Source organism: Ornithodoros turicata, chromosome 7 (genome assembly GCF_037126465.1).
Source record: "Ornithodoros turicata isolate Travis chromosome 7, ASM3712646v1, whole genome shotgun sequence".
NCBI classification, from domain to species: Eukaryota; Metazoa; Arthropoda; class Arachnida; order Ixodida; family Argasidae; genus Ornithodoros; species Ornithodoros turicata.
The window spans coordinates 37,003,337-37,291,694 of NC_088207.1; the positions used below are offsets into that span (position 1 = coordinate 37,003,337).

Here is a 288,358-nt window from a genome sequence, read left to right on the forward strand (position 1 = left end):
GAGAACCCCTAAAGTTTGAGATTGCACAATGTTTCGTCAAAAGCATGTAAATACACCGTCTTGCAAAGCACCCCTCCCCAAGGACGAAATTCTGGGTAAACCACTAGTAGAAAAAACGTGCACACATGACAGTCCAGCTGGCAAGAACATCTGTGCTCATCCACACCGAATAAGAGCGGCAGAGAAGTCTTCGTCATGTCCACGATCTACTAGATTATAGCAACCGTGTCATAGGCACCCCTTCCCAGTGCCACATTTGGAGGCTAGCGGTGGCGCTACTCGTCAGCCCGGTTTTTGCTTCCTCAATTTCTACAATACTTTGTACTTCAGCGTACCTTCGTATTTTTATAAAGTGGGACTTGTCCCACGGGCGATAATTCTTTCTAAAGTTGATTATCATCATCATTCTATGGGTTTTCATAGGAGCTGCTCGTGTCGTCTGTCACGGTATTCGTACGTCTGCTTTTGTGCGTTCAAAATTCAAATTTCCATCGTCCAATCACGATGTAGATCTCGCGGGCCGATGTGTAGCACTCCTTGCGGATCGTGTGGACGGGCTCCTCATAGGGGTTGCCGATTATGACATGGTTGTTATAATCTAGTAGGTCGTGGTCATGTCAGAGAAGCCCTTGGGTGACGCTTTTATCACATAAATTACAAATATTAATCACCGTTGATAAAACGATAGCAACACACACATATTTTTCAAGGTACTATATTCCAAAAAGGAAGAAATAACCCTCGTTGATGAATTCACACCACCAATATTAGGCACTTGATGAAACTCGACAGAGCAATTTTCCCTAATCTTCCGATACACTTTGTCTTTTGTATGTTGCACCAAGCTCTTTCAGCTTGGGCATACATTCTGCGAGTTGCGCCACCACATCTTTCTTCTCCTCGGATTCCTCATCCAAGGTGAACTGTTTTAAAACCAGCTCTGAAAAAGCACAGAGAGACCAAGTTGGAATTTTCGCTGTCATTCACTACCGTATGTCAGATGACTTACCCTGTGCTTGCTGTAGTAAGCAATGGATTTCCAAGGGTACGTGAGTTTTGAGGAAGGCCACAAGCTGTGGTACAAATTTTCCAGAAGCATGTATCATTCGCTGGGTTTGAGTCTGCAGGACAAGCAAAACGGCCAAGTGCAAGCATAGGGCAGGCTCTGATGCTTCTCCAAGCTGTGACAGAAGCGCTGTCCGATGGCCCTGTAGGACTTGCCTTTTTTACAAGCAAAAAAAGAAAGCAATGCAATCCATTCTTCAAATGAATCTCGATTTTTTATGTGTCTGGCATCACGCACCTTTCCTTCTTTTTGTCCGATCGAATGATCATATCACAAATGCCTGGGCCAAGTACTACGTTGACATCTGTCATGAAATCTTCTGTCGTCTAGAAGCAATAATGACACTGTAGTTAGGTGCTAAAAGTGTTTGTCGCATATAGCTACTATTTCTTGCATTTCCAATACATGTAGGCAATTATACACAATGTACAGTTCATGTATAGCTTAAGATAGACACTATCTAATCCAAGTGTCCAAGCACATGTACAAGCTGTAGGTACTTATCAGTGATTACCTTTGCAGACAAAGAGTTGTGAAGTTTCAATACTGGCCCCCTGATATCAGCAGGCAATTTCTGAATTAGCTTCTGCCTAGCCTGATGGGTGAAGAAAAAAGTAGGCACAAAATCATGAGTGGGAACTGTTGTATAGAACTGTTAGTTGACAACATAACAGTTCTGGATTTATCTGAAAATGTTCGGTTTTCTCAGGGTGATACTGCTTTGAAACCAGGTCATCTAAATAAACCGTTTGAAACTGTTCGCACGCTGTGTTGCTGCTTCCCTTTAAAGTCTCTCTCTCTCAAAGCTCAAGGTATTATCTTATCCAGGGCCGGTGTTTACTTTTTGCCTCCTGGGGGATAAGTGGGGAATTTGCATCCCCCCCCCCCATCCCCTGTGTTCTGGATTTTCGTTCTCCCTTCTGTCATCCTAAAACAGCTTCTTCGCCTTCTTGGTGCACCCCAGGTGGGATCAGGGGCGGCAATTGCCCCCCCCCCCCCCCCCCTTGTAGATGCCGCCGGCACTGATCTCATCAAATATGCCATACGTTATTTTTTTGTGTATGTTGTTTTAAACTGTAGAATGATATTTAGAATCCAGCTTTTGGATACCTCCGGAGCAAGTCCACATGATGGATCTTGCTCTCCACTAATGCCATGCTCTGCTACTAAGTAACCAAGAATGATGTTGACTATGTCTGTGCACAACGTCTTGAGCAAATACTTGGCAAGCTGGCTCTGTAAGTCCTCTGAAATGAAATGGAAAAAGTGTCAACAGTACTGTAGGCATCTTGTTCAGCGTTAATAAATTATTATACTTCATAATATACACACATTTTATTCTATTACTAGTCACGGGCTAGTTCCAGTGGCAAACATCACGAGTATGAAATGCTACACTGACCTGGAAGAACTTTGAGACCACGCTCAAACTGTTGCACGTTGGCAAGTAAACCAGTGAGCTTCTCCTGAAGGTCTGCATGTGTCTTGCGACGGGACGCTCCAGAAGACGCCGATGAGGACAGGAAGATAGATTTGGCCACTTCTTGGTACTTTCGGGTAAGGGGCCTGCATGGGGGTAAGACCATTCTTGCACTCAGCAGAAACTCGGGAAAAAAACAGGCACATGCAGGTGCAGGGCGTTTCAACAGAATACAAAATATAGAGGGAGAAATCAAAAGTGTACAAGTCGTGTTGGCTTTCTAAGTCTCCAAGCAAACTCTCAGGTGGGCTGAGTCTTTAAAGAAACGACAGAATGCCAAAACTGTGGGAGATTCTGCTCTGCAGCAGATGACACCTGGTTAAACTTCTAATCCTGCAGTCACGTTAGCAAAATAATTAGGAAAGTCAATCGCAGCTATTGTTTCTGTCGTGATCACATCCATCACCAAGTGTGTCAGTGGGGGCTACACTCACAGAGATTTGCCTTAAGTATTCCCGTGCATTAGTTTGCATTACTAATTAGCAGGCATACATTGGCAGCCTTTGAAGTCTCTTTGGTTGTCCCAGATAATGGCTTTGCAAAAATGTGAGCTAATTTAATTAAACGTAAAAATCCAAACAGATTTTATGACTCCTAGAAGTCCGAGCAATTGGTCAGTATTAAGTTAGTAGCTAAGCGAAGTATTAAGTGAGATATAGTAAACTATAAACAATCGACAGTCGTTGTTGTTGATTGTTCGAATAAAGCGTAATTCGAACTAAAGGGAGCTGCTCTGAATGAGGGCTTCATGCGTTGGCAGCTGCGTCAGAGACACGTCATGGCGTCCGAGCCGATGGGTAGTTGGGTGCGGCCGGGCAAACTGTTGCGCACTTTAATACGTTTGAGTTACTGGGCCTTTTCCCCTATTGAAATACACGTGGCTTTGCCGGGACCCGAGCATCAGTTCAAATTAAGGTATGCATTTCGAATTAACGGGATTGCACTGTGTACTCCATTCACCTGTGAATTTTTTCAGCAATGCTGAGGCTAAGCTCCTTTGGACAGTCCTTGAGAATTGACAGCTGCTCTAGCTGGTCCTGTACTTCGCACAGGGTCATGAACTCCAGTTCAGCCTGCCTCTTGGGTTTCGGTGCCGCTTCAGCAGCATCATCAGAATCAGATTCTTGGTCCCCTTTTCCACGACCACCGGGACGTTTTTTGCTTTTTGTCGACCTGGTTTTCGTCTCTCTGCCCTGTGTACCTCCGCCAGACTTCCCACCTAAGGTGAAGGGAACGCGATTGTAATGCTTTCAATATAGCTGCCTTCAAACCCACTTTGTCTTACCTGTGGCCTTCTTACGTCTTTCTTCCTTTTTATCGTGTTTCTGAACTTCCTCTTCTGGAGCGGGTGCAGCATGTTTGTGGGGTGCACTGGAAGCAGCTGTGGGCTCGAGGAAAACAACACCCTTCTGTGGGTCCTGTAAGTAACAAGTTATTACATGGCTTTTAAAGGCCAGCACTGATATTGATGTGTTCATGTCCTTGCACACTGCAATGAAAACGTACCTCAGAAAGGGATCAACAGTGAGGCTACATGTTAAACAAAGGTAATTGAGGCTACTCTGCAGAAGCTTCAAACACCAATAAAATTGGGAGTGTCAGATATCAAATCCTACTCATTTGCATTTGCTGTGAAAGAAACATATGCTATGCCTAAGCCACATACAGAGAGATAAGAGCAAAGATACCAAAGGAGCCTAAAAGGAGGCTTTCATAGCAGTGCCCTCATATATTATTTCTGAAACATTTTTTAACGTGCAAAAAAAAATATAAAGGTGCTTCGGTCTACAATAAAGTTTGCCAAAGTTCTTAAAATGTTCTGGAGCCAGTTCAGCCAAATCCAGTTTGATTCAAGCAACACAGCTTTATAATGTCACTCTCCCTAATGTACTGAAGTTTCTACAAGGCAGGTGCAAAAGACAGTGCTCACAGCAGAAAGCATGATTTTCCAAGAATCTGCTTTGAGTTTTCAAGTTTTGGGTAGCTAGTTATAATACTGGGAGTGATATGGATATGCATGAGGCAGCATCCAGCTGCCAAAAATTCAGTTGTGAGAAAAGCTATTTTAAATCAAAAAGTGGAAAATCCAGCAATGCAGTGAAGGTGGATTGAAGTAAAAACCTCAGGTTGGGAGAAGTATACAATAAACATGTATGTATAATATGTAATACACAACAAGATATGTAATACTACTGTAATATGTTATCAGTTCCAAATGTTGCCAGTCCCTGGCCTGAGGCATTTGCCTCAATCTTGTAAATCAAAGAATGTTTCGTCTCATCTACTACCATGCTTGTTTAAATTGTATCCTTTTATGAATGCAGATGCACAATTTTCGTATGACACTTTCACTAGGCAAGCTCTACTCAGGTAGAAGCAAACTAAATCTACAAATTTAGCAGTTGATGACGCTTGCTCATAAAGCTTCAATGATGAAACTGATGAAAGTGACACTGATAGTCGATATAATTCATGATTACTTACCAGTTCTGCCTTGGCTGTCATCAACGGATCAAAGGATCGCATGCAGGTGTCAATGAACGCGTCGCTAACCACAATGGTGTCCAGCAGAGCCTGAACGGATGCGCTTCCCTTAGAGCGAGACTTGAGCGCAACCTGAATGATGTTTGCTCCGTCCTCCGGTGTGCACACAGACGGAAGAAGCGGCTACAGCGAAAAATCCGAGAGATATATGAAGCATTTCAAAAGCGGATGCATAACCTACTTCCACGTATAGGAATAAAACATTACTAACACCGCTCACAGAGGGGGTCTGCATGTACTAGTATGTAATTAGACCCTTCCGTTTCGGGGGCTACATGTTTTTCTGTAAATCTGGGGGCTAAAATTTGGTTTTATTTTAGGAGGTGTAAAATGGGGTAAAACCTGGCAACATCAGGTAGAGGAGCGGATTTTTGGGTGAAAAAACAAAAATAGATAGAAATAAATAAAACATTTCTCACAATTTAAACTAACACAAGGAGCTATGCAGATGTGCTGACTGTGCGGTGCTTAGGCCCAGTTTCACCAATACTGGTTAACTCTAAACCAAGATCAAGGGTTCCTAAAACTTAAGTTAACACTCAAATCTTTTTTACGAACGTTAGTTGGTGACATGATGAATGCTTCACTGACAATAACTCCCTTTAGTGAAGCAAAGTTAAGCGTTAAATTCAAGTTAAGCGGTCGTTGATCACGGTTCAAATGTTAATCGGTGTTGGTTAAACCGGACTTCAGCGTTCTCCGGTGCCTGTATTGCTGGAATATGTATTTTGGGAAGTTTTCTTTTCAAGCAATGCCGCAGCCTGTCAAAGCCAGATTTCGACAGGAAATGAGACAACGATTTACAGACGACATAAATTATATCATTTCCACATGCAAATGCTTTTCACATAGGTAGATATGCTGCTCTGGACGCTGCTAAGCCTATTCGTCCACCCTCTAGCACATCAACAAAACTCGGCCGACTTTACGGTCAGAAAACTTAGTAGGGTACCATGGCTTTTCTATACTTCAGTTTAGGAGTCCCAAGAAAACCGCTAAAGCATTAAGACAAATTCAAACTTGAAGCTACCACTTTTCTAATTTTACTTTTGAACTCGTTAGTCAAACATTTAGAGCCTGTCCAATTTCTTGAATCAAGTTCAATTCAAGTTGAATCCAACAACTCAGGAAAAAGGTGCTGCAGGATTCGAACCTGGGCCTTCTGGGCTTATGTATTTGTGTACTCCATGTATGTAGCCTGCCTCGGCCAATTGCTCGTTGTCTACAGTTGGAATGTACGTCATTAACCTACATGCCTCCACCACATTTCTATATAAACAAATCATAAAAAGAACGGCCCCTGATTGTGGCTAACCCAATTGGCGAAATAAAGAAGTTCACATTTAAAGTAATACCATAACGTCAGTCCAAGACCCTGTTGCTGCAACTTCCTCCACGGCAGCTTCAACTTGTGCAAGTATTCCCTGCCCTACGCAAATGCTCTTCAAGAACACCAAGTTCTCGTCCTTGTATCGCCGTTTGATGTAGGTTTTAGCGTCAGCAATACCCAGACGACTGACAGCATCAAATTCTGAAATAAGATTTTGTAGCCCCGCATCAGACACTGCACAAGGCTTTCACACATTGTTAGATGTTCTACAACAGACCTGGATTGCACAAAGAATAAACTTGAAGGGCTTCAACTGTCAAAACCAGAGACATGTGATAACTTGCCTAGGTATCCATTCTGCTGATAGCAGGAATCCACCCAGCTGTTCTGTGACCGAGAATAGATATCGGGGATGTACGACGTGCGCTCCGACCGACCGCCCACCAGAGTCCCGGCAAGCCGGCCGTTCTTGATCATATCGTCTACAATGCCTGTCAAACAAAACATGCCTCCTATATCTGCCATGTGAACACTTTTCAAGGGGACAGGACTCCATGTAGAGCAAGGCACCCACTTTCTCCTCATGTGTTTACACACATTACAACATAAAATCACATGCAGGTTGACACTTTCCTGACAGCGGGAACAAAAGTACGAATCACGTTTGGCTCACCATAAAGCAACTTTTCCGGAAACTGATAAGCGCTTATTAAAGTTGACAACTGAATAGGCCTGAAACATGTAAAAAGTTAACAAGAAATCAGTAAACTGCTTGTTGCCATATCGCAAGATCATGAAGGTATCATTCACACAAGAAATATGTGCATTATGGTCTTAGCCAACGGATGTCAGTGATGGCATTTGGGAATCAGCCTTTCGATATTGGTGGAACAGTTGAATCCGCTACATGACCTAGTGTTTGCTACCTTGTGACAGCAGACAGCGCTCCACGAATATGGTATGTGTGCTTAGTGACGTAGGTATCTGTGAATATGTGCTGCTTATCAGTTGGATCACAGTGACCCTTGATGATGGAACCCAATCTTGAGTAAACTACCTGTAAGCAAGATTTGTGCCTTATGTAGATATTTAGTCATTCAACAGCCATGGAGGAATAAAAGCACTTACGCTTTCTAAGAACTCCGGAGGTAAGTCGTAGAGTTTTGTAATGTCCCCAAATGTTAGGTGCCCCTCCTGTTGAAGTCTGTCATTGATTTCTTCGGATAGTGAGTCCAAATACGACCTGAAGTGCATTTTCAAACAGAGATTTCATGTGTCTGCTCTACGCATGCGAGTCCACAAACACTGCATAGCTCCAATCCTGGCAACACTGCTAGGTGGGTCCACATTTGACAAAAAAAATTGTAGTGTCGTCTGCAACCAGCCTATTACTTTAAGGATGCACCTGTATTGACTGTATTTCCATATGACACTGCCGCAGTCATACAGTATGCAGGGTTGTAACATTTAAGGTGATGTAATTTTAAAGACATAAGACATTGTATTTACATCAAAGACATGGTGCACACTGTCAAAATGAAATGTGTTCTACCGAGACATTCTCACCTGCTGATCAACTGGCCCAAGACAATCTGCAAACTGTGATCGGTGCGAATAAGATCATTGCACCTTCCCTGAACGTGGAAGAGGTCCACATTTAGAGTATGAGCAAGGTCAACTAAGTTAATTCGTCCTGTAAAAAAGCACATGCACAACCTGACATTAATACGGTGCTGGTTTATATTAGTTACACATTCTGCAAAGACTGTGCAATACTGCGAACTAAACCCGAGACAAGGGGTGTGCAATACCTCCTGCAACTGTAAGCTCGTCGAGAATCTCTTTCTGCAGATGCTTTGGGGTGATGTACTCCTTCCCGTCATTTGTAAAGATGACATCGATAAGTTTCAGCTCGATCAATTTCTTCACGATTTCAATGCAATTTCTTTCTGAAAGTCTGCGAATAAATGTGCAAATTAGAGTAATTTGAAAGCTCATCCACGGTTAGCTCACAACTCCATATGCTAGAACCAAGGATCTCGCCCCCACAGCATAATACCATGTTAAAGTAGAAAGCGCCGTAACCTTTCTGTGCCACATTTTCGAACGCCAAATCTACCCAAGCATAAAACTACAGCAAAAACTTCAGTTACGATTTCTGTACTCCGAGGCGCTCTTATCAGTGGTGCTCATTTTAGGTACTGTATCGAAATGGTTCACGAAACTGAGACTTCCCGTTAGATCTATATGAGACAATGTTTCATGCAAATGTTCAGACCTCTGGACAGATGTACTGAGCTGTGCTCGCTGGAAGTCTGCTGCCAGTCGCTTAACTTCTTCCCAGTCAGCAGCCATGTTGGCAGTCGTGGTGGTGTGATATTTGATTCGGTTTCCCTTTCCCGAGATATAGAAGCAAAATCTTAAATACCTAGAGAGTAACTATGGTTTGTAGTAATTCTAAAAATATGCCTTCATAACCTATTAACAGTACATTTGGCTTTATTTTCATTTTAGCAGTGCGTAAAAATCTCGCTGCGGCTTTTATACGGGTACATTCACTGCAAAAGTGCGTAAAAAAATTACGAAAAGCAATTAATGTCGTATTTGAAGAAACAACGGCTAGGCATATACAATTACTGCAACAATATGATCACAAAAGTGTCTAATTTATTCACTTTTTGCGAGGTCAAACTCACTCGGTCGTGTTTCACTCGCTAACATTGTACGGGGTACATACTGAGTGTCCCGTGTCTCACCTAACGTGTTATAAATTTCAAAATGAAAATCTTCTCAACCTATTAAAAGACAATGCCACGACAGTTGGAATTACCCCCTTACTTGGGAGAAACTTGGGGCCAACGAGGTCGCATCCCGGGCAATAGGGGAGAGAGGGAAGCTGCGCAGATAGCTGACCTACTTGCACAGAGCATTGCACTGACAACACCTAACAAAAGTGCGAAACCCTCCGTTTCGAGGCACACAAATTGTCTCATGTTCCCTTCTCACTGTTGTTTAAGACAATTTTGTGTTAGAACCATGCTGCCGTTGTCAGCACATCCATGAAAAAGGAAAAGTGAAAGGTCGCCTCCATGACCTCCTCGCATCGCTTGTTTCGCAGATCTGGGCGCGGACGATAACTTGCGCGCCTCGAAACGAAGGGCTTCGCAATCAAACTTACCGTATTTTGCAATGGAGTGGGGTAAATCCGACAAGTGCTTTCTGTTTCTGGCAAATAAAAAAAATAAATAAATAAACCAAAACACAAGGCCGGTTTTGCAAATTTCTGAGTTCAATCCAGAAAATTCAATTTCTGGCGACTTAAAATTAATAAAAGTGCTCGGAAATCCTGGCAAAAGCTTCCGTGAGATAAATAACGTTGACGACCTCAGACAAGTAGGATAGGTTTCTTCGGTGAAACACCCTCAACGACTGACACAGCGTGAAAATTGGGGACTTAGAAGTGTACGGCACAAACACTTTCTAGCAACCGGGTTTATTTCCACAGACACATTCCTTTTTCTGGAACTACAATTGCATCCCTGCCTCAAATTTTCGCACTATGTCAGTCTTGATTCTACCAAACTAGCTCGAGTTGGATGACTTTTTTTGAAACACCATTCAGCACGGTGTACTTGTCTCCGCTGGCTGGTGGGACTCCGGTAGATCCCGCTTTGGCTACCCTTCCAGGGCCCTGCTGCTGAGGGACGTTACAAGACAGATCAGAAAAAAAAAAGAGGTGCACAATCTTTCAAGCGTGCTTTCATATTTTTCTCAACTATACGTTCAACAGTGACATTGTACGGAGAAGTGGAAGGCAGCGAGGCGCTTTGAAAACGATGATAAAATCTCTACTGTCTCTGTCTCTCTGTCCTTCTAGCTCACCGTACTCTTTTGCGTTGTGGCAGGGAGCAAAAGCACGCCCGAAGTTATCGCGGAAGAAGGCCAAGAGTAACGACGCCGGAAGAAACGATGCAAGATTTGCTAGAAAACGCGAAGGATGGAGAGAGTGGGTCAAATCAAAGCGATGCTGCTAGCAGACGACACAAGCCAGACGAGCAGCCTAGAATATTCTTACGGGGCGCGGAGAGCGGACAAAATCTAAAGCCTCCCCTTCGGATGGACGAACGGAAGCGGACCCGACGGATTCCAAAACCCGGAGAGCTCCGAAACATCACAGAGGCAGCCCCGACTCCAGTCTGGACCGTTCCTGACGATCCTGACCCAGCCTGTGGTATCCTAAGATACCTGCCCTGACTCAAAAGGGAATAGGCAACGAGGCGCAGGGCATACGCGAACAGACGTGACGTAGAGCTCTGATGGTACGTGTACGTGTACTCAAGTGACTCTGACGTAGCTCTTTTCGCGCTCGCGTCATCGCCGGCATGTCGCCCAATAAAGTTGCACGCGCGCACATCCGTTTATCGGCCGCTGGCTCAGCAGCTGCAGCAGACGGTCGCATTTTAGTGCAGAAGAACCGAAACCTCCGGCATGGCCCCCTATACACAGGTGTTATTTTGACATTCCAACAATGAAACAAAGCGCGCAGAAGATGAACTTTTTTTACGCTGTAACATGTACCCAATTTACGAAATCTACTAAATCTACTGCGAGTGATACATTTTTTAGGGCTTTTGCGGCGAAGAGCTAAGGACGGGAGGTGGTCCATTTCCTTGCCGATAGACTACTGGCGCTACGCGCTAATATAGAATTTACACGCAGTTTCGTGATCCAGATACAAGGGCGGAGCTGTACCGCTGTAGCTCACCTACAGATGCACGCAGACAAATCGATCACGGCCACTGGCGTTATGTCGCACGAGTGTCGATCACGTGTGCAGGGTCGATATCAGCGCGGCATTGTTTGGAGATAGTACTTTAAAGAGAAGCTTACGACGGGTTCGGCTGAAAAGGGGAAGGAAATATGTCGCTTAAGGTAGGACGACTGAACTATCTCTTCATGGGAAGAAACACCTGCACAGTTGTCGCAACTTATCCTTGTCAGCCTTAGCGCCTTTGAGCAGGCGCTGGAATTCATTCCACACGACGGTCAGGAGGTAAGTTATTTTGCGTCGCTGTAAGAATAAATGGTAATCGCGAACGTAACTTACTTTTATCGTTAATTACATGTTCCGTGGGTGCCTATATAAACTACAAAATCGTGCCGGACCCAAAGAAAAACGAAAAAGGAAGACGGACGCTAGTCCACTGTGCGATATGCATCCCGCGAAAAATTGTGCGAACGTTGCGAACAGGCTGAAGAGTATTATACAGAAAGTTGTCCCGCACTCTTACAGACAGACTGTATCGTGTCCACAGTGTGTGACGTCCATATTCATACCACCAGACACGGATCTAGGGTAGTGGGTTAGGCGCCCGGAAGTCCTGACAACCCCCGCCCCATTTCCCGATTTACGACTTTACCAAGTGCTTCAATTAATCTTAGGCAGTGTATGCAGCATGCTAATCAAAATTGAATTAACCAAAAAGAAAAGAAAAAGTAAAAAGAAAAAAAACTAAAAAAAAAAAAGACCACTGTTCCTTTTCTGCATATTACCTTACTCGCACCATACTCGGTTTATGAATTAATTATTGGCTGCTTGGCAGGGACCTAAAAAGAAGCCGAAAAGCATCGTTATTGTACCTGATGTTACATTTTCTCTTTTGTCCTTCAACAGCAATCTTTTTAATATACTGGTTTTAACCCCTGCTTTCACTATAGCCTAAATGTGAAAGCATTCCCCGAAAATTGCACACTGTGTGGTGCTCAGTGATGTACTTCGTGACAAGGAAAGTGCCCGTACTCCAATGCAACCCAGCAACTACCTAACTCAACTAAGTCTGCCGGACGCCAGTGCCTCTACTGATGACGATGATGAAAACGATGAGGATGACTGCGACGGTTAGTTACTAGTACTTCTGTTTCTCGTCTCACTACATCTGCTGTTTGGAATGCAGGGTATGGAGAATATGTGTACGATGTTGCTGACAAACTACGAGTCATCAACGCACAGCTGTATGCGGACACTACGCCTGTGGAATCTCAACGTCCACGAAGGGTTCAGTTCCGTGAAGACCCGGTGGAGAAAATTGTCTGTTTCTCTCCTGTACTTGATAGTGCTGACTATTCTGAGGACGACCGTGTTTTGGAAACGTATCCCGACGATGAAGCCGACGGTCGAACACCCTTACACATACAGGAGCTTGTGGGTACTTCGGGCTTCGTGACAACTGCACGTGGTACTCCAGACAGTGCTTCTTTGGATTACACGATTGCAACTGACAATGGGAGCGGAATTGTGGAATGCGTTATCAACGAGAGGTTGCACGAGGAAAATTATGATACAGTCAAGCACGCTGGAGCCTCACATTTTTCCAATGGAGAGTACCCTCATGGTGAAGAGCAGGTAAAAAGTCCCGCGTCAGCAACAAATTCTCCTTTTGTTAGGGGTGTTACGTTGTATCGGATCTACTTGTAAAGACCACATGATTGTGGTTCATCTTTAAAATTAACAAGTCACACACATAAAAACTTTATATAAAGTACAAGTACACTCATTATTAAAATATTCAATAAATATTTTATTATATTATACTTTAATAACTTTTATGTTTTATTGTTTTACAAATATCAAAAAATTATTTTGAGAGCGTGTTGTGCTTTTTCCCTTTGTGTCCCTTGTGTTTCCCCCTTGTGTCCCTTTTTGCTCCCTGTCTCAGGTTTCCTTGTCTTGCAACATACCAGCTCGCCTACATCCTAGCAGTTTTGCCGTTGACACTCATTATTCTTTGAAGGGTTGCTGCAGTGACTATAGCACAAGCTCGGACTCTGAATCCGTGGAAGAGGACATTCCTTGCCATGACTCGGTAGCCCCTCCCGGCACCAGCAACAACTCCAATGGTCACGACGGAGACGAAGAAGAAATATCAGTCTCGCACGAGACACTATGCTCTTTTGAATCAGACACAACCAGTTCGAAAGAATCTCTGCAGCACAAAGGCCAAGTGCAGTACTCGACTAGCCGCCCCCCCACGCGTCAAGTGTCGTCTGCCGACAGTGCAGTCCGTCCGAAATCTACGGCGAAGAGGAAAGAGCTTCGCCCGAGAACTTCTACAGGAATACGTCCCACAGAGAATGCGCAGAGCAGCAAGAAGACGAGGCTGCCCAAGTATGGTGGAAACAGGAGGTCCGTGTACGGGTTGCCGAGTGAGATGAAGGAGGCAATGCAGAGGAAAAGAGTTGAAGAGCAAATGAGAAGCAAACAGAAAGAGATGGAACTGCAGAAGGAGCAAGAGGAGAGGAAACGAGAGGCCCAACTTGCTTTCCAGGCCTGGTTAGCAAGGAAGAAGTTCGAGAAAAAGAGGCCAAGAGGGGAGGCGGAAAAGGCGTTGGAGACGAAACATGAGGTAGCATACCAAAAACAGAACAAAATAAATAAATTTGGGGGGCTCTGTTTGTCGGAGAGGCTCGTGAGGTTTTGGGCATAGAATTTACTTAGGTGATTTTTAGCTTAATTACTCTTGGGTGCCATTGCAATTAGCTATTTTTTATGCAACTATGCTGTCATTCAGTTATACTGTCTCGCTCTCAGCAAAAATAGTACCATATTTACCCACATAATTAACATACGCTTTGAAAAAAATACATAGGGCCTTATAATTCCTACGTCACATAAAAATGTTGATTTATTCCGTGCAGCTACACCACATATTGCAAGAACAAGCTTTTGCATATAACCGGTTATGTTTGTTGATAAGAAAACCACACTGTTCACAGGTCGAGCAAGATGTAGCTCGAGAAGATTCACAAAGTGCCTTCAAGATGTGGTTAGAAAGAAAGCGAATTCAGAAACGCCAAGAAGAAATGACGAGGAAATTGAAAGACCTCGAGCTAGCCAATGCCACAGCCAAGGCTACCAGGGAAGACGCAGAGAGGGCATATTCAAGGTGACGCTGTTATGTGTGCAGTGTTTCTGTTCACATCTAGAACAAAAGTACACTTTAGACTGTTAAACTCTGTGTGTCGTCCTCTTTGCATCTAGCACTTGGTGCGCTTAAGCAAACGATAGGTAATTTGCAATGTATTTCTACAAAACTCTTCAGGTGCATATGCTGTAGCATTACAATTCCATAATTGCAAATGTATTTTTCAATATCGCCAATCTAGTTATATGACCTGTTCCTGAATAACTAGGTGCAGTACGGGGCTGTTCTTTACCATCTCTAATACAAATCTGTACTCTTTTCTGCAGCTAGTCCTGCTCATGAAATTAGCAAGTGTGACATATGTTTTCTTCCCGCAAACAGATAAACAACATACGTCTTGCATATCATGTTCCCTCAGACAAGGACTGTTTATGGTATTATGGTGGCAAGATCAGACTGTACATTCATCCAGGTTTTCATTTTCCTTCACCGAGATCCTGTGTATGTCGTGATTCAATGGCCTGTTGTGCTCCACTTTGTTATTTAGCAGGGGTTTTAGTTGTAGGACTTCTTTCTCATGATTGGCGAGCTTTTCCGATTCTTTCTCTAGGTTTCCGAGTTTTGTGTCACGATTTTTAACACCAAGCGGCGCTTGATCGTATTATGTGGACAGTAAATCAACAGCACTTGGAATCTTGTGTACAGTATCTTGGTACGGCTTTATAGGCAGTAGAACTGTCAGTTTATGATTTCTATGTTCTAGTACATTTGTTGAAACAGCTATATTCGCCTCTGTGAGATGCTTCTATAGTTTTGTTACTGCATCAAGCACCTTGTCGGGAGGTACAGCATTTCTCTTACCTTAGAATTCCTCACTATAAAATGCTGTATCGCGAATTCCTCAGCATTGGTATCCTACATGATAGCCCATTTGGCATGCAGAACCTGTAAGAAAACTACCACCACCTGGTAAAACTTCACAGCACTTGTATACAGACATCAAGTATCTTGCCATCTTGGCAGTCAGCAGCAGTGCTAATAAGCAAGCATTGATGGTCCTACCTGAAGTGATATAGTAAGTGAGTAGAGGTTAACTACAGCCAGGAATACAGCTGCGGACTGCCAGTGTCTTCCAGGTGGCAAAGGATATTAACTTGTCATCAACAGATCTGGTTGAAGTATTTGGGAGCGATCCATGCGGAACTTGTGTAGCTGCGATTCACACTGTGATGGAGTTTCTGGGGCTCATTGTGGCGATACGTTCTCCGTCAGTGCGTTCTCGAGAGCTTTTGTTTTTCCTGAAGAGAGATAACGGAGCAGAGGTTAAGCACAGTAGGAATGCAGCTGGTGGCTTCAGCGGAGAAAAATTCACTTACAAAGCTTATTTTTGGATGACTGTAGTGAGATGGTCGAACAGACGTAGTGCTTACACACTGCATCTCTCATTTTTTTTCCCCTACAGATGGTTAAAGAAGAAAGAACAAGAAGAGAGAGAGAAAAAGAGTAGCCGTCCATTCCAGCCCGCACTGCAGAGATACAGTGGGCTCTCACCTCAATCGCTCCGTGCTCTGGAATTATACCTCCAAAGTGAAGAATTTATGAGATACCCCGAAATCATCCTCTGAAGGAGCGTGGCCCTGTCACAGAAATAAATATTCTTGCTGACACTTGGCACGCCTTGGCTGAGTTTCACACTGATGGAAGTCGACTCCGCACTGGTTCGAACATCGTTTCATCAATCCGCTGCCGTTCTCCACTGGAGAATGTATATGCTTGACTGTCAACATCAGGTTCACCGAGGGAAAGTCCGAAACCCCGTGGGTGTTGCAGGGGCACAGGCAATTCCGGATGTCCTGGTGAAGTTTCGGGCTTCCGGTGTTCTGACAGGGATGAGACCCATGGTACAACCACAAAGGACGTGCATTGCAAAATTGAAGTCCGGCAAAATATTCCTTATATGTCTCCCCTAGCGAATTCGCAAATTGTTAGGACCGCAAAATTTTCCATTTTTTTGCAGTATTTATGCGTAACTATATGATTTACAGCTCCATCTACGTCCACTCTAATGCGGTAGAACTGCTTCAGAGTCCTTTCATAACAACGAATTAGATGAAGAATACAAATGTCATCATCTAATGAACCTAACAGTTTGAAAAATAGAAATCATATTGATCAGACAAACGTTCAAGTAGAAGAAATGTTATTTTGACATGCGTGGACGAAACGGACAGAAATGCCTGCGACTCTGACGAACACTGGATGGTCCACCACTGTTTTGTTGTAACCACTGCGGAGGAACTATCAACAGTCATTTTCCTACTCGTTTTTGTTTTTATTTCAACCCCTGCAGTTTTAACATACAACACAACAGCCACACCCCTGCATCACTCACAGCAGTGACATTGTAAAGAGCAGATCAGCTTGGTCACTCACACGCTATGTACATGGACATTAAATAATTGCTAGTGCAAATGTACAGGAAGTGTTACGAAAGGTCTCCCAAGGTATCCCACTATCAAATGTAAGTGCAAGTATATTCCACAGCTCCCATTTGCAGAAATCGACAGACTGTTCACTCGATGTTCAGCGAGTGCATCGGTGCTTTCTGTTCCACACTGCATGACGTTTGGAACACCATCGTATTGGGTGTCCGAGCAATGCAAAGACGAATGCCAATTTGGAACACAAAAATGCTATCAAATATGAACGCAAATTTCGTTTCTGTTTTCAAAGATCATTGCAGAAAGACTAAATTTCCGGAGGATCTCAGCTTTGGTTCTACACGAGCCACAGCACACAACTCAAAATTATGTATTTGATCTAAACATCTGCATCGGCAAACCCGTAATAAGCTTGGTCATGCAGTGATTATAGCAACATCGTAAAGCAATGCTTGCATATATCGCCTAATAAATGTGGTGTATACAGAACGCACATTCAGGAAAATGTACTACAAGTGCACTCTTTCAAGAAACAATACAGTACATTTGTGTCAGCCAGAAAACCAAATGCTATGTGATGCAAGCAACATAACTCAGACATGTAAATTATGTTTCCTTTGCTGTAGAAGCTCACACACATTATGTTTGCATAAATATTCTGTATAAATGTCCTGGAAAAGAAGAGAGAGAGAGGAAAAACAAAAAAACAGATAAAGGCACTACCATTAAGAAATGGGCAAAGCCTGGTCAAGGTCCTAAGTCATGACTAGGGTGAATACAACATAGTATAATGTGACAGAGTTTACTTTGCAAGAGGGAAGCATCGAAATGCAGCACATCTTTGAAGGTAACCACAATGTTCCGGAGAAGACAGACAGGGCCGCACACACACAAGCACATCATCACAACTTGCTGCTGTTGGCATTGGAATGCTCATGGGGTGAGATATTTTTGTGCTACTTTAGCTTAACCCTGGATGCTTTTCTCCTGTCTCTTCAATGGTCATGAATGATTGGCTGCACACTAACAAGGACTATAAGGCATCAATTGTAGCACTTCTGCCAAAATTCTACGTTTCACGTGTACAGTTGCCGGCCGATATTTCGGAGTCCAAAAATTCGGAGTTTCCAATTTTTTGGACAAAACTATTGTCACCGTCAAACGCCCCATAGAGAGCCCATGTAATTCCGCTTCCCATATTTCAGACGGACTGCCCGGTTTTTCGTACTCATTTCGCTCTGAGCATGTCTATTTTTGGGGGCTTTTTATTTGCCAAGAGCCAAAACAGATGCACTATAGTGCTTGATAGTTTGGACGGCGCCACGAATGGAAGCGCACTGACCCGGCGCATGCGCGGCGGCAGAGCTTAGTAGCGTGTGCGTTGCTTCTCCATTTCAGACGCGTTCCGAAACTTCAGGATAACTGGCGGAATGTCGTCAAGAGAAGATGATCAGACGTGAACAACAATGCCCAATTCTGAACTAACTGGTGACGACATCGTCGGCCTGGATCTGCCGCCTGAAGTTTCAGATGACAGTGACCGAGGTTGCCGTCTAACCCCCTTCAACTGCGGCGATCCTTAGGGCCGTTACTACGCTCCTGGAAGTGTGTCACGAACACCGGATAACGCATCGCGGCGAAGCAAACTCGTGCCGACAGTTACGTCAAGCCAGTGTGAGTGCTCAAATAAAGTTGTTTCGAAATATTGCAAACTTAAGCCTCCGAAAAAAAATTTGGACTGCTCGATGATTCGGACTGATTTTGTGGCTCCTTCAAGTCCGAAAAATCGGTCGGCGACTGCATTTCCCAGAGTGTATTGTTGTGGCTTCAGTTCAAAAATTCGAAAGCAGTATTTGTGGCAGAGGTGGTATACACACAGAAAAAGATAAGTTTCACTGAGAAGGGTGATTCAAGAAATACTCTCCCTACCAGAGACTTAAGCAGTTGTTTACAAACTTTGTGTTACACTTAGTCAAACAGCGAACCTCGGAAATGTTTGACAAATGCCCTTCAAATGAACACATAAGATAAAACACACACATATATATTTCATTTGTAGCCAATGTGTACATAACTTGGTACGTTTTTTGGCTTCCATTCCAGGAAAATGGTGGCTTTCACTGTCCAAACACGATACCCTGAGACTTTCACTCTTCCACTGTTCCCCATTTGTTCGGTCAGATTCTGGCGGTGCGGGTGACGATAATACATCCAGTAAATGCAGTTTAACCCGCCCTAATAGAATATAGCAGCCTCAAGCAGTAGGTACCTGCAGATATGGCCCGTGACACTTGAATCCCATAACACTTGTACAACATATGAAATCTCACTGCACACACAGTGCTGTTACAACTGCTTATTTTTATTTTTGTTATCATAAACTACACGAAGGTTGAGTGAATGCAAATTTTCCATGGGAATGGTGCTTTTCTACCCAGTAAATTTGGTAAATTTTTATGCAAATGTTTGTACAATAACCGTGAGACCAGTTGCATAAGCATTAATTTATTATCAACACTTCCTGCAGAGAAAGGGCCGAACATACCTGGGACAATGCTACAAAGCTTGAACGAGGCATGTGTAACATAGGATGTCCCGGCAGGCAACCAAACAGGTAGATACGTTCTTCCCTCCTCCTCCTCCTGACGCTAAAGCACTTGCGTTGACTAACCTTAACGAGACGTTGATTCATGCTGACCCCTCCGAGATTTCCTTTGAAACCTAACACAACCCACGATACTGAGCGTACCTGCAAAAGATATCCGGGGTAAATAGCAAATTAACGCCTGCACAGCTGAATTTTATTTCTACGATATACTGCGCTACGTGCTGGTCACATCCGAACAATTACAATAAAGAAACACGGTTAGTTTGTTCACTGAACTCATTTCTAGCGGTACTGTCACCCAGGGAGGCTTTCACACTTTTCGACGCACAACAACTTTTGCACAAGTGCCCACGACATTTTTACATAGTCGCACTATATTTGCAGCGGTCAACAGTTCCGATCTTTACGTGTCCTAGTTCCACTTTTTCACAGATACACAGTTGCTACGTTCACCGCTTCCCTTTCCCGTTTTCTGACGGCGCACACATCTACCACACAACAGTTTGTGCGTAGACAACACAACGCGGCCTCAGCTAAGTGTGGGGGACGGCGTGTACAGCACAAGGAGCCTGTTTGGACCGACAGACTTCGGAGGAGTCTCGGGAATAACCAGGGGTGTTGACAAGACCTCGGATGCTGCAGCCTCGCTTTCCATCTCTGCCTTGATGCGCACCTCTTCTTGCTGCTGCCAGCGAAGGGGGAAGTCGCTGTCCGGCTGCTGCTGTAAGTGAAGCTGGAGAATCAGATCTTGGATGGCCGAGCGCTTTTGCAGCACCCTGTTTTCCGGAAACCAGTTTGAGAGTTCCAGTTTCACGGGCCTGCCATCTCTGGGTGGGTTCTGTGGTTTCGGAAAAAGAGTTTTTGATTAAAGCCTATAGTGCTGTCAAAGTGGGAAAAGAAAAGTTCTTAACTACCGTTCGTAAGAGCGAGGACTTGGGCTCGTTGGTGAAAACAAGGTAAAAACCTTGAAGGTGCGGGGGCTTCAAAACGGACACACACTGGACTTTCAACAAATGGATTTTAATGATGCAGCAATGTAGTATTTCTAGCTTGGCGCATTTCCATCGTCAACAAAACAGATATAGCAAGATCTAATCTAGCAGTTATCTCTTAACGGTCTTTCCAGGAACTGATGTATTCTATCAAAATAAAATATAGAGGCCTGACTGACACATTTCTCCATTTTATTTTTTATATGCCTGGTTTCCTCAAAGAAAAGTTGTTGATGCTTTCTTGATGGGCAGTCTTCATCTCCGCCTGATAACATTGGCTTCTATTTCCCAAAGCGATATGTTGTCACTCTATATGGACGAAAGTACCACAATCGCCTTCCGAGTTTGATGGCTGTGCTGGGAGATGGCAAGTCGTCGATATTCCGAACACGTGGCGGGAACATATCAGGACAACTTGTGGCAACATTAGGCGTCACCATTCCGCAAGTCGGCTTCACCTAATGCCTGTGTGCTTTAGGTGAAACTCGCTTTACGGCACTCTCGCGCGACTCGTGGATGGACAGCACATGCTGGGCCTTCGCGAATTTCGGCAGTGTTGGCTACAACGGGGACGCAAAAGCACTACAACAGGCCTCCTTCACTCAGAGTAATGGTAAAGTAACAGTCACTGCCTATTTTCTTGCCTCAATTTCTATATTTGGTTTAATTCTGTTCGTACAAATTTCGAAGAACAAGAATGTTCTACAGCGTCTGGCTGGCTGACCTTCGCTGGCTGGGCAAACAGAGTCCGAAATATCGCACGACAGGGATGCACGGCATCCGAAATTTTGGATGTTGTCATACATTAACGCTATGTGGCCATTCCATGAGTGTGTCCGAATAACAGAGCATATCCGAAAAATCGGGGTCTGAAAATGTACCTATGTAAATGTAGCTATGTACCATGTTGCTGCATCATTAAAATTCATTTGTTGAAAGTTTAGTGCTGTGAGTTGTGTTTGTCTATTTTCAAGTCCCGCACTGTCAAGGTTTTTACTGCTTTTAATTAATTCCTAACTACCATGCTTCCATGATTTTAACATGCCACTGACTGTGACATGCAGGTATATTTAAACTCTTATGTGACACGTATTAGTGGAGCTTGTCTGCAACTTCCTGGTTAAAAATGCAGTGGGCAACCTCAGCTCGTCCATGAGCATTTCCTGTATTCCCTAGTGCCGCGGACAAGTATTTCGTGGTGCTCTGAGGATAGATGGCATCACCCATTTTTGTTTCTTGTCGTGAATGTGTCGGTTTTGGGACAAGTAACAATATGCTCTGGTAACATATATTTAAAAATGGCACCGCTCGTCGGTGAGCAACTTTGCTCATCGAGTGATAATGACGATGACTTTGTTGAAGAACTCTGTTCCTCCAGTGAAGATGAAGAAAGTGACTTTGGCAGGGACTTCTAAACCTGCAAACAGTGGTGCAGACTGGACATAAACAACGCACTGCCATTCCCGCCTCGCTTCAAACAAGGATGATCATCTCAATATATTGATGTTCTCTCGGTTGATACTTACAAGATTAAAATTCTACAATAAGAAATTTGACATTTTTATTATAATTCTGAGATTGCTACTCACTAAAATAAGGTGGCGCTTAGAGCTTAACTCCTGCGAAAAAGAGAAAGATAAAAGAAAAACTCGAAGAAAACAAAAGCTATTTTGGGGAACCTTAGCAACGAATGCATCAGGAGCCTTCTGGGATGAAGTATTTGTACTGTCGCCCTCTCTTGTGTCTTCTCACACACAGAGGAAAACCATTCATCAGTTACAGGTGTGCTATACACGAGCTGCAAGCACAATAGTAAGACGTATTGGATGTGGCCATAGGGTTTCTGGTGGTGGTGTTGAAAAAGAACAGTCCGAATTTTCGGAGTCCAAAAAATCAGCCAGTGACTGCACTGCTGGGACTACGATGCCAATGCTGTCCGGATGTACAATACCTCTCATACCGTACTTTCAAACTTACCTCTAAAAAGCTTTCAACATACTGTAGGAGGTATACACCACAGTCACTGAAGTTGCCCTGCTGAGGAGTCATTGGTATGTAGCCTTTCATGTTTGCAGGTCGAAATGTCAGTTGTGACTGTTTTTTGGCTGTCCATTCTTCAGTTAAATATCTATAAATAAAATAAATGTTTACCACAAAAATCGTTACTTCGCCAATGGACACATCACTAATGTGCACAGCACAGCAGTGTTGTGTTCTATAAGGCATTTCTGCAGCGTCGATAAGTGTAATCAGTACAAAAAATGCAACATCTAGCACAACTGATAAATTACTGTTTGTGAGAGATGTTGCTTTTTGATAATGAATACGTTCTAGTAATGTATTTCCCTTATTTTTGTACACATGCATGTTCTATACCTGCCATTTTTGCAAATAAGTACCCTCAAGCAGTTTCTTGTCCTGGTCACGTGTAGTAGGAATCATAATTTTGAGGTCATGTGCCTTCGTTTATATTCTGTATTAGCGCTTTCCAACATTAGAATAAGCATAAACCTTTGAGACAAATGTATTTTCCCAGCGTAAATTATGTGGCGGTTCTTTTGCGACATTGCAGCTCATAGCTCTCAAAGTAAGAGTGCATAGCATCAGCTGAATGGGCCTTAGCACCAGTGATGTTACCACAAGATGCTGCAGTGGATGAGTGAATCTCCTATAATGAGGTTCGTGTTTGAACAAAAAAGGCTACCGTCCTCAATAGAGTACACTCTTCATCACTCTAATTCCGTTGTGCTCTAACTGGTCTGGTGGAAAATTTGATATTGAAATACAGTGCAAAATTTTGTTTTCTCTTACTTTTTTAATACATCACCCTCGCACATATTTACCGATACACCACAGTCACTTCCGTCCAGAGGATCGTGTGAAAAGATGTAAACTTGTTTCTTATTCCGGTCAAATAGCTCAAATTGATCGGGCAGTTAACAGCACCTCAACAATTAATGAAACCAAGAAGCTCTTCAAAACATCATACCCCACCGGATAGAATTACTAATGCATCAAATAATTATTTTCATGACGCACGTAGCCAAGAACTGCACTTACTCCCTGAGAGTAGACATGATTCTGCACTTGCTTCCGTTGTCGCTACGTAGGGAGTCCAGCACTAAGATGTAGGCAGACCTACATATTAAATGATAATGAACTGTAGGACAAATGCACTATGGGGTACACACGACATGTGTGTATGACAGATATAGGCAGAAGACAAATGAGCAAGAAACTACACAACAAAGTTCACTGCTTACTCAGCACAATCAACGGACTTCGGAATTGGATTTTCCGAGTCGTCAGTATCCATAGCCGCTTCATCTGGCTCGGAGTCCAGGGGGCCTTCGCCATCGTCTTGGCCACAGTCTTCAAATATAAGCACATTGCACAAGTTAATTAATTCATAAACATTGCAGAAATTGAGTGAAAGTGAGTTGTTCTAATGACCATGTAGTAACAACTGCATTGCAACATGGCCTTAAAAAACTGCCAAAGCCGATTTTGCAAGGACAGCAGCTGTTCTCAACAGCAGAACTGGCAGCAGTGCGCAAGTTCCACATAGAGATGTGCGAAACCAACAGGTCATGTATTCTAAGAAGTGCACACAAATATAATGTCTCAAACTGACAAATGACAAAGTGAGGCACTGGTTATAATGGTACCGGGGTAATCGTGCAGCTCCTTGCGATGCGTAAAGTAACAGCTAGAATGTTTTACAATGGGCATCTGGGAGCTCTTATTGTAAGCTGTTACAGTCAGAGCATCGTATTTTCTTGCGAGCCTTGCCATACGCTACCTTTTTAGCAAACAGGAACATGGTTTCTACACAGCGCAAAGGGCAGCAAAGTCAAGAACCAGGACCATGAAAGCATTTCCATTGTGTTCCCGTACATGTGTGTCAGGCCTATCAAGTCACTTTGTACTTCAATATGTTGAGGCTTTCATGCATCGCAAGAAGCAATGGAATGTTGGCAAGGTCATGCTTACTACTTTATTTGTGCACACATGAACTGTACATTATTCATGCTTCATAACTGTGACAACATAAAACACAGGGAGAGAGAAGCCACATACCTTGCTTGCCGTCTGGTGTGCTGGGAGGGCCGAGACTTGTTGGGCTTTGCTCCGCGGACGTGGGGACGTCATCTGTTGACGTGTGTTGGATCATGGCCTGCGGAGGGGAGGTGCGAGCCACTAACCCGGGAAAGCACACTATGGCCAGGAACCAGTGAGCGTTCTGGTTGATTGGCACAATAATGTAGTCCTTTTCAAAGATGTCCACATGCCGTGTCCACGTACGCACGTTACGGTGCCGTCTTGCTGCTGGCCTGCACAAAGTAGTGCATGTTTACAGATGTGCACAGCTGCACAACCAGAACTTCACTGCGTGGTGCTTCAAGGTACAGAATGCATTCGTCCCTTTTTTTCTTTTCTGTTTTACTGGTTTTGTCACTGGTACTGTCACATCATTTCATGTGCCATAGCAATTCTGAACTTTGCAGGTTGCAATTTTATTACGGTATCTACGAGGGTCATTCGAGGTTGACAGAGACTTTTGCTACTACTAACCCAGGTATGTGCACCACAGGTGCAGTTGCCAATGTGGGAAGCACATTGGGCTTTGTCTACACAAAAAATTTACCTCAATATGGCCTTTCATGCCATGGCGCAATTCAATTTTCCAATGCACTTACAGCTCAAAGTGCCTGTAGAAAGTTGTACTGGCATGACGTTTTGCAAAACAGCACACAGAAGGACAATTTATAAAGTGCTTACGTTAGTCGTGCTGTACCAGCGGTCCCTTTACCGTGTAGTCTTTGTGTTAGTCGTGGGTAGAAGAAGGAACTGAAGATGTGAGTTCTTTCTCGTACATCCTCACTCACTTTTTCCCTCAGTAGGTACCTGATTGAAATGCAACAGCAAACTTCTTCATATAACAAATATATATATAAAATATCATCAATGTCACATTTTGTTGCTTCAACGAAACATTGCTGAGACATTACGTCTGAGCAATTTAGTAGCAGACTACGGCCACATTTTTAAGAGTGTCAACCAGTTACTGGGCCTGCAAATGGCCTCCACTGTAAAGACTGTAAAGACATAGGTAGAGCCTGAAGTTTTGGGGTTTGACCCGATTCCTCCACGAACTTGCATCCCGAATTGAAGGTTGCCTCTTTAGGGTGAAACCAGATTTTTACCCAGTAAGTTACCCTCACTGAAATGTCTGTAGCAATGCACACTAGCTTGTTTGGCAGCAAACGCAATCACATCACCATCTGCATCAAACCAGTACATTTCGTTTGAGTAATAGAGTCTGATTTCTCCCCAAATTTAGCATACAGGGAGTTTCTCCACCCGAATTTGCATCAATTTAGAGCACACGTTTATTTCCCCGATTTTATACCCCACCGAATTTGGGAAAAAATATTTCCCGAAAGCTTCAGGCTCTAGTTATAGGGTGACTCTGACAGCAATGACAATGACTACAAAACACTGTTGCGTTCAAGTGGATCATGCTGAGTGGTGTGGCACATATTCAAGCTGCCGTACCATATTTACTCGCATACTGGATGCACTCACGTATTGAACGCGCCCCAACTTGAATGCCGACATGCTGGTACATTTTTGTTTAAGCGTACTCAACTTGAACGCCGGAACGCTGACACGTATTTGTTCCCTGCACAGTAAAGGCAGCCAGACTATAGAAGCACGGCCGTCTCGCGCCGCACCAGCCAGCGTATCGCACAGTCAACGAGGAGTATTTTGTCCACGTTCTACGGAATGGAACACAATTTGAGGCGGGAGAATCGCGACGAGGGACAATCAACTGCGCAATGTTTATGGTTAAAAAATGTGCATCTTATACGCGAGTAAATACGATACTTTAATGTTCCGCGGCGTCACAGAATGACAATACACAAATTCACAAAACAGGTGGAATGGAGCGAACTTACTTCAAGTAAAAGTCTATGATAACATCGTTCAGGAACTGGGCTTCGCCGAGACACATGAAGTCTGCACTGTGAACGGTGATTCCTCCAGTTTGCGGGGGAGGTGGGTATACAAGAAGTCTGCAATGTAACATTTGCTCAATACTTGCTCACGGTAGAGGGTTCACAATAAAACGCCTGGGCCGTTTACTCACTTCACATTTGGTTCAGTTGGCGTCTCGTGCAATGCCTAAAATATAGACAATGTAGTTACAAGCGCACCAGCTCGTGTAACCGCCAATGATTACCTGATGCGTTATGCTCCTTGTCAATATTGTGGCATTTGGTGGAACGTTTTGAATGATGACATGAGCGTACGGCACGGAAGAAGGCACAAGCTTTTGATGTGGCATAGGTGTCATCAAGGAAACCCCGTTCTCTTCCATTTGCTTTGGATACAAATCACAATACACTGGTACAGTGATGACATCAGGTAGAGGCAGCTCTGGGCAGCTAAAACGCATGCTCAAGACACTGTGCTATCGTTGAACAAATGTTGCGTCCAATTCCCTTAAAGTGGGACTCCGCTACAAAATCACCACAAAGGTTGTGGCATAGCCGTAACCTATCGGATTGTCAGGAACATGTGTACGAGATATCTTGTTCCACAACTGCGCAGACTTTATGCGAACAAATTTATTATGAAGTGAGCGCTTCGCCTCTGTGAAGCGAGAGGGCGCTGAAAGCAACACGCTGCTGACGTCATCTGGCATCCGGCAAGGGAGAATGCAGGTTGCAAAGCAGACGACAACGCTGGGCGACATGACGGCATAGCATGGAGCTCTGTTTTCTGCTCTTAACATCTCTGTTTGCTACTGTCATCATTTACGAATTAATTACTTGCCCAAAATGAATGCGGATGTTGTATTCACTATCGAGGGGGTGGTTCATGTTCGGTGTTATGCTCACCTAATTCTTTTCGAATCCTCGCGAAGTCTCCCTTTAAAGGTTTCAGGACAGATTTTAACCAGTAGATAAATGCAACACTCTGACACATCACTGATCTGGCCAAAACAGCAGTGCCACAACGGTTTGGTGCTGGCAGGTTTGTTTGATGTGCCTTTTGTACCTGACCCCATTGCCTGCTTGGAGCCCACAATGTAGAAACATTTGGGGGAGGGGGGTGCCGCGACTGCGACAAACTAAAAGTCTTGCGTGATATGAAAACTTTTTTTCATTACTTGAATTTGTTCAGAACACTGAACAACAGACATGCCCTGGCTCAGAAATAACAGACAGAACAAAAATAGTATGGATGCCCCAAACGCTCCATTTATCTCCGAAAACCATTAATAATCGTTTTCGGTTACACAATTTACCAGGTTACATAATTTATGTAACCTTGGTACTTCGGAACTTAAAAGGAATGGGGGATGCTGCATGCAAAGACAGACACAGGAACTGCCTATTCCCATTTACTTACTTTTGAGGCGGGTGCTGACTTTATGAGGATCTCATTGGCGACTACTTGATCAATTTCATGAAACAGTGGTCCTGGAAACACTGTGCGAAGAAAATACTTCTCGTCTTCCGACAGAGCTGGGTCCGGCAGAAATGTTATCCGCTTCTCACGGTCATCTGCAGACAGGACAACACCCATTAATTGTGGAGTGGGCAAGCGCTAAATATTAAACAAGCACAACCAGCGATGGAATGGACAAGAGGCTGCCTGTAGCAGCTCTTGGAGCAGGAAAAATATGGTTTTGTAGCAGCTTTTACAGTCCATGGAGCAAGAGCGTACTGACTAATTTCCTCACATATGGTGTGAGCGCTCCTCTATGTCACAAACTTGTTGTTGGCATAAGACTGTGCAAAGCACTAGCCCCGTGTGCTATCGTGAAACTAAAACAGAAAACGTTCCAAACACAAAGCCCATCATTTTGTTTTTAGAGAAAGGAGGGAGCACTAAATTTTACATGAAAAGTTGGAACATACAGCAAGAAGCATCATTTCTCATTTAAGGCTCCAAGGTTTGAAAGAGTGAGGAACACGTTCAAGTGCTGTCGCATTTCGAATACGGTGACAACAAAGACTGAATTACGTGCATGAAATTGTGAAATTACGTACGCGAAATCGTATGTGGTCGCGAGACTATCTCATTATTAGGAATTAGACATTAGGTGCATTCTTTTCGCTTGCACCTTCTGCACCAGATCTGAACTGGGTTATTTGCGTGCTGCACTTTCCTGTTGAAAAGAAAGGCATTACTAATAAAGTTCCTTTCAGCTGGAAAGTGCAGCTCCCGAAAACTCGTCTTGCGTGGAGTCCAAGGTAGTGCAGTCCAGTGCAAGTGAAAAGAATGCGCTTATTGTGTATCGCTTTCCAAGTTCGAACTTGTGTCACCATGCGCAACACAGTGTGCTTTGTATGCACGGTGAACGCATGTGTCAGATCTTTGAATCAATACGATGCATGAAATAAAACTCTATTTAGCTGCTTTCGTTATTTAGGAATACTGAATAATTGTGCACCCAGTGTAAAAACCAGTAGAAGTTGATAGTAGCCAGGACCAGCCAAACAGGAAGGCTCCCTGATTGGCCGATTGATATGCATAACATCTTATTTTATGTCTGATATGCATATGATGTGCCCAGTTGTGCGTGAATTATCTCAAACTATGCACGTAAGCGGTTCCAACACCACCAACACCTCGAACTATGGGCTCTATGGGGAGCTGTTGGGGCCTGGTCTCAGCTCATACCAGGGAAGGATTCTTCGAAGAAGCATCACCCCAATGGTAAGAGCAATGTTCTACTTTCAGTTTCCTTTTCACTTTCATTACAGTTCCTTTTGGATCAAACATGGCACACACGTACATATATACGTACGTACATGGTACACACGTTAGTAGCACCATGTAGCAGGAGCCACTTTTCGGCGCCGTTTGGCGCAGCAGTTCCGCCACTGCATGACAGGAATGCCCCACTGTGAAGAATGGAAGGTAATCTAGCACAACTGACCTGTTCCGTAATGACATCACTATATTTTGCCAGTTGGGAGGGAAACCGTTAAAAAAAGAAGGCTAAAAAATTTGTGTGTGTGTGTGTGTGCCATTTACATGTACGGCTAAAATTAGCTCCACCTGTCTGCTGCCTAAGAGTTGTGGCACTGATTTATCCCTGTTTTTGTAAAAGATCTGTTATTTAGAAGTGTATGCCAGATCAGCTCATATTTGAATGTGAGACAGACGTTTGTTTGTGCAGGAGTGATTCAAGTGAAAACAATGAATGTGTAAATAAATAGTGAAGGCTTAGCAGTGCGGTACAGTGCTCTCTGAAGTGCAGCGGTGCAAGAGCACCCAGTATATCAGTTCACCCTTCCCCAAAGCATTGAGACGGGACCACTAGAGACTGCCACCCATTTGGACGCATGCAGGAAAGGAGATCATCTCTCTGTCATCAGATTTCTCACAGAGGAAGATGTGAGACCCTTGCAAATTTACAGTCGTATGAAAAGGCCGTACAGTTTGTCAAGCATGCCTCAGAGGCATGTGTATGAGCGGGCTGACAAGTTCAAGAATAATGATGCGAGGAGGCCAGGCCTTCTACGAGGACACTTACCCTTACTTTCGGGGTCATATATGTAGGAATTCCTTCTTGTCATCTTCAGCTTTTCACGGATGTTGCTGCCACATTCAGAGGTAGTAGTCACATACAATACCATCATGGTGCGGGCCAGGTGACCCATGACACTCGTTATGTCGGTGTTGCTCAGGTGGATGGTCACTTCATCATCTGTTGAAAGTTCCATCCCAAAAGGAATGTGCTACAAAACATACTTTTCTTTGGGGGCGGACAGCGTCTGAAGACTACACTTAATAACTGTTTTTTTCAGATTTCCAGGAGACATAAAAATGGTTATGAGTAGTGCAAATTTCAAACAAATTGAAAGCAAAAGTGTTATTTCTATTCCAAGATTTTACACTCAATGGCCGAAAACTACTACATCACCTTACTCTTTTTGGAATTCCTGTACAAGGCTAAGAATTTTGGCGAATATCTGCACGTCTAAAGACCATATGCGGTGATCAGTATTACCACATCAGCACAGACAGATGGGGGAACCTAGGATACTAATAATGACAATATTGCAGCCTGGAAATCATATCACAATGATGATGATGATGATGATGATTGAAGGATTTACAGCGACAACAGAAATCACAACAACCAATAGAATGGTTAGAACGAAAAAAAAAAAAAAAGAAAAGAAAGAAAGAAAGGAGAAAAGAAATTGAACGGAAAAACACTCACCACATGGTACAACTGGCTTTATGGAAAATTGAAATCCTTCGGGGGTTGTTTCCACCCAATATTTTCCTCCAGTCACCTTGTAAGAGCCCACGCGAATACTTCGGCAGCTAAATCTTAGACGCTGAAGCGCTGCACTTCCAGGTACTATCACATTTTGCATACTCTTTCGAGGTTTCACAACATCAGATGACTTTCTGTGGGCTGCAGCAGCAGGTTGGAGTAAAGGTTTGTTGTTTGGCACAGCAACCAACTAAAAAAAAAGGAGAAAAGGAAAAATGTAGCAACACAAATTAAATTCAACACAAAGCGAGAGAAGACACGACACCTTACCTCTTGACCAACAACATGATTTTCTTTTCCATGGACGTTATTCACTGGAGTCGATCTAGCAGTGAACCCCAGCTTTTCTTCTTTGGCTTCGGATTGACATTCAATGTCCGCCTCTTCGTCGGATGATATTGTTAGGCACTCTGCAACAAAGGAGACAATTCCCGGAGTGAAACGTTTGCAGTGCACATGTAGCAAAAATAAATAAATAAATAAATAAATGAACAAAAGAAAAATAATGCAGTGAACAAACAAATAACAGAAAAACATAGGTGTACAAGCAGTGAATCCAACTGGCCACAAATTCAATAATGACTGTTTGGGAATCCTGCGTTTTTTGCACTATGGTGACCTGTGGATGATGTGGAAGAAATGCCACAATCAGTCATGTATAGCTCTCAGCTATCAGTGCAGAGGCAATATCCAGGATATTGAACATACCGAGGTGCTAGTGTTTTTTTATTTATGTTTTTTGAAACTTGGGAGTAAAAATAAGAGGTTATTTCAGGGACTGTAAAACGGTAGCGCTAAATCATGCGGTATCAGGTAGAAGAGCAGACTTTCAGGTTGAAAAAAATCCAGCACTTCTTGCATTTCAGGTGAAACGTGAGATGCCGAGCAGCAGCGCTGAATGCGAAGTGCTTAGCGTTCGCCAGTGCATGTGTCGGTGGCTGAATTTGCATTTTGGCAAGCTTGTTTAAAGGGTTTTACACTAAGTGAGTACAATGCAAATTGGGGTGTAAAAATGGGTCTCACTGGGTTTTACCCTGAATAAGCCACAAGGCTCTAAACACAGATCCCTCCACCCTGCAAGCTTTGCCATGACCTTGCAAGTAGTACCATCAACGAGCAGATACCTTATCCACTCTGCTGGCTATGGCTGATTTCTCAGCTCTATGACAGCTTAGGAATAACTTTCCACTTTCCTTTTTTATTGTACAGTGGCCCTATTTCCCGCAATTATGTTCGTGGATAACTATAGAAAACTATAAGTGTCTCACATAATGTACAATTACTTTATAAAAAAATATTGTTTCTTTCCTGCACCTTCTCTTCAAATAGAAGCATTTCATAGACAAAGACAATGATGGCTGAGAGCTGTAAATGGCTTGCAAGGGACCACACATAAGTAACATAGCTTGCATTGGAATGTATGCCAAACACAGCCAAAATATAAAAAGCACAAATGACCACAAGTATGCTGCTTCAAAGAATATCAGCCATCACAGATGCCAGGCACCTACAAAAGCATGTAGGAGCTCAAAAAATTATTTGTGATGAAGTAAAATACGCTGAAATAATGACTTTTATTATAAAATAGCAAAAAGAAGGTGTTGGTGCTCTGGTGCTTTATGGCACAAGAAATGAACGGAAGGGCTCAATTCTCTAATTCCCCCTGCGTTTCATTAACTTTTCCAGCTCTAGCAGCAGTTGACAAGCACAGCAGACCAAGTGCAATACCACTTACCAGGTTCCTTTCTAATCCTCCTTCCAAGTTTTTTTGGCGGAGGTGGCGCTGAAGCAAGTACACTCAAGGAAAGACTAGCGGGCTGTACAATCAGCTGGACGCCCTGCCCATTGTTGCCCGCACTAATGTGCAGAGCTCCTCCAGCTGTAGCTGTGCCTCTGCCATAGAAAGTCTGTCTGCTCAGCTTGTACTCTGGTGGTGATGGGGACAGCTTCAGAGGTGACGTGTTGCTGCCCACTGCAGTGGAGCTTGAGCCAAGATCTAGCTTGCGCTTTGGATGTTGAGGAACATATCTGCAAGAAAGAGAACCAGTCTTATGTACTACAAATGCACAAGGAAGCACTGAAAAAAAAAAAAAAGAAAAAAAAAGAAAAACTTTAATAGGTATGCCAAAAGCTGCTGTGCAGAGAATAATTGGTTCTATAGTACCAATAATAATATAATGCCAATAAATCACCATGCATGCTCAAGCTTGCGTTTGTGTGAACAATGTGGTCATGCAATATAGTTTACAGTGGGTACCAAAACAAGAAGGTACTGTAAGAAACCTGATGGCACAGCGAAATGAATTTTCTTTACACAGCACCTACAACTGTGGGGATGTAGCGTAGTCAGAAAGGATATTTTGGGAGGGGTTCTGTGGGGACTTTATATGGAGAGTTATATATGGGAGGAGGATTTCACCCTCCTCGCCCACATGTATTGCCAATGGTACGGCTTCGGTGGCCATCAATGTCCCACTTGTCACAAGAGTAAATTACACAGGTCTGCTGCCAAATTGGTTTATATATGTACAAGAACAGATGAACTGAACTAATTTTGGGGTACTGAAAATGATGCTTAAAATTGTGAAATAGCACTAATTTTCAAAATACATATGTGTAAGTATTACACACTTTTGAAAGAGGTACGTTGCAGGAACATGACACCATGACCGAAAAAAGGCCTAGCATCCACCCCTTTCGTAAGGCTTGAACCCTTATGTGTACGACTTTTGCAAATGAAAGTTACAGTGAAAGCAAGAGAGAAGCCACGTACTTCCGTTTAACTTTGGCACCAGCTTCAAAGGTTCTGCCACAAAAGTCACATGACTTGAGGTTGCGACTTGCCTGCCCACACGCGAGACACGATATGTATTTTTCCCCACAGTAGGGGCTATTCTGTAAAGTAGCAGAAAAATTTTTTGAAGTTACAGTCAACATCAATGCAGGCTATAGTATTAGAATAGGAAAGTAGCTGGCCATAGTGCCTTACCACTGCTTCAGGACCCGTGTCGGGTGAGGAAGGCACATTTGTGCTGTGAATTCCAGGCCTAAATGAAAGGAGGTAGATTGGATGCTTAATGGTCCAACAACAAGAGGTTGAGCAATGCACTTGCATAACACCACCAAAATTCAACACTGACAAGTTACGGTTATTTGCAGGGATATGCAAAATGGCATGCCCTATTTTCGCTGCCAAATGTTTACCAACAGTTGGACATGGCTACAAAGCTCTCAACTTTATCTACCGCATTTTCCGGTGCATGACGCACACATTATACATAGGACCTGACGCTTGAAGGCTATACCTAGACCTCAGCAGTTCTGACTCTCGCTCACTCGAGTTCACTTACCGTCCGCTCAGCTTTCGGCTCGCTCACTCACCGTCTGCTCAGCTTTCAGCTCGCTCACTCACCATCTGTTCAGCTTTCTATTCACTCACTCATGTCCACTCACCGGCCGATCAGTTCTCTGCTCGCTCACTTACACTCACTCACCGCCGGCTCACCTCTAGGCTTGCTCACTCACTTCCAGCTCAACTCTGTGTCAACATTTGTGCTGGTTTGAGTTATATGCTCACTCTTTTTTTATTTTTTATTTCGTGTTAGCGCCGCGAAGCAACTGTGGCTATGAGTGGGGCGTTAGTATGCATCCTGGGCTGACTTCAGGGGGAACTGTGCAGACATTCGTCTGGAAAGTATTTGGAAAACCCAGGGAAAACCTCAGACAGCACAGCTGGTCATAGGATTCGAGCCTGCCACTTCCCAGTCTTCAGCACGACCTTGGCTACCACCAACGAGCGGGACGCCTTGCATGCTCACTCACGCTCACATTATTGCTTTCCATGACGAATCAGTTGTTGCGTCGCCCATGAAAGAGCGCTGAGAACGTAGTGAGTTTGCATAGAGTGTCTGTGCCATGGGCCATGCGCCGTCCCTGTTCATCGGTGAAGGTTAACGTCCCGTACGGGAGAGGAGGTCGAGGCCCGGTAAGGCCAAGGTCTGGTTATACCCGATAGAGTCGAATATTTACCCCCTCCCCCTGATTCAAATCAGCGAAAGCAGGGTTTAACTAGTGCCACCTAGATAACAGAAGGCCTGTACATTCTTTCAATTGATTCAATTCAACTCTGTCTACCGACGTGTCATGCGTATTATGCAGAGTAAACCAAAGATTTACACCTGATTCAGTCCAATTACACCAGGATTGTGTTGAACCAGGTTCAGTTCAACCCTATTACACCCCAATTTGAGCAAAATATCAGCTGATGCTTACCCCCCACCCGACGTTGCTGAAAAATATAACGCGAAAAAGTCAGGCCCTAATTATGCATCGTAAAAAGTGTCCCGAAGAGGCAGCGCGTTACTCATCAGTCTTTCCTGGAAGAGCTGTTCTAAAAGGGGCACCAAAATGCAAAAACAAGTTTACTTCAAATTACGTTGCACGCTATGTTAATTTCGTACTTGTCATCATAATTCAGAACTTTGATTTTGTTACGAAACTACAATCAAAATTCTACCAGACTCTTTCTTGCTTTGGCGCTCAGCAGTGAACGACGCCTCAGCTCGTGCATCAGTGTTTCTAGTCCATGCTGTGCGTGCACACAGGTGTCACGTCATGGAGCAGTCCCGGTGAAAAACATAGTGCGCATTGCGAAGCGGTCTGGTGTCGTCGTCCGAAGGACGTGAAGATAAGTGTTGTCAATGGAACATTCGTGAGATTGTTGTGGTCTACGATTCAGTGAATCGGTATTGAAAAATGCCGCAGCGTGCATTATGCTGCGCATATATGGAACACTACGATCAGACCCGTTCCAAATCCACATGCCCATGATAGGTATGCGCGCGCTTCTCCTGCTGTCTCATTTGATGCCGCCCATCTTTGTCTCCTGGGGATTCCATTAGTTGCCACCAAAGACGGCTCTGTTTTTATTGCATTTTTCTTCTAAACAGTAGCGTTGTGTGAACTAATTTTGTTTGAATTGTACTCACTGAAACACGAACTTTCATTTGAGAGCAAGTTGTTTTTGCATTTTAGTACCCCTTAAGATGCTGTGCAACCTCTAGCTCAGACCTTGGTCCAGCCACTTGACATAGGCATAGATTGTTCATTTCAGTGTCATGTTTGGGAAATATGGAAAAAAATGTACGATCGATGGCAAGTTGTGGGGAGAGAGGCATGCCAAGGCATCAAAGTGGGTCCAAGAAGCATGTGACAAGTTCAAGGTGTCAGTCATCCTCAACCCACTTCACGGCATTATTGAGAAGAAATCTGAGACAGAGCGCTGCGAGGATAATAAAAGAGCTTTAGTCTGGGGGCTCGTTGCATTTAGTTTAGTTTCTAGTTGCTATTGCATTTTGTTGAACGAATTTTAGTGCTAACGTACATAAATGGGCAGGAGGGAAAACGGTTTCTTGTGCTGCGCTTTCTGTCCTTGACGAAGACCGAGAGACACGGACACAGAAGACGACACACGTAGGTTCTCAGTTCCGAGAACCTACGTGTGTCGTCTTCCGTGTCCGTGTCTCTCAGTCTTCATCATGGATCTATATCAGCTAACCTGCACCCTTTCCCTTGTTTCTTTAGTGCTTTCTGTCCTTGTTTCGTTTTTTTCCCCTTCCCATTTTCTGCATTAGTGCGAAAATTCCTTCAACAATATGCAAGGATACCTAACTTACTATGACACCGCCTCTGTCGGATCATACTTTGAGAAAATATGTGGTTGTCGACAGATGTACAAAAATTGGCTACAATCAATGCACAGGCTTTGATTGCTACGGGCCAGGGTTGGTTACCGAAGATAAGGATGTTTCTGTCTCCGGTACCTAAGAAATTCGATGTTTCGTTTCCATTTCCGTTACGAGACAATTTTTGGTAGTGGTTTCATTTTCCTCAGTGGATTTTCATTTCCTGCAGAATTTGGGTATTTAAAGTTTCTGTTTCTGGTAACAAACCCTGCTTTCTATGACATACTTGAAGTACGAAGACACAAAAGACATTCGTGGTCTTCCCCAGCCACTCATACTCGGCACAGACATGGGCCCTAACTTGGCATAAATTCGGTACAAACTCGAGCCCAGCCAACGGCACACTTATCGCACTTATAACGGATGGTTTCATCCGGATTGGATTGGATTATTTTAGTATCCTAAGAAGCATGTGAGCCCCTCACAGGAACCTCTCTGCATGAATCATTCGCATTGTCTACACGCATTTAGACAGAAAAATCGATGCATGTTTATTCATAAACTCAAGGCAAACTACTACAGCGGGGAGTGGCAGTTAGTTGTTATTCCATGGAACATATCAGCAGTCATACAATACAATGACAATGGAAGGTGGTTCCACTGCACGCTTGTTCTACTTATGAAGGAATTAAAGCTATTATTTTATGGATATTAGGAGGAAAGTCAGATTAATTATGTTAAATGAATTCAGTATCCGGTAACGTTTCCAGGCTTGAATTTCTTTTCCGTTTCGGTTTCCGGTAAAAGTAACGAAAATATTTTTGTTTCCGTTTCTATTTTCGGCTCCTACAGAACTTTGGGTATTTAACGTTTTTCGTTTCTGGCAACCAAACCTGCTATGGACACAAACGGTGACGTAGACTTTGCAGTATCCGTACACTAGTAGCGTTGGTGCTTCATTTATGTGGTGCGCATTACAGTTATGGTAAAAGTTCCACGTAACACGATACATATGTATCAAATGCACAGCCTCACCTTGCTGAAGGGGCATACTTGGCACTGGAAGGTGACTGCCAATTCACTGTCCTTGACTGCTGGGGAGAGCCAACTCCCTCCATAGCAATCTCCTCCACTCACTCAACACCATGGAAACACTACTGGATTCCTGAACAAAAAGAAAAATAAATGAACACTTTTACACGGTGCAAGTTTCTCGTGCACCTAGAACTACACTTTCGGGTATGGAAACTCCATTACCCGACATCGTCAGCGGTTCCAGATATTACTAGCACCAAGCGTCTTCAGAGCTCGTTTTTCTTCTTAGCCTCATCATTTCTGGCGTGTCAGAACCTAACAAACAGAAACGAACACATGTCAGCAAGGAAGAACTTTGTTTTATGGTATTTCACGAACTGTCAGCTCAGCATTTTCATACAGCGTCAGTTAATATGAGTGAGTTACACCTGTATTTCCGTTGTTGTACGCGCAGGGATGTCAATGTGTGATGCTGGAATACAAAAACAGGGTCGACTTGCATGAACATTAGGGAGATTCCTCAGCAGCTTTGGTGGTGCTTTGAGAATGTGCTGCTGTACTCGACGCTCCTCGTGTGTAGAGAACTGGCAAAGGTACCGAGGACTATACAGAGGAATTTCCTCAAAGTTTGTGCAAGCAGGTGCCGGAGCTGATTTGTGGGATTTCCCCACAATACAAAGGTAAAGGGGGGCCAGGTCAGAGGAAGGAAGGTTGTTGCCAGTACAGTTCATAGTGGACTATGTTACAATTATTAATACCTTTATTTAATTAGGGAACACAGCTGGCACTCTTCCATTATCGTCATAAACTGCAATGATATATCTTCCGAGTAGTGCATGCTGTTTGAGACCACCCCGTAAACATTCAATGATGTATAATGTCACAGAAGTTCTAATACATATATTGATGAGGACTGCCTATAAAAATGCACTGCAAATGTGATGCAAAGGGCTCTCCACACACTGAAGAGTGCGACGACTCCATCGCAACGTCGACATCTGTGTTGCAATGTCAGCTTCTAAATGGCCGGTCTAAATGGCAAGATTAATTATTACCTTCCTCACTACCTGCTGTCTGCGGTTAATTTATTTTCAGCTTGTACCAATTCGTAGCCGTCCAACATCTTGTAATATGTGTGTACATAAACGTAAGTGCATCCACAAAATGCACAAAAACTGTGAGCTTTCCAAGGAACAGCGAGTTTTTCATCTGCTTCATGGCTCTCTTTTGAAACAGAGAAAGCCTTTCCCAACCTTGAGCTGATTACATGGCCCTCTTTTCTGACATGTCAAGCAGAGTAACATCCTGCTTTCACTTTTAACGGATATTATATATCTGAAAGGTCCCTAAACCCCCCTTCCGGGGCACGAATGCTATGTTGAATACAGTGGACACGGCAACGATAGTTTAATTTGTAAATTGTACTTCGAATTTTCGTTCCAGACAGAATGCCCTTCGAGTGTTATCAAATTCATAGATGATAATATGGCGGCCACGGGCGTAAAGAGCACTTTGGTTTATCACATTTATTCACGATGGAGATATCAACACGTAGCACAAAAGGTTTCAGGACGTTAGAGCATCCCAGTACAAATATAGTGATGAACTTCACTCATCGTATTTCATGCACTGATTCAAGAGAGACGCTGCATTTGAAATGTGCTATTACCTCTTTGCGTTAATCCTGTAGCGAAATGATGTCCACTGACGATTGATGAGGAGGCAGTTACTTGTAAAAGACGACGATTTGCACAAATGCAAGCGCACAACTTTTATATTAAGCCTAAAGTCTCACACATTGTTTACCGGTTGTCTGAAGTCTCGAGCACGCTTTCAAGTAACAGTACACAGCTGTCAAATCAACAGATTGCATAAACTACACTGAGGCAGCCCCAAGCAACAGGAGTTACAAGACGTCGACGGTCTCTAACCATATTTTCACTGACAAACACACTTCCGCATGACCACTTACGACGGTGTAATCTCGTCCACGTACAGTACGTACCACTCGCACTTGTACTTGTACTTCAGTGTGCGACTCTGGGGCCAAAACAAACAGTCGATTGTAATTTCTGGTCGTTTCTTATTCACATATGGTGCAATCACAATACCCGTTCACACTCAAACAGTGTCAGCACTCTGCCTTTCAGCTCCTCCAGAGGCACCGAAATAGTACAACGCATCCGAGTAGTAGTACGAATGCATCCGAAGACACTGCATGGTTTCTGCTACGAATATCTCAAAACTTAACTGAAGGCCATTTCATTGCACTTTGGTCGAGTTTAACAGCTCGGATAATTTTTTAAGAGGTTACTCTAACCATTTAAAAGAGCTCGTTCACAGAAATGAAAATATTAATCAAAATATTGTACATTGTACCCCCACCTGGTGCGTGCCACCTGTACTTCATGACAAAACAGACAGCGTCGCAGCCAGTCGCAGCCAAAATAGCGCGAACCGCGAATCGTCGCGAATCGTCGCGAACAGTGCAAACGCGCGGAAGGCCGAAAACTAACATGTTTTAGAAAGTGGCATGGGCAGTTAAACGCTTGTTCTCTTAATTATTACGAACCGCATCGCGCGGCCATCCACAGATCTTCGTAACATGCAGTACGTATGTGTCAATATTCAATGTCATCAAGCGATGCTTTTCTCAGAATTTGCGGTCAAAGATGATCCCTCACGACGACGAAGGATCCCTCTCGTTCATAAATGAGTTAATGGTTTCGTTTTAGAAAAGGGCATTGACACGATCGCCCAAGGATTAGTGATCCAGCGCATCTCCCACGTATGCTACCTCCACACAACGACGACTAAGACGCTGCATGAACCAGCATGAACAGTACACGGTATCCAGCTGAAAAATGCCTACAATCCCAAATGGTTTATGAAACAATTTCCACCTTAAGCCACTTACGTACAAATAGTTCAAAGTGGTTTCAAGTAGGAATTGTTTGGAAGTTGGAATAAACCACTTTTAACTGCAAATCTTTTTCACCTGGGTCTGATCTACAGTGGACTTGAAGCCAAACCGTGACAATGGGTCCCTGCTACTCAACATCTTTCCTGCTCAGGATGGGGCTGTGATCGGCACGCCTTTCTTACAGTTCACACAACCTTGGTGCGGGCGACTGTGGTTTTTAAGCCTTCCAATCTTGCACAGGAGTTCCACAATATCATTAAATAACCTTCGGAGCCTGTTTGCTCGTAGCCTACAGCGTACAGCAGATTTCGGCTAATGCTGGAGAACTCTCGATTGAGGTTCTACATGAATGCGAAACAGCTCATCACTTCCTTTGTCAGCGTTCGATACAATCACCATCGCCTGCTCCTCAGGAAAATTCGATACCGCCCAGAAAGTATAACTTTTATCGAGTGGCGTAGATGACAGCCTCACTGGCTTCGTAGTTAAAGGGATGTCCGCAGCAACATCAGTGGCCCAAAATATGCAACCTGCGGTAGTTTAGCAGACGACATAGCACTTTCAAATACATGGTCTCGAGTCGTTCGCTCTTTGCAAGATGCACCGCTTTTTCTGTGGATTTCCTACAGGTTGTGTAGCTCTCATTGACGCGTACCACTTGAAACACCACGCAGAACCCGCTGATGAAACTCCCTACTGTTGTATCCGCGGCTGCTTCGGCCAGAAATGGCGCCGTGCAAACCTTGCTGCAACAGCCCTATTCGACAGAATACATGACAAGAGCAGACGACGGATGCTGAGAGTATCCCGGAATTTCTTCCCTGGAAAAACGACGAAAACGTCGCTTCCAAAAAACTAATGGGGAAAGCACCTTGAGGAAAGGAATGCTGTGGGCATCTCAGAGTTATGGAGCGTCTGGATGGCACCGTTCCTCCTCTGAGCACCATGCTCTCACTCCTCCCCTTGGGGAGTGACATCACTCCGCCGGAGCTTCCACGGCCGCAGAAGCAGCGCTGACCTCTTAATTCGTTTATTTGATATCTAAGCACTTTTTGGATGAAAAATTTAGCCGGGTCGATTCTTGGCCGATGCCAAACATAGTGGTTTCATATATGGTTTTCTGGATGCGACTGTCCCTTTAAGGACGTAACACCGCCGGAAGTCCCATGATCTGTACCGGTCCCGTCCATCTTCATGACTCTTCTGGATCTTTGGGAACGAAGAGACCAAGTTCCTCTCAAAGTCCTTTGAGCCCATTTTTGTGCTCTGGTAGAAGAGAAAATTTTCATTTCTGCAGCAGTATACACGGATGGCACATCCAGAAATGGCAAGTCTGCATCAGCCTTTGTAATACCATTGGAAGGTGCAATGCAAGGACAATGCTGTTCGTATCCAACCTCATAAACAGCTGCAGAACTCTATACCATTATATCTTTCTGCAGCACATAGTCGATTTCAGCCAACAGCCAGCAAGAATGGACTGTGTTCACACACTCAAAATCTGACCTTTTTGGACATCGTAAGACTTCAGTCCTCACTGTGAGGCGGCTCATTATCCTGTTTCACCACATTACTGCCAGTGCTGGGGTAGAGTATCGCTCCTTGCGACGAAACTGCCCAATCATCATCATTAAATAAAGTTTCTGTTTATGTAGAGTGGATGAAAGTAAGCAAATACAGCATTCACACCGTGTATTCATGCCTCAGTTATACAAAATGCATGACTGTACATATCAGCATGCCCATGCTCTGACATGTATGTAGTACATGGACAACGCCCCTGGGCATATCCAGGATTTTCTCTGGGGGGAGAGCATACTAATATGCACAACCAATGGCCAAATGAAGCACTATGTGACAACAGTAATGAGTGGTGGGCGCGGGTCAGGACCCATCCAAGCCCTTCCCTAGATTTGTGCTTGTCAACACCTAGGGCCTAAAGTTTAATGCCCCTAACCATTTAATGTAAAAAAAAAAAAAATTACTCTCCTTCGTGAACTTGACATTGTTTTTACGATTTTTGTCTCTATGACAAAAAGAAGCAAGGTTAAGTTAATTGTCATAGATATGGCCTTCTTTCAGCTTGAGAGGCTTCCTGGCTCTGCCCTCTTCACTATGAGAGCACCAGCTACCTCCCTTCCCATTTGGTGACCCTTTCTTTGCTTGCACGATTTCTCGGTGGGTTCTTCCCCTGTCCTTCCTTCATTTCCTGCCTGTTCCTTCATTGTATTTTCTTAACCTGAACAGTGTTTTCCGACATGGATGTGGAAAGTGGTAGCATGACACCCCCTGTCTCTCCTGAAGAGCAGCGGAACTTGGGTGTACCTGAGCTCTTTGGTAAGTATTATTAAAGCTGTTTTCACATCCCACTTGCGCCACCAGTTTTAGAGTAATTGAACCCTCAAACTGTAATGTGGAACCAACAAAGAGGCACCATTGGTCCCTCACCACAGGTGGGGGGACGATACGAAGTTTGAAGCGTCGACGTGTCGGGGAAGCTCCTGTACCCAAAGAAAGGGCATAATAGGACAACACATCATATATGCGGTGACTTCAAACATAGCTTCCATTCAGGCATGCAGTTAATTTGTAAATTGTCATTGAGTTTAGAGGCAGCCCTTCTCTATGTCAGACACAGAAATAGGCAACTTGATGTTTGGAATGTGTGCATGCTTGCAGTACAGCACTCATTGTATTGGGTCCCTTATTTCACCGGTGCCTCGGATTGCGACTTGCACTACTGCTTTTAGTACATACAAGTTTTGTATCTCGTGAGAGTAACAAAGGTGGGTGAGGTGGGTGGGTGGGTAATTACCTAAGCAGCACAATGTATTGGACCAATACTGGCCCAATAATGAACCAATCTGGGTCCAATATTGGACCGACATTGCCAATATTGGCCCAATATTGGGCGAAGATGTTGTGCTGCTTGGGCACCCATCCTATGGGGTGGGTGAAGACCAGTGCACGGGTATAACTTACCCTACGCAGCGCTCCTGTGTTCACCGTTGCCGAATTTCCCCTCGTAAAGTATGTACCTTCTGTTTTGCAGAGCCAAACGACGTGAACATGAGCATGTTGTTTGCGTGCGACACGCAGCAAGGAAATGCAGCGTGCAGCATACCGGAAAATGCACCCTTTATCAAGCTATTTGGCAAAGCATTCTTCAGAAGGCAGTTCTCAAAAAGTCGCATTCAAGATGCATTCTGGGCTGCGAGGCAAGCATTTTTTTGGTCCACATAAGGTGCTGTGGCTTCATTATGAGAACGTCAAATATTCCCTTCGCAGGGTACGGTTTTCCGAGCTCTTCACTTCCGCGCACGGGCGTAGCACTGCTGCAGGTAGTGTAGAGATAAAGCCATGCTTTTTATTTGCGAGAATACTCTGTCATGATGTAGCAGCACAACCCTCAGTTGTATAATATTGCACAATTCCTGAGCTACATTTCGATGCATACTGTTTCACAGACATGAAACATGCTCAGAAACTGCAGTTCGAGGTGTCCTGCTTCTTCAGTTATCTCAGATACGAGATGGAAAGGTATATCTTTTTGCATCTCCTTTCAATTAGTATGTGGCTTCACTCACTACAGTATATAACACGTGGTACACATACTCCAGAAAATGATTAATCTATTTATTCAGGTTCTTAGATTGCCCAGAGCTGTTGCAGCATGACATTGGATCTGAAGCAGAAAATGGTTTAACCCTTTCGAGTCTCTGTGGTACCGTCATGAAAGAAATTACGCACACGCTGTTGTGCTTTGGGCCAATTTACAATCTTCCAGACTCTGTGCTGACTGCTGTAAGTCTGATTTTGAAGAGAATCACTAAACGCTAAATATGTAAAGCAACTTTTTTTTGCGGTAGGATCGAGGAAGCAGTGGCCACATTCTTCTCCATATTTCTCTCGAGGCATGGTGGACAGCATTTTATCTCACACACATTATCACTACGTCGAGTATTTTCTACAGTCAGTAGATTTGAATTTATAAAATAAGATAAAAGAAATATGGTGCTAATTTATCCTAATGTCGCTGATGTTTCATTTCACAGGCACTGACTTTCAGATTTCGTTTTGTGACATGCAAGGACTTCAAAGCACCAACCCTTTTGTTCAGATTACAGTGCTGATCTTGTGGGACCTGTGCACTCTCTCTTGCAAGCTCTACACAATGGTACTCATCTTAAAGGGGCACTAGTACTGGCACATTATGACTGTTGGTGCACAAAAAAATGCAGAATCAATTAATAAACCAATTAAAGGGGCACTAAAGTGCAAAAAAAAAACAAATTCTCGCAAAGTGAAAGACCTGTCAATGTATGACATCACATTCAAACACCAGCCGGGTTTGGCCAATGTTGAGGCCGACGCCTTATCCAGGTCACCAGTTATCAGCCTACTCTGTACTCTGGAGCTACAAATCACCCCGTGCGACCTACCCGATGGTGCATACACGTTGCAAAACAGTGTTCCCGTAGTGCGAAAATGCGGAATACGCAAAATCTACGCGTGTGGTGGTACGTCCGTGAATATGTGAAGCTCGTAGCAGTATCGTGTTCCAGTCTTCGGCAGCAGGCACCGGTTCACGACCTGTCACCTCGAGACGAGGGAACACGATTCATCCGTTCTGTTATTCCTGATTCATGAGTGAAAGAATCTGCAATATACGTTTTCCCTCTTCCTCTGAAGAAGGCCTACAATACTGAGCCGGCTCCCATTGGTCTCCTCAAATGATTTGTCCAATCATTGTGGGAGATCATTTGAGGAGACCAATCCGAGGTGCTTGAGGAGGAGAGGGAAACCGTAAATTGCTGTTTATTTCGCTCATAAATCACAAACGACGCAACCAGTGAATCCCGTTCCTTTTGTGTTGGTGTCAAGGTACGCGAGGGGAAATTTTTGCATTTTTGTGCCCCTTTAAATCGTGTGATGCACAACTTTTGATTTGTAAGTTATCATGTTCTAAATGCTAGTGACATTGAATACTATCTGCTAATGTGTACCATAATATTCTTCAGTGCGGAGTTATCTATCAACATGATTGACAGTGCACTCCACGTTCCTTTGAAGCACGACAGGTTAGGAAGTGACATGATGAAATACGTGTGTCCATGCACCTGTGTGAGCCGGCTTTGGACAATGGTTATTGAAGTTATAAACAAAAGAGAAGCTTATCATAGCGAGGGGGTAAGCAAACTGTTCATGGGTAATTGTGTCATACGAGATCGAGCATTTTGACCGGACTCTGGAGGTTACTCTAGATGCCAGTATTGTCATACATATGCTTCCCTTTAGCACTTCTGGGCTTACATTGATTCCATCTTGGAAGAGTTGAAAATCGGGGAAGCAAAAATATCAAAAGGATGCATAGGTGAGTCTGCATTCATGGCTGATGCATTGGTTAATATGTATATTAAGTGAGTGTGTTCACCTTTGAAAAGGGACAGTGCTTAGTGTCGTTGGCCATCCTTTGTAGAAATAAACCTTGTGATGCAACACATCCTTGACTTAATGAAAGCTCAGGAGGTTGCAAGGCATTCAGTTATAGAAAATTGCTTATTGAAAGACATCAGTGTAAGACAGACATCAGTCTAAGCAACTCCAATTGATCAAGGGATGAAGAAGAGTGCAAAATATGCATCGGTTGTGCACAGAAAAGGTCCAAATATGTAATGAGATAACTGTGTAGGAGAATGCACTCTCCAGTAATAATTAAGTCCACGTGTCGTTATATGCCACTCTGATTTCTTGCAACTCCTTTTCTTTCCCTTCAAGGCAAATTCTGCTTGACAACATTTCCGAGGGATTATACTTCAAAGGGAAGCCTTTTGCTCTGGCTTCTGACTGATATTGCCAAAGTATACAAGGGAGCTTGCAATACCAGCTTCCTCAAAGTTCAGGTGGGCACCTAACCCTGCCTCTCTTTCAGAGGTACATGATATCGGCAGTATCCCTTGTTCATTACAGGAAAAGAGTAACTTCCCCATGGCAAAGAAGCTTTTGCAGCATATTTTGTTGAATGACAAGGTACACCATCAATTCCATTGCCGCCTCCCGATGGCCTGAACTGAACTTGTGGCAACAGCGGCTGAGGGCAACAGAGCCGTATAAAGCATACCTAGAGGCACAGAAGATTCGTACAAGATTGTGTCACTTTCTCATGTGTCCTTCGTTGTGTCGGCCATTCCATTCATTTCCTTGTTAAATAGCTGAAAATCAAAATTATGCTAGGTTCTGGTTCCTGTGCTCTCCAAAATGTCCGAGAACAAAGGATAACCAAAATGTTAAGAACCAGTATTGTTGTAGTTTTAGTTTGTGTGTGGGGTGAAGTCATGGATTCGCTAAAATATACATTCACAAAATTAATTAATTAATTGGTTTATTAATTCGTTTCAAATAACTTTTGGTTCATGCATGATTTTCATCACGTTAGGCCACTTTGTTATGGCACGCTTGGTGCTTTGCACAGTAGGGGACTACAGTTGCTACCCATTATTCCAGTGTGGAGAGGCACAAATGAAGGTAGTAATGCAGTGCTGCATTGCTCTGCACACACTCTGGTTACCCAGCGTGGACTTACTACTGCCAGTTACAGAATATATCATAAAGAATCTGGTTAGTATATAGTTCACATACCCCTGTGACCAGTTTTTTTTTTTTTTTTTTCATTTGTGGCATTGTTTCATCAAAACATATTTGACATCCAGAATAGCGACTTCCAACAGTCGAAAAGTGTTGCAGCCCTTCAGCAAATATGGTAAGCTATTCTGCTTTTGTGCAGCAGTGTAGACAGTGTGTTTTTGGAGTGGGTGATTCGGGCCTCCTTAAACATTTTTGTGAAAGTCGTAGGATTGCCTAGTATTTTACACTAAGTTGCCCTGCTTTTTACGCGAGGCCTGCTGTAAAGACTTGCACAGCCTCAAAAGAACAGACCCCGTGTTCAAGTCAAGGAATGAGGCTTGTTTGCCATCAACGATCTTCCTTTTGTAAGGGCAACCTCAGTTATAGCAATTGGCTTGGTTAATTAAGATTAATTAATTAAGGTTAAGGTTAATTAAGAAATTGATCAATAAAATATTAAAAAATTAGGGGTTCTCTTAGTTGGAAAAATAGGTTTTGGGTGTATAATTTATTTTTGTGAGTTTTAATTTCATTAGACAATTTTATTAAATTTGTAAAAAATATTTGTTGTGACTTCTGCGACGATGAGTAAATATGGTGAGCAATCATCAGTAAAGAACAGATATTGGTACATATTCTTGTTAGCTAGGTGTTCCATATGAAACTACTCCGTGTACTATATTTCTTAGCTGGAAGTCGTGCTCGTACGTGTATTTTGAGGTCTTGTCCTTCTTTCCATGATTTCCGTAGCTAAAATCTAAAAGGTTATTTTTTGGGTTTTCAGGGTTGTTTGTTGCAATTAAACGTTTTCTGTGTCTGAGAACTTAGTCACGTTTGTCTCTTCGTGCCGCATCTCTATGTTTTTGTTTTTTATGTATCCCATTGCTATAGCTATGTCCCTATGTCACAACCTCTTCACTTGAACGTCCCATCCCCTGCCGTGCCTTGCCAGCCGTAACCTCTGATGAGACAACAGCGTCTTTGCCAATGGGCGAAATATTTTGAAGTGTAGATTGTAAAAGTCACAGTCTTTTCGTAAAGATTGCATGTCTTCCATTTAATATATTGCACAATTCTGATTGCACACTTCTAGCCGGTCAGCCCAGCAACTATTCCATATCGCCAAGCAGCACACTGGACTGACACATGTGAGGTATTGCGTCGGTTGCAGCACTTGTGTTCTCTCCATTCTGATTTGAGATATCTTTGCTAGTGCTTCAGACACCAGCTTTGACCTCTACCTTACACTACTAGTGAGATGCCTTTCAAAATGTTTTGAAAGTGGTGCAACAAACACATGGAAGCAACTCAGAGGCAGGTCAGTACTCTTCACTATCTGAATAGCAAGCACTCTATACTAGGTATTCATTACAAATTACTGCTGATTTTGTGAGTAGTAGTATAACCTGTATATTATTAACCATTCTCAATATTGTTTTCATGTGATGCGACCCAAAAATGCCAATTTTTTAAGTCACTGCAATCTATCTTCAGAATGGCAAACACGCCAAATCAGTTAAATCTGCCGCTGGTGTTCAGAAATACAAAAATGAAGTGTCATGTCTCAGCACATGTATTGCTTCCTATGTTTTGAAGGTCACCTGCTGACAATAGCATAAAATAATTAATAACTGTGCCCCGCCTTTCTTTTTGTGTCCCACATGAATATTCAGAGTTACATAGCAGATATTATTGCTGCTAACACAGCATGTGGTGTGCTAGCAACACGGTACAACTTGCTGTGCGGCAATTCACACTGTTGCATTATCAGCAATGTAGAATACTGTTCTATGCATCCTGCCGGAGCAACATGCAAAAAAAAAAGAAAAAGAAAATGAAAAGAAAAAGTGTTTTTTAAGCTCACTAATGTGCACACAAATTTACTTAAGGACCGTGCCTTACAGGTTTTATATCAAGTTTCCAAAGAGGCGGATGCAAGAATTAACGGAAGCAGGACTTCAAAACTTCAGCTTACTGTTCTTAGTGCTTGCTATCTCTGCAGAATTGGATGATGTGGTTAGTGTGGGATTACCCATCTGGAATATGGAACTATAAGACACTGCGTAAAGCCTGCTTTCTGCCAACAGATAACGAAAATGTTTGAACTACTCAGCCTTCTGCCACATGCTACTTCTGCGAGCAAGATGTCAGTTGTGTTGAAGGCCATGTTTGCAGCACTGCTGTGCTTACAAGAGCGCAATGTTGGCATGCGTCTGCTGGCTGAAAAAGTCGTCAAGTGGTTTTTCTCCCACTGCCTGTAAGTGCCTTGGCTGTTTGGCAGTCCATTAAACTTCCATAATTAATCACAGCCAAGCCTCCCTGCAGCAAACATGTTAAAAAGTTGAATGTAGTAAATTTGTGAACTGCTTCGTTGATTATGTTTTACTTCTGTCGACAGTCTTTCGTGTGGCAAAGCTTTTGTCTGATGAATCGTGAAAAAATCAGTTACTTAAAGGTGTCCATCTGTCCTCTTTGCAAACAACTGTTCCAAAATAAGTGCTACTCAAAAGGATAAACATCCGCTATGTCTGATGGAACACTAAAGATCACGTTTCTTCCTCTAGGAGGACGAGCGATAATGTGCTGAAGTTCATGGATGAAATAACACTGAGCCATCACGTGTTTGTGAACATGACATTGAAATTGTGCTGTAAAAGCAACAATTATTTGTAACTTCTTTTTTTCGCAAAATATTGATAGCGATTGACAGCGATGACAGAAAAACACCGGCATTAGAATTTGCAACAAAATAAGATTCACAAATTCGAAAAAAATTTGTTAAAGTAAAGACATAGTAGCAGCAAATCGCACAGCATACAGACGCTGCACCTACCACGGTCTTCATTGTCACAATGTACTTAGTAAAGACCCTGAATTCCAACCATCTAAGTTGGACCATTAAAAACAAGGAAAAGGAAACAGAGGCGTCCTCCCAGTTGCTGTATCTTTCTTTAGCTTCTCCTGTCATATCTTCATGTGCTTGCGATATGTGATACCCAGAGATGCATGTGATCCCCTGAAGAGCTCAGTGGTGCAGCAAAATTAAGGTCACCTCCCCTTTTTTTTTCTTCTATCCATCACCATCAAGGTCCCGTGAAATAATCTTCAAGCGTGCCTCCATTAGAATTCTAGAAGTATTAAGACCGTGAAATTAACCACTTTTACAGTATACGGTATGCTGAAATGTACCTGTACTTCACCCATGCATGGATTGCACTGTGTGTTTTTATGGTTTTCTTTGTTGCTGTTATCCTGAACTGAAGTACGATTTCGGTTTGACTGTTCACTAGTGGGTGCTAGGGAGCCGAAAGAAATAATTTCATTATTTACAGAGGGAAAGTAGAAGAACGTTCAGATGCAGTGCTCCTACAGCAGCGGTCTACACTTATTCCAGTTTATATGGAAGGGATTGTAGATATTCTGGACAGCAGTTGCGACTTCAAACTATCCGAACACATCCTGATTGGTATGAGGTTCTTTGGAAATAATTCTTTGTGGAAAACCAATTAAGATAGCTGCTTGTGTGTTTGCAAATTGATAAATATCTGGTTGCTGCCCTATATCTACCCTGCATGCTATAAAATATTCTGCTGGTGACTGGTTTTCCTGGTTGTTTTCTTAACATGTGCGTCTTGTATAAGAGGGTGCTGTAGCATATGAAAATACGGTCAGTGGTATATTCTACAAATTTTGTTGTACACAGTTCACCTACAGTACTTTTCCCAACTTATGACGGTATCCCTTTAGCCCAGATTTAATTGTTTCTAGCTTGAAGAGCAAAAAATGTTTTCTTTTTCTTTTAGCAAGGGTACTGCATTTGTCAGAATGTAGCTGGATGGAATATTCATTGTGTTATGACATACTCAAAAACAAGAACCTCCTTCAGCACACTTTACGAGCCCAGTCATCTGATGAATGTGTAATTAAATACGGCTGTGGCTTTATTCACTTTCATTTCTTTTAGCACCTCAGTTAAAGCAGCTACTCGAACAGGGCACTCACTCGGAACAGTCTATTTTGCTTCGAGGCATCCAAGAAGGAATAGAAAAAGTCAGGTAGGCACGCTCTCAGTACACCTCTAGAATGTTCCACTGTTGGATGCATGTATCAATCAGTTTCCTGTGTGCATGTGTATTGGATGCGTATTAGTATCATGTAACATCACGTAACATCATGTTTCATGGTGAATACTGAGTATTCCTCCTGTGCTTAAACAGAATGGCTGTGAAGACACGCAAAGATGCCAGTTCATTCCAGCAAAATTGCATGACAGAGGACCAAAGAAGTAAGGAGTGAGGGAAATTTTGGCAGTAAACCAGTTAAATGTAATTCTAATGTAGGAATGTATTTTAATTCCAAGGACAAAGATGCTAGCACCATCATGGTGTGGGTTTCTATATTCAGGCATGTTTGGTAACACATGTCAGCGTTTTTGGAGAAGCACCATTTGGTTATAATAAACGAATGGCCACTGAATACGGATAGTGAATGACTTTGCAGTGTCGAAGCAGTTTCTTGCTCTGTAAAAGGGAAACTGTAACTTTTCTAGAATTGATCATCCCACTTTCACTATTTGTATCTTAGATACGCTACGTATTAGTGATTGGAATAATATTCCCCGGTCGCTTACTAAATTAGCTTTTCGAGTCCAGTTGCATATTTATTTTGGGTTACAATTGGGGTTCCACGTTTTCGGTTTTTATTTTTGGGCGGATCCGGCGTATGTTGTTCTATGTTTATTGATTTTCACGAAATTGGCGTTTTTCGATGTTTCTCCTGGCGTGTACATGGTTCACTCTGTAGTTATCGGCGAATAGAAATCACAATGTAATTTCCGCACGACGCTCGTTCAACCTGGCGTTGTTCGCTGCGGTAACGTTCTACGACTAACGAAAAAGTAGACTGACATTTTTCACAACCACTGTATTTCTGTACGGTTTTCTGATCTGCATCGACAACTTGCTGGGCATGTGCAGCAATTTATCTCTTAGTTTGGTCTCCATGTCCTGGAATGTCCCTCTGCATTCGGCATTTTTCGATTAAAACCGAATGAGGGAAAATTTACCCGGCGTATGTTTTTTGGTGTTTTTCGTTTAAAACCGACAACGCGGAACCCTCGTTATAATGCTTCTCTTTTGTGACTTTTTGTTTCCCCCCTTATGCAATGTCTCCTGTGGGCATTTGAGGTATTGTTATAACAGAAATAAAATAAGCTTCTTCATGGATGTTAGCTGTAACCAGACAGCCTCTGAACAAACAAACATAGTGTACCTCACTTTGTGAAAAAGTGTGGTTGTGACCCCCTTCCTTTGAAAGTAACTTGATTTCTCGTGCCATGTTGTTGGGTCATATTTAGCTAATATAAGTGTGTAGAATTTTTGAATTCTTTTCTACACTTTCCTTTCCTAAGAACTCAGCACTGCCATGTACAGTAGTGTGCTGCCATTTATCCACAAGGCTGCGATGGGGACGTCAGCCACACTACCACAGGCAGCAGTTGTAGACACAGCAGCTGCAGTGACACTTCTTGCCATGTACATGTAAGTATGTGAGTTGTTCGGCTGATTCCAATGTGCATTTTGAAAATGATGGTGCCCAGCTGAACAGTTTAGAACTTTTTTGTTCTTTATGCTTATGGCCTTGAGGGTAAATAAAGAAATATCCAGTGTGCTTCTATTTCAGGCCTTCACACTTGTGCATACCAATCAAAGCTAGTTTTTCCAGCCTTTTTGAATACTTTGGATGCTCGCCACATGTTAATCCAAGGTAGGCCATTCCTTACATACTGCGTTAACTATCCAAAGGCATTGCATGGCGGGGGGGAGGTGCTTAAATGGCAAATGTGTAAGCGCAGCTTGTCAACACAGAATTTTCACAACAGAAAAAAGAGAAATCTCAAGTATTTGGCATGGTTTTTGTACCCTGAATGTAAACATCATGTGCAGCACATTGTGTTACAGAACATGCTTCATTTGAGCAAACATTAGGTTTTAATTAATTTTGCAGGGTTTCCAGTCGGTTTTTGTGTATGCTGCTGACCGAGGAACATGTCATGGAGCATCTCTCAAGAGCAGTCGCCAATGTTGAAACACAGTTAATACGTGCATGGCTAAGATGTGCCATGCTGATACCCCCGCCATGTGACCATACGATGCAACTCTCACGGTAAACTTTGCACGCACACAATCACGTCCCATGCATCAAGTACTATCTGTGTGTGTAGCAAAGGGACATAGTGCTGCTTGAGAAGCCTGGAGAAAGAACATTAACACATTTTATGTCTGTTCACTTTTTTTAGACAAGCTTCATGTATGGTGCAAACTGTTTTGCTAAATGAAACAGTATCAAAATAGAGAGATAGTGTGTAGTTAGCCCCTGGCACAGATATAACATAAAACATGATGTATGCTCAAGTAGAATTGGAGCCAATTGTGATTAACTGAGGAGTGAAGGAGTATTCTTAGAATGACTGTCATTGGGAGTACTTAACATTGTTTCGTAATTATAGTTCATATTCTTTCACTTATGTAATTCCTGCGTTGCACTCACTTTTTTTTTTTTTATGTTCAACACAGAATTGATATTTAGTCTTGAAAGACAAATTTCTTCTGCCGTCTGCAGAATAATTCTCAAGCTGAATGAAGTCTCAAGAATTACGCTCGGCACAATTCCATTGGTGAAGGGTGATCATGAGGAGCATCTGATGGCGTTCTTCCAATGTCTCGAAGAGGTGACCTCAATTGTTGGAGACACGAGTAACCTTGGAACGAAATCCAACATGGCAGAAGAACTGCAGGGCTACCTACAGACATTCATGATCAACATTCTAGCATTGCTTAAGACAGAAGCACAGTCATCATTGCTGCTGCATGTATATAAGACATGCGGTATGCTGTGTAGGCACTGCTCAACATTATTATACACTAGGGTAGGTAAATCACTCTCTTTGACAATGAAAATTGGACTGATAGCAGGACAGAAAACTTCTTCGCACAGGGGAAGCCAGGTTGTGTTTTGCCTGAACTTTTGAATGTGCTCCTAACCCCTGGTTCTTCAAAGCGGCCACTTGCTCAAGCACAAACATTGGCCATCAAGCAATCCCTTCCAATGGTAAGATACAAAATACTTACCGTAATTTCATGCGTATTAGCCGTGGCTTACGCGCAATTTTTTTTATCATGGGCGCTCCGCGGCTTATCCCATGACTATTTTTCCCTGGTATTTTCCCCATAACTCCGTTTTAGCGAAAGCACCGACAGTGTCTCCTGAACAGCACCGCCTTGCGAATGCACGAACAATGTGTAACAGGGGCGTGTCCACATTCGAATAGACTGACCTTCCTGGGTGCCTTCCCCTAAGCAGCTTTAACGAAAGTGGTGACAGTGATTCATGTCTTCTGGAAGGCCACTGACCCGTCGATCCATGAAAAGCACGCAACAAGGGCGCAATCCGATCTTGGTAGAACACTAGAACTGACCTCCCCCCCCCTCCCAGTATGAACCACAGGGTTTTATGGCCTTTCTAGGGTGTCCTTTGTCGTACAAATCAGTCGCGCCGTTTTGCCCGCGGCATATCTGCCCGACAATTTTCAAAACGTTCCTAAAAACGGGTCCTGCCGCTTATACGCGTGAAATTACTGTATTTAAAAAAATTAGTAGTTAAACTGTGTCATTCGAAACACAGTGTAGCGAAAATGGCTGTTTTAGCTGCTGTGGGATGGTTCTACAGGTGAGGTCTTGTTCCATATACCTCACTTTATTTTGAATGCTATGTATGCCCACTCAAGTCGTCAAGGGACAATATTGTTTCGGTGCTGTGATTTTGTTGGTTCCATAGACGTTAGTACTCGGCCAGTCTCGTGCTCTAAACTTTCAATCCTCACAGGGCCATTGCATGATTACAGCTTACTACTGTTATCTCGTAAATCAAGTATTTACATGCCTTACAGTTTTTGCATGGACTGCTGCTGTTGGACGTAAAATTGGACTCTTATCTGCAGCGGACCTTCAAGGAACTTATCACTTACTACCTTCCGTTCTTTGCACTGGTGAGGTCTTTTTTTAACCCCCACTACTAATGCATTATGAGTAATTTCTTAACCTCTAGGCACAAAATCCTCTGTATAGCACTGGACAACATCCACTTCTGGTAAGTTCAAGTGTCAGGTGCTTAGGTAGTTATTAGCCAAGTAGCCACAGATCCATGTGCGCTATGTACATAAACGAGCATGTGAACTTTTCACACAAATACTCTAAAAATAAGCTACTCACTGAGGGAGGGGGGGCTGAGCATTTGAAAAGTCTCTTTTTTTTTTCGCTCCTTAATGAATAAATATTTTGTTTGTTATGTAACAAACTTCAAGCTATACGTATATGTTTCATATTTGCGTCATGTTCATCCCTTTCCCTCAATCTCAGGGCTTTAAGTACACCATTCTTCCCGTGTAGGTTATGCCAAACTTCTTTCGTCGTGTTCAACAGAACCTAGAAGTAGCTATTAGCACTTAATTTGAATTTTAGCACGATTTTATATGCGACCTGCGAGTCAGTTTTTTCGTAAGTGCACAAACACCCTTGTAGCACATATTTCGTGCAGATGATTGCTTCAGCATGTTTTGAGTACAATTATAAGAAATGAACTCCGTTTTCTTTAGCTCTTACTTGGCGACCTTAGAGGCACCCAGAAAATGGAAGTGTACGTGCAGTTGCTTGCGGAAAGCATAAGTGAGAACATTATCTGCCGAAAGGGAATGGCACATCAGCACTGCAATAAGGTACTGCATGTATAGTTGCTTATGGGAGGCTATAGCTCATTCTTTTCTTTTTGTTTTCATTGCAGGGAGCAAATTTTTTTAAAGATCTCCTAAGGCAGCTGGATTGCATGTCTGACATTCGCAAAAGGTTTGTATTTTGGTGGCATGGGGGGTACTGCAGGTGGCACTGTGCTGCACTGTGTAATCTGGAATGATGGCACTGCACATAGTAGTATATACCTCTGTCGGTTTCCCTATAGAAGCAAGGTATTTTTCTGCTGTTGCTACGATTTGTCGACGTGCCTCTTCCTCTGTGCTGACATGTGCAGTTGGTGACAGTGCATGATGCCACATTGCCAAAGTTTTCAACAGAAAACAATGGGAAATTACACATCTTTCATTTAAGGCACTTGACTGGGGACAGCTGTTCCTGAACTGGAACTGGAACTGAAAGTGAAGTTCCCTCTCCTACTGGCAGACAGCCAGGGGTGGATCCAGGATTATTTTGAGAGGGGGGGGGTCGAGCCTTTGCCAGCATGGTAGATACACGATCTAGGTCAATTAAACACTATGTGAAAACAGAAATTGAGGAGGGGGTCAGGACATCCTGACCCCTCCCCCTGCAGACAGTTGTTCATCAGTGTTGTCTGCAGTAGAACAGTCTGTGTTTGAAATATTGCACAGTGTGTCCAAACAGTGCCCATCCCTGGAAAGATGTAAACTTCCTATTATACACACAACTTCTCCAAACCTACACTCTCAAGCCTTTGAGGTCTGTGTCTGGAATGTATGTGTGAAAGTTGGTATGGTAGTGTATAGACATGTGCATATCCTATATGTCTTGTTTCAAATGTGTTATAGTATGTTCCTTCCCTATTCTCCTTCCCAGATTTGACGCGAGTGGCACATTGCCCCAAATGCATGTCACTCTGCAGACTTTACCTACTTTAGATATCATTCAGTTGTGCTTTGCTCTTACTTTCCTATTTCAGTGCCATAGCCACATTCTTCTTTCCTGTGATGGAAAACCTCTTACATTCGGGGCCATCCATAGACAACACACCCTGTGAAAGACTGATGACAATGGTCGTTGAAGAGAGCAGAAAAACGTGCAAGACAGCTGAGCAGAGAAAGTAAGGAACTAAACAGATATGTTTCAGCCTCGCTATGGCTACATTTTCTTATTCAACTTGTGTACTAATGTAGAAGCATAAATTGCACAGGTTGAATCAACAGTTAGGCCTCATCAACACCCAAATTACAACAATTTCTGAGGACAGAACATTAATTCTATAACGCTTCATTCTTAATCAGTACATTGTTGCATGTGTAAGGTGGACAACCATGCGACTGGGTAGGGCTTAGATATATACAGGACCTGGAATGGAGCCTCATACCAGTTTATGCTGTCCGATGTTGTTCCTAGCTTTTCTTATTTTTGCTGACCTTTCACGGGTGCCTCCGGTACCTTCATGTTTTTTATGCTGTCTTTCTAGCCTCTCTGGACGTGCGTCTTAGTGTGGAGCAGACTTCATTATTAACTGCTCTGTTCTGTTTCTCAGGTACCTCGTCACGGTCATTGTAAAATTTGTGCAGAAGCATGTGACGTGGAACACGTCTAGTGTGTTCAGGCTACTCACTGAAATAGCTTCGCTAAATGCCATGCTCATATCTGACAGCATATCAGATATCTCAGGCGCGGTTGCAAAAACTGAAGAGAAACGAGGAGCTGGGCCCGATCAAGTGCTACGGTAAGTAGCGGTGGATTCTGGCCGAGGTCGTGTGCGCATTACTGATCTGCAGAAATTCTCTGTGGTTTCAGAAAGTACATCACGAACTTGCTCAGCCACACGGAGAAGTGCAAAGGCATCCAGCAGAGGTTATGAGCCATTCGTACAGTGTAGTGCTCATATTTATGCATGTTTGGAAGTTGCATGTACAGCCCTTTGTATAAATGTTAAATAAAATAAGTGATAAATATGTTCTTGCTTGACTTTTCTCACTTTTTTTTGCCATTATTTCGATTAAATCCCTGAACATCAACAAAGCCAGCATTTCTAGTACCTTGAACCATGCCATTGCAATGTGTGTGATGGCCATGGCCAGATATGAATACATTGTCGATGTTGCAAACACTCCATTACCCATCTTCAACATAATATAAGCATAAGTACAGGTCTCCTATAAGTACAGGTCCTATATGTCTCCTAAAGTTGTGTTGTCAGCGCTCCCCTTGCCACACCAAGGAGTGCGCTAGCTACTGGCCACTAGCAACAGGTGTAGGGTGTGACTTGAATGTACCTTTCTTAGGTTGGTCACAACTATGCTGGCGAATTCCATCAAGATAACGAGTTTTGCCTCATGACAAGCATGGGTAAAGTCTCTACTACTGGCAGTATGGGAATGGACACACACACAATGCACACCAATGGAACGCCATCTGCCAACACCACCTAGGTACAGAAAGCCTGCTCAACACCTCCTCTCACTCCTTTGAATGCAGACATATAGTCAGCCAATCGCAGCAGCAAGCCAAGGTGTGTCAGCCAATTGCCAAAGACTATTTTGAAGCATAGGCTTTCTGTGGCCACCGGTGGCTTCCCATGCTTCTCTTCTCCATAGCTGCGGCTGCTGAAAGGCTTGTCGTGATCGGTGAACTCTTAATATTTATGTCACACCACTCATGTGATCAGGGTTTCTCTCTGGGTGGTGTTGCACCTGGCCTCCGTGGCAGTAAAGCATGTCTCGCACACTGCATGGCACTGCAGTAAGAGTGGCACTGCAGTAAGAGTAAGAGTTGGATTGACAATTCTTTCTGATTGTGATTAATGGGGTTTACATAGCAACACACACCAGGTTCTTCGGAACTACAGCCTACTCTAGTCAGCAGTGCTTGTTTGTTAGTACAGCACTAATCTTGGTGCTGCCGACGGCAACGGAAGAGCTCTTCAACATAATTGCCCTCACTTGTTCGGCACATGTGTTGTGCGCGTTTTATCTCATGCAAATCCACGTAAATTGGTGGGTCAAAAAGTTGTGCTTCTGCTCCCCAGTGGAACAATTTTTGCATTTTCCCGGAGCAGAACTTTGACCCAACTCTGCCAGTACAATTCACCATAAGGTGTCAAAATTTAATGTGTCCACGTTTTTATCCACCACCCTTTGAAACATAATGGGTCAGTATTCCCGCAGGGTCTTGAAACCCTTGAAAATCCCTTAAATCTGAAAGTCCATATTTCAAGGCCATGAAAGTCCTTAAGTTTTAGCCACCCTCGAAAAACCTTGAATTCTGGGAGTATTTCCTCACATTAACTGTCGTTTGCGACGTATTCATACACAACATTCAAGAAAGAGCATCACAACTTCCAGTAATCCCCCCCATCTACTTCCTAAACTAGTCATTCCTTACAAATGTCGACTGGCACTGTTTCTCATCTGGTCGCATGGAGAACTCCGAGCGGGTCTGGTACTGCCCGATAGCATTTTTTCTACATACTGTCTCGCAGCCCTTGGTATGCTCCTGCAGACCGCATCACACTTATTTGTGCACGTTCCCACCTGCGTTCACATGTTCATCGCACACGTTCTGTCCAATTCAGGGTGTCCTTATCAACATATAGGGACATTGCCGTAAAGTGCACTGAACGACTGCGCTCGGAAAGCGTACCTTCTAAGAATCGTGGCAAACCCACGAGAGCTATAGCCACACGATGTTGCTTGCAGTACAAACAGTTGTCACAGTTATTTTGCTTTTCTATTTTGTAATAATTTCTGTAATGATGTTTTCTGCAGCAGTAGTGTGTATAGAACCAGTTCTAAGCCTCGAGACATTACCTAAGGGGGCCGCGTGGGTCCTTGAAAACTCTTGAAAAATTGCCCAAAGTATATATACGAACCCTGTGGGTGCAATTGCGATCCTATGTGATGACTCACAAAAATTATAAGAACCAAGATAAGAGTTTCATATCAAGAACCCTCTTCTTTGGTTATCTATACATAGGGCCCTGTATTTTCGGGTTTTATGTTTCTTGAAAATCGGGGTTAAAAACCGGGTGACATACGGTGGAAAAGTTGATTTCGGGTTGAGAATTTAAAAACAGTGCTCCACGTATTTTAGATTAACACAAGATACGGAACAGCTATGCTGAATGTCCTATGTTTAAAGGGCCAGTAAACAGCTCAACGAACAATCTCCAATTATTATGATCCATGAGAGAACATGGCTCACGATATCCAAATATGAAATTCATTTACTTCTTTACCACGAAACAATGCCATTCAAAGAGCATAATCTGTGTGAGTCTCTCCATCATCCTTGGAACTGGGTCACGTCACAACGTTCCAACACATAGCAACACCACATTCCAGGCGCTGGAGGTGGGGGAGATTTTGCTGTCTTTACCAATGACGGGACTCACTGAGGTAGGCTGCAGCTCGCGAAGGAACCGGTTGTGGGAACTGAAAACATGGTACGCACATGAAACTGACATTGTGGGCTTTTGGTACCGTTCGATCTGGCTACCTTGGGGTTGACAAGTGGGAAAGATGCTTACAATTGACCTCACTTCCCGATATTACAACAAAATCAATGTATAGGCATCCCGCATTTTGAATGGCTGATGGTGCACGGCGTCAAAATGACGTCTGGCTGTTGTCGCCGGGGCATCGCAGGGTGGGGCATGAGCGCGAAAGAGTGCAGTGAATATTTGATTGATTTGATTGATTACTTCTTTGTGACAAGAATCTTTGGAAAACGTTCACCGAATTACATCGAATTACACTAAAAAAAAAAAAGTGTACCTGTGTACTGCCCCTTTAATGTTCCATAGTGCCCATATTGGTGGCTCAATTGGCATTGTGCCATGTTCATTTTTGGGTTTTAACCCCTAGTGATGATCATGCAAATCGGGGGGTAAAACCAGGTTTTACCCTAAAACACAGGGCCCTATTTATACATGACTGGTGATATGCATGTGTGAAATCTTTAGTTATGATGCAGCTCTGTATGAAAATATGGGTGCTGACACATGCAGCTTAGCTGCATGAAGTCTAGCTCACTTGGTGTGGACCCTAAACCAGAGCTGGGGCCTGATGCTTAACACAACATACCATTTGTTGTCGTTATTTTGTTAAGTTGGCGTGCTCCAAACATAGATTGGTCATTGCCCCGGAGCTTGTGACAAACAGGGAAGCGATGTACGTATCACACAGTATGGAATAACGAATATAGATGAGCAGCGAGACGCTGGTGTAAATTTCCATGCTCACTGATTTGCGATTCATTCGTATCTCCCTGTGGGGAGGAGGACTCCTTTTTTTCTTCAGGAAGATATGCATATAAGCTCGCAATGTCTGCAATGCTGTGTAGTGCACGCAGTATGATTTTTATTCTCTAGTTTGGGCTTCGATTTATCCGTACCCTACAGTTTTGTATCCTACATAGTTTACAGTTTGTTGTAAGAAATCATTGAGTATTCCAACTAAATGCTGCACAAGCAAGTTTAGCCTCCAAGAAGGATTTTACTACAAATAATGAAACTTTGAACTTCTAAGATTCACACAAACACACAGACAGAAAAGGAGGGCCCCTCACTGTGGAAGAGCACCAGCAGCCTTCAGTATAGCCTCTTTTTCCCTGAAGTAGTTTCTGAACCAATCTATGTGTTCTCGTTTCCTCTGCACCGAAATATAAGGGTTCTTCGAAAGCCCCGTGGTCACCAGTTCCATGAAGTGGCGTACTGGCCCTTTCTTAGGAAAATCTTCTATGAGGCTTTCGAGGAAAACATGCTCGTGGAAGCCCACCTTTGCTTCCTCGTCCAGACCTGTTTTTAGCAAGAAAGAGAAGCGTACTTGTAACTGTAATGATCTTTCTAGGTCACAGGCGATCTAGATCTATGACCATAAGCAATACTTGAGAGTCATATTTAAAAGGTGCTGTTAACTCGGCACATGGCACCCCACATTCAGCATGTTTAAAAATATGTCTTCACTACTTCCACCATGACACCAAATCGTTGGCATCCTTAGCTCGCCTTGATCATGATGATAAGTTGATGCTTTATCAACCATAAGAGACTAGAACCCACAACCCTGGGAACAGTAAGCGGATGGGTTCACAGTTGATCCACCAGTTTTAACAGCGGACACCACACACAAGCCTTTGCTTGCAACTTACCAGCTTCATTGTTGATGGGAAATGTCCACAATTTTCCCTGCTTTGTCCACAGTATCATTTCTTCGTAAGCATTTTTAGGTGGTGGTGCAACAAGGAGGTGGAGTTCTCGTGCTTGTAGCTTGTCCCATGTGCTCAAGCATGGTGCATCTGATGTGGAGCACAGACAAAAATACACATGGGTACCGTTAGCATAATGCAGGTATGCTAAACAATGTATCTACACTTTGTGTCTGTATTAGGTCGGTTGTCTAGCACATGTTCTAATCCGATGATAACCATTCTGGGAACACCATTTTCTCACCTCCATCTGCCTGCGTGTCTGCAGAGAATATGTCCAGCCGAGCTGCTCCCTTGAGATCAATTTGTTCTGGCGTCCTTAAGGGAAGAAATTTCATTATCTGAACCTGAAAAACCTGCATCTCTAACTGACAGTGCTGCACGGGCACAGATTAACTATTTCCTTATCGTGGTAAAAACAACCATTTTTAGATGGTCCGACAAATATAGTTTTTTTGCTGTCAATGTCACATCAGAATAGGTTGCTATAGAGGAAACTGTACCTAATTGAGCGCCGTATTGAATGATACTGGTTTAGGAAAAGAAGCTATCTGTATATTTCCAAAATACCTTAGAACAAAAGAAATAACCAGTACAACAACAGAAAACTCGTGAAGATGCATATGTATCTCGAAGAAAAATATCAACCCAGAAATTTCAAAACATGTGTGGAAAATTTTGTCTGAAGTAATATATCTGCAAATATGGACACTCTAGGTCAAGAAGTTTGTGAGTTGTAGAAAATAAGGTCGACACTCATGGCATACATGCGACTGAGTGACCGAGTTCCTTGAAGGAGTGAAATGGGAATTAACATCGTAATTTCTGCAGAAAATATTAGTTTTATGCTCAACTTTCTCGTCCTTGCACCAGATTTTGCTGTTTCACCGCTTTTTCATTCCTCCCGGTTCGTTTCGAGGCAGGAAGAACAGCAACTGTGCAAGTTTTACATATCCTTATATTCAGGACAAAAGTCTGGTCATCCAATATATGTTCAGAGTCGTTACGTATTTGTGTTCTAATAAACTAATCGACCCCAAATACGCTTCAAATTCAAGTATTGTGCACTTGCGAAAAAGGTGAAGACACTGCCTCGTTGGCAGTGAACCAGTTTCACAGATCGTTACCACAAGGGCAAGCTAAATGTGACACTGAAACTGATTACACAGTGTCTGTAGTGTCCTCCAAATGTCGCCACTTGTCCATATGTGCTCATGCGGCTATGCAGCGCGTCTTCCACACCGTCGATCACCGGTGATCAGCATTCTTTGGGCGCGGTAAGGAGTTAATGCATGTGTATCCTGCTTCAGCGAAACCCCGACACAGTGGCGGAACCAATTGGGTGAGGTGAGGGGTGATCGCCCCCCCAAATGTCAGTTTATACATTGAATTTCGCTCTCTCCCATCTCCCACTATGCACTTCCACAAAGAAACCCCCACCCAAAACCAAGGGTCTGGATACGCCCCTGTCCCGACAAAATATTTCCATGGAAACACATAATCATTCGATGATAACTGCATAGTATGGGTTCTCGAAGAGCGGGTAACATCGCCAGGACCTCCATAGTGGCACTTCATACAGTATTTGCATCCTGATCAGCATGAGTAGCGCCCATGTTGACACTAAAAAAGTGAGCCTACCCTGAAGCCGGAGTACGTCTTTTGCGTTCTCGGCTAACTGCTTGTGTGAGAGCGTCAATGGTTCCTGGGGGAAGAGAGCCCCGCAGGAAGTCACCATCTTCGGCCGCATCCACCCGCTGTGACCTGGCATCCCGTCTGCGGCTCTTGCGGTCGATCTTCATACCCACAAACAGCTCGCTTGAAGAAGAAGGGAAGTCTAAGCGTAACAAATTATTGAGTTCAGCACATGCAGCTTACGACAATACCTCATAGATGGCCTTTTATCTTCATTCAAGTCTCCCCCTTCCCGCTTTTCCTGTGCATGGAGGCGGAGTTCGCTGAGGAGCTCAGACTCTGTTTTCTCTGTGTCACCTCCAAGGCTAGAGGCTACTTCTTTTGCGGCCTGCACAAGTTGTTCGTCCAATCCTCTTGCTCTGCAATATTATTTGGATTTTCTGCACACGTGGTACAAGCTGAGTTGATTTCTCCTGTACCCAAAGATAACTTCTAGAACTTGGGAACTGACTACTGGCGGCTACTTGCAGGTGGATAACGGGTGCACATATAAAAGATGAATGACCACACCATCACCAAGTATCTCAATCATCATTGTACAAAGTAAAATCCCTGGCATGCCCTGTTTTTCAAGCACTTTCAGTGTTTTCCAGAGCAGTAGACACCCTGAGACTATTCCATAAGGGACTTCTTTTTCTTCACGCAACATACTTTTCTGCAGCTTTCTTCAAGACTGGCTTTCTTGGTAGACCAGGCCTTGCCAACTTAAACGACAGACTGGAAGAATCCGAACTTGGTACAGACTCGATCTGCAAGGCAAACGCGAAACGCTGTAAGAACCAGCTGATGCTATGACTTCAGTCAACGGGGAAATTAGTATGCCACACGAACTCGTGCACAAGCATTTCCCAAACACAAATTAAAAAGTCACGATCCCCGATACCTTCATGTCGGTAATCAAAAGCTTCAGTTTGTCCAGTGCAGCCTCTCTTTTGCTGCTTGCAGGTTCATCCCGATCAGAGTCTGAAGAGTCCGAAGAATCTGACGATGATGATGACGAGGAAGAAACGGAGGAGAAATATTTGTACAAGTTTCGTCGTGCGACACTGGTGGGTCGCAGGCTAGACTTCAACGAGCCCGAGAAAAACCTGGAGGCATATGCACACAATTTATGTACGTGTTGAAAGGACCCACACGGCCGGTTTATGAAATGCGATTCAGTCTTGGAGAGACAAGAAGAGCATAAAAGTGGTAAACCAGATTTTTATACCTGTGAACTATAGTCATTGGTATGCATATGGGCGCAGCCATGATTCCTCAAGTGTGGTGCTGTCCCTTTTGATTTGCTTTTGATACAGGCAATCAGGCGTACTTCCGAATGAAGTCACATGTGCGGTGTTTTTCTTTTTAAATTTCACATTGCTTTAGGGACAATCTTCTAAAGTGTTCGCTCTTTTTGTAAATTTTTGACGCTTTCGATTTGTGCCATTCGGCTACAGGCGGCGCTACGCTCTACGGAGCCATGCTTTTTCGGTTTCGCTTTCGATACAGATCGACGATAGCGTGTTTCCAGTCTTCTATTTTCTCGGCATCTTCTATATCTGTGCGCATCCCGCCGCAATCTAGCAGGTTGTGGCGCGTGATGCAACCACACGCCACACCGTATCGCCACTGTACCGACACCGTATCGCCACGCCACGGATGAGAGCTGCTCAGGTGACAAAATGTCTTGGTTAAGGGGGGGGGGGGGGGAGAAACGAAGGTAAGGAAAGATAAATAGCGGAAGCACCCCGTTGCTCTTACAGGCGTGCTTCCAAGTGCTAAACATGAGGAAGAAACTGTGAGAAAAGACCTAGGCAGAACGCCAACGCCAATCGCCAACAAACTCTGTATGCGCTAGCACTCCTATGCCGTGTAACTTTCTCCTTACGTAGTGATTCGTCCTGAGTGTACTAAACGGTAAATATGTGCTCTCTATGAATTTGATGGAATAAGCCTATACATTCACGTATTTCTTTTTGCGACCTGCTTTACCTCTTCTAACTCCTATTATTAACTATTATTATTATTTATTAACGTTGTCCAGCTATAAGCAACGGTGTCCGAAGGCCACTTGAGCTATCCAGCGCTGGTATAGCAACGACTGCGTTATACGCGAACGATAAAATTAGACGCAAGCGGCGATCCCCGTTTGCAGGAAAACAGACAATGGGTTTATTAATCCAAATTTAAGCGGAAGTGAACATATCCACATGTCGGCACAGCTCCCCCTGAAGTCGGCCCAGGACGCATACTAATCCCCCCTGTTCCCCCTCCTTCCTGCTGTCCTCTTTCCATCTGTCCACATGGCGGCGCTCACACGGAATAAAAAACGAAGGAAAAGAACATATGGGCAAGCAATCTTGCTGTTGAAGGCAGCGCTGCCTGCGCACTTTACAATGTATCATATGATACTTAATTATACTATAATATTATATAGTATAATAATACATAACAGTGTATAGCGAATAGAACAGCAATATTGTGCTGTTCCCCGGCATGATAAAAGACAGCCAACAGAAAATGTCAACATTGAGGTCGCTGCGCAAGTTTGAAGACGACGACGGAGTTGTAGAACGACACACGAACGTTACGTCGACCGCGGCCTGCACCGAGAAGTTCACAGGATGGGTGAACAGCCACTGTCCTCAGCAGCCCCCCCACAACCACCACAGGACGAGAACGCTTGGAAAATGTTAGTGATTGGCTGTTGCGCCTGTTGCTGCGCTTGTTACTGCTGTTGCCTTTTATTTAATATCTTGCTAGCAATAATGCTTGTTGCCGCGTATACACCCACCACGACTAGCGTACGCGAAAAGTCGTCGCCAGAACTGCCCAGCAATCCCAGTGGGAACGTGTCTGCGAGGGAAGCCGAGGAACCGCAAGCTAACGACACTAAAGTGTTCGCTGAAACAACACCGATCATGAATCCAGGTGATGGCGACCACCAGATCGTCAACGCTGAAAGAATTCGTTGATTCAAACTGAGGTGCAGATTTTTCAAACCGAACAGTGTTGCTAGCGCGCAAGACAGGCAACGTATTGTCCGTCCCTTTCTGGGTACACGTGAAAATGGAAGAAGAATCCTCTTTGTTGTGACATTGCTGGCAAAAATAAGAAACTCGAACGTGCATTTTGTGACATGCAACTGTGATTTCAAGGTCACGTCTTAGGCCGGTAGCTTTGTAGGAATGTCGCTTCGCACAGGAACGGCAATGCGCAGCCGTTCCGGGACATTTGATCGAAAGCCGTTTGATCGAACGCAGGACATTTGGTCGAAAACCATTCGATCGAACGCCGTTTGATCGAAACGGCAGCGGTCGCTTGACCGATTTTTGTAATTGGTTCACTTGGGGTGTCGAAAATGACAAAAAAAGACAAAAAAAAAAAAAGCTGCAGTTCTAAATGCAGTTATCCTAAAGAGCATTCAACTTTGTGTAATCTGCTTCCCCGTAAACACATTCCTCATGCTAACCCACTTTTTCGTGCCCAAAAAGCAGTACAAGGGCCAGGGTTGTTCACCCTTAACCCGTTGGACAACCGAATAGGTTTTTCCGCTCTGACACATAGTAACTAAACATGCTGTACTTGTTAATCCCCCAACCCTTTGTCAAATAATAATTGATGTCAAGTACTAAACATTTTGGCAAATGAATTAAAAAATAAGTAAATGACATTTTTAATGATTTATTCCCGTCGAATGTGAACAAATTTTAACAGTGTATTATTGTTTGTAATCCACTGACCACTGTATAGGAGAAAGAGCAATTTCAGTTTATTTACTTTTCGCCTATGTGCAAGTGAACCTAAATTTAGTTCTTGCAACAGACATGTAACCGAAGAAGTCCTTCGAAACTTGGACAAGATAAGCAGGGCAGCAGATCTTTGTACGTTCTCTATTTCTTCGGATAGCGTGCATGTGTAGTGATTCGAGGCTGGAGATGCATACTCTAAAGTCCAACTAAGGTTTTACATGCTGTTAATTTAGTATCTCTCGTTGTACCGTGGCGAAATTTCGTTCTTAGCACCCACAGACTTCGAGTGGCTTTGCACATATGACTATCCCGTTTCAGACCGTTCCCTTTAAATATGTCGCCAGCAATAAGAAGGGTGCCCAGAACAAGGCTAGACTATCGGCTGCTCTCAATCTGGGGCAGCTTCCTTCAGTATGTGTCCTACTGATTCGTAAATGACAAACGTCTGCAACTAACCAGTGGTCCCCCTCTTCGGCTGCAAAAAAAAAAAAAAAAAAAAAAAAGAAAAAAAAGCAGAGGACACTGATTGCCTGCTCCGTATGCCCGAGTCAAAAGTTACAGAAGAAGTGGTGCCGACAACACAGTACATGCAGCTTTGAATTCCCTTCGAACAAACGTCTTTCGAACAAACGGCGTCGATCAACCGGCGTTCGATCAAACGCCTTCGATCAAACGGCGTTCGACCAAATGGGCGGACACCGTGCATCGTCCTAGTGTGTACTAACGGCACTTGTATGAGGGGACGGTTTTAGATTGCGCCGCACACAGACTACTCTGGTGCCAGAAGAAACGGATATAGTTTAGTACGATCCCGCGGCTTCTAGAAAAAAGAAAACTTAAAAAAAGACGTGAACGCCGTTTATGGATGTTCACGCTTCATACTGCTCACTTGGCAGACGACACCGTCTGCGCCTTTTCCTGTCGTCTGCTACGGAATATCTCGTGGATGTGCCACAAGATATTCCCTTCTTTCATATGCACGCACAACCTTCTTCACAACTCCCTTTGTCTTCGTTCGTCTGTACCGTGCTTGCGTTCCGCCACGGCTGGTGTACACTTCTCCAGTGTGGAATTCTCTTGTTTGCACTGACCCTTCTCACATCGAGGCTGTCCAAAAGAAATTTCTACACATTGTACATCACATTTTTTAAAGGAAAGACGCTCAATTGAGAATACAGTATATGTATATATTGCCATATTGTCGCTCCTTCCCCTTAAGTCACTTTCTGCGCGCCGCCTTTTTCATGATGTTATGTTTTGCTTCGAGATCTTACACTATTTCCTAGACACACCTAAGTCGATTTCACATTGTTGTGTCGGCCAATATAACCAGGTACACAAATATACTGTACCTATCCCGCCATATGCCTCCGCAATCGACAAACGCCATTCACCCTTTGTCGATACCTTTGCCTATTACGGCATGCAGGGGCGGGTCCAGGATGTTCCTGAGAGGGGGGGGGGGGGGGGTCCAGCCTTGCCATCACGGTGGGCACTCAATCGAGGTGGAGACAGAAATTGAGGAGGCGGCCAGGACATCCTGATCTCCCCTCTATCCGCCCGTGATGGCATACTATGCAGCACACGTAACTGAGATACTACATAAATGATACAACTGTCTGCTATGTGCCTCTCATGCATGCATATATTCTGATGTGTATTCCAATGTATGCATACTCGTCCCATGTAGATTTGACAGCCGTGCTCTTTCGCGTTGGGTGTGATCCGGGCCCCGATATCCTTTATGTATCCTCATTTTGTTGACCGTGCACCAACACCAAGGCCGTGTGCTGCACGCAAATTATTATTATTATTATTATTATTATTATTATTATTATTATTATTATTATTATTATTATTAGTAGTAGTAGTAGTAGTAGTAGTATTCTTAAGAAAAAGCCCTCACTTTAGAATGTATGTCTATACTGAGATAATGTCCCTCCAACCACTCTCAACGCGACGCCGTTTCATGATATTATGCTCTGTTATAAGATCTTACACAGTTTTCTCGATACACCATCTTTATTACATCAGCTTCATATCGCCGTACCTGTCAATGTAACCCGACACACGAATATACTTATCCCACCATATGCCTGCAAATCCGATCGTACGTATTCAACAAATGACAAACGCAATTCACCGCTCTGTTGATATCTTTACCTCCCATTCAAACGTTTTTAAAACTCTACTCTTGCGTTCACTCAGTAATACATGAAGTTGTACAGTTTTTCCCCCTTTTAGTACTATGTACTGTATATCTCCATGTCTGTATTGTATGTATCACCATATATCTATCGCTATATCTTCTATCACTAATATCTTCCCGTTACGCTCCTCTTCCTGAATATGTTATGTTATGTTTCGCCTAATCTGTATATGTATGTATATATATATGTGTGTATATATTTGTAAATACTGCATTGTCTGCGTGCGCCAACACCAAGGCTTCGGCTGTTCTTGGGCACATTAATAAAGGTATTATTATTATTATTATCAGACGTTGTCCCCAGATATGTAGTCCCCAGAAGTAACCGATTTGTTTTTCTCTCTTCAACGCAAATAAGAATCTGGACAATTCTAATATAGCGGATATATAATATAGCAATTCTGATGCAATAAAGCGGACATGCAGAGACACCTATGAGTAAAGTTTCAAGCGCATGGGGCAAAGCGTCTCTGAGACAGGCGGCCTCGAGCAAAAAAGATGTCTCATTACTTGTCCCGTGTCTCACCTTGCCCCACATTACCCTACAGTATAATAACACAAAACCGTGTATTATAATATCGACGATAGAACAGCAATAATGCGATGTTCCCAGGCATGATAAAAGACAGCTAACAGAAACTGTCAACATTGAGCTCGCCGCGCAAGTTTGAAGACGACGACGTATAGGTGTAGAGCGACACACGTCGTTGTACGATACTTGTACGATATTAGCACGACCATTAGCTTGTAACCATTGAGCTTGGCCTTGACGAATCTCCCTTGGTGAATGACGGCCAGCATCTGAGGTCGACAAAGAAGACACACGAACGGTTCGTCGACCGCTAACCTGCGTCCAGCCAGTTCCCAGGATGGGTGAACAGCCCTCAGAAGTCAGCAGTCAGCCACAGTCCTCACAAGCCCGTCCACCACCAGCACAGGACGTGAACATTTGGAAAATGATGGTGTTTGCATGTTGCGCCTGTCAATGCGCCTGTATCTGTTGTTGTTGTCTCAATTTTCTCTTGACGGTGCTGGCTATTGCTATGATTACGCCTATGACTAGCACAAGCGAAAAGGCGTCGCCGCAACTGCCCAGCAATCCACCACTGACTCCCAGTGGGAACGCGTCCGCGAGGGAAGCCGAGGAACCGCAAGGCAACGACACTGAAGTGTCCACTGAAACGACACTGATCGTGAACGCGGGTGATGGTGACCATCAGATTGTCAACGCTGGAAGAATTCGTTGATTCAAACTGAGGTGCGGATTTTTTTCTCCCTGAAAAGAGTTGTATAGCGCGGAAGACACGCAATGTATTGTACGTCACTTTCTGGGTGCACGCCAAAATTAAAGAAAAAACCTCCTTGTTGTGAGACTGAAAAAAAAAAAAGAAAAAAAAAGAAAAGAAGAAAAAGAAAGGAGAAGTGAACGTCACATTCGCGAAATTGACGTGTGCAACTTGTGGTGTGAAACCGTGAATATATATACTGGGTGTCCACGCTAAGTGTGAACAGGATTTTTTAAAAATATATCAATCACTTTTTCAGAGATGAAATCAATTGCAATATAGCATACGCTGAAGGGCACTCCCTAGGGGGGCATTAACAGACTCCTAAGACAATGTCTTAATTAACTTTCAATAATTAACTTTTTAATTATAAAAGCTACGAAGTTGCTCCAATGAGAACATCTGATCTCTTCGGTCACCAGGTACCAAAGCCGTTTTCAGAACAAAAATTCGTTCGAAAGATCGTCCGCAAAAAATTCGTGAAGGAACGCCATTTTTTTTTTCTTTTATTCATTGCGCATCTCTAGAGACGGGTCTTTCCTTCGTCCCCAATACGAGAGGATGAAAGAGCACACTATCGCCTCTTGCGTCCTGGAAAAAGATTAAAAGAAAACAGAAAAGGCAGCACAATATAAGGGCAGTCGCGATAGAGTAACCCGATAGATTTGTGTTTTTGTTTTGTTTCCGCAAGTTAAAGCTAATCTTCGACGCATGAGGCGGCACTGTGCTCTTTCACTCTCTCACACTGGGGGTTAAGGCCGCCTCTTCCAAGATGCGCAAGAAACCAAATAAAGAAAAAAATGGCGTTCCTTCACGAATTTTTTGCGGACGATCTACCGAACGGATTTTTGTTCTGAAAACGGTTTTGGTATCTGGGGACCGAAGAGCTCAGATGTTCTCATTGGAGCAACTTCGTAACTTTTATAATTAAAAAGTTAATTATTGAAAGTTAATTAAGACATTGCCTTAGGAGTCTGTTAATGCCCCCCTAGGGAGTGCCCTTCAGCATATGCTATATTGCAATTGATTTCATCTCGGAAAAAGTGACTGATCTATTTTTAAAAAATCTGTTCACACTTAGCGTGGACACCCTGTATATGTAAGTATTACTATATGTAAGTCCTAATTAACCTTCAATTAGCCTCAATTACATTCAATTATCATTTAATTACCGAAGGTAACTGCAGGTTATCTGGGGTAAGTTCATTTAATTCAATTTAATTAAGTTTACTTGCTTTAATTGCTCTCAATTTCTGTTAATTGATGTTAGTTACATTTAATTACCTCGGGTAACCTGCGGTTACCTTATTCTTTAATTTCATTTAACATTTCTCTTAATTACATATATCTTATATTAATTACATTTAAAATCAACTTCTTTTCTTTAGTTACCATTAATTACTCTTACCTCTTACTCTTAATTACCTTCAACTACCTAAATTTCATATCATTTACCTTCATTTACATTTACTCTCTTATCTCCCCTTTATATCACCACTTATAACTCTGCCACGGTGAGGCTTCACAATCTCATAAACACACACTACACACACATACAGCTCTTTCCACTTTGACACCCCTAATGCTAACGCATTAATATATGCCAGGACGGACGTTCGAAGCAGATCTCGTGCAAATTTCATACTGTACGGTCATGCAAAGAGGTTTTCGGTATACTCTTCGCTGCGCTCTGCTCTCTAGACGGCTTTATCCATTCTGCAATGGACGTTCGACATGGGGGCATGTGTCTTGTTCGATCGGCAACTTTGGTTATACTCGGAAGAGGACACAAAGAAGCAGTGGAAGAAGTGGTGTCGCAGTGCCCCATCCCATTCGTAATGCATTCGAATCGTGCATACTCCAGGGGAAAAGGGAGTAAATTGGATACCAATTAGAGCTTCTAGCCCCGAAGATTGTAGGTACTTCCCATTTTAGTCACCTAACTCCAAAATTTGCTCAGCAAATAGTCCCCCTAAACTTCGAATAAGCCTCTGTGCATTTAGTCCCTAGTCCCTAAAATGACGAAAACCACCCATTTTCCCCTTTATAAAGTGTAGAGCAAACCCAAGAACGTACTCTACGAGAATGCGTTCTTGGGTCCCTCCTTGAGAGATTTGGCAAATGGCGGTAGGACACTGTGTATCGTCAGATGAGCCTGTAAATGCACGGCGCGACTGTGTTTTTGCGTATATCGCCAAACATAAGAGCACGAATGTGTAATGAACACTGCTCCTCCTACTACTACTCTCCTACTTTTAGTACTTGTAATACTCCGTTGCTAACGAGTCTATGGAGACCGAAACCAAGCCGGCTAAATGGTGCGTATCTCAGCGAAGGCCATGGACCATTAACGAAATCAGGTTTTAGTGCATCGTACGCTATCGCCTTTGCGTACGTAAGGGATAGCGTGGTGCATCTGCGCAATGCGCAAATTCCCTGTTTATGTATTGCGCGTGCGCAGGACCACCAACGCTATCCCTTGCGTACGCAAAGCCAATAGCGTACGATGTACTAAAACTCTCTATTAGAGAGTTTTAGTGCATCGTGCGCTATCGCCCTGGCGTACGTAAGGCATAGCGTTGATGGTTCTGCGCACGCGCAAAACATAAACAGAGCTTCACCAGAAGCACCAGAGTGCGCAGAACCACCACACTATCCACTACGTACGCCAAGGCGATAGCGTACGGTGTACTAAAACTCAGTTTCTTTCGTTTCCGTTAGGAAGCAAGGACGCACATAGGACGTACGTAGTCTAGGGTTGCGGGGTTGCCACTTCGGAGTTGGAATGATTCCGGAATCATTCCAGATTTAGTAGAGCCCGGAATGGAATTATGGAATGGAATGGCGGAAACTGCCCCTAGGAATGGGAATGGAATGGTCTGGGTGCCTCGGTGGCAGTTCAACGTGCTGGTTTCTGCCCTCGCGCCCTTTGCACCGCACCCGCACACGGTCAAGAGTGAAATAACGTTGTCTTTGCGCTTTTTCCGTGCTTGGTAATGTCAATCTCCTCTAGCACTGCTGGACTTGCCAGTATGGTGGCCGGTCCTTTTCTCTTATCGAGGGAATTAACGGAATGGAATTGGGTTGCCAAGCCATTCCAGGAGTGGGAACTGACCATACCGAGGAATCGAAAGGAATGGAATTGGAACGGAATGGGAGACCCTATATTCCGCAACTCTGGACTACGTACACTTGTGCAGCTGCGTTTACATAAATGCGACAAAAGCGCATCGTAGAGACCATCGGCGCCGACTGCGGGGGGGCGCGGGGGCCCTTGCCCCCCCCCCCCCCGGAACATGAACTAGGGGGGGGGGGGGGCCGCCTCCCCCGGGAAGTCTCGCTAAGAGACTGACACCAACCTTTGGGGCTCGGCGCGCCCGGGTCAAAAGAGCGAAGAGTCACCAACCCCAAAAAATGCATCTTGCAATTTGTAAAATATGTATCCGACCACCATACTCATTATCACAGTAGAAGGTGAGGCGAAGAAACACAGAGGATGACACAACACATAGACTGAATTTCGCCCAAAGCAATCAGATCAATGAAACGAAGCAGTCGAAAAGGTACCAGCAGCCGCCAGTGAGGTGCAACGGTAACGCATACCCGTTGGGAGCGGGTTCAACTCCCGCTGCTCCATTTCATTGAGCATATTCATTATATTGCGCGCATTTCGGGCCAAACACCGAGGATTCAATGCATTTTGTTCCTTTTGCACTCAGTTTCCAAAGGCGTAATGCCTTCAGTTGTGCACATGTTCACTGTTTACGTTCTCTCTGTTTCTTTTTTTTTTTTCCTTTTCTTACTTCCTCTTATTTCTATACCAGTTCTGCATACAGCATAGGATCAACCCAGAGTGTGTGATTCTTCAGCTTTAGTTTTGTGTTTTCCATTTTTCGTTTCCTTTTCTTTCCTTCTTTTTGTTTTCTTTTGCTTTCTTCTTTTCTTTGCCTTTTTTTGTCTTCCCCCTTTCACTTTTTTTTCGAAATAACAAGCCATCCAACATCCATCTGGCTTACGTTTCCTTTCTTTTTTTTTTCTTAATAAACATATCCCCCCCCCCCAGCCAGAGTACTTACTTCACGGTGCGCCCTTGCCCCCCCCCCCCCCCCCCCCCCGGAAACATGAAAACTCTCCGTCTCTGGTAGAGACTATCGCACCGGCCTCGGTGGCTCAGTCGGTAGCGTGTTCGCCTTCTGATCCCGAGATCGCGGGTTCGAACCCGGCCGAGGACGCCAGCAACTTGGTGGCAGGGTACAAGTTGCTTAGACACGCCGTCTTCCGCGAGGGACGTTAAATACGGGGTGCCGTGTGATGAGCTTTCATCGCACGTTAAAGAACCCTCAGGTGGGCAAAAGCAATCCACAGACCGACCGCTGTGGCGTCGCTCATGATCTCAGTTGTCTCGCGACGTAAACACCCAATTATTATTATAGAGACTATCGCAAAAAAAAATCCTCAACCGATCCACCGGTTGTGACAGGTGCGAGGAGGTGCGATACCAGCTCGACACGATATACGCTTCTGTCGCATACAAGTGACGGCGGCCTGTGATACAGAGGCAGGACGCACGAGGGCGTAAATTTATTTCTCCCACACTGTACGGCTCGGCTGAATTCGGCCACACTTCCATCCCTCCACATGTACAGCTTCGCTGTGAATGTAGCCGGCGGTTTCCACATTTTTACGTCAACCCAAGAGCACGATATCCTCCCTGCAGCGAAGCGGTGACCTGGAAACCGAGCAAGGAAGTCCTTTCCTCCACGCCAGAATGGGAAATGAACGTCTCGAGGATACCTACACCGTGGGACGGAGGGATATATGGGGCTGCCGCGTCCATGAATTCCGCATCGGTGATTGCATTTCGAGCGCAGATTAGGATGGAGGCTCCTCAGAGCCGATCGTTGGCGTCTTCGACAAGCGCTCTCTCGCGATATATGCGGCGGGCATTGGAAGGGATAAAATGGTAGGGAGAAAATTGTATCTGGTTAAGCGAGAGTGCCTCCGATACGACTTGCGGGATCTCAGTGAGTGTATTAGCGTCACACAATCTATTCCTAGAACAGAGAAGAAGGTTGTGGGGGGTTCGTGGTTTCAAAGAATATGTGTTCCCGAACCGCAGACATGGCTGCTCAGGTTGTCTTCTCGCCAGGAGGCTCCACGTTGACGAAGATGTTCTTGCTTGCAGCTTTATTCGTACGTGGTTACGAAGTAAGGTCCCTCACAGTGCAGGGACTGTAAGAAAGACTGGTGTAGAATAACTGAACTAACCTGAAATCAGGTTCTCCGTGTAGGCACCATGTTGGTTGTTCCTCTTCCACCCAACACGGTTTCGTTAACGCCGTCCTCCAGTTTTTGTCGATTTTTTTTTATGTTACCTATTATATGTTCTTCTATGTTAAGTTGTCGGGTTTTCATGTGCTACGTCACATACCTTTCCGAGTACCTCCTTATTGCAACCATAGGCAAACAATATACCCCATTTATTTTCCACTTACGAATGGAAGTAGTTCATTGGCAAGCGTTTGAGTGACGTCCATTGCAGCAAGTCCACCTGGCGAAGCCGGAAGGCGCTTCCATAGAAATATACGAGCTATTTCACATGTACACACAGTGTATATAACATGGCGACGGACGACTTGTGCGTGGACACGAGACTTGGCGTCTCGAAGACAGTCCCCAGAGTCTGTGACACAGAAGGAACCACATGGCGACAGACGGCGAAGCTGCAAAAGAACGGACACCACAGCAGTAAGATCTTTTATAAACGCAAAATCACTTTCTCGAAGAGCAAGAGAACGTCGCGCCTTCATTCCCTATGTCTAATATGTAAATAGAACTAGCGGGAGCGTCTGACTATATACAAGCAACTTTCCTGCGAGACCTTTCGTCCGGAATAGACGTCTTTCCACGGTTACACATATTTGGTCGTGATAGTCGCCAGTAAGAGCAACCAGGAGAATGACCTCATCAGCTCGAGTGACGTTTCCGTGACGTTCCGCCTGGACCGCCACAATCCAGCGTTCCTTTCCCACACCTCCTCTTCACGTATCCTCTAGTCGTAGTAGTAGCAGGGCCGGTGCCAGCGGTGTGCGGGGCCTGAGGCAAAGGCAAATCGCGGGGCCTGTTCCACACGATTAAGTGCATACTTGATATTTAAAAAAAAGTAATCCCTGGTTGAGGGCTTCGTGCGCGGGGCCTAAGGCGGTCGCCTTATCGCTCCCCCCCCCCCCTATCGCCGCTCCCTGAGTAGTAGCCATGTCCTATCCCTTTTGAGTCAGGTGGGCTATGCTCCACTTCTGGTAGAAGGTTCGCCATAGCCTCTGCGACTAATAAAATACAGTAAAAAAATCAAAGGAGCGACCGACGCCTGGCGTCCTGGCGCCAAGAAAACACCCCCGTGTCGTCACACTGACGTCGTGAATACGTCTCTCTGCGCGGGAATTTCAAGCCGTGTGGAATTTCAATGATTTACAATGCCGATAATAAACTGCTGTTCCCAAGTCGCCGAAAAGTGAAGCAGGCAATCGGTAATCAGGAAATGCACTATTGATTGCACTAGGAAGTGCACTATGAATTACAGCTTGGAGAGTGAACTATACATTAAAAGATTAGGTGATTTAACGATGGCCAACGCATCCTACACTTGTACGGTCGCTGCACTGGAAAGGAATTTGTCAAAATTTTTTTAGCAAGGGAAAACCGCATTCCTTTTCATGTAGAACCACACGTAACCGTTATGCTTGAGATGTCATAAAAGGGTTAGTAACGCGAGCTGAGCGAAGGTACGTAGTTCGTGCGTACGAAGTACGTTTAAAGAAATGCATATAAAATGGGCCAAAGAGCCAGGGTTACGCATATGCAAAGTTTCTCACGTTCTCCCCAAGTTCCACAATAGATCGTCATATCCAGTTGTCACGTTTCCATGGAAAATTCGCTCTGGTGCCTTTAGCTTGTGCAATACACGGACCGACTGGTTGATTAATAGTTTTGCATTTTATTCTGCGAGTCAATCCCCATCAACGCCACAGTGCAGAGCCCTTCAAAAAGAAACACCTTGAAGCCAAGTGAACAACGTCGACGTCGGTGCCGTTGATGATGCCGTTGGGGATTACCAATAGGCTACGCATTGGGTTTTCAGTGGTTGAGAAAGGTCACAACAACATTCGAACCGTTATCTGCGTCTCTTTCGGTAACCAAACCAGGCATTCTAAAAATATGAAATATTAAAAATAATATTATTTTTCAACATTTTCAAAACTTATTTCCGTATTTTCAATATTTTCAACCTGTACATTGCCACAAAAATGGCTGCGATGCAATGCTAGAAATAAGTTTCAGTCAACCGACCGGCCAAATTTCAGGCGATTGAAGAAGTCGAGTAGGGTCTAATATCCAATCCATTTGCTCTCCTTCCTCTCTTTCCCACTATACAATCCATTCATGCTTGGCCTGTGTTTCTCTCGCACTGTGCAAAAAGCATGGCTTTAGAGCAAGGGAAGCGTGGCAACGTTCATCTCATTTTCTTTATGAGAAGAGAGAGAGAGAGAGAAAGTAGGTTTAAGCCGAACATAGGGATGAGACGGGCATCCGATTTATGCTCGTCCCTGTCTGACTACATCACATACCCTCCCTTATTGATGATTGCCAGAGAGGCTGGAAGAAGCACTGAGGCGTGGAACGGAGCCGTCAAAAAATCTTCGCGGTTGCTGCTCGTCGGTTCTCGCCGTCAATAGCACGCTCCCGTGTGTGTTGGCTGGCTGTCACCTCACTAGATACGATGGTATCTATACGCGGATCATAATAGCGGGTGAGTCGCTCGATAACAGCTCGTCAGAATTGTCTGGATCTGATGGATCGTGAAAGTATAATCGCGGAAGAGAGAGAGAAAAAAAGTCAGAAGTGTTTCTGCTAGGTCGCTTTCGAGCTTCACACGCTTAATAATTCGCCAATACCCTCTGATAACCGACCCGGGATATAGTTGTTGGACTGTTGTTTCGATTAGTGTGTGGTTCAGATAGTGAAATAAGGTAAAAAGCTGGACAATTTGGTAACTTATAAAAAAAAACGATACGAAAAGACCCAGTGCATGCGAAACTGTATTTTATGTCTTTTATATGAGAGTGCGTACAGAGACCGTGCTTATAGGGTAATATGCAAGCGAGCTGGTGCCTACTTGACCTTGGGGTTCCGGTGAAAAAGACAAATGTCTTGCGCTGTTCGTTTCACTGTTCTGTCTATCTGTCTTTTCCCCAAGCTTAGGAAAAGGTTTCCAACGTCGAACGTATAGTACTATGTACACCCTAAGAAAAGAAGAAGAAGAAGAAGAAAAAAAGAAGGAAAGAAAAGGAGAGTAATTGCAGCTCCTAGTCCTCAAATTGCACCACCCCCCCCAATTCCTTCCCATTTTAGTCTCCTAACCGAGTTTACTCCCCAGGACTCCCCACCAGGAAATTTACTCCCCAGGACTAGAAACACTCACTGAACTTCGCACATTGTCTTCTGGATGCAACAGTCTACGTAAATATGTGTTCTCCGTGAATTCGATTGAATAAGGCTATATAACTTATATAACTTCGTAATTTTTCACCCACAGAGAGTAAGAAATAGTTAGCGTTTCTTTCTTGGCAAATTATGGCCTATGCATGTAGCAATATTTTATATCACTCCATTGGCGGGTAGCCAGGGGAGTCACGAGGCGTCCAAGTACGGAGCGACGATCTCTCGTCGCGTCGATCGCGTCGAAGCGAGGATGCGTCGTCTGCTCTTGCCATGTGCTACATCAAACTGCACGGCACCAACGCCACCAATTCACGTCGGATTTTTGGCGCTATAATCAGTGATGAACGGACGGACGGATGCGATAATCCCTTTACCTACTGGATTCTGCTCTATTAAATCTTGTCAGTTGCGAGTCAGCGCTTGTGTTGTGACTCCTCCTGTAGTCCCTATCGTCTTTTCGCGCTGTATCGTCGGATTATGTTTCACCAACTACCCGAAGTTTCCACTGTTATCCATTTAGTGGCAGAGCATTTAATATTACTCATTCCCTCCCCCCTTAGAGTGTACAGCTTGGGACAAAGGTTAACGGAACACCGGGGTATCGCATTTCTTCATTAGAGGCACCCTCGCCGCTAACAGGAGCGGACACACGTACTGTTATACGCCGTGTTCTGAAACTTTTGTCCCAAGCTGTACTTGTACGTTCTACTATACAGGACTTTACGAGAGCGCATTTCTCACAGTCTCTTGTTATTGCGTGATCTTCGAGGAAAGCTTAACTAGTTCGTGTTCGATGTTGGTACGGCCAGGTATGACTGTGAAGAAATCGGGTGAAAAAAGGAAAGGGGAAAGAACCAAACTGGGTCTTCAGGGTGTTTGTTTTGATTCGACGCATATTTTTTGAAATAATATTATTATATAAAATTCGCCAAACTGAACTATGAGATCAGTACAGATACCGCTTTTGCAAGGTGCATGATAATGCCGGGTGGCCATTCTGTCCTAGACAGTTAGCAGTTACCGGGTGACTGCTTACATAAATAAGTTGTTGAGGAAGATGGCATCATCAGTATCATTCCACGCATCATCGTGATCTCGCGCTTGATCAAGCTCCATATTCTTTCCATACATGTGCCATTAAACCAGTTCAGAATTTACTTGGCTCCTTGAGTTCGTGTACATACATCAATAAAAAATTTTTGATTCACGGAAGTTTTTGTATACAACGTTATTTTTCGGAGTTTGAGGAAGTCATTGTTTAAAAAGCTTAGCTCGTTTTTCAAAAATCCCGAAACGAGTACGTGCTTTGAGAGCATCCATCCCCAGATTTTGCACTTGAGAATTCACCTAAACCAAAACCCCAGTGCGAAGTGTAAATCTGTTCGAACTACCATTACCGACTGCGAAAGAGCGCCGGAGGAACTGCCCCTAACCATAGGGAAGACCGCTTATGTGGGACGCTGAGGCTAACGACTAAGGGCGACTATAACCACCAGAAAAACATGATAAAGCATGCACGAACGGAGTTGCCTCAGGAGAGGAGCCGCCGGTATTTCGAACAGAGACTGCTGTTCAAAATATAGGTGGCTCCTGTCCTGAGGCAACTCCCTTCGTACTTCTCTACCGGTTCGCTGGATTTCTACCTGTCTGCCTTATAGGAACACAAGCTCATGCAGCACAATCTGTCAGAAACTAGCACATCATCGTGTAAGAAAATGTTAAGACAATAAAAAGAAATCAAGCAAAACATTGAGACTTTTGGCTGAAAGGCAGGGGATGGGCATTACCTACCCCCCCCCCCCCCCCAATTGTCTTTCATATTCACAAGACTCAGCTTATTCGATTACCACCACATGACATCATGATTCATAATTTGTTGTTATCAGTGTTACTGAGTGCCGTGTTGACCACACCCGTTGTGCACTTCTCTTCCCGGCCTTCTCAAGAGAACGTGTTGCACTGAACGCCAACACCTGATATCGTCCCTACATCACTTGCGATACGCGTGTCATGGCGTTCCCGCGCATCCCGGCAAAGATAAGGTGGTAATCATTAACTTGCGCAGAAGATCAGGTGAACTGGAACGACGAAGGTCACCAAAAGATATCCCTTGTCATAGTAGATACGGACAACCAGAACCACAGGATCACGTGACAGTTACTTCTTAGTAACTGTCACGTGATCCTGCGCACATGATTGGTTAATACAACCACACATGGCAAATAAAAGCAATCGCTGAGCGGTACCCATGCACAGTTGAAGGAAGGAAGGATAGCGGAGACACCGTGTGTTGCAGGGCATCATTATGACTCGTATTCACCTAGGCATCCTCATATTCAGTCTCCTCGCCAGCGTGAATGGTAACGTTGCGGTTGCAACACGATGGTCCATAAGCAATACCGAAATGTTCTATTTCCAGGTTCTTCAACAGCCCACAACAATACGGAGGGTTCCGACACCGAGGAAGCAGCAAGAATGCTCGGCCCCTTCCTTCCTTGGTCGCTGTCGCTTTTCCCATACGCAGCACCGGTGATCAGCAAGACCATATTCCTCACCCTGGCGTCCGGTGTGGCCTATTTAGCGCTCTTCGCTGGTTCATTTTTCTTCCCATCGCTGGGTTCCCTCCTCGGCATCAGACCCTTCACCTTCCGGTCTTTCAGCGATATTAAGGCTGAACACGTAAACAGAGTCGCACGCGCTGTCCAAGAAGCAATTGAAACCACAACGGCTGCTGTGGAGGACAATGCCTCCACGAACTGTCGGCGAAGGCTCGTCTGCGAAATGTCCAAGGCCATATCAGATGGCGTTCCTGCTGTGCCTTTCGTGGATAACCTTTTCAGGTAAGTTCGTTTTTTTTACACCTGCCGCTTTCGTAGGTCTAACTTAACTTTTTTACTTCAGGAACAGTTCCGAAGACACGAATACGTACCTGGGCGCATGGGCCAGCGGCTGGTTAGGAAACGACTGTTCAGTCTTTCACAAAAATTGCGACCTGGCAACTTCCGAGGGTTTCGCTTCAGTCGTCTCTTTCTTCGGTGGCCCTAACAGTTACGTTGGATCACTCCTGACACGTTTCAGCAACGGATCTAGAGATCCCGGGACGTCGACGATGTACTGGGTGACGTCGACGCTGGCTAAGGTCGTAACTTCTACACTTCCATCGGGCTCTACGCCTCCTCCCGCAGTTCTCGAAGCCATCGCAACCACCTTAGCTCGTAATGTCATTGAATCGACGTCGCCTTATACGGAACCTCATCCCTTGGACAAGCCAGTATAATTGCGGGGGAAATCTCGATGCTTTGACACTGATATTTTATACTTCGACTCATGTGACATTCCGCTGTCATTGACTAAATAAAACATTATCATCGATATGGTATGCAGTCTTACCTAGAATTTAGCGATCGTCATGTCTCCTCTTCTACCTGCAACAGATGTAATTTTGTCAGACTGTGCCGTGCGGGACGGAACGCATTTATGACAGAGAAAGCTTCCACATCGACGACCGCGGGTGATCGATTACATGTTGTCCCCCCCCCCCCCCCCCTCTTTAGCTTTCTCGTTGTCCACAAAGCGGATGCTACCCAAGCAGCACAATGTACTGAAAGTCAGGTGCAATAGGGGTGGACGGTATGTGTCTTATCAATGTTCCTCAGTTTCACAAGTCTGTTCAAGGCCTTCCACCTACCCGTCCACCCCTATTGCACTCGACTTTCGGTACATTGTGCTGCTTGGGTACTGCCTTTCTGCTAATCCCGCCGGAAGTGCATGACGCAGCCATGTTCACTGCAGAGCGTTCCACTGTCATCGAGCTGGCATTCATTAGAGTTGCTGACGTTGCTAATTGATATCGGTGCTCAGTACAGCACACGGCCACGATTTTCTTCTTCGCGTGACAGGGTCCTGTGTGTACTGATCTGCTCTTGACTAAAGGATCGCAAATGCACAGACCAAGACGTGCGAAAACATAGCGAAGGGGTGCATCACTTCTGGCAAAATCGCCATCCTGTCCTGGTCAACCATAATGGGTAACATCACTTTCTATTTACCAGCATAAAATGATTAGATAATTGTATTATCATTGTTCAGCACCGTGAAGGAGCCAGAGCCGACCGAAGGAATCCGCGATCGTGACGTTTTCATGTAAAACACTACTGCTGGGACACGACTGAGCGCGTTCCTGATTTTCATCTGTTGCAAGGGGAACAGGGAACGTGTCTTTGAGTAGGCTGGGGTATTTCCTAGATGGGTTGTCTATTTGTTAAAAAAAAAAAGCGATAAACGTTACCTTCATTTGGCAAGATTTCGAGTTCAATTTTGAAAATTAAACTTCCCGTGAAATATAAGTTCCCAGAAGGCAAATACCGTTCAGCGCATCTTTTTCGGACAAGTATATATTTTTTACAGGAATTAGTAACGCGTTAGGTGAAGCACCTTGTATATTTTGCGCACCGAGTCCTTGAGACACGTTGGCTTGTAACAGTTTAAGTAGGAAACTACAAACGTTCCGTGTTTTTCTAGGCAACAGGTGTCACAGTGTCACGCTACATGACTGCGTTCAATCGATTTTTCTTCCCTATATCGTCAAACTGAAGTATGAAGGACACGGCAGCGTCTGATAAGCGTGGGCTTCGACTGTGCTTTTGGCACTCTTGTGTATCATCTGTGTGTATGCAACATATTGAGAACATAGGTACCTTGATTGGACGTCTCATAGAGCGCGTCTTGCAGATGAACTCTGCAAAGGCGATGACGCATGCGAGCCCCAGCCCAGCCAGGAGAACGACGAACACGCCGCCCACCTTAGACAGGCCAAGTTCGCTGGCTGAGCCAGGCTTCACCTGAGACCCATCATCGGCGCACCGATGGTGAGCGTCCACTTTCCACCAGCGGTCTTTCAGCTCTTGTAGAGTTCCTTTCTCTTGTAGCTGCAGGATGGCCGATGAAAGATGCGTGCGGTACGGAGAGCCTGCGCCAGAGATGGGGAGTAATGAATTAGATTACATTTTGGACGGGTAACTATCAGCTCGTATCGCGTTAACCATTGGCTGACAGAGGCGAGCAAGCGGCAACGCGGAAGCCACCTGCTTGTCCTTGGACAAAATGAAATTTGATGGTGCTCCGCAAGTTGTGTTGTCGGTGCTCCGAAGACCTAAAAGAGAGCACTGGTGGGTAAACAGTGAGGAGACCATGCCACCAGTGATTTACCAGCGGCATGGCCGAGCGGGTTAAGGCTTTCCGCTCGTTGGTGGTAGCCAAGGTCGTGCTGAACACTGGGAGGTGGTGGGTTCGAATCCTACCACTGGCTGTGCTGTCTGAGGTTTTCCCTGGGTTTTCCGAAGTCTTTCCAGACGAACGTCGGCCCAGTTCCATTTGAAGTCGGCCCGGGACGCATACCCCCCTGCTTCCCACTCCGTCCTGCTGTCCTCTCTCCATCTGTCCACATCTGTACGCCGCTCATAGCCACAGTTGTTTCGCGGCGCTAACACGGAAAAAAGAAAGCCCAATGATTTATCCAGACCCTCCCTTACAGCACCCCAAGAGCACTTTTTTCACAATGGCCTATGCGCATGCGTATGACCTTGAGGCGCCGGAGAGGATTATCTCCGTCTTCACTAGATGGCGCACTATAGGCACCGTGCGACACCTAAAGGGGGCGCGTTGCTCCGTCGCAACAGCGCCGCCAGCGGCGTTCTTGGAGGTACCCGACGTGATACCACGACGCTCGTTCTATGCATTCTCGAGTGGAACCGTAGTTTGCGTGGCGACCGCCGTAAATAAAAGGGCTGATTTACGAAGCGCAAATAATGTGGAACCTGTGGAGATAATGGAGACAAACTGCACAGAAGCAACCACCGTATTTGTAATGTATCTAACAGTGCGGAAGGAGCTACAGCGACCCGCGTCTCTGTCAAAACATCAAAACATGTGCAAGTGGTACGTCGAGAGGATGGTTATTTGCAGGGCTCGGAACCGTTATTTTTTGTGGTTCGGTTCAAGTTCCGGTTCGAGGTTATCGGTTCGGTTCGGGTTTGGGTTCAGAGCAACCAAAATAATGGTTTGAACCGATATTAATCGGTTCGAACCGGTTTACGTGTGCTGTGATAATCAGTGTACGACATGTGAGTGGTAATATCAGGTTCCGGCGATGGCTTGCTCCTCCTTCCATCCTCTTACTCCCTCACCTCTACACTTCATAGGTACGAAGAGCCATCATGCAGTTCACGAGAGCAGATCATCCTTTACTGTACCGAAAAGTGCTGGGAAATGGCACACAGCGTACCACTAAACTCCATTGCAAAAGGCTATCACTAATTTCCAAAGGAAAACAGGGAAGAGAGCGGTCTCGTGGTAGATAGGAGTACCCCAGAGTCCCATGCGCAGGCCGGCACGTTGCTCCGCGTTGAAAAGAGGGAGAGAGGCCGCTCCTGTGTTTTCTTCCTCCATGCTCTGGGCCACACGCCAACCCCTTTCCCGTGGTCGCTAGAGATCTGCATTGCTTGTGGATATCACTGTGGACTATTAAAATTTACGTCGCCTTCACAATGCGACGCTGAATGAAAAGAAGCAGCCGAGGCAACAATGCAAAGTGTACTGTCGTGCAGCACATCTTTTTTTTTTACACCTCGAATTGCAAAAATGTACAGGGATGTCGTGAAGCTTTAGGAGGTGAGGTTGTAGGAGGTGCAAGGACTCACCACTTCTTAGTTTATCAATTTGTCCGCTCTAGAAATTCGGCAAGATTCCGAGCGATGCAGGGAGCTGGTGCGCGGCAGTCGACCGCAGGTATAGGCGTTTGTACCGTCTGGCGAACCGGTTACCGCATCATATTTTTTCGGTTCAGTTCCGGTTCGTTCAAGGGGAGACAAAAAATGTTTACGGTTCGGTTCGGGTTCGGTTCGGCGAAAACTAACGGTTTTTTGCGGTTTTCGGTTACGGTTCAGTTCCGGTTTCGACCCCTGGTTATTTGATGTCTCACAAAATCTTGGCCTGCTAGCGAAGACTATATAGCGTTTCTCTGACCCAACCACTTGAAACATCATGCTTTTGACTGAGTCTCGTATTCCTTTTGACAGATCACTGCCCCATAGCTTCGTCGCCGAAATCTACATCGTGTCTTATCCACGTAACTAAACATATCTGGTCATAACATATTTTCTGAACCTGTGCTGCAGTTTTTCCAGTACCTTCAGATAAAATAACGCCAAAGAAATCCTTGAAGAAATTTTTTGTAATTTTTATATCGGCTGCCACCGTGGCCTTGCAGCAAGACGGTTGTGAAATGGTCGATGCGTAATTACTAAACTTCTTGGACGACGTAGAACTTCCGTTTTTACTGTGAATGCTCATCAACCAAATTATTGGGAGCAATATTGGCTCTGAGGACTGGCGATGAATCACCTCAATAATTACCTCGAAACAAGTTGCCGTTTAGCCGGTGCATCTGACGTTGATACAGTATCCAGCAGCGTTTCACAGTCAGGAAAGTGGCAGCTGTAAGTTACTGATCATTTTACAGGTCCTTATTCAGTTTCATCGAAACTAGAACAAAAGAAATAGAATACATTCGCTCATGTTGTGCACCTCATGCAAGGGTCGAACAGGCGTCACGAACGCTATTCCCTGCGAGTCTCTCGGTGATATTCGAGGCATAGAAATCACGAGAAATGACACATATCTGGTCCCCAGTGCAGAGTTTCTTTCAGGTGCCTACACAGTTAAAGATGCAACAGGTCCAGTGTGGCAAAGGATGACGCTCGCACTTCACATGTAAACGAAGCTCGCTACCCGACGGCTGTCACGCCAGGTACTTTCTCCGGAGGCCGCATAGCGACGCCACCAGTTTGTCGCACAGTCCCTATGGGGACGACATTAGTGGGGACCAGTGGGGAGACCGCACGAATGGCGCGACCTTGTCGGCCCCACTCCGGACCGGTTTTGGTCCTTGTGCTACCCATGTGGATTTGTTTTGACGCGCGCCGAGCATGGTTCGTTTGAGGGCCGCTAGGATACGACGCGTATGTGAAAGAGGTCCAATGGACAGCCCCTGTGGGGGGTGCACGGGGATAAAAGGAAGGACACAAGGGGGCAACGATGCATAATGTTGTTATACAACTTCGAGGAAACTGCGTTGACGTCCACCCTAAAATCCTTTGCAACACCTTCCTGTACTTGAGATTCTGGATAAACCAATGGATGAAGTAAAAGAAAACGGAGAATATATAGGTTCGAAGGGGGAAAAAAAATACGCAAGGAAACGCCATGATGTGTCCTTTACAATATTTTAACGCGGGTGTGTTTGTCGAGGACGACTTGAATCGATGTCTAGAATGATTAGAATACTATAGCCGCCCTACGAACCTTGCCCACATGAAAAGTCGATGCAGCAGTAACGTCGTCTCTTCGAACCTTCTGACTCATCATCTACGGCTGTCACGACGCCATAATATTTGATATTTCCCATACACGCCGCGTCAACGGGGGCACCAAAGATAAATGAAGTTGCTCGCCGACAGTTATCCGTGCACATCGCAGTGGCCATGAATATTCAGCGCGCGATTGCGACGACGGCTATGGGATCCATCGCGCGCATCAATATTGCAGTCAGGGAGATAATCACTGCATAGAGATACTTTCTAGCAGTAAAGTATGTGGCAAACGTCGTTTCCGTCGCTTCGATACAGTTCCACGCTGATATTGGGAGTGCCATTCGTTACGAAGGGGCGGACCATGTCGGTGATGGATAGGAACCGCTATGTCAGGAGTTTGAAAAATGAAAACACGCACATGCACACTCACATATACATAACGGAGAATGACACACACAGACATACATACAACGCACAATGCCACACACACACACAGACACGCACGCACATACATACAACATACATACATACATGCATGCATGTAGAGGTTTCTTTTGTTTTCCTTCCGTCTTCATCTTCTCATGTGAACCTTTTTGGAGTGGGGTAGGGTCCTGCACTCAACGCAGGGAAACATCCCACATCATCATCCTCATCCATTCATCTATGTTGTTGTTGTTGTTGCGCTTTCCTTCTCTCTGGCTTCTCTTGGCTCGTGCTCCCACGGCTAGATGGCGCTGTGCCTTTAATATGGCGGCGACCACGGGAAAACGGTGCTAGATGTTGAGCTTTCGTCGAGCAAGCTCATTGAAAGGTCATGCATTGAGGAGTAGCAGACACGTACTCTTGCAAAGCTCAAAGAAAATTATTTGATAGTTCGGCGAAGGCAGGAAGTGGAAAACGTGCTTCATAGGTGTACCGTTTGCAGGAGAAGCAACCAAGAAAAGGAAAGAAAGAAAAAGAAAGGAAAAAAAAAAAGAAAAGAAAAGAGAAGGTCCGAGAAGGCACCACTGCGTTCCTGCTGACAGAGTTCAACAGTGGCATCCATTTGCTGTTGTAGGAGTCGATTTTGCAGGACTGCTTTACGTTAGAGACACACACAATCATCAAGGCAATGTGAAAGTGTACATCGCCATGTTTACTTGTGCTGTCGTAAGGGTTGTCCACCTAGAAGTTTCACGCGGCATGTCTGTTGCACGCTTAGGGACAAAATGGGACGGTACCCGCATATACTGGGCGAACGTCTACTGGACATGCGACCGGCCGGGCCAGCAAATAAACTTGTTCTATCAACCGCCATCGCTTTTTGTTTCTCTTCTTTGGTGCAATACCTACGTTACTTTACAGCAAGCAAAAGCAAGGACAAAACAGACGAAGCTGGGGGGGGAGACGAAAGCAACGAAACACCCGAGAAGAAAAGGGGAAGGAGGTTGGTCTGCGCATGCGCACTTGGTCCTCAGCTTTTTCCCGCGCTGTTGATCTTGACCGCTGTGAATGGCTCCCGGAGATCACGTGGTTTGAGAGCTCGCCATTTTCCTGGACCATTGCGTCTATGGGAGCTTCCGGTGTCTGGCTCTACCCACGGGGTAAAGTAGCATAACGTTTGCGGTCCGCAGTCTTTTGTTAAATTCACTGTTAGCGCCGCGAAGCAACTGTGGTTATGTACGGCGTACGTACAGAAGTGGGCAGATGGAGAGAGGACAGCAGGATGTAGTGGGGACAGGGACAGGGGACACGTTATCCCGGATAAAAGTAAAAGACGGTTCTTCGCATCGATGTGAACCTGCATTGAAAGTTTCACAGCGAAAAAGGTAATGGAACCGGAGAAAATGGGCACCGCGAATACGGTGGTGGTAAAAGAGCTCGCCGTTGTCGGCCTCACAGAGGTGGGCAACGCCACGACTGACGCTCTGGGGGGAATGGGCGTCCTGGGCCGACTTCTAAGGGAACTGTGTCGACATATGTCTGACAGCGTCTGAGGAAAACCCCGGGAAAAAACCCCAGACAGCACAGCCGCCACCGGGATTCGAACCCGGGTACCTCCCAGTCTCGACGTGACATGGCCAGCACACTAACCACTGAGCCACGCGAGCTGGAACCGCGAATACCGAAACTCATGCGGCTCTGACGTCACAGCGCTCGCCGCCGGTGAGGCAGCGCACGAGAAGTCACGTGCTTACAAGCTGCCAATGGGAAATGACGCAACTCTGAGCTCTGTGACGTCTGCGCTTTGCTCGGGAGTGATTTCGAGCGCTTGTATCTCGCTAAATAGGACACGTAGAAGAATAATTTTTTTTCTCCAGTATTCTGGCGTGCAGTACAATGCAGCGTCCATGATGTCATGAACCACATCTATGGAAGTGTCCCAACCCCTTTAATGCGACGGACACACCATGATCATCGTCAGTAGTGCATAATTGAGCGCACGTCTCGCACATCGCATCTTGCCTTTCATCCGTCGCGAGGGCTATTCGTTTGGGAAATAAACATCGCATTAGCAGCCGGAGAAGACAGCAACCAGACCAGAAACCTCCTTTCGCTTCCTTGATTTTTTATGTTTATTTTTCGTTTGCCGAACACGACGTACATATGCGAAAAAAAAGCGACTGCTTGCGGAACGCGAAAGTTTCGCGGAACAGACAAGACACGAAAAATGTAAACAGGCAGAGCTTGGCCAACTTCTGCGACTACTGTTTAGGAAGTCGTGTGCAGGCGTCATTAATAATCGTCGACTTGCGCTTCGAGCGCGAAATTCCGCGGTTTCTTACCACCCACCGAAAAGAAGACACACTCGAGGAGGGAATTAATGTCACCTCCTAACAAATTGCAAAGGCGGCGCGTGCAGTGTGAGTTATTATAATGGTCGGTAATTCATACTCTGTGACGTTGCACTAAAGGGTGCGGTAGCATTAAACCGTATTTACATATGGGAGGCCACGTTAAGCACACTCTTACCGAGCGAAGTTGCTAAGCCCGTAAGGCTTAGCTCGCTCGCAGAGCTGTGACGCGATGTTTAAGTTGCGAGCAGCGCGGCGTGTTTTGGATTGAAGGGAAGTGACAGGGGAAAGTGTTCGCGAATAGAATTAAGTGTTGGTCGATAAAAACGAGTTGAATGGGAGCTTTATCGTAGATTAGCTGATTCATGATAGGTTAAAATGAGACACATCAGTCCCTGGAAATAGTGTTTCTTTTTCTTTTTTTTTTTTGCCTGACCGATTCTGCATAGACTTCCATGTCCATTTTTGCTTGTAAACAAACGACGTCTTCAACACGGCTTTCGCGGCACCGTGTGATGTCATCAAGGCTTGGGTGCATAGCTCTGTGTGGGGTTAAGACAATCGTGTCGTCTGCTACAATATCCGTCGTTTTGTACCCAAATTAATTTATGATAGGGTGCATGAACAATAGCTCCATCTGTGTAGGGTTAATACAACCGTGTCGTCTGCTACGGTATCCGTGGTTTTGTACCCAAAGCGCAGCCCACGCTGCGCTGACAACATTGTACGCGTAATAATTAACGATACCTAAGCTTAGTTATACCTTAGCTTCACCTAAGAACTAGGTAACAGAGGAGATGCGAAGTTGGTGTAAGTGGGAACAGCATTCATGCATGGTGACCGATGGCGTCAAAATGGCGGCCTGGCCACCTTCGCTTCTGCAAGGGGCGCAACTCCAACCTAATGCGATGTGACAAAAAAAAAAAAAAAAAAGACTCCCCCCTACAAAGAGGCAGCTAGTATTCGCACCCTAATCACGGCGACTCAAGTTTATCTCGAACCACCGTTACCACCGTAAAATGACTGAAGCTGTGATACCCAGAGTTACCAGCGCAGTTTTCAAGAAAGTATGTAAAATGAATGAAGACGACGGCGTTGAGTTGCGTCTCGTGAACCGATCATTCTGGATTTAATTCGTAGCGCACTAGCACTACTATACCATTTGCAATGAGCCAGCTTCGGAATACAATGTAACTGGACAAGTTCTACCTCGACCCTGCCTTGGGTGGGGTACTTTTTGTGCTGATAACAGCGGGTCAGCAAATGCTGCTGCTGCCGGCGTTAAGAATAGGAAGACATACTTGGAAAAATGGCGACTTAGGGCAATCTGCCAAAATCGAAGCATTTATTGGGCGTCCTCTATATCAGAATGTCTCGGCGAGTTAGTAGCACTCTTTGTAGTAGACTTTTTTTTTTCAGTAAACTTTTTCTTACCTGATGGTGTCGCGATGCCGTATCCTTTGGAGTCCAACAGGCCTCCGATCTGTTGAAGCTCGCAGTCCCTTTCCACAATGTACTCGATAGAAGTGGACTCCATGAGGAAGGCGTATTTGCCGACCCGCACTCGACTAGCACCTTCCGCATTGGACTCGGTCAAAGTAGGTGGCTGTGCGCTGGCCATCGTCTGCCACATTTTCTCGTATGTTTCGAACTTGGATTCCTGCGGAGGGCGATCCGCGAGGATTAATTCCGAAACTTGGAACACTCTGCAATCTCAGCCTGTCAACTGGGCCGGGCAATATAAGAACATTCGAAAATTTAAAGGGACATTAAAGTGCAAAAAAAAAGCACACGGAACGAAAGATGGCGTTACCTTGACATCAATACAAAAGGAACGGGGTGCACCGGTTGCGTCGTTCGTGACTGATCGCCATTGACGCTTTCTTCTTTCTCTCCTGCCCGAGAAGAGCGACAATGCGGAGTACGCTCCCATTGGTCTCCTAAAAACGATTTTTCCAATCATCGCGGGAGATCGTTTGAGGTGACCAATCAGAGGCCTCACCGCATGTCGCCCTTCTTGAGAAGGACAGGGAAAGGTTAAATTGTGGTTTCTTTCGCTCCATCATAAATCACGAACGACGCAACCGATGAATCTCGTTCCTTTTGCGTTGGTACCAAGGTAACGGCATCTTTGATTTTGCGAGGAGAAATCTTTGCACTTAATGGCCCTTTAAGTGCAAGGGAAGCGTATATATATGCTATTCTTTTGTGATTCAGTTAAACCTTCAATTCTATATGTTGACTGGTTTGTGACCGTGCGATGAAAACGTGTGTATTTACTGACAGATGCTGAGAAGCACAGTGCCAGGATGCGATGCTGCAAAAGGTTCCGATGGCACGAACGTTCGTTAGAAAATTTCAATCGTTCTACGGAAATTAGTTTAATAGTTTTTGTGTGGGAAATGAGAGAGCGTTCCTGTCCAAATGAGTTTGGTGTAGCACGTGGCAATTAACCGCTCTGAATGGGAGAAAAATTGACACGCACACACACATATTGCTTGTGGTTCACAATGCATGGGTGCTGTGCTTGCTAAACTCAGTGCGGATAAAGCGGGATGTAAGACTTTGGTACGTCTAGTGCTTTACAAGTCATACGTAGGGTTCAGGGTTTTCGGAGTTCTTCTTTTCTTTTCTCTTTGCGCAAATTCGGAGGGTGCTTTTAGGAGTCCGTTATTTTCCGAGGAATCGGAGTCCTTATTCTGTTTCTGTTTCTTTTTTTCGCGCGGACGGCTTTTCGCGAGTCTTCAAATTGTCCGTCTCTAAACATATTCGCGAGTACCTGATTTCGCGAGTATAGCGACGAGGTACTTCCTCTTGCAAAGCGCCTCCGAGTTACTTCCGTGAAGACCGCGATGTCAAAAGAGAGCTAATCCTTTGTTGAAAATAGTCGTGCCGGACAAATTCACGAACTGGTACGCCATGGGTGTCAAAGCAATGATGGACAACGGTTGTTATCGCCTTCCGGTATCGCGGTGAACTTCCGGGCGGCCACCATCAAGCCCATGCTACATGGTTCATAGAGGAATTTGAAGAGGTCTCTAAACTCGAACAGAATACGCGATTTGGGTATGAAGTAGGGTTAGCTTTGGCTCACTGAGTATGAGACTCAGCACAAATAAAGACGTTGGTCCTATAGCAGAGTCACTTTATTCGCGTCTACAATAATTTTTTTCCCGATTATATCGTCATCACGAAATTACCGGGTCTATAGTGTTGGAAGAGCCGCGGTTACATCAAACCCGACAGAAAAGGGGTCGTGTTGACTTATCGCACCTCCTCACATCAATCTTCCCTAGAAGATTGGTTGACACGGCCTGATGGGAGAGGATTTGCTGCGATAAACCAACTCGACCTGTTTCTGTCAGGTTCATGTAACCGCGGCAGAAGAGAAAGAGGATCTTTCTGAAACTCCACCTTGAAAAACGCCTCCGTAGAACCGGACTTGACACAACCGTACAAAATTTCTGATTGCTTAGCGAGGTCTTCCGCGTTCTCGATGGGAGAACGCATGCGCTCTCGCGTTAGGAATGACGCCAAGTTGGCAGTGTAGGAAGAAATGATGACGAATGAAAAGAACCACCAGACGGCAGCGATGATCCGCGCCGACGTAGACCTAGAAAAGAAGCGAAGAAATAGAGAACAATCCCGAAATTTATTCGAGGCGTGCAGGAATAAAATTTACACTCGCTTATCTCTATGTATTGCAACTGCATGTGTCAACTACCATCTGACCCCACAACAGCGCTACGTAGAAGAGAAATAGGAGAGGTGGTTATACATACCGCACGCGACCGGGAGGGGAACTAACGTTACTCCACAAAATTTACAAAATCCACGAAATTTAACCGAAGTTGTTGAGACCACCGGCATCAGGCTCCCGCAGACAGCGTCGCCAACCACCCGTGGGTAAATTTACCTTTGGTCGAAGAAAAATTAGCCTGATTTAGAGTAGTAGCTCTGCAGTGATTCTTAGCGAACTGGAACGGTATCATTATAATGGGGTTGTTCAGTATCGGCTTACGTATTGTGGGACAACAAAGAAATGTCCGCTTTAAAACACGCCCGTCAGCCGTAGCACGTAGTAAGGTACAAATAGTGTGACGTTCACGTTCTGAGGTCAGTTGCGACGATTTATCAACAGAAGATAGATCAATACCCGGGGGTAGAAAAATATACCATATCCACTGGACATTCAGCTGGGGAATGCCGCTATATTTCGCGCATGGGTACCGAAAGGCTCCAGAGAAGTATGTATGGGGAAAATAAAATCCAAAGAAGCCTTGGGTACGGAAGCGGGGAGAATGGCTACGATGCGTTAAGAGCTGAACATGAATTGAAGTTGAAGATATGAGCGACACACAGTGTAATATCAAAAGAGGATTGCATCGAGCGCATGTTTGCTCCAGTGCAAGGGGATGATAGCACAAAATGGGAGGAGTTACACAATATGTTGACGTTGCAAGTTGTAGCGTTCGCTGCGGGGCGTTCGATGGGTATGTACGTTTCCCATTCCGGTGCGTACTTGTAAAGGAATATACGATGGCAGATTTGTCCGTCTCTGTCTATCCGAAGACTTCTCGATGGTTGGTTACGAAGGAGAGATACGGGGAAAAATAGGATTCTCACAGAATGATATCTGCAACATACATGTCTATTCAGTTAGCGCTATTCATAGCCAGGCGGCTAGAAGAAGACGCAGAACGTATTGGTTTGAATTGAAACGTGTCTAGGCAACGCGGAACAGACGGACATGGATGCGGTTAATTTGCTAAACTGATTAAGAAACGCTCTAAAGACGATTACGCCTGTACACTGCCGATGATGTGGACAACATTGGGTTCGTTAATGCGCGACGAAGATCTCCACCCAGCACGCGGCGCTGGAAGCAACGTTTAATGACAGAATATTCGTTGAATCAAAGATGATTCCCTGCGAACTGAAGATGCTGGAATACGGTTGGTTGGTCCGTAAGACGTAGGTACCCGCCAGACAGACATCGTTCACGAATATTGGTGGCACACTTAAAAAAAAAAAAAATGCAACGGACAAAGTCAACTCTCATCCTATATGCAGTTGTCATTGACTGAAACAAATACTAATCTTGCAACAGTAGTTGGCGGAGGGGGATTTACGTGAAAAAAATGTTACGCCGAGAAGTTAGTCATGAAAAATTAGAAACTGCTACTCTGCATTCCTGTGTTGTTAGGTGGTGTCCGGACAAAAAACGCAGTTGGACTGAAGGTGCGATCGGAATAGTGGGTGCCGGAAATATACATGTAACCGGAATATTTCCTTTTGAAACAGTCGGAAACAGTAGAAAATGAATTTAATCGGATTTTGCAACCGGCTGCGTGCTCCCGGCTGAATTCAGGCGACAGTGTGCTGACCGACGTCACTGGAGTCGGCTATGAAGGCAGGCTGTCCTTCACAAAATGCTGTCTTCCGACTCGCAATCTGCTGCCGAGCAGTCGCTAGAAACATCTGCGTTCATGCTTACGGTGGTATCGGATTGCAACCAGCCTGGCGACGCCGTCAGCTGAGCGTTTGGGAATTTCGCCGGCAATGCCAATTACGTCACCGGAAGAGGCGAAGCAGGGAAGGGCCGCTTCAACCGGAAGCTGGCAGTTGGTTTCGAATTCAATGTCTTTGATGTTTTACGAAAAAACACGAACAAATTCTACGAAAGTTTTTTTTTTGTGTGTGTTTTCTTTTTGGAAGGTATATATCTCCAAGTGGATATCACATTAACTTTGTAGTTCCGGATTCCTTGCGGACACCACCTTTAACAAATGAGCCAGGCACCTACCCTCCAAATAAAAGCAGGGCTGCCCAGTTACTGTGTATTCACACGAGCGACATCATCACGGAAGATTCTAGTTGAAGAAAAAGCAAAACCACTGCTCACAGAGACGAAGTTCCGTCCCGTGTTATGTGAGCATTCACACGGTGCCGAATATCGGGAGTGGCGTACTGCGCACTTAGCAGACGACTCTTCGCAGACGACACCGTCAGCGTCTTTCCCGTCGTCTGCTACAGAATATGTTGTGGCTGTGTCGCAAGATATTCCCCACAGTTAGCAGTGCACGTGAACACTGACGTGGACGTTGAGCGCTTCCGCTTCCGCTTCTGCGAGGAATGTCGCTCGTGTGAATGCACGGTTAGTGTAATAAAATCTATCCCGATCGGAAGAAGCTTGAGAAGAACCTACCTCGGCGATGCATCGCACCCCTGCTGCATGATGGCACTAATGGTGAACCAGAGGCTGTTGAGCAAAGTGAAATGGTTCCTGAGGATCGGCCCGTGAGCCGAGGACTCGATCAGCTCACACGGGGGCGCAGCAGTCCACTCGTAAGGGCTAAACCGAGCGACCAGAAAGAGAAGAACGCTGATTCCGACATATGCCATGGCCATGGACACCCACACGTCTACGGAGAGGGGAGTGAGGAAAAACAGAAGCGTCTGTTCCAGCTCCGGCTTTCGGAACAAGATGCTGATGCCCAAGGTCATGAAGGGCATCGTGAAGTCCACGGCCTCCTCTCGGATGTAAGAGATAGTGAGGTCAGCGATGGCCAGGTCTGCTTCCTGATCCCAGAACATACAAAAGAAGAGAAAAGAAAGAACAGGCAAAGTTGTCGGAAATACGTTCATTAACTTATGATGGGATGTCGTTGGATATGCAGAGGAATTCATCCAATAAGCACTTGGCATTCAAGGTAGACTAACGGATGCGAATCAACAAGAGACGTCGTGCTGCTGTGCGCGTGCGCGCGCGCACGCACGCACGCTATGGTGAGTGTACACACACACAAGGAGTAGACGATGCCGCGATGAGGTTGATGCCAGCCAGCAGGCTGGGCAAAATGCTACTGTAACATGAGTTGTTCGAAGATATCGCAAAATGAAGTAACGGAACGAAATACCGCCGTGCTGGACCACGAAGTCACAAAACGGCAATAGCAAAGACGAAAGAAAAAAAAAAAACAAAAAGAAAAACAGCACAGTAAATTTACTATATTTTAATTGTAGTTTGTTGCATCGTGAATAGCGAACCAGCGCATCATAAGACTACATTTTGAGAGAAAAGGCTAAAAGAGTAGAACAAAAAAAAAAAAAAGAATAAGGAAAGAAAAATTCAGTGGCGATTCAGCGGTAAATGTGAGAGAAATGCGCTAGCATTAAGCACATTTTCTCGGCTTTTACATTGATGATCCAAAGACATTTGTGGAATTTTTTGGAAACTTTTTATTGCATTCCACTTCCGGTTGTTCACTTCCGGTATAAACCCGACTTCCGACTGTCCACATCCGGTCTAATCTGACTTCCGGTTGTACACATCCTGTCTATACTTGACTTTCGGTTGGACACTTTCAATTACTATATGCAAGTCCATTTAATTAACCTTTGATCAGCCTCAATTACTTTCAATGACCCTTTAATTGCCGAAAGTAATCGCAGGTTACCTGAAGTAATCTTTAGGGCTGTGCGAATAGTAATTTTTGGGTTCGAATCGAATACGAATCGAATAGTAAAATCTTCGAATAGTAGCGAATCGAATAATGTCGAATACCACACAAAAATGTGTGCTTATTGCTGAATAGTAAGCAAAAGTTTGCATTGAAACCTGGTGCTCAGTTGTAGTTTGTGAAACCAACTGCGAACTATATACACACATTTCATTGATGAATACGTTTGTGCTAGAATTGTCCTGAAAATTGTAATTCCAGACATAAAGTAGCTGGCTGTGTGATTAAATCCCTCTTTCTATGGTGTCATAGCTGGTCCAGCCAAAGCTCAAAATAATTAAACTAACTTAAACATCCCTGCACAAATTTACAGGTCTGGCACCGTGTACTACCACAGGGATAACAACCCGGCGAGCGCTTCATCATGCATGATGACGTCATCATGCATGATGAAGCGCTCGCCGGGTTGTTATCCCTGTGGTAGTACACGGTGCCAGACCTGTAAATTTATCGCGCCGTCCACCTTTGCCCGTAGCACTTTGGGTGACTTCTGTTTGAAAATTCGTCATTCACTCCACTGTAATTCACCCAATATTTGTTACTTGATATTCTGCTGCAAGTGCAATTCACAATACATCGGTGAAACCTCCAACACAATGAGAAAAAGATTTTATGGCCACAAATTTGATATCCTAAATGCCCGCCAAACTCCTGTCGCCATTCACTTCAATCAACCTAATCACGATTTTGAAACTGATTTGAAAATTATATTGCTAGAATCTGGGTTCCGCACCGACATTAAACGTAAGAATAGAGAGTCCTACTTAATTTCGCAATTCAAGTGTCTCACACCAAATGGTCTGAATCTTAGTCCTGGCTCGTTATATCCGCTTATGTAAATTTAGTAGCTATATATCTACATTTATTTGTGCACAATTCTTGAATCCCCACTGTCAGCCATCGTCTGGTACTCCGTTAGATAATCCGTAACCTTCCCTTTTGTCCATTCTGGGCCACTCGTTTCCCATACTCCTGACCCCCCTTCCGCGAAACTGGGTTGGCGAGCCTTTTTGTTCATAACAACACCTTTTACTGTTCTTAAACGGTTAGAGGTCACCTATCCGTCTGCCCAGCTATTCATTGTACACAGACATGTGGCACCATATCTCCTCTCCTCTTCCCTTTCTTTGTACAGCAGTGTGTTTAGTCGTGTATACTATATATACTTATGTGTGTCACCACTTCACTTTGTACCTGAGGAAGCGTGGACCTCCACGCGAAAGCTTGTACAAATTAAACTTAAACAAAAATCTTCAGTGTCGGCTTCTGTATTTTGTTTACACACACACATTGTATACATACAGCTTTTTCCACTTTGACACTCCTAATGCTAACTCATAAAAAAAGGGCTATTAATGGGACAGCAAAAAAAGAAAAAGGAAAGGAAAAAGAGAAGGATGTTCTCGAGCAATCGACATATTATGCAACAACTTCACATCATCGACGACGTATGAAATGGATGCGCATGGCATTTTTTCTACCTCACGAAATGTAATTTTCTGGATACCAACCTTTCTTTCCTAACGATGGGTACTCAGGACACGAACCAATCGTTTCAACCTCCACCTCAGTATTGTTGCGCAGACAAATGTTCCATGCCTTTACCGCTGGTGGTACGGAGTAGCAAATCAACCCTGTCTTGGGTAACTTCTCCTTAAACCCCTAACCAACAAGAACAAGTGCTACGAAGCCTGACAAGTTCGATGGTCAAGGCTTTTGGAGCAGCTACCTGCCACAATTCGACGTCGGGGCCAACAAATGGATGGACCAGAGGAAGATAAAGCTTTTCTTCTTATGTCTTCACAACGGCGGCTTGCGCTCTCGGTTCCCCAGACGCTACCGCCTTCGGCGTTTTGGCGATTGGTCTTTTTCGTGCTGAACAAAGGAGCCGAGTACAGCACACAAAGGAGTCTCTGAGTGAGCTGGCATACGACGTTGAACAGAATGTGTGGGTGGTCTTTGCTGGTTGCACCCCAGGAAGTGGTAGACATTGTTGCCGTTGAGTACTTCGTCGACGCCATCTCCGGTACTGATGTCCAACAAGGGTTGTAAACACGTATACGGCACGAGCGCCCGCAGTGGAAGTGGACGCAGCCAAGCGTGTCGCAAGGACGATCCAGTTTCTTGCTCGTGCTGCGCCCAGTGAAGTGTACAAGCTGCGGAGGGATCCTCGGGTGATACAGCTATCGGTGCTGTGCGGGTCGCGGAAAATATGGTCCCGGAAAGTATGGTCCCAGAAAACATGGTCCCGGAAAATACGGTCCCGGAAAAATCGGTCCCCAGCGCGGGGTAGGAAAAGATGGTCCCGTGTGTTTTATTAGGGATACTATTATTTCTCATAGTCTCAGGTGAAGGGTGCCTTTTTCTTCTTTTCGTCCTGACCAAAGGCGAACACATGCCTGCAGAAACATGGTACCGTTGCTGGGGGCTGTGGGGGTGGGTGGAGGGGGTATTCTAGGGCAGTAGCCTCCCGTCCGGACAGCTTCTTTTGTTAAGGTTCCAGATTAGAACAGTGCGTCACGTACACTTGGCACACTTTGGACCCCTTTTTTGCGTTGGTTGTCGCCGTGGAAGGTCGAGGCGAAAGGTGCGTGGAGAGCCCAACACAAGTTTGGTAAGTGATACTGATACAGAATCCTTTATACGTTTTGCCTGCACATGGAAAAACGATTTCAGTGTACCCCTACAGTACTGCTATGCCTGCATCTATTTGTGTGTAGTAAAACCTAGGCTGATGACATATTTTTGATACGTATGACTTCGTTGCGCATCCCGCACGGAATAGACCGCACGCCGAATATCGAGAAGACAAGGTGCTGAAAGAGAGTTCAAAATTGACGGTCAAGCGGTTCTCACGCCTCATACGTCGCCTACGTGTTTTATTCATGAATGCTAGAAGCAAGATCCGCTTCTATATGTCTTGTTAGCTCTTTCTTCACGATGATTGGACGGGTTCCCTGACAAAATACGATTTCAGTGTACCCCTACCGTACTGCTCTGCCTGCATCTATTTGTGTGCAGTAAAACCTAGGCTGATGGCATATTTTTTATACGTATGACTTCGTTGCGAACCCCGCACAGTGATGAAAAACTAATATGCAATTTTGCGCTCTAGCTTTTCCGGAGAAGATGGAGAAGATCAAGAACACCAGGGGAAGAGACAACATTTGTTTGGACGGATTTGTATACAGCAGGCACAAAGAAGTGTCAAACGGGACTCGCTGGCGCTGTGTCGAGAGGCCCCGCTGCAACGGTGCTATCATTGTCGACGGAGCTACCGGCCACCCAAATGTGAGCGTAGATCACAACCACCCTGCGAGTGACAGCAAGGTGAATGTTGCGAGGTCGCGCAGCGATATGAAGCAGCTAGCCCTTGTGTCAAACGACAAACCTGGGGCAGTCCTGGCCAGGGCCATCCGCAACCTTGCGCCAGAGGAGAAGTCACTCCTAGTCAGCGAAAGTAGTCTGAAGCGGTGCATTCGATATCAAAGAGCATCGTCGTACCCTCCGCAGCCCCAGTCTCTTCGAGAGCTCCTGATAGAGGACGACTGGACCCTAACACAAGGGCGTGCCCGGGAGAGATTCGTCATATACGACAACGGCCCTGAAGCACATAACAGGCTCGTTGTATTTGCTACCACTTCGGGACTTCGACATCTTTGTGCAAGCCATGTTTTGTATATGGACGGTAACTTTGACCTTGCCCCAAGACTATTCAGGCAGATCTACTTTGTTCTTGCACCCCTCGGTGAAGGCGTCGTGTCCGTCGTGTATGCTTTCATGACGACGAAAACCGAGGAAGGCTACGAGGAATTTCTTCGAGCGGTCGTCTCCGCATGTGAGGAAAACCAGCTCTCACCAACTCCAGATATTGTCATGACGGACTTTGAGAAGGGCGCAATGAATGCAGTGAGAGCTGAGCTCGGGGAAGACGTCCAGACGAAGGCCTGTTTTTTCCACCTCTGCCAAAGCACTTGGCGAAAGATTCAAGACCTGGGTCTTGTTAGTCGTTATAAGGAGAGTGAGCCGTTCCGCACTTTTGTGGGCATGCTCGATGGACTGGCATTTTTGCCTGTTGCGGACGTTCCAAGTGGCATGCAACTACTAAGGGCTCTCGTACCCGAGGAAGCAGTCGCACTAGTCGAGTACTTTGACTCAACGTACGTAAGTGGGACGTCTCGCGCCATCCCATCGGGGGATAACAATGTCCGAATACGTAGGACACCTCCACGGTTCCCTCCCGAGGTCTGGAACGTGCATGACGCCACACTACAGGGCTCATGCAGGACAAACAACCATGCAGAAGCATGGAACAGACGGTACGCCGCCTTTGTTGGCCACTCGCATCCTACAGTGTGGAAGGCCATTGATGCGTTGCGCGACGAACAAGCCACGGTGGAAATGAAGATGGCACAAGCGTCAGCAGGAGCGCCACCTAAGAAACGCAAGAAGGCCGCGTATGTTCAGCTTCAGGTGCGCCTACAAAGAGCCTGCCTGCAATACGTTGAAGGCAACATTACCATAGAAGCTTTTCTTCGTTGCATCGGCCGCAACATTCGTCAATGAATCCTGTGTAAATAAAATGTTTTCCTAGTCTTACCATTGCTTCTCATTTTTCGTTTCTCAACAAGCGTTTCTGTGTGACTAAGCTGAAAACGTTGCTTATTGTCTCAGAATTAGTCCTAAAAAATTAGTCCTCTGTCTAACACATCGCTATAGTTACATCATCCCGGACCGACTGGAATCTATATGGCAGCGTACGGCCCTGTGTTTCCCACCGTCTTAACAAATCTGACGTAGTCCCATATTTTTCGGGACCATATTTTCCTATCCTGCTCTAGGGACCATCTTTTCCGGGACCATAATTTCCGGGACCATGTTTTCCAGGACCAAACTTTCCGGGACCAACTTTTCCGGGACCATCTTTTCCTACAACCGTGCTGTGCAGTCACTTACCTGCTGGAGCTGTGGAGGTCGGAGGCATCTACGCAGCGTTTGCCCTACTGTTCTGGTTCGTGACCCGGACACTACGCGGCGTTCTGGACTCTGAATATCGGTCTGCTTGTGGAAGGTATGTTTGGCGTGGGCCAAGGTCGGGAAGAAAGGCAAATTCGCTGGAGATGGGGGCCGTCGTTCAGCAACTAAGATTATTCAAAAAGCGCCATCGACATTACGATTCTTCATGGACGTAAATGTAAACTGCAGGCCTTGCAGGATTCTTATTGATACAGGTGCCACAATAAGCCTCATCAGCACTCATTTTACCCTACCAGAAGAAGGGTTGACCTTGCAGAAGTCACACCAGGGTGCCCTGTGGTCGATGGCTGGGGACACGATACCGCTGGAGAGCATCGCCACGCTAACCTTTTGTACATACCGGACATAGAGTTTCGACGTGACCTACACGTAGCAAACATAATGGATCAATGCATACTTGGTTTCGATTTCATGGAGGAACATTGATGCGCTGTGCGTCTTGGGGGTGGCACATTACTCTTTGGGGTGCGGTAGTTGGTTCTATATTCACGTGCGGTTACTGAACACGAGTTCAACTGAGAATTCATCTGCCGTCGGACGGTAGCGTTATCAGAAATAGCTATGCTCTGCCACCCTCGAAACGGTTTCTGTCGTCGAACCTTGCCTGGAAGGGCCTCCAAGTCTCGGAATTATGGAAGCTCGTGGTTTCATTCGTCATGGCGATGAACTAGTACGTGTTCGTGTACCAAACGTAACTCAGTCACCAGTCACCAACTCAATCATCCTCCAAATGGGACATCGACTGGCACAGTGTTCACACAACACATAGATACACGGTGCAGACACTGTTGGGGACACGGTTGTTTGGAATCAGCACCCTGTGGTTTATCCCATTTCGAATCCCCGGGTGTTGCAAGACTACTTCTTTTGAGCATATGGTCCATCTTCAAGTACAATATTGGCACAACACTTTCAAGTGCAACAAAGGTAATATGGGCTGAGGAACTACTGACAGGCAATTTCCAGACAATCGTGTCCCCAACAGTACAACTTCCTCCAGTTCAAATGACAATGGCGCAGCTGTAGTCCGTTACGTAGATGAGCTTGTTAACGCTGCAGAGCCGTTCTACTCTCGGAGCAGAAGGAGAAGGCACGTTCCCTTTTCCTGGACTTCAGCGACGTTTTTTTTCGCTCACAGCGACATACCTCAATAGGACTACCACTATCATGCGTCAAGTCGACACCGGCAACGCCTCTCCCATTATGCAGGCGTCCAGACGCCGTGTAACATTATGATACAGCTTGCTCCAGACTAGGCTTGATCGAAACCCAGGAGCGCATGTATATTCTACAGACGGCAGAAAACGGATCGTCTCCCAACTGCGAGGGAGGTGCAAGGGAGGTGCGACTGAGGTCCGCTGACGACCCTCTAAAAGACATGAAGAACGAATTATCCCCGCGCTCTACATTACATTCACAATGCACAACGGCAAAAGCGCTAAGGCTCAGGCAGACAAGAAGGTAAGAAAGACGACACGTTTTCTCGCGTGTCTGTCTTTCTTTCTTCCCTCCCTGTCTCGGATTGTCATCCACTTACAATGCACAAGGTCAACAAGGGACATGAAAGAAACCAGCACATATACACAGAAGACAGACACCACTGGCAGCGAAAGCGATGGTGCCTTCCGCACCTCGCGCTTCCGGTTGAACTTCAGCTCCACCTTCCAGGAAACTCTGGAGTTGCAATCATGAATGGTTACAAACCACGACACCAGATGGTGGTTTTAGTGGCTGTGCATAGGTGTGTTTCTGAGGTCGTAACATTGTCGTAACTTCGCTGCAAATGTTTTGTTTGCGCTACAAGTTCTAGGAGTCGTTGTACGCATAATCCAACGTCTCCAGTGCACAGGTTGTCTGTCATTTAATTGCAGAACGGTCGAAAACGACCATCGGCAGAAGTGCGATTTTTCGTGGTTGGAACAAGCCATTGTAAATTATCCATACCATATATCAAAAATATCGCGTCGTAGCGCCCTCGGCAAATGATAAAGCTACACGGAGCACAAAAATTGACAGTGCGAACTTCTGTTGTTCTCGCTAAATCTTTTGACGAAGAGCAGCAGTTATCGCGAATATTACCTTACTCTTGGCTTCAGTGCACCTTTGCCAAGACATCCATCTAAAAAAGGAGGTCGTAGCACCCTAGCCAAAGAAACCAGCTTTCCAAAGGTGTCGGTTTCGGCAGGAAGACACACGCACCAGCGACGCAATTCCTTGACAAAGTTGCCCGATTTCAGGGGCGGAGTGGGACCGCAGCCCCCGCTAAAGAGCAAAACTTTCTCCTCGCCGAAGGAAAGATGCCGTTACCTTGACAACACTATAAAAGTACCGGGGTTCATTCCTTGCATCGTTCATGATTTAAGCGCTAAAGAAACCGCCATTTACGGATTTCCTCCGCTCTCCTTCTCAAGGGGTCACCGCAAAAGATTTCCCGCGATCATTGGGCACCTTATCCGCACCGCCGCGTTGCACCTTTGAGGAGGAGAGAAGAAGGAAAGCGTAAATTGCGGTTTCCTTCTTGCTTAAATTACGAATGGCGCAACGAATCAATGCAGTTCCTTTTGTATTGTTGTCAGGGTAATGGAATCTTCCATTCATTTGCATTTCATTCATTTTGCACTGTAGTGCTCTTTAAAAGTGGCCTAAAGAAGAAACATGGACTTGAGTATACTGACAGAAAAACTAAACACATACGGACTAACATTTAAAAGCGGCAGGAGAAAGTGCTATTACCCTATCGATGAGCTCCCGTATCATGCCGTTCCACGCACCCTTAGGGTCCCTCGATCCGTAGGCGCCGTCACGCACAAGGCGAAACTCGTAGTTAAAGTGGAGGATGTTGGCAATCTCGCGGATCAGGTCGACACAGAATCCTTCGAACCGATCGTTGCCCTTCAGCATCCCGGCCAAAGGTTTAAGCATCACGTAGGGAGGGTTCTGTAAAGAAGAGGGATTAGCGAAGAGTTAAGCAAAGGCCGACGCTTTCCGTGGTACTAAAGACGACGTCTGACTCTCCTGCATCAACACACTGTAGAAGCACGAAGTATTAATGATATTTGACGATTGACCCTTTTGGGGAGCAGGGCACTAAGGTGCAATCAAGGCAAATCTATACCTGGGTGCAATCTCGGAAGATTTACCTATTCGTTCTATTCTATCTATTCATGCTCTTACGTCCCAATTTCGTCCCAATGGACCTCTCCCTGTTTGTCAACAAATGACGTCATAGTGTTCGACAGAGCCACCAATTCGGTAGAATTGAACTACGCTCGAAGCTAGAGGCGAACAATGTCGTGCCCGAAAGTCACGGTCTTGAGGGGATTACGATGGTCCCTGAAAGGAACGCGACCGTCGGTCCTACTTTTCTTTCAATAGGAGGCAGCGAACAAGTGTCCATTCGTGGAACCCAGCCCTCCCCTTCCGATTTGTTTCGGTTTCAGTCTGTCTATCAACATCATGATGACGTTTCTCGGGCAGAGGTTTATTGCATTCAGCTTTTTGTTTTAAAGAAAATTAAAATTGAAAATCGCTGACAACACTGTGTCGAAGTGGTCACCGACTACGCGTTGTCCGTCAAGTACCGCGGAAAAACTACATTGCATGCGGACGGCAAACGAAACAAAACGAAACGAAATAAGTTGGCTACGTGTCGGCTACGTAGCCATCATGACCAACAAGTCAGTCGGGAACATCGATCACTGTTGCCTGACGAATTAGGGATTATTTGCCACAAGACGTCGCCTCGAGACATTTTACCGCAATTTTTACTAGCAATCAAAAATTATTTAGCGGTCCCTGTCATACGGAAAACTTGTTGTGCTGGGTTTACAAGCAACAATCTGTTAAACTACGCCACCAACATAACATGTCTGTCTGCTGCTTTCTAGGGAGCTGTGAGCACAACAGAAATAATTGGGTATGAAAACGCGCACGTAACTTACAATGAGGGTTGTGATTTTAAGCGTCTTGTTCTTGAGAGTTTGAAGCACCTCTTCGTAGGCCATGGTGTAGGTGAAGGTGATGTTCAGTCCATGGTGCGCGGTCCACGTTCCTATCTGCGAGCATTAATTTTGCGTGAAAGAGGAGTGAACCAGACGTGCAGTACGAAACCGCACACATTCACGCTTCGAATGGCTGTAACACAGAAAATTGGCACCTCAGTAATAAAGAACATAATATGACTATATATGTACGTAGATTGCATTCACGAGTGCTGCACTAGACCGCCTCTATATTCCTCGCGAGAAAGAACGTAAGGGGGATATTGTAAAGCAGTAAGGTTGATGACCTTCGCGGGAGAAGGCCATCTTACAATCTATGCTCACATTAATGAAAAAGCAACTGGAAAGGTTGATATGCATTCACTTTACCGACGACGACTAGCAGATGATGCCTTCTTTATGGCACTAATATTTCCGCGCAATATGAACGTGCATATATGAACTGTTCGTGTCGTGTCGTCCCGTTTTTGTGCGTGCAAATGCTCTGAATTTCCTCATCATGGATTTGCTCCAGCAGCTTGCCTGCGCGTATGCCGTTTTATCTGTGTATGTATGGCCACGTTACGGAATGCAGCTACATATGAATGAACATTAGTACGTGTTCGCTCAAAGAGGGCACCGACATGAAATGGTTTACGTAAAGCAGAGAAAAATTGTTCCTTCTCGTACAGTGTGACTCAGAAGTAATTTAATCTACCGGGCGAACTACGCAGGCTGCGAAAGAACATCAGAAGCACTTTCTTCTGCATCCGAATTCTGGTCTGCGTGTTGACCCCGATGCGCGTATGTTGCCGACCTTAATTTGAAAATTATGCTGAGCAGAGAAAGTTCGGCTGTTGGCCGTTTTGAGAGGAGCTCTTCGAATGGTGAACATAATTAAGGGACTAGTTCAGACGGCATCCCTTACCGAAATGAGGCCCGACCGCTTGAGTTGTACCACGTGCAGCGTGATGTTCACTCTTCGACCACTGTCGTCCAAATGAAATGGTCCCGTCTGTCCGACGAAATTAAGCTGCAATGGAGCGTGTAAAATGTTACTGACAGTAGTTGATGAACAATTTTCTGCAAATTGGACGTATCCGCAAACATATCCACCCGCGATATCCGAAGATAGCCACGAACCGCTTGTTGCCGGCTTGGACAGTGTAGACGACTTCAGAAAATCCCAGTGCTCTTTGCGCACGCATTGCATCCTGGGCACTTGCTGAGCGGGGGAACGAATAATAATCCTTCACATTTCGCTTTCGCTCACCTTGACACGTCGTGAACAATGGACCGGGAGGGGAGAAATCGGAACCGTTTGGAGGCCATCCGTTTGTTTCGTATTAGTAAACTCCCACAGTTCAAGGCGGCGCTAAGCACTCTGGGATTTTCTGAACTCGTCTATTGGTCATGCGAAAAGTGCACGTCAGGGTTCAGAGGACATAGCAGGAAACTCTGGAGACCTTAGGGTCGGGTGAGATGGGAAATATCATTAAAGGGCTACTCTTACGCAAAGCATGCATTATGTTTCGTAGTACGAAACAACGTTACTGTAAGACCTAATACGTTAAATATAAATCCTAGCAGCGCAACGGCACGTATAACACTACTAAGTTTTGAGGGAAGCCTTCGCAAGCCGTTTCACGAAGAGAAACGTGACGTCATCTCGTCACGACGTTGGTCTCCTAGCAACGGCGCCGGTCTTTCCGAGACACTAGTCTCTATCCCTTATTGCAGTGTGGCCAGCAGCTGCGATGATTAAAGGTTGTGACGCCCGTGGAGCAACAATGTTGCTATGCGGGAACGAAAATGTGCGCATCTTTGCGTAATAAGGCGTAACCTAACATTTCCGACAACCCGCCAACCAACGAACTTTACGTAATATTTTTTTAAACGAGTTCATTTTACATAAGTCCTCGTCACGTCATGTAGAGAACCTAAAGTGAGACAAATGTAGGTTTCAGCCGCATAAATTGAGCTGTATTTGGAAGAAGCTAAAACTGCAAGAACGCCTTCACATAGATCAACAGAAGCAGGCGACTCATAATGCGTTGGTATGCTTGGTACTCAGAATGGTACACAGATATCAAAAAGAATCACGCAGCAAAGAGCTTTTCATAGTCATGATTTGAGGCATCATGTGAAACACTTTGAGGGTGCGCGTGTCCTGTCGAAGAACGTTGTCAGTGTTGACTGAGAGAGGGTTTTTTCAAAACGAATCCTTGAATGAACTTTATGAAGTACCTACATTAAAGGGGGCGCGACCATATGTGCGCGTGCGCATGAATGTCGGTACATGTTACGTGCGCAGCGCAGAAACATATTTGACTGCAAGTTTTGTTTTGACGCAGAACCTCTTTTTTCGCTGAGTTATTTCGTAGAGAGTGTCCCATCTGGTACATTACACCCCCCCCCCTACCACCTCCTCACCCTAACACACTTTCCCAGGTTAACATGATAGCGCGTTACCGCCAGGCCGGCGCCTCTCTTTGTACTGCTCTCTCCTACACAGGGTGTACAAGCTAACGTGTACCAGGGTCTAAAAAAACACGGTGCGTCGTAACTCATAAGCGAATGTAAAGTGCAGAATATTGTGAGGAGTAGCGTGGTCTAACCGCCCGTAATTTTTTCATGGTGGTGACTAATTAATTAGGCGCAAATAATTAGCTAAGTTTGTAATTATTCGTTATAGGGCCGAGATGTGAATTGAAAGTTGTAGAGCGCGTCGAGCGTACAGCGTACGCGTTGCGTGGAGCTTTTCCCGCGTAAGGAAGAACGCGCGCGAAATCCCAAAGTGGACCACGTGACATGAGGCGAGCGCACCTACGCGCACGCCTTGATTTCAGCGCTTTCAAGCGTACAGAAGAACTACTACATCCTTTATCTGCCGAGAAGCGACCTGCAGGTAAGAGCTGCCCGTCACGTAGTCACCTTCGGATTTCGCGCACGTTCTTTCTTACCAGTAAAAAGAAAAAGAGAAAACAAATCTCCACGCATGCAAGGTGTACGCTGCAGGAAACAATTGCGATGGGTGCTTCTCGACACGCTCTACAACTTTCCAATTCACATATCGGCACTAAGACGAATAATTAAAAAGTTAGCTAATTAATTTCGCCATATTAATTAATCAGCCACCACGAAAAAAATACAGGCGATGAGAACACGCAACTCCTCAAAATATTCTGCAGTTTTAATTCGTTTATGACGCACCGTGTTTCTTTCAGACCCCGGTGCACGTTAGTTTAGACACTCACTATACAAAGAGCACACTTTCTGTCACGCCCTCCCCCTCTCTCTCTCACTCTCAGTGCCTAGGAGCGAGTGGCTCATTTCCATCAACGGTTCTTTTTACCAATGGGTCGCATCATTGATTCTGATCTCGCGAGGGTGTTGAACATACTATCAGTCTGACACTTGCAATTATGGAATCGTAGTGTGTACACATGCACATGTATGCGTGCACAAAAATGTCACCCGTAGATTCTTCTTTCTTCTTTTTAAGTGTTAAGAGCTGCGTGATTCCACATACTAGTACATACTTCGCTTTGGCCAGAACCAGTTGGCACATTCCACTAAAGACGCACGACTGCGGAACACGGGCTTTATAACTTCCATTTTGTGAGTCTTACGAGGGTGGTTCCATAAGTTTCCGGCCTGTGGTAGAAAATGCGCGCGAATTTGAAAATGCGATTAAGGACGCGTGGCGCCATCTGATGGAGGGCTGGAGCACCACCCTCAACCCTCTCCATGCTTTTGTCGGTTGGAGAGCGGCATTTCAAACAGCCAGGGTGCACTCTTCAGTTAAAATGGAAAAACTCGAGTACCGCGCTGTGGTAAAATTCTTGACAAAAGAGGGACTTTCGCCTAGAGAAATTAATGCGCGACTGGACAACGTGTACAGGGCAGCCTCTCCGTCGTACACAACGGTAAAAGACTGGGCTAAGCAGTTTCGACTGGGGCGAGAGTCCATTGAAGATGATCCACGCGATGGTCGTCCAGTGGAAGTGGTGACACAAGACAATTTGTCTCTTGTCGAGGACGAAGTGCTGAGCGACAGGCGTCTGTAGGTGAAGGGAATCTCAGAAAGGCTGGGGCTTTCCAAAACAACCGTTTTTCGCATCATCGGCGAGGGCCTTCACATGAAAAAGGTCAGTGCGAGATGGGTGCCACGACTTCTCTCGCCAGTTCAAAAGCAACAGCGCGTCGTCTGTGCCAAAGAGTTTATGAGCTCTGTCAAGAGAACGAAGAAGAAATACTGAAGTCAATTGTCACAGGGGATGAGACTATGGTGCTTTACTATGATCCCCTTTCGAAAAAGGAGTCGATGGAATGGCGCAAACCAGCAGAAGCACCCCCAAGAAAAGCCAAGGTCACACAATCCACAAAGAAGATCATGGCAACAATATTTTGGGATTGTCACGGGATCCTCCTCATTGACTTCAAAGAGAAGAACACCACAGTGAAAGCGACTTATTATGCTTCACTCCTGCACCGACTTCGAGACGCCATCAAGGAAAAGAGGAGCGGCAGGTTGAGTCGAGGTGTCCAGTTGCTCCAGGACAATGCCCCTGTCCACACGGCTTCTGTTGCAAAGGCTGCACTGAAGGAGTGCGGGTTTGAAGAAATCCACCACCCACCCTACAGTCCAGACTTGGCACCGAGTGACTACTTCCTGTTCTCAAACTTGAAGAGGGATCTCAGAGGACGGAGATTGCAAAACGATAGTGAGGTGCAAGAGGTAGTTTTCCAGCATTTTGCGGACAAAGCTTCGGACTATTTTTTCAAGGGTATAAGAATACTGGTTGAAAGGTGTCAAAAGTGCATCGAAGTTAAAGGAGCATGGAAATCATTTGGAACATATATTTTTCACCGCTTGATATGAACATACTACCTTCATAAGCTGTCACGCAAAATATTTCCTTTGAAAAGGGCGAATTTCCCGAGAAAATTAGTTTGCAAGAATGCGCTCCGCGGCAACAGTCTCCCCCAAGCCGAGTCTTGCGTGTGGTGACGTCATGTGGCCCAGCACTTAATTGTGTGCCGGAAGCGTCCGCTCCCCGGCAGAACAACCACAGCCAGAATCGTCTGCTAGCTCCGGAATCGTGGCGACTTACCGACTAAGACGCTGTTGCTATTTGTTTGCGTTTGACATTCACTTGCGTTCTTACATGATTTGTCTCGTACGTCTTGCATAAAACAAGACTGCGGGCAGTGTAAAAGGTATGGCTAGGCCTCTGTGTTGCCATGACGGCTCGGGTTGAGGTGGATCATAGGCGTTTGTGGTTTCCGTTCCGATTGTGCTTTGGTGTCGTTATTTAGTGAACAGTATTGTGCCTGTGTGTGCAGCATATATATGATACGACTAAATACATTCCTGTCAGTTGGAGATTTATTCCATGTGCCACTGTTGTATGCTGCGTATAACCATTAAAAAAAAAAACACGCTTATTTGGCCATGTGTTTTGGGGTTTCCCACCTATCGCGAGCAGATGAACTCTACTACTTTACTTTGGTATCTATGTTGTTGTGCTTGTGTAGATGTTGCCCTCCTGGTGTCAGTAAGATATGGTAAGCGCAGTGTAACCAGTGTCCATGCCGTTCGATCAGAGCCCATAGTGTTGACCACAACACGGAGAAGTCATGATGGTCGACGACCTCTTCAAATGAAAACACTGGTCACTGCGCCGCGTCTTCATGACTATACATTTGTAACCAAGAAGAAGCACTGTATTTCAATCCGAATATTTGTCACACTTAGCAGCATCACTTACGAGTATCCGGGACATTCGTGTTTCGAAATCAAAGCTGGAGGAGCTTGGGCTCCAACTCCATAAAACGTTTTGTCAAGAAGAGCAGACGTGTCGCCTGTTCATCACCTGTCCTTTCCACGACGTCCGATGAACAACGCCGCTTCTTGCTCGGTCGGCTTGCCGGCGCCGCGACGCCGGACAATCGCAAAAAAGAAAGAAAAAGACGGCGCGGCCACATGACGTCAGCGGCTGGCAGCTGAGAGAGGGGGCATTTCTGCCACGAGATTCAAACCTCCCTCGCGCGCCAGGATTGCACGCTACGCTCAAACATTTTGTGCGAATATGTATCACAGGGCTCAGAATCTTAATTTCTACTTCTCCTGTCATATTTTATTCCGATCATTTCCATGCTCCTTTAATGTCGACTATGTCGAAAAGTGATACACTTGTTTCGTCTCTATGACTATAAAAGTTGGTCGGGCCGGAAACTTATGGAACCACCCTCGTATATAAACATATACTAAACCCAGGAAGTCTCATCCGCTGCGACGCTTTTACGTGTGCGCGGACAGAGGAGTCGTTATGCTTTCAAGCGCCCCGTGTTCTCTCCGATACGCTTGTTTCATTTGTAATACTTTTTTTCACGCCTTTCCGCCTCCAGCCAAACGCAAAGGATGCGCCACTCTATATTCTGTACGAGAGAAAGAGGAATATTTTTGCGTCATACGGAGGTAGCCAAATTCCTGTCCTCTTTTTCTTATTCTTTTTTTCTGCAGCTATCGTCTGTAGAGAGATGCAACCTTTCTGGAGGCACACGCCGCCCAGCATGCAACGGGGGAAAGATTTTTCTTTGTCATATTTCACACTGAAAAAAAAAAATGCCTGAAGAAGTTGGGAAGCAGCACGTTGCTGTCATAACTCAGCTCCTTCAGCGGATGACTGAAAGAGAGGATAAAGGAAACAATCTTTGATCAGGAAGACGGTGGAAGGCGATGCCTCCGTGACACGAGCCATTTCTTTCTCGTGTCAGCGACGGGTTCATAAATTGCGCGTAGGCTTCGATGAACTTTTTATATTAGCGTAGGTACAGGTATGATGAAGCAGAAGGCGCGACGTTCGCATTTATTATAGTGTCACGTGTGTGGAAGGGAATTTGTTACAGGTGGCGCGAAGGTGTTTATACCTTTTATACTCGTATGCGCGTATTTTACATATCATAAGATATGGTAATATACAGTAAAGTGATTTTACAAATCGTTATGGGTTCGTTCAGCTGCCCAGGGGGCGCCCTCGCTCAATGCCACCAGTGCCACCTGTGGTGGCAAGGATAAGTTATTTCCAGCATTTATTTCGCAGTTTCCTGCAGTTATTTCATCAGGCATTGTACACATTCACTGAAGTCGGTCGAACACAAGACAGCATTCACGCATTGACGTGTGAAATCGCCAGCATCGTCATCTACGCTTGTAGAATATACTGGAAAACTTTTCCTCCGCCCGCCGCCAGGGAAGAAAGCCGGCGCCTGTGTCGCCGTGCCAAACTCTAGCCGAACGTCCATTACTCGAGTAACCGTTCAGCTGAACTTCAGGTACATTCGGGGAAAGGCCAGACATTTGAAAAGTTTTTAACAGCGTGCTTACTGCACGCTTCACCTAACACCAGTAAATAAAACGGGAGTTAACCGAGGGCAATACTTTACTGGTAAGGTGCTTCTCCGAACTTTTCTATTGCTCCCAAGGAAAGAAACTCGTACAGAGCACGCAACATCGCCTTCTTGAACCTACAACTTCGCGAGCGCCCTCGACGTTATCCCTCTATCCATTACGCAGTGGTGTCCTATCTCCAACAGAATGACAAAGGGCCTTTTTATCTCTTAGAAACAAGAAAGGCTGCAGGCGGAGGGGTGGCAGGAGCTATCGTGTCCAGACAAAAGACCTGCTTTTTTTTCTCTTTTATCAGGAAGGAACTTCTAATTACAAATCAATGGGTCTACGTTATCGAATGCTGTGAGACGCAAGACGCTGCAATGTCATAAAAATCCTGAGATCAGTACCAAGAATGGATGCCCGGGATGGGTAAACCCGACCGACATTTTGCGGACGAACTTCATTTGAAACGTAATTTTCTGGCAGCCTCTTTATTCCGTAACTTCGGAGGTTTCTTGATTGGTAATACGCTTGCCACTTCCCTGAATTTTTACGGCGCCACAAAACAAATTTCTTTGCGAAGTAGGCAGCTTAAATTTAATTTACGGGCAACGTGGTACAGAATGGTTCTTATAAAAGCAATCGACTTGGGCGTTTTTTTTCGCTATCGGAGCGAAAAATTTAAATTTAAAATGTCCTCGTCACTGGAGAATCGTTGCGGTATATCTCGTGAATAGCGGTCATCTATCATGTCCACTGTGTTTACTTCCTTTCCCAGCGCCGTTTATATTAGTGAAGTGTCACGGCAGCTTAGAGCAAGAGTACGTGACTGATGTTACGAGCATTAGGAACACCGAAGTATTTCGCAGTGAAAACACTTTTCACGAAAACAAAGCGACGTCATGGTTGGTTGGTTGGTTGGTTTTAAGAAAAAATAAAATGGAGATTTTGGCTTCACTATAGTGAGAGGCCCGCATCTCCACATCACCTGCACCAGTTACTTTGGGTGAAAACTCTTGTAATGATGATGCCAATGAAGAGGAGGAGGATGGTGATGATGATGATTAGTGGTGGTGGTGATTCCGACAGAAAACAATTGCACACACACTGAGATGTCACAGAACGCCCAAACACGCAAGACGCAAACAGTCGAACAGCAAAACCCACAAAACCCATAGGCTCAAAACTTGTCGTCTGCATCAATGTCCCGGAAAAATTTCACTACGGCGGAGAACGCTCGGTGTGTGACGCTGTGATTCCAGGGCCCAAGTACTTTTGAAACGCCGAGCGGACGGCCGTCCACTGTTGCCAGCTCCGACTGAAGGCGACGAGCTTCAGTGTATCGTACACAGGACATCAAAATGTGCTCGACATCTTCCACGACACCGCACACGGAGCAGTTTGGGGAGGCTGCTTTTCCCAAACTGCTCCATGTGCTGTGTTGTGGAAGATGTCTTCGTGTCGTCACGTCGACGTCATGTCTAAACTCAAGTCTCGCTTGCCCAGGCAAGTTAGTGCGAGGTAAAAACAGCTACTATATATTGCTCAGCACTCGTGTAAGCACAGCACGCTGCAACCGCGTGCCCCTCGATTGCTGATTGATTTGATTTGATTTGATTTTAGGAAAAAAATAAAATTGAGATTTTGGTGGAGGTGAAAGGGCTCGCCGTTGTCGGCCTCACAGATGTGGGCGACGTCACGACTGACGCCCTGGGGAATGTGCGTCCTGGGTCGACTTCTAAGGGAACTGTGCCGACATATGTCTGAAAGCGTCTGGGGAAAACCCGGGAAAACCCCCCATACAGCACAGCCGGCACCGGGATTCGAACCCGGGGGATTTTGGCTTCACTGTAGTGTGAGGCCCGCAATTCCACATCGCTTGCACCAGTTACTTTGGTGGAAAACTCCTGCAATGATGAATTGCGATGATGATGCGATTACTTTTTCAGTCATCTACAGTCATTCATCATTGTTTAAGTACATTAAACAGATGACTCATTTTTTTGGTATTTTGGTATTTGGTGACTATTGACTTGGTACTTGATGACTGAATTTTGTGTTCAACAACAACAACAACGAATAAATCGTGACTATGACGTGTGTGCACAGTGCACTTATAAATTATGTATTGTTGTAGTTGTATCTTCTGTTCTGCTCTTGCTTATGTATTTACGTAACGCCTATCTGCGTTCACTTATAAAATTACGTGTGTGCACAGTGCACTTATAAATTATGTATTCCTGTAGTTGTGTCTTTTGTTCTGCTCTTGCCTATGTGCTTACGTAACGACTTCCGGTCCTTAACGTCTCATCAATCAACCAATCGATAAATGCATGTTTAGGAAAAACGTGCATCAAAGCAGTTCGAGTGACATGTTAATTATATATTGGTTTACATAATTATCTAATGTTCAGTGGCTCATGGGAAACTACTGAAAAAAAACCGAGTGCGCCAGTTGACACAGCTATTTGAGTCAGCAAGCACGTTTACTTGAGCATGCAAATCACCGTAGACGGGAGCTTGTATTGTGGTACTTCGCTTTTTTTTTACATTGCGCAAACTTCGTAGAACGTCAAAATGGTGAAGCCTCTTACGAAGAAACATGCGTTACGGCCAGTCGGTGGCCACAATATACGACTGCTTGAAGAGCAACTGGTCATTCAGTCGTCCGGACATTAGTGAGGCGTCAGCGATGGTTCATCCTTTTCCTGAAGCGGCTGTTTTGTCCCGTTGAAATTGTCCTCTTTCCTGTCGTGCCACTTTGCTTTCTGAACCAAACTGGATGGATGTTTTCCTTTTCCACTGCCATCTTCTTTCCTGTGCTACTGCATATAATTAAGGTTATATGTGTAGTAAAATTATTTGCTGGTTTGAGCTACTTTTGTGGTGTCTGTTTATAATCGGTATGTACTTGTTGTCCTCGTCGGACTCTTTATCGGGATGTTCATCCACCGACATGGCCTGTGTTCACACCTTCCGTGTTTACATGACGAAAGACCACCACCACCAATAAAAACAATAACAATCATTAAATGATGAATGATGATGTCGGGGAGTTTCCAGACGTGCTTCGCTATCTATGATTTTTGCAGTAAAAGGTGTCCGTCATATCCGCCATACACAGGATCAACCTGCAGTTTCTGTGTTATGCTGTAAACCGCAGAGCACGAAAACACAATGACCTATCGAACAGCTTTCTGTTCGATAGGCCATTGTGCTTTCGTATAACACGCGTAAAAAACCACCGTCATCAGTTAAGGTGATAGTTGATTGTATTTTTTTTCTCGCGTCACTTGGTCTCAGTCATTTTGATATATTCGCTTATTTCTACTGCTCAGGATACTCGATTTTCTCAAGGCATACAACCTGAAGCGTCCACCACGCTCTAAAGCCATCGAAGATCTAAAGCATCAGTTTCGCTGTAAAAGATTCGAAAAGGAGTAATTTTTCTTTACTCGGTGCAGCTCAGCTAATCTAAAAATATGAAACACAATAAAAACAAAAGAATAGCGCAAAATAAGAACGTTCAATCCAGTCCAAGAAACGTTCACGCCTACAGAGTCGCGAAGTTTGTGACGGGATTTTATTGAGCGAATTTCACTGGTCCTCTTTCTCCTTGCAAGTCCCCCTTCCAGGCCTCCCCAGTATTAGGTCTCTAGCGTGTGCTCGCTTTTGCTTGGACATGTACTCTGCAGCGGCTTTACGAGGCAATAGAGACCATATGGGCCCCCTACAGGCTTTATTGGACTGGATGCATTCTCGCCTACTTTTACTGGCGTCGTGTCCATACCTGGCAGCAGATTTTACAGCGAGTGTGTGTGTGTGACAAGATGGTGCGACGGATGCCGAGAGGTGCGCGTAAAAACTGGATCGAAGAAAATGAGAAACAGTTGGAAAGTGTACTATAAGGCGCTCAGGAGTGAAGCAGGATCGGTTTCTCAAATCTGCCTTGGCTCCGAGACGCGTTTGGTCGACCGGCTCAATGGCGATCACTAGAGCGGTGTTGCCTTCGTCTTGACTTTTGTTCATGCCAAGGCGGAAGCTGTGCTGATGATAGGGTTGGTTGCAGTCAAGTTTAATTTGTTCGCTGTCTGAACGCAAAAAGAAAAGAAAGAACAGGAAGAAATGTCGCAATGAAAAAGTTCTTCGACGCCAGAAAGTGTTAGGAAGAAAAAAAAAAAAAAGAAAGTTCTTCTCTAACGCTGATCGCTACAACAGGGACACCTTCAACGGTGGTTAAGGTTTCTTTTTTTTTTTTTTTTCATTACGCGTTAGCGCCGGGAAGCAGCTTCGACTATCAGCAGCGCACAGACGCGGACAGATGGAGAGAGGGCAACAGGAAGGAGCGGGGGAAGACAGGGGCTAGTACGCGTCCTGGGCCGACTTCAGGGTAGTGGCTAAATGATCACCTTCCACGCAGGGGCTTCGCATAACTAGGCGACCTTGGAGGCCCCTATAGTACCGCAGATGGACCTCGGTTTTCGAACTCTACAGTGCGGGACAACCAAAGGCCCTGCTTACTTCTCACCGCCATCTTCTCTCATCATCGTCTCCTCATGCACCAGCTATAGTCGTGACGACGCCCGCAGCTGCGACACACACGACGGCAGGCTGGTCACAACATCACTGCGTCGACTTGGAGGTGACGAGAGCTCAAATCCCGACGCCGCCCGTGTTGTCTGGGTGTCTTCTCTCGAGGTTCCTCAGACGCTTTATGGCAAATGTCGGCGCAGTTCCTCGTGAAGTCGGCACAGGACGCAAGAATCCCCCTCAAGCAACATGTACAGTACCTATATTGGCAGGCAGACCGATCGGCCTCCGGACGCGACCAGCCTACCGTACTAATGGACGTCAAACTGAGTGCATGTAAGCTTAATGGAGAACGACGGTGCAATGTTTGGATTGGACTACCCTACAAAAGAACGGCACCAGCGTTACTGCCCCCTACGCAAAACAGGCCGGAAAGAAACCAGTGTTCGAACGAATGAAATACCGCCAATATTTGATTGATTGATTCATTGATTGAATTTATTTCCATCATAATTGGTGGGGAATGTCGAAGCCAAGGACAGAATCTGTTTGGTTAAATATATTCGTCTACATGACTAAACTATGCTAAACTATGACTAAACCGGATGCCTCTTTTCCTGCTTCTGTTTAACGACCAGAAAACAATTTTGTAAAACGTTGTGCGTGTAATTTTTTTTCGGGTCACACTTGCGTTTGACAAAAGTTATTTTCGTATGCAAATGGAATAAGAATATGTGATAAAGCTCTCTTCCAGCACCGGAGATGCTGTTCTAAAGCTGAACACGGAGAGCCTTACCTATAACCCTACCTAACCTATAACTAGAGCAGGATGTTTTCGGGTTTTATTGCTTTTAGAATTCGGGGGGTAAAAATCGGGTGTTATCTGGTGAGCAGGAAAACATGGTGGAATCGGGTGAAATTTCTTTATTTGCGTATTTTTCGGGTGAAATACAGCTCGTCGTTCTTGCTCAGAATGACACAGGAACTCGGCAAAGTTTACATGGCTAGACCTTTAAGGCAAGTGCATCACTCCTCGAGGCCTCTATGGGAATGCCCATACATTTTTGAAGTGCTGCGAAGAATTGTTTGGTTTGCATGAAGTTTGTTTTAAATGAAAGTGTGTACCAGTTTCTAAGGAATAATGATTCTAGATTTTTTACCTCTGGCTTTAAAATTTTCCCGTCGCAAGAGAAAATATTGCTATTGCTGTACAAAGTATCCAACGCCGCAGATAAAGAATCTAAAATAAATCACAGGTATTTACGATAGGATACCCCAGGATGTCGGGAGACTCGTCGACAATGAAGCTCAGTTTCGCGTATTTCACATCATCGCGGATTCCCACCATGGGCTTGCCGAAAACGTCGGCCGGTGCGCTCACGAACTTACGAACGACACCTTCGGCGTTCTTTTCTCTTTCACGCTGGCGATAGCAAACTTCAAACATTGTCTGCGCACCTTTCGCTTTCTTCTTTAGACTATCATGTCTTCTTGCCGATGCGAGGTGTTCCGTTATAAGATCGTAGGGTATCTTCGCCGGATCTGAAGACAGCACAAAGTTACACGCGAGCACGTTTTCGTTGTCACCCTTCTTTACTATTTCCAAATGGTTGTACTCGATGACCCAGTCTTCAAGTCATTTTCTTTTTACGACCCGCCATCATGTCAAAAGACGAACGTCACGACGTTAATGCGTGAAATGCATAAATGCACAGGTTCATCAAACGAAGAGCCGATAGCAATCGAAAGCGAAAAGGAGACTTTCCTTCGTCATGGCGCGGCTGACGCGCATGCGCGAGGCGCTCGCACGTGGAGGCAGCGTTTACGCATGCACAATGGCTTCGCTTACGCAGGAAAGCCAACTTACGGGACGGGAGCTGCGACCGGTAGAAATCGGGTTAAACCCGACTGCCTGCTGGGTCTTTCGGGGGGTAAATTCGGGCCAAATCGGGTTTAACCTGAAAACGTCCGGCTCTACCTATAACCTACCTATAGCCTTACCTATAAGCTTGAGACACGTTCTTAATTGATTCGTAGAACCCAGCTGTCAGAACTTGCGCATCGCTTTAAAAAAAGTATCCGTAGCGACATGTCAGTGATACGTAATATATATGGCACAGCTTCCGTAATGTCGTAATACACTGTGCGTGTGCATGTAATGTGTTTGAGTGCAACTAAATGCATAGAAATGTGCTGTATTTGCCATCCAGCATGGATTCAAATGAATCGTCTCTCGCCCGTTTGATACTTGGTACTTGGTCTTCAGTACTTGGTATCGTACTTGGTCTTCAGAGAAAGCAGAGACGGTCACTTTCATCAGAATTCAGCTAGACGTCTGATTTCACTTCTCCATATGCCTGATTCCCGTCGGTAACTTGGGATGTCAAGGTGGCTGGCTTCAAAATGGGACATAAGTATGCAGCACAGTACTCAGTCGATGTGAATCCACTAAATCTTCTACGTGCGAGGACAGAGCTACACAATTCTTGCGAAAAGTACTCAGGGCACGTCGAGACTTCGAAATCCGCGAGAGGTATTAGTAAGAGGAGGACGGGACTTTGGTTAAGTAAGCACTTTGAAGTGCGAAAGTCATCTTGTAGGGTGGCCAGGAAGGTAACAGGTTTTTCATGAACAACTTTTGAAGATCGTATTAGTCGTATTGAAGATCATAGTTGTCTGTAGAATATAGGAAAGTCGATTTCGTCTGACTGCAGGACTTTCAATGCGTGGCTATACGGGATATAGTTTGATATTCCTGAAACTTTGATAGCTTCATTGAAACTTTTTAAATTTTAAATTGAAACCTAAAATCCGACGGAGCTTACGAATAATTTGATAGCTCTTTTTTTTTAAATGGCATGCCTCATTGATCACTGGCATTGATCAGTTGGCAACGTGTCCGCTAATCGATCTCAGTTTTGCGGGAGCGGACTCGATCGAGGACACTAACAACCAGAGTTCGAGGTAACTCGTTACTGTAACTAAGTTCCTTTTTTTGGTAACTTGTAACTTAACTCGGTACTTTTGCGCCGTGGTAACTTTCGGGGAAACTCGTTCCTTTTTCAGGTAACTTTGCCAAAGTAAGTTAAGTTAAGTTCCAAGTTACTTTTAACTCGCTTTTCACTCACGTCCACATATTTTCTTGCTTCCGGTTTCTTCATGGCATTTTTTGCCATAAAACGTGATATTCAATCAAAGACAGTATTGTATTCAGGAAGTAAGAACCGCTGCCGTTGAAATGAAGCAGAACCATTGTGCGCCCACAGGGAGTAACATGCAAAGCGTTCGAATAGACCGAACGGGCACTTGTTTGCTGCCTCCCATTGAAAGAAAAGCAGGACCGAGGGTCGCGTCCCTTTAAGGGATCATATCGTAATCCCCTCAAGACCGTGGCTTTCGGGCGCTACCTTGTTCACCTCTAGCTTCGAGCGTAGTTCAATTCTACCAAATTTGTGGCGCTGTCGAACACTATGATCTCATTTGTTTACAAACAGGGAGAGGTCTATTGTTGGACATAAACGAAAATGATCTAAGCGTGTTGCACTCCTCCGCAGGCAACTCAAGCTCCAACTCAACTGCACGCGCGCGCTGCATCTGCGTAATGCTATTTTGTGTCCGAAGCAACTTGGAAAAAACTCGTTCTTTTTATAAGTAACTCAGTAACTGCGAGTTACATTTCAGGCTGAAGAACTTCGTTATTAACTTATTTGCATTTTTCACACGGTAACTTAACTTGTAACGAGTTCTTTTTGACGGGTAACTTCTCAATCTATGCTAACAACTAGGTCGTCCTCTGCGAGGGGCGTTAACTACGATGTACCGTCTGCTGAGATTTCAGCCAATGTTAAAAATGCCTCAGGTCGGCAAAATTAGATGTTCAGCGGTGCGCCGGCGGAAAGCGACAACTCAGTGGTCGAGCAGAATACATCTCAATCACTCAGGGCCGTATTCTCAAACGGACCTCGACTCCAGTGAGTGGTGGAACGGAGCTCCCTCCACTTGAGGAACCATATGGCGCTTCGAGGAAACACTGCCACTACCGTGTAGTAATCGAGTAAAGCGCGAAGGATTTCTTCCGTTCGGGTGGCGTTTCGAGTGAAGGTCGTTCTTTTTAGACTGCATGGTCTCGAGCAGCAGCTCGAGTGAAGGATCTCGCAACGATCGTCAACTGCCAAGCGGAAAGGTCTGTACAAGTCTTGCAGAGACACTCAATGCTGAAGGATAACGCTATGCCGGTAGCTCTGCTGTGTGCGCAGCCCCCCAGTTTCCCTCTCTTCCCCATTGCCCGTCGAGCGACCTCATTGGTGCCCCTCCCAAATATGGTGTAACATTTCAAGGTTCAAGAGCACGTGGTTTCGCACACTTTACCCTTTTTCCTGCGCAGAGACAAACTGTCCTAGTGCAATACGTTACAGAATAACATGGAGATTTATAGGCTACATCAACTTGGATACCGGCTACTCCATAGCACTTATAGCTGCGTGCTATTGAAAGGCGAAGAAACAAAAAAGAGTAAGAAATTATGTGATTCCGAAAATGAATGGACTGCCAAATGACTCACATAAAATCACTTAAAGTTCCACATGCGAACTAAAAACCGACATTTACGATAGTTATTTTGTGTTATTGCGTGCGAATTTTTTCGAAACGACCCGCAAGACTCCATAGTTTCGGATTCTCCAAGAGTAGGTGACGTCTCTGGGACCTTTGGCGTTTGTCTCCTAAGAGCGCCCGTCTTCGCTCTCAGCCCAAAGTTGGAAGTCTGCCAGCAGCTGTGGTGAGGTGACGGAAATGATGATGACGATGATGGGGCCGTTCCCTTTATATCGGGCGGAGAGCGCAGCAAGTACTGGCGCATCCTCGGCTCCTCGGCACTTCGGCTACTTCTTTTCGACTTTGGAGGAGCAACGTTGCAAGACGCGTTGGTAGATTGGGCATTCCATGACGTCATACTTCTCAAAACCAGAAATTAATTTCATGATACTTCCGCAAAATAGGGAATACACGTGTGAGACACGTGGATTGCAATCGCATAGTATGTATAGCATGTTTTTGGAATGGGGTAGGGTCCTGCACTCAACGCAAGGAAACATCCCACATCATCATCATCATCCATTCATCTATGTTGTTCCTGTTGTTGCAACAATATAAATTAGGTAGGATTCTAAAGACAGAAGATCTATATTCCGAGTGTAGTTAATGTATGGTACTCTTGAACGGTTACAGTTATGTCACGAGCACTAAGACACATAATACGTCCTCAAGCGGACGTTGTAATGAGGGGAACGCAAAAGGTCGGGTTCGCCTTCCCGCTCAGCATCTCACAGAATGCTTTCGACTGTTTCTCTGATGCTTTGATTGCTAATTTCTACGTGTGTACCCTCTGAAAGTGTTGTTGCAGCTCTCTCCTTAGTGAGCTAAAAATCAATTCCACACTCCTTCGAGCTAATTCTTTCTTTCAGCGCTCAATCGGATTTACTGCCGTGTGTGTAGGTCGGCGGTTCCTTTCGAAGCGGCAGCAAGTTCTCGGTCTCTACCGAATTACCGGAGACCGTGCGCTAAGGATAATGCTCTTAATTAAACAAAGCAGTAAGCGATAGATAGCGAGAGCAGCGACGCGAAACGGCTGTTCCGGCAAATTTAATCGAACTCTCGAAAGCAGGAAGGCACGCTTTATATACGTATGTTTTAAGCATAGCACTACGCAAACTGATTTGAACTAACTTCACCTGGTTTAACACGTACAGTGCTCGCAACTTCCAACCAATATCCCGTTACCGTGACCTCGCTCCGATAAGCGCCCGACTGGCGGCGAACATCGCAATCACTACCGGGTCTGTCCGATGTTCTTTAGAGGGGTGGCAGGATGTTGACATGCTGTCGCTCGTTGTCAACATCTGTGGAAACAGACTCGACAAAAAACTTCTTTGGGATGACCTTGCCGAGTCTGTTATCGGGTCTGTTTCCACACGTGTTCACAACCAGCGACAGCGTGTCAACATCCTGCCACCCATCTAAAGAACAGATAAGCTAATCCCTAAGCGGCACGGATAATTAGAAAATGAATATTTTTCTTTGAGTGATTAGGCGCTGCGCCACGGAAAAGCAGTCCAGCAACACTGGGATTCACCTCACCGGTATTCCTCGTGCACGGCTTTCTGTAGGTTTTGCTTTTACCGCTGGCGAATGCTTTAGAACGAAACCGCGGAAGCAGATGACTGGTCATCCATGTGGCACGAAGAAGTTACAAAGCGCGTGCCCGAAAAACAGTCGCCTTGTCCTTCGGCAGCGCCTCGCTCCCCCAGGCCGCCTCGTTGAAGTACCTCGGAGTGTTGTATGACTCTCAGCTCTCCATGGCGGAACACATCCGGCACATTGCCTCTCGCGCGGCTAAGGCGATCACTTTCCTGTTCTCGTTCAGTTGTAGGCGTACTGGCCTTCGCCGCCCCGCTCTTCTTCACGTGTACAAGTCATATATATCCGCCCTATAGTCGAATTCGGTTGCGTCCTCTTCTCGGGTCGCGCCCAGTCCAGGCTCCAGCACCTCTTTGTCCTCGAGCGCAAAGCATTGCGTGCCTGCCTCGGTGTCCCACGATTCACGCCGAATTTTATCCTGTACGCCGAGAGCCGTATTGTGCCCCTTTCGTCGCGCTTTCGCATCGTCACGGTCCCCTGCTTCCTCTCGCTTTTCTCGAGCCCTTCCTTCCGTCGCCTGCTCTTTCTCGGTCCTGGCATGCGCGGCCTCCACAGCTTTCTTTGGAGCTCGCGGTCCCGCCCCCAGTTGGTCTTCGCCGAAGAGCTTCTGGCTGTCCCCTGTTCTGCGCCGGTTTCTCTTCTAAACCTGCTGCCTTTGTCTGGCGCTCGTCGTGACCTGCTCATTAGCTCTGTCTCGGCTTTCCCCGGCGGCCGTCATTCCCCCCTGTCGTGCTTGCTTCTCTCCTCCACTCTCTCCTCTTCTCATTACAGCGGCACCTCGTGATCTTCACGAATGGTTCTGTCCTGGATGAAAAGTGCGGTGTCGGCATCTTCATTCCGGCTCTTGACTTCCATCGCTCGGTCCGCCTCCCTAACTAGATTCCTATTTACACCGCAGAGCTGCTGGGAGTCCTCCTCGCCCTGCAGTTGGTGCCTGCATCTGTGTCGTCTGTAGCTGTTCTGACTGCCACTCTGCCACTGCTCACTGCCTCTCTCTCGGATCCGATCTCGGATCCTCGACCTCTCGCTTCCTGCCTCTACTGCACTCTTTGTGTCCCCTTTCCGTACGCGAGGTCGTCATAGCTTGGATCCCTGGACATGCTGGGATTGCGCAAAACGAGGCTGCGGATGCCCTCGCTAGAGCATCGCTCTCCTCTTCGACTCTCGCAGCTATTCCGCTTCTCTCGCCCGTCTTGCTCGCAATGTTTTCCCGCTTTGACCTCCTTGCCCGCTGCCACCTTAAATCCCGGCACCCACTCTCTGACCCGGCCTATTCCCACATCCGTCTCTCTTGGGCACCCCTTTTCGCGCCTTCCCGGCGCCTCGAGTGCCTCCTCACTCTGTTCCGCTGCGGTGTGCCTCCGCTTAACTTCTATCTCCACCGCGCTTGCCTGGCGCCAAGTCCGTCAGACTGCGTCAACTGCTCGTGTGACGAGACTGCCGAGCACTTTTTCCTCTTTTGTCCGCGCTATGCCTCGATTCGCCAGCAATTTCTTTTTGCTGTTTTTCGCGCTTTCTCTATCGTCCCCTCCCTTCCCGACATCCTTTCGTTTGGCCGCTGTTCCGTCAACCCTGCGCCCCCTGCCATTCTTCATGCTGTAATCTCGTTCATCTCGGCCACACATCGGTTCTAGTCAGATAGGCTTCTCCATCTGCTTTGTCCCACTATGACCTGTGTCCAATCACCTTTGGGCTACGCGCCACTTCCTCTTTGCACTCACTCACTCACTCACAGCCGGTGGCCCACACGAGACTACCGGTGACGTCACGCATGGTACACGAGGAACGAGAGGGAACCTTCAGAAGTTTAGGTTTCGTTTTGAGCTTCCCAGCTCTTTCAGCAACTGACGAGTTCCCGACTGGCAAATCAACTTTATTTCTTATTTCGGAAGAATGTATCGAACTTATTTACGCGGCCACTATAATAGTTTCGGATTATGCCGGAGTCTCCCTTTAAGACAAATGTCGGCACAGTTACCTGTGAAGTCGGCCAAGGACGCACGATCCCCCTGCGATAGTCGTGACGTTGCCCGCCTGAGCGTGGCCGACTACGGCAAGCAGTTCCATCACCACCACCACCATTTCTTTTTTTTTCTTTCTACCTTATATAAGTATTAGATATACTCAAATTACCTAACCTATTACCTCCCTTTTGTTATCCATTATTCGTCATTATTATTATTATTTATTATTATTATTTCTTACCTATTACCCGTCTTTTAAGAGTGTACTAGACGAAATATTCGTGCCGTTCTCACTACCGTTTGTATTCCGCGCGCTTTATCTATCGAACCCTCATTCGATCGTTGCACACGTTGTTCGAGATGCTCATACACTAAAGTGAGGCCGACAACGGCGAGCCCTTTCATCAGCACCACCACCTCATACACTAAAGCATGGAATGAATCCAGTTAACGTAAGTGAATGTTGATTATCTCCCAATATCATAAGTATCCCCCCATGAGCCATCAGCCAACATGACCAAGACATAAATCAACATATACATGTACGACAGTAACATATTCACAAATGCGTACCACAAACGACACCAGTAAGACTGACCACGACCCCTTGGGAACACAACTCCAACCCATCATATCATGCTAAGCACAGAGGGAACGGAAGCTGACACAACAATCCTTCTTCCTGCGATGCAACTCGTACAGGACGAGGGTATCATTCTTCGTTCGGGTACCCATCAGGCAGTGTTTTTCGGTGAGCCACCTAACGAAGGCTGTCATTCTTTCATGAGTGAACTGAATTATTCACCTATTCACCTGTGTTCAGTTATACCTCTTGCACGAGGGGTCGGGATATGGGGCCTCTCTTCCACAAGGAACTCCTGAATAAGACAAAAGAGCTTGTCCTACGGCGCTGACACGCACAACACTATAGTTCCTATTTAGTGTAGGGGAAAATGTGTCGGATGTAGTCTGCGCAAGTGTGGATCTATCAGTCTGTGTGTCGAAAATACGTGAATTATGCCAAGGACGCTAAAAACGGGCGGCTGTTCAAGGTGCTCTCTACGCAGGGATAATGTTATCCCAAACGTTGATGTCGCTCTACAGCACAGATGAGAAACGTTGATTAAAATATTTTTCTTTTTTATTTCGACGCCGCGAAGCAACTATGGCTATGAGCGGCGTACAGATGTGGACAGATGGATAGAGGACAGCAGGAAGGAGTGGGGGACAGGGTTAGTATGCTTCCTGGGCCGAGTTCATGGAGAACTGTGCCGACATTCGTCTGGAAAGTCTTCGGAAAACCCTGGGAAAACCTCAGACAGCACAGCCGGTGGTAGGATTCGAACCCACCACCTCCCAGTCTTCAGCACGACCTTGGCTACCGCCGACGAGCGGGACACCTTGACCCCGCTCAGCCATGCCGCTGGCCATTAAAATCTACGCACAAGTTTCGCACCCTATAGTGTGCACGGACAATACGCCGCACTGCTACGCAGCGAGATCGATGGACCTTTACAAGGAACTTACTGATGTACTGACTGAGGCTAAAGTTATTGATTGAGATATACTGCGGTCGTTTTATTACTGAAAGTCCGATGAAATGAGCGAAGAAAGAATAAAAGACGGTATGTGCGGAACCCGAAACTATACGAGAAATGAATGAGCAAATGAACGCGAATAACGAGCTCGTCATCTTCACAGCGCTGCATCTCCGGTGGCCGACCGGATGAACTACTGTTCCCATCAGTTAGACGCACCCGCGTGTGTGATATCTCATTTGGGTTTGTCATGTGTGTGTGTGTGTTTGTATGCCTGATCTTTTTCAGCGTCATCCCACTCATATGTTATCCCACATGCACAGAGATATGGTACCGCAATTGTTGCGGTGAAACACCTCATCTCATTGTCATTCATGTAGTTAGTGTCGTTGTCATCAAAACTTCGAAGTATATACAAATATAGAATAACTGGTCCCGAAGACAGTTTACTACATCAAGCCAGTTAACCAGAATGTTAGGCCACTGTGCCCTTCAAACCAAACCAGTGGGCTTCCCTTATAGGCATAAGTTACCGATGGGTGACAGCGCATATGCCCAGCACAAGATTTATATTAGGGACATGGTGGTCTTATGCTGCAACATGTTATGTTCGCACGCATTGTGAAAAAAAGAAAAAAAAGAAAAGAAGAAGAAGAAGCTAAGGCACCGTCTTTGACGATGGTGATAAATGGAGTGTAAAAAGGGCACTAAAGTGCAAAAAATTCTCATCGCTCTCAAGAAGCCCGATAATGCGGAGAGATAGTCTCTGATTGGTCTCCTCAAACGATCTCCTGCGCTGATTGGGCAAATCGTCTGAGGCGACCAATGACAGGACAGGCCGCTCTGAAAAAAATGCGTTAGCATTAGACGTATTCTCTTCAGCAAACAAACGCAGCCGCTTAGAAGACTATCGAAGAACGTTCAACAGACGTCCAGCGAAGTGCAACGACGACGGCCGCACGGCCGCGCACCGACTGCACCGCAGTCCTCTGGCGCTTACGTCGCTTTGCCTCCGCTGCCGGAGAGAGAGAGAGAGACAGAAAGAGAGAGAGGTCTTCCCTCTACCAGTGCGCATGCGCAGCACGCGGGCATCGGAGGAGGAAGGGAGAAGAGAGGTTCTCTCCGAGGCTTCCATGGAGGAAAGAAAAGAAGGAGGGAGTGTGTGACTTCATTCCACGCGATTCTGGAAGTTTCGGTGAGGTGAGAGCAGGCCGCAGCACGGTTACACTAACTTCGAATCGAGATAAGCGTTGCTAAAACGTGAAGCTAACACTAAATTCTTTTTCACAAAGGGAAGTTGCTGACATAATGAATGTTTCAGTGAAAGTAACTCCCGTAAGTGAAGCAGAGTTAAGCGTTAAATTCAAGTCAAAGGATCGTTGATCTCGATTCAAATGTTAAACCGGGCCGATCATGTAGCTTAATCGTAGCTTAATTGAACCGTAATTGTTTCTCCTTTAAGTTCACGACACTGCTACGAAATTAATCGCATAACTTGTCTGTCGCTAGTGTCTCGTATCTATGCCGATCTACCAACACGGTCTATGCCGATGCGACCTACGCTGGTAGCTGAACCGCTGCATTGTTTGTCCCAGTTGTGGCGACGTCTCACCGCAGATTGGTCGGCTCCGGTCACCTGATCTATATGACGTGCACTATATGTCGTCACTTCCACTACACTTGCGTGATTCGGAAACAAACGGATGTGGTCCCTCCTTGGTTTTCCTTCCTCCTTGGAGGCTTCACACATCCACCAGACGGTCACGATTTTCCAACTTGGGTGTTCTAACGCTAACGCATTGAAACTTCGGACAGCGCAGCCAGTGGTGGGATTCGAAAGCGCTACCTCCCATTCTTCAGCGTTACCTTACCACAAACCAGCGGACGCGGTATCCGCTAAGGGACACTGCCGGTACAAAGTGCTTTCTGTCTGAATATTTGCTTAACGACCCGTTTGCAATTCCGTTACCCACTGACACAACAATTCGTTGTACTGTTTATGCAGTACCTCGTCAAATGCAGAATAAGCGCGAATGAGGACTGTCCACGAATTTTAACGTAGAACACATTTTTGGTTGACTGTCCCATCCGTCCGTAACAGAACCTCATCGACCCAACACATTGTCTCGGATCACGCCATAGTTGCACCACCTACGCACGCACACACCCTCCTCCTGTCTTCGCATTCTTCATAAGTTCAGTTCCATCTATCGAACTTTATGATCGTCGAGTTTTATAGTATATAGTTGGACACAGTTTCTGTAGGAGCTACGCGTCTTCCTCGTTGGCTTACCTTTTTGATGGCGCTGGTGAGGTGGAGGGCGTATGACCAGGGCCTGGAGCTGACAGCGCCACAACGAACGGCTGGGGGACGGCTCAAACTGCGCATATGCGACAGTGTTTGTAATCCACTGACCAGACTGTGAAGCGCATCCTGTGTCAGCGCTGAATCAAGCTGCGGAAAGAGGAAGCAAGAAACGTCGAATCAGAAGTGATAAGGTGCGAGCAAGCTAGTGAAAACAACGCCGAATATCGAAATTGCACGAAGACGGACAGAAACGTTGTAACAACACTTCAGCTGAGATCACTGGCCATTGTTACTAGAAAAAATGACGCCTCGGATGTATTTTAACCCGCTTTTCCTCGTGTTTGCTTGAGGCCAGCATACATAACGGATACCAATTGTGCCACGATGGAATGCCCAACAGTGAAAAGAAATGAAATGATGTGTGCCAGTTGGACGTAGAAAGTTTTCTAGATTAGTAACCTTCACCCTACCACACCTCTGAACACGGTCGTTACTGACAACTTACTGTTAGTTACTGTTCATTAAGGGCACGTTTACGACCACGAATGTCTGAAATTTCGAAGCCGTCTTCATATCAAGTTATCGCTTTCAACTCAGTTCGATTGTTTGATATCACGTCCCGGTTACACGAACGTTGAGGAAATTCCTCAGCGCCGTCCTGCAGTATAGCTTTGGCAGTACTGCCCCAAGGAGTAGCTTTGAAGACAATAGGGATAATAAGGGGACAAGGAGGGGGATGAGGATAAGGGGGGATAGGGCAATAAGGGACACCACTGAGGAATTTCCTCAGCGTTCGTGGAAGTAGACCGTGGCGTTGTCAATTTCTCGGCGAAACATTAAAAAGAAAAGGAAAGTATCTTGTAAAGTGATCTTGGCGAAATTCCATACTTCAATTGCCACTTGCAGCACTGCCACATGCAGCGCAATTGCCATCGCCATGCACTCCGCTCTTGAACTGCTCGATCAATATCCAAATCCAATAATAAGCCAAGGGTGATACGAAAGTAAGTGAGAAGCACGAAAAGAGCGTGGAAAACTTGCGGGCATAACTTTCTGAACTTTTTTGCTGACAGTGTCACGCATTGCGTATGGTCGTGGACCTTGGAAAGTGAATGTGCAGAGCTGAAGGGATTGCTGTCAGCCCTTCGAGCAGGGCTGACGGCTTTTAGATGGGCGAACAAGGAATAGTTTCGAAAAGTGCGGGAATAAATTCACAGCAGCAGGAATATTTAACAAGTATATCTTCGCACGACACCTCTCCCAAATTTTAGCTGATAAAGGTATTTATTTATTTATTCACATACCCCAAAGGCCCTCACAGGGCATTACATGGGGGGGGGGGGCACATAGAGGCTGGTAGGTACAATGCAACGTCAATCGTGAATTCACGGCTAAACAGACACAGAGAAATTATTAGATACAGCGGTGCGAAATTGATGAGGGTTAGTAAGTTCGACTATGTGGTGAGGGAGGCTATTCCACGAAATGGCCGTTTGCGGAAAAAATGAGTTCATGAAATGAGACGTACGGCACTGTTGTCGTTCTACTTTGTGAGGATGGTCAATGCGTGGAAAAACAGTTCGCGCTGGTGTTATGTAATGTCTACAAAGAGAAGGATTGTGATAGAACCTGCGGAATAAGCATACTCTCGCAAAGAACCTACGATGTTGCAGAGATGGCATACCTAATGATGATTTCGTGCTTGAGACACTTGATGAATATGACTAATTAGAAACAATGAACCGGACCACTACGTTCTGGATGGACTCGATACGGTGTGTAAGGTATTGTTGCGGGGGATCCCATATTGCTGAGGCATATTCCAGTTTCGGACGGACAAAAGTAGTGTATGGCGAACTTCAGGGGAAGCAAGCTTCAAATTACGGCGAAGAAAACCGATTGATAGAGTATTGATATTTACTGACAGAATCATTCTATTGCACCGCGAGCATGCGACTAACATCTCCACGTTGTTTCTTCCAAAAAATCAATATTCGATGCAATAGTTGCCATGCTTGTAGAAGAAGATGACCAAGCGAGGCGCTCGTGCATTTGCGTAGCTGGTACCTGTCTGAGAACATTCTTGGAGAAGAACTAACCATAAGCAGGCAGCGATGTCGTCGGAATCCTACTCGCGTCCCGTCTCCTCTGTGGGGGCCACGGGACGAGAAATGGAATTGAGCGGAAACTGGAGGAAGAGTATTTCTTCAATCGCCACCCCTACGGGCTACGGGGCTGAAGCACCCAATGTCACCGAGGCCCCCGCGGCTGGTCCTCAGGTACGTGTGCACGATACAGAAGTGTTCGAGCTTCCGCTACGTCGCGTCGAAACACGAGACTTTGGCCACTTGAACAGCAGCATCATGCCGTAAAGGGACTTACCCTTTCGACTTACCGTGGCCCATCGATTTGCTGTCCACCTCTCCAACCCAAAAGGGGAGTCTACTCCAGTAGATTTGCAATGATATGCCAAGGCTGGGGTACTGCCAATTCTATGCACCCGAGATATTTGTTATGCACTTCGACTTGCTAGTAATGCTGGTTAACGCGTGGTTCAGACTTTGACGTCCGAAGTGTCTGGGAATCGGCTATGGTACAGTTGTAACACAGCCAGCACTCCTGGACATGTCAAGCCATTTTTCTGGCAGTCTTTAGGCAATCTAAAGTTGGAGGACATGATGTACAAACCAACATAACTATGTACACATCACTGTACTTGATTTCGTCTTCTCTTTTTCCTCAGGTGTTCTCCTGGGAAGGATGTGTCCTATCTGCAAGCTCTAGCATCTTTTGGACTCTGCTGGCACTCACCGTAAAGCTCAGCCCAGCTACTGCGATGGCTAAGCTACTGTTCCACGTCAGCGTTGGCGTGTTCGTCGGCATCATGACCTGCATGGGAGGGGTATCAGTGCCGTACGGGGCACTGAACGCCCAGTTCGCTCTCTTCTTCCGAAGCATCCTGGTCGTCACCTCGCTGTTCACTCGCCTCTTCGCCCTTCGATACCTGACTCTTGTCGACTCCTTCGTCCTCAGCAGCGTCAGTCCCATGCTCTTCCTCGGGTCGCAGTGCATCACCCGCGGCCGCTCGTCCATGATCTTTGTCCAGCTACTACCCATGAGCATGACCATCGCTGCCTTCTGCATGGTCGTGCTATCCAACTTGGTCTACCGAACGGGGCAAGGGGAGGACACTGGGCTGTTCTCTTTGGGATTCGGACTGAGTATCACGTCGTCCGTTCTGAGGGCGATCACTCGCTACTTCGCAGACTTGACCAGCGGCATCCCGAAAGCCGTACTGATCTTCCACTGGTCTCTTGTGGCCCTGTTCGCATCGTGCTGCATGGCAGCATCCCTTGATCGGCCGTGGCAGCTCTTTGACGAGCATGACATGGGGGTGATGGTCTTCATTGCGAAGATCAGCTTCGCGTCTGTCTACTTCCTGGACAAGGCGAGAGACCTTGAGAGCTACGCAATGACCAACATATTTCTCTACGTAATTGACCTGGCTGTTTCGTGCGCTATGGCCAAACTCCTACTGGGAGAGGCTACGGGAACGCTGAGTTACGCAGCGGCGGGCCTAGTCGCTGTCTCGGTGATCATTTCGGAAATATCTGGTCTGATAGAAGAAGCGAAAATCAAGCAAGAGGAAGGTGCCTGGAGCCGGGCATTCTGACGGCATCGCATCCATGGGTGATAAATGGGCAGCGACACGAATATCGGCGATAAAGGTTCGCTCTCCATATACTTAGAATCAATACCATTGTCTATGATGGCGTTGTATTAAACAATCGTAAAATGTTATCTAATTTTCTGTTTATGCAACGTATTGACGCAGTGAGCTGGCAGAGCAAGGAGGAACCGTCAGTGTTCAGGAATGCGTGTGGAGTCCTTGTGGATAGGCCATTTGCAAAAGTTCCAGGAAGCAGCGCGCGCCGTGGGAGCGCATGCAGGGAAATGCTGTGCAAAACGACAGCGACTGTGTACGACGACGATCGGACACCGTAGCAAATCGCTGTCGTATTGCACAGCATTTCCCGGCACGTCCTGCCAGGGCGCGCGCGGCTCCCTGGAGCTTTTTCAAATGACCTATTGTATTGACTATAAACTTCGTCAAATCCTTAACCTCACTGCAACCTGTGTCGGGGGAAGGGTTAATTGTTGATTTTTTTAGTTCGTGTTAACGCCGCGAAGCAACTGTGGCTATATGAGCGGCGTACAGATGTGAACAGATGGAGAGCGGACAGCAGGAAGGAGTGTGGGACAGGGGTGTTAGTATGTGTTCTAGGCCGACTTCAGTGGGAACTGTGCCGACATTCGTCTGGAAAGTCTTCGGAAAACCCAGGGAAAACCTCAGACAGCACAGCCGGTGGTAGGATTCGAACCCACCGCCTCCCAGCCTTCAGCACGACCTTCGCTACCACCAACGAGCGTGACGCCTTAACCCGCTCGGCCATGCCGCCGGTGTTAATTGTTACAGCGTTACACGTTTTCAGTTGTACTATAACTAAAGCTGCGAGCATGACAAAGGTGGCGCAGATTACGCCCTTACTCAGCTACAGTGAAGGCGCAATCCCGAACTCGGCGGCAGCGAAGTCGCAGAACGGCAACCTATAGTTATAGTGCAGAACAGGGAGGAGCTTCGGCGCCGACACCGCCCTCTGCGGTTTCCTGACGGCTTACCGACTCTATACCACAGAATTTCCACGCTCTTTTGCTAACTGCAGAACAAGCTGCACAAATGCTTCTCAGTTTGGGCAGTTCCTCGTGCCTCGGTAAACAAATCGGAAATGAGCAAATATCGAGGGTGCTCGTGTCGGTCATTGGTGTCGCAGCAGAACGTTTCATTGTTCACTCTAAGAAAAAGAGTAATTTTACTCCTTTTGGGGACTAAATGCATTGCCACAAAAAATGGTCCCTTTCGGGAGTAAATGCACGGGAGTAAATTAATGTCACACGGTGGGGTCTGCATTTCACGCTCTGTTCTAAGAGACCGAGGCACAAAATTTGTATGCATGAATGAAATTACTTTGAATTAAACCGTCAACCGTGATATATCGAGTGATATATAATCTGGCGACATACCTAGGGCACAATTTGCGAAGAAAGAAGTGCTGTTTCTTACTCTGTGTGGGTGGAAAATTGCTAAGTCGGCTGGGTTTAGAGCCTTATGCCATCAAATTGACCAAGAGCACATATTTACGTAGACTATTCCATTCAGGAGACCATTTGCAAAGTTCAGTGACTACTTGCAGTACTGGGGAGTAAATGTCGGGCTTAGGGGACTAAAATGGGGAGTAATTGCAATCTAGGGGAGTAGAAGATGCAATTACTCCCCATTTATACTCCTTTTTTTCTTACAGTGTTGCAGATAATCTTGTGCGTGTACTAGCCGAAAATGTGCACGATAAATAGATATGAAAGCTGACCTTTAGTTGTGGCCGTCTGCTTCGTAGAAAAAGTGGCATGATGCCCATTTTGTTGTAGCTGTCGACGGCTTTCTTGTCTTCCCATAAATCTCCGTTGAGCAGCTGGAAGCCCGTCACGTTTGCTCCCACGCTCTGGAAGTCCGTTAGGTCAACCATATGTAAATCCTGTCGGTAAGAGGCACATACACGTCGGTATGCTGTTCTATACTGTACCACAACATAACATTTAGCGATCCCAAATGTCCCATTTTTACGGCGGCACGCTTTTACAGATGATCTGCTGAGTTCCTATGCACCTACACCGGCACAGTCCCGGTTTGGGCACTCGAAATGATCTTATTTGGATCGTGAAATTATCCCTCTTTTTACTGAGTCAATGATATGATTACACGAATGAGAAGCTGCAATCGCGACGCGATCCGAACACACGGAATCGGGTAGCTCAGAGAAGCCCGGCGGCTGCCACATACCATCGACTAGAAATGACTCCAAGTTTACCAGCAGTGAAAAATAATACTAGTATTAAACATTGCAAGGACAATTTGCGGCTAACGCACCGAGTGCCACAACCGGCGTCTTCAAACCAACCTCAACAAACTTCAACCTCGATCCTCAAATAGTGGTGACTGGTGGAAGCCAACCCGATTGGAAGCATCGTTGTCACACTCCGACTGACCTTCATGAAAATATATTGCGTTTGGTGTAAAGCAATGGGGCCGTTATCGTAAACTATAGTAGAGCAGCCTACCACCGATGGGGCCTGTTTGTCCAAAGCAAATGGCAGCCGCGAATAACGATTGGCCAGGCCGGCTTACTGTTATTGCCTCACATGATCTACTCCCAAGTGCCCCCAGAGCATCAAATGCCAGTTCTCCTCTGCTCCATGTAAATTCAAGGATGTGCGCGGCTTCCTCGTATGACCATTCGAGCTGGGGCCTACATTCAATGACGTGCATTACTGATAATTATTTACGGCTCTGTGGAAACGTACTCCAGCATTACCACAGACGTTACTGTCACGCTCCGGTTCTCCGGTACTAAATTCTGGGACATAGGCGTCGGACGTGGGAAAAGAAAACGAATTCGTCGGAATGCAGCACATACCAGTGATACCGCGATTATACTTATACATTAAACAACTATTCCTCGACTTGGAGAAGAAAAGTAGCCGAAGCTCTTTGGCTGCACGTAGAACATGTGTTTGCAAGTCCCAAACGTCGCCACACCCGCACTGGACAGCTGTTTCGGCCTTCTTGGGCCATCACCAGCAGTGCGCAGGTGGGCATCGTTTGAGTGGGTGGCCTCAGAGGGTCACGTGGAACGTGATGTCCTCCTGTCAGGCTGAGAGACTCACCACTGAAAGCCCAGTGCAAAGCCATTGAAGTATTTAATGCTTCTACTAAATACTACTAAATACTGAGTGAGTCTCTCACCCTGACGGGAGGACATCACGTTCCACATCTGACGCCACCTATTCTTCGACTTTACTTCGATATGTGTGTGCTTTGGTTATCTGCTTTCTTCAAACAGAACTTCACCGCATAACACGTTCCTAGGCAACCGTCATCCCGAATGACATCGTTCTTTTGTTGAAAACGGGAGGCGCACTCCTTTTCGTCTCACTTACACAGTTATGTCACAAAAAAGGCGTACGCTTCGCGTTTTCAACATACTAAGAGCGACAACATCCTGTGCAATGGATGGCCTTCGGAGTGCAATGTGAAGTTCTATTTTCAGAGTGTACACAGGCATTGCAAGGTTTTGCAGTAATCAACTTATGGATAATAGACAGACTTTTGGTTCTATGAAACCAAACCAAACCAAATAATGTCCCTTTTCACCCCTTTTCTTTGTGCGTATACGCTTGTTCCTTTGTACTTGTACACTAATCTGTGCTTCCTAAACGAGAGTGAAACGTACCAGAACAGAACGAGCCAGAAAACAAGAAAAAGGAGTGCAGTCTCAGATGTGGCTGCCATTTCTAGCCTGCGTCATTTAATTTTAATTTGCCTAATGTCGTGTAATGTGCCCCTGGTGTTTTGACGTTCTCGCGTGACAGTTAATTACCAACAGGCCAACAGAGCGCCATCGGAAACGACGCCCGGCGATGTTGCTAATTTCAGACCTCCATCTGGTGGTTGAACAACGAAACTAATTATAATGCACGTTAGATTCACGCATTCAGAAATGTCTGCATGCTCCGGCTGCCAACTTTATACGTTGTTGCCCGTGCTCGGAAGTGTCCGCCGCCGAGTCTCAAATGCCTTCTCGAGATTCAGACGTAGAAATGGAATGTATCGCGCTCGACGAAAGCTCGTCGAAGCTGGGCTACAAAAGAGGAGATAGCATAAAGGGAGCAAAAAGTCATTGATTTATTTTGAATGCACCGCAGCGCCGCTAGGAATTGTAGCGGGGGACATAGACGAAATTGCGGATGCCACCGACACGTCGTAGCAACTCCATTCCTGAAACTTTCGTAAATAAAATATCTCCGGAGACTCTGCGCGAGTCAACAGTTCATAAAGACTCGCCAGAAAAGCTGGTTTTTGACAGCAATATGGCAAACGGGTTTCCATTTCGCCGTCAACGGGACATATAGACAGGTGGCTCAGCCTTATTAAAGTTGGACGGCAGGCCCTTCTTTGCGGCTGTGTCTGAAGTATTCGTACAAAGGAAACCATGCGGATTTGCCCACTTTTTTTACTGCCTACTGTTTCCATTCATAATAGACGATTTTAAAAAGATGCGCGCGCCACCAAGCGCGCGGCGCAAAGCAGTATGGGAACTTTGAGGGACACTGCTCTGTCATCTGCTTCGGTTATGGTTTACCCCTGCTGACCTGTACTTCCGCCTCTGGCCGACCAGTAATGCTTGAAGGTACTCTAAGTTCCCATGAGTCCTTGCGTGCCACAGGTGAGGCTTGCTTTTCTAAAAAGGTCTATTGCATGTCTTCTAGTGTCGATACAATCTCCAGTTCATAACCACATGCGCGTGGCCAACCATCGTGAATCGACCCCTCCTCCAGCCTTCAATAGAACATGGTATGTTCTTCTGGTCTTGAAATCTGCAGCAACTACTGCCTTCTTAGTTTTTTCTCTTGCTATTTCATTTCCATGGCCACGAAGTCACCAATGGAGAGTACGCCGCGTAGTGAGTTCTGGACAGAATGCTCCCGGAACAAACGGCCCCGCAAGAAATGGTCCCGGACGGCAAGGGCGGAAAAAATGGTCCCGCGTCCGGAGTGTCTCTTGCTTGCGACACAAGCTGTGGAAAGAGAGCGCAGCATGTTGGTTAGTTTATTCTTAGGTTAATTAGGTTATTTATATGTCAAAGTTTGTCTCAGTTCGCCGTTGGTAGTTTCCCGCACGCGACTGGGATGGGACCATTTTTTCCCACCTTTGCCGTCGGGACCATTTCTTCCGGGGCCATTTTTTCCTCCCCTCCCCGTAGTTATACATGAGAGTGGGCTACACGAATGCGAGAGAACGCATGTGTTCGGCGTGTCCTTTGCTATCGTCCAACTGCAATGTCCTTCCACAGCAGTTGCTGAGACGCAACGTTCAAACGCAACGTGCAAAGACAAAAAAAAAAAAAAAAAAGAGAGAGAGAGAAGGAAAATAAACGCGCCCTAATTACGTGCGCGCGGACATGTCCCAGGGGCAGAGCGTACACAATAACAGCTGCTGTCTTCCCTCGTGTTTCACAAATAGGTTTCTTCAAAACGGCAGCCGCCGTGTATCCCCTACCACGTGTAAGGTAAAATGTAAGTTTCACTAGTCTTCTGATACAAAGTTATAAAGGCAGTCTATGGCGATCTAAATGATCTCCGTTATTGATTTGTTTACCTGTAAGTACTTGAATGTGAGATTTTCGTTTAAAAGAAGGATAAAAGAACGGGCTCTCTTCGTTGGAGGGATCGGGGAAGTTTTGTGCGTAGAATGTATTTTGGTAACTTTTTAATTAAATTAGTTAATATAAACTAATTACATTATTTCGACTAATTTAACCTTGCACCAAAAACTCCGTAACCGTAATTTAATTAATTACACTTTATTAATCGACTTAGTCAAATGGTTATTTACTAACTAATACTTGAAATTAAGTCAGTTACCTAGCCTAACCCTACGCCAAAGCGTAATGCCAGAACGTTACATGAAATTTCTGAATTGCCTGCCGACAGCGGTTTATCCAGAATCCCAAGCACGAAGGGCGTTGCAAAAAATTTAGGGGGAGGGGGGTGTCATTAGTACAGTTACATCATAACAGCTCAACGTATCATTACCGACATGTCATTACAGCAGAAATAGCAAGAACCCTCCTGTAGGGGGTGCACAGGCGAAAAAGTTAGGGTGTGTGTCGCCAAACGTTTGGAGTGTGTGTGTTGGGGGTGTTGGGGTCTGGATAAATCACAGCCTACCACGTAAACAATCAGGAAGACGTACATTCTACATAAATAAACTTGTTGCTGCTTTATACTTATTACGGCCAATTAGGTGCTTGCCCAAAAACACACGTTATGCCAATATAATATTTCCTATAGCTTGGCGAGGTGCCAGTGTTTCGAAACTTAGACCATCGGTGGATATTCCTTGCTTGATGGTCGTGGTCCGTACAGTTACGTTACTTGTATCGTGGAAGCAGGTATAAGTACACTTACGAGTGTCGTGATGATGTAGTTGTGATACTCTGAGAAGATTCCTACGACTTGAGCCTGTAGAAGATAAAGCGCGCAAAGAGAACAAGATAATAGTAAGTTTTAGTATATCGAACGCTGCCGCCCTTGAGTACGTAAGGGAGAGCGTGGTGGTTCTGCGCAATGCGCAAAGCTTTGTTTATGTCTGGCGTGTGCGCAGAACCACCAACGCTATTTCTTGCGTACGCAAAGGCGATAGCGTACGATGTACTAAAACTGACTAATTACATAATCCAACACTCGTCACACTACGCACGTTTACCTTCCCGTTACCTTGAGAGTAATAAGAAAGGGACTGGATTCATCCGTTGCGTCTCCTCCTCAAGAAGCGCGGCAAAGCGGGGCAGGCTCTTATTGGTCTATTCAAAAGATCTCCCGCGATGATTGGACAAATCGTTTGAGGCGGCCAATGAGAAGTCGCTCCGCATTGCCGCATTTCATTACGCGTGGAGTAAGTTTTGAACTTTTGTGCCACTTTAAGTTTCTATGAAGCACTTCAGATGAGCGAGGTATGCGGAAATTCGAAGAAGAGAGCCCATACCGTGTACTCAGTACTCACACGGGCGACATTTCAAAGAATACTCCAGCGGAAGATGGGGAAAACGTCATAGCTTTCTGCCGTCACGTGAGCGCGAGTGCTCAACGTCATGTCTTTTCGTGCACTAGGGAATATGCTGCGGCTCAGCCACAACGTATTCCGTAGCAGACGACAGGATCAATGGTGTCGTCTGCTATGTGCGAAGTATACGGCACCTCGATATTCCTGCACCGTGTGACTGCTCAACGTGAGACGCGGTGGAACTTCCACCCGGTGATCCCTTTTTCGCTTTTTCTTCCACTAGAATATTCCGTGAGGATGTCGCTCGTGTGAATACACAGATAAAAGCTCTGTTCTAAACCATTATATTTTTGAAAAGTGTTCTGGAGCTGGAACATGCTGGATAAAGGGTCCCGCCTCATAAAATGGCGGTATATGTACTTACATATCTGAGGATATCTGTAAGCCTCGAAGCGGCGACATCGAGCACGATGTTGCTCTCCCCGTGCTTGGCGATATCACGTAGAAGGGGCCGGTGATCGGCTCCCGGGGGAAGGAGACGAAGTCTTACCGAAGGATGGTAGCTCCGCCCTCCAGCGCTGCTTCGAAGGTGAAGCACTTCTTTTAGTCGAAATAAGGCTGCCGAAAAAGAAAAAAAGGAAAACGAGGAAAGTTCTTCTGCATTTCAGAAGCGAACTTCACAAGAGTATATAGGGTGAACTGACGTTAACCACAACAGCTTCCGGGTGAATACGTTGTGATGAAATGATTTATTTCGTCGCCTAACCGTTTAAAAGCTGGATACTGACACATAAAAGCACGATCTTCACAGTCCTTCGTGCTTTTGCCCGTCGATTTACTTTCTCTTCCGTCATGCCACAAAAGTGACATGAGGATCCGGTTCGGCTTGTACATCTCCTCGCAGCGCTAATCGTTGCAAATGTAACAAATCTAAGAGGAAATGTCCCTCACGCAGTTCCGTATTCATCCTTGACATCTTCTACTTAAGGAGTGCATTAGAATTGACACAACGGGAAATGGGACCACAAGGAAGCCCATCACGGGTGCATCAAAAAGCCGCCGCACGACGCGTTTTCTTTTCTTTGTCAGCGAACAGCAAAAAGAAGAGCGGTCCAACGAAACTTGCGCGGAAGACAAGCTTGTTCTCGTTACCATGTGTTCGACGAGCGACATCCTCCAGAATATTCCAGCGGAAGATGCGCAAGAGGTCATGACTTTCTGAAGCCACGTGAGCGCGAGCGATCAGCGTCATGTCTTCTCTTTTAACCGTGAGTACTACCCTGCTGTCAAGCCACACGATATCCCGTAGCAGACGACAGGGCCGATGGTGCCGTCTGCTATGTGCGCAGTACGCCACTCCCGATATTCCGGCATCAAGCGAATGCCCAACGTAAGACACGGCAGACCTTTCGCCCCATGAGCAGTTTTTTGCCTGTTCTTCCATTAAAATATACCGTGTGTATGTCGCTCGTGTGCATATATATACACTTTGTTACACACATTGTCCTTGCAGTGCCTGGTCGCACTAACCGTATAGGTTGGTTTCGGCGCAATATCACCGGGCTCGGCCATGACGCCCCCACACTGCTGTAATGGCGACCGGGTGACGTCAGGCAACATAGCTCCTCTCGAGGAAACTGCCGTATTGGTTGGAGCGCATATCACTGGGCGCGGGCATGACGCCCCCACAATGCTGTAATGGCGATCGAGTGACGTCAAGCAAGATGGCTACTCTCCAGGAAACTGCCGTATACGTGGACTGCGCATTGCTCGGTTTGCACGACCCCAACACTTTCCACGCAAGTATGAGTGCACGCGCTTCCGGTGGAGTATGGTTGTCGTCTGCTATCTCGGCACGACGAACCGCTTGCGGAGGCAGTAGCGGAGAACCAGAGAAACGAAAATAAACGCTCCTTTCAGCAGATGGCTAGAAGGGAACACCAAATTGGGAAACCCAACGCCGTTCATCATAGCTAAAAATTGCAATTGCAAGGTCCCGTCCTATCTAGGCCCAGCAGCCGCGAAAGCAGAGCGGACGATATATATCCACCAGGACGTGACGTTGATCTGTTGTCCACCAATTGGAAGGAACTTCTGCAACTAGAAAGTGGCTGCACTCCTCTCCTATTAGGAGAGCGCTCTATGCGCGGTCCACGCAGTCTAGAGGTCGGTGTGTTTGGTAACATTACAATTAAGACATTCCAGGTGTTGTGTCTTTTGATCATCGTTCTCCATAAATAGGCGTGTGCACTGGAACATGTACTTTAGCCGCGTTGTGCCATATTTGTCCGCTGGAAGGAAGCGATCTAGCAGATTGCAGAAAGTGCAACATTAAAGAAGGTAATGCGCAAATCCGGCAAAAACAGCACTGTGACATGTATATGACATAGATTTGGACGTTGGCTGCGATGCGCTCATGGCAAGCACGAGAAGGAGTGCACTAAGTTCCCACTGGCTGTTTGCGATTTGAGTAGCTACACTTACTAGCTCCACAACAGTATAATGGCGTAACGTTCTTACCATCTGGGTGTTCGTAGATAATGGTAAAGTGGGTCCAACGCTGTGCAGCGATGAGATCCTTCAAGGCTAGGCCAAGCTCGCCGGCCGTGGGTACTGGCGAAAAAGAGAAGTCATCCCATTGGAGTACATTCTGTTCCCAGTTGAAATGCACCAAGTGATGACGACTGCTGGCCGTGTGCACCAGTGATGCTGTCGCCGGGTGCTTAGGTCCAAATACCGCAACCACACCTTGCTGTAAGACTGTGCACACTGCGGGAATAGAAAGTAAGCACACTGTACCTCCCCCACAAAACCCGCCGCGTATTTTGAAAAAGCCTTTAAAATGCATAGTTGAGATACTTAGAATTATTGGTGGGCATTTGACAAAATGAAGCCAGCGTGAAACGGAAGCCGCAGGGGGAATCGCTAAAGAGCCTCAACGTATAATGTACGTAGCCTTATTAAAAATGGCGTTTACAGCAAATAAAGGGTCCCAACTTATCTTCTAATGCAGAAGGTATATAGACATACCAATATCGTTTTGACCAGCGGAAAGCACGGAGGGTACCAGGCATTACGGAAATACGTATGACGCAGCATTTACGGCGGTATACCCTACACTCCCCCACTCCAGTTTCCTGTACCCTGTGTGACGTGACAGGTGGTCTCGCGCCGGCCGTCGGCTGTGATTTAGGGCACGCGTTTGGTAACTTCTACGTGCGACATGGATGGCGAGATGGCGAGTCATCAGCTTCCTCGATTTCTTTGTAAAGTACTCGCTACCGGTACAAGAGAACCTACAGAAAAGCGCACTCGAAGAATACCGGTGAGGTGGAGCCCAGTGTTGCTAGACCGCTCTTCCGTGAGCGCGAAATCGCTCCGAGGAAAACATGCATTTTCTAATTATCTGTGCCACCTGGAGATGAGAAATTGTGTCCACCGAAACATCATACGGTATGGATTGATGTCACAGTGTTACTTCAACACGGACTGCGCCTGCGTGTTACGTCCGCTGACAGCGAATCATTGCAACGGAAGATCCTTAATGACGGAACGAAGGTACACGTAAGACACTGTAGGCAGCCGTAAACGCAGTAATGTGCATCAGCCTTTAGTGTGACAAGAACTGAGAGATCGTGACAACAAGATAGTAGACAAACGATATAATTCAGGTTCTAGCGTCACCCTCTTGGACTTTTCCTTCCTGGTAATGGACGCGCAGCTTCCAAGACCTCTCGAAGAAAAGCGAATGTGAACTCCCCAATAATCCAAAGGGAAATCGGCGTTTGTTTTTTCACCGGCGTGCTTCATTACTGCTGGAAGACATTTTATTGGCGCGACTTTCCTTTTATTTCAGAGCCATTATTGAACTGTCTCTATATTTCGCTAACGATAATGACGATAGGCGCCTAATGAATGACAACCTATACAAAGCTCGTTCCCGCATCATCATCATCATTTCTTTATGTGTGTGTATGTGTGTGCGTCGTTCCCTAGCGATATGACCGTTTTTGCTGCGGCATATTTAAGTGACACGTGTGCAGACATAAAACTTGCAGCGCTACATTAAGGTATTCGATTAAGATGTACGCGTAATGACAGACCGCGCGGGAAGTGCCCTGTTCAGAAGGACGAACACTTAGAAGCTGCGGGGCGCCTATTGGTGCTGTGCGGGAGGAACACCGGTGTTTCATCACTGTCAACCACAGTGCGAGCCGTTCCGTAGCGTAGAGAGAGAGAGAGAGAGAGAGAGAGGGAGAGAGAGAGTGGGACTTCGGAGCAATGGGAAAAGAAACGTAAAGCTACACTAACGTGTTCCCGTACTTTTTATCCCGCGTGAACAGCGGCAACCGATTTGATGCGTTTTTGATTATGTCTGCCATTAGTCGGGCGAAGGGGTCGTTACTGAAAAGTAATTATTACGTCGGCACCCGAATGTCGAACGAGAGCAATTCTGAAGGAACACGTGTTGAATAAATGTCACCTGCTCCACCTGACGCAGAAAATTAAATCTATACTTAGAATCAGTGCAGGAAATGATGCGCAGGAATGGCTCAATCGGTGAGTAGAAGTTATACTTGGGTTTCCATACGTAATGTAATTCTGTTAACGTCTGGTTCTGTAACCAGATAAAATCAAGAACCAGCTTCCCTCTTTGTACTTCTAATTGCCTATACCTCTTACTGAACCTAGTGTACAGACGCCCTGAATAGATTAGTATATGGTGAGCTTATAGTTCCGTGTGTGTGTGTGGGGGGGGGAGGGAGGATATGTTGATTTAAAAAAAAAACAGAGAGGAAAGGTCAGCCAGACAGAGGTCGGTTTCTGTGGGCTTCATGCCATACCAAGGGATTGGATGTAGTATCATTATTCACGCATCACTCCCATAATTTATCTCATACTCTTACTAACCCATGTGCCCTGAGGTGGTGAACCACAAATCTGCGGCACAATTTCCTAGCTAACTTTTTTTTTCTTTTTGTGCAAAATCCCACGAGCACTTGACCCGCCAGCCGCGGCGGCAAGAAACGCGGGCGTGAGCTGTAAGTACTCCCCAAGGCTGTCCCTGATGAGTTTTTATGTGCCCCGAAGGTTTGTTTTGCCCGTTGATCGCGTTATTGGCATACGTAACGAAACCAGGATGTGACCTGGGCGACTCATTATACATTGACTAAGGTAGAAAAACGGGGTAGAATCGGTAAATCATACTTAAAAAATAACGCAGCAATACAGTACAGTTACAGACAGCAGTATAAGTCAGCAGATGTAGTGGAAGGCAGTATAGTCGTCTCCTGCTATTTGCATCTTGCTACCAACCAGACACATTTGTGTGGAAATGTTCACGCTCGGTTTCCAATGTCGTTTTCCAATGTAATGTTCTCCAATGAATATCAACATGTGAGTACGCTGTTGTTGGTGTGGTTTGGTTTGGTCTGTGTATTGCTCCGTTATTTGCGTTATTTTTAAGTATCATTATACATTTTCGGTTTCTTTTTTAAATGTCTTACCCCCGTCCAACCTGCTACTCATGCTGATGGCTCCCGACCAGCACCCGCAGGAAAGTGCGGGTTATCTGCGTATCTTGGGATGCACCTCTGAAAGTGCTCCCCTCATCACCATCCCCTCATCCCTTCCCAATGTGCAATAGGGCAGTGTACCGTCACAGTGGCGGTGAATCGCCCACCTCATCATCATCCAATGTGTGTGTGTATATGTGTGTGTGTGTTGGGATACGTGGACAAGGACTGACATAGACGTCTCTCGTCCGTTTGTGTCTCTCCCTCTGTATATCTCCCCAGTACTCAGGGAAGTGTTTCTATAACAACCAGCCCCACACGACCTTGCTTGCATTTTGTTTCTACGCTATACTACTTACTGTACCGCATGATAACGATACGTTTCGGCGTGAATTCTTCAAGCATCAATTCAGCTATCACCGGTAACACCTCATTACGAACTAAAAAACGTCCCCACACCGTTTACTTAACCGAAATTCTCGAAATGTTTTCCTTCCTCTCCATCCTCTCTTCCTCCACATTTTTCTTTCTGCCGAGGGAAGTTTGAAAAGGTCATTATTCCTCGCAAAAGACGAAATGTGCGATGGCCGTCCACCTTGGAATTCGATTAACGGAGTGGGGGTTTCAAACCCCTTTTTTTCTGAGCACCCTATAAGCCACGCGCTTCACGAGCCTCGAAAAAGTTCCCCGGCATAAATCATTCTGATCTTTTCCCGTATTATTGGGCATTATCGATAAGGGCCGGGCATTCCTGCCTCGCGAGCCTTGAGCGTTATGTTATTTGCTATGTTTTGAGCGGTCCATGTGAGCCACAGCTGTCGGTGTCGACTGCAGTGCCCCTGGACGGCTCGCGAACTCACTTCGACGGTGGCTGTACTCTATGATTAACAGTACTGTACAGAAAGGGTCGTTTCAATATCACAGTCGACACCGAATGGTGGGCTATACGAATCTATAATTTTCGAAAAGCACGTAAATTACGGTTCAGCATCTTTTTTTTTTTTTTACTTTTGGAAACTGATACTATAGGCAGCGGTGAGCAGATTGACCTATCCGCGACCGCACTCGCAACAGCCCTACACTCTTAAAAATGAGGGGTGGGGGGTGGGGGGTAATGGCAGGATCGGCTCGCCGTTGTTGGCCACACAGAAGTGGGCATCGTCACGACTATAGCCAAAAAAAAAAAAAAAAGAATAGAAGACGGAAGAAAGAAGGACGGACGGGTGGAGGAACTCTTAGAAATGAACTTCACGGGTATAGCACGCTCCTAGCCAACCATCATCTCGAATGATATCGTTATCTGCCTCGATTTGTTGAAAACGTGAGGCGTACGCCTTTTTTTGTGACAATTATGCTGTTCATAATTGTCACAAAAAAGGCGTACGCCTTCCGTTTTCAGTAAATCAGGGGACGTAACGGCATCACCGAAGATGATAGTTGGCTAGGAGCGTGCTATGAGGTGAAGTTCATTTCTAAGAGTGTATATCGGTGTATCCACACAACTGCGGTCATTACATTTGTAGGAAATAATCTGTGTGGCTAAAATGTTATGTTCCAAGCATTTTACTTTTCAGCGTACAGACTTGGGAACGTTCTTTTAATGCATGTCATTCTTGCAAGCTGGAAACTGTTCTATGCCCGTTATAGCTATTTCGACGCACAAACACCAGTATGCGAACGACAAACATCTTCATAAACTGACGAGCAAAGGAGACGTAAAAAAATTCAAGAAAAGGGGGAGACGAGTAGAGAACTAATGTGCAAAAGCAACAACACAAAAACAACCTGACCCATTCGTGTGTCCTGAATGAAACCGAGGCATTTTCCCCAACAGAAAAGGATATCATGACGCACACTGAAAGCAAACAAGACGACCCACAGAGTCTACGAATCGAGGGACACAGTATGAAGCAGATGTCAGAAAGTGAAAGCAGACAACAGCGAAGGAAGGAATAAAAGGAACTTTATGTGCGGCAACAACAAAGAATAAAAAAAAAAAAAAAAACAGGAGAGTTGCGCAGTATATAGTCACGGTATGCGAATTGTAAAAGAAAGAGAGAAGTTTTCATTTGCGTTCAGAATAGAAGATGTTGACGAAGTCCCAGCTGGCAGTATCGCAACCTCGCATTCTTAAGAGGGGAAGCGATGGGTGACTTGTTTCTGCTATGCACGAGGTTGGTTTCGGGATAAAATGCTCCTGGGAGTCGGCGTATAGAAAGTGGGGGGGATGAAAGGTACGAATGTGGGGTTCGAGTGAGTGCGAGGTGATTCGATAGAACTTTCTCGCTTCTTTTTCCTTTTCTCTTTTTCCTGTTGAATGTTGAAGCGCGTTCGAGTAGGCGTGAGCTGCATAACTTGACGGGGGTCTATTATGCCTTTCGGTATGGAAGAGGTGTTGTTCCGTGTTCCTAAACTCTCCCTGCAGTTTGTCGTCTCGTCGTTGCAGTATGTGATTGAAATCGCGGCCAGTGCATTAAGGCGTGCAGAGCTTCGTTCTCTCGCGCTCGTGTTTTCTTTATTTTTCCTTCTGTGCAGAGAATGTGCCACGCACGACGATGCATATTAGACGAGCGTGAGTCTATTCTCCAACGGTTCGCGTCTCACTTCAGTGTCATGCAAACATAGGCATAAAATAAGTAGAGCTTCTCCTATTCATAATAACAATGTATTTAGCAGAGCTGCGATGTTCGGCGTCAACAGGGCGGAACTGGTGGATGATAAAGGTTCTACCATGCACCATGCGTGTTTATCATAAACTTTATAGTCTCTCTAAATCAGCTAGACTCTCGCCCTCTCACTATGAGAATATCGCTTCGTCCGTGATCATATCCATCCCGCTAACACTCTTCCCTAAAAGCACTACTAAACTTTCCGGACAACGCAGGACTCCGGTCCTGACTATGAGGCTCATCAACCAAAAAGCTGAAGATAGTTAAAAATTGGACCAATTGGTTCCTGATTAAAACGAATAAAATCCTCAGATTTTGAGCAACAGCATGTTTTACAGTTTTTGATATGCTCGAATCGAACTGCATTAATGGCTTTTCGCACCTCTGTTTATACTCCCAGCAAAACGTGCTGTTGTGACACGTTATTTCTACATCAAGGAACTGAATAGCACTTTCAACCGATTCCTCAACAGTGAACTGTAAACGCTTTCCGTATTTTGTAATGCGTTTCTGGATCTTACGAAGAATCCGGAATTCTAATGTTAATTTGGTATCCGCTTGGAGATGCCATCCAAGACCAAAACACCAAAAAAATTTCCCGAAAATCGTTAGTGTTTTTTTTTTTTTTCATAAAACATCAAAAACTCAAAAACGTCGAATTCGAAACCAACTGTCACTTCCGGTTGAAACGGCCCTTTCCTGGTTCCCCTCTTCCGGTGACGTAACTGGCATTGCCGGCGAGATTCGCAATCACTCAGCTGACAGCGTCGCCAAGCGGGTAGTAATCCGATACTGGCGAAGCACGAATGCAGACCTTTCTAGCGACTGTTCGGCAGCAGATTGCCAGTCGGAAGACCGTATTTTGTGATGGACAGCCTGCCTTCATAACCGACTCCAGTGACGTCGGTCCGCACATTGTTGCCTGAATTCCGCGCAACCGGCTGCAAAACTGGATTAAATATTCATTTTTTAGTGTTTCAAACTGTTTCAAAACGAAATATTGCGGTTACATGTATTTCAGGTACTCACTATTCCGATCGCACCTTCAGTTCAACTGCGTTTTTTGTTCGGACACCACCTTTAAAGCAAAATAAAAAATAAAAAAATCGCCAACATACCTGAACGACACCTATCAGTGCCGTGTTCGTGTCGTTTCGTCCTTCGTCTTGTTTGTTTCCCTTGCACTGAGGGTTTTATTCGTTTTAATCATCAACCAAGTTACCGCGGGCATATGAAGTACAGAGTATCGCATCTGCCGATGAAACACCCCAACCATCATCACAAAAATAAAGTGGTTGCCTTTATCATAACCGTGGAAGGCACTTAGCTATCCAACCGGAGAAAGAAGTGTATGAGATGAATAATTGGTACATGTACATACACTCTAAGAAAAAAGGGTGTGAAAAGGTGGTAACTTCTATAGTTACCACCTAGCTCAACATAGCGTCTGATCAAGGGTGTAAAAGGGTGGTAAAATAAATTATGATCTATCCAAATTGCTACAAAAAGGCGTACGCCCCACTCGCTCACCGAATTAGAAGCGATAACCCTATTATTCGAATGTAGCAGGTAGAACTTTGCAACCTTTTAGGCACAACATATGCGACAACTATTACCTCCCAAGAGGTGTAACTGCTCCACCCTTTTTTCTGAGAGTGTATATGTGTGGGAGTCGTACCACGAATTGAACTCGACGCAATTAAACACACATTCACGAAAGAGCAGCCTGCTTTTTTGTAACCTGGCTGTTCTTGCTGACCAGTTAAAGTAAGCTTAGTAACCTGGACCAGATACGTTTGCGTGAGATGTGGCGCCCTCTCGAATGTCGTCTGCTACTGGATCATGCAAGTGGTCCAATGGACCATACACATCATGGTCCAACACACATCAAATGGTCCAAAGGACCATTTGATGTGTCCAAAGGATGTGTCCAAAATGGTCCAAAGGACCATTTGTATGAGAATGCACAGCGCATATGCGGCTCTCGTTCTGGCTGAAAACAGCCGGAACCATTACTACGCCCGCTACTATGCAATATACGTATACTATTTTCCCGTTCCTGGAGTTCTTCCGTCAATGAGTGAGGCTACGCTTCCCGAGTTTCGGCACCAAAAATGTAGGGAAAGGACCCAGGAACGATAACGAACCGCAGTATGGCTGCACTACACTTATGGTAACCTAGAATGTCCTTCTAACCCGCCATGCTACTACACTCAACAAGCGCAAGAATCTTCTTCCTTCCTCTTCTTCAAAACAGTGGTGCGCAGCTTATTGGTCTGGCATGGAATAGCGGGGCGGGCTCCAGGGCCATGTTGCATGCATCAAACGAACACTCGAACAGAGAGAAGCAGCAGAAACGGGGCTCGAAACCCAAGATGGGTACACAAAAAGTGAACACACGTAGTACGCTGGAACGAAGGACACGAAAACGAAACCGTGGCGCCTCCTCACGTGCATTTTTTTTTCAGCCAGTAGCAGACGATATTCGAGAGGGCGCCACATGTCACGCAAATGGTCCAGCTTACTTTAGCTGGTCAGCACCAACAGCCAGGTTACAAAAAAGCAGGCTACTCTTTCTTGAATGTGCGTTTAATTGCGTCGAGCGCATGCTCGTATCTTTCCGTAAAGTGTTGAGCACTAACTGAGTACTCAAGTAAGTATCAATTACCCATGGGGATGATCTTCCGTTTCTAAAGCTATTTTTAAAAGAAGCGATTTAGAAACCCGAGGAAAAAGAGTCACATACAGCAAAACGATCGGCACCCATTATTTATCGGAACTGTACCGACAGACTGAAAAGAACATTCGACGGCGTATTCGAATCTTTACTGTTAGTTACGTGCGTGTTATTGTCTGCGCTGAACTTATGAACTATCTAATGTAATCGAATCTGGACCCAATTTAGATCGGCGGAGACTGTTATAGGGTACTCCACCGTTAAGCTGGCCATGAGAACAGTTTCTTGTTGTTCAGTTGTGGACACAGGGCGATGGAGACTGTACGCGACAGCCTTAACAAGAATATGATTTAGCGCACTGTTTGAAAGCGTCCGCTGTATAGGGATCATTTGTCGAAGATGGCAGAAGGAGAGACGGCAGAGAGAGAGAGAGACAACATGCGAGACAAATGGATCTTTTCTTCGGCAGCAGCCGGTTATGTATACTGGGATGCGAGAAAGCACGTTTTGTGCTCGGTTGCTGCCGGATCTTTTGAAATCCTACGTCCCAGGAGATCGATAACCAAGAATAATGCTCGAATGATGCATTTGTCCAAAGCGTTTCACCGATCCACTTTAAAGCCCACAGCGGTGCACAGACGAATCATACGATCATACTTAAATAAAAGGACACGAGAGACATCCTCAGGAATATTCTAGTTGAGAAAAAGTAAAAAAAAAAAAAGTAAAAACTGCAGAGGCAGGAGTTCCGTCGGCGTGTTATATTGGAGCATTCGCCTATTCGCACTGTAACGGGATGCCGGGGTGGAGTACTGAGCACTTAGCAGAATACCGTCTGAGTCTTTCCCTGTCGTCTGCTACAGGATATCTTGTGAGTGCGTCGCAGAATATTTACCCGATTATAGCAGCGCCAGTGCCACCTTAATATACACAGAAGGCTTCATGCTTAATGCCTCCTCACCCTCCTTCGCACGTAGACAGGCAAAGCGTGGTTCTCATTCCTTTTGTGAGTATGTCGTTTCTGAAACAAGTTTGACGGTGTTTGTGACCGTTATTGCGACAGCCTTGTCTGTGTTGTGACCGTTGGGTGGAAACTGTTTCTGAAACAATTTCGGCGGGGTTTTGTGTCTGTTTTGATGGGAGGTTGTTTTCCCCTCAGGGTCTTTATTTCCTGTTTGTTTGTTGTTTCCTCTCGTCCTTTTCTTTTTGCTACTGCTTCCTCGTCCCCCTTCATAATTTTTCGCTATATTTTTGTTTTGTGTTGTGTCGAGTGTATACGTACACCCGTAGTGCCTTTAAGTGAGTACGTTCCAGTGCCATGGAGTAGCTGTGGCCTCCATGCATGTGGAGCCAATTTTCTCATTTTTTTTCTTCATTTTTATAATCAATCATCGTTTCACAACCGTCGCTTTTTTGTGTTTTATCACATCACCATCACCGTCGCTTTTTCTCTGAATTTCGGATATTAATTCTGTTGTAGAAAAATAAATGACAAAAATCCTCTGGATCCTCGGAACATAATAAACTCCTGAAAGCATCCTTCCGAATATTCAAAAAGGAAAAAAAAAAAAAAAAAAAAACTCCCTCAACACCGCTGCACCAGCTCGCTCGTCTTTTACTCTTCCGTTCAACTGTAACTATAGAACTCTGAGAATGAGAGAGACTCGAGGATACACTGAAAAAGAAATGCGTATGGTTCTGATTGTGGTACTGTTGGGCTCGAAGTTAGCACCCGCATGTTATCACCGCTGATATCGCTCTCACTGCCGGTTATCCGATGAAGCACTGCGCAGTCGCTCATACAGAAATGAAAAAATAAACAAATAAATAAAGCATAAATAAAATAAAGCAAATAAAGCGCGATCGCATCCAAGATCTCGTTCCAGAGGTCACTGGTACACATCTGGTTATCAGGGCGCAGGCCTTTAAACGAGCTCAGAAAGCGTTTCAATCACTAACCAACCCACCGACCAACTGCCAGCTTTTCAAGCCAATCCGTTAACCTGCCTATTAAAGAGCACCGCACGAAGTGATTCATTCAAGAGGTGTATAAATATAGCAGAATTTGATTTTAAAAATCGCGATCGTGCGCAACGGTGGCAATGCTCGGAACGAGCCGACCAGCTAGCCGCTCGCGTCATTTTGACGTCACTACGGTACCACCCGCTGGTTGGTTTACAGAAACATTCTCTGTTATTTTTCACTCGGAACGACGCCGTAAGCCGCAGCGCTGGAAGAAGTGTTTCTGATCCAAAATCCCAAGACATCCAATGTCCCAGCAGCTCCAACACTATACGCACCGCTGAAGCGTTTTTAGAACGCCACTCTACGGACCTTTTTCCCGCTTTCGGATGTGTCTAAAATAACCCCACACGGCACTTCCACCGCGGCTGCTGAATCTACTAACGCTTTTGTGTTCTGTCCAGTGTGGCGTGCAGGAGAATTGAAGCCGAAAGTCAGTATCCAGGGAAGTTTTCCAATCGTCGCCAAATTAGGTAGCCTGTGGTATCGTTGGAAGTACGCATCCACCACACATTCCTCATTCCACACTTTATTCTCTTTCCTGCCCCATGACGATGAGGCTGTCCCAAAACTCACGTGCACAGTATATATCACATCCAGGAAGCCAAGTCAGCACGACCTGATAAATAATTGCATTACAAGTTGATACGGCGCATAGGCGCAAGAAACGATTGTTAATGATTATCAACATATTATTGTTGATGACCATTAATGTGTTGACCGTCATTCAACGTATCAATAACGATGACGCGCAAGACAGCGCACACTCGCGCGACACCACCACTTGGGGACTTTACGCCATGCGGAGCCAAATCACTTTTTGGAACTAGTGCTTGCCCTGCCTTCCCTGGTGTCTCTGTGGAACCGCAGTTGTCCATGAGTAAGTGACTCCTGGCCTGCGTGATGGATGGAAAAAATTGGAGACGCGGGTCGCGCCAGGCTGCTCCGTGACGTTTGGTACGTGTGTTAGCACTGAGTGTCGAGCACTGATACGGTCGCTTAAGCCCGTATGTCCTTGAGGTAGCTCGTCAGGGCACACAGCACGGGTTGTCGGTGCTGCTCGGGCCAACTCCCCAGTACCTCCTCGACGTTGAAGGGTCGATGACTCCTGGAATTATGCTATAGGCACTACTGAGTCTACTAGTGAACTCCAAAACAGGGGTGACTGATGGGCAAACGAGCCGAGGCGTGCTCTATACCTAGGGACAGACTGAACACCTAGTGCCTCCAAGAGCCTAAGGGGCACTATTTACCTACTATAGTCAGTGACAACATAAGTCATACACTTGACCCCGCTCCCACACAAGAATTGCTCCGCGCGCGCGAATGTAATGCGGCGCGGCCAAGTGGGGACTAGAGGAGAGAGAGAGCCGGCACTACATCGCGAAGCGGGGACGTCGTGCGAAGGCTGGTAGCCAATCGCAGAAGCCTTCCACGGATGAGTGGGCGGTCCCAGTTGTAGGACTTAAGTTGTCACTGTAATCACTGATGAAATGCAGTTGCTGGGCTATCTGGCATAAAAGGTGAACAAGTTTGTCTAACTTTACGATATTGTGGAAGCATGTAGAGTTCTTTGGTACATAAGCCAACTAGATTTCACTGCAGATTCAACTATACATTCTTGTGTGCTGGTATTGGTAAACACGATTGTTCCACGTCAAAGCGTACCTTAGCTGAACTGTACATAGACCTCTTTGTTCGAATTGTAGCACGTCTTTAGTTGTGTGTCTTGTGCGCGTGTGATGTTTAATGCGGAGTAACAAGCATGGATCCAACCTGTCTCATTCCCAACGACCAATTTGTTAGCCTCCTTTCGACTATAGGATTGTACCTCGATAATAAAGCGCAGCAAAGTAGTACCCGTAAAACGCATTCCGGCTACTATCTCTCACAAGGCCTTATATACACGAATCACCTGCAGGAATCTCGCTTTGTCGCCGAATACAAACAGTCGGCCACCCCCGCACAATTTCCCATTACATGACAGATGACGAACAAAATGCAGTTTGGCGCTTTCACACCGTGCTGAAAGGGCAGCATAATAGTCTATCATCCGGGAGTCCCGTCACGTTCTTGGCTCGGGCTGCCAGGAGAAAGGAGACCCGCCGCGCGCGCAGTCATGCTCTTGTCGTCGCCCGCGTTCCAATTCTCGCACCACAAAGACGGCTCAGATGGAATGGAAATATTCATGGCGTGTCACGAGCTCCGCAACTATAAACGCGTTATAATGACAGGCCAACCAGCGTCTCTCGCGGAAGAAGAAGAAGAAGAAAAAAAAAATGAATATCTGAGCGAGACATCGATCGCGTTACCCAGCGAGACCGACAAGTAGATCAACCGTTCACGTGGAGGCCTGGGCGAAGAAAACAATTCCCACACTGTGGAGCAGAGATGCATTTAGCGCCTGGAAATTATTGATGACGACGCTGCGTGCTCGCGACAAGGAACTGCTGGAAGCGCATGCATACATCACGTATACATATGCGCTATTACCAGTAAAGATGCTGTACACGTGTTCGCGCTCCGTTACATAACTGTTCGCTCCCGGGTCTGGAATTACTATTCGCCCGGATATTTTCTCTAAAAGGGCCGACTCTAAAGTTACTCGAAAATGGGTTCTCTGAGAGTTGGCACCAACGACTAATGGGAAAATAAGGGAGGCCTCATCATGTACATGCGACTCGTCTATAAGGTTGTCGGTTAAATGGGCACTAAAGGGGCATCGGCATCGTGTCCTCAAGACTGTTGCGACATCTGCAAAGTGCCCCAGGACACATTACGCGCGCTTATACAGTGTCCAGGACAAGAAGACGCAAGGGAAAGACCTGACCAAGACTGATGGCACAACTGAGGGCCACCGGAGCGCCAAGGCCTATAAGAGTGCGAGGTGGTTGCTTTTCTGGATCCCTTGTGCCGGCCTGGCTCACGGAACAAGCATAAGGTTCGCGTACCTTTTTTAGCTGAACGGAAAGCGTCTGTCGGCGACAGCTGCTCGACGACGAGCTCGAGGTGGATGGGGACCTCGTCCATTTGGAGACCGCTGGTGTTGAAGTTAAGGTTGTCCACGTACTGCACGAACGCCGCCTCGTCTTCACTCTCACTAGAGTCGAAAAAGGCACCTGAAACACAGATGTAACAAATGTACGCCCCCTGAAAACAAAACAGAAAGAAAGAGAACTCATTTTGCGTATCGCTTTCCTATCGTTTTCTTCAGACACGCAGATACACAGAGTCACATACGAAGTTGGCCCCAGACGCGAGCGACACCACCGCCAGAACCAGAATTATTTCGTGCCCCCACAATGTAGTTTCTACTCTGTCATCTTGTCATTCTGAGTGAGAAACAGAATTTGAGCTGGCGGCATGCGCAGGAGTGCTATCCTTTATCTCAGTCTGAAGAAGCCGGGACGTGACATATATAGCAGCGGTCTCGAAACCTCGCTTCATTCGTCAAACTATCCACCAGGACCCACCATGCAAAATACTTTCCCCATGCGTACTGTCACCGCGCAATCAAATTTACAAAAACGAAAAGGAGAAAAAAAAAAAACATTCAGTAAAGCAGCCTCGGCGAGCCGGCACGATCTCCGCGCGTGACGTCGACAGCACGACTCGCATGACAGGAGTTGCCAGGGGGCTCCCCACGTCACGAGTTACCGGTCTCTTCTAGCCTCGTTGACATACACGCTCTTTGAAAGAGTGGATCATCTTTGAAAAGTATGGCGGTACACTCTTAAACCCGTACCTTTTATTGTAACTTTTAGAAACATGTAACTTCTGTATAGACGTAGATTTCGAGATTTCTTATAGGTTACACCACTGTAACGTATATTTAGAGGTTAAAAGCGACCAAGGTCATGTCTTTACAACACGAATAGAAGTTACATCTCGGAAAAAACAAAAACAGCTTGTTGTAACTTATAAATGTACCCTCTACTCCGACACTGTAACTTCTAAGCGAAATCTCCAAAGATAATCTCTTTGTTAGTTTCTTATCGTTTGTTTTCATTTTGTTTTTCAGCATAATGCCGCGTTTCAGCCTCCCATTCGAGACTTCAGTTGCGAATCTACGCTGTTATTTTTTATCTGTTTCAGCGTCACCTATACGTCAACTACATGTTATCAATGCTGTATGAACGCAGATTATAAGTTCGCAGTCTGAAATACTGATAGTATGTTTCTTTCTAAAGGGTGGAAAACAATTGTCAATGCCGCAACCACCAAGATTTCCGATTTCGCTGCGTAGCCGAGCCTGGTCTAGGTCTATCCACACTGAGAGCGGTTTCCTTGAAACGCTTAACGCTCGTCGTCCGTCCGTTAACAACTGTAATCTGTTTTAATCAGTGGTTTTCCTCGCGTTTATCATAGTGTCGTCAGGAACAACGGAAAAGCTAGATGTCGCTAGCAAACAAGTATATTTTCGGTGTTCTCAGTGGAAAGTGTAGTGAGTGCGAAGATTGCAAAGAACCTAACCGAAAACGAACGTCACCACCGCAGCCCTAATTCACACACTTCATACACTGGGTAAGTGTACATTTTGTGCTAGGTATGTGCGTTATTTTAATAGCAAGAGCTCTTAGCGCAGGTTTGTTGTGATTATGGCAAGCGTTTTGCGGTCCTGCATATGAACGCCACTTACGCTTGCTACTTTTCTGCTCTTACTTGGTCGCCAAGTCAATACACCGGCGTGCATTTTGCGAGCTGCGGATATATGCATCGAGATATATAATTCGCAGCTTCCTACTTGTTGTATTCTTACGATATTCTAAGACTCAATCGCGGAGTGAACGCCTTCCCGCATTTATGCTGCTTTGTACCTTGTGCTTTGTACGGATTTGAATGGTTCCGTAAATGTTACTCTCATTGCCCAAACTTTTGTTCCCAGGATCCCACATGCAGGTTCACATACCGTCACCAGCGCAATGCAGTACCTCACAAACTCGTCCCAGAGCGCCTCCAACGCTGATAACGCAGTAATGTAGTCTCTCATGCGTTACTGTACACTCATATTCCTCAAGGTTGTGTGCGTTTTATGTAATACTGTATTGCCATTTGCGCTCGCTTCTGCAACGCGAATGTGGAATAAATTTTTTTCTGCTGCAGTTCTCCATTTCGTTGGGTGTGTTCAGCTTAGCAAACATAGCTCAGTTGTTTTGACTCGCTAGCTTCCTCGCACTTTTATGCATTGCTTCTCACTTAGAAGATAGTTCTTTTTTCCACATACATGACAAAGCGACCATGGTTTCTCCTCACACCAGAATCGCACTTGTGCACAATGTGTCACCTCTCGACAGACTTCTGTTTTTGTAATATACATATGTTCAAGATCTCCTTTTCTCCTGGTTCATTTTGGTACATTGGTGTGTTCTGTAAATGTCTGTCCATATCCCACGCACAGGGTGTTTGTTTTTATTCGCATCACACCAGCGCTCATTTGACAGGTGGGTTATGTTAATTTTCGCAAATTAACCCATCCGTAGTTACAAACATTTCCGACATTTCCTGACGCATGTGTTTGTAACTACGGATCGACTAATTAGCAAAGATTCACATAACCCGCCTGCCAAATGAGCGCTACTCTGTTGCGAATAAAAATGAACATCCTGTATAAAAAGCCGCACGTTGGCGTAACCTTTACGGGCAGGTGCTGGATTGAAGGCCGTAACCTCTAATTAGTGGGTTTCCTTGTAACTTTTATAAAAGGGGTCACTCAGAGGGTACCTGGTAGCTTCTGAAATAGAGGGTAAAATATTGCGATTTTTTACCCTCTACTAAAGGGTACGGAGTTAAGAGTGTACAGAGGCCTGCATGGTGCGAGCGCTGCAGCGTAACCTACAGGCGTCGTTCTTATGCAGGAGCTCATTTTATTTCTTGCAGTCACGCCGCGGCCAACAACGAAACAGTTACGAGGGGCTACCTCACTGCTCCTTCTAGACACTGAAGTTTCTAATGTTCTAGGTCCACATTGATTTCATAACGAATGTCCCACATCCCAGTTCGTGCTGCATTTAGGGTTCCGGTTAACGGTGTCCCAGAAATTTAGTGCGAAAAATCGGTGGTTATTTCGCTCACCACGAATAGGCCGTTCTGGTTTTCCTTTAAACGTGAAGGCACTCGATGAAGCTCGGCGAGATACGAAACTGGCACTTTCTGTGCATGCACTGAACGCAACATTTCACATGTTCTTTTTATTTTCATCTTTTTTTACGTTATAGTACCGAGTGCTCAGACCTGAGCTTGTTGTAAATTGTCAGGCGCATGTAAGAGATTCAATAGACATCGCACGACGCTTCTTACGTTGCGGCAATGTTAAGTTCGAACATGCTCGCTCCTACATTGATACGGACATTGCAAGCAAGTTGAGAACTGCAGCAGAAAGCTCCGGCCAGTTTTATCGCAAGAGCCGTCCAAAAACCGAAACAAAAAAGTAGCTTTGTAGGAGTTTTGTTGCTCAAACGTCACCATGCCAGCACTGGACAGCTGTTTCGGCATACTTGGCCGGTTGTCCAGTGTCAGCTGTCCAGGGCTGGCATGGCGACGCTTGAGCAACAAACACATACACTACGTGCAGCCAAAGAGCTCTGGCTACTTTTGTTTTCTGTGTATAGCTTTGTAGGAGTTACCTTTATCATCAGATACTTTGATACGACAAGTGCTCATCCCGGTGATTATTAGCGTATAATTATTTTCACCGACTACGTAAAACATTTCCGGTAAATATAGGAAACACTAGGCATAGGACAATCACCGGCCTCTATGTTCTGTGTACCGCCGTCAGCATCCGATTTCAGATTAGCACCATTTGTCACCGCTATGTGCGCTGAGTATACCTTCACAACCACTGGAGCATACCATCATCGTGTCAACCAGACGGAGCTCGACATCACGACAAATCTCTGCGAGAAGAATCGCACCCTCTCCCCGCTTCGCTGAATAAGCCCGAAATGCTGTCGTACTGGCGGGAATTCGCGACTTGTGGAAAACCGGTCTGCGCGTGCGCAGCACTGGTATACTCTCGGCACCATCGCGAATTCGTCACCGTGTCTCGTTTTGGTTGAAAAATAAGCTTCATCAATTTGTGAGGAGTGTTTACTTGTTCACGCTAATTTGCGTGACACAGCATGCCAGTAAACTGTGTAGTGCACGGTTGTAGTACGTATTGTAGAGGGGGCACGAAGGAAAACGTTGCGACAGTGCACAAAACTGCTCCATGAGGAAGTTTGTAGGGCTGTTGCGAATTTTCGGATACGCAAGTGAATAATCGCGTATTCGATTCGAAATTCCGAATCGAACGGTCGAATTTCGAATCGAAGCGATGTCTCTTCCAAACCGAATATGCCGTCGTGCCTCATTAATATGGACACGGTTGTCCTCAAGAAAGAGCGTCCATAAAGCGAGTCGTCCATATTATCGACCGACATGTTAGAAAATGAAGAAGCTTATTGAGGAAAGAAAGCAGTAGTCGGGGTTTGCTTACATGCATAACGATATGCAGCTCAAAGTACACAAAATTTCGGCAACATGAAGTGCATATGCACCGTTAAAACAGATAATGATAAAAGGTAGTCGCACCTGTTAAAAGATAGGCGCCTCCTCTGGTTTTCAACAAGTCAGGATACACAGCGATATAATTTTGAATGATGGACGGCTAGGAGCGTGTCATATGGTGAAGCTCTGTTTGAACAGTGTGGTGCTGGTCGTCATTGCCCTCAAGAAGTTTAATGCGTCGCGAGTAACGGCAGCAGTGATGGAAGGCTTGGCACTGATCAAGTCACCAACGGGGCAACTTGAACACACACACACACACACACACACACACACACACAGATACATTGGATGGTGATGCGATGGGCGATTCACCGCCACTGAGGCGGTAAACTGCCCTATTTCGCGTTGGGGGAGGATGAAGGGATGATGATGGGGCTTTCAAAGAGCCGTCGCCAGACCGGTGGAGCACAAGTACTCCGCCAGAAGACGAAGGCCCTGCGTCTGGTGGGCAGCGTTCGACCACGGACCGAGGATCTTCGCTAGGTTGAACGGCCGCTTGTCAATGCGTTGCATAGAGAGTTCCATTAGGGCAACTTGAACAATTTCAACACTCGTCGCCTGATTGCGGCTTTCCCGTGGCTGCCACAGTGGCTTCCTCGCAGAGTTCATTCTGCGATTCTGTTGCTTCGGCTTCTCGTAAACACACCTCGGGTCTCGCAAGCGGAAGGTCTTCCCAGGGGTCACCGTCGTGGTCAAAAGTCTCAGGCTATACAATCCCAACGTGGCGCTAGCAGTCGTAGTGGTTACTGTGTTCACTGTATCGAACTTTTTTTTAAAGTTCCGTGTTAGCGCCGCGAAGCAACTGTGGCTATGAGCGGCGTACAGACGTGAACAGATGGAGAGAGGACAACAGGAAGAAGTGGGGGACAGGCGGGTTAGTATGCGTCCTGGGCCGACTTCAGGGGAAACTGTGCCGACATTCGTCTGGAAAGTATTGTGAAAACCCAGGGAAAACCTCAGACAGAACAGCCGGTGGATTCGAACCCGTGTCACCTTCCAGTCTCGACGTGGAAGGCGATCATCCTAACCACTATGCCACGGGAGCAGGTGTATCGAAAGTGGGGGCTGTATGTATGTTTGGGGCTCTGGTCTCCCTTCAAATCCGCGTACGCGGTGTAGGGAGGTATAAAGGGGAGCAGGGGAGAAGGGACTCTTGATAACGCGGTCCGCCCCCGGGTGGACCGTGTCTTCGATTACGGCCGAAAGGTCGCATGGAAAGATTTTTTCTGAATCTTTCTTTTCCGCACACAAAAGTGATGCCGCACCAACGCACCTCAGTAGTAGGCTATGGTGGCTGGAATCACGACGAAATTGCAGCTACAGAAAAAAAGAAAAAAAAAGAACGCCATTCATCTTGAGATACCCGTGCACCCAGTGCAATTTAATTGCCAGTTCATTAGATTAATTAATAACTATCTCATTGTTGCGGCTCGAACATCCTAGGATCCCGTTCACAAGCCCCCTATCCTCCTTCCCTCTTTTCTTTTGTTTTTTTTTAAAGAACTGGGTAGCTTTAAATAATGAGTGGCTCCAAATTCTGGTACCTCACATTTCCCCGAAAAAGTTTTTCAGCAATGAGTCATCTAGTAGTACACGCTGCATGGCCGTAAAACGCCTACAGAAAGGGCATCTACGCTGCTCTCATATCTTCTTTTATAAAAAATCTGTGCCGAACAAGAATAAACATCCTGTGCACACACAATGTACACATTTGTGAACGCTTGCACATTCTGCACAGTTCTGGACGTCGTTTTCGTGTCGGTTTAAATAATGAATTGTAACGGCAGGTGTTGCTGCTTGTGCACCGATATAACGAGAACGCAATAATCCATGAAGCAGTAAACACACACGTTTGAAGTCAGGTTCTGTGCAGAATGGGCAATTCCAATGCGTTAGAACGGGGGGAAAAGTGCTCAGTTCACAGACATGGCATGCCTCTCAAATACATTACAAGTATGACATATAAGGAATATAAAGGGGTGCGATATGTGGAGTGTAGTACGGTGCGAACGTCTAAGACATACTTCCACTTCAACAGAAAGAGTAGGGCCGGTTGGTACAACTCCATTTTTTAGCGACGAGAAATAGGGACACTCGGTTAGACACACCGTCTTTCCTTTTCTCTGTCTAACCGAGTGTCCCTATTTCTCGTCGCTAAAAAATTGATACTTCCACTTGTCGCACTGAAGGCAAAGCACGCGACGCATCCTGAAGGAAAATAAAATATCTACGTAAATTGTATATTGTCTCATAGCTGTATGCCTCGCCTGTACGACACGAATGACTAAAAGGAATAGCAACACAAACATTGACCAGAGAAATTTTCTTGAGTGGAAAGACGAGAATTAACGGAAGAGGATGGAAAAATCGATGAGACAGAAGCCAGGCTTAGCCTTGAAGAAGGCCGCTTGGCGATTGAGTTACAGAAAGTGGCCAAAGTGGATTTGGAACAGGCTGAAGCCATTTGTGGCTGCCACACACCGGTTACCTAACACCCTGAGTTCAGCAATGGCTATGGACTATGGATGACTATGGACTATGCGTGGTTGAGCCAGCCTCGGTAGCTCAGTCGGTTACAGGTTCTATCCCGGCCGAGGACGGTAGCAATGTGTGAGTGAGAGAGAGCAAAGATTGAGTACACTTTAAGAGACTTCGGCTCAATATCGAATCGTGTGAAAGCGCTCGCATTTTATGAATGATGATAATTTAAGTATGCATGCGATATAGTCACACATTTGCATAATACGACTTACGTTACAGGAACAGCACACATTAGCTAATCAGGCCCAGGGCTTCCCGAAACGACAAGCACATCTAGTTACCGCCGACGCTAAATAGACCTTTGCCGGAGAAACGTCACCGTGACGTGATCATGACGTTGGTAGACATAGCAAAACTGAAACAGCACGGGCTGAGAACACCCCCGTTTCACAAAGTCGTATTCCTTCACGAAGGTCATGGGTCACGCTAAACACGTCGCTTTGGCGTTTTTATTCGCGTTCCCAGTCCACTTCGACGAAAGTCAATGTCGTATGCGGGATATGGTTTGTTATTACAACTTAGTTTCCACTGGCTTTGTATGGAGACACCACGTACACTCCGAGAGAAACTCGTGCCCTTCAGGCTTCTGAAGATGGGAGAGCCCGGTAGCCATCTTTAGAAAGGGCTACCAAAAAGATCTACCGGTAGAATATGGAGCAGAAGAAGGCCGTACAACTAATAATATATAAGGAATCACATAAAAATCTTACAATATGAAAAGCTATATTTAAACGTGGCTATCTCGTATAAAAATGCTACATTTAAACACATGTTCTACGTGCAGCCAAAGAGCGTGGGCTACTTTTCTTCTCTAAATACTTGACTGGCTTTGCACTGGGCTTTCAGTGGTGAGTCTCTCCCCCTTGACGGGAGGACACCACGTTCCACGTGACCTTCTGACGCCACCCACTCAAATGTTGCCCACCTGCGCACTGCTGATGATGGCCCAATAGGGCCAAAACAGCTGTCCAGTGCTGGTGTGGCGACGTTTATGGCCTGTAAACATATATTTAAAGGTGGCTTTCTTGCGACTTATTGATTTTTTGCTGTAGTAGTTCCAGCCTACCAAGTTGGCGGCGCTGTTTCACCACCTGACATCACTTGTTTGTAAACAGGGAAAAGTCTATTGCTATAGCTTGCAACACTCTTGTTCGTAGGAAACTGAAATTTGCTTCAATTATTTGGAACCCTTCGCTGAATACCCAATTGATCAACTAGAAGCTACACAAAACAAAGCAATCCTTTTTATTCGCAACAAATGCGACCCCGAAAGTACGAATGAATTCAAACATATAAATTAAATTCCACCCATAGAAATTCCACTCTTAGAAAACCGGAGAAAGATTCGGAGACCTACTGCACATGTATAAACTTTTTCAGGGTTTGTTCATATATTCAAACCGATCATCATTCCTCGAGCCGTGTTGATCATGTTTCTAAACAACTTTTATCGTTCGCCCATACGTGGAGGTAGTAATGCGTGACTGGAATTCTCTTCCACAGATTGTGCGGCGTTGGGAACATGTTCTGGATTTTTCTAGAGCTTGTGAAAGCTTGTATTTATTGCTCTTTTTGTGTGTTCTGAAATTCCTCTGCAGTGCTGTTGGCATTTAAGTTATGTGTATACTCATACGAAAGAGAGCGTTGGCCAAGAAAGAGCTACACAGATACACTTCTTGGACGACCTAGATGCGAACAACGATGGCGTGATCAAAAACCTCATAAATGAAAAGCAACTAAGTGGCAATGAGTGAGGATAAACACATCCCAAAAGCGGAAGAATGACACTGAAGAAGATTATCTTCCTATAGGTCGGGATAAACAGAAAAGAACGTCTTATGGTAGAAAAACCTTATAGGCACTTTGCAGAAGATACTGCGCTCGGAGATGGTGTTTCTTCTTCTTTCTGTTTCTTCTTCGAAGAGGTTCCAGTAATCCCAAGTCCACGTTTTGTTGCCACTCAAGACTTTTGTCATCATCATTAGCGCCATAGACTTCGGTGGTCACCCTCGCGTGAGTCGTCGTATATTGCACGCAGATCAGAGGTCAGCCTCCGTACTTTTCTTTCGAGCACATTGGGTAATATTATGGAACCCCCTTTGCTATCGATCTATACCATCAGGCTTTCGCGGGAAATGTTTCACGGGGAATCAAGGTTGTCCACTCTACTTTCCAGAAGTGGATGGATGGATGGAAAATATGCAGATGGCATTTCAACGAATGTGGTTCCGGCAACTCCATAAGCGCTCAGCGACTGTCTGGGATTGAAAGGAAAATGAAGCAAAAAAAAAAAAGAATTGCGAAGGAATAAAAGAAAAAGGAAGGTGCGGTTTGGGCTCTGTTGTGCCGAAGGGCCCCGTTCTCCTTTGCCATCAACAACAGCGCTACATGCAGGCCTCGCAACGTATCCAAACCGTTGACACTTAAAGTATCGTACAAAAGTGCGATAGTATCGTACATGATCTGTCATTGGGTAGAAATTGAAGCCCATACAGCTATACATCCCAGTGTAGTTGAAGTCCAGGGCGAAAGGTAAGGATGGAATTGCTTTTGATGCGTGGTTTGCAGGAATTGTCGTGATCGCAGGAAAAGTTAATTATAAGGTCCTGACACACTAGCTATGAGGACCCCTTCACTTTTATTACACGAGACAAAAGGTTATTTGTGTTATAGTGAACTGGCTTTAGTAGAAGCATATGAGGTCTCCTGCTGCTCTACGCGAAGGACAGTTGTGATTTATGGCGATGCCATTATGAGGTCTCCCACCCTTTGCGCAGTCGCTCGTCATGACAAGGCTCAGCCAACCTTATTATCAGCATCAGATACTCCTCAAGAACCGTCAAGACCCTCTATCTCGGGCTTTATGATTTGCGGTCGTCGTCGCATTGTTCTTTTCTTTTTTTTAGTCTCGTCGCGAAGTAAGTGCTCTCATGAAACGTCTGTCGTTATGTTTCTGTCTGTGAAAAGAACAACTGTCTGCTCACGCACGAGACAAAACGCCTGAGCCTTGTATGAGAGGGACCTAGCAAGAGTATTCGCCTTGAATTCATATTCTGCAAGGTTCCATTTACGAGTTTGTAACGACAAACTTCTAACGTGGGAACAATAACAATATTGACTGCGTGACATTTTCGAGAAATGACAAGAAGGACTCTCGCTTTTCTCCACCGGGCGTGTCAGACTTCTTTTCCCCGCTTAGAGCGGGCCTAGCAGGAGAAAACAAAAGTAGAAAGTGAAAATGGAGTTCCTTACTTCCTCCACGCTCGGGTCGGCGGGCGTTTGCTTTTAGCGTAACGCCTCAGTAATGCGAACGTGTAGGCGGTATTCCCACTTCCGGGATCGGACCTACTCCCGGCACGTCATGATTTAAGTAAACGAGCGAATTCCTAATACCGCGGGCTTCCGCTTCATCCACCGAGCCTGTGACCTCCCTACATTGACTTTGTTCAGAAGAAACTTTATTAACCGAAACAGCTACATATAAAGCATGCGAGATATATCCCCCACCAAGCCATCGTCATTTGTCAGCATTTGCGTGTGTGATCTCCTTCCTCGGTGAATGGCCTACCCGACATTCCCAAGGTGCGGGATGAAGCTCAAAACTCGCTTCCTTCGTAGAATTGTTGCGTGCTCTATACAGCGACATCCACATGGAATATTCCATAGCGCAAGAAAAAGCGAAAGAAATGGCTCACGGGGCGAAGGTTCTGCCGCGAGCATTCGCATGGCGTACCCCGCCAACACTACCTAGTAGCAAAACCTGATCGTTTCAACGGTGGTGGTGGTGGTGGTGGTGATAGGGCTTGCCGTTGTCGGCCTCACGTATGTGGGCAACGTCACGACTCACGCCCTGGGGGAATGTGCGTCCTGGGCCGACTTCTAAGGGCACTGTGCCGACATATGTCTGAAAGCGCGTCGCTTCAACGACGTGACGTAACAACTAAGGGTGCGCCAATCATGATCGTGCTTCGGCCGCCGTAGCTATGGAGACAAGCCCCCATCGAGCCGCACGGGCAGCCATCTCCAGCCACACAAAGCCTGTGTTGCAGGCTTAGTGCTGTGTGCAGACAAAGGCTGTGTTGCACGCGCGTAGTGCAGCGACTGGCTGAATCCCCGACTCAAAACGTCCACTTACCGATCCCTTTCACTATCACCACCACCACCACCACCGATGGAGGAAGAGGAGGCATCAAATGGGCTTTGTTTATCTAGGTGGCGTCGACTGCGCACATAGCAGACGACACCGTCGGCCTTGTCGTCTGCTACGGAATACCTTGTGGCTCAGCTGCAAGATGTTGTTAAGAAGAGCACGAAAAGACATGACGTTGAGCGCTTGCGCTCACGTGGCAGCAGGAAGCTATGACGTTTTGTGCACCTTCCGGAAGAGCAAGGGATGTAGTTCGTGTGAGTACATGTCACTTTCCTGGCAAACTACGAATTATAACGTGTCCTTCTGCAACATAATGTTGCATGTAAAGTTGCAGGCTTTTTGCAGCGATTGGCTGAATCTCAACTCAAAATGTCGACGTAGCGAGGGAGGAAGAGGAGGCAATAAGCAGACTTTGTTTATTTAGGCGGCGCTGACTGCGCACATAGCAGACGACACTGTCGACTCTCTCTGTCGTCTGCTACGGAATATCTTGTGGCTCAGCCGCAAGATGCTGTTAAAAGAGCACAAAAAGACATGACGTTGAGCGCTTTGCGCTCACGTGGCAGCAGGAAGCTATGACGTTTTCTGCATCTTCCGCAAGACTAAAGGATGTCGTTCGTGTGAGTACAAGGATGATGTCGCCTTCCTGGCGAACTACGAATTATGACATGTCCTTCCACAACAGAATGTAAAGGAGACTTACGAGGGCCAGATTCTGCATGACTACCAGAGCCGTTCCCACGTGGGTGCGACAAGGGGCAGCCGCCTCTGGCCCGCTCCCCGGATGGGGCGCCTGATCCCACGTGTCCCGAAAGCTCATCAAGCTCACCAGGGCCAGGACGTCGGACGTTACAGCTACAAAACGTGTCAAAATCGCTTCGACCAGATTTGTTTTTGCTTTCTCTGGGGCTACTGTACAATCTTAGACAGTTCTTCTAGGCGCGAGAGACTTCACGGCCACCGTGGCCCATCCGTAAGTTCTCTTCGGGGACGGCCCTGCCATTATTGTCATTGTGTTGCGCGCCCAAATAATGACCGCCCGACCATACATGGATATAGCGTTACATAAAAGAAGGACCGCGCTGTCATCAGGTACTTCGTGAGAATTAGACATCCTAACCCAATATGTACTTGCACGATCCGTGCACTTTTGCGCACAACTCTCACATAACGCTAATGAAATGTAATACATGGATAACTGGGGACGAGTGCATTGTGTCCTTTTACGGAGACTACAGAAAGTCCCCTAATGATGCCCATCACAACGGCGTTACGGTGAGGCATATTTCCAAGTTATCTTGATGGAATATCGTATGCCATCATCTCCTAGTGCCCAACTATGCCCCACTCTTAGGGTAACACTATATCTTTATGGGCTGGACGATGCTTCATAAAGGCCTGTCCCGATAGATTATTATCTCTCCAGGACTGAGTGCGTCGGGTTCTACTAAACATCGGTAATGCGTGACCTGATGGGAAAGGCAGAGCACCTATCTTTTTTGTCTAATGCAATAAAGTAGAACTTTTCCTACTTTGTCTCTCTCATCTTTTCTTCTACACGTGACGAGCGGTGTTTTAGATTCCATAACTGAAGTGGTCGGTTAATACGTTGAACTAACGTAAATTTTTATTCTTTATTTTTTTTAACGGCGTATTTTTCTCTCGTCCTGAAGTTCGTGATACGCGACCGATGAAACAGGCAACACTTTCTTGAGTCTGAGGAACGACAAAGGACTTCCTCAGACTCAAGGGAATGTTGCCTGTTTCATTTACGCACCTGGCCTTCTCTTACTTTTTATGATGTCGAATTTAGAATACCCGTAATGTTCACGCATCAAAAGTCATTCCGACATCTTGCGGCTGTACAGTGCACTTCATTTAGCGATTAATTAGCATCGTTTACAATGAAAGCTCCTTATGCAGTATACAAAAACTGCCCATTAATGCTTCTTCACAATGCTCTTACTGTTCCATCATGCAACAGCTCCTTTTCTACGCTTTTTCTGAAGCGCATCTCTCATTTACTCCCTCTTTATCTATAAAATGACCTTCCAAGAATATTCTACAGAAAGGATACAAAGAGAAATTAATTATGAAGAAAAAGACAACGCCTGATGATGGTATGCCTCGCCCGCGGCGTTCTTTCCCTTCAGCAAGACTGTGCTCCGAGAATTCTGTTTCCAGCGTAGAAATGAATGGAACGATTTGAAAGCTCATATCCCTGTACTGCGCTCATGTGAGAAACACCATCAGTAGTAGCGTCATTTCTTTTGTCGTTAACTGGAAGCCGGTCTCCGCTCCAGACTATGTTCTTGCATAAGCTTGATTTTCCACGAGTACCTTCGACAAGCCTCCTGTAAGTAGACACATCCCACTCTGGGACCACGTCTCTACAGTGTCTTTACAACATTCAGTCATTGAAACTTTCCAGCACTGGGAGGAGACGTCGTTTCGTTGTATCAGCAGCGTCTCTCGGAGGCAGAAACATTGATTTTCTCTGAACGTTTTCACCGACTAGGTCAGTGACGCAAAAGCCTTTCGGTGTAATGGAGCAGACGGCGGCGCGTATGCTTCGTTTCTCTCAGAAAAGGCTTTCCTTATAGAAGTAATGTAAAGCGAATCCGACCGAACTACAAACCTGTCTATCTGCGCTTACGCGTGATTAGCATAATTTACGACTTCTAGATTGCGCCGTATCGTCCACGAAAGAAACCTAACAAGCACAAATTAAATTAAATAAATAAAAAGCAAAACTGAGACGGATAGAAGACAGATGAAAGAAGGAAGTCACTGATAAGGTTAGCCAGCTGTAGGAGTCGAACCCACATCCTCTGGAGTGCTAACACTAAGCTAAGCTAACACTTTTTTTTATATGCCTTCACAACGAAACTTTTGATTGAGCCATGTAGCCACAAACACAAAACACAATTCAATAGAGAATGCACATATAAGAATGATTTTTGGTGGTGTCTATTGTACAGATGAAGATCAATTACCTACAACTATATACAAGTCCCTTTAAAGGCTTAAAAACTAGAGACGAACTATATACACACATATATAAATATACAAGCTCAGCAGAAGACAAATCACAAGTTCGAGCGCACACACGAGGTCGAACCTGACCAACAAATTATACAGCCGTACACACGGAGGCTTTCAACTCATGTACATTTGAAATAAAACTACATTACAATTGCCATTTGTTGCCAACAGCTGTACTGACCGCATTCAATAGTCAGTTGGACTAATCATCAAGAACGCAATACCAAGGAGATTCAATGTCACATCCCGTACTTGAGAGGATGAACTTACAGAATGATGTAGCGTATACGCTAGGGTTCTTCGTTTTCGGGTAAAACCCGATTTTTCACGGTAGTTCCCCACCGAACAAATTTTCAAGAATTCGGGTAATACCCGATATCTACCCGAAATCCTTGCGAGCCTTCAACTTGTCGTTCTCGATAAACCGCCGGAAAAGTGAATCATAATATCAGCAAAGAGCGCTATTTGTGAGTGTGACAACCTATTTGTCCTCCGTTTATGATACCCTCCTGCAGGAGTCAAAGACGAGCTTTTGTGGGCTCGGGCAAGTGTTTGAATACTACTGTCATTCAGTGCCGCAGTTCCGAGCGGAAATATAAAAATTATTGTTTCTCGTCCCAGTGTCAGTGCTTCATATGCCTTACGTTTCACCCGAAAATTCCCAGGTGACATATCAAGCAGAGATCATAGCGCCCGATTTCTCCCCGAATTCTCGCGTGTAAATAGCACCCGATTTTTCCCTCCCGAATTTGAAAAATCATAAAACCCGAAAACGAACAACCCCATGCCAAGATCCAACAGGGGGGTTGTTACGATCATATAGATGCGACGGGCAACCCACAAAGTGTACAGATCCAGCAAGACAAGAACGTACCACGGTAGCTCACTGTCAGGTCTCAGAGGCGGGAAACGGATGCCACGCGGACAAAAGTAGCTAAGCTAACACATCTCCCCAACGACTTCCAAGAGTTGCGTCATTTGAAGGGACAAACACATCCACTCACTCACTCATTCCACTTTCACTCTTACATGTTTTCTCACTCACGCACACATTCAAACGACGGAGCGACGCAAGTGGCATCTGCTGAACACTGTAGAAATTGATGTCCTGAGGCTGTGTGACACAGAAGAAAGGACCCAACACAACACACAAGCCTCGAGTGCCCAAGAAGAATGAAAGAAGGAAGTCACTGAAAAGGTTAGCGAGCTGTAGGCCTCGAACCCACATCTTCTCGCTTGCCGGTCCAGGGCTCTACCAATTATGCTAAGCTAAACACACCTTCCCAACCACTTTCAGAAGACTAGACGCATGACTCGAGTAAAGGGGTTCTATCAACTTCCTTCATTCGTGGCTGTGCTGTCGCAGTTCGCCGGTCTGTTCCCAATTCCGCGCGCTTCTTTTATTTTTTATTTTCTTCTTTTGCTCGAGAAAGCCATCTGTTGTGAATTTTGCACGCCACTCAGCATGATGCCGTTTTTCTGGGGTAACGCGCGAAACGATTACGCTCCCTGCAGCGCCTTTCGTTCGGTCAGACTCTGGTGTTGCTTTCGGTTTTTATAGCGGCTGGTTTTCTTGTTCCGTCTTGCGCAACACAAGTGTAATTAGGTTAAAAGTTTCATGCTCCTGCGTTGGTGCAACGGTACAAGTGTTGGCCGCTGCGAGCTATGCCCGAGCGGAGATCGTAGGCTGTTTTTTTCTCTAGCGTTTCCAGCGGGAGTGGTGCAGTAAGTTGCCGGTTGTGGGCAGTACGACCCAGTAGCCGGCTTCTTGTTTTATTGCGCGGAATGGTGCCAGAAGCTGCAGTTCATGGAGCTGGTGCGGTGAGCCGGCCTGTGTAGCCGTAGTTGTTGTTGTAGTAGCTTATGTATTTTTGGAGGTACTTCATGGGTATGGCTTTTTTTTCTTCTTTTTTTACAGTGTGCTGCGTAAGAACTCTACAGGTCTAGCTATATCGCATTCCCCCTGATAAAACTGAGCCCAGTATCCCGTGTGTTAGGAGCAGATATGTCATCTTGCATAACACCTGACTTTTCTGCGGCCGAAGCGAACGACTGTCCGGTCGTGCGTGAATACTACGCGTACAGAATGATGCAGTGGGTATCGTCTGTGCATACGTCGGAGGTTTACAATAGATAGAACAGCGTAGATGCAGGCTATAGCTGGTGGATAAACTCCATGATAGGCAAGCTTGAGCGATGGGCTTCGTCTTGTGTTGTTTGCGTGTCTTGCGCCCATCGCTCAGGCTTGCCTATCATGGAGGTTTACAGTGTGGCGTGAAAGTCCATGAGACAGAAATATTTCTCGAAAGCTTTTCTATTTTAACGCGTTCAAAACCTCCCTGAATGCTTCGTCTGTGGTACGTTTTGGTGCACATGCGTTTTGACACATACGTTTCGAACACATGCATTAGCGGTGTGGGTTGTCACTCCGTTTAATACACGTAGATAGGGTAGAATAATAAAATGTTCGAGTGTCATATTTACATTGGTAATCAATATTACAATATTGCGATTAGAGCACTGCACGGGCCTGGGCTTACCCGAAAGCCCGAGCCCGGCCCTGCCCGCGGGCCGGGCTTGGCGTTTTTTATGCGGGCCTGTGCCGGGCTCGGGTTTCAACCACCGGACCCGGGCCGGGTACGGGCTTGACCCGGCCATGGTCGGGCATGTACGCGATCATATTTCACGAGACTGGACAGCTGAATTTTCATGTCACTTTTTTTTCCATTCGGTATGGGATATCATGGTATTCTCATCTGAGAACTATCACTTTTTATATGTGATCATGTTTATTTCGTGTAATGGGTCGGGATTTCACACGTGCACTCACACACATTTGGGGACGATTGGTGCGGCGGGCGCGCTGAAAGTCCGGCACGAGGGTCAGTTACCTTAGGTGTCGGGACATATTTCGTTCCCGTGAGAGTCCGGCACGAGGTTCAGTTAGATTAGGTATTCTGACATATTTGCGTCGCGTGAGAGTCAGGCACCAGGATTAGTTAGGTTAGGTGTTCTGACATATTTCGTTCTCGTGAGAGTTCGAGAAAGGGGAACTAACACCGGTACATGCGCAATAGAGCGGAGATGAGTCTCTCTTGAACCGCAAGGTATATACATATCACCCACGCGCCGCTGCGCGCTGCCTTACCAAGCGGGCAAGCACCGAGCTCAGAGCGGCTTGCCTGGCAGAGAAACACAGCCGCTCCGTTCGAGTGTACCTCCTCCCTCTCTCCACCAATTAGCTGCGTCCTTTCCCTCTTGCTGTGCTCTTTAGTAAATCTAAATACGCCTCCGGGCCTCGAGAACACGTAGAGCAGAGGCGGGCAGGGACCGGGCCTGAGCATGAAAACTGTCGGGTACGGGCTGGGCCCGGGCTGGAAATCCATAAAAGACGTCGGGCCCGGGCTGGGCACGGGTCTGAAAATTAGGCCCGTGCAGTGCTCTAATTGTGATCACAGCGCCATCAGGTTACAAGACTAGAACTATGTATGTTTTGACTTTTGTACCTGACGAAATGCAGACTACTGCAAGAAAGGATATGCTGCTTGCGACACGGTTGTCTGAAATTAGCGTCCCGCTGTTTATCCGATCCTAAATCTCCAGGTGTTGCAAGACCATTCGTTTTGAGTAATAAACATGATGTGCACCATATGGCCTACCTTTAAACACAACATTTCGGAGGACAACCAAGGAAGCGCGGGCTGCAGATCCACTGATCGGCGATTTCAGACACCCGTGTCGCGAGCAGTACGTTAATAAACAGTAGTGTCAGCGTTTCTATCTGTGTATCACTTGTGTTGACCGCACTTGACAAAGTTTCTGCATTCCTCGATATGTTCCAAGTGGTTTTTAGCTTACGCTTGCGCCTGTAAAGCGTGCTTCGCCACAGAACGGCTGGGCTTGTGGCGAAGCCTAACTCACGCTGCAATACTGAAACACGCTGTGGAAAGACCGTGACAAAACTGAGTTGCTGTATTCACGTTGCTGTATTTTGTTGCGTAGCGCAGCGCAGCCAGTGGAGGAGAGCTCAATTGTTGTACTTGCACATAACTTTAACTTCATTCTCATATCTCACATATAATGTTTCGCGTGTAATGTGGTAGTGTACTGCTCTCCAGCGGTGAATCACCCCAGGTCATAGTCACGATTTATTTGTTGTTGTTGTTGTATTGGGAATCAACATTCTCTTCGAACAGGTTATTTTTTGCAGGGAATGTTAGATTACGACAGCTTCGTGTAACGTTCTGGCGCTATTTTATTGTTAAGCAGTTAACTGATAAGTACTTTAATTGTCAATATAAGATTAATTGACTAGATAAAACGGCGAGGAAGCAGGCGGGTTGGTGGTTACAGGAATCAATTACTTACTAAAACGCTGAGACTAATTAACTAAATTGATTCTGCATACTGCGAGTGCAAAAATACAGAGACGGATGAAACAAATACGGACATTCACTAAATTGAAGTAAGTCAATCAAGTAAAGTCAATGGCCGTAACTCAGCGGACATCTACATCTGGAAGCCCCCCCCCCCCCCCCTCCACCTCCTCCACCTCCGATCATTTTTTTTAGTTCGATAATGTTCGGTAATGTTTTTTTTTTTTTTTAGTTCGATAATGAGCGGTTGGTTCCGGGGATATTTACTCACCATCTCCCAACATTTTCTTACCCGAAATCACAAAATCCCTGTGGCTATGTGGCTATGAGGCAACTGTGGCTATGAGCAGCATATACAGACATGGGCAGATGGAGAGAGGACAGGAAGAAGGAGTGGGAAACATGGAACATGGGAGCTAGTATGCGTCCTGGGCCGACTTCAAAGCGAGGTGTGCCGACATTCGCCTGGAAGGTCTCCCGTAAAACCCAGCGAAACACTTGCAGACAGAGCAGCCGATTGTAGGGTTCGAACGCACCACCTCCCAGTCTTCAGCACGACCTTGGCTACCACGAACGAGCTGACGTTTTAACCCGCTCGGCCATGCTACTTGTAATATCTTCTTTAAGCGTAACTGCTACGGGAAAAACGATGCAGTAAAAGCAGTCTTAAAGGAGAACAAATTTAAGCTCCGCGCACAACGGCTTTCATGCAACATACAGGGAGAAAGAAATATAGATGGCCTTTGCTGAGAGCACATAAACCTCCTCCGTCCTTTTCATCTTATGTGCCCCTACAATCACCGAGCTTAATGTTTCGAATCTCTTACTGGCTTTACGTTTTACGGAAGAATATAGCGATTGCTAGCACGCCAAATCTTCTGTCCTATGGGTAACGAAAAAAATTATAAAATCCTTAACATTATAACGCATCAAGTACAAATTACGTAGTAATGATTTTATGACCGCCGTGCCCGGATGGTGTGGCGCGACACTGAACGAGGTTAGTGAACACGAGCAACGATAATTTCAAGGCGATTCAGGGGCTCAATCTTGATGTGCACATAGCGACCGTTATAGCTATTTTTCAAAATTTGCGCGCTCATTCCGTCACGCGCATTGGCCGTCAACCGGGGAGCACGAGCGTTTAGCAAGCGTTACGGGATAGCGAAAAGTTCAAAATCTAGCCCCAGGTATAATTACAGGGCAATGTGCTGGTAGTGTCCTCCCTGTTCACAGAGATAAAAACACGCGAGACAAAAGCGAACGAGTGGCTTTTCTCGCTCGCTCTCTTTTATCAATGATGGACTTCAATCAACACGCCCGTACACGCAGGAAAAATTTCGTGAGATCCTCACTATCACGTGACCTTCATATAACTGACCCCGACATCCAGCCAGTTATGCCGCCTTACGCGGTCTTTCCGAACAAGTCTTTTATGCAGCAGAACAATAAGGAGCGCCGCATAAAGGAGCGACACCGTCATATTTAGGTTCTGTATCCGCCTCTTTAAAGCAATCCGTCCCGGCTGCGAGCATGTCCGTCGACTGCTGCAAGTATCAACGTAACGTTCGCCATTACCTGAAAGTCGCTCGCGTTGCGCCTTGCAAAGGTTTTGACAAGGCGGATTGTTATCGCTTGCAGCCATTTATAAAGTCCTTGCGTGCCACAGGTGGCGCTTGCGATCCCAATGAAGGCTTCTGAGGGATCTCAGGCGGTTGCTGTTTTGTGGTCTATTTTTGAAGCGTGATGTGGGCAAGCTAACGCTTGTCCCATCCCACAGTTGGCGATACAAAGTCGCTCGTGGAAAGGCGGGAGCTGTTTGCTGATCGTCCAAATCACTACTTCTAAGACGTCATCAATCTTTTTTTTCTGACGCTATAGACCTCTAACCGAGAAACGTCATCATGACGTTGGCAGACAGACTGAAACCGAAACGTATCGGAAGGGGAGGGCTGGGTTCCACGAATGGACACTTGTTCGCTGCCTCCTACTGAAAGAAAAGTATGACCGAAGGTTGAGTCCCTTTCAGGGACCATCGTAATCCCCTCAAGACCGTGGCTTTCGGGCGCGACCTTGTTCGCCTCTAGCTTCGAGCGTAGTTCAACTCTACCAAATTGGTGGCGCCGTCGAACACTATGACGTCATTTGTTTACAAACAGGGAGGGGTCTATTGACAGGAAACTATGCATGCATGGGTCGCCCAGGATTGTCTCAGGCATGACGTTGTTCGAGCAGGGCTAGCGACCTCACGTTGTTGTTGTTTTATAGATGCATTATGAAAAAGTAAAAAACGTAAAAAAAAAAACGCCCTGTATATGAGCGCACGCAGACTGAGCGGCACGTGAGACGGGTTCAAATCCCAGCACCGGATGTGTTTGTCTGGGTGTTCCTTCCTGCACTCTCAAAAATGAACTTCACCACATAGCACGCTCCTATTGTCAACCATCATCCCGAGTGACATATCGTTCTCTCCCCTGATTTGCTGGAAACGGGGGGGGGGGGGGGGGCGTACGCCATTTTTGTGACATTATGCAGTTCGTAAATGCCACAAAAATGGCGTACGCCCCCTGCCCCGCTCCGTTTCCATAAAATCAAGGGAGAGAACGTTGTCATTCGGGATCATGGTTGGTTATAGGAGCGTGCTATGTGGTGAAGTTCATTTTTAAGAGTGTAGAACCCGTGTGCCTATTTATTTATTTTCATACCTTCAGGGTCGAAATGTATTACAGAGGGGAACGGCAAATATACATAATAATACATATAAATGAATGATTTGTACACAATTGGAAGGAGTTTGCTATCCCAGCTACGATCGTCCATATCATCGAGGACTGCATGTGACCGGTACACGTGTGAATGCCGGGTGTTTCTACGCCAACTTGAGCTCCTTGGCCATAGACCATTCAGCTTGTCCAAAGTACTTGGCCCATGGAGCTCCCATGCGCATCAGTGTCGGGTTCTTCGCTCCCTTTTTGTTTTCATGCAAGCCACTGGACGTCTCGAAGAGCTCTAAACAGAACTCCCCGACCGCTTCGCATTCACCGTAATTCATCCTCTCAAATTAACTCTGCGAACTGGGGTATGGTCCTGTGGCTACCACGGGGAAACATTCCATGTCATCATCACTTCTCCTTCATTTATTGTTGTTGTTGTTGTTGGAAAGAGTTAACAACTGACAATGAAATAATTAACGAAATAGATCAAATATACCCGATGGGAATGATGTCTCGAGGAAGACAGTCTCCAACCCCACGCTGTACGAATGAAGAAAGAGTCATTAAGTGCGTGCTCCCCAATTTCCTCTGTCTTTCTTAGAGTACACCTACCAACCAACCAGGATTAGCACATACATCTTTAAGCAGTGCGAGATTAAACGATGATAGCTGTATAATCTCCGAGGAATCAAAAACCACGCATTCAATGCGAACCGCCTTCCACAAAAACTGCAATCTTCTGGTCGAGTATTTCATCATTTTGTCCCTTTTTTTCTCATCAAAAACAGTATTGCGCTATCAGCGAATGCTCGCGTTTCTGCTCCATATCTATATCAGGAGTGGTCCTCGTATCTCTGTATATGCTGAATCACAACTGTATGTATTATGCAGATTTATGATGAGCGCCGTTTGATCATTTTCGAGACGGCAAAACGCGAAAAACAGAAAAGAAAAAGAAGCACGCAAGGTCTATGAAGCGAGACTTGGAAGGTAGAAACGCCGAAAACGACTTTCCTTCCATAATGAACGGGCCGCATTGTAAAGCGCTCCCAAATACCATTCCGCATTGTGGAGTGGACATCGGAAAAAGGAATAAATCAATGCAGAATCGCGGATAGAGACGCCAGCGGGGCTTCGCGGGGGTCGCCGACTACTTCTGTCTACAGAAGAGTATTTTCCGATGATAGAAAGAAGGCCTGAGAGTGAAGGCACACAACCTAGCCTTTCTACGGCGAGTCTCAACCCGGGATCACGCACTTTGACAATGCGACCCAAACAGCTGTTGATCGTGGGGAGTTCATTTCGTCTTCATTCAAAATGCGCTCGACGAAACTTGCGCATTTTGAACCAAATATTAAAATAAGTCGTACTTATATAACTGCACATTTGAAGCTAGTACTATAACTCCTAATTAATTACTTCAAAGCCCAAATACTTTCGTTGTTGTTGTTTTCTTTTCTTCTTACCGCCTTCATCGTCTCCAGTTACTTTTGATTTAAATCGTTCAGCCTGTCCAGTATGCCACACGCTATGCTGATCAGTGCACTGATCTAAGATGACTCTTGCGTGAAACCAAACTCCGATACCTCTATTTATATTGCGCAGCTCGTTACCAATTATCCTATATGGGTTCGTCAGCTTGTGGCCCTAATCAATGTGGATTAGGGCTGGTGCCCGCAAAAGGAAAATAAAAATAAAGAAAAGTGCATGGCAGAGCAGGTAACGTCGGAGAAAGCTAATTTCGTTTATGGTTCGCACGGACGTCACCTAAAAAAAGAAAGCAGCTTCGAATTTAGAGCAGGTATCTATTTTTTTCGCACGTACGTATTCCAATTAAGGGTACCCGTGCACAGCTTAGGTCAGCAGCACTGCATCTGGTTAATCTTCAGGTTAATTAATTCATAGACCAACGGCCACTTTGGCGTCATGCATGATCATACTCAAATTTCAAAGTTGAATTTTATTTTCATTGAATTGAATTGAATTTGAATTGAGTTGAATTTATAGCAGAAAAAAACACCTAGACAATATTAAGGACAGGAGGAAGATCCAGTTGCCATGGGTGTCTCGCGATGTAAAATCACGAGTCATTGAAAGGGACCCTTTTAAGGTTCAAGAAAAGGAAATCGTACGTTATTCTTCGTTTCATTATGCGAAAAACTATACCTGTCTATACCTGTATAAAAACTATAAAAACTATACCTGTATAAAAAATATACTGTAAAGTGCTGACCGTGCAGATAAGTAAAGCAGTAAGTAAACAGAAAGACTAGCGCTATTTTAAAGTGACAGACAGCCACAAATAATAACGTACTTTGACGCCATAAACTTGCACAATTAGCAAAAAATTTACGCGCCGAAACATATTTTCTTTGTAACAGTCACACGAGGAAACAATGTTTGTCGCTTACTGTCACATCCACCCATTCATTTGACACGAAAAAACGATTTCGCGAAAGTATCCCGAAGGACAGGATTGTACGTGACAAACGGAGCCGGACAGCAAAATCGTGAACTTCATCGAACTCCGCAGATCACTAAAGAAAAACGACTGCTCGGACGAGATCCAAGTGATTGACGGAAGGCTCAAAGGAATCCAGCTTCGGTCTTGCTGGAACAACAACACCTGTCGGCCTGCGTACGAGCCAAAGGGACATGATGGAACATGACGCCATAGACAGAAGGACTTTTCTGTGGCTTTTGCAGTGTGCGGGTAGCATTATGTTCTCAGCGTCAGAAGCACGAAGCAACTGGAGGGAGGTGGTGGTAATGACGTGAACAGCTTGCCGTTGTCGCCCTCATGGTTGTGTGCAGCTTCACGACTGTATCTGGAAGATGAGACGAGATGATGACGACGGGTGATTAAGATCGATCGATTCAGAGAGACTCGATACTTTCACAGTCTGATGACCCATCGCAGCAGTGGTGAATGAAACTGACACGTTCGTGAATCATTTACGAAATAATACACTGATCACCTTCAGACTGACATTAAGTACGGAAGGCATTTAAAGAATGCTGTGTTTTCGTAACAATAACAGCCCAAGCAGCAAAATGTACTGAAAGTCGAGTGCAATAGGGGTGGACGGGTAGGTGGAAGGCCTTGAACAGACTGATGAAACTAAAAAACATTGATAAGACACATACCGTCCACCCCTATTGCACTCGACTTTCAGTACATTGTGCTGCTTTGGAGCAACTACATGAATGACGATGGGATGAGGTGATTCACTGGTCGCACCAGTGCGACCTACGTTTCCGTTTTTTTTTCTTTTCTATTTCTATTTCTATTTCTGAGGTGATTCACCGCAACAATTGCGGTATCGTACCTCAGTGCATGTGGGTTAATATATGAGTGGGAGGGATGACGACGAAAAAAAAATGAGGCATACACACTCGCACACACACATGACACGCGCAAATGAGGTATCACACATGCACATCATGCATGCATGAGGTCTAGCACATGCGGGTGCGTCGTAACGTTTTCCTTGACTCGTACGAAACTCTGGTGACACAGAAGACACTGGCATGTGTCATATTGGATTCGGTTATGCGAGTAACACTCGCTTAATTCATAGGTGGTGGTGGTGGTGGTGGTGGTGGTGGTGATAGGGCTTGCCGTTGTCGGCCTCACGTATGTGGGCAACGTCACGACTCACGCCCTGGGGGAATGTGCGTCCTGGGCCGACTTCTAAGGGAACTGTGCCGCTTAATTCATAACTTCATCGCATAGCACGGTCAAAGCCAACCATATTCCACAGAATGGTGCCGTTATACCGCTCCTGTTTTTGTGGAAAACGACGGGTGTACGCCTTTTTGTGATAGTTAGCGCAACTGGATAAGTGTCACGAAAGAACGTTCTCCTCCCGCTTTCAACAAATCAGATCATAGAACGATGTCATTCGTGATGGTGGTTGGTTATAGGGGCGCGGTATGCACGGTGTCATCAATCTCTTTGTCGTTCATGTGTGGTTGTTGTTGTTGTTGTAAAAGGTGTGGCAGCACCATTGCTAATTCTCGAAACGGGTCGATATTGAAAAATTGACCCGCGGGATCGTGAATACCGAAATAATATTGCGAGCGGCTGCACATATTGACCGTGAATAGCGATGGCTCGCGACACTTACGTGCCGCTTTATTTTTGTATAAAGTGCTCCGAACTAGTGACACTGTTGCACTCTCCCAATGTTCTCCTCATTTGAAACGTAAACAGAGCGTTTCTCTATACGGATCTATACACAAGTGCTTCACAAACTACTCTGCTACCCTGCTGCCCTAAAAAAATATAGGATATCACGTCATGAACCCCCCCCCCCCCCCCAGCTTTATCGATTTTGGTGCATGAACAGTAATACACAAAATTGACGGCGAAATATATAGTGAGAGTGCTCCATTTTTTTCTTTTAAAATCAATCAATCAATCAGAGTGCATCAGCTGGGGCTAGAAACCATCGTAAGAAAGAAAAAAAAGACGTATACCAGCAGGAATGCCTGTTCATATTCGCTAAATTGAGCTTGTTCGTTACACCTCGAGGTCCGCTACCACGAGCTCTTTTGTGACGCATAATAGTGGGCAGATCATGGTCAAAGGCCGCCATTCCACATTCCAATAGTCTAAAGCCATCATTTGATGTACTTTTTTTTCCTCAAGTTTCCGGGCCGTTTCTCCCGTTTTTCGTGAGTTTGTGATTTTGGGAAACACTGCGTTAAGCAGTTTTAGAATAGGGCACCCAATTAAGTAAGCGCTTTGGAGCTCCAAAGAAATACGGACACGCCATTTGCGCACGCCCGTAACCCAAACGCTGTTTCGCGCAACATGCAGCAACAACTCCTTATTTGTTTGTTGCCTTAAATCGCTTGAGTACCTTCTTCCACCAGTGCCTATTGATAATATACCGGACAACAGCGTCTAACAGCGTGTAAGCGCCCTGGGGTATCCAGTTCGACTTGGTCGAAACTTACATCCAAATTTTTTCTTTATCACATCACCATCACCATCAGCAGCGTCTCTGCAACGGCGAATCCACGCGATATCATGCGCGGAATGTGAAAGATATCTGCACAAACGCCATCCCTCTTACCAATCTGTCGTACTCACTCAAAATCTCTCTCACAAATTGCATACAATAAGCGATGACCGTCAGTAATTGCGTCACTATTTTTTATGTCAACGTTACGATTCGGTATATTGTCATTCCGCGTGCCGCAGTCGCTCTCGAATGGGTATCAGTTAGTTCCCAGGTGGCGTTACTTCCTCTGGGGGGCCCTTTAAATCTTTTTTAAACTCGAACAAATCCCCCCCTTGCTACATTACCTTTATTATGCAGCGAGAAACGCAGCGACTTTCGGAAGGGCTAATCCATTTGCACAAACGAGTTTGGAGGAAGTGAAAGGCCACTAACGAGGATGACCAAATAATGAGTGCTAATTGATAGGAAAAGGGAACGGCGTCATTTGGCAGAAAGGGTCCCGGATGGGGGAACCTCCTATCACGGAGGAACGGATACGAGAAAATGGCTGCCCGAGATGACATCGTTAGCGCATCAGCAAATCGCAGACGAGTCTCCCCTCGCGCTCCTGTTTGACGGCGCCTTGGGCGCCGAAATGACGTCACAATGTCATTTGAACCGAAACAGTTGAGTTTGTACGGAGTAGAAAAAGAGATGGGAAGCGGAAGACTAAAAGAAGGAAGTCACTAGCGAGCTAAAATCTGCTCTGTACTGAAAACTGGGGCTTTCATCGACGCAGCCCGCTTTAAGCCAGATGGCGCACCGTGCTCTGCTGTTTTGGCAGCGTGAGAAATGATAATGCGGTGAAGATAAAAGAGAAGAGTGGAGCGAAAATCGTGTTCGGTATAGGAGAAGGTGAATTGAGGAAGTTCCTCGGTTTCCATCTTGAGTTGCAAAAAATAATAAGAATTCACGATTCCCTCCGGAGATAATCTTTTCAATCCGGGTTCCTCCACCTGCACTCCGAAACGTGGTTTGGTGTAAGGAAAAATAAAATGGAGAATGTGGCTATTCTGGTCTCAATGAGGACGTTCGTTAGTTGCACACATTTAATCAGAAGGCTAAGCCATACATAACTGAAAGTACGTAAAAAGAGAGTCTTCATACGCGGGACGGGAGCCACGTCGGCTTCGCTCCTTGCATCAGCACAACAGTCCCAGTTCCAAAATCTGCAGTTTTTAATGCCCCCAGCGCTCGCCCGGGCCGTTACCTCCATTATTCACCGGCTACGTCTCAATGTGCCATATACCGGCCGCCTTCTCTTTAAACTTGAGAAGGTTTCCACACCGAATTGTTCTGAGTGCGGGGTATTGGAGGACACAGAGCATGTTATAGAAGCCTGCCCTCGATACAGAGATCCTCGTCTTTCCCTTGAGGCGGCACTAGCCCGCCTCGACAATCGCCCTTTCTCCGTTGGGAAGGTTCTAGGCTGCTGGCCTGCCCAACACCAGGTGCCGGCATTGCGCGCTCTTGTGGACTTCCTTACCGCCTCGGACTTGCTTGACACTCTGTGAAAACTTCGGTGACATTGTGTTCGCACTATATCTGACATTGTGCAGTGAGTGTTTCTTGGCGTCGAACGTCTCCCCCTTTCCTTTCCCCCGTTTTCCTTTATGCTTTATCCTGCTACACCCACTCTACCCATTTCTTATTTCGTGTTTATGGTTGTTTGTTTGTTTGTTCTTCTATTTTTCGTAGCTAACCTTTTGCTTTCTTTTTTTCACCCACAAACGCGTTTTGGAGTAGCCAGTTCTGACTGGGTCGGGACTAACCTCTCCATATTTTTCTTTCTTTTTCCAATCCAATCCAATTCAAAATGAAAAGGAAGACGACGGCCGCGTACAAATCCGCGAAGGGGCGCTACCAAATATACTCAAATAACTAGCACAAGCCTGTAGGGGCAGTACTGTATGCGAGCGACGGGCCTTTAAATGTCAATTAGAAATGCTGGGTCAGAGACCATTCAACATCTGCAAAGTTCTCGGCCCATGGGGTAACCCTGGACATCAGTGCCGTGCACTTGGCACTTTTCTTTCCTTTCTGAGGGTCACCGGCCTCCTTCACAAACTGTAGGGATTTCCTTCCCTCGTCATCCTTTCATGTGAACCTTTTTGGAATGGGGTAGGGTCCTGCACTCAACGCAGGGAAACACCCCACATCATCATCATCATCATCCATTCATCTATGTTGTTGTTGCTGTAACGGGACCATTGTAACTGCCATCTCCACCATTATCTTTCGTTATCTACAGTTGGCACTCGGGTATAGCGCCCAGCCTACTGCCTGGCATCGGTCCCATCTCATTATCATTTCTTTATGTATGTGTGTGCGTAGCAGGACACTAAGGGCCATAAGGCCAAGATGAGCCGCAGCATGGTACGATATTCCGTCTGGCCCTGGTGCTGATCTGTGTCGGGACGCTCGAATCGCCCGTTTCTAACTCCTGAATGCTGAGACGTTGTCCAACACTGGTCGCAGCTGCACCTCTGGTAAAGTCTACGGTGTACTAAGGCTGTGCTGACAGCTGGTACTGAACGATGGACGATGCAGCTGGTGGTGGAAGTAACAACTTTCTCACCGGCAGTAGTCTCCGATATATGTTGATGTATGCATATTGGATAACGCCCGGAATGGAAACAGCTGATTCACTGGCGTCCTTGGGGACTCCGAAACTTGACACACTTGACTCTAATACTTTCCCAGGCATCGTGCGAGAAAACATAATCTCCGGGCCACTTTTAATGTTTCACAACGAAATATTGAAATATTTCTTTTGAAATGAGAGGGCCTATAGCTAGTACAGCGCGTCGCAGCAAAACACCACAAAACGGCACACCGAAAGTGCCAAGAAGAACTTGACAGATGTGTATGGCGGTTCCAGACAGAAACGATCGCAACTTTTGTAGTCTGAAACTTTTTGGAATTGAACATGTCTCGTTCTTCTTCTGAGCTTCGTCTGCCCACTTTTTGTTTGTCGCTCATCTGTTCGCAGTCTCAAGGTTACGTTCTTGTTCCCGACGCCAACCTGCTTGCCTGCTACTTCTCCAGTTTCAACTTTGTTTCCTGCCTTGACTCTGCACTGCTCGGGACTTCCTTGGCGATCAAAAATGCTCTAACGTGTTTTTGTGGGCGAAATAAGCACGCGTCCAAACTTCACGAGTGCAAACTTCATACAGGGTGCAGCAAAACAAAGTTTCGCCGAAACAAACAAAGCCAGTACCCTTTGGATTAATCTGTCAGAGAGTGGAGACACAGTTTCGTGGAATACCTTCCATTGCAGCGTATTGTTAGCGCACTGTGGAAGTCCCAGACGGTAGCTTTAAATGCAGCTGATTTGCGTGCTGTTCAACAAGACCGAACAATCGTTTTTGAGGACACGTGTGCGTTTTATATTGCCTCACTCGTCGCATCGAAAGCTTTCTCTCCGCGCTTTGTTTCGTTCGGAGACAATGGACGGAAACAAATTGACTGCACATGTTGCCTGTCTTGTTCCGCTTTGTTCTTCCAGCAACGGCTAAGCGGCTGCAGCGACCAAATGAAGCGGGAATAAGTGTACGTACAAGCTACAAGGATTGTGCAAAAACGCAGAATCGAACTCAGATAGCAGGGACAGTTCGAGGTGATTGATTGATTGATTAATTGAAAAATTAAAATGCAAACAATATTCGTAAGAGCTGTTTATGACACTTCAATGGGCGTTATTGGGGCTCGGAAGAAACCACCAAGGCAAAGAATAAGCCCACCGAACAAAGATAAAACATCATGAAACACCCTAACATTCGACGTAACTTCTCGATGTATATAAACTCCTCTTATTATTTGTTACTGTTGGCTACATTATGAGTGAGGTAATACTACAGTGGAATTGTCGTGGGTTTCTCTCCAGCATCGACGATATATTCTTCTATATTATATTATTATTATATTATTCTATATTCTTCGACTAATCTTCTAGATATACAGTTCTGTCTGTGGTCAGAACGACGAATCCGAAATATGGCAACCGTATTGCCATCGCATTAACTGAAAGATACCAACTCCGTCTTTTATAAAATTTGATTCTGTGGGTTAAAAAGGTCTAGTGAATAAGCATACCATAAGGCACTTCATGTGAGGAATTGAAACAGAACGTCTTCACATCAAAAGTGACGAGATAGTGTGCCGAATATCTATGCAATAACTGGAATAAAGTTTAAGACGGCAGGTTGTAGACTTCGGCAGTTTGTTTCAAAGCGCAGGCTTTCCAAGACCAAACACCGCGTAGATTCCTCCGTTACAGTGACCACGTGACCAAAATTCGTAATTATCGTAATGCCCGTATGGGCCTTTAAGATATAATAAATAGATAAAAATGTACCGTCAACGATGGCCCTGTAAAACTGCCGAATTGAAACGCGTTTGGCACAATAATGCCATTTCTTTTTTGTATGGTCATAAGCAGACATGTACAAAATACCGCACAAAAGTATTTAGAATAAGATACCAAATACTGAGAGCTGATTGTAATTAAAATGCAGCTTGAAATACTTGTAAACAAAATTATTTAAAATAGAGTACGAAATACCTAAAAAAATATTTAGGATACATTTCAGATACTTCTCGAATTTTCCCAGTCGGCAGAATCTTCTTCCTTTGTAAGAGAGAGAGAGAGAGAAATACATGATGACGATGATATGGGGATGACCTGGTAAGAATGAGCCCCTTCACAGTAAGGATCGAAGTCCTATGGTGTCCAGAAAGGTGAAGAGAGCCTTGAGGGCAGAGCGTTGGTGTGCCGGATGTGGCCAGGGACCAAGCAATTTTGTGAGAGAGAGGGGGCGGGAGTCTAGCTCGTTGAGGGATCCGGAGAGTATACGTCAACGAGCTAGTCTCCCGCCCCCTCAGGGAAATTCGTTCAAAATACGGTCTCAAGATATCGCCAAGCCCGCATGCAAAGTCGGCTGCATGGTGGGCTCCATGGTGCCACCCGAGAATGTAGGAGGCTTTCTATACCTACATCAACCCTACCGGATGGTGGCCTTATATCACTCAAAGACAAAATGGACAAGAAGTTTACCAGAAGCAGAGCGGGAAAACAAACAAAAACGTTGAAAGGTTCAGAGAACCTGGCAGCAGTGCCAAGACGACTGACAAACTAATAAAGTACTGAGTAGAAAATACAGAAAAAAAAAGTATTTTAGATAGAGTACAAAATACTCATCGGACGAACTCAGGGAAACATCAAAATACTAGTAAGATATTAAATACTGAGAAAAAAATTTAAAATACAGTATTTTAAATACAATATTTAAAATAGTACAAGTCTAGTCATCAGTAGACAGAAATGGCGCCTCACTTTGAATATTTCGCTACACGTCTAGGTCGACGAAAACACTACGTCTATGTCGTTTGGGCAGTCGACGACTGTACAGCCCAACTATAGCGAACACCCAAGAGGTATTTCGGCAGCACATGTAGCGCCGCACAGCAGCCTGTGCTTCATGTCTTCCAGTGTATACCACGCATGCGACTATTTAGCATACTCGAAACTCGTATCTGCAGGCATCCTCCACCACGAAGGAACTTCACTCAAAAGCCCTCACTGACTCGCGGACCGTGGCGTCAAGAAGCGGTGACGATAGGCGCTGTCGGGATCGCGGGATCGATAGGTTGTCTTTTGGCCTACATTTCCTCTCTGTCATCCGGTCACACGCTGTCCCTATATTAACCCTTTTATTTATGCCTGTTGTCGCTTTTTTTTTTTTTAGAGCATCGAGCTGGCCTTGCCTGCCTGCTGTTTTTGTCACTGCGCCGGAGAATCCAGTGTAGCTGTACAGCGTGCACCTGCTACGTAACGGAACTAAACGGTTTAACGCTGTCGTTCACCCCCGACGGGAACTCTGAAATCAGGGTCCAAGAACACAGCTCTTGATGATGGGGTTGCTAGGTGCGAAATACGCTAATGTGCTCGAGGACCCATTCCGCGCCATATAGTGCGCTATTGGTGTTGATTACGTCTGGAGTGATATACGTACGCGGATGGTATGATGCTTCCTATAGCAGCTCAAATTACGAAGATACACCCGAATCCCGATGCGCATGTAGATGCCAGTCTGTTGTTGCCATGCATACCCTGCAATCGCATGCTCTGTCTCTCTGTGCTACGTGAAGCCGCGGCGTCTCAAAGCTTTTTTAAGCTTCTTAGCTCGGCTCCACCTGCCATTTTGGATGGAAATAAACGAATTGAATATATCCAGTAGGGCGAATAGACGCCTTCAGAAAATCCCAGAGTGCTCAGCGCCGCTTTGAGCCGCGCGAACTTGTGTTATCGGAAGGAAGGGGAAGGTCTCCAAACTGTTTCGATTTCTCCTCTCTCGGCCCATTGTTCGCGACGTGTCTCGGTCAGCGAAAACGAAACGTGAGGGACCATTCTCTCTTCCTCCATGACAGTAAGCGTCCCAGGATGCAACGCGTGCGCAATGAGCACCGGGATACCCTGAAATCGTCTATTGAGACTGCGACTGCCTATGCCGGGATTGATGGAGCCACAGTCACGGGTTCCTATGAGGTTATGCCGCTTAACTATGTCATACAAAATGACAGAATTACGTAAACGAGAAATATCTCGCGGAAAAGTTTATCGGCGGGGATGAATTTAAAAAAAATGCAGTCGTTCCACGGCCGGTTTATTACATTGTACTTATTACACGGTTGCGTACCCACACAGAGTGATATTTCATATCTGCAAAAAATCGATGACATTAAAGAAGCATGGGAAGGACTCGAAAACGAAACAAAAACTATCGGGAGGAGTAGAAATCAGTGGCGGATCCAGGGGGTGCGGCAGTTGGGAAAACACCCCCTCACAACAAAGCGTTCCCCTTAGCATAGATTTCCCCTTCTTTCCTCTCCCGTTACTCGCTTCGAGAAGGCAACTGCCGCCCCACCACCCTAAAAAAGGAATGTGAGTTTCTGGAACCGCCTCTGGAAGAAATTAGGGGTATAGAAGCACTGGGATATATATTCGCACAACAACTATGACAGCAGCGAGCAGCCGTGGTGCGCAAGAGGGCTTTAAATCTCGCGGGTCACGTAAGCACCCTTTCCTCGGCCGAGAACCGGCATAGCATGCCGACCTTGGTCTGGCAGACCTTTCCTTTCAATAAATATATATTCCCCCCCCCCTTTCCTCGGCTGCCAGTGTGTGACGTCATATCAGGCAGCCAATAGTGAGGAGTGCGCCCATCTTTCTTTCTTTAATTTTTTCTTTCTTTCTTTTCGCGTCTCGACTGGCCGTTCTCGCTAGCAGACGATTCTCGGCTGCCAATAAAACGTGCTGATTGACTTGATGACGAGATCGCCGCCGGCGCTGCGAGAATTCTTGTGAATTAATTTTCTCAGGAAATTCGCACTTGTCAAAGGAAGTATTTCGCGTGACGGTTCCTGAAAGTAGTAGGTTCATATCACGTGGTAAAAAATATATATTTTTCAAGTACCTTCCATGCTCCTTTAAATGCAGGTCATTAAATTCGAAATCAGTTAAGGGAATTCGAAAATACTACAGTCTCCTTTGAACCCATGTCACTCACAAGAAAAAGGAAAGAGAAAGAGAGAGAGAGAGAACTATGTCTCGTTGTTTATGTGTAATATACGTGCGATGACTCGGAGGCTGGTGGGGAAAGTGAACCAAGGCAGCCACATTTACCGCAGCGATGACAGTTGACGAAAAAGTCAGCGACCGTCGGTGGCTGGAATCCAACCCATATCTCTAATTGCCGTTATGGTGTGCTAATATTAGACACCATTCTGATTTAATGAGCACAAACATCACAAGCAAAAGCAAACTTCAAATGCAGGTATGAGCAATGATGAACTGCCGTGTATATGTACAGATGGACTATGCACAACGTAACATGTATAATAAACAGCACTACGCATGCATACTCAGAGCTGTACCACTAACAGCCACTAGTAACATGCAGCAACGAAGATTTCTGCATATCACGACAGCTACATAATGTATTCCGGTGATAACTACTGATACCGAGTCCATTATTGACCATCGACAGCACTGAACTGGTGCACAGCGCAATCTAAACTTGCTCAAATAATCAGGTGCGCGGGAAATTAGGATCTCAACGGAACGGCACAGGAGGAGTTTGTTGCACAGCGTGTACCTGTACGCCGGTATGGGAGGGGGTGGGGGGGGGGTATATGTTTATTCACACAAAAGGGAACGTCAGCCAGTCAAGTGCCGGCTTGCTACTCCTTAAAAAAAACCGCCGGTATGGCGCTCTTGTCGACGTACTTGTTTATTCTACGTCTGCAATTTATGCCACATTTTAAAGCATACCTGATGCTTTCTTGTGAGCACGGGGAAGAGGAGACGTGCTCTCTACAACATATTTCGCCCGTAAGATTTATTCCTATCGTAATCGCGAAGCCCTACACCCACGAATAAACGGCTTCCTTTCACTTGTACACACCTTCTAGTAAATCAAAAGAGAAGGGAATTCAAGCGGCACAGAACTAAACACAATGCTTCGCATAGAATTCGCCGAGCACCTATACGTTATACGTTCGTCTCATCCAGGCGAGAAGGGAAACTGGAAACAACAGAATCGACGTGTCTTCAACCTGCTGGCGTTGAGCAACGACACGCGGAAAGCTCTCCGAGCACCTCCGACGTTTTAAATGACTTTCCTTCTTGATCCATTTTCGAAGAGTTACGTTATAGCCGAACATGACCCGCGTATGGCGGTCGATACGAAGTTGCGCGAAAATTCCTCAAGTTTTCGATTTGCGTGTTGAGCTTATCCGTAGTTCCTCCGCGACGGTTGTGCGCTCACGCTCCGGAATTCTCAAGCTGGCATCACTGGAGACGCAGGTGAATGCACATCACGCACCCATAGCGTCCTTTTGTCAGCCGTCTAATGCTTGCAATGCGGCGTATGAGTTATAAACTCACATACGCATACAGGACATTTCACTTTTTTTTTCATTACGTGTTAGCGCCGCGAAGCAACTATGGCTATATGAGCGGCGTACAGACGTGGACAGATGGCTAGAGGACAGCAGGAAGGACTGGGGGACATTGGGGTTAGTATGCGTCCTGGGCCGACTTCGGGGGGAACTGTGCCGACATTCGCCCGGAAAGTCTGCCGGAAAACGTCAGACAGAACATCTGGTGGTCGGATTCGAACCCACCACCTCCCAGTCTTCAGCACGCATGCCACGATTTAGTTCAAAATCTATAGTTCAAATCTTATAGTTCAAAATTTATTGCGCAAAATCTGCTTCTCCGAAAATTGTGGGACCAACGGCGTTTATCTTCGGCGAACATTTGCCATGACATCCGAGCCCTTTGGTCGATTTTGAATTGCGGCAAAATGAATTTTCAGATTTCAACTCCGGAATTTGCCAACTGTTTTAGGGCCGTGGATAGATTCTTTTAAAAACAGGAGTAATATGGCTTTTTTAATTATAATAAATGGCGATATATGTTATGCCAGGGGGGGGGGGGGGGCGTCACCTTATGGCCACACCAGCAACGTCCTGGGGCGTTGTTCTCATTAATTTCGACTAGTGAACTTTTTAATTATAAAAGATAGAAAATCGCGGCAACTACACCAACTGTTATTTTTGAGGCGCTAATGCCGTTGCAGTTTTCAGAAAAAAAGGGGGATATGTTTATTAAAAGAAAGGAAAGGTCAGCCAGACGGAGGTCGGCTTGCTATTCCAAAAAAATGGAAAATGGGGGAAGAAAAGACAAGGGAAAGAGAAAGAAGAAAAGAAAAGGAGAAGAAAAAAAGGAGAAAAGGGGAAAGAAAAGAAATGGAAAAGAAGAAAAGGAAAGGAAGAGAAACGAAAAGCACAAGAAAAAAAGGATCGAGTCGATATAGCTATTATAGCCAGTTTTTGGCACTTTTTCTTTTCATTTCTTTTTACCAGCTGTATACCTTACCACTTCGTGGCGTATTTTGCGATGGGTCTTGGCGAGCCCGAAAAGCGCTTCCTGATTCTGGCATGAAAACGTTACCTTAGCTTGGCGTGTTTTATAATTTAGTTCAATAAATCAAGATTCCTTTAATTAAAATTTAATGAAATTACTCGTAGTACGTAGCAACAGTTTCCTATAGATAGATGTCATTGATCACATGTTTGTCCGTAGCGTCCTTCTTTTATTACAATTTTTTCGCATGAGTGCTGAAACACTGCACATATTACGTACAGAAAAGCAGAGAGAGAGGTGGAGAACCAGGTCCCGTGGCATAGTGGTTAGGATGACCGCTTTCCACGCCGATACAGGGAGGTGACGCGGGTCCGAATCCTCCCCGCACCGGCTGTGCTGTCTCAGGTTTTCCCTGGGATTTCAAGACGAATGTCGACACAGCTCCCCCTCAAGTCAAGGCCCAGAACGCATACTAACCGCCGTATTCTTGAACAAGCCTCGACTCGACGCTCCGCCTCGACTCCAACGAGTAGAGGAAAGTTTGCGCTGCTCCACTCGAAGAGCCCATGCGTTTCATGAACCCGCTTCGGGGATTCCTCCGCCAAGGCGCTCCTCAAGAAACCGTCCTCGAATAAAGCTGTAGTCTCGTCCCCAGCCGTCTTTCGGGACCACTCGAAAATGTTAATTATCGTGCTTAAAACACACTTCTGGCATGAAAAATAAATGTAATTCTTTACTTTATTTCGACCAACGTGCATTACAAATACAAACACAAAGTGTTTGCAAGTGTTTGAAGAAGGGTGCAGGTGTTTCGAACAGGGAAACAGACTGATAGGCTTCCTAGTTTTCGGGTCTGGCAATTACAACCACAACGGCAGCAGCTCGCTTAATGGCATGGTCACCTCGTCACGCACTTTGACTCTTGTCAGACCGCTTTTTTGTTCTTTTCTTATTATGGACCAATCCCCCACCCCCCAAGCAAAATTTCTGGCTACGCCCCTGATCCTGTCATTTAACTATCCGCTTCGGCTTTAAAATTACTATGCGCACAGCCCTACACTAAAAAGCCACGTCGTATCTTCCCCGGAAGAAATTCCATAAAGAATGAACGGATCGGGTCCATATTCTGGGAAGCTTATCTCTTACGTCATTCCTTGCGCATTATAAACGCTGAAAAACGGTATTCGATTTCCGAGCCAAGGATCACCCTACTTCGAGAGGGACCTTCCCTCCACTTCTCTCCACAACCGAGATCCGATGTCGCCCTTAATCACCGCGGAATAAAGATTGAATGGCTAAATCGGTCCTGGAGAGACTTGTGACTACCGTCGTAAAAATGTCGCAGTTCAGCTCTTTCCTCTGTAGCCGCGATTTCTCTGGCCGTAGTTGACCATTGTTTCCCCCCTCTTCCCTCCCGCCACCAAATCACGGCAATAAAAAGGGAAAGCCCCATCGCTCATCCTCGAGGGAGACCATTTATTTCGTGCCATCACTGCGACACTGGTAAGTCGTTGGATGTTCTTTATGATCTTTTGCCGCATTGTGTGTGGCGCTCGACGGAAAAGTGCCAGGGGCTTTTACTTCGATGTTTTTCCTTTTCTCTTTGTCTGGATGTGATATCGTTTCGTATGCAGTGGCTATTGTGTGAAAGGCGAAGTGTCATCTTCGTTATGCCGTGCATAACGGAAGGAGTGCGCTTTGTAGGGGGGGGGGGGGGGTGTCAATGGGCGACAGTTATCGGCTACAAATTGTCCCCGATGTAAGTACACTCAATTTCTCAGTGAAGTTGTTGACAAAAATATGCTGATGTGGCGAACAGCACATTTTTCGCGCACGAGAGGCTATCTCAACCCATCGCTGTAAATAATGAAGAAAGAACTGGAAGAAACCGCATTCAGAAAGCAAAAAAGAAAACAAAATTGCAATGATGCAAAAATGCAATTCTCTCTTGTTCAAAATTGCAATGTTTTGTGGTCATCCCGACCAGACCTGCGTATGTAGAATGCATTTGTAGAGGCTATGAAAGAGACGAGTGAGGGGGGGGGGGGAATATATATTTATTGAAAGGAAAGGTCTGCCAGACCAAGGTCGGCATGCTATTCCATTAAAAAAATAAAAAGGAAACGAAGAATAAAGACGAATAGAGACGAGTGAGCTCTACTATGTACGATGGTTTAATGACAGGGAATGGCGATGCAGTCGAAAACGAAACCTCGCGCCGCGGGGCAGGTGCGCAGGAGGTATTGATGGTGATGACTCGTGTGCTGAAGATGCGGTGATCGCTACACATTCTAGCTGACTGTACGCACAACTATAGGTCGTGCAAAACGCATATAATGTGCACGGTGTTAGCGGTTTATTTTTTACAACCTCCTGTCAACTTTTTCTCTGTGTGTTTCGGATACTACAGTGCCTTTACGTTCGGTAGGATTTAGCGTCCGTGGAACGTCTCGGCACTCCGTTATTCCTGTAGCGCAGTGCAGCTTTCACTTCATGGGTGTTTGAACTCGTAAAAGAGATCATGAGCCTGTGATGGCTGTATCAAGTGACGTATTATGCACGGACTAAAGCCTCGGCCTTCTCATTCAGTCTCTGCCGACTACCGCACTCTCCATTAGAATTACTCCATTACTTACAACGCATTATTGTCTTCCTGAGCTGTGCGCCGAAGCATTATGACCACACTATGTTACTATAGCGCAGCAACGTCAGGTATGCTCGCTAATAGGGCCGGGACGGATACGTAAAGGTCGGTTGCTTCTCCTGCGAGCACTATTACCGTGCAGCCAAAGCACGCTTTACAGGAGACCACCACAAACGGACGGACAGACATACCTGTTTCTGACTTCACTCCCTATTTGCATAAAGAGTACAATACGTATAAAATAAAGAAAAAATACGTGAGTAATACGGAGCACATTTTCCCTCCGACTGGTTTCCGCTAGTAAATGGCAACCAAGTACTGCATAGATGCCCGCGATTTCTTTAAAACGACTGTGAAATTATGCGATCATTCCCGATCATTTCAGCGCTTCCTGCTTATAGTACGCATTTTATGTGGCGTAGGGGACTGTTGTATAGTGACGACAGCCCTAGTGGCATCGTCTTTTGTGTGGGCGCGTGGGTCTCGTGCATCGTCTTGTATTCTGTCTAGGACAGTTGTTCGAGGAATAAACCTTTCCTTGGGACTGAGCGGTTGGATACATCACAGGAACTCTGTGGTAGGCCGACCAAAGTAGGATGTACATGTATGATATGGCCACACAGTAGTGACAAAACAAGTCGATTAGCAACGTGATTACGTTTTAGCTAACTCGCTTTACGGGTGTATTGAGATTTCCTCACAGAACTGGTTGCGCTTTCGTCAACCAAAACAAGCAAAAAATGAAATGCAAAATGCACGTAGTGTGCCAAGAAAAACGAAGAATACATCGCCGATACCGACACATTAGAACCGTTCTTTTGTTTTGTTTTTTTTTCCTTTTTTGCGACCCTTTGGCAATGGGGTAGGGTATCGCCCATGGCGGTGAAGTACCCCAATCATCATCATGATCATCATCAATCCAAAGTAGTAGAATTTGTGAACTATAGTAGTAGTTGTGATTCCTTGCAATGTTACGAGACTTCATTTAAGAAACACTTCCCCTTTCAGCAGGGAACTGTCGGGGATCCCGTTACGATGGCCTTATACACCGCTTCGTGCAATATTGTGAACGTAGTTTTAATCTCTCAATTAGTTTACGGCAATTAGGCAAGTAGCGAATTAGAAGCATTGTGTTTCGCAAAGTAATTGGCGATGTAGGGCACGGGCTGTCTCATTCGAGTCTTACCAATTACCTCGCGGATTAGAACGGCAAGCTACAAATCCGATAATGCCAGCGGAAGCTTTGTAAGACTAGCTTCCCGGCTTTTCACGACAATTCTGTGCCTCGCATGTATTTTGCGTTCAACTGGAAGTGCATAGTTCGCCCTCTTCTCCATCCGTTATATTACCAGAAGGGAACAAACATTTATATTATTTATTTCTGTACACGCCCCATCAACGAAATCTAAAAAACAAAAATTGGTTGGGGGGTAGGGCAACTTAATTGAAACGCGTGCTACGGTGACCTTCGGAAGAGAGTAGTACAGTATTCGTATAGAGTATTGAAGGGGCATTAAAGAAGCACAGGAAGCGCTTTAGTCACAACCTTTTTTTTTTTTTCTAAAACTAACCTGACTACTAAAATGCACCATGCGAAGTGATTCATTCGACAGATGCATAAATATTCCAGAATTCGATTTTAAAAATCGCGACCGCGCGCACATGCGACAACGCCCGCACCTAGCCGCACGTGTCGCTTTGATGTCATTACGGTACAGCCCGCTAACTGGTTTAGAGAGACGTGGTCTGCTACAGAGGGAGAGAACTGAGAGACAAACGAAAAAAAATAAAAAGAAAGCGCGGGCCTCGACTAGAGCGCGGTCTCTCTTGCAACCGTAATGACGTCACCGCTGAAGTTTTCCCTCCTCCTTCTCCTTCTCCTCCTGGTTTCGCCCTGCAGAGGGAGCAAAGCGGGAACACGCGCGTCGATGTTCGGGGGCGTTTCCTTTTCTAAAAAAAAAAATACTATATCGAGGACCTAATAAAACGTCTGCTCTACAAGGACCACTTCAATGGTGGGCACGGCACCTTGCCAAGGATGCGTATGCTTAACCCTCTATGCGTTTTACAACGGTAGCTTTTAACGAGGAAGGTCTCGGGAAATGGCTGTGGCTGTATCACGAAACCCTCGGTTTCGGTTTCGGTGATGCAAAACAGAGTTAAAATAATCTAAAGCTAATAAAAGCAGTTCTGACATGCTCAGAGATGGGTACACCGTCCCGGAAAGCGCCCCGATTTTTCAGAGTTTTCTGGTTTTTTTTTTTTTTTTTTTCGTTTTAGCGCCACGAAACAACTGTGGCTATGAGCGGCGTACAGACGTGGACAGATGGAGAGAGGACAGCAGGGAGGAGTGGGGGACAATGGGGTTAGTATGCGTCCTGGGCCAACTTCAGGGGGAACTGTGCCAACATTCATCTGGAAAGTCTTCGGAAAACCCAGGGAAAACCTCAGACAGTACAGCCGGGGACAAGATTCGAACCCGTGTCACCTCCCAGTCTCAGCGTGGAAAGCGATCATCCTAACCACTATGCCACGGGAGCTGGTAGAGTTTTCTGTCCCGCTTTTATCCCGATTTCAGTAATATTTTTGTCGCGCTAATCCCAGTTCTACACATCACCACTCACTGCACAGATCACAAGGCAGTAAGTGTCACTCTAAAGTAGTTGTGCATATATCGGCAATAAAAGTGTCAACATCCACACACAACAGTTATACCGCTGAAATTCGAATATTTTGAAAGGAAAAAATTTAAGTCGCCTCTGAACTCAACGGAGCTGTACGCTAGTGCTGTGTGGCATCCGCGTACACTGTAACATCTATGCTTAAGTTAGAAAAAAATACAGAATAAGGCATTACGTTTCATTTATAACGAGTATCGGTCGGCCGTTTCTGTTTCTGCTTTGCGTGTTAAGGCTGGCATCCTCGATGTGAAGAAAAAATTTGATACGAACAGGTTGAGACTTCTGTACGCTATTGATAGAGGCCTGTTATTTGCTGATAGATCAAGGTATCTGAGACCACTTGCTGGCCGTACGCTTCGGCGAGTCCACGATAGGCTCTTTACTAAATTTTGTTTTCGTACGGATTGCTTTCGTTTTTTTTTTTTTTTTCCTGCGTACTATCCGTGAGTGGGACCAGTTATACCATCGTCTGTGATAAGCTGTTCAAGTGTTGATGCCTCCATGTTAGCTTTAGACTGTCTTCTTCAGTAGGTGTATTTTCTTTCCTGATTCTGCCACTCCTATATTGTAGCCCATGGGCTAATAGAATGTTTTCAATAAATAAATACAAAATATTTCATACATATTTTTTGTTGTTGTTGTTGGTTGTCAAGTCAAGTCACATCTTTTCTTATTGCGTCAGAAATAGCAAATCTTTTTGGTGGCTTTCTGGGCTCCAAAAATTTCTCCTCGTGGATTGAAAGATGCCATTACCCTCACAGCAATACAACAGGAACGGAATTCGCCGGTTGCTTAGTTCGTGACTTAAGGGCGAGGGAGTGAGTGAGTGAGTGAAAAAGAAAAAAAAACGGAGAAAATTAGCAGCACCAACGTGGAAGCCAGTTACTCCATACCACATAAACAATTCGCCAGAACACATGAACGTACTAGACATTTGGAGTGCAAACACCCAGATACGAAGTCACACAAAGTCACAACAGTAAAAAAACATAAAAAATAACAGAAACGGAAACAGAGGCACAAAAGTCAAAACTTATCGTCGGCACCAAGTTCTATATATTGCGCTTTCTCGGTTTTCTTTGTCTCACGACGCGCGACACGGCGTGCCGATAGGGCGTCCAATCATCGCAGTAAATCGCATGCGCGGACCAATAGGCGGTCACCCCGTAGAGAGGAAGGAAAGCGCAAACTGAGGATTCCTAAGGGTGAACCGTGTTCCATTTGTATTGCTCTCAATGTAACGCGGCATGTTTCACTCCGCGAGGATAAATTTTCGCACTTCAGTGCCTCCTTTAATGCATTGTGCTTCAGAAGGAATTAGGAGCGGTACAATCAGGTATAAAAATTAGTGCGACGTCATTCAATATTGCATTATCAGTGAGGAGGAGTGTCTTTTTGAATCCTCCTTTGCTCGAACACATACAACAACAACAACAATAACTGAAGGAGAAGTGATGATGACATGGGACACACATACAACAACTACATGAATAACGATGGGATGAAGTGATTCACCGCAACAATTGCGGTACGATAGGGACACACATACGGGAGAAACGATGCTATTGAAATGCAGGTCACCCTAGCTTGTGCTGGAACGCCTTAGAAGATTGTCGCGTCCTGTACGAGATTTGAGACGTGATTGTGATGGTGATGTGATGTGATAAAGAAAAAAAATGGGGATGTAAGTTTCGACGAAGTCGAACTGGCTACCCCAGTACGCTTACACGCAGAAAGTACAAACAGATGATGAAACGATGAAAAAACAAAGAGATGATGACCAGAGCAGAACAGAAATGATGATGGAGTTCACCATGCAGTTCAAAAGCTTCGACCAAGTGAGTGTAAAATGTCGGAATCGCTGGGGGCACACACAGCACACATTCAGCGAGTCATAGAATGCCCATAAGCATGTAGAAAATCTTCAAGTTCCCTCAGCGCCTTGTCGGACGACGGAGGACCTAACAGTTTCGCGATGTCGAAGGCTCGGGAGTCCACACGAGAGAGGCTCGTCTCTAATACGCTTCGAGCATCAACATACTTCCGACACCTGAGAAGGATGTGTTCTACGTCCTCTACAACGCCACACTCACTACAGTTCGGAGAGTCTGGCATTACAAGTCGATTTCACGCGTTTCATGACGCTTTGCGTTTTGTTTTGTTTCGACGCCAACTTGAGCTCCTTGACCATAGACCATTCAGCTTGTCCAAAATACTTGGCCCATGGAGCTCCCCTGCGCATCAGTGCCGGGCTCTTCGCTCCCTTTTTGTTTTCGCGCAAGCCACAGGCCTCCTCGAAGAGCTCTAAACAGAACTCCAACCTGTCTTCGCGTCGCGCTCAGAATCCTCTCATATTAACCTCGGTGAAGTGGGGTAGGGTCTGTGGCTACAACGGGGAAACATCCCATGTCATCATCACTTCTCCTTCATTTATTGTTGTTGTTGTTGAGTGTTGTCACCGAAACAAAGAAAAAAAAAGAAATGAAAGAAAAAGAAATAAAAGAAATTATATTCTAAATCGACTTCCGCCAGGCTACGGTAGCGGGCCTAATAGCCTACAACAAGCACAGCCGAATACATGCAAAGCAATTTTTAAAAGAACGGTTGAGTAGGATGGTTTTCGTGGAATATTCACGGGCAGCATATCTACAGTATCGTAGAACCGATATGTTAAAGGAGCAGTTAGAGACCCCTCTGTAAATTTTTTAGCCTTTTCTTTTTTGCTGGAGCGCTTGGACAGCAAGTATCATGCGTTGCTGCACACGATCAATGAGCTGCGACCTCTGATCCGTGCACCCTCTAGAATACACTGCACTCGTTGGCAGATCGTCGACACTGCGAATTGCGTCGCAACCACGACCTACCGCGACCATGTCATACGGACACCTTCCCAGCGCCGCATTTGGAGGCTAGCGGTGGCGCTACTTCGAGATCGGCTCGGTTATTGCCTCCTCTATTTCTACAGTACTCTGTGATGTGATGTGATGTGATGTGAATAAAGCAAAAATGGGGATGTGAGTTTCGACGAAGTCAAACTGGCTACCCCAGTACACTTAATACTGAAAGTTCAAACCGATGATGAGATGGTGAAAACACAAAGGGATGATGTCCAGAGACGAACAGAGATGATAATGGCTGTACGTACCAAACAGTACTCTGTACTTCAGCCTACCTTAGCATTTTTGTACAAGCGGTGCTTACCACGCGAGGTGCTTCCTTCTAAAGTTGATTATCATCATCATTCTATGCGTTTTCATAGGAACTGTTGCTGTCGTCTGCTACGCTAATCGTGCGTTCGCTTCTGTGCGTTCAAAATTCAAATTTCCATCGTCCAATCATGATGCAGATCTCGCGGGCCGATGAGTAGCGCCCCTAGAGGATCTTGCGGACGGGCTCCTCATTGGGTTTGCCGATAATGACGTGGTCGCTATAATGTAGTAGATCGTTGTTGCAACACTGCGCACCATTTCACTTCAACAAAAAAGAAAAAGAAAAGAAAGCACACTGTCATAGTGCCGTTACACTATTACTGCTTCAAGCACAAAAACAGAGAAGGAAAGCAAAACCTCTATATAGCACACGTTTCACGAAAATGTATCGCATATATTGTTTAAAATGGGTTTAAATAAATCAAAAGTGATATTTTCGTCTCTGTGTGATATTCTACGCTTTTATAACTGCGAGTTAATTATGCAGCTAAGAGTAACGAATGACACCTACTTATACGGCGCGGAAAAGAAGGCATATAAAACCATTCGAAATTATTCATTACCCATTTCCACTTTAATTCCTACAAACTACGAATATTGCTATAAATATGAATGTCTGTATCGGTTCATTTACTTTCGTGTGAACGCGGCGCTGAGAGAATATTGATGACTTTTAAAACAGAAACTGAAAGGGCGACGCTGAAGAATGAAAAATGCATGAAAATAGTAACCGAGCTTAATTCTCTCATTTTTAAGTAATAGAAAGCACTGAATTGTTCGTCAAGATGGAGATGATGATCCCCTCGAAAGAAAGACAACTGGTTGGGAAATATTCCAGTATAAGGCGGACTGGACTAAAATTACATCGACCATATTGAGAAGCGAAAATAATCGGCTAGGATAGACAATCTGTTTTCTCGTTTTCGAAACGTGTAGCAATTACTGAAACACAACGCAGGGGAAATTAACGAGAGAAACGTCGTGGGAACATGACACAGCTCTTCGCGTTTTACAATGTGTATGCCCTACTTGCTTATTACACGGAAGATAAGTATAGGGTTGTCTTTTTTTTTTTTTTGGGGGGGGGGGGCGATATGCGGTAGTGTGGTAGCCTTGTTTAATTTTTTAAGTAAATATACCAGAGCCTTTTTTCCGTGGTTACTCGGGAAAGACTGCTTGTTTTCAGCACGCAAGGATAAAGGGCTGTTACTCCCGTTCTTTTTTTCCTGGTGTTGTTTAATTAATAAGATTAATTATAACGAAAAATTATCGACATTGTGTTTCCGAATAATAAATGAGACCAATGGCAACAATCATTTTTTTTTTTCGTTTTTGAGTTTTTTGAGTATGTAAACCAGAGCTCTCTCAATCTGAAACGTCAGGTTTTATGTTACCTGAAGCAAATGTTGAGCTCCACTAGAAGGGGCAGCCGACAGTTCTTTCAGATATTTTGATAATCTTGCTCGCTAGAACTAGTGCAGCTTGGATTACGGTGATGAAAGACAGCTGCATCGAGCTTTTATTTCAAACTTCTCAAAGTTCAAACGCTTGTCTGTTCATTTCGCGTGCTTTCATTTGTGGAGGCTTGAAAGCATGTGCGTCTGGCAACGGTGGATGGCGTCTTCTGCAGCGCCTGAGTACTTCGGATTTTCTGTAATGTGTGGGGGTGTCCATAGTATACATGCAATGATGAGCATACAGAGTCAGGTAACTGCAGCACGCATTGTAAACTCGCGACGCCAGCCGTTGCACACAAAATCACGCACAAAACCTGATTGATTGGTTGATTGATTGAATGATTGATGAGGAAAAAGAAACCGATTGGATTGGATTTGAATCGAAAGTAATCTGAAGATTGTGGTTTCACCAATGTGGAGAAAAGAAACGGATTCAACTTGCTTTCGGTATCAATTCTGACGTAACAGGTCTCCGTCTTTGAATGTAGTCTCGTAGCTGAAGTGATTAAAGTAAAGAGGCACTAAAGTGGAAAAAAGATATCCTCACGAAATGAAAGAGGCCGTTACATTGACATCAGCACAAAAGGAACGGGATTCATCGGTTGCGTCGTGTATTGCGTCGTGTATCGGTGTGTGTGTGTATTGACTTGTTAGTTCCTTAGTTTACGGATTGTTTGTTGTTGCTGTTTTATTTTCTTTTTCTGTGTACTGACTTGTTAGTTTTTTACTTTAATTGCACAGCTAAATGTTAGTTTTCGTATAGTAAATATGTATGTCAGTTTGCAGGTTAGTACGGAATAACTGGCAGGGACCGCACCACAGGCACGTCTCGTCGTTCCGTTGTAAAATTGTATATTTCTGTGTCAAAAATAAGTCATACCTACCTACCTTATAACCCTCCTGCCCCCCCCACCCCACCCCACTCCTTCCTGCCGCCCTTTCTGCATTTGTCCATGTCCGTCCACCGCACATAGCCACAGTTGCTTCGCGGCGCTAACACATATTTTTTTAAAAAACGACACCAGCGCCACCACACTACTGCAAGCATCAAGAGCAACGCCACCAGCATGCTTTAGGGAGCGTGGAGAAGTCTGAAGAGAGGAAGAAAGGAATAATGAAAGAGAGGGAGGGAGAGAAAGTTCGAGACAGCGACGGCCGTGTCAAGGCACATAAATGCAGCAAAACGCAATAGCCGAGAAACAGCAAACATTAAAGCGCTCTTTTCTGCGCTCCTTCTATCTGTTTTCCCGACCGAGGCTCAGTCGAGGTAGGCAGCCTGCGCTCGAGGGGAATGTAACCGCGCTTCTTGCGCTCAAACGGTTCCACGTTGTTGTTAGTGTGTCCCGAAATGGACCGAAGCCGAGAGACAGCAAGAGGATGGTCGCTAGCCACAAGAAAGTTCGCGAACATTAGCGGTTTGTAGGCACAGAGATTTCCCCCCCCCCCCCCCCCCTGCTTACTATTTTTGGTATGCGGATCCCCCGCTGTGATCTACTTCGATCGGTTGCCCTACACGAGGGTATAGGAATTGCGGTTTTCTTTCTTTCTTTTTTTATGGGGGGAAGGGGGGTACGACGAAGAAAGTATCTACGTGGTGATGTGATGGGTTCTCGTCAGACGAATAGAATAGAATAGAAGTAGAAAGAAAAAAATTGCGCAGTTTTATTGCGTGCTGCACAGTTTCGTACAATACGAGATCCCGCGGCAGCTACGAATTACTCCTGTTGCTCTACGGATGTTGTAAGGAATTTTCTTCATCACTCGTATTAGACCCCCTAGCTAAGGGGTAGCGTTCCACCCCTACAGTGGAAAAAGTCCCCACTGCATCATAAAAATGTAATTGTTGTTGTTGTTTTTCTTGTCGTCACAGCCGCTTCCCTGTTTCAGCAGACGCGAAAGATGGAAGATACAAAATAGGGAGTTTTAGGAAATCGTAAGCGCCCTCCGATTCCGTATCGCTGTCAGTCAATCAGATATCAGCAATGTGACGTCAGCCTCTCCAAAGGAATCACGCAATTGGCTTATCATGTTTTCGGAAACGTTATCGTGAAACTTCTACGTTCTCCTAAAACTCCCTAATAACGTACCAGAAATGGACGATATTTGCCGTTCTGTACCGTTCACACACAAGCTCGTAAGCTGCACTTTAAAATGCATCACCTCGCAAATGTGAAATAAAATTCATTTGCACTCCCAAGCAGCTAGGTAAATGAGATGGAGCTGCAGGAGCCCTTAGAGCAGCCCCCCAGCTCCAAGTCCTTCCCTTTTTTTCTTTTTTAGCAGTTAATTACTACTACTACTTGAGTAAAAAAAGAATGAATCGTTAGCGGCACATCTTCCATCGGTCTCTATATTTTTTGTATCTCAATCAATCAATCAATCTTTTTGTTTTTTCATTCTGTGTTAGCGCCGTGAAGCCACTGTGGCTATCAGCGGCGTACACATGTGGTCAGATGGAGAGAGGACAGCAGGAAGGAGTGGGGGGACAAGGGGGTTAGTATGCGTCCGGGGCCGACTTCAGGGGGAACTCTGCCGACATTCGTCTGGAAAATCTTCGGCAAACTCAGGGAAAACCTCAGACAGCGCAGTAGGTAGTGGGATTCGAACTCAGCACCTCCCATGTCTTCGGCACGACCTTGGCTACCACCAACGAACGGGACGCCTTAACCCGCTCGACCATGCCGCTGGTCAATCAATCTTCCGTGGGCAAATAAAATGACAAGGGCATCTCGGAGGACACAGAGTCCATTGTCGCCAGAGGAACAATCCAGCTGAGAGGAGCCAAAAACGGCACTTCTCTTCCACACGCGGTTCTTTAACCCACACTATTCCTTCCAGAAATCGCAACAGTATCATCTGTTACTTCATTATCTGCTGTCTCTCCGCTTATATCGAATAACTTATAACTCTCTCGCAATATCTTCAAAAAAAAAAAAAAAAAAAACTCCTTTAACTGCCAACAACCACGCCCTGTCAAGCAAGCTTTACGAACCTGAATTTTTCGGGGCCTTTGTTTCAGCCTGGAAAGAACGTACCCTTGCTGACATTACATTTCCAGATCCACGCGAGCGACGACCCTATAGCCTGTGCCTCTCACACAGTGCCGTGGAATACACTGCCGTAAATGCACGGCTCGTCCCACACCAACTTGTGCGAGGAGAATAAAATGGCGTGCCACTGAAGAGCTCAGGGGGCGATAACTTGGTGCAGAGCACGGAAGATTTTCCGTAGCGGTTCCAAACCATTAGCTGTGAGATACTTTGCCTCTGACGCCTCTTTTTTTTTTCTTCGTCTTCTTGTTCTTCCTCTTTCTCTCCAATCGCCTCGAGTTTCTTTTGTGCTCCCTGCTTCGCTGCCTCTTCCGAGGCTCCTCTGAAACTACGTCGGCGTGATGGGCATCGGTGTGCGAAGAACTTTAAAACGCTACATGTACTTTTAAGGTTTATATCGTCGTAAAACACCTGGTCCTTGTCGTTTCCTGCGGGTTACGAGCGACAGCATAGCTATGCAGACACTGTGTTCGCTGTTTATGACACTGTAAAGAAAGCATTTCCCATGGAAATCTTGCAGCAGTATACGACGGCACAAGTGATCTGCCAAATGACAAGAACTGCGTCAGTTACATTGGAGAGGTAACTGAGTTGGAGTCACAGTTGCGTCACTCAAAGCAATTTAGTTATAGCGAAAGTTACCGAACCCAAAACGTAGTTCAGTTGCAATTATTCACGCAATATTCTGGAGTTGCTGGAGGTGGTGTCCGTTTAAGGTTACCAGATCTTACAACGTTTCGAAGACCATACTTAAAAATACGTGGAGGATACAGCGATGCTGTGAAACGTAAGTTGAAGCAAAAGTCCCAGATCGGGAGTCGTCAATATTTCGAACAGAGACTGCCTCCGTTCGAAATATCGGCGACTCCCAATCTGAGGGTTTTGCTTCAGTCTATTTCGAAATAATGTTCGTTCATGACAGAAGTTAATAATTTTCACAATGAACTAGACGACACGAATAGTTATATGAACGACGACACTTGTATGCAAAAAACAGACCAGCTGAACAGAAGTAAAAGAAAGCACACCTAACATAGATGCTAAATTAGTCGCCTTGTGGTATATGACATGGTACTCATCATTGAAGTGATGCATACACACTATAAATCAAATATAGCAACATGTAACAAAAACAGAAGTTAAAAATCGTCGACATTTATTGGATGTGATGAGTGTCCACACAAACAGTTAAAGCGTTGTTTGAGTATGTGTATCATGCTTTAAATGAATGCTAGTACCTGTGCAAGGCCAGTAGCTGTAAGAAAAATGGAAAACCTGATGGCAGCACAAAAGCCTCAGCCTTTGGAAAGAGGCAATACTAGCAGACAGGAATTTACAACAGAATCGTTAAACCACAGCAGAAAGTACCTGTCCCTTGGGTACAAGTTAGAGACAAAATTACTATATTACTACATTACTCATTTCTAAAGCAAATCACTTCACAGCTCTCCAAATTACTGTAGTTCCAATGTCAGTATATCGCATGCAAAATCGTGAGAGTTGGCATGGAACAGTCTGGCGTTACACGTACGTTTTGCAAGAAAGCATTCATGTTGCGTAGCCTCGTAGAAGAAGCATTGCAGACCACACGGATTAAAACAACGGATTATGGGGCTGTAGAATGAGATACTCAGAACGGTATTTAACTGCAATACCATGCGTTTCCATGGCGCGACCGGGTCACTACAGAGGTGCGCACATACAGCACTTAAAGGAATTCGAAGAACTTGTAATGAGGAATATAATCAATCACAAGGAACCACAGCAGTCGTGAAACAACATAAGAAATGTCGCAGTATTGCAGAAGCGGTCTACTGCCTACTCAACGACGGAGACAGTGATACTTACTCTCTTCGTGCACATATACGGGACTGGACTATGGGGTGGTAAGCCAGCCAAAGAAAATATGAGCAAGGCGCCCGCTTAGGAGGCCCTTCTCTTCGAGGAAGTAAGATTCATCATCTCCAGGAAGCCCAATTAGAGATCTTTCCGGTTACTTCCGATCCATTGGTACGTTATTGAGCAGGTCGATAACATGCGTAAGTGGGAACTCGAAGTGAATCTCAGACTATAGCTATCGACATATATATAAAAAAAAAAAGACACAGAAAAAGGCCGAGGAGGGTCTACCAGGCATATATCACGAGCGCTTCATATACGTATATAATGTATACGTGTATAATGTATATCGCTTGCACAGATTAGCTGAGCTGTTATACTGGGTGTTTCAGTTAAATCCCCGGGCTAAATAATTCGCGAACGGGCGCACCAATCGACGAATTTTCTTTTTTACAAGTATCTGTCCGATAACACCTACAAGCTGCGCACCGTGTCAATGTGTGGTCCTGCGGGATGTGATTTAATGACAATGTGGCCCGCGACTCGATTTGAGTTTGAGGCCCCCGGTGTATATAACGAAACACAGCAAAGCAAAGCAAAGCCGTTAGCAAAGCTGTTAGCAGCTGACGTAGCCGATCTGAGAAAGATGGAGAAAGGAGAACACACTGTCACCCACCACCACCGCCAACACCATCGCCCACTATAGTAATCCCGCGATCCACGTTTGTGGTGACGCCGACGTCATGGCATCATAGTCCTACTCTGTCCGCATCATTCGTCGTTAGCGAGGAGAGCTCCATGACGGACAGAACATCGCACAGCGCAGATTGCCTAATCCTAATGGCCATAGCACGGATACCGGTACTCTTGATGTTGTGCTTCCGTTTCGCGACATGAGAGCTTTGTCGCATGCTTTAACCGCTGAATGACATTTCTTATTTGCTGTTGTGTTAGCAATTCGTACGATATGCGCAATGTTTTAATATTGAATTATCAATATTGGCGAGCTTTCAATAGGAAAAAGTAGTGCCATATGCAGATAACGATACGGTTCGTTCATTGTAAAGCGCCCGGGTCCTCAGCCATTCAATCATCAAGCGACTGCATTGAAAGCGCCCCTACGTTTCCTTTAAGAAACGCGTCTGATTGACATTTTGTGACACTTTCGGGTTCCTCGTTTGTGACAAGTGTTCCCACTAGTTCGGAATGTTCGTATCCCGCCCACCCAACTACTGTTTTTTCTCCGTTTTCTTTAACTAACTGCGGCGAAGTTGTCTGGGGTAGCCAGTCTGACTTTGTCTTGACTTAAATCCCCATTTTTTTTTCTTCCTATATCACATCACATCACGATACGTTCACTGTTTATTCACTGACAACAACATCTACACGAGGAAAAACCAGGGAATGTCGGCACAGGACGCACGATCCCCCTGCGTTAGTCGTGACGTCGCCCAGCTGCACGTTCATGTATTGTTTACATGGTACCCTTTCATTGTGTGCGTGTTGATCGAATGCATGGCACAAACACCTGTAAATGGCGCGTAGTATGCTCGCACGCGAGTCAATAAACTCCCAACTACCGTGCTCGCACAAAACACGCCCCACTTGAGTAGTCAAAAACATCAACCCTCATGCAACTCCACATCGTTCATGTTCCGGAAATTCCTTCCAGAAGACGGTTTTCTTTTCTTTCCTATCACCTCCCTTACTCATATATATCGACGTTCCGAACTGTTTACATCCGCCATCATGCAAACAGAAAATGGCAAAAAAGGTGAGAAACGTCCAAGCAACAGACGAACGGCAGTAGCCTTACGTTCGCCACAGGGGCCTCCAGAAAAGGCATTTTCTATGGCTCTTTGCCGACAACAGAGGTCGGGCTCCGGAACACGATATCCGGAAGCGGAGCCTTTTCCTCTCTATCAGGAAATTAAGTTGCACTTCTCCCTGCCTCCTACGGCTGTCGGCTTCTGATAGGCTTTCCAAAAGTTTACGCAGTTTGTGATACATTTAAGGGACCCACACCTGAGAAAAGTAGAAAGAGAGAAAAAGGGTTTCAACGAGTTTCAACGAAGTTATCGACGCGCCGAACGAGATTTGTACGTTTTTTTCTGTGTAACTGAAGAGGAGTACGTGACCGAGGGCCCGTTTGCACGAACGTTGAGGCTATTCCTCAGTGCTGTATCTAGTTAAAGAAGATATTCTTAATCAATATGATTACAATCAAAATTCCAAGTTGTATTATAAAAAGTCGAAGATTCCTATATGTGACCACCATCATTGCAATAGTGCGGTTTTAATTTCAGTTACAAGCGTCGATAGATGTAAGTAATTAATTGTGCACAACAGAGACCCTCGAAATCAATGGGACACATTGAGGGACGACACGAACACAAGAGGAAATAAAATCTACAACAAAAGACACTACATCTAGTTAAAGAAGACAATCTTAATCAATACAATTACAATCAAAATGACAAGTTTTATTATAACAAGTCCGAGTCGTGATCAGCAATATTGCAACACTAATAATTTCCTCATTATCATGTAGTAGGGACTTTCTTATTAAGCGCTGTAAGGAATTTCGAGCACAACATGGAATCTAAGTTGCATATGTTTTGTTCCAAAATGACACAACTTTTAATTAATCAATTTATTCTTAAGTGAATGGCACAGACGTAAGGAAAGAATGAGAAACAACATAACATGATCAACAGCTAGCACTAATAGAGAGCCAAACCTGCGCGTCATCCAACATGCAAACAACAGATACATGCAGAAAAATAACAGCGAAACAATCTTTCAAAACGAGAAACATTACAAAGTTAATAACTTCCAACTGTGACTAGCACAGACTTAACGCTGAAGAACAGAGGAACACAAACCATAGCAAGCAAGAAACTAAGAACAGACAGCGATACCAGAGCAAACCGGTTTCTCTAAGCGGCGCATTCTCCAACACGTAAACGATAGGGGAAAATAATCTACCATTTGAACCATCATAAAATCATCCTCATGACTAAATCTAATCGAACACTATACAATTTTCATTCAAACAGACACTACAAACCTTACTTTGTTTTATGAATCCAACACACAGAAAATAGACATAGTACAATTAGAAACAACCAAGGCTCTCGGTTTTCACCCTTTTCCTGAAAGCGGGGGGGGGGGGGAATATGTTTATTGAGAAAAAAAGCAAGGAAAGGTTAGTCAGGCAAAGGCCGACTTGCTATTCCTTTCGTAAAGAGGAACGGAAAAGGAAAGGGGACGAAACCATAGGAAGAAAACGAAAAAAGGAAAGAAGGCGGCAAGAAAGAAAACGAAAAAAAAAAAACGAAAGCAAGAAAGCGAAAAAAAGCGGGGAGACCTTATCTCTCTATCTAGTAATCAAAAGATATCTATCTTTTGATATAATTGGAAAATATCATTGGAAGAGGGTGAAAAACGGAGAGCCTTGGTTGTTTCTCATTGTACCATGTCCTTTTTCTGTGTGTTGGATTCATAAAACAAAGTAAGGTTTATAGTGTCTGTAATAGTGTCTGTAATAGTCTGTTTATAGTGTCTGAAAATTGTATAGTGTTTGATTAGATTTAGTCATGAGGATGATTTTATGATGGTTCAAATGGTAGATTATTTTCCCCTATCGTTTACGTGTTGGAGAATGCGCCGCTTAGAAAAACCGGTTCACTGTGATATCGCTGTCTGTTCTTAGTTTCTTGCTTGCTATGGTTTGTGTTCCTCTGTTCTTCAGCGTTAAGTCTGTGCTAGTCACAGTTGGAAGTTATTAACTTTGTAATGTTTCTCGTTTTGAAAGATTGTTTCGCTGTTATTTTTCTGCATGTATCTGTTGTTTGCATGTTGGATGACGCGCAGGTTTGGCTCTCTATTAGTGCTAGCTGTTGATCATGTTATGTTGTTTCTCATTCTTTTCTTACGTCTGTGCCATTCACTGAAGAAAAAATTGATTAATTAAAAGTTGTGTCATTTTGGAACAAAACATATGCAACTTAGATTCCATGTTGTGCTCGAAATTCCTTACAGCACTTAATCAGAAAGTCCCGCTACATGATAATGAGGAAATTATTAGTGTTGCAATATTGGTGATCACGACTCGGACTTGTTCTAATAAAACTTGTCATTTTGATTGTAATTGTATTGATTAAGATTGTCTTCTTCAACTAGATGTAGTGTCCTTTGTTGTAGATATTATTTCCTCTTGTGTTCGTGTCGTCCCTCTATGTGTCCCATGGTCTTCCAGGGTATCTGTTGTGCACCATTAATTACTTACATTTATCGGTACTTGTAACTGAAATTAAAACCCCACTATTGCATTGATGGTGGCCATATATAGGAATCTTAACTTTTTATTATCCAACTTGTAATTTTGATTGTAATCATATTGATTACGAATATCTTCTTTAACTAGATGTGGTGTCCTTTGATAAACATTTTAATTCCTATTGTGTTCGTATTGCCCCTCTATGTGTCCCATGGTCTTCCAAGGTCTCTGTTGTGCACAATTAATTACTTGCATCTATCAGAACTTGTAACTGAAATTAAAACCCCACTATTGCAATCTCATGTATAGAAATCTTAGACTCCTATAATAAAGCTTTAAATTTTGATTGTTATCTTCTTTTATTAAATGTGCTATTCCATTCTAATTCTGATTCATTGCAAACTTGTATGTATGATTACCATTAATAAAAAATATTGTGTTTGATTGATTCTCTGTGTGTGATACCTCTTCAAGGCTATTGCATCATTCCTGTAATAGGTAGGTATATTCTTTATTACGTGAATTGTATTGTAATGTGTCTCTTCTGTTTCAGATCGTGAAAGTTTTTTTGGCTGGATTTTCCCCTTGAAAGGTTGGCATTACAATTCTCAGCCCCATTGGCATTAATAAACATATTTCCACATGTACTTTTATGTATGACTGTCCTTTGCATGTCTATATTTGCATGTAAACCGCCCACCGCACAGCTGTTGTAGCGGGAAAAAATTGCGAGTGAAGTCGGCCCAGGTGCGATGGTGGCATCGCTTGGCGGGGTTGCCAGCGTGTATGTCCGTACTTGCATGTAAACTGCCCACGCGCCACCCACCGCGCACGGAAAAAATTTGCGAACGAAGTCGGCCCAGGCTGAAAAATGCGCGACGGTAAGCGCACGCACAGCCCTCCGTCCACGCGCTGCCCACCACGCAGGGAAAAAATTCGCGAACAAAGTCTGCCCAGGAGTCAATGAACGCGTCGTGTACTGGATAGGCCAAAGCCTCGACAAGACCGTGTACTACTCCCGTTCCTTTTGTGTTGGTGTCAAGGTAACGGAATCTTTCATTCCGCTAGGAGGAATTTTTGCACTTTAGTGCCCTTTTAAAGTCGTCCCACAAAGCTGACCGTCAAAGTAGAAAAAGCTATAGAACAGAATGCTAGTACACAACTGGCTGTTTCTCTTTCATTTTCTCGACAAATTTGACTTCCTCTCTCCTTGCTTCCTCTTTCTTTTCGTCATTTCCTCTCTCATTCTTTCGTCGTCTTCCTTACGAATGCAAGCGGCGATGTGACAGAAACGGGAGCCATCTAGACATCTACGAATGCCTCGCTTCTTGCTCAAATGGCAAGCAAACACATTATGCGTGGAAATGTGAGTGCTCAGTATAGGAGACAATGTGGACCACGGCGACAAATGTGATGGCCGTTGTTACCTAGAAAGGGGCGACAACTATGCACACATTGCACTATAAGAAACCGTGTGGTCTACCAATCCATTTATATGCATTTGTATAACGTCGCATGAAGCACTGAGTTGCTGCAGCAGAGAGACGACTTTGCTACGCCTATAGGGAACGCGGAGAGAAGCGTTGGATTTGAGTTCGGTTATGGGTTCGGTTACTCCATAGCTTTCCGCGCTGAATTCTGCTGTCCGATGAAATCTGCACCGAGCATAATGTACGGCGGGATAGATACCACTGCGTTTCTATTTCACCTATCTCTTCTCTCGATACTGATCTTCGGCGAAAAGCAGAAAATCCGGCGATCCCGTAGATGGACGCGAAAGCCTCAAATCGTGAGCCACCGATGTTTCGAACAAGTATCGAAATACCGGCAGCTCGTAACCCGAGCACTTTGCCTCTATCTAGTATTTTTCGTTCCTTAAATGCGGGTGCTGAGATGTACAGGGTGGGTGCTATAAAAGGTCAGTCACATTTTTGCGCGTGACGCTATATAACTACTTGAGAGACAGGATTCCGCTACCGCACAGTAAATAATTTTTTCCAGAGAAACGTGCAAAAAAATCGTGGTTGCCATGCACTGCGTAAAAAAAATAAATACGGCCACACTAACTTTCGTCTTCAGGAATTTCCTATGCGCTATACCGCTGGATAGAGACGAAAGTTTGCGTGATCGTATTTGTTTTGATACGCAGTGCTTGGTAACCACAATTTTTTCGTAGATTTCTCTGGCATAAATTCTTTACTCTGACGCAACGGAAGTCTGTGCGTCAACGAGGCATCGATCAAGGAAGTATCACGTCTTGCACGAAAATAAGACCTTTTAGAGCACCCGCCCTGTACATTACAGTTCTCACAGGTCGGCAAAATTGACCCTCGGATCGTCGTTCATGGTCATGTAGTTATTTCGTGTAGTAAAGCCCCGGATGATTATTCTGTACACTGCTAATTCATCATTGCTTCGAGTAGGCTGTGATGGCTATCTGCTCAGGAAAGTAAAAAGTACAAAATGGGTGCTCCAACAAATTCTACTTTAACGTAGGTAATAGTGCCACTGCATTGTTATGGTACAATAGCTGTATCCGTATGAGTATGAATAGGCATATCACTAACGTAACCAGAAAAAGTGACCCTAAAATGCCCACCACCTTTCGGTGACCCCCGTCAGCAGCACGCACGTACAAAAGAAAAAAACACTATTTTTTTCGGCGGCCCAGAACAACAATGTACTACGCCACATTGAAAAAAGGAAATAAAAGGAAAAGCTTGACGAAAACGAGCTTTACTAATATGCGCGTTCAAACGAGGAGCAAATAACATGTTGGTCCTCAGTTAGGTTAGGTTAGGTTAGGTAGTTTCGCTTATTGTGAACGTGTTAAAGGGACGGTCGCATCCGTTTCAATAAATTTCGAAAATACAGTGTCACTTCATTCCTCGTGGTCCGTTGACCACGGTATCCGAAATCCCACGCGAAAGAGTGGTGTAGTTTGACTGTTATTCGACGGAATACATGACAAGAGCAGACGCCGGATGTTGAGAGTATGCCGGAATTCCCTCTCTGGATAAACGAGAAAACGTGATTCCCTGCACCACCAATCAGGGTGCGACCTTGATAAAAGGAATGACGGCGCCTTTCCTCCTCTATACGCGCCGCCCTCTCACTCCCCCGCTTAGGGAGCGACGTCACGCCGCCGGAGCTTCTGCGGCCGCTGAAGCAGCGCTGATCTTTAAGATTCGTTTATTTAATATCTAAGCACGTTTCCAACGAAACAAAATAGACAGTAGATTGTCGGCCAATGCCGAACACAGTGGTATCGGTTTCATCTTCCCTTTAAGGACTCGTTGCTAGGGTTTCCTTGTGGGTTAGTAAAAGCATTAATTATCGATTACATTGGCTGAACTAAATGGGCGATAGTTCCGATAAATAGTCCCAAGAATGTTGAAGGCTCACACGTGCGATTTGGTCTGCCAAAAGCAATTTCAACGGTGGTTATCAGTTACATTAACAATAAACAATCAGCGTGGACAAATATGAACCAGAACAAAAAGAAGTGAACGGGATGCTAAGGAAGTACGAAAATTCGAAAATAATAAAGCGTGAACATTGGAAAGCGATGGAACAGCGAAGGAGTGCACAGCCCAAAGAGCTGGAGCCGCTAGATGTCGTCGCGGTCGAGCAATATGGCGTCGCACAGCGCCTGCTCCGTGAAATGGTCGAAAGTTGCCGCCAGTATCAGACTGTGCCGACGACTGTTATGCCCATTATACGTGACACCGCGCTATGCATTGAGCAGGTCTGCAGTCAGGCTACATGACGTCACAACAACGTCGTTAGCGACGTCACGGTTACTGGCGCATGCGCTACTTGCACTGACGCACTCCAAAAACGAAAATGACGGAACACTTCAATCATAACTTCTTTATCCAAGACCGCCCGAGGTATACCCTTGTGTCATCGCTGGCCCACCTGGATAATCGCCCATATACTCCACCGAAGAGGTTCTAGGGTGCTGGCCTGGAAATCAGCTCATGTCTACCATGCGCGCCATTGTGCAATTCCTCGTCTCGACGGACCTCCTTGACAACCTGTGACGCTCTTTATTTTTTGTGCATTGAGATTTTCGCACTTGAACTCCCCTGCACTGTTGCCTCTGGTGCCAAGTTCTGTGTTGATGCCTTCATCTATTCCATTTAAAAGTGTATAGGTTTCTTTAGGTTCCCTTTCTTCTTTTTTCCCCGCCCTCCTTTCCCTTCATTTGTTTTACATATAACGAGCCCCGAATAACGCGTCCTGGAGTAGCCAGTCCCGAGTGGCATGGGACTAACATCTCCCTGTTTTCCTTTTAGAAATCAATCAGTCAACTTCCTTATCTTATTTTCTTTTGATCTCTTTTCAATTGAGAAATGATTACTGCATTCATGTCACATAAAACGAATGTTGACACGCCCGACGCGAAGGAAACTGCTTTGCCGGGCAACTTTTGAAAAATGGTCTTCGAACAACAAATGCGTAGGGCGCTCCAGCGCCTCCGCCATATCTGAGAGTGCTTTGCAATTCGATGTCCCGTGTAGCTCCTTTTCATATTTCAAAACGAGAATGAGGGTGAAGTTTCAGACGGCGTATAACGCGTGAGAAATGACGCCCGTTTAGCTTCTTTATGGTTGTCAGATCGATAGAATTCCGTATGTCTTGCGAAATGCCTTGGCCTTGCCGTTTCACCTTTTTCTTTTCTTTTTTTCTACTTCGCTTTGTGTAACCTGGCAGTAAGAGGATATTAATTAGGTGAGGCGCATACTTTAGAATGACTTCATTGAACGTAAAGCCTCAGGACTATAACGTCACAATTTTCGGCGCTGATTGATTGATTGATTGATTTAAAGCAAAAACAAAATGAAGATTTTGGCTTCACTAGTGTGAGGCCAACATCGATCTTCACATCACTTGCACCATTTACATTGGTGGAAAACTCCTGGAATGATGTTGCGGCTGCTGCTGCTGATTCTATATATAGAATATATTCTATATTCTCCTGCTCTTTCTATCGCTCTGATTCGTTGGCAAACTAGTGGTGAATTACACCAGCCGATGAGAATGTTGCCTGGGATAGGCCAAATATCTAGCGATGCTCTACCGGCATGTCATTTTATACCGTTGGAGTTGGGATTAGGAAAGAAAAATATGGAGATGTTGGCTCCTACAAAACGCAGCAGCCGGCTACTCCAAAACACTGTATACCGTATTTTGCGCTGTAGTCTTGCCATGCACGTTGTTTCACCGGCTTCGCCTAAGTGTGTCCTACAGAGGACGACTGCTAACACAGACCTCGGAAGGTAGACTCCCCTAAGTGCCGCATGTGTGAGTCTATATAGAGGACACTGTACATGCCATACAGACCCGTCGACGATAGCAGCAGCAGCGGCGGCATCTCGAGGCCACCCTAGCCCGACTGCACAGCCGACCTTTCGAGGCAGTGAAGGTCCTGGGTCCTTGGCCGCCGACCAAACAATTGCAAACCCTGCAGGCGTTCGTGCAGATTCCTACAGAAACTATGCTGGTTGGTGTGCTGTGACTTCACTGTGACATCATGTGACGCATGTGACACGCGACTGCTATTTTCTTTTCATTTTTATTCATTAACTATCCCTTTATTTACTTTACTGGATATTTAATTGAACTGGAGTAGCCGACACTCTTGATGAGCGCCACTTCATCCATTTTATTCTTATTTAGACCCAATCAAACTATACTGTAGTTGGCTCAAGAGCCAACTGCAACCTGCTAACACGCGCCGTGGTGGGGTGGGGGGTAGAGATTATTCAATCCATTTACGCGTACATGGATAGCCACAAGGCAGGGGGCAGCACATGTTAACAGGCGGTGTCCCACACAACCCGGTTTACTTACGACAAATTACTGAGTTGACAGAGTGATCTCAGACCGTAGACCGTGACAACAGTTCCGAGCGAAAGGACGTTAAATAATGTGACAGGGAAGGAAATGTGATTCTTAGGATTAATTGCGGATGTTTCCGCGTGCCTTCACCGATAGAGGAATGCAATGAAGGCACGGCACCCACTTTCATTATGCCGCTCGCTCAAGTCAGGAATGTAGGAATCAACGCCCTGTCCAGCCGCCGAGCAATTCTAGCGCGTGAACACGCGTGATACCAGCAGGTTTACCGGGGCGACTAAATGAGGCCCCCACTGATCTGTTACCTGATGCCTCCGTCGTTGCGCCGCATCTATGTGCGAAGGCGTACGCATCGTGTATTGCCTATGTCGCCGCGTGAGATCAGGCAGGTTGGTTCCGACGACCTCCCGGATTTTTTTATACGCAATATATGTTGAAGCCTACCTTATGGAAAGCATTCCAAGACAAAAATAAATTGAAAATTATTTGGGGAGTTTGCGTAAAAAATAATTACGTGAAACGGCAATTTTGCGCAGTGGTATTTTCATCAAATTTTGGACGTTGTATCTCTGGGGCCATGAGGCGCAGGAGGAAAATATTTTTGTCACAGAATATACATGTATAGGTTGTCGTTAGTTGGCCGCGTACTTTCTACGGTCGCATCTGTGACAGGTAATTTCCTAAAAATTCTCAAAGTCACTCCATTTGGAGATTTTCCTGCTTTTTAGACGCATCAGTGCTCGTCTCTATATTACCGATACATAGTGAATGTGGTATCATAATGTTCTTCATTACAACCTCTTTCTACTTATATCAAGAATGTAACAGGTAGTTCGACGACAAAGCTGTAAGGGGCGAATTGCTTAACCATGGTTCAACGAAACTGTCAACTTTGGACGTCCGTTTCAGGTATCCGGCCACTGAGTACGTTGTTCATACTGCTTACAGACATTGTTCCACGCGTCCCGAAAAAAACATCAAATTTTTTTGTGGATCAGAGAAGGGCAAAGCACAGCCAGCAACCTCAGAATCACCCCTACCTCACCAGTTGTATGCCCATAGGGACAGCCGCGTGCAGATGCGGCTTATCACTTTGTAGCATGGGGCAATCTTTCGAATTCACTGCAGGATCTCTTTATGTGGCCGAGTATAACGTGATATGGCTTGCACATGCTTATATAGTTGTTGCACAGGGGAAGGTAAACAGTTTCCAGAACAATTTATTGAGCTTGAAACACACCTGGTAGGTAAACGAAAATGCAGACGATGCCCAACACTGACGTGCGTGGAAAAGCAGGTACTGCTTTTCGTTTTCGTTTACCTACCAGCAGAATGGTAACGGTAATGGTAACAGAAACAGAAACGGTATATTACGGAAATTGGAGATGATAACGATAACGGAAACGGAAACGCGCACCACCTTCCTCCATTACCGGAAACAGAAACTGAAACGATGGCTATTTCTGTTGTGCGATGACATTTAAGTGACTTTTCATTTGATTTTCGTATTTTAGTGACTCCATTCCCTGTAATGCTAAATATACTATACAAGAGCATCGAAACAAAGCGCAATATTGGACCTCGAGGGTGCGTCCCTCGCTTACCCCGTCCCGGTCCTCATAACTCTATGACGTCAACACATCACTGTACTCCAACATAGCACGAGGATGGCAGCCTAGGACTTTTAGTTATTCATTTTTTCCTTTTTTTTATTTCACCGTGGCTATGGCAGTATTATTTATTACTGAGAGCGTCCGCTTATGAATGCAACATTGGAGGAAAGTCACGCCCATCTTGAGTTGCTGGGCCCTGGATGACTGAAGACGTTTGTACATTTTTTAAAGTCTTGCAGGATGTGCGCATCCTAACGACGTAAAATTACTAGTGTAGTTTGTACGCGTGACACAGAAGCAGCACTTGGGCAAAACAGGGTGCTGACAGAGCCGGACAGGCTGTCCTCCGGCAGCTCTGTAACAGCCGTTTCCATTACCGGAAACAGTAACGCAAACGTAACGGAAACGAAATTGAAAGGCTGGTATCAGAAATGGATAACGGAAACGAAAATATAGCACGAACGAAAATGCGTTCGTTATCCTTCCCTGGCTACCAGGTGTGTTTCAAGTTCAATAAATTGTTCTGGAAACTGTTTACCTTCCCCTGTGCAACAACTATATCAGCATGTGCAAGCCACATCACGTTATACTCGGCCACATAAAGAGACCCTGCAGTGAATTCGAAAGATTGCCCCATGCTACAAAGTGATAAGCCACATCTGCACGCGGCTGTCCCTATGGGCATACAACTGGTGAGGTAGGGGTGATTCTGGGGTTGCTGGCTGTGCTTTGCCCTTCTCTGATCCACAAAAAAAGTTGATTTTTTTTTTTTTTTTTTCGGAATACGTGGAACAATGTCTGTAAGCAGTATGAACAACGTACTCAGTGGCCGGATACCTGAAACGGACGTCCAAAGTTGACAGTTTCGCTGAGCCATGGTTAAGCAATTCGCCCCTTAGAGCTCTGTCGTCGAACAACCTGTTACCAACGAACATTATGATACCACATTCACTATGTATCGGTAACATAGAGACGAGCACTGAGGCGTCTAAAAAGCAGGAAAACCTGCAAATGGAGTGACTTTGAGAATTTTTAGGAAATTATCTGTCATAGCTGCGACCGTAGAAAGTACGCGGCCAACTAATGACAACCTATATATTCTTTGACAAAAATATTTTCCCCCTGCGCCTCATGGCCCCAGAGATACAACGTCCAAAAGTTGATGAAAATACCACTGCGCAAAATTGCCGCTTCACGTAATTATTTAAGTTTACGTAAACTCCCCAAATAATTTTCAATTTATTTTTGTCCTGGAATGCTTTCCATAAGCTAGGCTTCAACATATACTGCGTATAAAAAAATCCGGGAGGTCGTCGGGACCAACCCTCACGTGGAATCACCCAGTTCTCTTTCCGCATATGCCCACGAGCGACGTCCTTTCGGAATATTCTAGTGAAAGAAGAAGAAGAAGGACTGCGTGCACACGAGGAAGCGTATTGAGCATATATTGAGCATATATTGAGCAATCGCAACCGTACCTGAATTATCGGGACTGCGCAGATTGCAGACGACACTGTCTGCGTCATTTCCTGTCGTATGCTACGGAATATCTTGTGGTTTCACAGCGGGACATTCCCCACGGTTAGAAGTACACGGAAAGACATGACGTTGAGCGCTTCCGCTTACGTGGCAGCAGAAAGCTATGACGTTTTTCGCATCTTCTAATGCAACAACAACAGCAACAAATGAATCGTGACTATGACATAGGGTGATTCACCGCTGGAGAAAAGCACACTACCCCATTAAAGGCTAAACATTAGATGTGAGATAGGATAATGAAGTTAAAATTATGTGGTGGTGGTGGTGACGGTGCTAATGAGAGAGCTCGCCGTTGTCTGCCTCACAGAAGTGACCTACGTCACGACTAACGCTCTTGGGAAATGTGCGTCCTGGGCCGACTTCGAAGGGAACTGTGCCGACACATGTCTAACAGCGTCTGAGGAAAACCCAGGAAAAAACCCAGACAGCAGAGCCGGCACCCGAACCCGAGTACCTCCCAGAAAAATAAAAAAAAAACAAAAGAAAAACACGAAACAAGCACCAATGGTCATCGCGATACCTAGTATGATACTACACATCGCACGTTAAAGAACCCTCAGGTGGGCAAAAGCAATCCACAGACCGACCGCTGGGGCGTCGCTCATGACCTCAGTTGTCTCGCGACGTAAAAACCCCAATTATTATTAGTAAGGGAGTTGCCTCAGGACAGAAGCCGCCGATATTTCGAACAGAGACTGTTCTTCTTCTGGGCACCGTCCTCATCATTGGCATGGTATTTAAAGGTACTGTAAAGCAGTAGGCAAGCATGATATGCCGGTGATGTGACTAGAGACTTTGTTGCTCCTAAATACCATATGCGGAACCATACGACCGACAACGCGCTATAAATATTTTTAATTTGCCATGAAAAATGCGGATGCCAATGATGAGGACGGTGCCCAGAAGAAGAACAGTCTCTGTTCGAAATATCGGCGGCTTCTGTCCTGAGGCAACTCCCTTCCTACATCTCTACCGGTTCGCTTGATTTCTACCCAATTATTATTAGTATGATACTACCTTCTGGAACAAACCAGTAGACGCGAGGAACTCCAGCAACATTAGGAGACATCGACGGTGTTGCACGGTGATGCGATGCTGCATTATTTATTTCATATTCTGTACCATGACGGATAATGCCGGTAGAACAGTAGCGCACACAGCCCCTGTAAAGCAGCCGGAATCGGCTTAGAGTGCGACGAAAGTAATAGAGAAGGAGACATCACGTTTGAAGGCGCTCTATACTGCTCATGTCAATGATGCATGTCTAAGATTCATATTGCACCGACGCATCGGATCTTCCTATACGTTTTAAACATAACTTTTTCCGCTGAATGCAAGCGAACACCGCCGTTCTTTGTATTGAGCGGCGCGGATTCCGCAAAGTGGTTGTGCGTATTTTAATATTTTAATAACGCGGATTACGAACTTGAGCCTCCTGCGATGGGCTGCATAGTACGAGTTGCGAAGATATGTCGCACGCCAAATTCTTTCGACAACACTTATAATTGAAGCAGTCTCAAGCACGCGTCGTTTTTGAGCTGAACGGGATCTAACGAAATTTCGATAGCTGCTTATTTATGTCCAAGTGTCTCGTAATTATAATTGCATTGCATTCGCGAAAGACGTCGCATTGTGTGCAGGTGGTGGCATTGCGTAAAGCAGCGTACTTTGGCTGGTGCGATTTTATAAATACAGTGACCGGTCATACAAGATTTAACGGCTAAAGTGTCCATCTCTCTTGCTTTTTTTTATGTTTTTGACGCGAAACTTTATTGAGCACTTTCGCGCAGGACTCTTGCTCGATAGTTTTAAAAGTGCCATAAAGCAGTGGAGGTATAAAATCTCATAAAATGAGTTTATTCACGATCGTAAGCCCTAAAGGTATATAACATAGTAAAACACATCATGAAAGGCCCGAACCACAGTTATATTGTTGGTAGATCCATGTAAATGCACGTCTGAGTTGGGCCATCAAGGATGTGTGGCTCGTGAATGTAGTAACTCGCACTGCTACACCAAAACGATACTGCGCATGCTGTACCCTGAGTGCACCCCCCTGCACTCTGACAGTCGCATGCCGGCTAATACGACGTTGATAAACAAGCATAAAACAATGAAGGAAAGTTGCGTACGATGCATGCAACCAGCTCGCGTGGCTAAGTGGGTAACGTGCTGGCCATCTCGCGTCGAGACTGGGAAGTATACGGGCTCGAATCCCGGTGCCGACTGTGCTGTCTCGGTTTTTTTCTGGGTTTTCCTCAGATGCTTTCAGACACATGTCGGCACAGTTTCCTTAGAAGTCGGCCCAGGACGCACATTCCCCAGGGCGTTAGCCGCGACGTTGCCCACCTCTGTCCTCGGTGAGGCCGACGACGGCGAGCCCTTTCAACACCACCACGATGCATGCAGCAATATAAAAACATTTCTTACACTTTGCACAGATAGTGAATATGGAGGATATGTCTAACATGCGCAGAAGAAACATCCACATATGGCATAATGGCCACCGACACGACGATCTTCATTTCCGTTTCCTTCGTCCGTTACGTTCCTTAGACAGCGTTCATTTCTGCAAAACTTTTACGTTTCCTACGCTTTCCTTTCTCGACTTTTTCTTTCCTTCTTTTCTTCTTCTTTTTTTCTTTTTTTTACGTGCGGACCATTCGCATCAAAAGGATCAAAAGGACAACGAGAGTCGCACCTTTTTAAAGAAGCTATTACTATTGAATAAAGAGGCCACTTTGCTCGACGGCATGACTGAAAGTGGTGGTGACAGTCGGTTGTGTAGTGGTGTTGGACCGACCAAACAACAAGGCCGGCTGTAGGGTAACACACTTGGATTCCGGACTACCGGAATAAACCACGTCGAACGCTCACGTATACGGTCTACTTCAATGGCGACGAGGATAGCACAGTGCTGCTCCTAGCACTGCCGCCACTTCGCCGTGTGATCGCTCGTCTTCTTTGGAAACAGGAGCCACGTTCGGTGTCGAGACAGAAGAGCGCTACAAAAATCTAGCACGGAGAGTCTTCCACGACGCGGCATCCCGGGAACAATAAAGCAAAGTGGCGCGACGCGAAGGTCATGCTAGTTGTCGCTGGTCCACCGTGGTTCGCCCTTCCAGGACCTCCTGTAGGTTCTAGTAGAAGCCCGACTATACCGGGCTCCGTGCAGTGGGTCGTTGGTACACTCCCATTTTTTCTCATGTCGGAAGCTCGTCCCAAAACGTTCAGAGACTACGCTTACATACTCGCTGCATTATTTGATGCCCTCTCGAATCCAGTCTCTGCGGAAACGCCTTCTTGCGTGCGCATTCTTTTGTGCTCTCTGCACTGCTTACGGAAGATTCCTCAATTTATTACAGTGGCCACCTTTTTGCACAGGCGGCACCTGTACTTGTCGAGCAGCATGAAAACAAGGAGGAGATCACTTGTGTCCTCATGTCCAGCAGCCCATCAGGCACCAAGAAGCTACCAAAGCGAACGCAAAAATGAAGTTCGGTTGTCAGTCGGCTTGTCCAGCTTTCCCTCTACCAGTTCGAGAGCCGCAATGACAGATACGGCCACGGCCACCACTGCTCGCATCAACACAAGGCTAGGCCTCTGACTCAGCATTCCTGGTAACCCAATCTAAAGCTGAACTCTTCCCCTGGGCTCCATGCGTCTATTGCGCTTGTGTCTGCTATCATCGGGTGTGCACTGGTTGCTTCCTATCCTATAAAGGTGGGTGTACTACACCGTGTAAGCTACTGCAAACGACATGTGAGCACGGCACGCGGACCTTGTTGGAGACAACGTTCGTAACACGCCAGTGCCGCTGTATCTATCATTTCAGCTGAGTTGTTGAGGTGCCCCTATTCACCACCTTCGCGGCTATATTTTATGAGAGTTGTACGGTTGAAAGCAAGGGCCACAAAGTATCATCTCGTCGAATCGGTATTACTTGGAGAAAAGCAGTACAAGGGACTGCGTTGTTCGTGCGACGAAGACAAAAATCTAATACTGCCGACCACACGTTCAGCTGCGATAATGCGATTGGCAGGAGATGTGCGGAGGAGAGCCATTTGTGAGATGAAGAAACTAGGTTACATATCAGGAGAGCACTATATCGACGAGAATGACGCAAGATATAAAGATATATGTTCAATCTGCCATACGCCCCCGTTGTTCCCACTCTCTCGATTCAAGGACAGAGCACCCGTTACTCCAGTATCGAGGGGCTTTTATGGCAAGCTGTCAGGAAGAAGCTGCAAACTGTGTATCCACACGGGCGACACCCACACGGAATATTGTAGTGGAAGAAAAAAACGACACACTGCTCACTGGGCGGAAGTTCCACCGCGTCTTGTGTTGAGTATTCGCATTGCGCATGAATGGAGTGACCGTGTCGACATTCTTCGGGCTATTCCAGCGGAAGATGCGCAAAACGTTATGCCTTTCTGCGCTTTCGTGCTTTTCAACCCATGGGGAACATCGCTCGGCTTAGCCACAATATACCTATTCCGTAGCAGACGACAGGGCCGATGATGTCGTCTGCTATGTGCGCCGTACGCCACTCTCGATATTCCGGCGTCGTGCGAATGCTCAACACGAGACGTGGTGGAACTTCCGTTCCGTGAACGGTTTTTTGCTTTATCTTCCACTAGAACATTCCGTGGGGACAGTCGCTCGTGTGAACAAACGCTGACGTTCTCCGCACGTAGCAGACGTCACCATATCCCTGCCGTCTGCTATGGAATACCTTGTGGCTGAATCGCAGGATACCCACGGCTAGAATAGCACGAAAAGACGTGACGTTGACCGCTCCCGATCACGTGGCCGAAGAAAGTTATGATGTTTTTCGCATATGCCGCTGGGGTAGACCAGGACCACAGCAAACCCCACGCATATTCCAGAATTTCCTCGGCTGCTCAACTGTGATCGTCGCAGGAGCTAGATCAATGCTTGCGACCGTTCCATGAAGATTTCGAACCGGAAGGTCTATGCTGTTCTCTCACCTTACCCATTCATCTGCTTCGTTCATTGCCATCGAGAACAACTCCGTACGGGGAAAGGAATGATAAGAACCTTCAAAGTCCATCGAGATCGTCTCAAAGGTCAAAGCCTTTCCGTTTTCCTCCTCGAATGGATTCTATACAGCCGGCTCAGAATTATTTACCAAGAAGCTCAGTGTCCTAATTTCCTCCAGCGTCCTCAAGTGACAGTATAAGAGGGTGAGCAAAAGCCTTTTCCTTTGTGTATCTTGGTGGTGGAAAACTATTTCCAATTAGCGGGTGTCGTGTCGCTTAGTTTGGTTCTTCACACGGTCTACGCTCTAATTTGAGGTGATTGTGCACCCTTCATTCTTGCTTCTCCAACTTTGCACTATAGGAGGGTGCTTTATGTGCTTCTTATGTCACTGTTTAACGCAAGCAGTTCCATCATCACCCCCATCGCCTGTGTCACTGTGTTCCACCTTACATCTAGCTGAAATCTCAAATATCAGCAGGCCTTCTCGGCCAAACAGAGCTGATAGAAAATCGTGTACCATATATACAGGGTGTCTTTTTTTTTTATACAGATTTTTCATTAAAAAAACTATAAGGGCTATAGACATGCTGTTTTCACTTCTATCATCTCTGGGTCGGCGGACGTTCTTGGCCATATGTTGCTCAACCGTCAAATGACTAATTACCTAAAATCGTTAATTAACTTTTTAATTATAAAAGCTACGAAGTTGTCCCAATGAGAACATCTGTTCCTTTCGGTGACCTGATATCGTAGCCGTTTTCAGAATAAAAATCCGTTCGGTAGATCGTCCGCAAAAAATTCGTGAAGGAACACCATTTTTTCCTTGGTGGACAACTTCGTAGTTTTCATAATTAAAAAGTTAATTAACGATTTTTAGGTAATTAGTCATTTGACGGTTGAGCAACATGTGGCCAAGAACGTCCGCCGGCCCGGAGATGATACAAGTGAAAACTGCATGTCTATAGCCCTTAGTTTTTTTAATGAATAATCTGTGTCTAAAAAAAAAAAAAAAAAAAAGACACCCTGTATAGCTTAACGTGGACAAAATATAGCTGGATGCGTTGATTTTGGATGTATTGGCTTGTGCTTAATGACATTAAAATTATCGCTTCATGCATATTTACTTTGTGAGTGATCAGTCACAAAGATGAACAAGCAGGATTTTTTTTCTTTGTTTTTGTCATCTTCTGAGCACCGTAGGAGAGTTTCTAACGTCCAGACGGAAAATGTAAATTGAACAATTCCTCGCGACGCTGTACGATTTTTAAAAATGCATTGAGAATCCCATAGAGGCTCTTGCAACCTCTTAACTGTTTAGCGGCGAGCCTCGGCATATACCTGCAGCGTCAGCGTGCAAACAAAATACACTCCTGAAAGAAAAACGCGCCAACGTAACAATCATCTACATATAGTCATCCACACGAATATTGTGAGGTGGTATGCATGCTCGCAAATCCACCACGCTAAGGAAACATCGCAGTACATGAGAACACATAACGTAGAACCATCACAATGCTCTGCATGCAGGTTCGTATGCTGAAGATGAACCACGCAGAACAAGAGTGCTGTATTCTCGCGTTCTCGGACCGTCATGGTGACGGGTCGATTCTAGGATGTTTGAATAATGCACCTTGTGCCATGCGTGTTGAAAGCACGTAGACAAGACTGTCTTCGCCCACCTTCAATCTTATCTGCGGCGAGCTAGCTCGTATAAGGCATGCCAGAGATGTGAACTATGCCTCAACTTCTGGTCTCGTGTCGCGGGTACGTGCAGGGAAGAAATCGAGGCGCAGTTCACCACAAAACTGCGCAACATAATAATACAATAACATAGAAATCTTTCGTAAGCGGTATACACACTCTAATAAAAGAGTAGTCCTTTTAGTCCTTTTGGGGACTAGATGCATTGCAAAGTGATCATCACCTTAGGAACTATTAGGGAATATCGTTAGGAACTATTTGCAGCGTTTGGGAGTAAATTTCAAGGTCAGGGGACCAAAATGGGGAGTGACTGCAGTATAGCGGACTGGAAGCTGTAATTATTCCCAACTTATACCTTTTCATCTTAGAGGGTACTCATCATTGTCTTTGATGGTCGCGTTCCCATTGTGGCATTTGCTTTGGTAAACGAGCTGCGTATACCGTGTGACACGAGCAACGTTCCGGAGAATACTCCAGCCGAAGATGCGAAAAACGTAATTGCTTTCTGCTGTCACGTGAGCGCCAGCGCTCAACCAACGCCTCCTAGCTGCAGAAGCCTTCTTATTGCCTCCTCCCCCTCCTCTGCTACGCGGGCACATAAAGACAGCATTAGTCTGCTACGGCGAATCGCCGTTCTGCGAATTCAAGAACTCGCAAATGATTGCAGCTAACTTGGAACCTGTAGACCTGAATCTGCAGTCAAAAAGTGCAACACGCTTTCCAGAAAATCAGTCTTGAAAAACATATGGGACCAGTTTGCGCTTTATTTCTTTATTTTTAAGTTTTGCCATTTAGTACGCGGGGGCGTTCAATCACAACTCCCAGACGACGGTGGTTCGTCTCTATGGCTACGAACTCTGAAAGCTCGTTCGTGATTGGCTACCGCGAAAACATGATCCTGACTGGCTGACTCTCGGTTGTTACGTAACGTCGACGAGTAATCAGGCTTTCTCTGTCTATAGGTGGTCTTGGCTCAACCCTGGGTTGTGTCTTCACCTATACTGCTAACCGTGGCGAATATCCTGCGACACAGCCACAACATATTCCCATATTCCGAAGCAGACTACAGGAAAAGACGCTGACGGTGTCATCTGCTAAATGTCGTCTGCTAAGCGCGCAGTGCGCCACTCCCGATTTTACTGCACCGTGTGAATGCTAAACGGAACACGAGGCGGAACTCCGACTCCGTGAGCAGGGTTTTTCGCGTTTTCTTCCACTACAATCTTCCGTGAGAATGTTGCTCGTGTGAGTAGACAGATAATGGCTCGTGTTACCACCCAGTTTCATCAAAGAGAAACGCCTGTAACTCGGCAGCCGCGTTATACCATGCTACTCTTCTTACAGTAATTTTCCTTCATTTGTTAGTATTCCATGAACAATAGAACGCGCCGTGATGCTTATTTGTTGTCGACTATCTAACTTTTCCAGGAAATGACTTGACTAAAGGGTGGAACGTCATTACGGCTAACAAGTGAAGCAATTCCACCGACGGACGCTCGAAGTTACCGACAAGCGTATAGGGAATCCTCATCCACGAAAACTCGGCGCTTTTCATGCCACTCTGATTCCGCTGATGTCGCTTTTTCTCCCTCTCTCCTCTTTTCTCTATTACTATCATTATTTTGTCATTTCCCCCTCAGTATGCCTGACGAGGACATTTCGCCGCCATCTCAAAGAGAAATGTGCGCTCTCCTTTCACCCCTTTTCATCATCCCATAGTGCATGCGTACTACGAACAAACGCCAGAGATATCATCATGATACCAATCCCAGCATTCAAGCTCAGTGCGCCACTTAATCCCCACGAGCATCAACTGCAGTCCCCGTATCTGCACACAGACGAGGTGAACAACCAGAGAGAGGTTAATAGAGGTTCCTTGAAATATCGTTAGCGGGAACTACACTGACATGACACACAACTCCCATTCTGGTGTACCTTCCGCATGAAGAGGAAGAAGAGGAAGAAGAAGAGGAAGCAAATATAAGCAAGCCACATCGTTTCCACCGGAGAAGCCGAGAGCGGAAAGAAAAAAAGATCGGGCGCAAAGAAATCACAACTTGATCTCATCGTTCTTTTGTTTTAGCTCGAGTGTGCGGGAGAGGGAAAAAATATCGAGAAAAAAAAATGCCTAGCGCAAGGCTTTTTCTTCTTCTTCTTTCCTCGTTTCTTCACTGGCCACGGGGAAATTGCTACTTAGAAATAGTTCACATGAGGGCCCTTCCTGATTATTTTCCTTTTTTTTTTTCTTGGCCAGGCCCATCTGAATTGGGGATAGGCGATTTATTAAGAGCTCGACCTTATTGTTCTACTTCGGACGAGGAAGCGAATGACAGCAATAACCCGAAATGATCTCGGACTCGATGATGATCCGAGTGGTGGATGATCACGGGAATCGCTTTTGGAGTGCACGTGCATGCTTCTGCGCGGCGGGCGGAGCAATAGAGAGTTTCAGCTCGAGCGTGCGCGAGGAAATAGCGTGTTCACACTGCGCACGTGCTGAACGCTAAGCCCAACGTTCGTCGCATGTCGACTGGGTGTCCGGCATTTCCTTGCGTACGCAGCGCGATACCGTACGCTACAACTAGAACATTGCGTTAAACTGCCACTACTGTAAAAAAAAATAAGAAAAAGAAATATATATAGAGAGAGAGACTACAAGTAATGAAGAGACGTGGGAAGCCGTATAAGGATTAAAAACAGTTGCTACTCTTATTACATTAATGTGTAATTAAGGGGAAGTTTACAGTTACAGTTAGGGGTCGACGTTTCGGCAGTCAGCGCTGCCTTCAAAAGGACTTGTAAAGGGGAAGTTTATATATATATAATATAATATATATATAATAATAATTATTATTTTAATGCCATAAGTGAATATACGTAAAACGCTCCCGCGAATTTCGAAAGAATCCGTAAAACTTCGCAGTTTCGTATTCTCCAATAGTAAGTGACGTCATTGGGAGTCATGGAGACTGTCTCCCAGCAACAGCGCGCGTCTCCACTCTGCGCCTCACGATGGAAGACATCCAGCGACCGTGACTATTCACTTGCAGATGACAAAATGACGCTGACAAGGTACACGTCCACTGTAACGTCGGGTAAAAGTTAGACGAAACGCAAAATAATACGGCGCAACAAGTTATTAGCGATTGATTGATTTGTAAAAAAAAAAAAACGGAGATGTTAGTCCCGAGCCACTCGGGACGCATTCCTTAGTGTCAATGCGGTTAGCAACGTTACACGGCAATGCATCGGAACGACCATTGGCAATTTTCCAGATCATTTGTTTTTAATTCCGCGTCAGCGCCGCGAAACAACTGTGGCAATAAGCGGCGTACAGACGTGGGCGGACTGAGAGAGATCAGCAGGAAGGGGCATAGCAGACAGGGGGGGGGGCGTCCTGGGCCGACTTCAGGGGGAACTATGCAACGTTCGTCTGGAACGTCTGCCGGAAAACCCAGGAAAGACCTCTGACAGTGCACCGCCGGTGGTAGGATTCGAACCTACCACCTCCTGGACGCTATTATCCAACCTGCCAAGCCGCTGGTAAATTTTGCAGATGCCAGTACCTGCATTTCCGGCGAGAGCAAAATGCTGAATTTCCCACATGCTGGGCAACTTTTGTAACCGTATTTAAGGAACACATGATCTATCACGCCGTCTAGAGCAGCGTGATACTACATTTTGATAAATGAACTTCGCAGGAGTCCTACCCCGGGGAAGATAACGGGCGCTCCACTCATTAGAGAGTAAAATTCATTCATTCGCTCGTACCGCAGCTTCACCTATGTTTGGCGAGTCTGGGCCTTCTAATTACCGACCGGTGGATGCGTTACAACCTTTTACATTTTTTGGTCGGAATCAAAAGAAGTTATTCCCCTCGCCTGTCTTAACCTGTTCTCTCCTAAGACATCCGTTCCTCGTGAGGCAGAACAGAAATGCGGGTCGAGCTTTCTAAATAAATGGCGTATGCTATTTGCAAACTCGTGTGCGTCAAGACTGACATTCATTCGACTGCAATGTCGCTTCCTTGAAGGACCAGTGAAATGACCCCCACGTGTTGTTTTTGGTGCGGCGTGTTGTGCTAACAGAAGCTGTTGCGAAGGAACGGCGAACACAGCTGGCCAGCAGCAGCAGCATGCATCTGATCTGCACACCCTCTACAAACTCTCCGCTCCTTCAAAAGGCGTGTAAGTGAACCGGGGAGGTCGACGTCACTCGTGACGGTCGCAATCGTCACGGGAGGGCAAATCATATGACTCGTGAGGTACCGGCGCCGCCGTAGCAGTAGCAGACGAATTTTCGACAGCCATTGAGTGCTTACGGCTGCTAGCAGGTCTGATGACGTCACGCGAGCAGATCGGGCTGCTTTCTCCGGCCGTATTTATAAGTACAACACAGTGCACAACGAAAATATTGCCCGTGATAGCTCCCCATAGGCTGCTCGTGAATAAAACAGGGTTTTTCAGCTCCAACCTCCCGTGGCTCGCTCAGTGGTTAGCGTACTGGCCATGTCACGTCGAGACTGGGAGGTACCCGGGTTCGTATCCCGGTGCCGGCTGTCTGGGGTTTTTCCTGAGTTTTCCTCAGGCGCTTTCAGACATATGTCGGCACAGTTCCCTTAGCCCTTAGAAGTCGGCTCAGGACGCACATTCCCCTAGGGCGTCAGTCGTGACGTTGCCCACCTCTGTGAGGCCGACAACTGCGAGCCCTTTCACAATCACCAAGCTACGTTGAACGCCACCTCAGTGTTGTGTACTTTTTTCTGCGTTTCAGTCATGACGCTGCCCGCTTTCAGCGTGGCCACCCACGGCGAGCAGTTTTCGTCTTCACCACCACCACCACTTCCTTGCCCTTATAAAGCACATGCTCGGAGCGCCAGAAGACGACAAGAATGCACGCTGAATTATCCCTCCGTCCAATATCGCACGCGCTTTAAGCCAAAACCCTTTATTCTATTCTTCACGAGCGGGGACGTGCCTCGGATTTTGCGGCGGTTTTCAAAGCGAGAACCCTGTCCATACGCTTTTCAAGAGCGAAAATATTCTTGCAGTATAGAGGGGATTTGAGACAGATGGTGAAGATGAAGACACGTCACTGGGCGGGCTAAACCTGTTTTGTGCTGCCAAAATTGATATCTCCGTCCAATGATGCGAAGATAACAAAAAAATATGGCGCTCGTTCGCACGGCATGAGAGGAACAGGCCAGTTTGTCGATAGCCGGGAATTTTTCATCCTATATGCGAAGCGCCAGAGAAAAAAATATGTAGAAAAACGTCCGACTTGAAGCGCGTTCCACATATCTGTTTTTCACAAAGAGCCTTATACGAGTTTTATGCACGTCTCAATGGAAGTGGACGCATGGAGGAGGCGTTAGGTATAGGGGGTATAGGCATAGGCATATATGCGTTATTTAAGGTGACAAAATATTCTAGTACCCATACAAACATCATTCGTCTGAAAGATATGAGTGTTTACTTCTTGCTGTTCAACGAGGTTTTGTCGTTCAATACAAATTATTTCGTCAAACTTTCACCATACGAGAAGTTCGGTCGTGCAAACTGAACACAGATATACCAAATTAAACAACCTTTTTTGACATACGGACTAATTTGTTGACATTAAATAGAAGCTTTCTCGTGCGCAGCAAATCGGTCGAAAATTAAAAATTTTCGGAAGGCGTATATGGTGCATAGAGCCAGGAAATGCTCAGTTCGAAATTTTGAACTAATCCTGGAGATTGATAATAGCGGTAACACGGATCAGAAACGTCGATAAGTGGGCTAAACTGAGAGATTGAAAACAGTCTTAACATTGGCCACGTAGAATCAGCCTAAAGACTACATGTTACCACGATTATTAATAGGCGTGTTTTAGAAAAAAAAAAAAAAAAAAAGTGACCTAATATCTATCGACAGGACGAAGTAGATTGTGAGCATGTTTATAATATACTATGATCGCGAACAAGACATCAGAGTGAATGCATGTAGAAAATAATTAAATCGATAAATAAGCTGAATAACGTAACAATGAATGTACAACTAAAATGAGTAACATTACATTACTTTAAAGGTACACAATAGATAAAGGTGGTGGCATTTTCTCTTCTTGAAGGAGATCGTGCAAAACGGATCTACAAAAGTAGCAGTGAGTGACATTTAAGTGCCTCTTCGGCGAGCGATTCTAAAGCAACGATTTTGGATGATTCTACTGCATCTTCAATGGGTCCACGTCGTGCTATAGTCGCCTCTCGTATCTGTGTCGCCACCAATGTCTGCTGCTGCTGTAATCATTCCCTTTTCATCAAGTCGAAAGCGGAGTCACATCAGATTGAAATAAAAAGGCAATGTGACCTGAACACCACACATTCTTGAGTGTCACGCTAGTTCTTCGATATTGCTTTATAAAGAGAACTTGGCACGAAGCCTTCAGACGGATTTTCTTTGTGCTGAATGTGACAACCAAAAATCCCCTTAATGGATTTTGCGTTTGCGTTCTTTGCCAGTTCACAAAACCCCCGGTGGGGAACGGCTTTCCGTAAGCTTTGAAGCAATTTCTCTCTGCTCTGTGCCTTCCACGCTCTCGTTGTTTTCTTCATTTGCTGAGCTGCCACCATCTTCTGTCTTGCGCGGCAGATCATGATTCTCAGGTGAATTGGCTTGACGCTCATAAGTAGCACAACGAACCGCAGTCAAAAAGGGAAGCTGGGATTTACTGATCCCAAGGATGCTGGTTCGAGCTCGGCCGATGATGCCAGTAACTTGGTGGCAGGGTACAAGCTGCTTAGACACATTTTCTTCCGCGAAGGTGACGTTAAATAAGGTGTGCCGCGTGCTGAGATTTCGGTACATGCTAAAGAATCCACAGAATGGCCACTGGAAGGCATTGTATTGTATTGAAGAAAAAAAGAGGGAAAGAATAAACATGAAGCAACATAGATTCCGGCTAGCTGATATAGCACTTACGGCTGCGTGCCGTATGCTAGTGGCAGGCAAAGAAGCAGGATAAGAAGTAAACGTAGAAGATGTATACGACTCTGAAGACAAACTGACTGCCAACAGGACGACCAAAAGTGTCCAAAAGTGCTACTTAGGGACTAAATACCGTCTCTTCAAAATCCTACTGCATTTACTTCATTCTAAGACCCTGTTCTTGAAGGGCAACATTCTTCCGGTATTGCCAACCAAGTAAGAATATTGGCCGAATATAAGTTGTATGTTGGGGGCTATGTGGTGCCGATCTCCCCAGCTACCAGCCAATATGGGTTCGTTGTTGGCAATCATGGCCCAATATTGCCCGTTTATAGCCGACATAGTCTGGTAATTGGCGATGTTGGACCAATATTTTCATGCTGAAGCCATTATTGGCAGGCCATTGGCAAAACTCGTCCAATATTGGACCAATCCTTTCAATGACCAACCCATATTGGTTCAAGATTCAGTGCTGCATGGGACGTGTCTTCACCCTAAGACCCTGTCTCCCAATGACCCTGTGTCCCTTCCCAAAATATATTAGAGATGGCATGACGTCATGAGGCGGGGCCCAATCTATAGTCACACGTACCACACAATCTATAGCCACACGTTGTGGCAACATTCCTCGGGTAGAACGGCCGTATTAAATACGGCTACGGGTAGATTTCCGTTTCGTCACCATAGCTGAGCTGGAAGTCTTCCAACGTGGGGAGGAGAACGGAGACGCGCGTGCCCTTGCTAGGAGACGGAAGACAGAACTCCCGACCCGATGACGTAATCCGAAACTATGAAGCTTTTACGGGTTCTTTCGAAAGATTCCCAGAAGGGCGAAATTTCACAGACGACATTTATAGAGGGTGTTTTTTTTTTATCCGTTACATACTTCTTATTAAAAAAACCATGAGATCGGCATCGATGTCGTTTTTGCATTTGAGTTCTACGGCAGGCTGACATCTTCTCGAAGAAAGTGTGCAACTACAAGATTACTAATTACTTAAAATTCATTAAAATAAAAAGCCATTAATAAACTTCAATAAATAAATTCATAAAAATAAATAAATTCATAAATTCCATAAATTCCACCTGCGGGCCAGATAAACCGCTTTCCCGCAGAGATAAGCCTCCGCTGACGAATGTGATGCGCTTCTGAGTCGCACTTTTTCAGTTTCGGTCATTTGCATATCAAGATTCTGGGATGGATAGCTTAACGCACGTGAGTGTTTCAGGATTTGTTAAACGTGGAATGGCTTTCAACTATGATAGTCTTTCATTCTGCTATATCGCTTTTGCCCGATATCTCCCAATTAAAGACTCAATTAATGAATTTTAGGCAATTAGTCATCTTGTAGTCGCATACTTTCTTCTAGAGGACGTCATCCTGGCCGTACAAATCAACTGCAAAAACGAAATCTATGCTGCTCTCGTGGCTTTTTTAATAAAAATTCTGTAACGGATAAAAAAATAAGCTCTATATTTTGCGTACTGTGTCTTCAATCGACGTTGATTTACGATACGGAATAAAAGAACTAACACTGATTAGTCCGTGGTCGCATTTGAAGAAAGAGAGGACCTAAAGAGGCAACATACATTGTCAGCCTCTACATCTTGAAGAAATGATATTAGGGCATCTTGATCACGCCGCGTACGGAGCGGCGGGTATAGATGTAGATGCGTTTATTTCAAACTGCGCTCGTGCCATCGAGACACTGCAGCGAAAGCTCTGCAGTGATCCTCTCAAAAGTGCAACACCATAGTTTAGGAAGCATTTTACGGCACGATCGATGCAAGAGGGGGAAATGCAAACAGAGAGCGAAAAATAAATAACTTTCTCATATGCATACACGGTGCTCCTCGGCGCCAGCGCTATTCGACCAGCACGTGCGCTACAAGTAAAATGCCTTCATCCATCACCATTCGGAGAGTAACGTTTCGAGCGTGTTCCGCGTGACAATAAATCTGCGCAGAAAGTTACGGGTGACACCATGGGCGCAAAAGGGGGTGCTTTCTGGGAGAATGAGGACGAAGGAAGCGTATGGAGAAAAGGGGAAAGAAAGGGAATTTAGGACTTACGAAGGATATATCCCACGTAATCACGGGGGCTTTATCACGGTCACAACCGCTTTGGTGTTAACGTGAACGCGGTAAATAAATAAATAAATAAACTATGTATGGGAGCGAGAAGCCTAAGTGCGAACGTAACTGTAACTGCGTTCGGCTGGGGTTTTGCTGATATTAGACCCTGCCCTTCTGTCAGTCATGACGGTAATGTTAGGAAAACTGCCAGTTTGGACGCACTGCGCTTTAACTGTTATCACTTGGGCCACCTACAGGGAAAAGAATGCAGCAAAAATTATGCGCGAACAGCATTTACGGAAGTGATAGCTTGGGAGTCGAGGAATCCATAGGATAACGAGTCAGACTCTTCCTCATTTTTATCACATCACATCACATCTTCCTCTTTTTATTTGCCAATCCAATATCCATGTGCGTGTTTCTTCAGCCTGCTTTTCCCTTCTCAAAGATTTTTAAGTTCGCGGAAAGTGCAGTTGACTACTCTGTTCACGAAGAAGGTTTTCTCCTCTAAAGCCGCTGTTTGTGCCGGTCCTGCTGTTTCAGCTTTACTTCTATGACGCCGTAGTCTTACGATCGAGTCTGGTAAGACTTTCCTAAAAGTGTCTCTTTCTTGTTTTGTTTTTCTGTAACAGAAACGGATAGCGCACGCTTACTTCACGACAGTCCTAGCGATTTCATGCATATGTAGGTGGTACAGGAAAAGATTCAGGATGTATCCCTGCTTTTGACACTACAAGTGAGAATTCGGCCTACCGATCTCATCGCAGGTACCGTTTATTCCTCAGGTAGTGCGATGATCCGCTCAAGAAACGTGAAACGCATCAAATAAACCTTGCTGCATGCCAATTCCGTTGCGCGGTCTTACCTTCTTTTCTATCCTCTGTCTTTTCTTTTTTTTTTTTCATCTTGTTTCATTGTTTCGAACAGTGCTCCTTATTCTTCGCGCTGAGAAAGCGGAGACGGCGTTCTCATTTCTGCATCCCAGTGAAAAAGCCAAGGAGGACCGAGTTAAAAGCTCCGCAGCAGATTCGCAAAAGGGGTTAAGGTCTCGAATGTCATCGCACACGTACTTTTTACTCTTCTTACTTCAGTTTGTTTCAAGAGCTTCTTATTTTGGTGTGTCTCGCGTCACTCAGCACAGTGGCGAAAGCACCAGAAAGATAGTTGGCGAACATTCAGGCTGTTTGTAGCTTCACGAGCTGATAACAATATCAGGCGAGATAACGACACGGACGCCGCGACACAGGCGCTCGTGGGGGACGATACTCTCGAGTAGACCAAAAATTACCTTGGGGAAGACGCTTACGGCTTTAACTTGACAGACACTTCACGCCATGCTGTTCTATCCCTTAGTTTCTCTCAGCAGATGAGGTGTACTCCGGTAGAGTGGGAAAAGTCAGGTCCAATACTAGAGTATACAATTGAAAAGCGTTTTTCAATCGTCTTCGCTTCTCTCCACGGGTACAGGTCATGATGAACCGCTACATTCCATGGAACATTCCATGGAACATTTGCGGGCCGGGCGGTACAGATACTGCTCACGCACCCACGACGCTTTTCACTTTGTGAATTCCATAGCCTACCCATATTGGGCATGTTATTAACTAATTTTTGAGCTGCTTGTACCTCATACCTGCGCCAGAATGTGGCAAATGTGTTGTAAGAGCTCTCCTCGATGACTATCTCATTTTCCGTCACGTGACCCCGAGCCAATCACGCGTTTCGGGACATCCCATCAGAGGATTGCTTTTCGATCCAAACGAAAAATTCCCGTATTCAGTCCAGCGCATGTTACACCAATGTTTGTTTTCCTACTCGAAGCCCGCGAAAGAGCAGGGCCACTGGTTTGGAGACAGAACTTCTGCGGCCTTGCAAGTTGCAATCCACTACAGGACAGCGACGCAAGCTACGAACGTTCAAACTTACGAAAAACGAACGAACGAAAAACTTACCGATTCGAATGACATCGGGTGCTGTAGAAAGAACCTCGCAAACAACTGGCAACAAGACGGAGATGATGCAGATGAAATGTTTTTCGAAGATCATCATATCAGAAGAACGAACCCATGGCCTTCCAAAAGCGAGCTCGGGCCCACACTTGCACTCCAACACTAATCACCTAATCACCATCACAAACTTCACTTCCAAGAACCTCGAGAGGTAACAACCCCAACAACGAGGTAAAAATCGCGCATATCCATTCAAAAGTGCTACGTCAATTATCCGTAGCTAATCCTCGATAATCCGCGCATGCATTACGACACCGGACCGACAGTACCCGTGCGCGAGACTGGCGACGAGCCGCGCGTCTGCGCTTCAAACCACAGAAGAAAAAATAATAGAGGGCGCAGCGCAAGGCGCAAGTATAGAGAGAGGGGCCCACGTGACGTAGGGTGGGGTGCAGAACTCATTGGAGAAATCGGTGGACGGCACGATTGGATACGCTGCGGAGGTCGCAGGAGTGTTACGCTGCGCGGCCTATGAACTCTGCAAGAGTAAAAACCGGAACTAGTGTTTCCCAAAAGGGGAAAAAATTGGAAGAACGATACTTAGGATGCTTTACGTTTCGAGTGGACGCTCTTCATCAGAAAAAGGGGAAACAGAAAGCTAGTGTCGGAGGATGTTCAACGTACTGCCCTTACAACATACTTTTTATCCCTTTTATCGTTTTTATCGCTATGAACTCTGCACTTGAGACGGAGGAAAGTCGAAAGAACAGAGTTGTGTGCAGGCGATTCCGGGTGCAGGAGCCGAAACGAGGTTGTATATGGTTGCTCATTTCAGTTATGCACCGGTAGCCCTACTGGCGGTGTCTGCACACAAGTACCTGGAGACCGACTGCCCACATCGGTATACCCTATTCTAATGCGAGGCGAGCAAGGAGCTTAATTTGCCATTTTTCTTTAGATTTGGCTCGCATAAATGAGCCGTCGTGCGCCACTGGAATTTCGTTTGGTAAGCAGGTAAGAAGTTACGAGCGCAAATGCCACAGAGACTTTTCTGCACACTCCCTGTACGAAAAGCAATTCTCTCTTGGGAGAGTTGCCACCTGGTATGTAAGATAGATAGGGTTCTGTTTGTTTAAAGGGCCCTACTTCCATGGGAAATTTTCGAACTAGATGACAATAGACACGCTTTTGTGGTTTCAGGTACCACTGTAAAGAATTATGTTTGAGAGCCACGGATTCTTTCCCCAGGAGCAGAGCGGCTTTCGCCGTTACCGTAACTCTATGGACTCTGTAGTTGATCTCGTCACAGCTGTGCAAGTTCGTAAACAGCGCAGGAAGATTTCCGTCGCCGTTTTTCTTGATGTCAAAAGGGCGTATGACACTGTCAGCCACGTATCTATCTTGCATAATCTGTACCAAGCCGGTCTCTCGCATCGTACACTATGTTGGCTTCAGGGCTTTCTCCAACAACGGTCCGTCTTCGCCCGCACATCACAAGGCGACACCGATTTGTTCCCGGTCTCTCAGGGTGTTCCACAAGGAAGCGTCTGAGCCCGCTCTTATTTAATGTTGTAATGGCGGGCATTAAGGGTTGCATTCGAAGGAAGGTCAGCTTGTCCCTTTACGCCGACGACATATGCATCTGGTCCACTGGTACATCTCGCCCTGCCATTCGACAACGCCTCCAGGCTACATTGGACGACATTCACTTACCTGCTCCGAGCAGGGATGGAAATATCAGCGGAGAAAAGTGCGGCACTCGCCTTCTTTCGCAAATCCATGCAGCGATGCCGTCTGCACATTGGGGACAGGCCACTTATAAATGTCCAGCACCACAAATTCCTCGGCGTAACTCTAACCACTAGCCTCTCTTGGAAACGCACATCGATGGCATGGAGAAGAAAGTTCAGCGCTGGACCGCTGTCATCCGTCACTTCGCTGGAATGAGGTGGGGACGCGATGAGAAGGACCTCCTGATGCTGCATAACGCCTTGATTCGTGCCACAGTCGCGTACAGTCTGCCTGTGCTTCACGATCTCCCCAGCACCTTAGCACAGAGTATCCGCGCTATGCTGGCACGGAGCCTACGGGTGTGCCCTGGTGTCCCCCGCGGGGCCGAGACAAGGCTAGTGGTTGCGGAAGCCCGCGACATCCCTTTTGAAGTTCTCCGAAACACAGAAACTGTGCGCCAGTACCTCCGCCTGATTGCACACCATCGCCAACAGCCGCTCATCCGTAAACTTCGGGCAAGGCGCAGCACGCCGATCCCCGGATGTATAATATCATTCAAATACCGCGTTCCTAAATTCGTGATAAGCCCCGCCGCTGAAAGCACGGCCCCGTGGACACTTCCGTCGCCAAGCGTCACCGCCTCTGTCCCAGGGGTCACGGACAACAAAAGGAGCTACCCCGACATCGTACTACAGCAACTGACTATGGATTTCATCGGTACCGCATATGACGGGTTCTGCATGGTCTTCACGGATGGCTCCTCAACGAAAACTTCGTCATCCTCATATTTTGTGGTACCCTCGATACCGCTCACCCAGGGCTGCCGGTTGTCCCATCGCACCTCTTCGACCTCAGCCGAGCTGTACGGAATCCTGTTGTTTTTACAATATGCGGCCACCTGCGATCCACGGCGATGGGTAGTCTGTACGGACTCCAAGTCAGCTCTTCGATGCCTGAACACCTCAGGTCTCCGCGGCTCACTGGCCACACTTGTGATAAACATTCTACGCCTACTGAAGTCCATAACTGCCCACGGCCACACTATCGCTTTTCAACGGATTCCGGGTCATTGCGGAATCTCTGGCAACCACGTTGCCGACGCTGCGGCAGGGGCCGCTCACCACCAGGGCAAATGTGTCCCGATTGTTTTCTCAAGGGGGGACAGACGGTCCCTTCTTCGTGACTGGGCTGCCTCCTCATCCGTCGAACAATGGCGTCGGGATGTCCCGGCCAGTACCATACTGGGAATTGTAGACCCAACATTATCGTGTCGCTTACCGACATCCTTTACCGCTCGTCATTAAGTCCCTCCTACATCGCTTTCGGCTGAATGTTGCCTTTACGCCGTACTACCGTTACCAGACAGGGTGTGCCAGTAGTCCCTTGTGCCCGGAGTATGGTGTGCCAGCGACCGCGGACCATGTGATCATCGCATGTGCCACATATAGGAGGGAGCGTCACTTATTGGCAAACGACTTTGCGCGGATTAACAGTCGAGCCCTTGACCTCAGACTCATTTTCGGACCATGGGACACACGAAGGCAGATGTCCGTCTTGCGACCCTTCATCAAATTCCTGCAAACTACCTGCCTGATCGACTCTCTCTAAAACCCTGTCAGCGTCGTCAGCATCATCCTCATCACCATCCTCTCATTTTTCCTCAATAGCAATGGGGTAGCATTCTGCTCAATGAGCGGAAGTCATCCCCATATCATCGTCATCATGTATTTCTCTCTATATATATATATGTTTTTAATTACATGTCTACCAATAGAGGTCGTGGGAGCGGCGATGTTTCATGTATTTAAACGTGTGCCTATTGCCGATGCAAATAAACCATAGTTTGTCAGTCAGTGCTCCTTGTGTTTGTCCGTTTTGTTTGTCACCTGCACAGGGGTATTTTATCGCTTTTATCATAGACTACCAAACAGCCCGGTTTTTATCCCTTTTTACATGTTTCTGTTTGTTTGACTTTTGCTGTTTATCGAAAAAGGCAAACCCACGTCTTTTCCCCCGTAACAACAACAACAACATAGATGAATTGATGATGGTGTAACAGAGTATTGTGGTGCTTGTTTTTCCTCGAAATATTGTTTCTGAAAAAAAAAATCCGATGCTCGAAGTAGATACCGATAAATACCAGCAGAACCCAGAACCCCCAATCATAACTACCACATAGCCAAGGTGACTTCTTTCAGCTTAACAAAGAACCTGTACTCTATTGGTACACTTACTCCCATCTCTATACCCAAATGCGTTCCCTGAACTTCGGGTTTCCAGATTCAATATCCTAATCGACAATTACTCTAATGCGCAGAAGGATGTGTCGCGAGGAAATCTCCTCTTCCACGATGCCTTCGTTGGCGAACCGCCTCAAAGATAATCTCCGTTAATTGAACGCTACTCATGTGTGTGATAAGGTGGAAGGACTTGCCTCAACGGAATCGATAACTATGTCGTCAAGGTTCACACTGCGCTTCCCTTAACTTAAGTAGAGAAGCTGTAGGTTAAATTCTCCTCGACTTCATGCTTGGTGGCAGATTTTAAACTGATGTTTATGTTGTATGTTCTTCTAAAGACCTTCTGTAGCAGAGTGACGGATATCGTTTCGTCTGACGTCACGGTAGAACAAAAACGGTTACAGCTCTTTTTCGATGGTAATCAACTACTGTGCTTACATTGGAAGCAGGCGGAACCCAATAGGCTACATGAAAACCGATGGTGTCCTCTGTGGCTACGAGTTCGGATACTCTGATGTGTTGACCGAGAACTTCCTAGAAAGTACCTAGGATGAATGTAGAATGTCCACTGTTGCTGCCTAGGACATCCCTGGCGACCTACACAGGATAATTCCTGAATAATTTTGGGCACTCTACAACATATCCTATATCCTATCCTATATCACTGCTACTCTCATGTGTTTCTCTTCCGGAAAAACGAGGGTCACTATTGTATTCTCTGTAACATGCGTTTGAACACACAAATCAGTGATGGCCAGTAGTTAACTACACGTAGTTAAACTACCTAATTGAAGTTAAAAAGTAGTTATCAACTACTTGCAGAAATGTAGTGGCAACTACTAGTTAAACTACTATTTCCAAGAACACTATAGAATGAGATTGGTGTTGATGGACAACGTTAAGTAGATAGATGTAGTTAAAATACATTGCAATAGATAAAGAAGTAGTTTTAACTATCTCCCCTGAAAAGTAGTTGAACAACTAGTTAAACTACTCCATCGCGAAGTAGTTAGTAGTTATAGTTAAACTACTGTAGAAGTAGTTAGTGGCCATCACTGACACAAATACACTTGCAGTCTCAAGTCAAAGAACAGCTTATCTTATCTCACGAATCCGTACAAGTCGGATGTGGAAAAACAAGACATGCACGCCTTAGCGGGACAGCACTATTTTTGTGTCGGGCTTTTTGCTTGTAAACCTGATATGACAGAGTAATATAATATGCAGGAAATCTAATAGTGTACTTGCAGCGTCGGTTGTCAAGTTGGCGCAGCTGTTGCCATGTCGACGGGCTACTTCTCTCGCCGATCATAACTCCCGTCTGACATGCTCACGTACGCATACGCGCAGACTGATGTATTTTCTCATACGTGCTCTTATACGGGTATTCAAATTGTCAAACCACTATTCCATCAACCTGAGCAACTGCTACAGTGCATGGATGAAACGCTTTGCGTACATGGATCACTACTTCCACATGTTGCTCAACATCAAGTTCTGTAGGCAAAACAACGTCTTTGGGGAACTTGCAGTTATGCAGCGCGTCCATACTTCCAGCTATACCGATATATATCGCGAAAATTTCTTAAATATAACTGGCACGAACTCGCGTTTCAGGTATGGAACCACCATTCCTTCATTCTTCTTCTAGAGGAAGAGACAGCGAGAGAGAGAGATACATGATGACGATGATATGGGAATGTCTTCCGCTCATTGAGCAGAATGCTACCCCATTGCTATTGGGGAAAAATGAGAGGCTGGTGATGCCGATGATGCAGACGACGCTGACGGTGTCTTAGAGGGAGTCGATCAGGCCGGTAGTTTCAAGGAATTTGATAAAGGCTCGCGAGACGGATATCTGCTTTCGTAGAAGAAGAATTAAGCCGTAATCCACGGGAATCAGCTGTAGATCGTTTCGCTCTGAAATAAGAGTACACGAACGCGCTATACAAATAAGGTTTTCTTTTAGTTTTTTTTTTAAATAAAGGTCTGTGCAAATACTCCGATTTTTCGAACATTGATAAATGTTCGAATTGTCATACAGTATGTTCGAATAATTGTATATGGGATTCAAATTCCGAATCGAATATGGAATTCTATATTGAAATTTCGAAGCGAAGCGAGGTGTCTTCCAAACCGAAAATATTCAAACGGTTCTGAAGCTGCACAACTCGCGAACCCAAAAACACCAGAAGAGAAGGTATATAAAGCAAAGCGAGTTCTGCTACATATATACTACACTCTAAGAAAAAAAAGGTAAAATTTCCTACCCAAGCTGGTAGAACGACAGTACCTCTACCATTTCGGGCCAATCCACGCGCGCCTTCTCCTCCGCGGGTATAAGCGACGGCGTCCCTTTTCCTAACTCCTCTCTCTCTCACGTTTGCTCAGAGAAAATAGGGTAGAATTTCCTACCCATGCCTTTAGAACGACAGTGTCTACTCTGTAGTTTGCTTGGTTTGAGTAGGAATGTGGTTGCAATACAGCTCTACCGAGACGGGTAGAAAATTCTACATTTTTTTCTTAGAGTGTGGGATCCGTACGCACATATCACGAATATACGTCGTAGTTCTGCAATACTGTACTTATGTTGGGTTCGGTTATAGAACTATTCACTTCGTATGTGGTTCGGTTTTAAAATTACTGCTCGCACAGCCCCAGCAAAAGGAACACGACGATCACCTGAACCATCACGATGTTACAACATATACGTAAAAACATGATGTTATGATGATGAAGGGAAGCCCGCGTGCACTTCTCCCAAGAGCAGGCAACTGGAATAACCTTAAGTTGCTTCGTTTACATTTCAAAGCGCCGGGAGCTTCTCGAATGTTAAGGAAGGAGAAAGTAATCTTCCCTATGGCCTAACGCACTTTCCAAAATATGCAGTGATTCGACCGACGCACGAGACTTCCAGTTAACGAGAACTTAGAAGATGGAATGCTAAGCGTTTGCGTTAGAATCAACTGAATACGTCATTAAGGAAGATGTACTTCTCCTTAAACTCATTTTTCTCTGCTTGTCACCTTACGATGTACGCAAGGTGTAAGTGACAGTTTACTGATATTTTTGCTGCGGGGTCGAAAGATTCCTTTCTCTTGGCAACCAGATGGGACTAGCAAATCCTCAACTTATTCAATGGCTGTATAACAGTACAACAGCTTCTCCATTTTTTCTCTTTTTTCTTTTATTGTCAACTCAGCTCAACTCAAGTACAACAGCTATGCTCTTTACTGTCAGACAGACGTTTTAAAAGGGGAGACAATGTAGCGAAGGCCGTGCAAATCGAGTCAACATAAGAACTGGCTGGCGAAGAGCTACAAAACGATATCCTGGAACCTGCCTCGGATACAACCAGAGTTTAAAATTTTCGGAAATTTTGAATGGCAAGAAGCAAGATTTCGTCTTTACTTTTCTTTCTTCAACAAATTTGGAATTCTCAGAGAGAAAAAAAAAGAGACACTACAAAGCGGAGTCCCATCAAACACATTTGTTCTTATGAGAAGAGGAACACTTGCTGGTGTTTCAGGTTAACAGGGACGGAATAACATGGACAGAACAGAATGGAGAACACACACTCAAAGCCAGCAATGAAAAGTGGTGGTTTGAGTTTGTGCGCTGTCCACTTTGTCGCTCTGGGGTACATTACTGCCTTCTGCAAAGAAACCGAAACTCACAGTGCAGAACAAAATGAAACTGTAAAAGTAATTCCATACGGAGAATGCACACCTTTTTCTCGAAAGGATTTTAACAAAACTTTCCCTACCATATTTTCTTTCCTTCTCTCTCTCTGTTTTCTTTTTCTTTCTTTATTTCTTTTCTTTTTTGAGTGTTTACATCCGTAGATGCATCACGACTCGTGTCTATCATGCATCGTTTTCCGTCCTTCTTGGACTAATCGTTTCCGCCACTTCTCGTCCGATTGACGGTGTCAGGGCTCAAGCATTCTGTCTCACTGCCCAAAATAACAAACGAAATGAAATGAGTCACCACGCTATCCTAACATATGTTTAATAAAACAACTGTTCCTGCAACAAAGAACATGACCCCCTGCTGACGATTGCGGACACACTTCTGCATTTAGTCGGAGCTTCTCGTAGTTAACTTTCTGTTGCTCAGAAATCACTGACCCGACTCCCGTAGTTTCTCGTGGTAGTAACGATTACTCATTACTTTCCAGGCACATCTACTCTGAACAGACTCTTTAAAGCTACTACGACAAAGTAGCAAGTGCCTCTGCCGTTTCATTCGAACGAGCACAGAGATTATTGCTCTCAGCAAATTCTCTCTATCAGCAAAGGCAGATCTGCGTTCTTAGTACCAGCCCCCCCCCCCCCATTCATTTAGCTACGGTTAAACTACCTACATAAAGCACATTTCGTATGCCACGAAGGTATTGTACAGGGTGTTACCCTATAAAAGTCTACCCGTGCCGCCATGCCATACTCGCCAATTACTCAATGCAGGTGGCACATTGTGCGGTCTTCATATAAAGCTCATAAGGACATTTAATCATGGTAAATTTCGAAGTGATTGAGCGCCGCAGCACGAAGTTATAATTCAAAACGTGCAATTCCCGTAGTCAAAACAATCAAGATGGCGGCGTTGAGAAGAGCAGTTGACATGCGGCTCCCCAGACGGCGACGTGTCGCATATCCTGCCAGCCGGATGGAACTGCAGTTTTCATTTCGCTTTCGTGTAACTGTCGTATTTTGCTCTGAAGTAAGCAACGTGAGGAACGAAAATGCCGACGTATTCAGCAGACGACACCCAAAAGGGATGTCGCCTGCTGACTGAAAGGCAGTGAAATAACACAACGCGGGGACGTCTCTGCCTGGATGGACGGATGGATGGATGGATTGCCAGAGCGACACGTCGCCGTCGGGGAACCGTGTCACACCTGCGATTCACAACACCGCCATCTTGACTGTTTTGACTACGGGAACCTCACGTTTTGCGCTATAACTTTGCGTTACGGTGCTCAATCACTTCGATATTTACCATGATAGAATGTCCTTATGAGTTTGTAGGCAACACATCGTGCCACCTGCACTGAGTAATTGGCGAGCACGGCATGCCGGCGCGGGTAGACTTTATAGGGCAATACCCTGTGTAATGAAGTACTAAAACAGCCTTGTACTGTACTCCAGGTGAAAAATGCTTCCTATTACAAGCGGTTTATGACACACTTTACACTTACAAAGCACTTTGTAAAGCGCTTTGCAAAGAGGTTTTCAAGGCGGTTTCAAGGGGAGATTGTTTCATAAACCACCTGTAATTACAAATGGAAATATTTCGGACGTTCCTCTGAGACGGCGTTTTTCTGCCCTGCACACGAGATGCACGCCTGTAAAGCGTGCTTTGCCTGCATCACTTTGGTGTCTTGTCGATAAGACGTCTTCAGTACACTTTTACCTAAGCGGTTGCGGTAGCGGTAGGTACTTAGCGGTAGCAAGCTCGTACTGGGCAGGGACTGGTTTGCGCCCTCTCCCAAAGTAAGAAGAAGGGTGTGAGGAAGTGTAGTATAGAAATTATCGACAACAGCGTGAAAATATGGTATATTTGGTTACTTCTTCGGTGACTACCACTTTATTTTTTGCGGACACTGCAGTGGTGTCGCGGTCATTAACGTGTGCTCAGTTCCAAGCTCACTGTTTTTTTTTTGTTTTTTTTTTTTATTGTTTGTTAGCGAGAAGCAAACCTACGGGCACTGTTGAAAATGCCCGGAACAACTTCTCAAATCCCACACACCCGATAGGCTGTGCTAGCACGCGAAGCATTGCAGCCCCTTTCAGACATATGTCGGCACAGTTCCGTTAGAAGTCGGCCCAGGACGCGTTAGTCGTGACGTTGCCCACCTCTGTGAGGCCGACAACGGTGAGCCCTTTCGCCACCACCACTACCTGTGTTAACTATTTTATTTATTTTATTTCTATTTTTCTGGTGCCCATGAACGGCCACAGGGTCTCCCTAATGGTGCACCATACAAACAATAAATTAAAAAGAAATTAATTAGAATACCATAATTACATAAAATAAAACAAAAACATAAATATCGCGACAAAAGGGTACTATCTAGATTGTGAGGCATCAACTGGCTTAGCTTAGGACCCATCATAAAGGAGGAATCGAAGTTGGCGTACGACGCCATTTCAGTCACCGCTGTATAGATCAAAAACCCCGGAATGGGAGTTATATACAATTCTGAACTATTGTTGTACCCGATGGGTAAGGAAATAGTCCTTAACGTGCTATTCCTATGACTACTGATTAAAAAGGTGAAAAAATATCACGGGCACTCTAAAAGAAGAGTAGTACAACATTTTCTTCCTTTTTTTTTTTTATCTGCTGCCGTTGCTGGTCTCTTCGCGTGACATTCAAACAATACATTGAATACGACATCCACCAACTTGATAATAAACTGTTCATAGTTTAATGTGATCAGAAAATATACTTTGCTTTATTTTAAGGACCTACAAACTTGTAACGCGGCAGCGATAAACGCTCAAATTCCCACTACTGCGGGGCTCACCTTTGCAATTTTGCAACTTCCCTTCTGCAATTTCACTACAACGTCCGGTGTTACTAGAGATCCAGCGCACCTGCGACGTTCGCCAGTTGCAACAGAGGGATTGCGCTGGGACTGGGAACGAGCCGCTTAAATAATTCATAGCTCCTCGTGTAAGCAAATAGACCTCTCCAAAACTTTTTATGTACAGCGCTTCCCACGGAACACGGTACAACATTAAAAAAACAACAGATGAAATTCACAGCCGTAACGCACCAAAGAACGGCTAGTACATTTGAGATTGTCGCTGTGGGGCGCAGGACTTGCAATTCTAGTTAACTGGTCAAGTTTTACGCTAATTAACCTTTTTGCGATATGATCCGAGTCGTTGACCACCACGAATGATTGCAAAATGTACCCTTCCGAGCTCACCAGCTGTTTCTTTTTTCTCGTTGAAAATGACCACCACCACCAACAACAAATAAGTAATGATGATGTAGTGAGATGTTTCGCCGCAAAGGCGGCACCCTACCTCATTGCTTGAGGGGGAAAAGATGGTGAAAATGACCAGATTGAGCGACTCTAATGTAAAATCTGGTCCCAGTTATTCAGCAACGCCGAAGGGCTCGCGCGCTTATCCATTAAGTGTAACAGGCAGAGACGTAAAAGCCAAATTACGGATATCTACACGCTGAAATGAATTTCTAGGTCACGCAAATTGGAGGATCGATGTAGACATAGCTCCCAGCGATATGTCCAAAAGAGTATAGCTGTAGACGATCCCTTTGGAATGTGTCAGCTCTACACGTAGATCAGGGCGCAAGCGTTGCCTATTGGCCTCCTATGCTGTGGTACATTTGGCACGTTTCACACTTTCTGTGGCTTCAGTCGGACACTTCATCATAAAGTAAGCGCGAATGTTGCTCCGTCTTGCTGGAAACTCTGTTATCCGTGCATGGAGTCTTCTTGTCGTCCAAGTGGTATCAGAAGCTGCTAGAGTTATCCGGGCATCATAACATTGAAGATATACCATAAGTCAGGAGACGTGATGAAATTATGGGACACTGGCTTAACGTAACAAAGTAACAACTTTACAATGACGTTTCGACGCCCATACAGGCATCATCTTCAGACAAGACGAACAAACAGCAAACTATCCCTTTGAAGGCGAGCCCCAGATGGTTTGCTGATTGTTTGTCTTGTCTGATGATGGTGCATGTATGGACGTCGAAACGCCATAGTAAAGTTGTTACTTTGTTACGTTAAGCCAGTGTCCCTTAATTTCATCATAGCATTATAGATTCAGCGTTAGCATTCATTCAGCATATAGCGGCACACTATAGATTCGGGCGACCTTGCGCCATTTGTGACACATGTTATGATCGAAAGCGGTAACATTTCCTTGAGTTTGAGGAACACACAAGACTATAAGGGCAACACGAGGCAACACATCGTCCTTCTACAATACAACAGCTGGCTTGCACCATTCTAATTTGCTCATGATATGATCATCGATGAGACGTCAAAAAGCTTCGATTGCGTTGCGAGCAAAAGTACGCAGTTTGTGATGAATACGCACCTAACGGACTATTCGTAATGTATTAGTAACATTTCTTGGCAGCCACGTCGTCTACGTAAATAGTTTGCTTTCGCGAACTATCTGCGCATGCGCACAGAACACCGCCATGAAGGCGCTGTATCTTTCACAAAATGTATCGTCTCCGTCCCGCTAATAACAGCAATTACATTCTCTTAGCACTTTCCTTTGTCTTCTTATGTTTCTTGTGGGCGGCTCTATCATAGTGGACCAGAAAATCGATATTCAGCTTCTGAAACTTCCGAAAATAATTATGTTCCGACGGTGATTGTGTGACAAGTTGTCTCATGTTCCTGCGGTTCCTTCTAATTGGAAAATTTCCCCTCTTTTCTTCCTAATGTCATTATTTCATGCCAATAGGCAGTCAAGCTAATAATAATGGTGGCGCCTGGAAGAGGGCAGATGGGCCTATAATTGAATTTTCCGATGCGTTCGTGCGTAACACAACTTGTGTGCGTTTGTAGATGAGATCTGCACATAATGCGGATCCAACTTTCTAACACGTAAAATATGTGATGTTCTCATATTCGAGACATTTGTGTAGCGAAGAAGAATTGTCGATTAAGTAACATTAACGCGCGTGCGCATTGTTTCGTCCTGACGATGATGATGATGATGATGACGGACAGAATAAAAAAAATTGGGAGGTAAGTCGAGACTGGCTACACCAATACATCTATGTCGAAAAAAAAAAACGGAGGTAAGAGCCACAGTCAGAGCAAAGAGAGTCAAACACAGTGTGAGTCACAACATAGTGTTACAGTTGTCGGTCACATTCTTAAGGCCCAACGTAAAGACGCTATAATCTCGTAGTGCTAACGTATAGAAGTCACAAATTACAAAGCACTGATATGACTCAAGAAACCGCAGCAGAGCCTGCAATGCGACCGCTTGGTGTTGTGTAGGCCAAGGACCTAAAATTTTCGCAGCGTCGAAAGGGCAGGCATCAAGACAGGCCAGGCTCACTTCTAGGGCCCCACCACTGTCTGCGTACCTCGAACAATCGAGGAGGACCTGTTTCGAGTCTTTCTTTGACCCCACATTGTCCGCAGGCTTTCCCGTCCTGCGGGTCGGGACGGTGCACTTTTGCACGTTATTTGCGGTACTGCCTGGTACTGGTGCGTGCCGCTTTCCAGATAACCGAAAAGCTTCAAGGAAATCTATACACTCTTAAAAATGAACTTCACCACACAGCACGATCCTTGCCAACCATCATCCCGGGTGATATCGTTCCCTTCCTTGATTTGTTGAAAACGGGAGGCGTACGCCCTTTTGTGACACTTATGCAGAAATGTTAATTGTCACAAAAAGGCGTACGCCTCCCGTTTTGCACAAATCATGTGAGAGAACGATGCCACTCGGGATGATGGTTGGCTTGGGTCGTGCTATGTGGTGAAGTTCATTTTTAAGAGTGAAGCGTCGAACGCTATAGTGGAAACCGCCACCGGATACCAGTTATATGAGAAGAAGACGAGTTCAAGTTTTGTAGACGAAGTTGACGATTCTTGCTTTGACTGTCAGGCGCCGAGCTTCTGTACTGGCGTTCTTTACGCAGGCCGACGCTTAAAAATTCTTGACTGCAGACCATAGACATGTCCCTTACAGTTATTGTATGCTGCGCAACAACGATATATCTCTTCTACTACGCCATAACCTCGCTCAAGAAACCTCGCCTGATTTGCAGACATGGGCCCTTTCGAGACTTCCTCACGAGTCGTTGTCCATTCATTAACGACAAGCTATTACCCACTCCCTGGTGCTTCACCAGCAATGGCCAATCCATCGTGGCTATTTTACTTCAAGAATTCAGGCCTCAAATTGCGTACGATCGTCAGATCCTCTTCCTCTCTGACGGAGGAGAGGCTGCGCTGGACTGGTTCGTCGGCGGCACTGATTCGCATTCTCCCACTGTGTTATTTACGCACGGAATAACAGGAGATAGCCAGGTGAGTCACGGAATCTAGCCCTACACTCTTAAAACGGTCACTTCTAATAGAGGTAAAAAAATGTGTATGCGTTTTTACCTCTAGAAGTAAAACGTATGGGATAACCTCTAATACCCTACACTCTTAAAAATGAACTTCACCACATAGCACGCTGAAAGCCAACCATTGTACAGAGTGATGCCTCTCTTGATTCGAGGAGAGAAGGGGGCGTACGCCTTTTTGTGACAATTAACGTCTCTGCATAAGTGTCACAAAAAGGCGTACGCCTCCTGTTTTCAACAAATCGGGGCAGACAACGATTTCATTCGAGATGACGGTTTGTTAGGAGGTGAAGTAAATACCATTCCGTTTAATGCATTAAGTTTACCGTGTGGCTACACTCTAAAAACAGAGCTTCACCGCATAGCACGCTGTGCGCCAACCATTGCCACGAATGATAGGGCTATCGTTTCCGATTTGAGGAGAGAAGGGGGCGTACGCCTTTTTGTGGCAATTTGGGTATATGGTAATTGCCACAAAAGCGCCTCCTTCTCTCCTCGAATCAAAAGCGATAACCCTATCGTTCGCGGCAATGATTGGCGCACTACGTGCTATGCGGTGAAGTTCTGTTTTTGGAGTGTAGGGTACACTCTTAGAAATTAACTTCACTCCATAACACGCTCCTACACTCTTAAAAATGAACTTCACCGCACCGAATGATATCGTTATCTGCCCTGAATTATTGAAAACGGAAGGCGTGCGCCTTTTTGTGACAATTATGAACAGCATAAGTGTCACAAAAAAGGCGTACGCCTCCCGTTTTCAACAAATCAGGACAGATAACGATATCATTAGAGATGATGGTTGGCTAGGAGCGTGCTATGCGGTGAAATTCATTTTTAAGAGTGTAATACTAGCGTAATCCAGCATTGACACGGTATTGCGCAACGTCGCGTAACACCGGGACGCGGTCGGCTGTCAATCGAAAGTATATGCCAAAAAATACGCTGAAATTAATTCGCAAATCTGCTCTTTTTCTGCACTGCCTCCGCGATAATCTTTGTGCACAGAGGTTTACGAAATAGGGTGTGGCTACTTCGTCTCGCGGCAGAAACCTGAAAGTATTCCACTGACACAGTGCACACAGAACCGTCGTAACCGTTACCTGTTTACGAGTAACAGTTTGTTTACGGGTTACATCGAGCGCATTGTGATCGTGTAACTCCTGAGGGTGATCATAGCGCTGCCAGTAACCACTGACCACCAGAGAGTTTCGTTTAAGTTCGTTACCCAATATGTAACCTCTACAGCGTGAGTTATTAGTTTTCAGAGGTAACGTCAGAAGTGACCGTTTTAAGAGTGTACCTTTTACTCTTAGAGGTAAATACGCATATACATTTTTTACCTCTGCTAGAACTGGCCGAGTGTAGCTACGGATAACGTGTAACTGCAATAACAGCGCATTCCACCCGAGCTCAAATCAAATGCATACACTTTAAATCATGCCATGGCTACACCATCATTAAAGCACGAGAATTAAAGGAGCGTCGAAATGCCTCACGATAATTTTTCGTTTTGGGCTGCGACGTGTTGTGCAAGAAATCACGTGAGCTCTTGTGAAGAAACGACGAACGCAAGCTGACCTATACACACCCTCTAGATACCCTCCACTCTGTCAAAGAGCGTGTAAGCGTATACAAGGGAGGTCGAGAGAGGGGCCAATGAGGAGACTCGTGACGTAGACGGCACGTACGAAGCGCAGTAGCCGTATAGCAGACCAACTCCCGGTGACCAATGAGACACCACGGTTGCCCACAGGTCTGCTGACATCGCGCGAAGAGTCTGGGCCAGGCCGATGGCTGCTCTACCCGAGAGAAACATTGTGCATGAACGAAACAAAGTTTCGAGCCCTGTTGGATGCCACTGCTAATTTAAGCCGTTATTCTCACATAATTAATCTTTCATGAAGTGTGTTTCTTGTATTTGTCAATATTAACCTCATAACATCTCTATCATGCAGTCCTATTACTTGAAGGTAATCGTACCCATGGTCCAAAGCATTGGTTGTCGATGCGCAGTCTTCAACCAACGCGGGTGTGGTGGTGTTCCGCTAAAGACAGCACGGATACAGTCTTGCATCAACACCGATGATCTTGGCATCGCTCTCGACGCCATCAAGAGGAGATACCCATCGGGTCCTATCCTCGCCGTCGGCTATTCTATGGGAGGCATCGTCATCTGTCAATACCTCAGCCAGCAAGCCGACAATTCGCTCATCGACGCTGCAATTACCGTCTCCACCCCGACAGATATCCATGCAGCTTCTGAAAGCCTTAACTCGTTCGGCTTCAACAGGGTAGTCAACTACTATATAGCACGGAAGCTGGTCAACTTCGCAGAAAGAAACCGGTCTGTCCTGGAACCTAAAGTGAACTTCGAGCAGGTGATCCAAGCCAAGACAATCCGCCAATTCGACTCCTGCTGTACGGCTGTTGTGTTGGGTTTCAACAACGTTGACGAGTATTACGAGGCAGCTTCCATCAGGCGCAAGCTGGGCACCGTGCGGAGACCGCTTTTGTTCCTGATGTCAACCGACGACATATTCGTGCTCGATACAACGCCTATAAGAGAGATAGAGTCGTCAGTGTACCTGGGAGCAGTTTTGCTTCCTCGTGGTGGACATATAGGCTTCGTGGACGGGTTCCTATGGCCCTGGCCCCCGTTTTATGCGGAGCGCTTTGTGTACGAGTATGTAAAAACTCTCGTCAAGTTCAGCATGCAGCGCAGTTTGAAGATGCTGCCGCAAGAGTTTGAAGGCCAAAAGGATGCTGAGAAAACATGAGAAACAGAAGCACGAAAAATGTTAACGTACGTACAACAACAACAAGAAGAAAAACAAATCAAAAATATCTACAATGTCAAAAATGTCGAAGGCTATTTTACGGGAGATTACAACCTGCGTGGAGGAAGATAACCGTAGCTTTCCTGTGCGGCCAAGGTTACCAATATAAATTAGAATTTTGACTTGCGGCGAGCATTTTTCACCGCTACGTGCTTCATAATTGCTACCTGCTTAATTTGTGTGGATGACTATTCTGTCAAACAGAATAACGGTGTTCACTGGAAGTCCTCGGTGAGTCGTCATTAGCTTGCAGACAAAAGGAGAGCTCAGCAGATTGGGGGCGCTTAGTGCTGAAATGGTTAGTATTGAAGTGCGCCGCTAGTAATGCCCTGCCAATATTTGATCCTCGAAACGCGCCAGCTGGTGCCTTGCTGTCCCCATCTAGCGTAGCACCTTCCCCTATATATAGTCTCTACGACCGCAAGAAATACAGCTAGGGGCTCAATTAGTTGAGCAGCGGATTCGAAAGTGCCAACCTATGGTGATCTCTTTCTAGTCCCGTGACACATACGTTCAAGAAAATTGAGAGCAACGGATGAGATCCGCTGGACTAAAAATGTACGAAAGGTAAAACTCTGGTTGAGAAATGAGGTCTATAGCAAACTGCAAATCAGACCAAAATTTTCCATTTTTCGTCCTGAACAATGAGAATAAGAATAAGGCGGATTTTCATATGGTTGAAACGAAGGGAGGAGCTCAAGCGGAGGCATACACTGTGCTGAACCAGTGGTAGCAATACTCTTGCTACGCGCCAACATTCAGCTTTTTTTTCTTCTTCTTCTATTTCTTCTTTTTCACCAGCTCGCCTGGCTGAGTGATTAGCGTGCTGGCCATGTCACGTCGAGACTGGGAAGTACCCGGGATCGAATACCGGTGCCGGCTGTGCTGTCTGGGGTTTTTCCTGGATTTTCCTCAGACGCTGTCAGACATATCTCGGCAGAGTTCCCTCAGAAGTCGGCCCAGGACACACATTCCCCCTAGAACGTTAGTCGTGACGTTGCCCACCTCTGAGGCCGACAACGGCGAGCGCTTTCACTAGCCTTCTTTTGTTTGTTGTTATTGTTTTTGTTTTTCGTTGTTGTTGTTGTTGTTCTTTTTTTTTTTTCACAAATCGAATCAAATGCACTAAAGAATAATTGGGAGTAAGGATATACACGTAAGGTGAGTCCGCCCACATTGGTGTGGCTACATATGCTGTAGGTGTCGCAGGGTAAGACTAAAATAATGGTGATCCACGTCTTTTCTGCTGCTGCGTAGTCGAGCGTAGCATATGTCGCGCATACTCTAAGCATAGTGTTTATAGTCAGAGATGAAGCGCGGATAATATTGACAATATCTATATGATCCGCACCTGCGCAGATAATGAATATATCTTCACAACCGTGATCATTGTATTTGTATAGAGAAACATTGAGGTGACGAAAATGTTACGTGGAAAACGCTTTTACTTCTGAGCAGAAACACTGTTCAGGAACATTATATCCGCAGTTGATCAATATAGCAGCTAACAGCACAGCAACGCAGCGGATGATCCACTTTTACACACTTATTTTGCATTCACCGAGCGCTCCCAATTGCCGTTGCATCAACAGGGAACGTCAGCAGAAACACTAATGCTTACTTGCGGATAGTGACACCGCGCGCTACACGGTTGTATCCGCATTTTATCCGCTTTGAAAACGTTCGATTTCCACCCGCAAATCGAAATGCTGCGCGGTTCCGCGGATATAAACGCGCCCGCCGCACAGCTCTTTCCATACTGAGTACGCTCTTCAGTTGCAAACGCCGTATTTCATGTTTCCCCGCTTATAATAGCCTTTTCACTCTCCGCACAAATACGGGTTCTTCACGCTAGTATACATACGTAAAACGAGCACCCCTGCAAAGCACATGCATATTGCATTCTTTTTTCTCGCATTAGAAGCACTCGCAAAAAATATATTCGTCATACTGGCGTTTGCTGTGCAACGCAATACGGTGCTCGTATCGAATACCGTTCGGAATACATTTATCACCGTTTAATGGCGCTGCCACTTCCTCTTGCAAGCTGCCACGATTTGTCAATGGAAACGCGTTCGCAGTTGTAAATGTATACGGAGGTAAGCGTCTTCGCAAACAACGGGGCACCCATAAAAAAAAAAAAATACAACAAAGGATACATGTTGAGTTCTCGGAATTCTCAATGCCCCTTCCATTTCAGGACCCACGAGTGGCAGCGTTTACACGGTGTCTTATTTGATTTAGTTACGCATCCGGAAGTACTTCGTAAAATCCGCATTATTTTGACAGCCTTATTGCAGAGCGTCGGAGATTGCTTGGAGTGTGAGCGATTAAGCGACGGACGACGCGTTTTGGATCCGCGTAAGAGCGGGACGCTATCTGGATTAGACACATTAGCCTGCCTCAATACGGGCGAACAAAAACATCGTTTCTCAAAAGACGTCCGCTGCGGATGTCCGCCGTATTGCTACGGCGACGGCGTTGCTAGAAAGGCGGTCTCTCGTGGGATTTGCCGAAAGCGTGTCATCTGTCGGAAGGGAGCTGAGAGTGATTGGGAATGGAACTGTCACACTCGTCCTTTGTGTCTTGCTTGGTTCAGATTATACACACGGATTAAGGCACCACTGCGGACCAAATGGACCAAACGGAGGGTACTGTAAAGAGAGACTCCGCACCAAACTATGTTGCAGTAACAGTGGGACGTCATTCCGTACCGTGTGACGTTCCAGTAAACGCAACTTTTCTCATCCCCCAAGTGGCAAAGACAATTAGAAAACTAATATTTTCCTTTGAGTGATTCGGGGCTCCACCACGGAAGAGCAGTCCAGCAACACTGGGCTTCTCATCACCGGTATTCTTCGCGTATACGCGTGTCCGTACTGTTCTACCGGTGGCGAGTATTTTAGAACTAGTGATGTCGCGAACTTTTCGTTCGCGAGGTTCGACGAACTTTTGAATTTCAAGTCAGATTCGTTGAGGTTTGCAAAGGTTCGCAGACTTTGCCTTTCCCGTGAAAATTTGAAAGTGCTGTGACTGATATACTCTTAAAATTGAAATGTCTGTTCATCAAACATGACAAAACATTAGTTTGGCGTTCATAGAAAAACGCACCTTTTTTTCGGATACGGGTGAGTAGACGTACCGCTATCCAGATACCTCTATCTATTGTTACGTCATTTGAAGAATTGTAGCACCCAATCAGACGCCAACGCGGAGGTACACATAACGTTGTGCTCTACACTCTTGAAAATGAACTTCACCACATAGCACGCTCCTAGCCAAACCATCATCCCGAATGACAACGTTCTCGTCCCAGATTTGATGAAAACGGGAGGCGTAGCCTATTTTGGAACCATAATGAATTACATAATGGTATATAATAGGCTCCGCCTCCCGTTATCAACAAATCAGGAGCGAGAACGTTGTCATTGGGGATGACGGTTGGCTAGTAGCGTGCTATATGTGGTGAAGATACGGATCTATCGGATTCATCTATGCAAAAGGTGTTACCGCCAACAAGTTAAAAGCGCCGTTTCGAGCCGACACAGTCGACATGCTAGCTTGGTAGAGTTCATAGCCCCTTTAATCCCCTTCGAAACAGGGCTGGTATCCGAAAAAAAAAGGAGGATACCACAAGCGAAGATCTAGACAAATTGTCTAGAAAACTGTGAAAAGGAGTAGATAAAAGAGGATAACAGATCCGATGGTTCGTTCGCGGGGTGTCACTATACAGACGACCTGAGCCCCTATACGTCATTGATTACGCAACGCAACCGCGCAAAGCATGCTGGTGGGCACTATCAGCTTTATCAGCCTATCAGCCGACGCGTTGTTCCCGCTTCTTGCCCACCACAGCAAAATATAACCTCGAACCGGTCTTCTCGTGACGTCACATGTTTGTAAACCGAGGGTCGTCTATGGTGCACTCTTAAAAATGAACTTCTACACGTAGCACGCTCCTAGCCAACCATCATCTGGAATGATATCGTTATCTGCCCTGATTTGTTCAAAACGGGAGGCGTACGCCTTTCTTGTGACACTTATGCTGTTCATAATTTCACCAAAAAAGGCGTACGCCTTTATTGTGATAACGATATCATTCCAGATGATGGTTGGCTAGGAGCGTACTATGTGGGGAAGTTCATTTCTAAGAGTCCTAAACGGCGAGCCCTTTCATCATCACCACCATAATCACTACCTCTATCATTTCTAAGAGTGTATCACTGGGATCTTGCTAGCTCTGGCTGGCTTGGTTGTTCTTGCTGTACAAACACCACTTGGCTTGGCCTTGGGATTTGGTACTGGCTCTTTTGGTGTACAGGTAGCCGTGTGCTGTTTCGGTTTCTAATTTCCAGGTAATGTCCGCCACTCGATCGCTGGCCGCTGATCCGTCTCAGTCAGCAGGTGGTTCGCATTTAGGTTTCCAATCCACCTTGCTAGTGTAATAAATATACGGTATATAGCACACAGAAAAATATAGAACGTCATAATCTAAACATACCACAAGTACTTGGCGGCTTTTCGAGTCGTAAAACATATGCTTCCGCTTCCGGTACGGAGATATGTGCGCGTGCGCAGTCGAACTTCTGCGAACTTTCGACATTTCGAACCTCGAAATGTTCGCTACATGAACAATGGCAATGTTAATCGCTCGAAATGTTCGCTACATCTTTATTTAGAACGAAATCAAGGAAGCAGATGACTCGTCATCCTTGTCGCACGTGCCCGTGAAACAGTCAGCGGCCTGCGCGAGACTGACGTCACGCAGGGTACAGGAGGCTGCACTCTTAAAAATGAACTTCACCACATAGCACGCTCCTAGCCAACCATCACCCCGAATGACAACGTTCTCGCTCTAGATTTGTTGAAAACGGGAGGAGGAGCCTATTTTGTGCCGTGCATAATGCCACAAAATAGGCTCCTCCTCCCGTTTTCAACAAATCAGGGGCGAGAACGTTGTCATTAGGGATGATGGTTGGCTAGGAGCGTGCTATGTGGTGAAGTTCATTTCTAAGAGTGTGGAGAGGGAACCTTCAGGGGTTTCAGTGTCGATATGAGCTTCCCAGCTCTTTTGGAAACTGACGAGTCACCGATTTCCAAACCAACGTTATATCTTATTTCGGAAGAATGTACCGAACTTATTTACACAGGGTGGGTGAATGGTGTAGACGCTACACGCATGAATTAGCTGTCTTACTTCAGTTTCAATGCCTCCAGGAAGCAGAAGAAAGCCTCGCCCTGAATGGGCAGAAGTGGAAGAGAACGGGGAAAAAAGATATATCGGAAAAGTTAGAAAAGTCAAGTTACAAAGTTAAAAAAAAGGAAAAAGTTAATGTTGCGCGTACCTGGGATTTTGTAAACAGCCAACACTACAATAAAATAAAGTGGGAGTTTTCCGTGTGTTGTTGAATTAAGATCGTCTTTCACATCGCATCTGGACAAAATTGTGTGGACAAAATTGTGGACAAAATTGTGTGGATAAAATCCATGTGGATTAAATCCAAACAACCCTGGACTCACCCCACAAATATGGCAAATATTCAATTCCGCCCGGAATTTTCGCGAAAGACGACCCAACATCGTTTCGAAACCAGCAAAGCCATCCATGAAAAAAGAAGAAGTAAGCTCTCGCACACTAAAATAAGGCAAAATATGCACTCTCCATGTACTTTCATGCGAAATATGCCACAACGTGCAAAACAAGCATTTATATGCACCATAAAACCCTTCTGATCTGTTCCAGACCAAGACCAAAGGTGTTTTTTCATCGTCCAGTAACGAAACCATATAGAGAAAGAAAAAAAAAAACATGCATTTGCACGAAAATCCGCGCTCTAATGATTACGAATTGCTTTCTATTCTGAAGGAGAGCTCGCTTTCCTTCATTTCCATTTAAATGTATCAGGATGTAAATTATAAGTGGCAGTCTTTACAAACGGGCGCTTGTGATGGACTTTCTCGAACGCCATTTTAAAATCAATGAATATACATCCGTTTTGGCCATTGATACGTAAAGAATCATGAAGTTGTAACTGAAATAGCTGTTGTTCACAGGAAAAATGCTTTCAAAAGCCACGTTGATTCTTAAATACGATATGTGTGCGTCAAGGTGTTCCAAGATATGAGAGGCGAAAACATGTTCGAGGATTTTACATGGTATTGAGGTGAGAGAAATTGGGCGGTAATTAAACACTGAGCTTGGGGCTTGTACTTTTGTGGATTGGTACAATATTTGAATGAAGCCAGTCGACTGGGACCTCCTTTTTAGGCAGGAAATCATGACAAAGGTAGCTCAGAAGGAGGCTGGAATACCTGTCTGTTAACTTTGATTTGGTTATCTATCTTCACAACGCGTTAGTGCAACCAGACAAGGACGGAAAGAAGACGACAGGAACAGGCATTTAAACTCCCACCGATTGATTTATTGTTCGAAAACAAGATAATCGAAACTCTACACCAACGAGACGAAGCTGTTACCGTTCTTGTTATCTATCCCGTCTGGTCCCGCTAAGTACGAGTTTGGTGACTTATCAGTTAAAGGGGCACAAAAATGCAAAAGCAGGTTCACTTTAAATTACGTTACACGCTATATGTTAATTTCGTACTTGTTAGCATAATTCAAAACTTTGATTCCGTTACGAAACTACAACCAAAATTATACCGAATTCTTTCTTGCTTCGGCGCTAAGCAGTGAACGACACATCAGCTCGTGCATCCGTGTTTTTAGTCCATGCTGCGCGTGCACGCGCGTGCCACTCAGGGGAGCAGTCCCGGTGAAAAACATAGTCCGCGTTGGGAAGCGGACTGACGTCGCTGTCCGAAGAACGTGAAGATAAATGTTGTCATTGGAACATTCGCGAGAACTGTTGTGGGCTACAATTCAGTAAATCGGTATTGAAAAATACAGCAGTGCACATCATGACGCGCATATACGGTACACTATGATCGGACCCGTCCCAAATCTAGCCCAGGCTAGGTATGCGCTCCCTTCTCCTTGCTGTCTTATTGGATGCAGTTAATCTTTGCCTCCTGGGGATACCATTCGTTGCCGTCAAAGACGGCTCTGCGTTGTGTGAACTTATTTTGTTTGAATTATACTAATTGAAATACGAACTTTCATTTGACAGCAAGTTATTTTTGCATTTCAGTGTTCCTTTAATGCAGAAATACCTTATCGCAAAATTAGTTCCTGCTTTTGAGAAGTATGACGTAACGTCACGTGGTACTCAATCTACCGACGCGTCTTGCAACGTTGCTTCTCGAACGTCAATTTCCATACCTCACAACAGCTGCTGGCTACCTTCTAACGTGGGGCGAAGAGCGGAGACGCGAGCTGTTGCAAGTAAAAACAGACGTCAGAGCTCCCGCTGACATCACCAACTCTTGGAGAATCCGAAACTATGAAGATTTTTCGAGTTCTTCCGAAAATTCTGGCAGCATTCACATTTAGAGCGTCTTCAAGTGTGCGTCTACAGGGTGTTTATTTTTATTCGTCACAAAAATTGTATTTACAAACTAGCAGAGCAAAATAGATGCCGTTTTTGCAGTTGAGTTATATGGCCAGGTGAACATTCTCTCAAAGAAAGTATGCAACTACAAGGTCACTAATTACCTAAAATTCATTAATTAACTCTTTAATTAGGGGATTTCGCGCAAAAGCGATGTAGCAGAACGGGAGATATTCCTCGTTGAAAGCCATTCCACGTGTGTTGAAATATCCATACCTGAGTTTCGCTATGCAAATGAGCCGAAACAAGAACTACGGATTTTTCGAGCGCAGAGATGACGCGACCTTCGCCTTATCTGGGTCGGAAAGCGGTCTATCTGGCCAACAGATTAGCTCCTACACCAATCAGTTCCATCGCTCCAAAGCACGTAGATTGCCTGTCGCTGTTTCTGCATTCGAAAAGTGCATAGTTCTTGTTTCGGGTCATTTGCATAGCAAAATTCAGCGTTACGCACGTGCACATTTAAGGGTTTTTTAAAACATGGAATGGCTTTCAACGAGGAGTATCCCCCGTTGTGCTACATCGCTTTTGCGCGAATTCCCCTAATTAAAGAGTTAATTATTGAATTTTAGGTAATTAGTGGTCTTGTAGTTACATACTTTCTTCGAGAAAATGTTTGCCTGGCCATATAACTCAACTGCAAAAACGGCATCTATTTCGCTCTTCTAGTTTTTTAATAAAAATTCTGTAACGAATAAAAATAACCACACTGTATAATACAAAATAAAATAAATACCGCATTACTCCTCCGTATAGTGGGAATTTAGATAACTTTATAATGGTAATACATAATAATTGGAAGGTCGGTAACATTTTAATAGTACTTGCACATCATCGCTTGAGCGCGTGTCAATGTAAATTATTTCACGTGTTTCATTTCACATTGATCAGTAAGCAACGAACTATTGATTGATTGAACTAGTCGTGATTCACTACTAGGGGACTTGCTAACAATTCCAATCAGTTCATAACTGCTTTCTCACACTTTGCCACCGCAAAACATTGAGAGGTGAAGCGACGCAAACTAAATTTACAAAGTAAACGGTGAGTACTCCTGAGTACTATGCATAGTGCTTTAGTACACTGTGGTAGCTGATTATTCCGGGTACTTTCGAGCTAGTTTAGAGGTCACACGGACGCGCCTGAAGCGCACAACCCTCATAACCCAGAGTAGATACGTTCAGAAATGCTCCATGCAGCCAGCTCATCCTAGAGAGTCCACTCGGAGCAGGTAATCCTTCACAGCATCAGTGTCCGTTAATAAAAGGAGAGGGACATTTTTTTTCGAGTCCTAGTAAGAAATCGATATTTAGGTTCGTAAGTTTCCGACAGCAGTTTAACCTTCCATTCGCTGGCCGCGATTTGTCTCCGCTGTTTCTTTTTAACCGGAATTCGCGTCTGAAAACGATTCTCCTCAGCGTGGGGTTCCCTGTTGCAGACGGGTTTCATGTCACAAACAGCTGAAGAAGCGGAAACGGAGGATTCGGAACGAAGTTTGAAGAAGGCCTTCCGTTGCCGTCCACTCGTGAGGTCCTTATTTTATCGCACTATTGCGAAGAATTATACGGCACCGGGTTCTAGGCAGTCTCGGGTCTTACTCAATGCTAAAAATGTTGTGTGCGTGCGTGTGTGTGTGTGTGTAAACTGCTGAGTGGTGAAATGTAGAAACGCGCTTTAAATGGTATAACATAAACACTCTCGATATAAACACGGCGAAAAATCTCTCGAGCTAAAGCTTTCTTCGAGAAACTTTCTTACACTTCCCGAGTGTGTTTACCATGAAACAGTGAGTTTGTTCTCCTTCTTTTTTTCTTTTTTTCTTTTTTTATGGTGACCGGCAACACTGTGGAAGCGTATTGCTAGGCAATGTCCGTTCACGGGGTGCCCTTCTTTCACAGTTAGATGTATATCTGGGATGTTCAGGAGCTATAGGACGATCTGGATCTGGATCTGGATCTAGAGTTAGAACCAGAGTCACTAAATAAGCCTTTATTTAGTGGCTCTAGTGACTCTAGTTAGGACAAAACTCGAAAAACATGGTTTACGGCACAATTGTTTAGTATGTTGTAGGTGATGGTGGTGGTGCTAATGGAGGGGCTCGCCGTTGTCGGCCTGACAGAGGTGGGCAACGTCACGACTAGCGCTCTGCGGGAATGTGCGTCCTGGGCAGACTTCTAAGGGAACTGTGCCGACATATGTCTGACAGCCCGTCTGAGGAAAACCCAGGATAAACCCCAGACAGCACAGCCGGCATCACGATTCGAGCACGGGTACCTCCCAGTCTCGACGTGACATGGGCAGCACGTTAACCACTCAGCCACGCGAGCTGGTGTTTTTTGTGGATGACCACAGTCGTTTCGCCGCCCTTGTAACTTCTTCCTTCTCCGTTCCTTCTCTCCCCACAACCGTTACGGACGGACCTACAGGGCTGTATAGACGTTGCTGGGCCCTACAGATCCTATTTTAACTCCATGTTAGCGTCGCGAAGCAACTGCGGCTATATGTGCAGACGTAAACGGATGGGGATAGGACAGCAGAACGGAGTGGGGGACAGGGGGGGCGGTTAGTATCCTTCCTCGGCCGACTTCAGGGGGAACTCTGCCGACATCCGTCTGAAAAGACTGCCGGAAAACCCAAGGAAAACCTCAGACAGCACAGCCGAGGGTAGGACTCGAGCCCACTACCTTGGAGTAACTATACCAAAGAGCGGTTGCTTTCATCCACACGGCCCCACAGGGATATCTCTTTATAACTCCAATTCGTTACGAGTACCCCCGAGGCCTACTAGGGAGCCCACTTGGACTCATGGCTCGCGACTCCCAACAGGCGGTGGTGCTTAGAGAGACCATGGCCAGCAACTCTTCTTCATTCCTAGCATAAGGCCACGCGGAACGAATGGTCACTCCGCAACCTAACCGAGAAATATCGCTAGCGATAAGGTTTGCGAAACGCCTCCACACAACGGTAATAAAAACGGCGCACATTGCAGATAAAGGCAAAAGGCAAGAACTTTCCCGCGAATGGCCGTTGAATTACCTCGGTTCCCGCGTCATTTCGGGAGCGAATAGTGATGAAGATTTCTCCTCTTTCTGAACGGTAATCCGATAGCAGGGTTAGGCCTCACGGAAAAGGGCTGACAGTCTTCGCTTTTCTTCCCAACTAGACCGAACGGTTCATGCGAAAGCCCCAGCTCTATTATATAGTGTATCATCACAAACTCGCGTCTGCAGGCACTCGATCAACAAATATCAATGGATAATCGGATAGCAAGTAATACGCGACCTTTAGTCGTTTACATTCGGGAGACAGGTGAAGAGATTATGTAATCTCGTACCGGATATAGCAACGACCGACGCTGATATTGCACTGCGCACGAATGAGTCGCACACGCAATTCAAAGGGCACTGAGGTGAGGTGCAACGATCTCTCCTGGTGGATGGGAAAATGCTGTTACCCTGACAACAATACAAAGGGAACGGAATTCATCCGTTGCGTCGTCCTTGATCTCTGCGGGAACGAAATCGGAATTTTAAGCTTTCCTCCTCTCTCCTCCTCAAGGTGGGCGGCAATGCGGAACGGCCTGTCAATGGTTTGCTCAAACAATCTGCCCAATCATCACCGGAAGTCGTTCGAGGAGGACAATCAGAGGCCGCTCCATATTGTCGCACGTCTTGGGGAAGAGAGAAGAAGGGAAGCGTAATTTTTTCACTCTATATAGTGCCCCTTTAAACGCACATGGGTACCGTAAACGCGTGTAGATGAACGAACAGTGGCGCCGCGTAGGACTGCGGCGTTAATGTTCGGTAAACACTTGCCTCTTGCACAACGATGTCTGTAATAGTTGGGTCATTTCTTGTCCGGGTAATATATCACGACGGTATATACGGGGGTGTTTCTTCTTTTTTTTTACACATATTTTTTTATTAAAAAAGCTGCGAGAACAGCACTGATATGCACGCATCCTGTAGGACAGTGTATGCAACTACACTCTTAAAAGTGAACTTCACCGCATAGCACGCTCCTAGCCAACCATCATCTCGAATGATATTGTTATCTGCCCTGATTTGTTGAAAACGGGAGGCGTACGCCTTTTCTGTGACAATTATGAACAGCATAAGTGTCACAAAAAGGCGTACGCCTACCGTTTTGAACAAATCGGGGCAGATAAAGATATCATTCCCGATAATGGTTGGCTAGGAGCGTGCTATGTGGTGAAGTTCATTTTTAAAAGCGTACTACAGTCTTAGAAATGAACTTCACCGCATAGCACGCTCCTAGCCAACCATCGTCTCGAATGATATCGTTATCTGCCCTGATTTCTTGACAACAGGAGGCGTACGCCTTTTTTGTGACAGTTATGAACGGCATAAAAAAACACACAAAAAGTCACGTCACAAAAAAGGCGTACGCCTCCAGTTTTCAACAAATCAGATAACGGTATCTTTCGAGATGATGGTTGGCTAGGAGCATGCTATGGGGTGAAGTTCATTTTCATAGGCGACCAATTAGCTAAAATTAATTAATTTAATTATTAATTAGATGTTTTTTTGGGAAATACGAATAGCAAAATTAGAGGCGATCATTATTAAAATCCATCGTTCTTATTAAACACCCCGAAAGCGAACGTACCTCGAGATATAAATTGCTAAATTTCGCTATAGGCAAATGAGCCGAAGCCACAACCACGCGGTACTCGAGCGGAGAAGGAGCGACAGGCATTCCATGTGAGAGGGTCACGAGGGTCACGACGTTTCAACGCGCATTATGGGATAACGATAAGTTGAAGAAGGGCCAATCTCCAACTTGTCGTTATCCCATAACCATAACGCCCGTTAACCCGCTCGGCCATGCCGCTGGTCACCGCAATATAAAGGGTTTAATCCTATACGTAATTCCATTGGTATGGAATGGACATAGGGTGGAGTAATGCAGTTACATATACAGTAGTAGTATATGCAGCAATCTTGCTGTCAATCAATTCATCAATCAATGTCAGTCAATCAATTGCTGTGCTTGTTGCGTTCTTTGCGTTTTCTTGTTGCGTTCTTTGTAACTTACTCATTGCAGGCGTGCACTAATACCCTTCGTAATCATTAAGGGAATGTGTCCCACTGTGTCCTGCATCTCTCATGTGTGTCTAGTGTTGTTCACGCGAAAAATAATAAACCTCAAACAACTGAAATCCGATATTGAGCTCTACAAGTTTGTAATTGATACTCGGCCCTCAGATTGATATTTAGAAGAATCTGCATAATCTCAATTAGGTGGGACAGGGAACTAGTCTAGCATGCAATTAGGCAACTGCTAACCATGCGCAGACGGTTTCACTCGCGTTTTATGTACACTTTTTCTAGGGCTGGGTTCAACTTACACGAGGTGCGAGTTGAACAAGCGAGCTTTCGGGAGCGGCAGCGCAAAATATTTGCGCTGTACGCTCAGTTGAGTTTACTATAACAACCTGAAAAGCCAGGAGTGTGCGAAGCGGAGCGTGTGGCCTGATTTGCTGTTGTCAATATAGCCGTATATGCTGTAATCTGATTGGCGCATCCCAACGTCTACGTACCAGTGACGTCATAGAGTAGCTCAACCTCACTCATTCTCGTACAGGATCTCGGAAGAAATGTAAGGGATTCTGGAGCGCGTATAGAGAGTGTTCCAGAAACCATATCAAGAACTTTTCATAAGAAAAGCACACGGCGTAAAAAAAAATATGCGATCAGCGACATCTACAGGGTGTCCCAGAAAACGTGTCATTGAATTATAATAAAAAAACTACACCACCTAGAGTCATGCGGTAAATGGCATTTGTTCTTACTGGGTTTTTGCCACCTCCTCATGTGAATGTCGTGTAACGTAAGTTTAATTATGTAAATTTTTGCGAGCTTAAGTCGAAAATTTGCATAGGAAAGGTCACTTTTTTACCCCACCAATGTGAAGAGCGTGTCTAATTCAGTCAAATTAATGATAATTGACAGGCATATTCAGGAGCTATCCCATCGGAAAAAATAGCCGAACATCATGCTTTACGGAGGTCGCACAGAATAGCGCACGATGAATTTTTCAGCTCAATCTTTGTCAGTCCGACGAAAGGAGGTTGGAAACCCAGCCCTCCACGACATCGCAGAAAGAGATAAAACAGGCACGGCTTACTGCGTTCGACTTTCGCTGGGATAATACTTTCCCTCTCCCAATTTTAGGAACTGTTACTTTTTCTACTATCACTCTGTGGGCTGGCTTCGGAACCTCCTTTCGTCGCACTGAGAGCGATTGCGCTCAAAAAGTCATCGCGCGCTATGGTCCGGTGCTCCGAAAAGCATGATATTCCGCTATTTTTTCCGATGGGATAGCTCGTGAATATCACTGTGAATTATCATGACTTTGAGTGAATTCGGTACGCTCTTCATACTGGTGGGGTGACAAAGTGACCTTTACTTGGCAAATTTCCGAGTTCAGTTCGCAAATATTTACCTAATTAAACTTGTACGTGTAAAATTAAACGAGTACATGACATTCACATTAGAAGGCGGCAAAAACCTAATAAGAACCAATGCCGTTGACCGCATGATTCTAGGTGGCGTAGTTTTTTTATTATAATTCAATGACACGTTTTCTGGGACACCCTGTATATTTAGGGAGCTCCTAACTCCATCATCGCCGATCAGGACTCATGTAGAGGAACACCATCTCCTCTGCATTTGGTCACCCGAACGACGAACACCATGTTCGGCGTAATTTGGCCGTTCATCGTCCTAACTTTTTCGGCAAACCAGCAGCGAACCACCTTCTGGCAGCCAAGTCGCTCAGAGACACCTGTTCCACATGGGACCCGCAGGGAGATCACAGCTCAGTTTCTGGCCTCCACGTGCTTCACGATGGTCCTCCCCGGCATTTCTCTGATGACAACCAGCATTTGCGCTCTCGTACCAGTAGCGGTACTGCAGACCACTCAGCAACAATCACTCAATAACCACCCAACGCAATCAGCAACCACTCAACCCTCCAAGCGCTCAGCATTCACACCTCATCACGCCGACGACTCGCCTCCGCTGCCGCGCGCCACTGCGCCTGCCAGCCAGTTGTACCGGCACCGTAGTGTGAGGCCACGAACATCTGCCCGCTGGTACATTCCATCATCGCCGGTCAAGACTCATGTAGAGGAACAACATCTCCTCTACAAGGTCGTGCCACCTACATTGTACACCTACATTGTACATGATATGTGGTGGGAAGTCCATATATGAGCGCCTGTCAATATGTCTTAGCTCGTCTTGACGATTAATATATTTACCTGTGACAAAAAAAACCCAATGACGTGTTTACACTTCAGAGCACGATGTATCCAGACGAGTCTTACTTCGACCCAGATTTTGGTGGGGGTATGTCTTATGCTGATAAACAATGGATCAGCAAGTAAGACAAAGTAAGTTTGGCACGTCGAATAGGAAGAAATAGATCGGAAAGAATGCGACTGGGGTCCATCTGGGTCCTTCAGCGTTTTGCCGTGCGCCAACTTCGACTACTACTTCACTTCTTTCCACACGCGTCCTAAAAGCTGCAGAGTTTCAAATTCCCACAACGTCCACAGCCGCAACATTGGCTCAACGTGTGTCTGTGCGACTCCCTCCTATGAGGAGCAGAACCTCCTGCAAAGCTAGCCAATTTGCATCGCTAATTTCAGTGCCGCACTCGTGAATGATATGTTTGGTGATGCATCAAAATCTGAAACCACGGTTTTCCGTGCGTCTGATTACTCAGTCTGGTCACAAGCGCACGTCCTCATTGAACATGTATGAGGGCAAATTATATTTGCATAAGGGTGTATCTTAGGACGAAGTCGCTGGTTTCAGAAATGAAACGATCAGCAGAGCAGAGCGACGTTCCCTCTCCCTCTTTCCCTTCTCTTCATTCGATGTCCTCCTCCTCCTCCCACTAGCCGAATATTATTTACTAAATAGAAGCTGTATTGTGCGCTCAGTGTGCGCCCTCAATGTATTTTCATGCTATTCTAACCGTTCTCTTCTAACCGTTCCTGCGGCTCAGTGACAAGATTCCGTAGCAGGCGACAGGGCCTATATGGTGTAGTCTTTGTATGTAAGCCACGCGAATGCCCAAGACGCGGCGGAGCTTCTGCCAGGTGAGCACCTTTTGCAGTTTTTTTCTATTGTTTTTCCACTAAGACACTTCGTGAATACGTAGCGTAATGCATCCATTAAAAATGACTCAGACACACTCCAGTCCCGACATACCCAGCCATATACCCCTAAGTTTTTACCGTTGTCGAGCATTGTAGTGTCCTCGGAACAGTTACCACCTACCAGAAAGTGCGTCGTATTTTTTACAGCCACGAAGTTCGGACGTACAGGGGCGATGACCTGGCACTATGGGCGATAAACAGGCCGGCGTAATCGGATGTACTGTTGGAATAACGCACCGGTACATAGTTATCAGGTTTGTTTCTTACGCTTCCGAGTCATTAGGCCGAAAGCGCCTATCGAGGGGTTCCCTCCTCGAAAGCTATCGCAGGAGCACCCTTTTGTTTAGTTTCCAGCGTCTCAGCAGTCTGAGCTATCGCGTTTAGTTTCCCTTGTTCGGTTCCGCGTACCCAAGAACTGCTCAACTAGAAATTAGATAACGTTCCATACTTTATTGAGTATTCAGTCAAGGGACCGACGCAGGCATAGAAGCACTGGATGTTCTTTAAAATGGAAGGAGAATATGTGTAAGATGCCATAGGGAAACAGAGAGAGAGACAGAGCAGCGGCTCGTTAGCAATCTAGTTCCAAATCGCAAGCAATCTAGTTCCAACGGTTTGGTGAATGCATTTCTTAAGTGTTTGTTTCGAAATTCTGTGCACCACGCCCACGCGAACGAATACAGGACGTTAATTGCGTATTAATGCTTTACTTCGGTTAAAACGCGGGAAAAGCTAACAGTGTGACAGTTGGTTGATTATGAGTAGACTCAAAGTTATTTCAAAGTAAACTAGAGTTAAAAGCCAAACTATAGCCACATCATTTTGACACACGTACAATGTGAAATATACTAGAATGCGAAGGAGCGAGTGCACTGCATCGAGCATCAAGCTATGTGCAAGGCTCACATAGGTTTGCATCGACGCTATGAGCAAGGTTCTCGTATGTAGAGTCAACAGCAACAACAAGTGGCACTTTATGTCGACGATATAATTATTGGTGTGTTGAATCGGAAATATTATTACCGAGGTTTAAAGACGTGTATCAGCAGACGCTGTGCCAGGGAGTGAAGAAAGCACCACATAGTCCCACCCTTCATCTTCCCTTTTCGCCTCAGCTACCAAAAGGTCCTTTCACTAGGTAGAATATATTTTCATACCACGACTATCAGAGCCTGCCTGCAACTAACGGTAATGAAGGGGTACGTCGGGGTTGCGGAGTGCGAAAGATGAGAAGAGCCGATCAAGGGGCCAACCTCTCCAAGCATTTATTAGGAACATCAGTAATTTCCAGTCGATACTGTAAGCCCCTTTTCGTTTGGTCGTTTCATCCTGTATAATATAGACCACTTCTTTTGCGGCATCGGGTCACAAAATAGAATATAGAAAGGGGTACTCTCGCTTCCATGGTCGTGCTTGTGATCCAGTTTTGGCCTACTGGTAAATTTTTCGAAGCAAGAGAGGAAGGCTAATGAAGTGACTAACGAGATTGATTAACGAGTGTCTTTGCGTCAAGAATTGAGGAAAAGACGCATGCATGTACTAAATAGGCTCTTACACCCCCCCCCCCCCCCCCGTAACAGAAGTTACTAGTTATTGCACGGGAAAATTTTTCGAAGGAAAACTACCCGAAAAGCTGCATGACCTACAACATTGATCTTCGTAAACACGCACATGGAAGATAAGTCTTTTGCAAACAGACGTTTACGGCTACAGGTAAACAGGCTGCGTTGTTTAGATAGGTTCTACTACCATACATGCACATACTGTCCGATAGAGAGTCAAGGCCTGTTGACTATGGTACCCATTATGCTGACACGTACTGCAATATCGTACCAAACCGCGCCGACACAGTCATACGGATAGAGATATTCAGGAAGGTAGCCCGTGGTAAATATTGAACCAAACATAGCTCCTCGGAGCCAGCGCAATTTCTGCAACAGCTTTCAAAGTTGCTCTTCGCTATGGGTTACGGCCGTGTATAGCCTTCAGGCACAATAAACACTGTTTCGGTCTAAGCGCAATATCATTGTGATAAACAGAATCCTATGCACTTCTGCATGGCTCCGAATATTGGTATAGAGGACACCGGGTGTGTAAGTTATAGAAGGGCAGAAACGAACACCAAAAGGTTCAACGCAAGCTCTGCATTCCTCCTTGTGTCTATGGATTTTTGGTAACGACAAGTTCTTCGAGGAAAAATAAGCAGCGACCGTGATTTGATTAATCGGCTTTGGTAACCTGTTCCGTTCCTTATACCGGGTGTTGCACGAGAGAGTGACCCCTAATTATTCAAAAAATAAAATAAATCTACGTGAAATACAAATGGGAAACATTCTGCATGACACTTATGAAGGTTTTTGCCACCCAAACAGGAGGTTTGCATGAATGTACCTCATTAATTAGGCTAATTATCTTAGTTGAGCTAATTTTGCCACGGAAACTTTTTCTTGCGTTAATTAGAAAGTCCGTGGCCACCACATGCTATATTCCAATCGTAATTTAAAGTTGCTTCAGCTATTCCCAATTATTTGACACCCGAAAACTTGCCATCTCTGCAAGCGCGCTTTCGGATTTCGCACACTCTTAGAAATGAACTTCACCACATAGCACGCTCCTAGCCAACCATCATCCCGAATGACAACGTTCTCGCCCCTGATTTGCTGAAAACGGGAGGAGGAGCCTATTTTGTGCCATTATGCACGGCACAAGATAGGCTCCTCCTCCCGTTTTCAGCAAACCAGGGGCGAGAACGTTGTCATTCGAGATGATGGTTGGCTAGGAGCGTGCTATGTGGTGAAGTTCATTTTTAAGAGTGCAGTGCCGGGACTATCAGCACGGGCCGAAGACACTCCCCCACTGGGCATGGAAACAGCGTAAGAAAAACAGGGAAGAAAAGGGAGGGAGGGGGGGAGGAGGAGGAGTGTCGTTGGGAGGAACCCGAGAGGTCTGCCTGCCTGATTAGGCGGCATGTTTCTCGGGAAGGGAAAGGTGGTGGAGAGGAGGAGAGGTAAGGGTGAAGTGGAAGACCGAGCGGAATCCGCTCGGGGGGAGGATAGGCTGCGTCCATGGGCAGACTTCAGGGGAACTGTGCCGGCATACGCCTATTACACATCTGAGGGAAACCCAGGAAAAACCCCAGACGGCACAGCCGGCCCGCGGATTCGAACCGCGGACCTCCCAGTCTCCAAGCGCACAAGGGGGTAACAAAACAAAAAAGGTGGGTAACAAAAAGCTTCACAAGTGTCGTGCAGAAGGTTTCCAATTGTTACCTCACGTAGATTTTGTTTAATTAGGGGTCACTCTCTCGTGCAACACTTTGTAAAGCCTTTCATGAAGCCTTGGCGAATCCCTCTGGTTGTTGTAGTGCAGAAAGGCTTCCACTGGTCGCTTCAGTGCAATACGCGTCGCATTTCAGTGGCTATTCCTATCGTTTCTACGCCGAATTATCACGAATTACGAATTAACACGGCGCTACACGATAAAGACAAGCGGAATTCGCCAATGTGATGGCTCTGGCTAGTTGGTACCTGTTACGAACTGTCGTGATAAAGATAGTCGACTTTGCAGAAATGAAATGCAGGCTTGGCGTGTGGGGGTACGCATGTTAAAGTGATACGTCAAAAATATTTCTGTAAAAATAGTCCATTTAGCAGCAAAGCTGAGTGGTGAGTTGCGATATAGTGTGTGTTGTTCTTCAGTGCTAGTCTCTTGTTGGGCTTCATCATGGCTATTTGTAGCCATGTTCACCCTGTGTCACGTTAGCTGGGCGAATATTTCCTTTATAATATAGTTTTGCTTATGGAACAGCTGCGCGTGACTTCTTCTTAGTCCGCTTCTACTTTTGATGATGTTTCTCAAGTTCCTTTATGCAGATGGCGTTCACGACAGAACTGCCCACGGCGTCTCCCATTACGTTCACCACAGTGCGGAAACGGTCCCTGCAAAAAGAGATTATTTCTACAAAGAGAAGCGCAGATAATGCCACTAAGGCTCTTGCCCATCTGCGGTTGCAAATTGTGGCCCCGAATTCCGAACGAGTCATGTAGTATCTTACTACACATTCCAACCGAAAGGCACCATTTCTGGAATGGTGGAAAATGCACGTGAGAGGACAAAGTACTATGTGCAAAACTAGACCCTGTTCTCTCACATACCGTCTGATACTACTCTTACACGGGCACTCTGAAATTGCCGTTGAAAGCAATATCAGTTGAACATATGCCAAGGACCCTTCAACTAAATGGCAGTCCCCTGCGGTCACACGGCTCTGCTTGTTGACTAACTCAGTCAGTTGCAACCAACTGCCGTTGCAATGTCGACGACACTTGACGTTGCGGTGTAACACCACCCAAATGTAGTTGGGGTCAAATGTCATTTGCTGAACGGACGATTGGGAAAGCTTCCGTGTAACAGAGGTATGAGTTACATACGTTTGTGCAGTTGACCCTTGACTTTCGCGGGTTTGGCTTGCACAAATTAGATTATTGGCGCGCAGTTTTTTTCTTTCGGCTTTCCACGTGCCTGCTTCCAGTTAGCGTGTGTTGTGGATACTAAGTGGTTCTTTAGCGCTAGCAAACAGCTAACTACAGCCTGCCGTCCTTTCCAAACTGGACCAGCATTACAGCGCATGGTTCTCACTATGCGTGAACAGATGTTACGGTCGAACGCTGCACATGGCGTTGCATCTGCAGCCCATTCACACAGATCACGCAATAGAGAGCACGAATTCAATTCTCGTGGGAAGCCTCAGTCGCTGGCTCCACAGAGTCGCATTGTACCTGTAGCCTTGACTGCGCGTCGATGTTGCAAACTGCGGGCCTCGCGTTGTCTATCATGGCACGAGAGTAGCACGAAATATGATCCAGCGTACCCACTTAAAATTCCAAAGATAGCATGGGTACGATCGGAGTAAAATGCATTGCGTACAGCGCATGCGCAGCGCGAGCGTCGCTATCTCCGTGTAGCGGGCGCTTAAAGGGGCACTATGCGCGAACGAAACCGCGATTTACGCCTTCCCTCCCTCTCCTTCCCAAGACGAACGGCAACGCAGAGGGGCCTGTCATTGGTCTCCTCAAACGACCTCCCGCGATGATTGGACAAATCGGACCCTCTCCGCTATGCCATGCTTTTTGAGGAGGAGAGCAGAGGGAAACTGTCATCTAATAGTTGTTTTGTCGAGTAATTTTTCTTCGCTTTCTAGTCGCCTTAACTTCATACGGGCTGGACCTAATATAAAACGTACAGGAACCAATCGACGGTGGCGATTATGCTGACGTCTTCCGCAGGAAGCCCCACAGATTCGAGCACAAGCACCATGGTTGTGAGACCTCCGCCCGGAATTCCAGCGGCACCCACGCTCGCAAGTGTCGCCGTCAAACTATTAGAGAGAAATGCGTCACGTGAAAGTTCTTCTAACGAATGCTTTTACGAGTCTTCCTTGTACGGTTTCCCGGCCATATTAGTGTATTCACACGAGCGACATTCCCGAGAATATTCCAGCGGAAGACGCACAAAACGTCACAGCTCTCTGCTGCCCCGTGAGTGCGATCGCTCATCGTCACATCTTTTCGTGCTCTTCTAATCACGGGGAATATACCCTGTGGCCCAGCCACACTATAGCAGACGACAGGCCGACCTAGCAGACGACAGGGTCGATGGTGCCTGCTATGGGCGCTGCTCCCGATATTTCATTTCAATTTCATTGATCGTCGCCGTCATTTTTCTTCCACTAGAATATTCCGTGAGGATGTCGCTCGTGTGGATACACGGTATAAGTAACACAGTATTAATCAACGTGGAGACTCGGGGAGTTGGTACATTACTAGTAAAAATATCCCTTTTGTACTCTAAAGATGATTAATCAACGTGGAGACTTGGGGTAGTTGGTACATCACTACTAAGAATATTGTGAACTTCCATGTGAAAAGATGTTTACAATGGTAGGTGGCGTGTGGAAAAACCTGTAGGTTTTCCTTGCGTAGTAAACAGTTGGAAGTTTTGTCCTCATTCTCTCTTCGTGTTGTCTTGGCGCCATATTCTTATTAGCAACACAGTATTTATTATTTATATTATTTATATATTTATTACTGATAGTCCAGAGTCCATTCAAAACTGTGCAGCGAGATTTATTCTTTCAGAAAACTGATTATATTGCAGTGTTACGATAATGAAACAATCTAGGATTTGTTCTATTCACCTGATAGCAAGGATGCGTCCTGCGTCCAGTTCCATGCCTCTCCTCTGAGCGATGAATATAGCGGAAACCGCCTCGTATAATGCAGCGCCGTCCATGTTGACCGTAGCTCCGATGGGGATCATAAAACGGACAACACGAGGATCCAATCCCATCCGGTCCTCTAGTGCCGTAATAGTTGCCGGAATGGTGGCCGAACTAGAAGACGTACCGAAAGCCGTCATGGCCGGGGTCACCTGTATGTAATGGGTATATCGTGCTAGCGTCGTGGAAGATTCAGCATACATCTAACTTACGACATCGAGGTTCAGGTGAAACTTTGGTTTTGCTGCGGCACAAACTTTGATACATACTTTATGAAGGGGTAATGAACACTGCAGGTATGTCAATGCAACTATTTGCACGTGAGTGCCTAGTAAAGACGATGGTAGATTGCTCGAGAAACACCTGAAGCGTCGCGCGTTATGTGTAGGTACCATTTGCACCATTTCATTCAGAAAAACAAGCAGCATGTTCACATCCGATTTCGGCTTCACAATGACATAAGAATAGCTACCGCACCGTACGTCACGAGGATGTGCGACTGAGGTAAAGGTGTTTGAGAACTGATGACTATGTGGTGGTGAGATCTGCCTCAAATCAAATTGCTCTGCGGAACAGAAACCGAACGTTATAACAGCGAAACCCACGGCCGCGAAGGCGCTGGCTATAAAACTGAATTGTAACTAGTTGGCTGCGAATTTAATTGAAATATCCTGCACGGGGACTCAGAGCATCCTAACGAAGCATGCCGCAGCGTTTATGTGGCGTTGGGTAGGAAACTGCACTTTTAATTATATTTCCACCACTTTAACCGTTCCTTACCATCGCACCGAAGAACTTGCAAAGGGTTCGTGGCCCGACCAAGAGGATGTAGAAGGTGGGCAGCGTGACCAACGCGTGAAGGGAAAGACCCACAAGCACAGTGATTATGTACATTCCCATTTGGACCAACGCTTCTCCCAGATTAGGAGTGGCCAAAATGCGGTGGGCGATAAGAAAACAGATTCCCACGGGCGCGTACCTGGGTAAAGACAGTGCACTGGGTTACAAAGACGTTTGCATAGAAGTCACAGGAAGTGACTCGATGAGGCTAACCATTAAAGGACAAAAAAAAAGACACACGGAACACAAGGACAGCACTATGTCGCGCACCCACCCACCCCGCCTGGCGGAATGTTCCGTGAAGGATACTTCTTATTAGGGATGGGTCAACCGAATCCGCCAATCCTAAACAGGGATTCGGGAATCCGAATCCCAGTGCCCAAGGCGAATCGAAGCTTTCGAATCCACCAACCAAGTTTGTCTGTTTCTTTTTAAAATTGGCGCCTCCGGAGTCCGCCGAAAGCCTGTTTGGCCGGCGCGTGTTTTCTTATTTGTTTGTTCACAACTCTTCCATTACGAGTTTAAAAGTAACATGGTTTTGCCCTTTATGGAAAGAATTCAGACACGAGAGTTTTTGTATTTCCTGTAGTTGATGAACAACATGTTAAATCAATTATACATTGAAAACGAAATACACGGGTATGTTTTCTCCTGAAAATGAACTGTTATTTAATTTATTTTTCATTAAAGATATCACATTCTGCTTCAAAACACTATTCAGTAGAAGTATTTTTCCCCCAAGCTTTTTCAACTCTTTTTAAAGAAAGGATTGGACAGATTCGAGATTCGTAGGCTTTGTAGATTCGCAGAACCTTCCTTGGATTCGAATTCGGATTCGGAAAATTCCTGATTCGTCCCATCTCTACTTCTTACCACATCAGAATGCGTATGAAGACCAACATGGCATCACTGAGCGCCACGAAGACCTCGATTAGCGGAGCAGATCGTTGTGAATGTGCGGCGAGAATGCTGCCCAATACCATTGCACTAGTCAAAAGACCAAGTATGTTGGTGCCTTGAACACGGTCTACGACGAACTCCGCAGTCTCCGCCGTCCAATCTGCGAGCACAAAGTAAAAGTGTCGTTACAACTTCACACCCTCAAGTTTAGGACATAGGTGCGAAGTAGTATGCATACTCCCTGGGTCGCTCGAGTTGAATTCTTGAGGCATCGTGATTTTCGTGGCCCACTGCAAAATGTTGGGAAAAAGAGACGTGCCTATAAGGATATTTGGCGAGTTCTAGCAATGACAGAACCAGCAAGAATCAATTCGTTAGATATCTTGTTTCCACGTGTAGTGTGTTTCCACGATTTACCGAGACCCTCTCACTTTTCCCCCGATTCCGCGTTTTAAGTCATTCGAATCAACACAGTTTGAAATTCGCGCGCGGATATTGACGTATGCGTGGCGTCAGAGTGAGGAAATGTGCGCGCGGCCTTGGCACGTGACTTCCTTCTCTCCTGCTGAGTCCCGGGACTACTCCAAATGGCCTATTATTTGCGACCCGCTAGAGGTGAGGTGGTGATGTGGGAGAGGAACGCTGACACGTCTAGCGAGCCGATTAGAAGATTCTCCGGTTGCCCCGCCCCGTAGTTACGGGTCCGCAGTCGACCGTTACGACAGGATAAGAATAACTCTGGAAGTATGTCGATGGGGGATTTATTTTGAGTCGAATACTCCTGCTAAAACTATGTCAGGGAGCGAGCTTTCCCTTTAATGGCTATTATAAAGTTCGCTTTAAGAAAAAACCGCACCGTGTACAGACAGGCCTCTACGATGTTCGGTGGCACCAGATTCCTGGAACGGACGTTACGGAATCACATTCGTCAAAGCTCTTAAGCGGATCAGTGACACATACCGTATGATATCTAGGATAGCGTCTGCGATTAGGAATACTCTCGGCCTTTCAGCAGGCTGGTCTCCGCTGTCGCCAGTGCTCGTTTCTCCTGGCCTGATGCTGGCCACGAGTACTATGCCCACGATCTCCGCGACGATGGTGGACGCTGTGAAGTACATGACGGCGATCTTGCCCATTCGACCAGCCAACCGTATGTCAACGACTCCAATAGCTGCCACAATACTGGCCGTCACGAGAGGCAAGACGGCCTGGCGTAGAAGCCGCAATAGGATGTCGCCAGGAAATGACACGTACATGAGCTGAAAAGCATGTAGTATAATGGATCAAGTGACATATAGCATGTCGAGTGCAGTTTGAAGTATGGTTCTTAGGATAATTCCTGCTTGGTATTTTGTTACACCACGGAAAGTTGAAGTTGCGCAGCTACGAATAACGATACGAGGACCCGGTTTCACCTGGCGTTTCGTGAGATGCTTGACGTGCTTCCTCGCAATGAGACCACCAGCAATGCCAACGATGACACCGATCACCATGAGTATTGTGAGAAGACCCATCTGGAAGGACGAAGACTTGATCTTCGATCCAGTCATTTCAGGAGTCTTCTCTTCGCCGCCGACCGCGGCAGGCTCTTCTTGTTGCGACTGATCGTCATGTCGTACGTCGTCTGCTGGTTGCTGTTCATGCGACTGCCGTTCCTTGCTGGGTTGAGGTTTCGAGGAAGGGTCCTGAAGTTGGACTTCTTTCTCGTCGGGAAGAAGCTGATTTTCTTCGTCTAACTGCGTATTGAGAACTAACAATTGCGACAAACGGAAGCAAGCAAACAATGGAGCGCACGCAATCGCTAAACTAAACCTCCCCAATCTTTTGCATATATCTGTACCAGGTTGTACGAGTCTCGAGAAGAAAGGCCAACTCACACAAATTAGTGTATTGTTAATTCGTATGAAATAGGGAACCAAAGAGCTTATTCGAAGACTTACACAAATTAGTGTATTGTTAATTCGATTGAAATAGCGAGCCAAAATTAGTGTATTGTTAACTCGACTGAAATATGGAGTCAAAATTAGTGTACGGTTAATTCGAATGAGATAGGGAGTCAAAACTAGTGTATTGTTCCTTCGACTGAAATAGGGAGTCAAAAGTAGTGTATTGTGAATTCCACCTAAATAGGGAGTCAAAATTAGTGTATTGCTAATTCGATTGAAATAGGGAGCAAAAATTGGCCTATGATTGACTCCTTTCGAGATTACTTTCGTCCCTGACTTGCAGCGAATATTTTCCGCAGATTACGTGGGCTCCGCCGGTATGGAGAGACATCAAAGCAACAGTCTGCAAGTCAAAGCAAGTCTGGTGCACAGGACGTTAAGTGCACCAGACATCTAAACAACATACCATTGGTAAGGGCTGTCGCCGTATAAACTGACGTTGTGCCGCAAGAGCTCAGCAATGGAACGAAACGTCGATCGGGTGGCAATGACGATTGTGCTCATTTGAGCGTCGTCTTCATTCGCTCGCTCGCGTTTTATTAAAAAGTGCCGTGGCTTGTACGGTGCGCGTTTCCTGGATTTCTTTAGAACTGTTCTTTTCTTAAAAAAACTGGTGAATTATAAATCCAGTCCAAGTCAATAAACATTTACAATAAATTTGGCCCGATAAGACTGAAGTGAACGACGCGAAAAATAATTAGTACGACTAACCCGGGCAAACAGCCAATGTGTCATACTCGTACGCTGTTTTATTCAAATACTGAAACCCGTATCTTAGTAAGAAAAAGATAACATAAATGTTTGCTCGCGTGTGGCCAAATTGCCGTTGTTAGAGTTATCGTCAAGCGTTATCGGCGAATACATGCTGCCTAAAGGGGAGAATAAATGTTTACTATCATCTGATGGTACGTGATCAACGAGCCCGCAAAAGCAAACGTCGCCGACAAAAGGCTAATTAATGGTCCTGGGTCGAGCGATGCTTCGAAGACTTGCGAAGTAATGCGAAAAAAAAGCTGTAGCAGTTATTTTTATTAGTGCATGTGGTGAACTAACGATTTAATATCACACATGTTTTGTGCCAACTCCGAGTTTGTCACATAAAGTTCGCAATAAAGGCACGCAGTTAAAAGGGCGTAGCGGTGTTGCGTATATACGGTTCCCTTTTTTGTGTTGCTTGCGCGCTGAAGATCAATACAAAACAACTTCTTTTGCGAGGCAAATTCCCCAAAAAGGTTAACGCTTCGCTGATTTAATGAATGGGGTTTCAGTAGTCGGAGCAGAAAATCCGAAGTATTCTAAGATAGAGTGTACTGCAGTGTACATTTAACTACATTTAAGCCTATCGTTATGTTGAAGTATTAGCCTCGTCAAGCGTCACCCATAATCGACTCCCATGATGCGTCGGTCCACTGTCACATTATACCAGATATATGTTATAATACGCCATTTTGAGCATTATCCGCGTTGCAGTTCCCCAGAACGTGCATGACAGTGAGAACCGCAACGAACCAAGTGCTCCCAGCGCCCTCTGTTTGTAACTTCTCCCAATATCGTGCCTCGTTTGGTCAGGAGCAAGACAGCTATTATGATTACCATACATTCCTTCCCAACTTTCTCATCCCAAACAGGGTGAGTCAACTCCGAACCAGATGTTACTTGGAGGCTTCTCCGCATACATTGTCCAGATTTGGGCAGCGTTTATGGCCACAGAGCCATTTTACAAGGATACTGACCTCTGAATGGGAGCACCCGGTCATTCTTATGGGCGCCATCGTAGGTAGCGCTATTCTGGACGGTCGATTTCCGTCGTCCATACTGAATCGAGTCCAGGCTGAGCCACATTAAGGGCGATGTGCAGTCAACGTCCGATATTGATCAGCGCGTGAAGACAGACTGTGTCTAGCTTGAAAAATTCATTCCAATGTGTGACGGTCACGACATATCATTGTTTCACGGACATTATATAGTTCGTGAATAGTGAAAGCGAGACATCGTAAACGACTGCCGTAACCCATCGTTTCATAATGTTGATGTATTATTTTGCGCAAGTTGTGGCTGATGACTCAGCATCATTTACAACAGCAAACGTACATTGGAGCCTTTGAGAAGGTGCCCGCGTTAAAAATTGAAAAGCGTAAAATCCCGCGATGTGGTGAAAAGCCTACGTCACATTCTCCATTCGTGTCACATTTAACATGGTTCACACAAAAGCCGATATTTCGGACAGAGGCTGTCCTTCTATCGGGCAACGTCGTCATCATTGAGTTAATTCTTACGATGAGTCTTTACCGCGTATGTTGTCACAGTGTTATATTTACAAAGCGGGACTGTTAGGGTTGACCCTGACACAGTCTCTTTAATATGCGACACTGTCTCAGTTTGAGTTTGAGTTCGAATGTTAAAAAAGGATGGAGAAATTGAATTCGTCACCCGACGAATTCTGCTACTCCCATAATGAACACCAAAATGAATTAATCCCACGAAAAAGGAGAAAGAAAAACATCACCCCTCCTTCTCTCCGAACTGCATATGCACGTGCATATATGCATCCCCTAGAAGGGACCTTTCCCCTTTTATCTTTCCTTTTCCTTTTTTTTTTTCTATCAATAAATCCCCCCCAGAAGGGAACGGAATCGCGACGAACTAAAACTGGAACAAATAACTCGACAACACATGCCTAGCACAGCTCACTATAAAGTTTAAAAATATGCTGACCACGCTGCATCTCTCTTCTTGGGATCCCAACTTCCCATACACCCATAAACTCTACTTTTACTATATCGAAGTATCGAACGTTCTATTGTCCAAGCGGTCGAGAGCAGATTTCAATGTAGCTTTTTGGTTTGCATAATTTGTGAAGTGCATGAGGATGTGCTCAGTGTTTTCCACACCCCAGCTCCACACACCTGCTCCGTGTTTTGCACACACCGGACAGTTTGCTGCACTAGCCCTGATTACTTTATGGCGAAACTGTCGACCATACGGGACGTTAAGGCGAAACCAGTGCCAAAGTGTCTGAATAGGTCGCGGTATGCTGGACGGAACATGGAATTTCAGCTCCGGGTATATCTATCGTTCATCCTTGCTTCACCATGGTGAAGCAAGGATGAACGACTGTCGGCTTGTAACCATTGCCTTCTCCATATGTATTCTGCTTCTGTCAGCAATTTCAACAGGTTTTTCCTCTGACTTGCAGCATGTCTCTGTTGATGGTAAGTGCGCTGTGTCTGTTAACTCATAAGCTCATCTGCAGCTTCGTTACCCCGTATGCCTGTATGTCCATCAATCCACTGAATTGGTATATCATGGCCTGCATCTATTGTACTGCATCTACTCCTTTCTTGTATGTGATGAGGATGTTCCGTACTATTAGCGCCATACAGCCACTTCCCAAGAATGACGTTATGGCTTGGAGACCGGCCCCTGAGTGGCAATATAAAACCCATTATGTCGTCTCAATATGTTCGTGCATGGAAAGGCTCTCGTGAATGATGGTACCGAGAAATTTGACACTCTAGACGCCCTTTTCAGAGGATAGCTGCCGAACGAGAGTCGGACTAATTAAATGACTGTATAGGGCATTGCGAACTGTGTGGGTATTAGAACAGTTAGGACATTCACAATGCCGGACATTAATAATCCTAAACAATAACCCTTTAAATAAGCTGCCAATGCTGAAGACGGTGCCGAATATAGAAGTTTCTGTTCTATGTCGAATATGATAGAGAAGACGGACATTATCCACTTCGCTTCGCCTTCGCACGACCCGACTCCTCTCGCGTATACTGAAATACAGGAAATACGGAAATACAGAGCTCTCTTTTCACGTTTACAACAGCCCTTCTCCTCAGTGAGAAGGCACCGAAAGTGATCACCTGTGAGAGTAAAGAGAGAGTGCAGGCAAGCTGGTACTTCATCATTCATAGTGCAGAAAAAAAAAAGGGGGGGGGGGCAACACACACACACGGATCGTCAGACTGAGGATCTATGTGTGTGTTGTCCTTTTTTTCTTTCTTTTTTCTTTTTTTTTGTCCGTGCCTTTTGGTTTTCCTACATCATGATGACCTGTAGTTGTCGCAGTGGTGCAATCGTCGACATACGCATTAATTCGCGTAAAATACTCATACACGTGCATGCAAATTTACAGGGTGTCGCATTGTGCCCAAGAAATACAGCGTGTCAGTCAATTACAAATAGTCCTGGAGACTCGTAGCAAGATCGGGATACCAATATACAACACATCGGACACGGCCGACACCAATATACAACACATCGGTCTAGCGGCCAGTGTGCATAAGAAACCCTTTCCTATGAGAAAAGGGCTGCTAATATTTCTATGGAAAATGCTAAGCCACCAAGCTGCCCTTGTTCTCGAAGATAAGGTTGACTTTCTTTTTCCTTTGTCGTAACATAACGCGCAAGCCCTAGTCCCGCGGGGAGCAGGCAAATACAAAGCCTACGCGATTTCGAAATAAAATACGCTAACAAATATAAACTGAGTCCTTAAATCTCTGGTTCGTTGTTATTCCAAGCCAAATTCTGGGACATTTTAGCAGGCTAGTCTAGCAGGCTAGGACAGTTTCGCAGTTGGACGCCAATCCTGTTTTCCCATATCATAATATTTTTAGTAGAGCGCTGCCAGATCGGCCGCGGAATGTGCACGGATTAATTCCACGTGAGAGGAGGAAAGGAATTGTACTATATGAGACGAAGGCAATCAGATATCACTACATATACAGCTAGAAGAAGTTAGGTTACGAGGAACGAAAATGGAAGTTTCGTGTGTCATATATAAACTCTTTTTAAAAAAAGGGGGTGTGCTGTAACTCCTTTTTTAGGGAGTACACCCTTGCCACATATATCTCTCCCCTTGAGGAGACTCCTTAACGAGGCTAATGGGGAGTAATTGTACACTCTAAAGCGAGTAATATATGTGGCAAGGGTGTACTCCCCAAAACGGAGAACTCCTTTTTGGGGAATACTCTTAAAAAACGTGGGGGGGGTATAAGTTTTCAACACACACTTTTTTTAAGAGCGTAGTCTGTTCAATGATATTGTGATGCGTGGATATAAAATGCACCGATAGAAGGCTCTCAGCGTATTAGGCAGCGCTGACACACAGCTGGTGGCGGTGAAAGAGCTCGCCAGACAGACTACACATAGAGCTTCCCCTAATGGGCGAATTTCGCAAGTACCCTCTTCGCATATGTACCAAAAAGGGCGCCGGCAGTGTTACCTCGTTCACTAACTTCTTTCTAGCATGGGAAACCCTAGGAAATTGACTGAAACTGTCGCGAGAAGTTAAGTTAATTCGCAGGTATAGACTCTATGACTCAAGTCTCCCATCGGATAGTAACTTGCAAATGACCGCGACAAAAGACGAGGAATGCAGAGCGACTCAACCTAACGCTACCAAACGTTAACCGCATATATAGTCTCCAGCGCTCCATCAGCCGTCTTCCATGCCGTTGTATCATTCATCCTGTCATCATCCTCTCTTTCACCCACGCATTGATCCGCGACCTATTGCCCTTGGCTGTGTGCCACACCAACTACTAGAAGAAGAAGAAGAACCGATACCATCGAGCCCAATTCATCACCTCCCATCGAGTGCAAACCAAGGGGACTGACATGCAGACAGGATTACGAACAAGAGAAAGACCATAGCTTTATAGTCTTCGTTTTTCTATCAGCGCGTGGTATGTTGGCAGTGACAGAGATCAGGGGCCAATCGGAGTCAGTCACCATAGCATTGATTTAACAAACAAATCATCCTTTTCATGTGATATATATGCTTTGAGAGTTATCATGAGCCGACCTCCCGAAATTTTACGAGATTCAGGAGTCCGCAGGCTTCATCGAATAAATCCGCAGGTTCCCTAGGGTCGTCTTTATACAAAGCATCCAGCGTAACTTCACTTAACGTCCCCAGTTATGTTGGATAGATGTAAGGGACGCCCACGTGCATCAATAGGAACATGCCTCTCAAGTTTTATAGCAATAGCAGTTGGCACCGCGAATACCGTGACTCATCGGTCTCGGA

The 288,358-nt window shown here is 45.6% G+C and overlaps 10 protein-coding genes across 14 annotated transcripts; 5 read left to right on the forward strand and 5 right to left on the reverse strand.

The window, feature by feature from the left end:
• Positions 1 to 699: 699 nt before the first annotated feature.
• LOC135400968 (E3 UFM1-protein ligase 1-like) lies at positions 700 to 8,807 on the reverse strand. The gene is made up of 17 exons (XM_064633023.1): positions 8,699 to 8,807; positions 8,232 to 8,377; positions 7,987 to 8,113; positions 7,549 to 7,663; positions 7,347 to 7,477; positions 7,094 to 7,152; positions 6,765 to 6,911; positions 6,446 to 6,621; positions 5,031 to 5,213; positions 3,832 to 3,964; positions 3,507 to 3,765; positions 2,469 to 2,632; positions 2,177 to 2,313; positions 1,581 to 1,661; positions 1,304 to 1,392; positions 1,010 to 1,221; positions 700 to 940 (listed from the first exon to the last, which is right to left on the reverse strand). The coding sequence occupies exons 1-17, from the start codon at positions 8,773 to 8,775 to the stop codon at positions 804 to 806; spliced, it is 2,373 nt and encodes a 790-aa protein (XP_064489093.1). The 5' UTR covers positions 8,776 to 8,807; the 3' UTR covers positions 700 to 803.
• Positions 8,808 to 10,995: 2,188 nt separating this feature from the next.
• On the forward strand, positions 10,996 to 16,009 carry LOC135400969 (uncharacterized). Of its 2 annotated transcripts, XM_064633024.1 has the most exons (6): positions 10,996 to 11,473; positions 12,139 to 12,318; positions 12,375 to 12,823; positions 13,212 to 13,823; positions 14,194 to 14,363; positions 15,805 to 16,009. In XM_064633024.1, the coding sequence occupies exons 2-6, from the start codon at positions 12,225 to 12,227 to the stop codon at positions 15,965 to 15,967; spliced, it is 1,488 nt and encodes a 495-aa protein (XP_064489094.1). In that variant the 5' UTR covers positions 10,996 to 11,473; positions 12,139 to 12,224; the 3' UTR covers positions 15,968 to 16,009. The 2 variants fall into 2 exon arrangements, with proteins under 2 accessions (XP_064489094.1, XP_064489095.1); XM_064633025.1 differs by lacking the exon at positions 10,996 to 11,473 and having other exon boundaries at positions 11,485 to 12,318.
• Positions 16,010 to 18,813: 2,804 nt separating this feature from the next.
• LOC135400971 (sentrin-specific protease 6-like) lies at positions 18,814 to 39,762 on the reverse strand. Of its 2 annotated transcripts, none has more exons than XM_064633030.1 (19): positions 39,420 to 39,762; positions 37,637 to 37,729; positions 37,415 to 37,544; positions 33,685 to 33,742; positions 33,469 to 33,590; positions 32,431 to 32,723; positions 30,966 to 31,105; positions 30,636 to 30,885; positions 29,943 to 30,116; positions 27,806 to 27,960; positions 26,631 to 26,771; positions 26,538 to 26,572; positions 26,347 to 26,463; positions 25,166 to 25,291; positions 24,464 to 24,717; positions 23,647 to 23,755; positions 23,444 to 23,521; positions 22,361 to 22,511; positions 18,814 to 20,229 (listed from the first exon to the last, which is right to left on the reverse strand). In XM_064633030.1, exons 3-19 carry the CDS (start codon positions 37,495 to 37,497, stop codon positions 19,921 to 19,923), a joined length of 2,595 nt encoding a protein of 864 aa, XP_064489100.1. In that variant the 5' UTR covers positions 37,498 to 37,544; positions 37,637 to 37,729; positions 39,420 to 39,762; the 3' UTR covers positions 18,814 to 19,920. The 2 variants fall into 2 exon arrangements, with proteins under 2 accessions (XP_064489100.1, XP_064489099.1); XM_064633029.1 differs by having other exon boundaries at positions 39,084 to 39,762.
• An 82-nt stretch (positions 39,763 to 39,844) lies between these two features.
• LOC135400970 (protein MMS22-like) lies at positions 39,845 to 57,698 on the forward strand. Of its 3 annotated transcripts, none has more exons than XM_064633028.1 (34): positions 39,845 to 40,024; positions 42,403 to 42,515; positions 42,585 to 42,674; positions 43,390 to 43,555; positions 43,626 to 43,678; positions 43,805 to 43,877; positions 43,982 to 44,141; positions 44,207 to 44,309; positions 44,393 to 44,514; positions 45,411 to 45,527; positions 45,636 to 45,711; positions 46,116 to 46,240; positions 46,308 to 46,367; positions 46,842 to 46,955; positions 47,048 to 47,097; positions 48,055 to 48,114; positions 48,175 to 48,279; positions 48,866 to 48,977; positions 49,049 to 49,218; positions 50,294 to 50,427; positions 50,926 to 51,016; positions 51,179 to 51,246; positions 52,372 to 52,501; positions 52,644 to 52,727; positions 52,968 to 53,126; positions 53,583 to 53,889; positions 53,958 to 54,071; positions 54,910 to 55,008; positions 55,068 to 55,109; positions 55,615 to 55,734; positions 55,800 to 55,861; positions 56,706 to 56,846; positions 57,276 to 57,464; positions 57,536 to 57,698. In XM_064633028.1, exons 3-34 carry the CDS (start codon positions 42,596 to 42,598, stop codon positions 57,597 to 57,599), a joined length of 3,549 nt encoding a protein of 1,182 aa, XP_064489098.1. In that variant the 5' UTR covers positions 39,845 to 40,024; positions 42,403 to 42,515; positions 42,585 to 42,595; the 3' UTR covers positions 57,600 to 57,698. The 3 variants fall into 3 exon arrangements, with proteins under 3 accessions (XP_064489098.1, XP_064489097.1, XP_064489096.1); XM_064633027.1 differs by having other exon boundaries at positions 42,420 to 42,515; XM_064633026.1 differs by lacking the exon at positions 42,403 to 42,515.
• Positions 57,699 to 61,198: 3,500 nt separating this feature from the next.
• LOC135399837 (small ribosomal subunit protein mS31-like) lies at positions 61,199 to 64,958 on the reverse strand. The gene is made up of 8 exons (XM_064631575.1): positions 64,851 to 64,958; positions 64,524 to 64,728; positions 64,292 to 64,389; positions 63,832 to 63,999; positions 63,587 to 63,763; positions 62,190 to 62,263; positions 61,889 to 62,035; positions 61,199 to 61,535 (listed from the first exon to the last, which is right to left on the reverse strand). Exons 1-8 carry the CDS (start codon positions 64,889 to 64,891, stop codon positions 61,303 to 61,305), a joined length of 1,143 nt encoding a protein of 380 aa, XP_064487645.1. The 5' UTR covers positions 64,892 to 64,958; the 3' UTR covers positions 61,199 to 61,302.
• An 11,372-nt stretch (positions 64,959 to 76,330) lies between these two features.
• Positions 76,331 to 240,127, reverse strand: LOC135400973 (glutamate receptor ionotropic, kainate 2-like). The gene is made up of 16 exons (XM_064633031.1): positions 239,751 to 240,127; positions 157,499 to 157,666; positions 144,184 to 144,432; positions 142,088 to 142,281; positions 141,069 to 141,122; positions 136,412 to 136,576; positions 130,971 to 131,132; positions 107,980 to 108,084; positions 107,013 to 107,126; positions 105,805 to 106,008; positions 96,720 to 97,093; positions 93,926 to 94,124; positions 91,946 to 92,171; positions 84,066 to 84,337; positions 82,759 to 82,793; positions 76,331 to 76,592 (listed from the first exon to the last, which is right to left on the reverse strand). The coding sequence occupies exons 1-15, from the start codon at positions 239,845 to 239,847 to the stop codon at positions 82,776 to 82,778; spliced, it is 2,601 nt and encodes an 866-aa protein (XP_064489101.1). The 5' UTR covers positions 239,848 to 240,127; the 3' UTR covers positions 76,331 to 76,592; positions 82,759 to 82,775.
• Positions 81,620 to 82,740, forward strand: LOC135400975 (uncharacterized). Its single transcript, XM_064633034.1, has 3 exons — positions 81,620 to 81,728; positions 81,788 to 82,208; positions 82,270 to 82,740. The coding sequence occupies exons 1-3, from the start codon at positions 81,674 to 81,676 to the stop codon at positions 82,643 to 82,645; spliced, it is 852 nt and encodes a 283-aa protein (XP_064489104.1). The 5' UTR covers positions 81,620 to 81,673; the 3' UTR covers positions 82,646 to 82,740.
• LOC135400974 (uncharacterized) lies at positions 133,024 to 134,783 on the forward strand. Its single transcript, XM_064633032.1, has 2 exons — positions 133,024 to 133,264; positions 133,729 to 134,783. Exons 1-2 carry the CDS (start codon positions 133,100 to 133,102, stop codon positions 134,656 to 134,658), a joined length of 1,095 nt encoding a protein of 364 aa, XP_064489102.1. The 5' UTR covers positions 133,024 to 133,099; the 3' UTR covers positions 134,659 to 134,783.
• A 13,172-nt stretch (positions 240,128 to 253,299) lies between the features above and the next one.
• On the forward strand, positions 253,300 to 256,775 carry LOC135399839 (protein ABHD1-like). Its single transcript, XM_064631578.1, has 2 exons — positions 253,300 to 253,769; positions 255,769 to 256,775. Exons 1-2 carry the CDS (start codon positions 253,416 to 253,418, stop codon positions 256,588 to 256,590), a joined length of 1,176 nt encoding a protein of 391 aa, XP_064487648.1. The 5' UTR covers positions 253,300 to 253,415; the 3' UTR covers positions 256,591 to 256,775.
• A 19,340-nt stretch (positions 256,776 to 276,115) lies between these two features.
• Positions 276,116 to 282,807, reverse strand: LOC135399840 (excitatory amino acid transporter 3-like). The gene is made up of 10 exons (XM_064631579.1): positions 282,722 to 282,807; positions 281,785 to 282,105; positions 281,330 to 281,628; positions 281,226 to 281,268; positions 280,608 to 280,659; positions 280,343 to 280,529; positions 279,410 to 279,608; positions 278,549 to 278,781; positions 277,595 to 277,729; positions 276,116 to 276,290 (listed from the first exon to the last, which is right to left on the reverse strand). Exons 1-10 carry the CDS (start codon positions 282,722 to 282,724, stop codon positions 276,188 to 276,190), a joined length of 1,575 nt encoding a protein of 524 aa, XP_064487649.1. The 5' UTR covers positions 282,725 to 282,807; the 3' UTR covers positions 276,116 to 276,187.
• Between the last annotated feature and the right edge of the window lie 5,551 nt (positions 282,808 to 288,358).

What these genes read in the sequence shown, in the direction of transcription:
- LOC135400975 (XM_064633034.1), top strand. Translation starts at nt 81,674, where the DNA reads ATGACTCGTATTCACCTAGGCATCCTCATATTCAGTCTCCTCGCCAGC. An exon ending in TCTCCTCGCCAGCGTGAATG is followed by an intron (nt 81,729 to 81,787) that starts GTAACGTTGCGG and finishes TTCTATTTCCAG; the next exon opens with GTTCTTCAACAGCCCACAAC. An exon ending in TTCGTGGATAACCTTTTCAG is followed by an intron (nt 82,209 to 82,269) that starts GTAAGTTCGTTT and finishes TTTTTACTTCAG; the next exon opens with GAACAGTTCCGAAGACACGA.
- LOC135399839 (XM_064631578.1), top strand. Translation starts at nt 253,416, where the DNA reads ATGTCCCTTACAGTTATTGTATGCTGCGCAACAACGATATATCTCTTC. An exon ending in GAATAACAGGAGATAGCCAG is followed by an intron (nt 253,770 to 255,768) that starts GTGAGTCACGGA and finishes TCTATCATGCAG; the next exon opens with TCCTATTACTTGAAGGTAAT.
- LOC135399837 (XM_064631575.1), bottom strand. Translation starts at nt 64,891, where the DNA reads ATGGCTGCGCCCATATGCATACCAATGACTATAGTTCACAG. An exon ending in CCAATGACTATAGTTCACAG is followed by an intron (nt 64,729 to 64,850) that starts GTATAAAAATCT and finishes ATATGCCTCCAG; the next exon opens with GTTTTTCTCGGGCTCGTTGA. An exon ending in TTGAAGAAAGCTGCAGAAAA is followed by an intron (nt 64,000 to 64,291) that starts GTATGTTGCGTG and finishes ATAATATTGCAG; the next exon opens with AGCAAGAGGATTGGACGAAC.
- LOC135400974 (XM_064633032.1), top strand. Translation starts at nt 133,100, where the DNA reads ATGTCGTCGGAATCCTACTCGCGTCCCGTCTCCTCTGTGGGGGCCACG. An exon ending in CCCCCGCGGCTGGTCCTCAG is followed by an intron (nt 133,265 to 133,728) that starts GTACGTGTGCAC and finishes CTTTTTCCTCAG; the next exon opens with GTGTTCTCCTGGGAAGGATG.
- LOC135400971 (XM_064633030.1), bottom strand. Translation starts at nt 37,497, where the DNA reads ATGGAGGGAGTTGGCTCTCCCCAGCAGTCAAGGACAGTGAATTGGCAG. An exon ending in ACACGGGTCCTGAAGCAGTG is followed by an intron (nt 33,591 to 33,684) that starts GTAAGGCACTAT and finishes GCTACTTTACAG; the next exon opens with AATAGCCCCTACTGTGGGGA. An exon ending in ATCATGTCTACTCTCAGGGA is followed by an intron (nt 22,512 to 23,443) that starts GTAAGTGCAGTT and finishes TTTTATTTATAG; the next exon opens with ATATTTAACTGAAGAATGGA.
- LOC135400969 (XM_064633024.1), top strand. Translation starts at nt 12,225, where the DNA reads ATGCAACCCAGCAACTACCTAACTCAACTAAGTCTGCCGGACGCCAGT. An exon ending in ACCCTCATGGTGAAGAGCAG is followed by an intron (nt 12,824 to 13,211) that starts GTAAAAAGTCCC and finishes TATTCTTTGAAG; the next exon opens with GGTTGCTGCAGTGACTATAG. An exon ending in GCAGAGAGGGCATATTCAAG is followed by an intron (nt 14,364 to 15,804) that starts GTGACGCTGTTA and finishes TTTCCCCTACAG; the next exon opens with ATGGTTAAAGAAGAAAGAAC.
- LOC135400968 (XM_064633023.1), bottom strand. Translation starts at nt 8,775, where the DNA reads ATGGCTGCTGACTGGGAAGAAGTTAAGCGACTGGCAGCAGACTTCCAG. An exon ending in TGGTCTCAAAGTTCTTCCAG is followed by an intron (nt 2,314 to 2,468) that starts GTCAGTGTAGCA and finishes ATTTCATTTCAG; the next exon opens with AGGACTTACAGAGCCAGCTT. An exon ending in TCGGACAAAAAGAAGGAAAG is followed by an intron (nt 1,222 to 1,303) that starts GTGCGTGATGCC and finishes CTTGTAAAAAAG; the next exon opens with GCAAGTCCTACAGGGCCATC.
- LOC135399840 (XM_064631579.1), bottom strand. An exon ending in GGACGCATCCTTGCTATCAG is followed by an intron (nt 277,730 to 278,548) that starts GTGAATAGAACA and finishes TCTCTCTAATAG; the next exon opens with TTTGACGGCGACACTTGCGA. An exon ending in GCCACCGTCGATTGGTTCCT is followed by an intron (nt 276,291 to 277,594) that starts GTACGTTTTATA and finishes CTCTTTTTGCAG; the next exon opens with GGACCGTTTCCGCACTGTGG.
- LOC135400970 (XM_064633026.1), top strand. An exon ending in CAGACTCTGTGCTGACTGCT is followed by an intron (nt 44,142 to 44,206) that starts GTAAGTCTGATT and finishes TTTTTGCGGTAG; the next exon opens with GATCGAGGAAGCAGTGGCCA. An exon ending in CACATCAGCACTGCAATAAG is followed by an intron (nt 55,735 to 55,799) that starts GTACTGCATGTA and finishes TTTTCATTGCAG; the next exon opens with GGAGCAAATTTTTTTAAAGA.
- LOC135400973 (XM_064633031.1), bottom strand. Translation starts at nt 239,847, where the DNA reads ATGATGATCTTCGAAAAACATTTCATCTGCATCATCTCCGTCTTGTTG. An exon ending in ACTACATCATCACGACACTC is followed by an intron (nt 136,577 to 141,068) that starts GTAAGTGTACTT and finishes TCTTACCGACAG; the next exon opens with GATTTACATATGGTTGACCT. An exon ending in TACGGGAGCTCATCGATAGG is followed by an intron (nt 97,094 to 105,804) that starts GTAATAGCACTT and finishes TTCTGGGATCAG; the next exon opens with GAAGCAGACCTGGCCATCGC.